This window comes from Microcaecilia unicolor, chromosome 3, assembly GCF_901765095.1.
Source record: "Microcaecilia unicolor chromosome 3, aMicUni1.1, whole genome shotgun sequence".
NCBI lineage: Eukaryota > Metazoa > Chordata > Amphibia > Gymnophiona > Siphonopidae > Microcaecilia > Microcaecilia unicolor.
The window spans coordinates 237661795-237950152 of record NC_044033.1 but is presented as its reverse complement, the minus strand read 5'-3'; the positions used below and the strand labels follow the sequence as shown (position 1 = coordinate 237950152).

Genomic DNA, 288358 nt, shown 5'->3' with positions numbered 1-288358 from the left:
TGACGAATGAATCACTCTGGGACTTGACTTATTCTCTGCATTCCTCTCTATCAACAATAATTGAAAAGAATGCTCTTGAAATAAAAGTTCTTTCGGAAGCTGTTCTTTCACAGTCTCAGACTACCACTCAACAAATTTCCCAATTAAATCAAATGGGCACAAAGTTACAAACTTTAGAAACCTTAAGTCAAACTTCAATAAGGGATTGGAACTATATGTTCCGTCGTTTAGAATACCTGGAAAATCAAGTAAGAAAGTTAAACTTAAGGTTAACTAATTTTTCACGTTCCCCATTAATATCTTCTGTTGAAATGGTGAAGAAATATCTGGTGGAAATACTGGGAATGGCAAGTGGAATCTCTTCCTCCTATAGTGCGAGCACAATATTTGCAGTTTAATAAAAAGGAGAAATGCCTACTCAAACAGGAGAGGGTATGAACTTGACAGAGTTCCTAGAGTCATCATTGGAAGTAATTACTCAAAAAACTACAGTGGTGGTAACCTTTGCCTTTGAAATGGACAGGAACGCAGTGTTGAAACTTTCCTTTAGACATTTGGACTCCTTATTTTTTGGCTCTAAAATTAGAGTTTACCCTGATCTCTCCAAGGAAACTCAGAAGAGGCGTAGAGCATTCCTGGCCCTTCGGGCGAGGACTCTGGCTCTTGGAGCTAATTTTGTTTTGAAATTTCCCTGTATTTGTTGTATATTATATCAATCTAATCATTTCCAATTTTTGAGCCAAAACAATTGGAGGAGTTTCTATTACATAGAGAGGAAGTAGTGGTAATAGTTGAATCACAGACGCATACTGCATAGATAGGCTTGAGACGAAGCACTGGGGAGCAGTATTAATTTTTTCTTTTTATTTTTTTCCTCTTTGAGATGTTAAATGTAATTTTCTTTCTCTTGGATCATATTATTATTATTACTATAATTCTTATGGTCGAAGTATATAATATAATTTCTCTTTAATTATGACTTTATTAAGGCATTAGTCTGTATAAAGGAAATTGTAATTGCTATATGTATTTCATTATCTCTTTTGAGTTGTATAAAGTAAATTCAATAAAAAATTAAAAAAAAAAAAAAAAAGAAATAGGTGTTCGCGTTCGATTATGCCCCTCAATATGTCCTAACCATGGGATCATTTTTCAATTCTATCAGTACTCGGGGATGAACACCATCCAGTCCAGAAGATTGCTACTCTTAATTTGTCAAATTGCGCTATTACATCCTTCAGGTTTATAGAGATTTCATTCAGTTTCTCTGACTCGTCAGCTTTGAATACCATTTCTGTCACCAGTATCTCTCCCAAATCTGCCTTGGTGAAGACCGAAGCATTGAATTTTACTACATTATGTTTTATGTGTATGTATTCCTATTCCTCACTGAACTGCTATGAATTTACAGCCTGTCTCACTAACACAGACTACTCAGTAATTACTGTGGATTCTTTTGGATTCGTATTAGATAAATGAAACCTTTATTAGAGGAGCTATAATCTACAATGATTAAGATATATACAATGGTTAGCACATATACAATGATTGGCTCTATACACATGATGATTAACTAAACAATCATTACATCACTGGTCTCTACATCTAAGCAATGCCAAGAGTTCTTGGACCAGGAAAAGAAGCAATAATACACTATACATAAAATCATCACTGGTCCTTACATTATCCAGGCTCTTATCATCAGCTGGGGCAGCTGGGGGGCCCATTACAGCAAATACCAGGAGCTTTTTAGACCAGGAACAGATCCTCTGCTCAGTACGTACGTTACTCACAGATGAGCTCCCACTCTGCTGTGACAAGCCCTCCTTTTTATTAGGCTCTGAGCTCATGTTCAGAGCTAGATAAAGTTGCAGAATGCTTCTAAGGAAAATTACAGAATGCTTCTCTGTTTAGGTAAACAAGCCATACTGTGGGAACATGGTCACATGCTCCCCAACTCCAGGTGGCCGGGCTGGAGCCGGAAAGCAAGCGCCATCCTCCCCTTCATATACCAAATTAGTTAGAGCTGTGTCTTATCTTCTGCATTCCAACTTATTTTCACACAATCAAAGTTAAACAATTATTTTTAAACAGAATTACTTTTAATCAACAATACAGCCCCCGAGTGTACTGGTCGGTCAAGACAGAGATGAAAAACAATCTTTAAAATTCACTTCCATTACACCCACTTAGGGCCCCTTTTACTAAATGGCGGTAAGCCCCAACGCGGGCTTATTGCTCGCTAAACAGGAAGTACCACCAATGGGTGGTGATAAGGGCTCCCCCTCTGAAATGGGCCACGCGGCAAGTGCTTTACTTGCCGCATAGCCATTTCATGCAGGAAAGAGAGACTTCCCTTTTACTTGCTGTAGTAAAAAGGGTCTCGGGCTGAAGCCAGCCCCCCCTTTTGCTGCAGCTTGGTAAAAGCAGCCCTTAGAATCTTATGATAATTATTAGTAATTTGCTCACACCTTTTCAGGTACTCTTTGTCCCTGGAGGGCTCGCAATCTAAGTTGGTACCTGAGGCAATGGAGAGTCAAGTGATTTGTCCAAGATCACAAGGAGCAGCAGTGGGATTTGGACCTGGCTACCTCTGGATGTCAGGCCCAGTGCTATAACCACTCCTATCAACACTTTTACCATACCCCATGTAGGTCCAATTCCAATATTAGAAAGTAACCCCACTATTCTTGTGTCTCATATATTCTTGTCCCTTCTGTTATTATTTGGGTGCACATTGTGAAAAGCGCCTAGCAAGATGTGCATGCAAATTCAAATTGGTGCCAGTGCCAAATAGTACCCAATTATTGGCACTAATTGGCTCATTAGTCATTTAGTTGGGCACATGTTTATCGGTGCTGAAATATTATCATTTGAGAGCCACATATAGAAATATAGGGGATAATGCAAGTGTTTTGTTCCTTTATGCAGGCTTAATATTCAGGATCAACATGTTTATTGCTAACATTATGTCGTATTGTTTTAATTTTCTGACACACGTGATTCTGTTTTCTGATATTGTGGCAAAGTTTTATTCTCCAGGTCAATTGGTATATCTAGCTGCTTTTATTGATGTCAACTGATTCAAACCATTACACTGACATCTAGTGGTAACAACTACAAATTGATTATTTCAGTTCTATTTATATCAGTTTATACACATGTTGCTTGATATTCAAAGTATTTAACCATCCCAGGAATGACACCTTGTTGGTTAATACACCCAAGCCGACTATCCCACCAATATTCAGTGGGAAATAACCGGCTATCTCTCACTGAGCATCCCGGTCAATGTCTATGTCGTGTGACAATAGCCAGTTACAGCTAATTTCCGCTAAATTAAGTTAGTGGCAAGATAGAGCTGCTATTTATGCGGGTCTATCTTTAGCTGCTAGACCTAGCCGGGTCAGCCAATGAATATTGGCTAATTGGCTATGTTTACAGTGCCACCCCCCCCCCCCCCCCCCCCCCAGAAATTCAATACTGGTGGCCATGGGACATTTTCTAGCCAATAGCAGTAGTTGTATTTGCATTTTCATTTTAAATATCAAATTTCTTTTCTTTTGAATATTTTACTGTAGATATCAATTGATTTTATTTTATTTTTTTAACTTTAAAAACGAAACATTTGTAACTTTTTATACAACCATTCTTGATGTTACTGAGCTTTGAATAATGTTGTAGTTATTGTGTGGTTTAATATTGACCTTATGCTTTTACATTATCTTTCTAGTAGGTCTTTAATGAGTTTCTTTGTTACCAGTGTTATATGATCTATGTTTTAATTCATTTTTAGAAACAATACCCCTGATCAGGTAACTGCCCAAAGTGGCCGTGACACATTTGTGTGCAGCAAATTAATTCATTTTTAGAAACATACCCCTGATGCGGCACTGCCCAAAGTGGCCGTGACACATTTGTGTTCAGCAAATAAACTTCTATCTGCCATATTGTTGGGTTATTGCCATCATTTGATCCAAAAATGTGTTAACTGTTCTGCCACTATACTCTCTGCTACCTTAGACACAAAAGGTAGGTTGGCAGTAGGTTCTTATTTCCATCTTTAATTCTAGGGCAAATATAGACCATCTTCCACTTATATTAGGTACAATTCCTAGTGTAACCTAGAGGGAAAAAAAAATAAACATTTTTTTCACTTCTCTTACCTGCAGGTGAGAAGAGGCCATCCTAGGCTTCTGAGGTCCGTTTCGGGGCTCTGGGGGGGCGATGTGGTAGGTGAGGAGGGCGCCGCAGGAGGCAACGCCGCTGTTCCAGGTGGCACAGGGCGCGGGGCTGATTTTGGGCCTCGTTTTTGTGGGTGGAGCTGGCTGCCAGGTCCAGGTTGTTTTCAGGCCAGGTTGGGCCAGTGACGGTTGTTGGAGATGCTGCAAGAGGCAGCGCCGAGTTTTTCTGGTCTCAGGGATGGTTGGGCACGTCCCCGGGCATGAATAGCTGCAGCGGGAATCCCCGGTGTCTTTGGGGCCAGTTGGGGCCGTTTTTGGGCTGGGGCGGTGGCGGGAGAGAGAGAGTCAGGACCAGGCGGTTCTGGCGCCGGATTGGGGGGGGGGGGTTTCCAGCGTACATCCGCGCAGAAGGAGAGAAACCTGCATCTCAGCAGGGAAAGGAGCCAGCGTGGGACCTGTAGTTTTTTTGGGAGGAGACAGAGGAGGACGTCGTGGGAGCGCATGCGGCATGGTGTGCGCGCATCAGCGGGTTTTTTGGAAACTCCGGTGAGGCCTAGAAGCCTGGGCCTCGATTTGGAACAGAGTTCCAGAAGAATGGCATTTCGGGCCAGGTTTTTGTGTTGGCTCCGTTTTTTTAACCAGACCAGCAGGACCGGATCCGATGGTAGTGGTCGGGAGAGGAGAAAATCAGGAAACAGTTAAGGGGTTTTTTAACCCAAAATTTAAATTAGTTTATTTTAAAAATGTATAAATTGGGTTTTTTATTTTTAAAAATTCAGGGATTTGGGGATTTAAATTCTGTTTGCAGATTTGGGATCGGGGAATTTTTCTTGATTTTTCTGGTAGGTTAGTTTTCAAATGTAGATATTTTTAGGGGGTATTTTTGAGGGGGGTTGATTTAGAGGGGTTCTGTAAGGGTTAAAATTATTCAATGGGGTAGGTTAAGAACGGGTTGATTGAATTTTTGATTTGGATTTTAATTAAATTTGGAATTTTTAGAGGGGTTTTAGGTGGGATAATTGTGGGTGAACCTTAAAAATGGTTAATTTTAAAATCTAAAAATATAGTTTAATAGAGAATGAGGGGTTTAATGATTTGGGGAAATTTGGGGTAGTTTAGGTTAAATATGTAGGATTTTATTTGAAGTTTTAATTTTTCTCTGTTGGTTTCTATGGAAGACATAGGGAAAAAAATGGAGGTTTAGCACCGCTGGCCAACATTCCGTTGGTCAGCAAGAGAAAATTGGAATTTTGGAAGAGTAGGTGATTGGCTGGGGGGTCCTCGGAACTCCAACCGAAGTTCTGTTTCCTAGGAAACAGAGTCGCAGGCAGTTGCCAGAAGGAGTTGGTGATTTGGAGAGAGAGGTGTGTGGGTGAGGCTGACACTGATTGAGGTGGAGAAAGGGATATATATACAGAGATAGAATTGGGAAAGGGGTGAATACATAGGAGTGAGAGTCTAGAGAGGGATTTTAAAGGGAGAAGGGTGAATGTCTTGCTGTATTTGGGAATAAAATATTTTAGGTAGTCCATGGAATGAATGGGGGTTAGAATGTGCTAATAGTTAATTGGGCATAAATGGGTGAGTAGTCTAACACTGCAAAATTTGTGCATTAAAATTTTAAAACTGTTTTGGGTAAGAAAAGTACTAAATAGAATCTAGGATATAATTGTAGAGATAGAATTTGGTGTGAAAGTGGTTACCGAGAGAGGTTGCTTGGGTTCCTGTTATTCCTCGTGACACTCCTTCTTAGATTAGGGAACATAAAAATAGTATAAGGTCCAAAGGGAAAGGGTACTTTGTTTATTTTTAGTTTGAATTAGTTTTTGGCCACAGTATTGATAATTTAAAACATGTGTCACCAAGGTGAGGGAAATTTGATTAAGAAATGAAGATAGGGTCTTGCTTCCTTTTGAGTTTTTTTAAGAAAGGTGTAGGGAGAAGACCGGTCCTGAGGAGAACACCCGGAGGGAGCATTTGGGCCCCCACGCAAGAAAGACTGCACGAGAAAACAGCATTGAAGTCAAGTTTCAGCTAAGTTGCCAATAGCTACAGGACAAAGGGAAACATACTTACCTGAGAGGAGGTTGGGTTCACTGAAGTTCTGTGAAAAAAGAAACAAAAAGGGTACACAAAGTATCAGTTCATTTCAATTAAGCTAACCTTGAAAGTTGAGAACCGAGTGGAATATTGGGAACTAGCCGTTAAGCCCGTAACAACGGGCTAGTTTTTTGTTTTCCAATGCTCCCCCCCCTGTCTACCAACCCTGCTCTCTCCCCTGCCCTCCCCCCAGCATCTGTTTCCCTCAGTTCTGCTCCCTCCTTCCCTCCTTGCTCCCTCCTCCTCTGATTTCCACGCCCATGTCCAAGCCCTCCTACCTATTGGGCTGTACTGCTGGTGGAGGCGGGGCTTAGACTTCTACACTCTCAACGTTCGGACTCTACTGCACATTTGCAGGTGAGTCGGTCACTTGCCGTTTATATGTTTGATAGATAAGGACCGATACTTATCTGATAGTATTCCTGGAAGCAGTTGCTGGAAAAGCGATTCTGTAGAGAAAAAGTTAAGCAAAAACTGTAATATAAGTGTGGTTCTGGACCCAAGCATAAAGGTGGGGCTCATATTAGAATGTTGTGAAATTAGAGTATTAGGAAACAGGAAGCACTGGTAGTCACAAATGTTATAATTACATAGTAACATAGTAGATGACGGCAGAAAAAGACCTGCACGGTCCATCCAGTCTGCCCAACAAGCTAAACTCATATGTGCTACTTTTTGTGTATACCTTTCCTTGATTTGTACCTGTCATTTTCAGGGCACAGACCATACAAGTCTGCCCAGCACTATCCCTGCCTCCCAACCACCGGCTCTGGCACAGACCGTATAAGTCTGTCCAGCAATATCCTCACCTCCCAACCACCAGCCCCGCCTCCCACCACCGGCTCTGCCACCTAATCTCAGCTAAGCTTCTGAGGATCCATTCCCTCGGAACAGGATTCCTTTATGTTTATCCCACGCATGTTTGAATTCCGTTACCGTTTTCCTCTCCACCACCTCCCTTGGGAGAGCATTCCAAGCATCCACCACTCTCTCCATGAAAAAATACTTCCTGACATTGAATTACTATTGAGTGTTAAAGTTGAAAGAAATATTTATTTATATTGATCACATCCTTGAACAAAATAAACATAGTTTTTTTTAAACATGATTAAGTTTGGTTTTCCAGTTTGGTGTCATTTCAATTCAGGATCTATCCTATCTTAGTTTTTATTTCCTCTTCCACTCTTGGAGTGGAAGACGAGGTTAGTGTATTTTGTTACTCCTCACCCTGTTCCTGGAGGTAACTCAGGGCAACCACCGACTACTAAGTGTGAGTGCTCTGAATCTCCTGCTATACAACACCTAGCCAGAACGGAATAGGGGCGGGGATTCACACTAGTTCCAGTGATGTTACAAATTGTGAAGATAAGGAAGGAAGAGATTCAAATGTATTAATAGAAAAGAGGGAACAGGATCATGTGGTACAGTAGTTCTATACTGGTCATTTTTATTGCCCTTTCTGTATCAGTTATCGTAGGGGACATGGGCTTAGCTTGCCCTTACCTGGGCCTTTACCACTTGCTAAGCCCATTTCTAGTGCCACCTTCAAAAAAGATATTTTTGTATTTGTTTTATTTCTGGCCATGCACAATTTACTGTGGGAGCACTTACCGGCTCCTGTTTAGGAAGCACTAAGGGTTCCTGTGTTATGGATGCACTAACCAGTTAGCATGGCAAGCTGATTAGCATATCCACACCTATTCTCTGCCTCTGACCTGCTCCCTCCCATAAAAATGCAAAAAAAAAAGAAAGAAATACTGTATATTTATCACACACAGATGGCAAAATTAACACAGAACACTTTTGAAGTATTGTTTAACTTTTGTTATTTATTATACATGATGTCTACAAAGAAAGGGACCCCAAACATTTTTCCAAATAACCCCAAAACATCCTGCTGCAGCAGAAACTTCTACCTGAAATTCGAGACATTTCTGAGTACTTTATTTTTCAACAGAATAGAGCACCTGTGCATTGAGCTCACAAAACTTTGAGCTCTTAATTAATGAAACTCCAGAATTCATTGAGGCAGCAGCTCAGTGGCATTGAAGACTTGTGAAAGTGTTGAGGTTGAAGAGAACATTTTGACCAGAAATGATGAATTAACTAAGAGGTCCTTTTACTAAAGTACGTTATTAGATTTAGTGAACGCTAATGATTAGCATGCTAAATGATAAGATGCCCATAGCAAGACAAGGGAGGTCTTTTCATTTAGCGCATGCTAATAAAAGGACCCTTAAGAAAAAAATTGTACTTATTTTCAAAGGTCCTACTGAACGTTTATACAATTGCAAAGTATTTTGAAACTATCTAAGAGGTCCCATTTTTTCTGGACACCGTGTATATATATTGCTCTGGAAAAGGAAATATGACATACAAATAAATCATCCTATTTTAAGCCTGCTGCTGTTCCAGAGAAGCCTCTAAAGAACCAAAACCACTGCATGAAAAGCTAAAAGAAGTGCTTAAGGAACCAGCACCAGAAAGGCCCAAATCACCCTACAGCAACCAGAACCATCTAATGAACCAAAATCAGGCCAAGAAAAATCAAAGGAGCCTTCCAAATAATGAAGTCTTGCAAATCCCTAAAGCACCATCACTTGTTCACTTCAGTCCAAGCCCAGCTGATTAGGGAGGCAGGGAAATACCACAGTGCCTATATGTAACTACCTTGAGCTTCTACTGAAAAGATGTGAACTAAATCCAAATAAATAAACCCTCAAATACAGATTCCAAAACTGTCTCAAGTAGAGAGAGTACAGTATTTTTATTTACCTGGTCAGCATATAGGGGTTTACTTGAGAATCTTGGAAGATGGCAAGTTTCTAAGTAAATATTACTGTCCATGGAGGGAAAGGGAGAAGGGGCTGGGATTCAAGGTTAAAACCTAGCCTGACCTAACTCATACTAAAGTCATGTTCTTGGACTTCAAGAGAGCTGACATCCAGTGGATGAACTGTTGTTTAGGGCTGTCCGTTGGCTTTTATTTTCCCCCTCTTTGACTCTAAAGTTTCATAGGACTGAACAATCACTCAAGCCTCCATCTTCGTGTTTTTTACTTGTTTCTGCCCACCTATCCTTACCACTGCACTCTGGGTGTGTCCCAAGTATTTGCAGGGTTCTGTCACACATTTGACTGCTACTAGCTGGCTGGGATAAGTTGTACAGAGGGTAGACTGTGGTTCAACTCTTAACAGTAGTAATGCCTCTGCATCAAACTTCTGGGAACACTGAGGAACATCTATGATTAAAGCTCAAACATTAGTGTAACCTGAAGGGTTAAAATAATTGCCTGGTTGGTGTTTCTGTGGGAGTTTGAGTGGTCCTTGGAGTCCAAGTCAGGTCCAGTGCAGGGCTGCAGTGCTGCCGTTGGTATGTGAGAGCCAACGACAAGCCATGTTGGGTTACATTCACAGTGGCTAGGTGATCCGGGTGAGAGCAGCAGGTTCAGAGCTGGCATTGTTGGAGAGCTGCAGCAGCTGGGAGTCCGGAAGCGCATGCGTATTCCTTCATGAATGCACTAGAAGAATGAGGAGCATGAGGGGCAGGCAGAGTTGGGCCTGCTTGGGTGTTTTCCTGCATATGAGCAGTTTTTGTCTGTGCATGAGCTGAAAATGCTGGGAACCAGGCATGCACTGAAACTGACCTGATTTGGAGAGCTGGGTCAGTTCTGGCAGTGGAGGGCACCTGTGGGAGATTGGGGCATGACGGAGAGCTTTAGAAAGCCTCTTGGATGATTTCTTTGGTAGATTTTGCTGTGGCCTGGGCAGCTGTGTGCACTAGGAAGAGAAACATCAGAGGTGAGTGCCGGATCACGGCAGAGCTGTTCAGTGGTTGAGTGCTGGCTAAAATAAAAGGAATTAACTTCTAATTTGGGAGGGAAATATTATGTGGATGAAAAAATGAAAAATGTCTTTAAATTAGTACATAAGTACATAAGTACATAAGTAGTGCCATACTGGGAAACCAAAGGTCCATCTAGCCCAGCATCCTGTCACCGACAGTGGCCAATCCAGGTCAAGGGCACCTGGCACGCTCCCCAAACGTAAAAACATTCCAGACAAGTTATACCTAAAAATGCGGAATTTTTCCAAGTCCATTTAATAGCGGTCTATGGACTTGTCCTTTAGGAATCTATCTAACCCCTTTTTAAACTCCGTCAAGCTAACCGCCCGTACCACGTTCTCCGGCAACGAATTCCAGAGTCTAATTACACGTTGGGTGAAGAAAAATTTTCTCCGATTCGTTTTAAATTTACCACACTGTAGCTTCAACTCATGCCCTCTAGTCCTAGTATTTTGGATAGCGTGAACAGTCGCTTCACATCCACCCGATCCATTCCACTCATTATTTATACACTTCTATCATATCTCCCCTCAGCCGTCTCTTCTCCAAGCTAAAAAGCCCTAGCCTTCTCAGCCTCTCTTCATAGGAAAGTCGTCCCATCCCCACTATCATTTTCGTCGCCCTTCGCTGTACCTTTTCCAATTCTACTATATCTTTTTTGAGATACGGAGACCAGTACTGAACACAATACTCCAGGTGCGGTCGCACCATGGAGCGATACAACGGCATTATACATCCGCACACCTGGACTCCATACCCTTCCTAATAACACCCAACATTCTATTCGCTTTCCTAGCCGCAGCAGCACACTGAGCAGAAGGTTTCAGCGTATCATCGACGACGACACCCAGATCCCTTTCTTGATCCGTAACTCCTAACGCGGAACCTTGCAAGACGTAGCTATAATTCGGGTTCCTCTTACCCACATGCATCACTTTGCACTTGTCAACATTGAACTTCATCTGCCACTTGCACGCCCAATCTCCCAGTCTCGCAAGGTCCTCCTGTAATCGTTCACATTCCTCCTGCGACTTGACGACCCTGAATAATTTTGTGTCATCGGCGAATTTAATTACCTCACTAGTTATTCCCATCTCTAGGTCATTTATAAATACATTAAAAAGCAACGGACCCAGCACAGACCCCTGCGGGACCCCACTAACTACCCTCCTCCACTGAGAATACTGGCCACGCAATCCTACTCTCTGCTTCCTATCTTTCAACCAGTTCTTAATCCATAATAATACCCTACCTCCAATTCCATGACTCTGCAATTTCTTCAGGAGTCTTTCGTGCGGCACTTTGTCAAACGCCTTCTGAAATCCAGATATACAATATCAACCGGCTCCCCATTGTCCACATGTTTGCTTACCCCCTCAAAAAAATGCATTAGATTGGTGAGGCAAGACTTCCCTTCACTAAATCCGTGCTGACTTTGTCTCATCAGTCCATGTTTTTGTATATGCTCTGCAATTTTATTCTTAATAATAGCCTCCACCATCTTGCCCGGCACCGACGGGGAAAGTTTCATTGTAGAGACATGTGTTATTGGTGTAAACTACTGACTGGGAGTCTCAGGGCTTGAGGCACAGAATTTTTAAAGATCCAAATGGTGTCCATTGGCAGTTGGGGGGGGGGGGGGGGAATGGGACTTGATATACTGTCTTTCTGTGGTTTTTGCAACTACATTCAAAGCAGTTTACATAGTATATACAGGTACTTATTTGTACCTGGGGCAATGGAGGGTTAAGTGACTTGCCCAGAGTCACAAGGAGCTGCAAAGTAACATAGTAAATGATGGCAGATAAAGACCTGTACGGTCCATCCAGTCTGCCCAACAAGATAAACTCATTTTACATGGTATGCGATACTTTATATGTATACCAGAGTTTGATTTGTCCTTACCATTCTCAGGGCACAGACCATAGAAGTTAGGCCAGCACTTTACTTGTACTAAGTTCTGAAACTAACATCAAAGCCCCTTAAAATTTGCACCCTACGCCCATCCATATCGATTCAGTCGATCAGGGCTTAGACCGTAGAAGTCTGCCTAGTACTGGTTTTGCTTCCCAATTACCGGTGTTGCCACCCAATCTCTGCTAAGATTCCAAGGATCCATTCCTTCTAAACAGGATTCCTTTGTGTTTATCCCACATATGTTTGAATTCCATAGCATTTGATTTCCACCACCTCCCGCGGGAGGGTATTCCACGTATCCACCACCCTCTTTATGAAAAAATACTTCCTGACATTACTCCTGAGTCTGCCCCCCCCCCCCTCAACCTCAGTTCATGTCCTCTAGTTCTACCTCCTTCTCATCTCCAGAAAAGGTTTGTTTGCGGATTAATACCTTTCAAATTTTTGAACGTCTGTATCATAAAACCTCTGTTTTTCCTTTCCTCCAAGGTATGCATGTTCAGACTGGCAAGTCTCTCTTTGTATGGTTTGCAACGCAAATCCCATACCATTTTTTGTAGCTTTTCTTTGCACCACTTCCAGTCTTTTTAGCAAGATATGGCCTCCAAAACTGAACACTGTACTCCAAATGTGGCCTCACCAATGACTTGTAGAGGGGCATCTACACCTCCTTTCTTCAGTGGGACTCAAACTCAGTTCCCCAGGATCAAAATCCAATGCACTAACCACTAGGCTTGGTGATGGTGCACAGATGTGTTTGAGAGTGTGTGCTGCATTTTTGGGGAAACTGGTAATTGAAAAAGTCAGGAGGTTTGGGTGCTTGCTGGGTTAATCAGTGAAAGTGTTTGAGAGCTGAATGAGTTTTGGCTGTGGAGAATTTATAAAGGCTGTAAACATAGTTACCATAAAATGACGTGACTATGTGTTGAGTAAAACTAATGAGAGATTATGTTGATATGTTGTTCTGGGAAGAGAAGATTAGGGATTAATGCCTGTTTGTTTTAAAAGTAAACATGAAAAGTTATATATTGAGGCTGAGCACATTTAGAGAGGAGCACACACTCAGGGATAGAGATTTTGTTATTGAGTTTTTAAAGTAAGGACAGTGGGGTGAAGATGACCTGGTGTTCAGAAATTGAAGCCGGCCAACGCAAGAAAGAGGACTTCAAGGAAATTGTACAGCAGATCAAAGCTATGATTTGTAGTAGTAGTAAGTGATTCCTACATTAAAGAGTGATGTGAGAAGAAACATAGTAATTGGGAAGCAAAACCGGTGCTGGGCAGACTTCTACGGTCTACGCCCTGATCATGACTGAATAGATTTGGATGGGATTGAGTGTAAATTTTAAGGGGCTTTGACATTAGCGTCAGAACTTTTAGTACAAGAACAGTGTTGGGCAGACTTCTACAGTCTGTACCCTGAGAGTTGCAAAGAGAAATCAAACTGGGGTATACATATAAAGTATCGCATACCATGTAAAATGAGTTTATCTTGTTGGGCAGACTGGATGGACCATACAGGTCTTTATCTGCCATCATTTACTATGTTACTATGTAACATGGAGGAGCATTTTTGAGATAACGTCTAAGTCCAACTTTGGATGTTTTGCTAAAAACGTCCAAAATTCAAGTGGGGAATACAGCCATTTTCAAAACAGAAAAACGTTTATTTGCTAGATGTTTTTGTGCTCTATGCATTTATCTTTTTGGTATATTAAAAAAAAAAAAACAGTGAAAACCCTACAAAATGAAACCACTAGTATGTAGGAGGGGCCAGAATTCTTAGTAGACTGGCAACACGGACATCTCAGGAGAGCAATGGGGCACCCTAGGGAGCACTGCAGTAGACTTCAAATAAATGCTTCCAGGTACACATCTCACTGTTGCTCCTTTATCTTATCTGTTGAGCCCCCCAAAACCCACTACCCCCAACTGTACACCACTACAATAGTCCTTATGGGATGGTGAAGGGGGCACCTATAAGGGTACAGTGAGTTTCTGGTGAGTATTGGAGGGCTTACAGTTTCCACCATAAGTGTAACAGTTAGGGGGAAGCATGGGCCTGGGTTCCAGCTGTCTGCAGTGCACTTCATCCACCATTAGACTATTCCAGGGATCTGCATGTGCTCTAACGAACCTGAGTGTAACATCTGAGGCTGGCATAGAGGCTGGTAAGTAATGTTTTTAATCACATTTTTTTGGGGGGGTGGGATGGGGTTAGTGACCACTGGAGGAGTAAGGGGAGGTCATCCCGATTCCCTTCAGTGGTCATCTGGTCATTTAGGGAACTTTTTTGGGGCTTATTCATTAATAAACAGGTCTAGACCAAAATGTGCAACTTATAGCCCTGGATGTTTTGTTTTGTTCCATTATGGCTGAAAAACATCCAAGTATTAGGAATGCCCAGATCCCACCCTTACCATTCCCCCTTGTGATTTGAATGCACTTGTGACGGACTTCATAGAAAAATGTCTAAAAATTGGTTGTGAAAATACCAATTAGGACATTTTACATCCAAATGCAGATTTATACCACTTTTTGGACATTTTTCTCTTTTGAAAATAAGCCCCATAGTAATATAATAGATGATGGCAGATAAAGACCTGTATGGTCCATCCAGTCTGCCCAACAAGATACCATATATAAGAGTTTATAATGTGATACTTCAGATGTATACCTGATCTTGATTTGTCTTTGCCATTTTCAGGACATAGACTGTAGAAGTCTGCCAGGCATTGTCCTTCTTTTAAATTTCTGAAGTTTTGAAGCTCCTGAAAAGCTCCACTTCAGTCCACCCAAATCTATTCAGCCACAATCAGGGCAGAGACCTTAAAAGTCTTGCCCCATTGGCATTGCTTAACAATTAGCGGTGTTGCTCCCTAATCTCCGCTAAGCTTGTTTGAATTCATTCCTTCCAATCAGGATTCCTTTGTGTTTATCCCACGCATTTTTGAATTCCATTACCATTTTCATCTCCACCACTTCCCATGGGAGGGAAAATGTTTGTCTGTGAATTTATACCTTAAAAAAATTTGAACATCTGTGTCACATCACCCTGGTTTCTCCTTTCCTCCAAGGTATACATGTTCAGGTCAGCTAGTCTCTCCTCATACATCTTGCTACATAAACCTATCATTTTTGTTGCTTTTCTCTGAACCGCTTCAAATCTTTTCACATTCTTAGCAAGATACGGTCTCCAAAACTGGATACAATACTCCGAGTGGGGCCTCACTAATGACTTGTACAGGGGCATTAATACCTCCTTTATTCTATGTAGCCTAGCATCCTTCTGGCCACAGCCACCGCCTTGTCACATTGTTTCTTCGCCTTGAAATCCTTGGACACCATCATCATCTCCAGGTCACTCTCCTGAGCTGAGCTTTACCAGTCTCCCTCCTCCTATCTGGTACATCTCTTTTGGATTTCTGCACCCCAAGTGCATCATTCTGCACTTCTTGGCATTAAACTTTAACTGTTCAGCTTATCTGGGGTGTGTAATAACGTTCGGTTTTCCTATTCTTAAATTAGTATTACTTAAAAAAAAACTATACAAAACTAATCATAGTGTTTTAGTGCAAAAAAAAGTTTTTATTCTTATTTTTTATGCTAATGGTGCTCAGTAACTGGGTAGGACCCAAATTGCTTCATACCCGACTTGACATCATAGCACCGCTTACCTCCTACCTATGGTCAATACACGTTTTGTTGTCAACAGTTGTTATGCATTAGCAGGCTTAGTGATCAGCATTGAATTTCCAGTTTCATTTTTGGCCGCTGGAACTTAACTGGTTACAACGATATTTAGCGCTAACTGGTTAATTTCCTAGCAGTTAAAGATAGGACTGCTATTTATGCGATACTATTTAACTGCTAAACTGATAGGCTATATTGTGCAATATAGCCGGTTAGCCGCTATGTGCTAACTGTGAATATTCAGTAGATATAACCAGTTATCTCCCACTGAATATGCATGGTTAGCCGGTTAAATGCCATTGCTGACTGGTTAAATAACGCTGAATATTGGGGGGGGGGGGGGGGGGGGGGGTTGTATAGAGCTATGAGTTGTTTTTTGGATAGTGTTAAATAATGCCTTAGAGTACACTTGATGATGGATTTCAAAGTAAATAGTCTGCTCAACAGTTGTCCTGTATCAACATACCTTCACACTGTTAACATGCTAAGATTCCACCTACTGCAATCTGTAACATACACAACTAATTAGAATGTTTCCTCTTACAGCTTTCCATACCAAAAAATGTATTCAAATTCCGCACCTCAAATATTGTGTTCAATTCTGGTCACCGCATCTCAAAAAAGATACAATGGAATTAGAAAAGGTTCTGAGAAGGGTGATGAAAACGATAAAGGATGACTTCCCTATGAGGAAAGGCTCAAGCATCTAGGGCTTTTCAGTTTGGAGAAAATACGGCTGGGGTGGGGGGAGGTATGTTAGACATCTATAAAATAATGAGTGGAGTGGAACGGGTAGACGTGAATCGTTTGTTTACTCTTTCCAAAAATACTAGGACTAGGGGCACGCAATGAAGCTACAAAGTAGTAAATTTAAAATGAATTGGAGAAAATATTTCTTCACTCACTGTGTAATTAAACTCTGCAATTCTTTGCCAGAGAATGTAGTAAAAGCAGTTATCTTAGTGGGATTTTAAAAAGGTTTGGATAGCTTCCTAAAAGAAAAGTCAACAAGCCATTATTAAAATGGACTTGGGAAAATCCACTGCTTATTTCTGGGATAAGTAGCAGAAAATGTATTGACTTTTTTGGGATCTCCAGGTATTTGTGACCTGGATTGGCCACTGTTGGAAACAGATGCTGGATTTGATGGACCCTTGGTCTGTCCCGTGTGGCAATACTTACGTACTTATGGTAGCACCTCAAAACACAAAATTCCTTCACTGCCAGATACTTTGGAGACCTTTACGAACAATTGTTTGTGTTATTTGCCATAGGACCAGTGCTTTTTTTTGTGCCGGTACGCAACGGTACGGTATACCGGCACCTTTTTTTTGCCCCCGGCGACCCTCCCGGCGAGTCCTGTACTTACTTTTTTTTTAAAGACTCAGAGGTGCGAACGATGCAGGCAGCGATTGAAAGAGGCTGTCTGCGTCAGAGCTTCCCTCTGCGAGTCCTGCCTACGTTGTTACAACTTCCTGTTTCCACATAGGCGGGACTCGCAGAGGGAAGCTCCGACGCAGGACAGCCTCTTTCAATCGCTGCCTGCATTGTTCACGCTGCTGAGTCCCGAGAATGCTGGACATGGGAGAGGGGAGGACAGGGAACGGAGAATTGCTGGACATCGCTGGGAGGGGGTGAGGGGAGGGAACGGAGAATTGCTGGACATCTCTGGGAGGGGAGGGAACAGACAATTGCGTGGGAGGGGAGGGCAGGTGAACGGAGAATTGCTGGACATCGTTGGAGGGGAGGGCAGGGAATGAGATTGCTGGACATCGCTGGGGAGGGGAGGGAACAGAGAATTGCTGGACATAGGAGGGGAGGGCAGGGAAGGGAACAGATGAATTGCTGGACATTGCTGGGAGGGGAGAGCAGGGAACAGAGAATTGCTGGGCATGGGAGGGCAGGGAAGGGAACAGAATTGCTGGACATGGGAGGGGAGGGGAGGGAAGGGAAGAGAGAAGTGCTGGACATGGGAGGGGAGGTAGGGAAGAGAAGAGAGAACGGCTGGACATCGATGGGAAGAGAGCAGGGATAGAGAAGAGGATTGCTGGACATGGATGGGAGGGAGGGCAGGGATGAGAGAATCGCTGGACGTGGATGGGAGGGGAGGGCAGGGATGAGACAATCGTTGGACATGGATGGCAGGGGCAGAGAAGAATCGCTGGACATGGATGACAGGGGAGGATGAGAGAGGAGAATCGCTGGACATGGGAGAGCAGGGGAGAGAGGAGACATGCTGGACATGGATGGAGGGGAGGGAAGAGAGGAAGGAGATGCACATGGATGGGAGGGCAGGGGAAGAGAGGAGAAATGCTGGAAATGGATGGAGAGGGAGAGCAAGATAGAGGAGATATTGCTGGCATGGATGGATGGAGGGATTGGCGGGGAGAGAGAGAATGCTGGACTTGGATGGAGGAGAGGGGAGAGAGAATTATTGCTTATATGGATACAGGGAGGGAAGAGAGAGGAGAAGTGCTGGACATGGATGGAGGGTAGGAAAGAAAAAAGAAGAGAAGATGCACATGGATGGAGATGAGGAAAGGGAAGAGGAGAAAAACTGCACATGGATGGAGAAAATAGGCAAAAACTGGATCCACGTTATACCTCCTCCAGTCAGTTCCACGGAGGAGGACCCAGCTTTACTTATGGATGCAGGGCAAGAAATGAATAAAAGGAGGAAAGTAAAGAAATAAATGGAAAGGAAGCCCTGGAAACGGAGTTAAGAAGAACAGATAGAGAGCAGCAGAATCAGAGACTGGGACCATATGGATAGAAAAACAAAGTCACCAACAACAAAGGTAGAAAAAAATCATTTTATTTCATTTTAGTGTTTGAAATATGTCCAATTTGAGAATTTACATCTACTGTCTTATTTTTGCACTGGGTTAGACTGGAGCTGTAAGAGCTTACAGAAATTATTTATAATGAAAAAATCATGTTATTTTTTTTCTTCTATACTAGTATAATATTTCAATGCTGTCTGTTTATAATGCCCATGGCTGGTATAAGGGGTGTGGCTATCATAGGGGGTGGAGCCATATGTGGTGGCCCTGCCCATAATGAGTACCGGCACCTTTTTTCTACAAAAAAAAAAAGCACTGTTTATAAATGATATGGAAAATGGAACAAGTGAGGGTGATTAAATTTGCAGATGACATAAAACTATTCAAAGTTGTCAAAACGCATTGCAGAGAGTGAAAAAATTGCAGGAAGACCCTAGGATACTGGGAAGACTGGGCATCCAAATTGCAGATGAAATATATGTGGGCAAATGCAAAGTGAGCAACACTGGGAAGAATAATCCAAATTATAGTTACCTGATCCTAGGGTCCACCTTAGGAGTTGGCACTCAAGAAAAAGATCCAGGTGTCAGTGTCAGGGGCAAACCAGACTTTGTGGGAGGGGGGGGTCCAGAGCCCGAGTTGAGGGGGGCACTTTTAAGCCCCCCCCCAGTGGCCCGCCAACCCCGCGCCACTTTTGACCCTCCCCACACCACTGCCTCTCCCCCATCCCTTTCAACCCCCCCTCCACCCGCCGCGCCAACCCTCCCTCGCCACCACCAGTGTACCTTTGCTGTCAAGGGACCCCCAGCCCCCCGCCAGCCAAAGTCTCCGAGTCCGGCGCATTCTGCTGATCGGATTCTGTTTCTGTGAGTCCTCCTGACATCCTGCACGTAGGAAAATCTCCTGCACGTTCCTATGTTGCAGACGTCAGGAGGACTCCACATAAACAGAATCCAGATCAGCAACGTGCCGGACTGGCGCTAAATAGGACTTCGGTCTTGGCGGGGGGTTTGGGACTTCCCGCCAGCAAAGGTACCTGACAGCAGGGGAGGGTGGCGGCGGGGGGGGGGGGGGTTGAAAGCAGGGGAGCCAGGGCTTAATCTGTGGGGGCTCATGCCCCTGTTGCCCCACCTGCCTTCGCCCCTGGTCAGTGTAGAAAAAATGATGAGGAGGGATATGATTGAGGTCTACAAAATCCTGAGTGGTATAGAACGGGTAGAAGTGAACCGATTTTCATTCATTCATAAAGAACAAAGACCAGGGGACACACAATAAAATTACATGGAAATACTTTTAAAACAAATCGTGGAAATATTTTTTACTGAAAGGAGAAGGAAAAGTCCATAGTCTGTTATTGAGATGGAAAGCCACTGCTTGCCCCAGGATTGGTAGCATGGAATGGGGATACTAATCGTATTTCTGCCAGGTACATGTGACCTGGATTGGCCACTGCTGGAAGCAGGATACTAGGCTAGATGGACCATTGGTTTGTATCAGTAGGCTGTTCTTATGCTAAGTGGCCTGCCACTTGATTAAGATTGTATCATAGAGGTTTTCTGGCACAGCGCACAGAGAATTCTTTTCATAGCCTCCTAGGTGGAGGCACTGCAGGCGCTAATCTTCTGGTTACCATTTAGAGGTATTACAGGTTGTGCAATATGGAGGGGCATAATCGAACATAGGGCGGTCCATCTATAAGGACGCCCATCTCTAGAGGGCAAACTAGGGAAGGGGCGGAACCGACCATATTATCGAAAAGATGGGCGCCCATCTTTCATTTCGATAATACTGTCCGGCCCAGCCACATCTCAACATTTAAGTTGACATTAGAGATGGCCGAACTCGGTTTTCGCCAATAATGGAAACCGAGAGCAGCCATCTCAAAAAACGGCCAAATCCAAGGCATTGTGTCGAGGGAGGGGCCAGCATTCGTAGTGCACTGGCCCCGCTGACATACCAGGACACCAACTGGGCACCCTAGGGGGCACTGCAGTGAACTTCATTAATTGCTCCCAGGTACATAGCTGCCTTCCCTTGGGGCTGAGCCCCCCAAAACCCACTCCCCACAATTGTACACCACTACCATAGCCCTTATGGGTGAAGGGTGGGCGCCTACATGTGGGTACAGTGGGTTTCGGGTGCGTTTTTGAGGGCTCACATTTACCACAAGAAGTGTAACAGGTAGGGGGGGATGGGCCTGGGTCCGCCTGCCGGAAGTGCACTGCACCCACTAAAAACTGCTCCAGGGACCTGCATACTGCTGTCATGGAGCGGGTATGACATTTGAGGCTGGCATAGAGGCTGGCAAAAAAACGTTTTTAATTTTTATTTTTTTTTAGGGTGGGAGGGGGTTGTTGACCACTGGCTGAGTACGGGGAGGTTATCCCCGATTCCCTCCGGTGGTCATCTGGTCAGTTTGGGCACCTTTTTGAGGCTTGGTCCTGAAAATAAATGGACCAGGTAAAGTTGGCGAAATGCTCGTCACGGCCAGCCTTCTTTTTTCCATTATCGGCCGAGAGCCCCCATGATGATAACCATGCCCCAGTCCCGTCTTCGCTACACCTCTGACACGTTGCCCTTAAACTTTGGCCGCTCCTGCGACGGACTGCAGTTGAGGGCTGCCAAAAGCGGCTTTCCGATTATGCCGATTTGGGCGCATCTGAGAGAAGGGCACCCTTCTCCCGATTTGTGTCGGAAGACGGGCGCCCTTCTCTTAGAAAATGAGCAGGATAGTTAACTAGCATGCAGTTGATATGTCATGACCTTATGCAGAATCTCAGACGAAATCTGAGAGGTAAATCCTCTCTCTGGTCTTCTGTATAGGAATGGGAGAGAGACTCCAGCTGGTGTTGTGTGAAGCCTCTAGTTTAGGTATGATTTTATCTTACAACAGAGAGTAGCATCTTTTGCAGATCCTGCAGCAGTGGTGTCCTGTCACAGGCTCCTATTGTATATGGGATGGCATCAGAAGCCAGGTTCTATATTTCAGGTGCCCATGGTATCTAGTTCCTGTGATTTTTGTACCACTGATTCCAAGATGTGCTTGTGTGGTAGATGACAGAGAAACATATTTACCCCTCGTGACATGAGGATGTCATGAATCTCCTTGATGACCTTTTTGTACAGCTCCTTCTGCCATTCTCCCAGAGTGTCCCAGTCCACTTCCAAGAAATAAGCAGCAATATACTTGATGACCAATACCTACAACAGCAAACAGGTCAGGCCTATGTCAAAGTTTCATTGTTTTTTCATTTTCATTAATTTTAAATATATCAACATAGTTCTAGATGGTTTACAACAAACATATGTATAGCTCACATAAAAAGAAACAATAACATAGTAACATAGTAGATGACGGCAGAAAAAGACCTGCATGGGTCCATCCAGTCTGCCCAACAAGATAATTCATATTGCTGCTTTTTTGTGTATACCCTACTTTGATTTGTACCTGTGCTCTTCAGGGCACAGACCGTATAAGTCTTGCCCAGCACTATCCCCGCCTCCCAACCACCAGCCCCTCCTCCCAACCACCGTCTCTGGCACAGACTGTATAAGTCTGCCCAGCACTATCCTCACCTCCCAACCACCAGTCCCGCTTCCTACCACCGGCTCTGGCACAGACCGTATAAGTCTGCCCAGCACTATCCCCACCTCCCAACCACCAGCCCCGCCTCCCGATCTTGACTAAGCTCCTGAGGATCCATTCCTTCGGCACAGGATTCCTTTATGCTTATCCCACGCATGTTTGAATTCCGTTACCGTTTCATTTCCACCACCTCCCGTGGGAGGGCATTCAAGCATCCACTACTCTCTCCGTGAAAAAATACTTCCTGACATTTTCTTGAGGTCTGCCCCCCTTCAATCTCATTTCATGTCCTCTCGTTCTACCATCTTCCCATCTCCGGAAAAGGTTCGTTTGCGGATTATACCTTTCAAATATTTGAACGTCTGTATCATATCACCCCTGTTTCTCCTTTCCTCCAGAGTATACATGTTTAGTTCAGTAAGTCTCTCCTCATATGTCTTGTAACGCAAATCCCATACCATTCTCGTAGCTTTTCTTTGCACCGCTTCAATTCTTTTAACATCCTTAACAAGATACGGCCTCCAAAACTGAACACAATACTCCAGGTGGGGTCTCACCAACGACTTATACAGGGGCATCAACACCCCCTTTCTTCTGCTGGTCACACCTCTCTCTATACAGCCAAACAACCTTCTAGCTACGGCCACTGCCTTGTCACACTGTTTCGTCGCCTTCAAATCCTCAGATACTATCACCCCAAGATCCCTCTCTCCGCCCGTACCTATCAGACTCTCCCCGCCTAACACATACGTCTCCCATGGATTTCTATTCCCTAAGTGCATCACTTTGCATTTCTTCACATTGAATTTTAATTGCCAAACCTTAGACCATTCTTCTAGCTTCCTCAGATCCTTTTTCATGTTTTCCACTCCCTCCCGGGTGTCCACTCTGTTACAGATCTTAGTATCATCCGCAAATAGGCAAACTTTACCTTCTAACCCTTCGACAATGTCACTCACAAATATATTGAACAGAATCAGCCCCAGCACCGATCCCTGAGGCACTCCACTACTCACCTTTCCCTCCTCTGAGCAAATTCCATTCACCACCACCCTCTGGCGTCTGTCCGTCAACCAGTTCCTAATCCAGTTCACCACTTCAGGTCCTATCTTCAGCCCCTCCAGTTTATTTAAGAGCCTCCTGTGGGGAACCATGTCAAAAGCTTTGCTGAAATCTAAGTAGATTACGTCCATAGCTTGTCCCTGATTCAATTCTCCTGTCACCCAATCAAAGAACTCAATGAGTTTCGTTTGGCACGATTTCCCTTTCGTAAAACCATGTTGTCTCGGATCTTGCAACTTATTGGCTTCCAGGAAATTCACTATCCTTTCCTTCAGCATCGCTTCCATTACTTTTCCAATAACTGAAGTGAGGCTTACCGGCCTGTAGTTTCCAGCTTCTTCCCTATCACCACTTCTGTGAAGAGGGACCACCTCTGCTGTTCTCCAATCCCTCAGAACCTTTCCCGTCTGCAAGGATATATTAAACAAATCTTTAAGAGGGACCCGCCAAAACCTCTCTGAGCTCCCTCAATATCGTTGGGGTGGATCCCGTCCGGGTCCCATGGCTTTGTCCACCTTTAGCTTTTCAAGTTGTTGATACACACTTTCTTCCGTGAACGGTGCTCTATCCACTTCATTCTCAATTGTACTATTTCCAGTCCATCGCGGTCCTTCTCCAGGATTTTCCTCTGTGAAAACAGAACAAAAGTATCTATTTAGCAAATTTGGTTTTTTTCTTCATCATTTTCCATATAGTGGTTCGCAGTATCTTTTAGTCTCACAATTCCCTTTTTAGTCATTCTCCTTTCACTAATATACCTGAAGAAATTTTTGTCACCCCTCCTTACATTTCTAGCCATTTGTTTTTCCGCTTGCGCTTTTGCCAGTCGTATCTCTCTCTTGGCTTCTTTCATTTTCATCCCGTACTCCTCCATGTGTTCCTTTTCTTGAGTTTTTCTGTATTTCTGGAACGCCAACTCTTTAGCCTTTATTTTCTCAACCACTTGCTTGGAGAACCATATCGGTTTCCTTTTTCTCTTGCTTTTATTTACTTTCCTTACATAAAGGTTCGTGGCCCTATCTATAGCTTCTTTCAGCCTGGACCACTGTCCTTCCACTTCTTGTACTTCCTCCCAGCCCATCATCTCCTTCCTCAGGTATTCCAGAACATCATTCAAAATAAAATAGGTAAGTAGAAGAAAACAGTCCATGCTTTTTATCTTTAAAAAAAAAACCTAATAATGCTACACACACCACAGCTTCAAGGGTAAACTGTTCCAGTTGTGTACATCATAATGAAAACACACACTGTCTCATAGAAGTTTTATTCCACAGCACTGTGTTATGGAATTTGTCATGCAATTATGCCCCTTTGTGCTCTGTGAATGCTTCTTCTGGAGCCTGTTACTACAGACTTCAGCACATTCTGTTCAGTGTAGCCTCCCCCCCCCCCCCAAAAAAAAAAAAAGAAAACTCACAATTGAAAGGAGAAAAGTAAAAATAAGAAAAATAGAACACATTATCTACACAACAAAGTTTAGAAGTCAGAGGCTGTGATTATAACACCTCATTCTCACTATCTCTGGTCCAGAGGAGACATCTTTCTTATAGGAAACTAGTAAATAAGGCCCATTTCTGACACAAATGAAACGGGCACTAAGCAAGGTTTTCCTCAGAGTGTGTATGTTTGAGAGAGTGTGTGTAAGAGTGACTGTGTGAGAGAGAGAGTGAATGTGCGAGTGTGTGTGTGACAGAGAGAGAGTAAGACTGGGTGCGAGTGTGTCTGTGAGAATGAGAGTGTGTGCCAGGGGTCCCCCCTCCCTCCCAGTTCAGGGGTCCCCCCCTCCCTCCCAGTTCAGGGGTCCCCCCTCCCTCCCTCCGTCCAAGTTCGAGGGTCGTCCCCCTCCCTCCCTCCGATTTCCAGGGTCGTTCCCTGCCTCCGAGTTTCAGGGTCCCCCGCTCCCTCCCTGCCTCCGAGTTTCAGGGTTGCCGCCTCCCTCCCTCCGAGTTTCAGGGTCCCCCCTCCCTCCAAGTTTTAGGGTCCCCCCTCCTTCCCTGCCTCCGAGTTTCAGGGTCGCCACCTCCCTCCCTCTGAGTTTAAGGGTCACCCCCTCCCTTCCTCCGAGTTTCAGGGTCCCCCTCCCTCCCACCCAGTGCCAGGGTCCCACCCTCCCAGTTCTAGGGTCCCCCCTTCCTCCCTCCCAGTTCCATGGTCCCCCCCCCTCCCACCTCATTCTCACTATCCCTGGTCCAGAGGAGACATCCTTCTTATAGGAAAAGTTTGTATCACCTCATTATTAGCTTTAATCCAAGCTTCATCACATGCTTCAGGCAGTTCCTCACATGTGCCTGTTGTGGTCAGATTTTCTCTTTCCTTAGATCCCTGAGGCTCAGTCTTGAATCCATCTTGCTCAAACTGGATTAAAATGTCAGGCTTGACATTGTGAGAGCCTATTATACAAAAAAGACAGCACAATATTAAAAAAAAAAAGTTATGTCAAACACAGCAGTGACAAAAAAATTGAAGTTATTTTCGATCGAGTAAGCGGCAGCACTTGGTCGAGAGACCTCGTTTGTTGTACAAGGTGTATTTTTACCCTTTATTTCTTTTTGAAAAGTTAGCATGTTCAGAAACATCCGACAGAAGACTCCTGAAGAAGGTCACTGAGGCCAAAACATGGCTCTTGTCGAGTCACTGGATGTTTTAATTCATTTCTAGTTTATCTTGAATATATCTGTGTGATTTTGAGGGTTCCTGTACTTCTGTTAAAAAAAGTTACTACACAGTCTATATGTGCTCAGAATTATGCTGTTTTTCACAAGCACCTCAACTGGTACAGAAGCAAAAAAGAGGGGTACTGCTGTACTGATCATCATTAGAAATGTATTTTAGAAATACTCTGATAGTTCATAATGTGATAAGCAACTCCTTTCTCAACAGCTACAAACAACTCTGTTGTAGATATCTGTCATCAGGAGGGTTTGTTTGTTTGTTTTTTGATACAGGATGCTTTCCATCTAGTTTCTGTATATATCAGATTCTGCTGGACACCAACAGCTGGAAAACTGCTAAATCATTATAGGGTAGAGGCAGTCAGCAGTTTTTAGCTGCTTATAACCACAGGCTGAATTAACCCCAGATAGTCAATGCCGGAACATGTCCAGACATCAGCATTGAATATACAAGTGTGTTATACAGATGTTAATAGAGCACTGGCCAATATTCAGAGCAGTGCCTGGTAATCTCAGAAGATAAAGTTAGGACAGCCTATTTGTTATCCATGTTCATAACTGGTTAGTGAAATGAATATCAGTGGAACCAGTGACGTGCTGGATCTGCCTAAGCTCCACCCTCACACCATCCAGTTAATACCAGGGCTGTGGAGTCGGAGTCGTGGAGTCGGAGTCGGTAGCAATTTTGGGTACATTGAGTCGGAGTTGGAGTTGGCAAAAATGTACCGACTCCGACTCCTCATACATTTGAATAAAGTACTTCTCTGCTGTGAATAAAGCTTAGTACCTAGTTGTTTCACTAGTGTGAAGTCCAGCTGAACTATTTTGCTGGAGAGCTTCCCTCTGCTCAGTCTCCCTTTGCATTTACTGACCTGCTGTAGAGCACCTCCTCTCTGACCCCACAGTGAATTTAAGCTCTAAGAGAAGATCATTCAGCACACACAGATAAGGCAGCAGAGAGACTCCACCCAACTTCCTCTCTCTCTGCAAGAAGAGCTTTATATTTTAGTGGAAGTGGCACACCATTCACAATGGCAAAAAGAATGTCAGGAAATATGACAAAGTCTGCTGTTTATGAACACTTTACAATATCAACAGATGGGAAACATTATGTATGTCAATGTATTATAGAAGATGATGATGGTGAAAAAGCATGTGATGCAAAAATTAGCAGTTTCAGTGGTTAAGAAAAAAATGCACCTACAAGAGCATCAAATTTAAAAAGACACTTGCAGTGTTTCCATCCTAAAGTGTTAGAAGCTCTGAATGAGAAAGATAGCAATGAAAACATTCCATCTACTTCAGGGTCAATAAAAGATCAGAAATCTACTGGAGGCCAGACACAACTATCAAGATTTTTTACAGCTGACAAAGTTACTATAACAATGACACCAGAAAAATTCAAAAACCACATCATTGAAATGGCAGTAAAGAATAGTATACCACTATCTTTTTTTTCACAACCAGTCTTTTTAGGCTTAAATGGAGAAATGGCTAAAAAGCTTGGAGTTTCTCTGGAACGAGAAAGTATAAGGAAACTTGAAGAGGCCAAATGTAAGAAGGAAGAACTAAGAAAAAGTCTGAAGGGACGTTTTGTCTTTATTAAAATGGATGCATGCACACGTCACAGAGTCAATTATTTTGCAATTAATGTTAGATTTGCTGATGAAAACAAAAAAACAATAACCCGGACATTAGGAGTAAAGGACATTCAGGCACATCATACCAGTGAGTATCTGCAGAAGTTAGTGGAAGGTGTTTTAGAAGATTTTGAAATTAAAAAGGAACACATTCTATGTATTGTAACTGATAATGCTTCAAATATGTTAAGCACAATTGAAAAAATGAAGGAAGTTGATGAAGAAAGCAGCATACAAATATCAGAAGATGACAGTTCTGCAATTCAAGAAAGCTGTGAAAGTTTGGATGATATTGCTGAAGAAGCATCTAAGCTTATTACCATTCATGCGTTGTGCTGTTCATACTCTGCAACTAGCAATAAGAGGTGGATTGAGGATCGTCATGCGGCTACACTAATTAGCAAGTTGAGGAAAGTAGCTGTTGCAGCCAGGATCCCTAAAACAGATGCTATTCTGAAGAGACATGCTGGAAAAGGGAGCCATTTTGGATCAAGCAACGCGCTGGGGAAGCACTTACTTGATGACAAAGCGTTTGCTTGAACTAAAAGACTTTCTTGAAGAACTGGACAATGTAAATGTTTCATTAAAAGAAAACCAGTGGGCTCAAGTTACAGAATTAGAAAGGCTACTTTCTTACCCTTTTGCTGTTACCAAGAAGCTGCAATATGAAGATTTAAGACCAGGTAAATTCTTCTTGAAATGGAAGGGCTTGATATATAACCTTAACAAAAGTGGGGAGTTAATTGCTGATGGCATTGTATCTTCAATGAGGAAAAGAGAGGAGCTCTTGCTGGATAATCAAATTCTCTTAGCTGCTATTTATGTTGGTCCAATGAGCTGAATTTTGTTGAGCAGTGACCAAATTGCTACAGGAAAACAGACACTCTATGACATAGCAGTTCGCATGAAAGGGTTGCTACCTGAAACTCATAAACCACTGGATGAAGCTAAAGCTATAAATACTGGTGGTAATGGTAACTCAGGTTCATCCTCTTCAAATGAAGAAGAGAATTTTCAAGCCTATTTGGACAAAATGGAAGCTTCAAAAGCAAAGCGATGTCGGTTAAGCATGGAAAAGCAACCTGTAAATGTCCATATAAAGAAATTCATGCAAGAGTTTTTTAAAGGATTAAAAGAAGTGGAAAAGTTTGACCGCTCATCAAAACTGACTATAGAAGAAGCCATCATTGTTTATCCAGAGATTGTCAGTGATGCAGCTAGAACCATAACAGAAATGCCACCCACCCAAGTCAGTGTTGAAAGACTGTTTTCAGCACTGAAAATAATCAAATCAGATTCAAGGGCTTCTATGAAGGAGGATCTGGCAGAAGCAATTCTGTTTCTAAGAATATATTAGTTAATTTTGGATTATGTTTAACAGCTATTCTACAGCTATATATGCCAAGTTTAAATAATATATAAGTTGTTTTAGGTTTTCCAAATGTTTTTGGTTTATGTAGGTTAACTTTGATTTTGTTCTAATTTCCAAAGGATGTGGTTGTTCCAGATTTTTATACTTGCTAATGCTATGATGACTTTATACTTGATAAAAAAAAAAAAACAATAAACATAACCTTGTTTTTAATGTGTGTTTTTTTGTTAAACTTTAGGATTAATGAATATTTATAGTTTCTTATTAAATAAAATAAAAAGTCACAATGACATAGATTTTAAACCCAAACATTAACATGCAGCCTTGCATGCTGCACTCTTTCAGTAAACATGCAAAAAAAAAATACATATTAAAAACTGAGGAGTCGGAGTCAGAGTCGGAGGTACCATAAACTGAGGAATCGGAGTCGAAGGATTTTAGTACCGACTCCACAGCCCTGGAAATATCTACCAAGTGATCCAGCATAAAGGAAAATTTTAGGCCAGTCCTGAATTTTTAACACTCCCATCACCATACATCATGGTACCTGCAGTGCTGTGTCTAATAGTGACAGCAGGAACGACAAACACCACAACGCATTAGAGTGTTAAAAATCAAAAACTAAGATTTACCAAAAGATTTTCCCTTGGAACTGGATCACTTGGCAGATCTGAGGTGGAGAAGACGACGACGATAGAGAGGAAGCATGAAAAGTGGGAGAGAATACCCAGAGAGAAAGGTAAAATGAAAGCAAATAAATAAACGTATTGGATTAATTGAGTGAATGATTGCCTTCTTCTAGAGCCTCTGTCCTGGAATCCTGAAGAAAGAAAATTCAAGAGTCAGTAACATGCTTCAGTGTGGAGGTGTCTCACCCTCCTCTTCCTCATGAACCTCCTCCCCATGGTCGGAGACTGGTCAGGCAGGTGATAGGGAGGCAGAGGACAGAAGTTATAGGCCCAGATGCACAAAATCTAATGAGCCATTAACATGGTTGTTACACTGGTTCTAGCCGGTTTAGCGAGACATGTATAGAAGGGTTCTGTGAGCTCTTTTCCTGTCACGGTAGCAACTAATGAAATTTGTATGCAAAGTTATTATAATGAGCTAATTACTATACAATTGTGCACGCAGAGGGATATGCAGCCATTTTCTGAGCGATGCACAGAAGCAGCCCCTACCTTTACTGAGGAAAATTTAACAGCAGGTCTGGAGCTGTCAGTCCTCACAGTTCTTCACTGTAGCAGGTACTCCACAGCCACTCCAGAGGTTCTCTGCCACTCCAACATGTGAGGAGAAACAAAGATGCGCCAGATCAGCCCTGCTGGCACACACCCTTCACCACATATTGTAAGAAAAAAAACCCCACCCTTTCAAACAACAAACCCACAAATCTATAGATTCAAATCCATCTCGACCGAAGCAGTTTTGAAAAAAAAAAAAAAGCTACGCTGGCTTTCATACACACAGCTTCTTTGCATGTAGGAAAGCCGTATGCAAGCATCGCTCTGAGCATGCGCAGAGCAGCCATGCTTAGCGATTGGCTGCTTTGCGCATGGTCAGCTGACCAACTGGCTTCCCCCCTATCGAGCTGCTGATTGCTTTTGCGAGCAGCTCAATTGCATGCGAGTTGCTTTGGGAATCATTCTGTATTTCCAAAGCGGTAATTTTTACAGAGGTGGAAATACAGAGAGATTCTTTACAGGGGTCTTTGTGCATCTGGGTCACTGTACACAGCCTTCTCGCACTTCATAAACATTGTAAAGCAGTAACATTTGTAATTAGTGTTTCTAATTAGGAAGACTTTGAAAATGTAATTGTTTATGAATCATTTGAGGGGGAGGGAGCTGACTTTTTCATATTATCCTAGGGTTTCTTGTTTTGATTATGATAGTTAATGGAATGTTTTTTAAATTATTTTTTATTATTTGTACTGTTTTGTAAGGACATTTTTCTGTATATTGTTTTATTTTATATTTATGCTATTTTAGTACTGATATTGTTTATATGTAAACTACTTTAATGTGTTAGTGGTAAGTAGGATATTAAGTTAATATGTCAAATCAAATCAACATGTCACTTCTATTTATGTGAAATAAATTAGAGGATTGTGAAGCACTAAATTAAAATTTAATTATATGATTTGTTGCTTTTACCTCAGATTGTTCCCCCTTTCCATTTCTTTCTTCTACCTCTGGTTCCTCTTCTTTTCTTTCTACTACTCATTTTCTTCTTTTCTTTTGTTCACATTGGTTTCCTCTTCTTGCTCTGTATCTGTTTCCTCAATTGATGTTTCCTTCCTGTTCTCTTTGGTGAATTCTTCCTCTTCTTTTCTTCCACTTACCTGCTCATTCTCCTCTGTCTTCGTGGTCTCCTCTTCAGTTTCTGTCTTCAGTAGAGCCTCTTGTACTGCCTGAAATACCTCTTCCTCTTTTTCATATATTACTGGCAGTCTTGCTGGTCTTTGAAGTTTTCTTTTTAATATCCTTCTTCTCTTCGTAAGGTGTCGTGGTTGTCATCGTTGTGGAAAGTCCACTAACCTCTCTCTTGCTATCTGAAGCTTTTTTATGGCCTCCTCTCTCTTCGTTCTTTCTTCTTCAGAGGTTGTCTCCTATTCTGTTCCCACACTTTGAACTCTTCTGTTTAAGAGAAAATCAGAGACTGGTTTGGCATTGTGGTAATATATATTAGTTGAAATGTTCCTTGGTTCTTCATAACTTTCAGCCATAACTTTCTGCTTAAGAAGTACAGCCCCTTTCTGGATAAAAACTACCCATTTATGGCTCTTAATAATAATCTGCCCAATATTCAGCTAGCGGTGGTATCCGCAGGCTGAACTGACTCCGGATTTTCAATGCTGGGGCATATGTCTCTGCAGATGCCCAGAAGTTAATCAGACACTGGCCGACACTGGTCTGAATAAAGTTAGGAAAGCCTCTGGTGCTCTTCCTCGATTTTCTAAAACAGCAGCAGCACCTCCCTCCCCCCTTCCCCATTAGTACTCAGTTATTCTTGTCTTCTGATACCTATGGTTGTTCCATGCAGTCACCTTTCTTTTCTGTGTGCTACACATTGATATTTTTTAAATTGTTCAACTGTTTTTTTTGTTTTTTACTAGTGTTGTACACTGCTATAGTATTGGTTTTCTAATAGTGGTCTATTACACAAACAAATGAATGCTAAATAGTAGTAGTAGTAATAAAAAAACAGAGTACGTTTAGAGACAAAACAAAACATCACTGGTAATTACTCAAAACAACACAAAAATCCACTTGGCATCCAAATCTTATAAGAACATTGGAGTAGCTATACTGGGTCAGCCAAATGAATGCTAAATAGTAGTAGTAGTAATAAAAAAACAGAGTACGTTTAGAGACAAAACAAAACATCACTGGTAATTACTCAAAACAACACAAAAATCCACTTGGCATCCAAATCTTATAAGAACATTGGAGTAGCTATACTGGGTCAGCCCAGTATCCTGTTTTCCAAACAGTAGTCAAGCCAGGTCACAAGTACCTTACAGAAACCCAAATTGTGGCAACATTTCATGTAGAACCCCAAAGAATGCAAGATTGTGGAATACTAAAGAGTGACAAGATTCCATGCAGAACAAATAATTCATAAATGATTGCAGTAAATGCTGGAGTGAAAAGTGTAACCTAACCCTGAAATATGCAACACTCTAGCCAAAAATATTAATGTAACTTGTGCTTGTGATGTGCTATGGAGAAAAAGCCCTCAGAAACCAAAGGCCACTTGCCTAAGGTTTTGAACATGGTTATAAGCTGGGAACTTGAATATATAACACACGCTCGGATTCTATCATTCGGCAAAAAACTCCACATAGCACTAGCATTAGATTTGAGCTATGGATGACTGTAATAAATCACTCCTGAAATTTACTTCTGAGAGCGACCCTTTCAACAGCAGCAAGGAAAATGAACTTGCACTTAGTTTTAGTGAAGCACTCGTCGTTATCTGTTCGACGGGGACCACCGTTTCATCCCAAAACACAAGGCTTCTTCAGGAACAGAGTGCTTGACTGCAAAGCTGAGGGTCTGAAATAGACAGAAGTAACCAAAAGATGTAACAAATAGGAGAGTAAAACCGCACAAAAAGTATCAACCCACGGACAGACATACTTAGAGAGGAAGCGCTGAAAATTCAAAATGGCGCCTAAGCGTCAACGTTCAAACAACTGATTTAAATACATCATGCAATCAGAACGAAAATTGGCAATTAGTGATAGTTAATAAAAAATGTGCCAATCAATGGATCTGTTAAGCCCGTTTGGTTCTAGTGTGTTGAGATCAAAAATCCACTTGGCTTCCCTTCTTAATAATCTCAATTTACGATTCCCACCTCTGTGAGAAGTTTCAATCTTATCAATGGCAAAGCATCGCAAGTCTGGAATCCTAAAGAATGACAAGATTCCATGCAGAATCTCAAAGAGTAGCAATATTCCATACTACCAGTTCCAGAGCAAGCAGTTGCTTCCCATGTCTGTCTCAATAGCAGACTATAGACTTTTCCTTCAGGAATTTGTCCAAACCTTTTTAAACCCAGATATGCTAACCGCTGTTATCACATCCTCCAGCAAAGAGTTCCAGAACATAACTATTCATTGAGTAAAAAAATATTTCCTCCTATTTGTTTTAAGTATTTCCATGTAACTTCTTCGAGTGTCCCTTTATCATTGTAATTTTGGAAAGAGTAAAAAATCAAATTACTTCTACTCATTCTACACCACTCAGGATTTTGTAAACCTCAATCATATCTCCCCTCATCCGTCTCTTTTCCAAGCTGAAGAGCCCTAACCTCTTTAGCCTTTCCTCATATGAGAGGAGTTCCATCCCCTTTATAATTTTGTTTGCGCTTCTTTGAACTGTTTCTAATTCCACTATATCTTTTTTGAGATACAGTGACCAGAACTTAGCACAGTACTCATGGTGTGATTGCACCATGAAGCGATGCAAAGCCATTATAGTATTTTTGGTCTTATTCACCATCCCTTTCTTATTAATTCCTATTAATGTAATAGTGATCATCACATGGTTTGATATAAGGACAAAGGCGGAGAGCGGACGCACAAAACTGAAAGTACTGGATTTCAGATGTACTGATTTTGATAAAATGGGGAAATACCTAAAGAAGGAGCTGTTGGCCTGGTAAGGCATAGGAGAAGTGGAAAATCAGTGCTCCAAGAAAAGGATGCTATAAATATGGCACTGATCTTTACACAAAGAAAGTAAATAAAAACAAGAGAAACAGGAAGCCTATATGGTTCTCCAAAAACGTAGCTGAAAAAAATAAGAGCAAAAGAGGCTTTGTTCAAGAAATACAGAAGAACGCAATGAGAGGATCAAAGAAAACATTATCGGATTAAACTCAAAGAAGCAAAGAGGGAAATACGGCTAGCGAAAGCACAAGTGGAAGAAAAAATGGCTAATGATGTCGAGAGGTGATAAGACCTTTTTCAGATATATTGGAGAAAGGAATGGAATTTCAAGACTAAAAGATAATGAAAATGGCTACATGGAGAGTGATGAGGATAATGCAAATGTGCTAAACAATTACTTCTCTTCAGTGTTCACAGAGGAAAGTCCTGGAGAAGGACCACAGTTGGCTGCTGTATATTATGGGTACTACTATTACTACTACTTATCATTTCTATAGTGGTAGTTATGAACTATGAAATATGAACCACGGTTAAGACCTGTAAAAGCAGGCCTTGAGTGTCTCTTTTAGTTGACCTCTTTACTGAATCAGAGCTCATGGTCTGCTAGCACCTAAGTAAACACTATAAAGGCCATAAATCGTGAGGCGCAGGGACTTATGATCTGATAAGACATTCCTATGTGCAAACAGGCCTGGGAAAGGTGCAATTATGGATGAACAGAAGAATATGAGATTTAGTGATGTGGGATAGATGGTGTGAATAGAAGACAAAATGATTTCTCAGGAAGATAAGTGCTGAAGCCTTGCTTAACACAAAAGGTATAAAAACAGCTGTATCAGAGCATTACGTTGGGGAGAGAGGCGGAGGTAGACCACATGTTTGGGTACCCTGCACCCCCCCGTGAGAAACTAGCATTTGTAATTGTAAATTACTCTTGGTAAATAATAAAAAAGGATTGCCTTTCTCATTATCTTGTAGTTTTGGTTTCTTTTACTCTTTCCAGTAGAGAATGACTGGTTTATGCTAATTTGGGAGGAGATGCAAGCAGCCTAAAAACACTGCTGAGGGAATATCAGGGAATGGAGTGGATATTGCACCATTTATGAAGAAAGCATTTTTAAACAGCTTGAGAATCTGAAGGTGGACAAAGCTATGGGTCCGGATGGGATACATCCCAGGATAGTGCGGGAGCTCAGAGAAGTTCTGGTGGGACCTCTTAAAGATTTATTTAATAGATCTTTAGAGACTGGAGAGGTTCTGCAGGACTGGAGATGAGCGGATATGGTCCATCTTCACAAAAGTGGAGACAGGGAAGAAGTGGGAAACTACAGACCGTTAAGCCTCAAGTCACTGGTAGGAAAAATAATGGAGTTGCTACTGAAAGAAAGGATAATTAACTTTCTAGAAGCCAACGGGTTACAGGATCCAAGGCAATATGGTTTTACCAAAGAAAAATCCTTTCAAATGAATCGACTTTTTTGACTGGGTGACCAAAGAACTGGATGAAGGACATGCGCTAGATAGTAACATAGTAAGTGATGGCAGATAAAGACCTGAACTGTCCATCCAATCTGCCCAACAAGATAAACTCATTTTACATGGTATGTAAAATGTCCTTGCCATTCTCAGGGCACAGACCATAGAAGTCTGCCCAGCACTCTTCCTGTACTAAAAGTTCTGAAGCTAACTTCAAAGTAGATGTAATCTACTTGGATTTTAGCAAAGCCTTTGATACGGTCCCCCACAGAAGACTCATGAATAAGCTGAGAGGGCTGAACTTAGACCAAAAGTGGTGAACTGGATAGGAAACGGAAACTGGCTGACCGACAGGTGGCAGAGGGTGGTGGTAAACGGAATCAGCTCGGAGGAAAGAAAGGTGAGCAGTGGAGTTCCTTAGGGGTCGGTGCTGGGGCCGATTTTGTTTAATATGTTTGTGAGAAATATTGCTGAAGGGTTGGAAGGAAAGGTTTGCCTTTTTGCGGATGTCACGAAGATAGCCAATAGAGTGGATATCCTGGAGGGAGTAGAAACAATGAGAAGGGATCTTCAAACATTCGAAAAATGGTCAAGGATCTGGCAGTTAAAATTTACTCTCCCAAATTTAACACAGGAAACTTAAGTATAGAATATATAAAGCATATACAATTCAAATACAATGTAACGGAAAAACAAAAAAAGAAGAAAAACGGTTTGAAAAAACAATAGGATGTCATGTAGTTGTTTATTATAAAATACAAAATCACCTACAATCCCCCACATTCATTTATATCATATCAGAAGCAGGAGTAATATCCCTAATATGTCCAATACAGAAGTTCAAACAGCATTCAATGATGCTGACAACCTACACACAGAGAGCATTCAATCTGTTATTCCTGCTCATTGAAAGAGGTTATTGTTATCCTTGATGATGAAATTTCCTGAGAATCTTAAAAATGTAGAAAAAAGTCTCAAGGTGCTCAATCAAATCCTGCTTCCATGAAGACCCAATTGTTAAGGTATCCAAATCTTCAAACAAGTTCCAGAAGAAACTTTCTTATTTCAGCATTCAAATTAGAATTCAATGCATCACCTTGACTCTGACCAAGTTTCGCTTCAAGCATAGGCGCCGACTCTTTGGGTGCCCACCCACCGGAAGTAGTTTGTTCCCTCCCTCCGAGTTCCAGGGTTGTCGTCCCTCCGTTCCTCCCTCCCTCCCTTCGAGTTCCAGGCCCCCTCCCTTCCTCTGTCCGAAATTTTAAAGTGATCTCTTGACTTGTCTTACCTCGTTGGGGACAGGTTACGGCAGCAGGCAGCAGCAATGATGAAATGCGTGCAGGCTTGGCCCTTCTCCCTTTCTGTCTCTCAGCTCTGGTCCCGCCCTCATTTCCTGTTTCAGCACCCCCAATCATTTTGAAAAGTTGGCTCCTATGGCTTCAAGCTTTATCAAAAGGGGATGCTGTAAAAACACATGCACAACATCACATTGTTTCTCAATACACCCGTTTAACATATATAGCACATAAGCATAAGCACCGCCATACTGGGAAAAGACCAAGGGTCCATCAAGCCCAGCATCCTGTCTCCGACAGCGGCCAATCCAAGCTTCAAGAACCCTGCAAAACCCATAAAAAATGTAATAATATTCAATGAACTTTTCCCTCGGGAATCTGTCCAAACCCCCTTTAAACTCCGTAAGGCCAGCAGCTGTCACTACATTTTCTGGCAACGAGTTCCAGAGTCCAACTACACGCTGAGTAAAGAAAACCATATTCTAGCTTCATCTTGTGTCCCCTGGTTCTACTGTTGTTTGAAAGTGTAAACAAACGCTTCACATCTGTCCGCTCTACCCCGATCATTATCGTGTAGATTTCTATCATATCACCCCTCAGCCACCTTTTCTCCAAGCTGAAGAGCCCTAACCTTCTCAGCCTTTCCTCATAAGGAAGTCGTTCCATCCCTTTTATCATTTTCGTCACCCTTCTCTGCACCATTTCCAATTCCATTATGTCTTTTTTGAGATGCGGCAACCAGAATTGGACACAATATTCATAGTAACGTGGAGGGGCATAATCGAACATCGCCGGCGATCTATTTTGGTGGCGGCGCAACAGCTGGCTGGAATCATATTATCGAAAAAGATGGCTGGCCATTTTTTTTCGATAATACGGTTTAGCCCGGCTAAATGCCACAGTTCGCCGGGTTTGAGATGACCGGTTTTGTTTTTTGTTTTTTTTAATTTCACATATTTATTAATTTTTTACATTTACATATTTAAAACATAAATGTGGAAATACAGAAAAAAAAAAAAAGATATATGAATAACATATTTTACATCCAGTAAATATATTATTGAAATATACTATTACTTTAGTCCCCAATATCAATATCTGAATCAAGATACTAGGATATATCAAGAAAGTTAAATCAAATTAATAAGCAGTTAGGAACAACAGAGACCGAAAGCCGACTTTACTGCATTTCCTATGAGATCGTTTCCAGGGGTCTTCTCCCTTTTTCTTTAAGTTCAATAAATTCCAACAATTTTCTTGGGGTATAGAATACATAGTTAACTGATTCTAAATATATACATCTGCAAGGAAACTTTAACACAAAAAGACCACCTAAATTCACAACCCTGGATTTATATAAAAGAAATTCTTTTCTCCTTTTTTGTGTATTTCTTGCAATGTCCGGAAAGATCTGGATCTTACCCCCAAGGAAAGAGTCATTCAGATGACGAAAATAAAGTCGAAATATATTGTTTTTGTCTGGTTCCAGAGCAAATGTTACAACCATAAATACATACCACCAATATATATGGAAATACCTTAATGTTTCACATGTATATCTTGAATCGTCACATTGAACCAATCAATCTGGCAACTACTAGTCCCGGTCAGGAGACCAGCCCATAATGCATCGCACTTCACAACAGCGTGCTTAAGCTACTCAGCTGGGGACAATTTGATGCCTTAATTAGGTACACCTGATGTCAAGCAGCCATTCCCATTCAATTTCTTTGTTCAGTCTCCCCCACCCCACTGCATAGTGTTCCACAAATAAATGAATCGCTGCTCCTTATAGATTAACCTATTGGGATCCACTGATGGTGAACCCATAATAGCACCAAAAACTTCAGCTCAGCAATTGAATGACTGCATTCCTTCCAATGGAAAGTTAGAGGCGCATCCTTCTTATTGGTCTTGATGTTGCTCATATGCTCCCCAATACGTGTTCTTACCTTTCTAGTCATCTGGCCAATATAGTAAAGGCCACAGGGGCAGATAATACAATAACAAACCCCGGTAAGTATCATTCCAGTTTTTTTAAGGTTGCAAGCCCAGTTTGTTGGGATGCTTAAGGGCAATTCTGTATAAGACGCATCTGCAGCTATGTGCATCTGGCAATTGCAACTGCAGATCAGGTGCCACTTACACACACTTCTGCCCAAACCACTATTCTCTAAGGGCCCCTTTTACCAAGCTGTGGCAAAAGGGGGTCTGCGCTGGCGTCAGTGCGTGTTTTTGATGCAAGTTGAGGCCCCCTTTTACTGCAGCGGGTAAAAGGTAGGTCTTTCTTTTTTTGAGGAAATGGCCATGTGGCAAGTGAAACACTTGCCGTGGGGTAATTTCAGGGGGGAGCCTTTATTTCCACCCATTGAGGTGCGGTAAAGGCTCCCGTGCTAATCCAGTGTATCTAGGCAGCATGCGGCACTGCCCAATTACCGCAGGATACACACTGGCATTACAAAAATAAACCTATTTTGTAGTGCCAGATATGATGGCGCACTGGGGGTGGGAACTACTGCTGGGATCTGCGGTAGCCCGGCGGTAGTTCTTTTTTAGCGAGTGGTAAGCTCATGTTGGGCTTACCTCTGCCTTGTAAAAGTGGCCCTAAGTTTGCATGTAAGTGACATAGCACACAATTGAGACGGGCACATATGGGAGGAGCATGGAAAGGACATGGGCTTGTCAATCATCAATGTGTGCATGTTGATTGGCACATCTAGGCACACCCATTTACGACTGCCATTGACTTTGCATAAGCAGACGCTCGTTTGTTTTGCTGCACCAATGGGGGAATAACATGTATAGAATGTTTGTACGTTTGGGAAGCTTGCCAGGTGCCCTTGGCCTGGATTGGCCGCTGTCGTGGACAGGATGTTGGGCTCAATGGACCCTTGGTCTTTTCCCAGTGTGGCATTACTTATGTACTTATGTACTTAGTATTCTATAATGGAATCAGGGTGCCCTGATGCAGCTATAGAATTGGTGCTCCCCATGCTACATCTTGCTGCCAAAAAGGAGGTGCTAATTTATAGAACTGCCCCATTGCTTTTTTCTATCCAGTCTACTATGCTGATACTAAGTTTCCGGAAACATCTGAAGGCACATTAGTTTCACAAAGCCTTTCCACATCTTTCTACCTAGTTATAGGCATGCAATTGAGGTAGGATAGCATGGCAATGACAAGCATGAGGTAGCATAGTACACTGATAGACTTGCACACAAGTGTTCTTGATAATAGCAGGTTAAGTGCTATGGAATTTAATTGTAAGTTTTGTTGTTGGTATTTGTCTATTTTTGTCTATTTTACTAATTATGGGCCCCTTTTACTAATCCGTGTAGGCGCCTATGCACACCCAACATGTGCCAAAATGGAGTTACCACCCGACTACTGCGTGGCTCTTGCGGTAATTTTAGTTTTGGAGTGTGTCCGCTATGCGCGTTTGAAAATATTTTTTATTTTCTGGCACGTGTAGTGGATACGTGCCAAGTGGCATCTGATGCACATAGGTCATTACCGCCCAAATTCTTTACCGCTAGGTCTATGGCTGGTGGTAAGGTCTCAGACCCAAAATGGACGCACGGCAATTTAGATTTTGCTGCATGTCCATTTTCGGGGGAAAAAAGGCCTTTTTTACAGGTGCGCTGAAAAATGATTCTGCATGCCCCCAAAACCCGCGCCTACACTACCACAGGCCATTTTTCAGCAGGCCTTTGTAACAGGACCCCTTAGTCGGTTATTTGTAAATTATCAAGAACTTTAGATTATGTGGACTATAAATCTTTTAAATTAGTAAACTTTAAGTGAAAACAACTGACCAAGGTCAATCCTGACAGGCTGATGATGATGTGGTTTTGCCCTTACTGACAGAAGGGTGACTTCCACATTCCAAATTATTTAGGAAGAACTCAATCCTACCATAGGTCCTTTTATCGATAGCATTTCTGACTTCAAGCCTGAAATATTCCTGGCTGCAGCAACTCAAAGAGTTGAAATGTAATGCTTTTTTCCCCCTCATTGTCTCTGTTTCTAAAATTACTGCTCCTGCTAGATGTAGCTGAAAATGGACATACACACCTGTATATCCTTCTAGATATTTTACAAAAGGCACCACATTCGGCAGAGTATTTTATAAAAATATAGGAGAAATTGAGCACATCCTGATCTTGACATTTCAATTTCCTTCTCCACAATCTAAAACAGGTCTTTGTATCTCATGCTTGAAAGCTTTTCATTAATTTATACTGCAATTCACTGCTAAAGGGTGTTCAAGAGACCATATGGGAGTTCAGAACGCAAGTGAGCTCGTGGTATTTTGTTGCAATGTAGTTCCTGGGATATACAGTAGAACTGGCAGGAAGTGAACTCACGTTGGAGAAGGGCAGTCTGGGAGAAGTAGTAAAGAAGCAGTTAGGGTTCAGGAAACAGGTGAAGAGAACCAAGCACCCAGTAACAATTAAGAAAGCTGCAGGTAGAATTAAACAAAATCCACACTTTGTAGAGGGAACAGCAGGAGAGAAAGATGAAGCTGCTTTAGATGTCAGGAACACCAGAGCCCTTCAATGAGATACAAGGCTAATGAAAATAAGGGAAATTAAGGAGCAGCCAGTATTTTGGAAGCTGGCATTTGAACAGATTAAAGTATACAGGACCAGGTCTGTACTGTGAAGAATTAGACAATATGAGAGCTGTAACTTTACTGTCTGTTTAAAAGATACTCTGGACTAAGCCTTGCAGGGAACCTGTAAGTATTTATTTATTTATTTATGGGTCGCTTATATCCCACATTTTCCCACTCATGCAGGCGCAATGTGGCTTACAGAACGTTATGTAAAAATTACAAAGGTAAAAGCACAGAAAAGCATACAAGATGCAAAAAGGGGGAGGAGAATCTAACAGTATGAGCTAGGCAGGGAAGGGACAAGGGGGTGCATCAATCAACAGCGGAAATTAGGGAGTAAGTCTTGGCAAAGAAGTAGGTCTTTAACAGCTTCTTGAAGAGGGTATGGTCCTCTTGAGTTTTAAGGTGGCGAGGTAGAGCGTTCCAGTGTTTGGGACTCCAGTAGCGGAAGGACGAGGTGAAGATCTTCTTGTACTTGTCACCCTTACAGCTCGGGAAGTGGAGGTGGAGATAGGACCGAGCAGCAGAGTTGGCATTTCTAGGCGGAAGGTCGATCAAGGGGAGCATGTAATCCGGGGCAGCCCCATAGATGATTTTGTGTGTCAGGGAGCAAAGTTTAAAGGCAATGCGCTCCTGTACTGGCAGCCAATGGAGTTTAAAGCGCAATGGTTCGGCGTGAGCAAAGCGTCGTTCTCTAAGGATGAGTCTCGCCGCAGTATTTTGAGCTGTTTGTAACTTTTTCAACAAAGAGGCCTGGCAGCCCGCATAAATTCCACTGCAATAATCCAGATGGGAAAGGACGAGCCAGTGAACAAGGGTACAGAACAAATCTCTGGTAAGGAGGTGTCTTATGCGCCGAAGCCTCCACATTGCCTGAAACATTTTTTTGCAGAACAAGTGCACGTGATCAGCCAGCTGGAGATGTGAGTCCAGGTGCACTCCTAAAAGTCACAGGCTGTTAGCAATCGGAAGGGCAGAGCCCAATACTGGAAGCATTGTGTCAGATATGTAGGCGTGAGCGGACGAGAGGATAAGACACTGGGTTTTTTCCCTGTTTAGTTTGAAGCAGAACACCCGGGCCCAATGCTCCAAGGCGGAGAAACAGGCATCAATGTGGTTAGCAACTTCTGATACGGTGGAGTGAAATGGGATGTAGACTGTAATATCATCCGCATAGATGAAAGGGTTGAGGTCCAGCTTTGCGAGTGCTGAGGCTAGAGGCATCATCATAATATTAAATAAGGAAGGTGAAAGGGGAGATCTGAGGGACCCCACAGGAGGCATTCCACGGTTCAGAAGTGGTAGAGTTCAACATGACCTGGTAGGACCTGGATGTCAAAAACCCCCTGAACCAATGCAAGACAGGCCCTCCAATACCGAAAGAATCTAGAAGATGAAGCAGGAGTTCATGGTCCACCATGTCGAAAGCACTGGACATGTCAAATTGCAGCAGAAGAACCTTCCGTCCGACAGATAACTCTCGTCTAAAGTTAGCTAAGAGGGTGACCAGGACAGTCTCAGTGCTATATTGAGTTGGAAACCTGACTGCGAATGGTGGAGGATATCAAAATCAGACAGGAATCCGTTAAGCTGAACATTGACCAAACTCTCCATCAACTTGATAACAAGAGGAATCGAAGCCACTGGGCGGTAGTTAGAGATGACATCTGGCTTGATCTTTATATTCTTTGGAATAGGAGTGAGGAGGATGTTGCCATGACCTGGCGGGAAAGATCCAGCGCTTAACATAAAGTTGAGGTAGCAAGTCAGTTCTTCAATGTAACAATTTGGTGCGACTTTTAGGAGATGAGTCGGGCAAACGTCCAATCTACAGCTTTTGTTGGAGAATTTACGTAAAGCAGCAGCAACATTGTCTTGTGACAGGCAGTTGAATTTTATCCAAATGCGATCGGCAGGGCAAGCACCCAAAGGCATGGCCAAGGAAACCAGGAAGTCGTCTATATCAGAGAGACAGTTTACAGTGGAAGACCATAAAGTAGGCCATGACGGCTCCTAACCATAATCCTTTGGGGAACATCCACCTAGATCTATAAAAGAATATGCAAATACTAGCCCAATATCCTGTCTCATGTATGGAAAAAGGAAAACACTGCCGAGTTACTGTCCCAGAGAGCTGACCTTGGAGGACCAATATATGACACTCCAGAAGGGAAGAGTATAAGATAGTATAGTAAAATGGTCTAAATTTAATTTTCATTAAGATGCTATATAGTAGGTGAGGTCATGCTCAGAAATTGGGACATGATATACAAACGAGAAAGGAATGTGTAGTGTAAGAGAAATGCATCAAAGTGAAAGAAAACTGCTATTGCATCAGACCAAATGCACAATATCACTGATTAGTATTATTTACTCCTCACCAAGCATTCCTAATTAATAACTTTCTATAAATAAAAGCAGAATTTCTATAAGATTATATTTAATGTTAAACATAGGTTGGGGAGATATCTCTTGAGGTTGAATCTTTCCAGAGCAGGACTCTATAAAGATCACACAGTGCCCCCGCCGGCTGCTGGATCACAACTCTCCTCAGTATCAGGATAAGACTTTTGCTGTCTTTCCAGAGTCTCTGTTGTGCAGTTGGAAAATTTTGATTATAAGATAGAATATAAACAAGACCTCTGTAACTTCCTCTGTCACAAAGAATTGCCATAGTCATGAAGTAGAAGAGCAAGTGTTTCATAGGAGAAGTTGATTCCCAGTTTGAAAATGGAAGCGCCTCTATTTCTGATTTTGTTGATACTTTGCGGCATCCAGTGGAAGACCAATGGGCACCCGTGTACATCAGCATACCACAGGCTTCCAGCAACAGGATACCACAGAGATGGGGACATCATGATTGGGGGAATTGTTACATTGAAATTCTTGCAACATGTAGGACGACTGTCCTTTAGAACTTTCCCCATATGGAATAATAGGATACGGTAAGTAAAAAATTTTTTGTCTTAGTATTTTTATTGATTTTTGTTACAAGAAAAACATTAGTATGAACAAGTGTAATACAATATATGATTTGATTTAACATTGAGAGTATAGAAAGAAAGAGAGAGAGAGAGAGAAAAGAAAAAAAAAGACATCAGAGGATATAGATCAGAGTGTGATTCATGCATGTAGTATAAGAGAATATGCATACAAGAACACTTCTCATTTTACATCTTTAAAATAAGATAACAAAGGAGACCACTTTTCCTTATACAAAGCAAAGCGAAATGATTTTTTGGCAAAGTATGTTTCATATGTATAAGTTTGAAATAACCAATTCCACCATTTTTGACAAGTAGCTTGATGCAGAAGTTTCTAATGTGAGAAGACTACTCTCAAAGCTAAAGTCAACATGGTATTGACAAGTGTACATTCATTAGTCTTTAAAGTGGTTAAAACATTTTAACAGTATATTGCTTAGTGGAATGCTGTTGGTCATCTTATACAATTCAATAATTTCTGTGAAGATCATTATGGATATGTGATACCTTTATAGATTTGGATATTGGGGATTTTTGTTATACATTTAACCCCCTGTTTACTAAGCCACACGGCAATGCTGACACAGCCCATTCACCGCACTGCCAACTGAAAGTGGCTTTGTAAACATAGGGGTTAGTCATTAACTCTGTGCCATTGCTCCTTTCTGAGACATGCTTGTTAAGACTTATTTTGGGTGGTTAGAGTTCATGAGGGTAATGCTAAAACAGGTTGGCTATGTATGGAAAAGCTACAAAAATGATATGGGATTTGCCGACCTGAACGTGTATACCTTGGAGGAAAGGTGAAACAGGGGCGACGTGATACAGACGTTCAAATATTTGAAAGGTATTAATCCGCAAGCAAACCTTTTCTGAAGATGGGAAGGCGGCAGAACTAGAGGACATGAATTGAGGTTGAAGGGGGGCAGACTCAGGAGTAATGTCAGGAAGTATTTTTTCACAGAAATGGTGGTGGATACATGAAATGCCCTGAAAATGGTAATGGAATTCAAACATGCACAGGATTAACACAAAGGAATCCCGTTTAGAAAGAATGGATCCACAGAATCTTAGCAGAGATTGGATGGTAACACCGGTAATTGGGAAGCAAAGCCAGTACTGGGCAGACTTCTACGGTCTACGCCCTGATCGTCACTGAATACATATGGATGGGTTGGAGTGTAAATTTTAAGGGGCTTCAACATTAGCTTCAGAACTTTTAGTACAAGAAGAGTACTGGGCAGACTTCTATGGTCTGTGCCCTGAGAAAGGCAAGGACAAATCAGACTCGAGTGTACATATAAAGTATCCCATACCATGTAAAATGAGTTTATCTTGTTGGGCAGACTGGATGGACCGTACAGGTTTTTATCTGCCGTCATTTACTATATAACAATGTTATTATGTTACTATGTATGAGAGCCAACTAGGAGCCTATTTCAAGCCTATTTAATAAACATATATAGGTGCCTATACTTCTTTATAAAATAATAGGTGCAAAATGACAGAAGTTGCATCTTAATTAAGGCCATAGATATTTACATATGCTTGGAAGCAAGTGTATTTGTTCACGTGTAAATATGAGCATGATGCATGCATATTTTAAAAATGCATTCAAATGAGAACACCGGCTGTGCTCTACCCAAGCTGTACCCCTGAACATGCCTACCCTTGAGTTGCCTAAGAGTATGCACCCTCTTGGCACTAAGTATACTTTTACATGTAAAACCTGTTTGGGCCTGTTGGTGTTGAGTCTCAGAACCAAAAACCCAACACCTCACCCATACAAATTCCCCAACTGGTTTCTTAGTACCAAAAACAACTATAAACAAAAGAAGCTTCTCACATTACCAAAGTTTATTCTTACTCAAGAACATGAAAAATAAGAAATAGAAAATTAGGAGCAGCACATAAGAAGCAGGGTAGTGAGGGAACATAAACAAAAGGGAAACACCATGGAAATGGTTGCATATTCCTTAGTCTATTGAGATAGACTTAAGGAAGATTTTCATTGACTCCCCCTGCCTTTCAGAGCAGGCATTTATATAGGGTTTCTCAGCCCAAAGTACAAAGAACTCAGGAAAAATGTCAGGAAGTACTTTTTCACAGAGAGAGTGGTGGATACTTGGAATTCCCTCCCGCGGGAGGTGGTGGAGATGAAAACGGTAACAGAATTCAAACATGCGTGAGATAAACATAAAGGAATCCTGTTCAGAAGGAATGTATCCTTGGGAGCTTAGCCGAATTTAGGTGGCAGAGCCGGTGGTGGGAGACGGGACTAGTGGTTGGGAGGTGGGGATAGTGCTAGGCAGACTTATACGGTCTGTACCAGAGCCGGTGGTGGGAGGCGGGGCTGGTGGTTGGGAGGCGGAGATAGTGCTGGGCAGACTTATACGGTCTGTGCCAGAGCTGGTGGTGGGAGGCGGGGCTGGTGGTTGGGAGGCGGAGATAGTGCTGGGCAGACTTATACGGTCTGTGCCAGAGCTGGTGGTGGGAGGCGGGGCTGGTGGTTGGGAGGCGGGGATAGTGCTGGCTAGACTTATACGGTCTGTGCCCTGAAGAGGACAGGTACAAATAAAAAATAGCAGATATGAATTTATCTTGTTGGGCAGACTGGATGGACCGTGCAGGTCTTTTTCTGCTGTCATCTACTATGTTACTATGTAACTGTTTTTTTTCAGGAATACAACATACAGGAATACGTCATGCAGGATATGTCATTTGTTTGTTACAATTGCCAAAAGGTACTTAAAAATATTGCATTTCCTTAAAAGATACATTTTAATCCTTTTGTTAAATAAACACATCCCTAATAAAACAATCTTTATCTTACTTCAAAGGAGTCAGGGTTCTGTTATCACAGACCCTACCCCTGCAATATGCCATTCTCCTTTCCTGTCCTGACTACAAAATCTTGTCTCTCTCCTCTGCTCTGCCAGTTACCCCACCCCCTTTACATGGAAATTAGTTCTGCAACCTAAAAGTCTCCAATTAGACTCCTTGAACACACTCATAGTAAACAGTGAATTGCATGACTCAATTACCTGGCCAAAGGAAGGGAGGGAGGGAGGGGTGAAATATTTGCTTGACACCAAATGGCCTTATTTCTTTTGTAATCCACAGAAAAAAAAGGGGTCTTCACACCTTACCGTCTGTAGATTAAGATTAGTTCTTTATATTAAATATTAGCAGCACTGGAACTGCATGGTCTAGGCCTTCATAAGTGCACCTCCACCAACATCTGAGTATGCACCCTCTTGGCACTATATATACTTTTAATTGTAAAACCCTTGAGATAATTTTATAACAGGTTGCCTAGGTTGGAATTCCTAATAAGTGTCTATGTTGGTTTTATTATAAAGACAACATGGATGCTAATTTTGTTTTATCACATTGCATCACAAAGCCAGCAAAAATATTTACTCAAATCACCCATGTACCTAAGTACATAATAAGTATATGAGCATCTCTGTACTGGGACAGAACAAAGCTCTATTAAGCCCAGCAGCATGTTTCCAACAGTGGTCAATCCAGGTCACAAGTACCTGGCAAGATCTGAAAAGAGCAAAACATGTTTTATGCTGCTTATCCCAGGAAGAAGCAGTGGATTTTCCCAAATCCATCTTAATAATGGTTTATGGACTTTACTTTAGGAAATAGTCCAGCCCCCTTTTTAATCTCTGCTATGCTAACCACTGTAATCACATTCTTTGGCAACTAATTCCAGAGCTTAATTAGAAGTTGAGTCAAGTGAAGAAATATTTTCACCAATTTGTTCTAACTTTATTGCATGACCCCTAGTCCTTGTATTTTTGGAATGATTAAACAAGTGATTCTCATCTATCCATTCAACTCCACATTTAATGTAAATTGGAATTTGTATTGCTTAGTCTAGTTAAGTGGACTAGAGTCCATGTGATTCTATGCATGAAGAAATATAAAGATTTCAAAATGGGTGCTGAAGCTAGTGGCCTATTAATGACTATAAGGGTAATATTTAATATCACTTGTGTACGTACAAGGGATCAGATATAAATATGCATGGCTGAAATATTCACATAAATGCATATTTTACAAAATATCACAGCAATCCTCTTCTACCAGCTATATAACACTCTCAAAAATAGCAAAACCTTAATGAGAGGCCTTAACAGAACCTCAGTAGTGACCCTCAAGACTCACAATGACTGTCAGTGAGCAATATGTCATTTACCTCATTATCGGTTCTTAATTCATTGCCTGTTTTTAATGTTTTATCAAATTTTATAGAAATAAGTTATTCAATTTCAGTAATTATGCTCATCTTAAAAATGAATTCTTTCAATAATGTCGGCCCAGGGGATACTCTTCTGACATGCAGCGTGAGTACAGTTTTTCAGCTTTGTATTCTATGGAAAATACTTCCTACTTTTGTCTTATTACAAGGGCGTAGCCAGAAGTCCATTTTTGGGGGTTCCCCATAGTGGATTGATGGGGCCTGACATTTCCCCCCTTCCCCCCCATAGCCATAGCCAATAAAATATTACCTTTGCTGACAGGGGTGCCAAGCCCCATCAGCTGAAGACATCTCCTGCCTGAGTTGCACTTGTGCTTGTCAGCAGGCATGTTTCGGTTGCTAATACAGGCCCTCCCACACATGCTCAATTCAGGCCTCTGCCTGCTACATATTTGATCATTTGAGTCCTTTCTCTTATTCTTGTTTTTCTTCTAGAAAATATATTTCTAGCTCCTTCTGTCTTTCTAAGCATGTCTTATTGTTATGGCCATATACCATTTTGGTCAGGTCTCTTTCAATCACATCTACTTTATCAATTTCCTTGTAGCCTTCACAGTACTCAACACAGTCTGTGCAGGTTTATTATGAAACCCTATCATGAGTCTAATCCCTTTGGAACATATACCCTATTCCAGGACTGGCTCAAAGGGTTTTGGCACACTGAGCTTTTACTTTTGCACTAGGGATGGGCAGTCAGAAAATTTTCATTTTGTCACTCCCATGTGGTTTTAAGGAATGTTCCTTTTTGTTTGGGTGCCACCTCCTGTTGTCAGAGAAGACAAGAAATGAAAATTTTCAGGCTCCTTTCTTCATGGTCCCACCCAAAACAGACAATTCCCCTCATGCAAATCCCCACTCCTGTGTAGGCCCCCTGGGCCTACCTTAATATCCCTGGTGGTCTAATAGGGTCTGATGGGGCAGGAGCATTGCCCATTCACTCTTGTCTATGGCTGCACTGAGTCTGATATAGCAACTGGGACCTCGCAGTCTAAAGGTACCACAGTTAACCCTAGTGGTACTGCAAGACTATGTCGAGGACTTGAACGCCATATTGGATTCAATGTGGCCATGGGCAGGAGTGAATGAGCATCACTCCTACTTCAATAGACAGCAGTAAACCACTAGGGATATTCAGGTATGCCAAGGGGGCCTACAGAGGGGTGAGGTGGCTGGAAGGGGGAGGGCTAGATAGGGCTGGAAGGGAGGCCTTGGATGGTGAGGGACCTGGATAATGAGTGGTGCTTAACTTGGATCTCAGTGGCAGCTGATGTGGCCAAGTATGCATAAACTCTGACGGCCATCCCCACCAAATTTAGCCCCTGATATTCAGTGCTGGTGCCCAGACATGACCTCGCACTGAATATCAGGGGCTAATCTAGCCAGTAATGGTCAGTGTTTAAAAAACGCTGACCACCACTAGTTGAATATCATCCAGATTGTTTTTTGTTTTTTTTTTTATTCAAGATAAGTACAAATTAAACTTGAAACAGAGCAAACAAGTAACAATGAAACTGAAACCATATAAGAAGAGGTGGTATTGGGAAAGGTCAAGGTAAGGAAGAAAAAGGTAAGGGATAAATAAGAGAAAAATAAGAGTAAAAAGAAAAGTCTTGGTGTTTAGACCATAGACTAGACAAAAAAACTAGACGAGAAGAAAAAGTAAAAATAGGAATAGTAATAGCACATGGATGTCTGTAACTTGGTAATTATTCCAGTGACATATATTTTGTAAACGCACATGAATAATGCGAAATGACATTATGAATATTAATGAGATCAAATTAAATTACGGGGCCTTAGAGTAATCAAGTAAAGGGGCCTGCACTTTGTCACAGGATCTTAAGGATCACTTTTTCAGCAGCAACTCATTCAAATTTAGAAAATAAACAAAGAGTGTTCCACCATTGCAATCCAATTTGGAGAAGTCCTTCCAATGTTGAAGTATTAGTTTGATAGCTATATGATGTAAAATAACCTAAGATGGCCGCAACCTAAGGGTCACGAGAGCAGCAAGCTCCGAAGAGCCCCAGCTGAAAATCAGTGGAAAATCAGCCGAAAATTGGCCATGCGATCCTCAAGTGGACCCGAGGCCACTAGTCCGACAGCGGCTGAAGCCTGGCCCGACCCACGGTCTCTCTGAGCGGATCAAGCGATCTAGTGGTCGAGCAACCTCATGGCCGGTCCTTCCAACCAGGTCGCCGGGAGCCACTGAGGGCTGACCACGGCTTAGCGAGAGACCCCCAAGCAGACCCGAGGCCAACAAACTTACAGTGGCTGCTGCCTGGTCTGATTGACGGTCTCACCAGGAGGGTTAAACGATCGTGTGATCGTCCGTCCAACCAGGCCGCTGAGTGTCACCGAGGACCGGCCACGGCTACCCCCCTGTTACGGCAGCACAGCGCCACCTTGCCGGACCTCAGGACCCACCAGCACCTCCAGCACCATCGACAGGAAGGCGAGCTCTTGAGTGCAGCAAGCCAGAGAGATGGGCGGAGACGCGGATGAACCGTTCCATCCCACCGACATCCTCCTCGGCGGGCTGCCGGGAACTGCAGTGAACCGACCGCATCTCTTCCCTATCTCGAGAAACAGCACTACCCGCCCAAGGAGGAAGGGAGAACAGAAAGAGGGAAGCGCCACACAACACACGCGGGAGAGAACAGCTGAGAGGAGCACTCACCGGCTGGAAGGCTTTCTGAGCAGGTCAGGCGCCCGAGCTCGCCACATGTGGGCACGGAGAGTTCATTGGGAGACGAACTCCAGAGTCCCACTTCCCCAGCACCCGATACAACGACGCCGGCATCAGTCACTGCCTACCCGAAGCCCAAGTTGGAAAAGTCTCACTTGGAACTTTACCTCCCCTTCAGCCGGGGTCCATGCACGGCCCATGCAGCTCCACACACCTGTACCGATAACCCAAGCACCCGAAGCTGCTGACCGCAGCAACAACCTACTGATGCAGCCTAGAATCATGGAATCTCTCCACCCTGGAGCAACGCTTCTGAACATCTAACTGTGAGTCAAATAAATAAATAAATAAATAAATAAATAAAAAAGGAGTGTGCTGGTGTGCCAGTGCTCACCCAATGATACTGACTCCCTACAGTGGAATAATTTACTGTTGGAGACAATTTAGTGAATGAAACTCACCCAGAACTATTCCCCCCCCCATTCGAACACAGACTAGCAACAGCCAAACTGAACTGATCCAAAATGAAAATCGTCAAAATACTCCCAGCTATCTACTCCTTATCACTGATCCATCTAACACTTACTATCCCACTCGCAGAAAATAACATCATACCCATACTACAGAATCACCAAAGACTGACCAGACACTCCAAACGACAACAAACTGGCAACATCCATATCAAAGGAAAAATACCAGCATGCGGTCAACACCAACAGAATGAAAAGAAAGGTCATACCAAACACAAACCAATAAAGAAACGACAACTAACAAAAATCCACACAACACCAAACAGAGAAGCCCCATACCAAAAAATTCAAGTGGGTTATATCAACGCCAGATCTGTCGTAAACAAAACAACAACAGTAACAGACTGGATCAGTTCAGAAAACCTTCATATAATCTTCATCAATGAAACCTGGATCCATGATCATAAGGACCCCATAATCCTTGACCTTTGCCCTCCAGGATACAAAATCACTCATTGGACCAGAAAGGAAAAGAGAGGCGGAGGCATAGCACTAATCTATCGATCCCACTTTACAACCAAAATCACTGCCGAGTCCAAAACAACCCAACTTGAAATTGCCTCAATCAGAATCTACAGCAAACCCCTGCTTGATCACTTTCTGAACTGTATCTTGTTTTACAGACCACCAGGTAATTGGAATGAAAGCCAGCCAACCTTCATGGACTTCATTTCAAATACCTGTGCAACCAGCTCAAACATACTGATACTAGGAGATATCAACCTTCACTTAGAAGACCCAAAATCTGCCAATGCACGAGAACGCAAGGAATTCCTCCACCTATGGGATCTTAAATGGCCACACATGCAAGCAACACACATCAAAGGGCACACACTTGACCTCATCTCACATAAATTAGCCACTGACCAAAACCTAATGATAACTGATATTAAATGGACAGAAACACCATGAACCGACCACTTCAAACTAAACCTATCCTTAAACTGGCGGAAGAAAGGCTCACACCATATACAAGAACACACAACCTACAACACAAGAGGACAAATAGACCCGAAAACATTCTGGCAACAACAATAACAAATGGACAACACAAACGGACTCCATACACTACCTCTCCAACTGGGACATAAGATGTAGAAGCACAATAGACGAAATAGCACCCTTACAAACAAGAACGTCATGTAGACATATCTCGCTACCATGGTTCAATGATGAACTGAAAAAACTAAAAACACAATTCAGGAAACTCGAAAGAGCATGGAAAAAACTAAAAGACAAACACACGCTCAACACTTGGAAACAATTACAAAGAAAATACAAATACGCAACAAGACAGTCTAAAAGGACTTATTAAAGAACCTAAATAGGACCAGACTACAAAGACACGAAGAAACTATACCAACTCGTAAACAAACTACTCGACACCACCTTGGTCACCACTACCAACACAGACATCCCATCTGCAGACAAACTCATTAATATTTCAACAAAAAAATTGTAAATCTACGCAATACACTCCCTCGCGACAATACTGATATCGAAAACTTCATTGACAGTCTGGACCCAAGCCCTGGAGAATACCCAGCGGATCGATTCTGGTCAAACTTCGCTCTCCTCACCACCGAAACAGTTACCGAAGTGATCCATAAGTTCTCCAACACTCACTGTAAATTGGACATGTGCCCTAGCTACCTACTAAAATTCGCCCCCGACCGCTTCATAGTAGACCTCACATCCCACCTAAACTACTTATTCCAACAAGATCTCGTCCCTAAGGAAAATGGCAACATCTTACTCACTCCAATTCCCAAAGACACAAAGAAAAAGGCAAGTGAACTCACTAATTACCACCCAGTAGCATCTATCCCAGTAGTAGTCAAATTGATGGAAAGCATGGTTACCAAACAACTCAGTGATTACATAAACAAATTCTTAATCTTACATGAATCACAATCAAGTTTTTACCCCCTCCATAGCACTGAAACAGTACTCATTACGCTCCTGGCCAAATTCAAGCTGGAAATAGAAAAGGTAAAATCAAACTTCTTCTTCAATTCAACATGTCCAGTGCATTCGACATGGTGAACCATAATACACTACTAAGGCTCCTAGCTTACTTCGGTATTGGTGGAAACATACTTAGTTGGATCAAAGGCTTCCTAACCACTAGGACATACCAAGTGAAATCAAATTCAAATATATCATCACCGTGGAAAGCCGACTGCGGAGTACCTCAAGGGTCACCATTATCACCAATCCTCTTGAACCTAATGATGACACCACTAGCCATCCAACCAAGGCCTCAACCCATTCATCTACGCAGACGACGTTACAATATACATACCCTTCAAACATGACCTGACAGAAATCACCAAGGAAATCAAGCTCAGCTTAAACATCATGAACTCATGGGCAAATGCATTCCAACTAAAACTCAACACAGACAAAACACACTGTCTCATCCTCTCATCCCAATACACTACGAACAAACCCACTAATATAAACACCCCAAACCACACCCTCCCTATCTCAGACAGCCTGAAAATCTTCGGCGTTACTATTGACTGCAACCTGACACTTGAGAGCCAAGTTAACTTTACAACTAAGAAAATGTTCCAATGTGGAAACTCAAACGAGTGAAACCATTCTTCCCGAGGGAAACATTCCATAGCTTGATATAATCAATGGTACTAAGCCATGTAGACTAATGCAATGGAATCTACACGGGATGCAAAGAACAACTCAAAAAGAAATTTTAGACCACTCAAAACACAGCATTTAGGCTTATATTTGGAAAAACACGATTCGAAAGCGCCAAACCCCTCCAAGAAAAACTTCACTGGTTACCACTCAAAGAACGTATTGCTTTCAAAATCTGCACCCTGGTCCATAAAATCATTTACGACGAAGCCCCGGAATACATGACAGACCTCATAGACCTACCAACAAGAAACACTATCGGTTCTTCACAAACATACCTAAACCTCCACTACTCGAGATGCAAAGGACTCAAATACAAATCAACTTATGCATCCAGTTTCTCCTACATAAGCACACAACTGTGGAATGCACTTCCAAAAGACATGAAAACTATGTACGACCACCTAAACTTCCGGAAATCATTAAAAACCAACCTGTTCAAAAAGGCATACCCCTTCGACTCAACTTAAGTGCCTAAACCCTGCAACACAACAAAACCAAAGCTTGTAATAGACTATCCTGCTTATTTTCGAAAGAGAAGGCCAGCCATCTTCTGACACAAATCGGGAGATGGATGGCCAAATCGATATAATCGAAAGCTGAGTTTGGCCGACTTCAACTGCTTTCCATCGCAGGGCTAGCCAAAGTTCAAGGGGGGCGTGTTGGCAGTGTAACAAAGGCGGGACGGGGGTGTGGTTACGAGATGGCCGGCTTCAGCCGATAATGGAAAAAAGAAGGCCGGCTCTGATGAGCATTTGGCCGACTTTACTTAGCCCATTTATTTTTAGCCTCAAAAAGTTGCCCCAACTCACCAGATGACCACAGGAGGGAATTGGGGATGACCTCCCTGTACTCCCCCAGTGGTCACCAACCCCCTCCCACCCTAAAAAAACAAAACAAAACATTTTTTGCCAGCCTCTATGCCAGCCTGAAATGTCATACCCAACTCCCTGACAGCAGTATGCAGGTCCCTGGAACAGATTTAGGGGGTACTGCAGTGCATTTCAGGCAGGCAGACCCAGGTCCATCCCCACCCTACCTGTTACACTTGTGGTGGTAAATGTTGAGCCCTCCAAACCCCCCCAAATCTCACTGTACCCACATGTAGGTGCCCCCTTCACCCATAAGGGCTATGGTAGTGGTGTACAATTGTGGGGAGTGGGTTTTGGGGGGATTTGGGGGCTCAGCACCCAAGGGAAAGGAGCTATGTACCTGGGAACAATTAATAAAGTCCACTGCAGTGTCCCCTAGGGTGCCCGGTTGGTTTCCTGGCATGTGAGGGGGACCAGTGCACTACAAATGCTGGCTCCTCCCACTACCAAATGCCTTGGCTTTGGTTTCCATTATTGGCGAAAACCGAAGCCAGCCATCTCAACATTTAGGTTGACCTAAATGTTGAGATTTAGCCGGCCCCAACCGTATTATCGAAACGAAAGATGGCCGCCCATCTTGTTCGATAATACGTTTGACTCCGCTCCTTCCCGGGCCCGTCCCCGGAGATGGCCACCCTTATAGATGGGCGGCCCCATTTGATTATGCCCCTCCACATAACTCTTCCTCTATATGATTCCAGTGTGTCTCTAACACATGAACCTTATCCGAACACATCAACTCCTTGTTTCTCTACCGGAGATGGTGGACACCTTTACGGTACAATGTAAGCCACATTGAGCCTTCAAATATGTGGGATACAAATGTAACAAATAAATAAAATACAAAGCAGTTTTCCTTCATATTTATCTAGAAGAATAGAGAGAGCATCTGGACTCAGCAATAAAACTTTATAGCTTATAGAATCAGATATAGCTAAAAGCTGACAGTTTTCCATATTTCTTCCCAGTAAGTTTTCAAATACATGTGGAGGGGCATAATCGAACGCGAATGCCTATCTCCATGGGCGTCTTTGTCCGAAAATGGGTACGTGAAGAAGCGGGACAGACCGTATTTTTGAAAAAATGGACATTTGTTTTTTTTAGCGATAATGGAAACTAAAAACGCCCAGCTCAAAAACGTCCTAATCCGAGCCATTTGGTCATGGGAGGGGCCAGGATTTGTAATACACTGGCCCCCCTGATATGCCAGGACACCAACTGGGCAACCTAGAGGTCAGTGCGGTGGACTTCAGAAACAGCTCCCACATGCATAGCTCCCTTACCACGGGTGCTGAGCACCCAAACCCCCTCCCCCAAAACCCACTACCCACAAATGTACAACACTACCATAGCTCTTAGGGGTGAAGGGGGCACCTACATGTGGGTACAGTGGGTTTTGGAGACCTCCCATTTACCAGCACAAGTGTTACAGGTAGGGGGGGATGGGCCTGGGTCCACCTGGCTGATGTGCACTGCGGTACCCACTAAAAGTGCTCCAGGGACCTGCATACATGCAGGCCTCTAGGACTTGTTGCTGCTATATAACATTGGCACACCAGTTGACACCTGAAAACTAACCTCTCCGAAAACGTCCTTTATTGGAATAAGCACGCTTACTCACAGTTAACTGCAGATCAGAGGTTGTGCCCCACTGGCAACGAGTCTCGCTGGTACTGAGATTAGCAGTAGGTCAGAGCTGGCAGAATGCTGTACAATGCCCTCTTTCAGCCACATTCAAGGGAAGAACTAAATTCTTTAACATGGCTAACACGTGAAAGGGATCTAAAACTGGCTTACAAAAATGGCCACTACCTAATGGACTACTGAAAACAAAACAGGGCACACTCTGACCCAGTAAGCAGGGGGAAAAGCACCATGGGAGTAGAGCCTACCAACTACCAACATCGTGAGCATTTGCCACAAGCTAGTGGAATCACGGAGCCCAATACCCTACACCCACCACAATGCATTGCTGATGTGACTCTGCAGTGCGCATAACAGAAAAGGTGTCACACTCACCCAGAGCCACATCAGAACCAGGGAAAGGCTAGAACACATTCTGCTGTCATAGAGGTGGGTACGGCATTTGAGGCTGGCATAGAGGCTGGAAAAAAAGTTTTTAAAGTGTTTTTTTTTTTTTGGTGGGAGGGGGTTAGTGACCACTGGGGGAGTCCGGGGAGGTCATCCCCGATTCCCTCCAGTGGTCATCTGGTCAGTTGGGGCACTTTTTTGGGACTTGTTCGTGGAAAAAAAAGGGTCCAAAAAAAGTGACCCAAAATCGCGGTAAAACGCCTTTTTTTCGATTATCAGCTAAAGACGCCCATCTCTCCTCGGCCGATAACCACGCCCCAGTTCCGCCTTCACCATGCCTCCGACGCCCCCATTAACATTACCCATTTCCGCGACGGATTGCAGTTAGAAACGCCCCAAATCGGCTTTTGATTATACCGATTTGGGTGCCCACGGGAGAAAGACGCCCATCTCCCGATTTGGGTCGCAATATAGGCGTTTTTCTCTTTCGATTATAAGCAGGATAGTCATATAGTAAATGCTTTAGATCCCCTGGCACAGAGTTGCAAGACCAGCACTATCTATCTATCTATCTATCTATCTTGGCTAATTTTGAGGGTGTCCATAAGACTCTGTGAAAAAGGATGTAAATGGATTGTGTGGTAGCTGATGATTTTGTAGATCATAAGGAGGCAGGCCACAAAACTTTCCATTGGTCTTGGGAAATAGGCAAATCCAATTCTTTGGATCAAGCAGATTCACAATTCATAGATATTGTATATTTCCATTTTTGAATGAGTTTATACCAATTTGAGGCCTTCTTAGGGCCAGCAGAAATAATATTGCAAAGTTCCTAGCAAAGAGGGGTATTTGATGTGAGTTTGGAAGTATCCATTTGAGAAGATATACAGTGCTTGAGTTGTCTCCATCGAAAATACTGGTGCATAGGAAGGTTGTAAACTTGGTATAGAGATGAAAAAGGCAGCCAATCCTTGTCATTCATAAGTTGATTTAAAGTCATTATTCCCAGTTTGTACTAGGAGGCCCAGTAAAGTGTTTTTTTGTTGATTTGGAACATCTTATTATTCCATAAATGAATGTGATTAGTGGATAGCTGGGGAGTTTGCAGAAAAGTGTCCTTTCTTTGAAAATAGTTTGGGTAGCCTGTAAGATCTCATTAGTTTGATCCTTATTCACACAAGAAACAGGTATAAAGAGTAAGGGTGTCCCACTCCAACATTAGGCTTCAAATTGCCACCATAATGGAGCAGTGTTTCTGTCTAACATAGCAATCCAATAAGCCGACTGTTGGAGTATAAAGGCTGAATGGTAGTCGTAAAAACTAGGAAAGTTAACACCTCCATGAGATAAAGGACCTTTTAATATTTTTCAGGGCAATGCATGGTGTTTTATTTGCCCAAAAGGAACACAGAATTTTTTCAAGGGATATATAAGTACTAGCTTTTAGGAGCATGCTAAGTGTATAATTCATCTTTGGGGTTATCATCATTTTGATCATATCTAAGTGTCTCCACCATGACAATCATAATGGAGACCATTTAGAGGCTAATTCAGTTGTTACTTTGATCAAGAATTCAGAATTTAGACTTCTGGTATCTGAAATAGTAGGACCAAATAATATGCCCCGATATTTTATATATGTAGGAGAACAGTGGAAACCAAATTTACATTTCACCTTCAACGTCACGCTTAGCAATGGCAGTGTGAGTGAACAGCTCCGCATGCCCCACGAGAAGACTCATAGAGTATAGTCGATTGTTGGCGTGTTTAATCTTGTGGAACCCATAATTACTTCGTGGAGGATATACTGCGAGCAGAGATGGCTGGGAAAGACTCAACAGTGACCCGTAAATCTGTAAAATCCTTCACATACCAACCGCACCCCAATGCTGACAAGATGGTGTCTGCCGAGGGGCTTAGTCAGGTCACCAGTGAGGGGTAGGAAACTTATGTGCAAGAGATGGCGGAGGAGGGTGAGTTCTCAGTGAGAGATTTTCAAACATTATTGGAGGAGATTCGGTCTGATATTAAAGGAGTTTGGGAGGATTTTTTGATGTTGGCGTCGGATCTCCATGGAGAACTGGTGGAGATGGGCCGCCGCGTGGAGGATGTTGATGAACGGGTGGAGGAACAGCAGGAGACCCTGAATGCCATGGAAATCTTGCTGAGAGAGCAACAAGATTTGTGTAAATCTCTCATGGACAAAGTTGAGGATCTGGAAAATTGGGGAAGGTGATCGAATATCCGCATTCGGGGCATCCCGGAACAGGCAGAATATGTTGATTGCGAAAGGGTCACACAACAAATTGGAAGTATGTTGTTGTTGGAGGATGGTCAGGAGGTGGCTCCGGAAACCATTAAAGTGGATTGGGCTCACAGAGTGATGGCTCGCTTAAGGGCTAATGTGCCGAGAGACATTATTGCTTGTTTCTCAGACTATAAAATTAAGGAAGCCCTTCTGAGAAAGGCTTGTAAAAAGGAGACTTTGAAATAGGATTCTATCCCCAGTGAATTGTATCAGGACTTGGCCCCCGCTACACTGAATCAACGGGCAGAGTTGCGGAATTTTACCAGATGTCTCTGTGATAAGGGAATCCTTTACTGCTGGCAACATCCGTTTGCTTTGGCTTACATTAAGGAAGGAAAATGGTGCCGGATTCAAACTCTGGAGGAAGCACGTGCGACATGGCCGGAGGTGGAGGCCCCTCTGGAGAGATCTGAGGATAACATGGAGTCGGGGCCTTGTACAGTTCGACAGCGCTGGACCCGTGGCGAGGGTCGCCTTACCCGGCAGCAGTCGGAGCAGATGCTGAAACCTTCAAATAAAGCAGTGACTTGAGCAATCTATCTGGGGCGCTATGCAGATCCTATGGACTTGGTACTTTGCAAATGTGGGGGGTATGCTTATAGTTCTTATGTTGGTTTAGCGGGCTATAGTTGAAAAGGGGGATATTGCTGTTCTTGTGAGGGCATGCTATAGGTTGCCATTCTCTCTTCTAAGTGGTGGGGTAATTTTGACCCACTGGTTGAATAAGGGGGGGGGGGGGGGGTTGTGGGGGGATGGGGAGATAATGTAACTCATGAGGATGTTAGATTTATGTTCATGCGCTGGGTGTCCTATAATTGAGAGTTGAGGGATGTGGGTTATACCCGTTTTGGATTTACATGTCAAATATAGTATGTATGTCATTGAATGCGCGTGGCCTTAATTCCCCCATAAAATGTAAGAGGCTGTTTAAGGAGGCCAATCGGGTTGGAGCACATATAATTTTTGTTCAGGAGACTCATATGTTGCCTAGACATGAACATTTATTACGTAACTCCAGGTATTCCCACCAATATTTGGCCTCCAATAGGAAGCATGCTAAAACAGCGGGAGTTGGGATACTTTTAAAGCATGGGGGATTAAGGCTGTTAAGTTGGGCCCAGGGGGATGGTTTGTAATTGTGGTGGTAGATTTTGGGGGACAAGTATATACACTAGTTAATGATTATGCTCCTAACCAATCACAGGGTGAATTTTTTTGACTCTATTAGCATTCAACTCTTGAAATATATACAAAGGGAGGTTCCCCTGGGTGGAGACTTCAATCTGACCTTAGATCCGGCCGTGGATAACACAGCTGGGATAGCTGTGTATGCTCAGGCTGAGAGGGAAAAGCTAATTCAATTTTTTAACCATTGGGGGCTGTTGGATATCTGGAGGGTGGTGCATGGTGAGGAAAGGGACTATACCTGTTATTCAGCCCCACATGATACATATTGTAGAATAGATATGTGGATGGGTAGCACAGGAACTGTTATGCAAGCATCCTCTACAGAGATTCACACCCGCACCTGGTCAGATCACGCCCCAATTACATTGTTATTACAGGGGTTTCGAGTTGCCAGGGGCTCGAGAGGGTGGCAGTTTCCTGATGGATTATTAGATGACCCCATGTATGTTAAACGAATTGAGGGGGAATTGAGGGAGTTTCTCCAATTTAATGATACCCCGGATATTATGCCAGGGATTCTGTGGGAAAGCTTGAAGGTGGTGATAAGGGGGAAAATGATTTCCCTGCAAGCCCATTTACATAAAGATACTAGAAAGAAAGAGCAAGATCTTAGGCAAAATATACAATATTTAGATAATCTTGCCAAACACCAGCAGGCTACACCCATTCAGCAAGGGGAACTACACAGGGCTAGGGTACAGCTTTTGGCCTTAGAACTTACAGTTATTCAGGAGCAATTGCAACAGGTACAGCAGGATCATTATGAATCTAATAATAGGGCTAGTAAACTCTTAGCATATAAGTTACGACAACTGTCGGGCCGTAATGTTATCAGCAGTGTGCGAGATGAGGGAGGGCAGATATGTAATCAGCTAGATGATATTCATAGAGTTTTTGTACAATATTATCAGCATTTCTATCAACCGGAGGACCCTCCATTGCACGAGGCTATTCAGTCTCTCTTGGATATTAATGGGGAGGAGCTAATTGTAGTTAGAGGTTCTAGGACTAAATTAAATAGTAGTGGGGATAAAGGGCATCCTTGTCTAGTTCCTCTATAAGAATTAAATGGAGAAGTTGATTTGTATTTTTGTGGTAGGGTTAGAGTAGAGAACCTTAATCATATTGATAAAATCATGGGGAAAGCCATACCAATGAAGATCTTGAAATATAAAGGACCATTCTACATGATCAAATGCTTTCTCGGTATGTAATCCTATAGCCAAGTATGGAGTGTGAGACAATTTAGCCTGTATTAGTACATTAGTAAACAGCCTTGTGTTGTCAGAGGAAAGTCACCCATGCATAAATCCTGTCTGAACAAGGCTAATAAGTTTTAGTATGACTAATTGTAAGCATTTTGCAATGAGTTTAGCATATATTTTGGCATCCACATTAATTAATGATAGGTTGATAATTTGAAACTAAGAGTGGATCTTTACCTGGTTTGGGAAGCACTATTATAGTGGCTTCAATAAATGTGCCTCTTATATCACCCTCTACACTTGACAGAAACGGCACTCACTAAAGTCTGTAATGACCTGTTCCTTGCCAAATCCAAAGGTCATTACTCCATCCTCATCCTCCTTGACCTATCCGCCGCTTTTGACACTGTCAATCATAATCTACTTCTTGCCGCACTGTCCTCATTTGGGTTCCAGGGCTCTGTCCTCTCCTGGTTCTCCTCTTATCTCTCCCACCGTACCTTCAGAGTACATTCTCATGGATCTTCCTCCACCCCCATCCCGCTCTCTGTCGGAGTTCCTCAGGGACCTGTCCTTAGACCCCTTCTTTTTTCAATCTACACCTCTTCCCTGGGATCCCTGATCTTATCTCATGGTTTCCAATATCATCTCTATGCTGACTACACCCAGCTTTATCTCTCCACACCAGACATCACTGTGGAAACCCAGGCCAAAGTATCGGCCTGCTTATCCGACATTGCTGCCTGGATGTCCAACCGCCACCTGAAACTGAACATGGCCAAGACAGAGCTTATTGTCTTTCCACCCAAACCCACTTCTCCTCTCCCTCCACTTTCTATCTCAGTCGATGGCACCCTCATCCTCCCCGTCTCATCTGCCCGCAACCTCGGTGTCATCTTAAACTCCTCCCTCTCCTTCTCTGTGCATATCCAGCAGATAGCCAAGACCTGTCGCTTCTTTCTGTATAACATCAGCAAAATTCGCCCTTTCCTCTCTGAGCACACCACCCAAACTCTTGTCCACTCTATCATTACCTCTCGCCTTGACTACTGCAACCTACACCTCACTGGCCTCCCACTTAAATTGCTTACCACCATCTAACCCCCGATATTCAGTGGCACTAAAGCGGGCAGTGATGCTGAATATCGCCTCTGACCAGCCCCATAAAAAGTGGATTGGTCAGGGGCGGTACAGAGGGTAGTGTTAGGGAGGAGCCGGGAGTTATGCGGGTACTACAAGACTCATTTTCCGCCAAAGTCGCTATGCTCACATTAGCCCTCTCCTTAAGTCACTTCACTGGCTCCCTATCCATTTCCGCATTCAATTCAAATTTCTCTTATTGACCTATAAGTGCATTCACTCTGCCGCTCCCCAGTACCTCTCCGTTCTGTAGATAAATCTCTCTTATCTGTCCGCTTCTCCTCTACTGCCAATTCCAGACTCCGTTCCTTTTATCTTGCTGCACCTCACGCCTGGAATAGACTACCCGAGCCTGTACGTCTAGCCCTGTGTTTGGCCGTTTTCAAGTCCAAACTTAAAGCCACCTCTTTACCAATGCTTTTGACTCCTACCCACTACTTACTTGCCCTGTCCTTGTATCCTCACCTCTTTATTCCCTTACCCTTATTGTCCTGTCTACCTGTCTTATCTAGATTGTAAGCTCTTTGAGCAGGGACTGTCTTTTTGTGTATGGTGTACAGCGCTGCGTATGCCTTGTAGCGCTATAGAAATGATAAGTAGTAGTAGTAGTAGTAGTATTGAAAAAAGGAGGCCAAAATAGGTGTTAGGATCAATTTAAAAGCATTGCAGAACTCAGTAGTGAGCCCATCAGGGCCTGGTGATTTGTATTTTTGCCATGCCTATTAGTGCAAGAATTTCTTCTTGAGTAATGGGTTTAGATAAAGAAGCATTGTCTGCAGGCTCCAATGATGGATGTTCAAGTTTATCTAGAAATGGATCAGTATTGTTAGTGCAGGAAGTTTCTGAGGCGTATAGAGTAGTATAGAAAAAGTGAAAACATTCAGTGATGTCATTATTATTGGATAACAAACAATTATTATTATCTAAAATAGCATGAATATTATTTCTTATCTGGATTTTAAATAAGTAGCAAGTAAGTGTCCACTTTTGTTATTATCTGAATAATACTGAGCGGATTTCATGAATATAGATTTGTAGCTTTCCTACTTAATAGGGAGTTATAAGTAAATCTAGCTTTATTTAGTTTAAGTAACGTATTCATGTCAGCAGGGTTTGTTTGATGGATAGATTCCAATAACTGTATAATATTTTCATGATGGGAAATGTCATTGTTATGTTTTTTTTGCTAATGAAGCAGAGTATGAGATAATTGCTCCTCTGATGAACTTCTTGAAGGCATCCCAAATAGTAATCCAATTATGCTCATTTACCATATTCAGTTTAAAGTATTCAGCAATGGCTTCATTATGATATTGTGAAAATCAGGATTACCTAGTACTGAAGCATTGAATCTCCATATAGATATAGTATCGTCTCAGTCTCAGGAACGCCCAAGTCCCACCCTGGACACGCCCCTGATATGCCCCCTTGAGATTTGGATGCACTTCTGACGTACTTCAAAGAAAAATGTCTAAAAATAGGTTTTGAAAATACTGATTTGGACGTTTTTGTGAGAAAAATGCCCAATTGCTGCTTTATGCCTCGTTTTAGATGTTTTTCTGTTTTGAAAATGAGCCCGATAGGAAAATGCATTATAACTGACATTGGCTTTACATATATACCACAAACATATGAAAAGGATCAGAGGGGAAACCCTATACAACAAGAGCATGATCTTGTCAAAAATGTGCAACTAATATCTAATAACAGACATTAGCCAATAAAATAAGTGTGGATAGTGAGATGAAGAGTCATACCGCATCTGTGTTGCTGGGTGCCATTTCCTCCAAGAAAGTTGCTAAGGCATCGGGATCAGTGAAATCTTTTGTGCGATTATTCAATGTTACCTGCATGCGTGCTAGGTAGAAAAGGCCAAACCTATAGCATTGATTTCTTTAAGATGCGGTCGATGCAATTGCTTCCTGGTTCTGGCCATATTTTTATGGAGATCCGGCAAGAATTGAATTGAATTGCTTTCCAGTTTTACTGGGGCCTTGAGCCTGCCTCTCTGCACATTATGTCGACCACGTGGCCATATCTTAGAACACGTAGCACAATTGGCCGGGGATATTTATCTCGTGGATTACACTGTGAGAGGACTCGATGAACCCTTTCAATTTCAAAAGTACAATCAAAATGTAAGTCAGGCAATCCAGGTATTTTTTTGATGTAGCATCTTTTTTTTGGGGGGGGGGGGGGGGGGTGGGGGTGGGGGGAAGAAGGCTTGGTCCTATACCATTTACTCACTAAGCCATAATCTTGATATTGTTATGAGTGATAAATTCTTCTAATAATATTAAAAAATACTGCTAAAAGACTTCTTTAATCAGGAGTCAGTGGGAGCTCAGCAGCACCCCTTTACAGTCTGTCCAAATTATTTTTGTCTCCTTTTCTCTCATCTGTCTTGTTATCTACCTAAAGCTAGATTCCATTTTTCATTCTCTCGTCTCCAGTTTTCAGTCTCTCTCTTTTTACCTTTTACCTACCTACAACTTTCCATTTCCTAGTCTTACTTCCCTCGTCCTCCCATTTCTCACTTCTGCTACACTCTTTTCTCAGCATCCCTCTTATTCTATCTTTCACCCACTTTCTAGGTCCCCATTTCCACCATTTATAGGGTTGGGGTACAAACTACTTTAATGGGAATGTCAGCTATTCACCCACACTCCTGAGGCCAGAGCACTCCAAGTTCAAAAATTAGAACTGATTTAATATCTCTATCTTTCATTTGTACATCTGTCTGTACATAGAGTGCTATTTTCACACCCATTTCCACTGGTAAAACATTTCTTTAATGATGGGAATGGGTTTTTTGAAAAATTCCCAACCTGCTTACAGATAAAATTATATGCAGAGTTCTAGTATATGCACTTTATTCTGTATTTGGGGGAGGTGTTTCTAGGGTGGGGTTGAGATGGGATTTGAAACAACACATGTAACTTAAATATCAAAACTGCATGTATCGCTTTAATTAGAAAAAGTACCTACACATAAAATAGGTTCAAGTGTAGGTTTCAACACTTTTTTTGACCCATTTTTCCCTTAATGGATAAGGTTGGACAGAAAGATGGAGGTCTCACATTCCTGAATGTAATGATCATGGGAAGGTTGTCCATATGGCCATTGAGCCTAGTAGCTGCCTGATGAAGGAATAAGAAACTTGGAGTGAAAGGAAATAAGTGACCGTCTATGGGAAACAGTGACTAAAGTAATGGATCCAAAATGTTGAGAATGGCTGTTTTTTTCATTTCATGGGTCCATAAGCAGTCTGCAAATGTTACATGTTTGAACTTTTGTATTTTTTCACATAAGAGGATGAGGTTTGGACTAGTCTATTACAAACTATTTTTTCTAACATAATTAATTAAAACCTCAATTTTGGTTCTAGTGATTTTAGTTACCTTTTTCCAGAGATGGTCACATAACCCCCCCCCCCCCCCCCCCCCCCCCCCCCCCCCCCCCCCAATATTTAGTCAGCAGTGATCAGCGCTTTTTTAAAATGCTGTCCATCGCTGGCTAGATTATCCCTCAATATTCAGTGCCTGGGCTGTGTCTGGGCACTGATTATTGGGGGCTAAATTACAAGGCAGTGGCCGCCAGAGACTATCAGGCTCATTTTTGAAAGAGATGGATGTCCAAAAAGTGACATAAATCGGCACTTAGATGTTCATCTCTCACAGACGTCCTAATCGGTATAATTGAAACCCGATTTTGGATGTCTCTATCAGAAGTCCGTCGCAAGGACGTCCAAATCTCAGAAGGGTGTACCGGAGGTGTAGTCAATGCGGTACTTGGGCGTTCCTAAGACTTTGACCTCTTTGAGCCATAATGAAAAAAGCAAAGATGTCCAGCACTAAAACTTGGACGTTTTCACCCAGACCTGTTTTATTATGAATAAGGCACATAAAGTTGCCCGAAATGACCAGATGACCACTGGAGGGAATTGGGGATGACCTCCCAATACTCCCCCAGTGGTCACTAACCCACTCCCACCCTCATAAGACATAATTAAAAATATTACTTACCAGCCTCTGTGCCAGCCTCAGATGACATACTCAGGTCTATAACAGCACATGCAGGTCCCTGGAGCAGTTTTAGTGGGTGCAGTGCACTTCAGACAGGTGGACCCAGGTCCATACCCCCTACTTGTTACATTTGTGGAGGAAACAGTGAGCCCTCCAAAACCCACCAGAAACCCTCTGTACCCACCTATAGGTGCCCCTTCTTCACCCATAAGGGCTATGGTAGTGATGTACAGTTGGGGGTAGTGGGCTTTGGGGGGCTCAGCACACAAGGTAGGGGAGCTGTGTACCTGGGAGCATTTTATGAAGTCCACTGCAGTGCCCCCTAGGGTGCCCGATTGCTATCCTGGCATGTGAGGGGGACCTGTGTACTACAAGTGCTGGCTCCTCCCACGTCCAAATGGCTTGAATTTGGATGTTTTAGACTTGGATGTCTTTGCGTTTGAAAATGGCCAAAATCAAAGACGTCCAAATCCAAGGATGTCCATGGTATTTTCGAAAACAAAGATGGACATCCATCTTTTTTTGAAAATGACCTTTTCCCTGCCTCTGAATTTGAACGTTTTACAAAGACGTCCAAATTCCAACTTAGACGTTTCTTTTGAAAATGCCTCTTTATGTGGGTCCCGACTGATATTCAATTGGGACCCATATAACTATTTTTTGTCCTTAAAAGCCCTCCTGATCCCCCCTCCTGGCTTCTGAAATTGCCCCCTCCCTCCTTACCCCTCTCCCCAGCCTACAAGCATCAGAGCACCTTCCCTCCCCAGTGGTCCTAGCAGCTTGCAGTACTACACAACATGGTATGTGATTTGGTGGTGGTATGCAATTTAAGAGGACAGGAAAGGCTCCTGTTCTCTTAAATCGCTTTGAATATTGGCCAAATAATATACATCTGCCTGGATAGTGACATTTCCCAACCTATAACTTGTTATCAAAGATAGAGGGATCTATCCATTTGTTTCAAGATTACAATTAATGACTATGTTTCAATTCATGTTCCAGTGACTGGTGATTTCACAATGTCTTACATTGATTGTCCTTACAGTTTTATGGCACACAACTACTACAATTACCTGGCTTTTGTTTCAGCAGTGGAAGAGATAAACAATAGCTTGGAGCTCTTACCCAACCTCACACTGGGGTTCCATCTTTATGAATCTTACCACAATCCACTATTAACGTTTATGGCTGGCATGAATATATTTTCAGGAAAGGACACCTGGATCCCCAATTACACATGCAAAACATCTGGTACATTGGCTGCTATCATTGAAGGCCTTCCACCAGATGAATCAAGTCTGTTGTCTAACCTGTTTGGGATATACCACTACCCACAGGTAAAAGGCTGCTTCATTGTCATTTACTCTATAATGCATGGTATGGAGGGGAGGAAGATGAGGCAGTGGCAGTATTTTAAAAACAACAATAAAGATTGAAAAAGAGAGGGAGAGTGTGGCTGGCTAGATATAATGCAAAATGTGTGCATGAGTGCAAATATCATGGTTACTTTTTACCTGTGGGGTTTGTGCTAATACTTAAAGACCAATAACGACATGTATATTTGCTTAGTTTATAGCTGTGAATACTCGTGATACGTATATCATATCTAGCGCTCTCCCAGCATTATGGCTAGAATTTGACAAATTCCCTCATAAGAGACTCCTGAGAAAATTAAAAACACATGTGGATTAGGAATTGGTTGATGATAGAAAACAGAGGGTAGGGTTAAATGGTCAATTCTCTCAGTGGAGGAGGGTAAATAGTGGAGTGCCCCAGGAATCAATACTAGGACTGGTGCTATTTAGCATATCAAACATATAAATTGCGAGTGACCGTACTCACCCGCAAATGCGCAGTAGAGACCGAACCTTCAAGGAGCAACACTCCAAACCCCGCCTCCACCAGCAGCTCCTGTACTGAACGTAATGCAGCCAATAGGGAGGGAAGGAGGGGGCGTGGAAATCGAAGGAGGACGTAATGCAGCCAATAGGGAGGGAAGGAGGGGGCGTGGAAATCGTAGGAGGACGTAATGCAGCCAATAGGGAGGGGAGGGGGCGTGGAAAATGAAGGAGGACGTAATGCAGCCAATAGGGAGGGAAGGAGGGGGCGTGGAAATCGGAGGAGGACGTAATGCAGCCAATAGGGAGGGAAGGAGGGGGCGTGGAAATTGGAGGAAGATGTAATGCAGCCAATAGGGAGGGGGCGTGGAAATCGGAGGAGGACGTAATGCAGCCAATAGGGAGGGGAGGGGCGTGGAAATTGAAGGAGGACGTAATGCAGCCAATAGGGAGGGAAGGAGGGGGCGTGGACATCGGTGGGGGAGGGAGGGAGGATGGAGAAGAGAACCACCATGTACAAGGGCACAGCAGGAACGACGAAGTGACCGAGGCAACAAAAAAAACCCGCAGCAGAAACCAAGCAGGGATCAAAACGTTCTGGGGCCAACAGAAAAAGGTAAACAGGTACATTCACTCCCAGCACACACACACACACACAAGTCCTGCTTTGCAGCATGAAGCACAGACATAGCTGTCCCGCCCCTTTGGCTCACTGAACAGCAGGAGTCAGCAGAAGGGGCAGAACAACAACAACAACATGTATGGGGGGAGGGAGACCGGCACAAGACTGAAAAAACGAGCCTGCCTTTCAAACTGCTTTAACAACTGCCTAAAAGGAGACACTGAACCTCCACTGACACACAGCTCCAACAACTGACTACAAGGAGACACAACCTCCACTGACACACAGCTCCAACAACTGACTACAAGGAGACACTGAACCTCTACTGCCACACAGCTCCAACAACTAACTACAAGGAGACACTGAACCTCCACCGCCACACAGCTCCAACAACTGACTACAAGGAGACATTGAACCTCCACCGCCACACAGCTCCAACAACTGACTACAAGGAGACACTGAACCTCCACCGCCACACACCTCCAACAACTGACTACAAGGAGACACTGAACCTCCACTGCCACACAACTCCAACAACTGACTACAAGGAGACACTGAACCTCCACTGCCACACAACTCCAACAACTGACTACAAGGAGACACTGAACCTCCACTGCCACACAGCTCCAACAACTGACTACAAGGAGACACTGAACCTCCACCGCCACACACCTCCAACAACTGACTACAAGGAGACACTGAACCTCCACTGCCACACAACTACAACAACTGACTACAAGGAGACACTGAACCTCCACTGCCACACAACTCCAACAACTGACTACAAGGAGACACTGAACCTCCACTGCCACACAGCTCCAACAACTGACTACAAGGAGACACTGAACCTCCACTGCCACACAGCTCCAACAACTGACTACAAGGAGACACTGAACCTCCACCGCCACACAGCTCTAACAACTGATTACAAGAGACACTGAACCTCCACTGACACACAGCTCCAACAACTGACTACAAGGAGACACTGAACCTCCACCGCCACACAGCTCCAACAACTGACTACAAGGAGACACTGAACCTCCACTGACACACAGCTCCAACAACTGACTACAAGGAGACACTGAACCTCCACTGACACACAGCTCCAACAACTAACTACAAGGAGACACTGAACCTCCACTGCCACACAGCTCCAACAACTGACTACAAGGAGACACTGAACCTCCACTGCCACAAAGCTCCAACAACTGACTACAAGGAGACACTGAACCTCCACTGCCACACTGCTCCAACAACTGACTACAAGGAGACACTGAACCTCCACTGCCACAAAGCTCCAACAACTGACTACAAGGAGACACTGAACCTCCACTGCCACAAAGCTCCAACAACTGACTACAAGGAGACACTGAACCTCCACTGACACACAGTTCCAACAACTGACTACAAGGAGACACTGAACCTCCACTGAGACAGGGAGTACTAACAGCTCACAAGCACTCTCTCTCACTCACACACTCTCATTCATTTACTCACTCACTCACACACACAGAGACACCCAAGCACACACACACTAGCTGCTCACTTTCACACTCACTGTCTCTTTGGGAGGGCAGGGAACAGAGGACGGTGACTTGACATGGGGTGAGGGAAGAGGACAGAGGAGGGTTGCTGGACATGGGGGGAGGATAGGGGACAGAGCAGACTTGCTACACATGGAGGTGAAATTTAAAAAACTCGCCCGTTTTAACGGGCTTAATGGCTAGTTTATTAATAATCTGGAAATGGGAATGACGAGTGAGGTGATTAAATTTGTAGACAACACAAAGCTATTCAAATTTGTTAAAACGCATATGGATTGTGACCTTAGGAAGTTGGAAGACTGGGCTTCCAAATGGCAGATGACGTTTAATGTGACCACGTGTAAAGTGAAGCATATTAGGAAGAATAATCCAAATTATAGCTACCTGATGCTATATTCCACCCTAGGAGTCAGCATCCAAGAAAAAGATTTAGGTGCAGAACTGTGCCAAAGGCTTTGCTAAAATCCAAGTACATCATATCTAGTGCTGTCCCTATGTCCAGTATTTGACAACGTCCCTCATAACAGACTCCTGATAAAATTTAAAAAGTCATGGTATAGGAGGCAGTGTTCTGTTGTGGATTAGGAATTGGTTATTAGACAGAAAACATAGGGTAGGGTTAAATAGCCATTTTTCTCAATGGAGGAGGGTGAATTGTGGAATGCCGCATGGATCTGTACCGGGACTGGTGCTATTTAACATATTTATAAATGACCTGGAAATTGGAACAACAAGTGAGATGATTAAATTTGTAGGTGACACAAAACTATTCAAAGTTGTTAAAACACATGTGAACTGTGAAAAATTGCAGGAAAATCTTAGGAAACTGGAAGACTGTGCATCCAAATGGCAGATGAAATTTAACGTGGACAAGTGATGCACATTGGGAAGAATAATCCAAATCATGGAGTCAGCACTCAAGAAAAAGATCTAGATGTCATTGTAGACGATATGCTGAAATCTTCTGCCCAGTGTGTGGCGATGGGCAAAAAGCAAACAGGATGTGTGGAATTATTAGGAAAGGGATGGTAAATAAGACCAAGAATATTATAATGCCTCTGTATTGCTCCGTGGTACAACCTCCCCTTGAGTATTGTGTTCAATTTTGGTCGCCATCCAGCTTATTTTCGAAGGAGATCGCTGGTCATCTTCCGACACAAATCGGGAGATGGCCGGCAATCTCCTGAACCTGACCAAATCAGTATAATCGAAAGCTGATTTTGGCCGGCGCCAACTGCTTTCCATCGCGGAGCCGGCCAAACTTCAAGGGGGCGTGTCGGTAGGGTAGCAAAGGCGGGACGGGGCATGGTATGAGATGGCCAGCTTCGCCCGATAATGGAAAAAAGAAAGCCAGCCTTGATGAGCATTTCGCCGGCTTCACTTGGTCCCTTTTTTTTCAGGACCAAGCTTCAAAAAGGTGCCACAACTGACCAAATGACCACCGGAAGGAATCAGGGATGATCTCCCCTTACTCCCCCAGTGGTCACCAACCCCCTATCACCCAAAAAAAAAAGAAAAATATTTTTTGCCAGCCGATTTCCCAGCCTCAAATGTCAAATACCAGCTCCCTGACAGCAGTATGCAGGTCCACGGAGCAGTTTTTTGTGGGTGCAGTGCACTTCAGGCAGGTGGACCAAGGCCCATCCCCCCCTACCTGTTACACTTGTGGTGGAAAATGTTAAGTCCTCCAAAACCCACTGTACCCACATATAGATGCCCCCCTTCATCCCTAAGGGCTATGGTAGTGGTGTACAGTTGTGGGGAGTGGGTTTTGGGGGGGGGGATTTGGGGGGCTCAGCACCCAAGGTAAAGGAGCTATGCACCTGGGAGCTATTTTTGAAGTCCACTGCAGTGCTCCTTAGAGTGCCTGGTTGGTGTCCTGGCATGTCAGGGGGATCAGTGCACTACAAATGCTGGCCCCTCCCACGACCAAATGCCTTGGATTTGACCGGGTTTGAGATCGCCGGCATTAGTTTCCATTATCGGCAAAAACCGATGTTGGTCATCTCAAACCCAGCCATCTCTGACATTTGACCGACCCCAACCGCATTATCAAAACGAAAGATGGCCGGACATCTTTTCTGATAATACGGTTCGGGACTGCTCTTTGCGGCACCAGCCAAATAGATGGCCGGCCGGCGCCGTTTGATTCTGCCCCTCCATATCTCAAAAAAGATATAGCAGAATTAGAAAAGGTTCAGTGAAGGATGACCAAAATGATAAAGAGGATGAAACACCTCTCATATGAGGAAAGGCTAAAGAGGTTAGGGCTCTTCAGCTTAGAAAAGAGACGGCTGAAGGGGGATATGATAGAGGTCTTCAAAATCCTGATTGGAGTAGAATGAGTAAAAGTGAATTGATTTTTTACTATTTCAAAAAGTACAGACTAGGCGGGACTGGGGCGTGCTTAGGAGATGGGTGTCCTCGGCCGATAATGGAAAAAAGAAGGGCGTCCCTGATGAGCACTTGGGCGACTTTACTTGGTCCATTTTTTTTCACGACCAAGCATCAAAAAGGTGCCCGAACTGACCAGATAACCACCGGAGGGAAACGGGGATCAGCTCCCCTTACTCCCCCAGTGGTCACTTACCCCCTCCCACCATAAAAAAAGTTTAAAAATACTTTTTTGCCAGCCTCAAATGCCATACTCAGGTTCATCGCAGCAGTATGCAGGTACCTGGAGCAGTTGTAGTGGGTGCAGTGTACTTCAGGCAGGCAGACCCAGGCCCATCCCACCCCTACCAGTTACACTTGTGGTGGTAAATGTGAGCCCTCCAAAACCCACCCGAAACCCACTGTACCCACATGTAGGTGCCCCCCTTCACCCCTTAGGGCTATGGTAGTGGTGTACAGTTGTGGGGAGTGGGTTTTGGGGGGGTTGGGGGCTCAGCACACAAGGTAAGGGAGCTATGCACCTGGGAGCTATTTTTGAAGTCCCTTAGGGTGCCCGCTTGGTGTCCTGGCATGTGATGGGGACCAATGCACTATGAATGCTGGCTCCTCCCACAACCAAATGGCTTGGATTTGGTCATTTTTGAGATGGTTGTCCTCGGTTTCCATTATCGCCGAAAACCAGGAACGACCATCTCAAAAATGACCTAAGTACGACCATATCTAAGGTCAACCTAAATTTGCTGATTTGGGCGTCCCTGACCTTTTATCGAAACGAAAGATGGACGCCCATCTTGTTTCAATAATGCGTGTTGCCCCGCCCCTTTATGGGGCCATCCTGCAAGGGCGCCCTCATGAAAACTTGGGCGCCCCATTCAATTATGCCCCTCCAAGCGACACTCAATAAAGTTACATGGAAATACTTTTAAAACAAATAAGAGGAAATATTTTTCACTCAGTGAGTAGTTAAACTCTGGAACGCTTTGCCATAGGATGTGGTAAGAGCAGTTAGCATATCTGGGTTTAAAAATAATATAGTCTGCTATTGAGATGGACATGGAGGAAGCCATTGCTTGCCCTGGGATTGGTAAACATGGAATGTGGCTACTCTTTGGAATTCTGAATGGAATCTTGTTACTCTTTGGGCTCTACATGGAATGTTGCTATTATTTGGGTTTCTGCCAAGTACTTGTGACCTGTATTAGCCACTGTTGGAAGCAGGATACTAGGCTGGATGGACCATTGGTCTGACCCAGTATGGCTATTCTTATGTTCTTATATCTAGCCCTACAAAGCCAATATCAGGGGATCTATCAGATTTGCTACAATTTCTTTTCATTTTAGGAAAAGGCATCCTGAAATAAGAATGTCTTCAAATTGGTTTTAAAATTTTCTAATGAGCATTCTAAGCATAAATGAGAAGGAAGAGCGTTCCACAATAAAGGGCTTGTTACACTAAAAATGTGTGACCAAATGGTGGCTAGGCAGATGACATGAAAGGATGCAACAGCCAACAAGTTTAACTGAGATGATCTTGGTGTTCAATATACTTCCTGGCCTGCATTTAAAAGAAGCTAATTGCAGTACCTAAATATCAGCCAAAAGCATTAATAATGAAAACCATATAAAGACATTCACAGCAGAAGGAAATAGTAGAAATGCAGTCAGAGGCATTCGTGTATACACAGGCTAATATGTACAAGACAAGATATATATTCACAGATAAATAAAATCTTATTGGTCAAGTGCCTTTGGGGATATTACATACTCAGCAAGTGGAGACCAGAATGAATGCTTAAAAAAAAAAGAAAAGAAAATTGATCCTATGAAATCAGCAGATGCTAACTCATATGTATGATATAGCAAAACTGGAATCCTTTCAGTTAAGTAATATCATTTGTTGTGTTACTGAGATCAATATATCAAAGAGGATCTTATAACAGTCAGGAAGGTCAAGAAAGGGAGAGCAAGATTTAAAAATAACTAGTGATAAGGATAAAGGGATGTTAAACTTGAAATATTTACACATAACATACTATATAGCTGTCTAGAAAGGATTAATATGTGAGCATTCATAAACCATACGAATCAGTGTACCAATTTGTGTATGATAGTGCCAGCATACAGTAGGTTGGAAGAATTCAAACCAGCACTATGATTATTAAAGAAAAGAGCATCAATCGCAAGAAATTAACTGCAAACATGGGTTTGAGTAGTGAAGACCATAGCTTGGTTTGTTGAGCCTTAGGGATTGAGTTATTGATGTTCTTTCCATAGTGATTGTAAAGTGTTGCTGTTTTTAAATTGATGACATAACAGGATTTTGTAGATGGATGAAGCAACATGATCATTGTTCAAACGAGTCCTGGACTGGCCACTGCTAGAAGCAGGATACTGGGCTAGATAGACCACTGGTCTGACCCAGTATGGCTATTCTTATGTTCTTATAACTATGGGGCTCATTTTCAAAAGAGAAAAATTTCTCATAAAAACGTCCAATTGGCATTTTCAAACCCAATTTTTAGACATGTTTCTATGAAGTCTATCAGAAGTGTATTCAAATCACAAGGGGGCATGTCAGGGGCATGTTAAAGGCAGGATGTGGACATTCCTAACACTTGGACAAAACAAAAACATCCAGGGCTATAAGTTGGATGTTTTCGTCTAGACCTATTTTATTAATGAATAAGTCACAAAAAGCACCCTAAATGACCAGATGCAGGAAAAAAAGGAATGACACCCCCTTACTCCTTTAGGGGGTCAATGACCCCCTCCCACCCCACAAATAAGTCAATAAAACAGTACATACCAGCCTCTATGACAGCTTCAGATATTATGGCCAGTCCTATTAGAGAAGCAAGCAGGTTCCTGGAATAGCCTAGTGGTCGGAGCAGTGCACTATAGAGAAGGTGATCTAGGCCCATAATCCACTCTAACTGTTATAAGTGTGGTGGAAAGTATCAGTCTCCCAAGCCTCCCCCCCTCCAAAACCTATTGTTCCCACATTTATGTGACACCTGCAGCCATAAGGGCTATTGTAGAGGTGTATAGTTGGGTACAGTAGGTTTTTTGGCAAGTCCACTTCAGTGCCTCCTAGGATGCCCCACTGCTCTGCTGGGATGTCAGTGTGGCAAGTCTACTAGGAAATGGCTTGATTTTGTGTGATTTTCACTTAGATGTTTTTTTTAATGGTCCAAAAATATGGCTGTACTATGCACAACAATGTCTAGGAAATGGTCATTTTCAAAGAAAGAAGATTTTCACTACTTGATTTTTTGGACGTCCAAAACGTCCAAGTTGGATTTAGACGTCATATTGAAAATGCCCCTCTTTGTGAGCTGGGAAATTGTATGATCCAAGAGACTGGAACATTTCAAAACATTTGACTTCTTCGGACAATGAGTCAATTGAATCCAGCAAAAGAGTTTAGAAGATGCAAAATGAAACTGAGATTGTACAACCTGAAAGAGTTGCAGGTCTTTGGAATCACAATTATAAATGCCCTTCAAAGTCCAAATATCACAATCTGCCCAAGTCTTCCAATAGCAAGTACCTTTGATGAGCAGAATTTTAGGGTTAAACCACAGACTACTACTACTACTATTTAGCATTTCTATAGCGCTACAGGGCGTACGCAGCGCTGCACAAACATAGAAGAAAGACAGTCCCTGCTCAAAGAGCTTACAATCTAATAGACAAAAAAATAAATAAAGAGAGGTATGTATTAAGTTATTTATGGGATGATCAAGCAAAAGATCAAGTTCTTGTAAGCAAATTTTAGTGTTTGCAATGAGCAAATTGTCTTTCATTGTGTGTGACAATGCAGTGGTAATAAAGAGGTGCAAGCCAGAGAGGTGTATAACTGTTATTAGGAAAGAACCAGTGACAACCTTGTTGTATTATAAAGGCTTTGTGATAGAGCAAAGAAATCAGGGAACAATACTCCAAATGCAGGGCCGATCCTAGGGTCTCTGGCACCCCCCTGCAGACTATGAGTTGGCACCCACGCACCCCCGCCCCCCCCCCCCAGCATCTCCTTTCTCTCTTCTCCCACCCTGCCCCTGTCCAGCGATTCTCCTTCGCCCCCATCCCCCGCCGCCCTTGGTGCTTTAAATCTTTAATTTACCTCCGTTCCAGCAGCCTCGTCATTTGAAAGCCTTGCCCCATCTCTAGCCTTCCCTCCCTTCGTGAGTTCGTTCTGCAGTCCCACCCTCGAGTAAATGACGTCAGAAGGCGGGACTGCGGAACGAACTCACGAAGGGAGGGAAGGCTAGAGATGGGGCAGGGCTTTCAAATGACGCGGCTGCTGGAACGGAGGTAAATTAAAGATTTAAAGCACCAAGGGTAGCGCGGTATGGCGGTGCAGCGCCGCAGCAGTGCCCTTGAAGGCAGGCGCCCCCCTGCGGCGCTTACCCCGCTTACCAGGTTTGACTGGCCCTGCCCAAATGTTTCTTTCAGGCTTTCAGTTTTAACATAGAAATAGTGATAAAAGTTTTTCAACTTGCTTGTAAAATGAAGTATAGAAAAGAATTGGAATCATGCTAAATGTGAAATTAATTTTGGGAAAGACCCTCATTTTAATGGTTTCAAGCCTGCCCCACCAAGATAGTTGTAGTGGGTGCTATGACACTAGTATATTTTTAAGAAATTCCACAATATTTTCACTATTGTGGGTTATAGTTTCTGAAAGAGTGTGATAAAGCTCAATTCTTAGATATTTTTTTCAGAAACCATACTAAACCGAATCATACCTAGCATTCACATTTAAAAGGAGAACTTCAGTTTTGGATTGATTAATTTTATTGAGAGAACATAGAAAATGCATTAATTAGTGAGAAGAGTGTTGGAAGTTATGAGGATAGCTGGTTAGTCTCCCAAAGAAGCATTGGTGAAATGGAGGCTCTCTGTTGAGATAACCACCAAGCAGCCAGTGAGCAAAGATAAGTGTTCTCTTATTGCTAGTCAAATCACAACAGACAATCTTTCAATTCAGGCTTTTATGTTTTTATAAAACAAAACCATAATCAAGAAACATGAAAGAAAAATTTCTATTTAAAAAAATAAAATAAAAAGTGAAAAATAAAGAAAAAATTATTAGAGGGAGTTTCTTTAGACTGGTGAAGAAGCTCGCCCAGCTATTCCATGGTTAAAACTTGTGATAAAATGCCGAGCATCTGAGGTCTTTTCCTCCCAAACCTACTTGACTTGAACAAGCAGTTCAGATATAGCTTGCAACATTATCTAACTAGTTGGAACTATTTTTGAAGTGAAGATATTGTTATGGATAGAAATGAGTTGTAACTCACACAGACTTTGCCCACGTGTTCACCTACCTGCAAATGCAGCAACAAACCACCAGGAGGTGGAAAGAACACTGAGTATCTCACGAAGAAACAGCGAAGAGTGGGAACTGAGTCAGGCTCTTCAAACACAGGCCAGAGACGGTAGGTGTGAACCAAATGACTTTATTAAAACATGACTCAACAGGGTACCATATTTTGGAGCACATGGTTCCTTCGTCAGGAGTCAGGTAATCTGTTTCAGCATGTCCCGGAAGCGACTTTTAGAAGCGACTTCACAGAGTTTCACTAAAGGTCTTTTTAAAGATCATCTATCTCCAGAAGAACTATATCTTCAGATCCATATATTCACAAACAGATTACCAGACTCCTGATGAAGGAACCGTGTGTTCTGAAATGTGGTACCCAAAACTTATATTTAGTTTTTACATAGACATAGTAACGAGGAGGGGCATAATCGAAAGGGATGCCCAAGTTTTCCTGGGGACGTCCCCGTGAAGGGGCGGGGAAACCCGTATTATCGAAACAAGATGGACGTCCATCTTTCGTTTCGATAATACAGTCGGGGACGCCCAAATCTGGAAATTTAGGTCGACCTTAGAGATGGTCGTCATTAGACTTGGTCGTTACTGATTTTTGGCGATAATGGAAACTGAGAACACCCATTTGGTCATGGGAGGAGCCAGCATTCATAGTGCACTGGTCCCCCTCACATGCCAGGACACCATCCGGGCACCCTAGGGGGGGACTGCAGTGGACTTCAGAAATTGCTCCCAGGTGCATAGCTCCTTTACCTTGTGTGCTGAGCCCCCCAACCCCCCCCCCAAACCCACTCCCCACAACTGTACACCACTACCATAGCCCTTATGGGTGAAGGGGGCACGTAGATATGGCTACAGTGGGTTTGTGGTGGGTTTTGGAGGGCTCACATTTACCACCACAAGTGTAACAGGTAGGGGGGGATGGGCCTGAGTCCGCCTGTCTGAAGTGCACTACACCCACTAAAACTGCTCCAGGGACTTGCATACTGCTGTGATGGACCTGAGTATGACATTTGAGGCTGGCATTGAGGCTGGCAAAAATATTTTTAAACAATTTTTTGAGGGTGGGAGGGGGTCAGTTCAGGCTCTTTTTGTGGCTTGGTCATAACAAAAAACAGACCAAGTAAAGTCGTCCAAGTGCTTGTCAGGGATGCCCTTTTTTTCGATTATGGGTCGAGGATGCCCATGTGTTAGGCACGCCCCAGTCCCACCTTTGCTACGCCTCCGACATGCCCCCGTGAAATTTGGTCATCCCCGCGATGGAAAGCAGTTGGGGATGCATGAAATCGACTTTCGATTATGCCGATTTGGGCGACCCTGAGAGAAGGACGCCCTTCTCCCAATTTGTGTCGAAAGTTGGGCGTTCTTCTCTTTCAAAAATAAGCCTGGTAGTAACATAGTAAATGATGGCAGATAAAGACCTGTATGGTCCATCAAGTCTGCCCAATAAGATAAACTCATTGTACATGGTGTGTGATACTTTATACAGTGGGGGAAATAAGTATTTGATCCCTTGCTGATTTTGTAAGTTTGCCCACTGACAAAGACATGAGCAGCCCATAATTGAAGGGTAGGTTATTGGTAACAGTGAGAGATAGCACATCACAAATTAAATCCGGAAAATCACATTGTGGAAAGTATATGAATTTATTTGCATTCTGCAGAGGGAAATAAGTATTTAATCCCTCTGGCAAACAAGACCTAATACTTGGTGGCAAAACCCTTGTTGGCAAGCACAGCGGTCAGACGTCTTCTGTAGTTGATGATGAGGTTTGCACACATGTCAGGAGGAATTTTGGTCCACTCCTCTTTGCAGATCATCTCTAAATCATTAAGAGTTCTGGGCTGTCGCTTGGCAACTCGCAGCTTCAGCTCCCTCCATAAGTTTTCAATGGGATTAAGGTCTGGTGACTGGCTAGGCCACTCCATGACCCTAATGTGCTTCTTCCTGAGCCACTCCTTTGTTGCCTTGGCTGTATGTTTTGGGTCATTGTCGTGCTGGAAGACCCAGCCACGACCCATTTTTAAGGCCCTGGCGGAGGGAAGGAGGTTGTCACTCACAATTGTACGGTACATGGCCCCATCCATTCTCCCATTGATGCGGTGAAGTAGTCCTGTGCCCTTAGCAGAGAAACACCCCCAAAACATAACATTTCCACCTCCATGCTTGACAGTGGGGACGGTGTTCTTTGGGTCATAGGCAGCATTTCTCGTCCTCCAAACACGGCGAGTTGAGTTCATGCCAAAGAGCTCAATTTTTGTCTCATCTGACCACAGCACCTTCTCCCAATCACTCTCGGCATCATCCAGGTGTTCACTGGCAAACTTCAGACGGGCCGTCACATGTGCCTTCCGGAGCAGGGGGACCTTGCGGGCACTGCAGGATTGCAATCCGTTATGTCGTAATGTGTTACCAATGGTTTTCGTGGTGACAGTGGTCCCAGCTGCCTTGAGATCATTGACAAGTTCCCCCCTTGTAGTTGTAGGCTGATTTCTAACCTTCCTCATGATCAAGGATACCCCACGAGGTGAGATTTTGCGTGGAGCCCCAGATCTTTGTCGATTGACAGTCATTTTGTACTTCTTCCATTTTCTTACTATGGCACCAACAGTTGTCTCCTTCTCGCCCAGCGTCTTACTGATGGTTTTGTAGCCCATTCCAGCCTTGTGCAGGTGTATGATCTTGTCCCTGACATCCTTAGACAGCTCCTTGCTCTTGGCCATTTTGTAGAGGTTAGAGTCTGACTGATTCACTGAGTCTGTGGACAGGTGTCTTTCATACAGGTGACCATTGCCGACAGCTGTCTGTCATGCAGGTAACGAGTTGATTTGGAGCATCTACCTGGTCTGTAGGGGCCAGATCTCTTACTGGTTGGTGGGGGATCAAATACTTATTTCCCTCTGCAGAATGCAAATAAATTCATATACTTTCCACAATGTGATTTTCCGGATTTAATTTGTGATGTGCTATCTCTCACTGTTACCAATAACCTACCCTTCAATTATGGGCTGCTCATGTCTTTGTCAGTGGGCAAACTTACAAAATCAGCAAGGGATCAAATACTTATTTCCCCCACTGTATGTATACCCGAATTTGATTTGTCCTTGCCTTTCTCAGGGCACAGACCAAAGAAGTCTGCCCAGTACTGTTCTTGTACTAAGTTCTGAAGCTAACGTCGAAGCCCCTTAAAATTTACACTCCAGCCCATCCCTATCTATTCAGTCATGATCAGGGCGTAGACCGTAGAAGTCTGCCCAGCTCCTGATTTGTTTCCCAATTATTGGCGTTGCCACCCAATCTCCGCTAAGATTCCACGGAACCATTTCTTCTAAACAGGATTCCTTTGTGTTTATCCCACGCATGTTTGAATTCCATTACTGTTTTTATCTCCACCACCTCCCGCGGGAGGGCATTCCACATATCCACCACCCTCTCCATGAAAAAATACTTCCTGACATTAGTCCTGAGTCTGCCCCCCTTCAACCTCAATTCATGTCCTCTAGTTCTATCGCCTTCCCATCTCTGGAAAAGGTTCATTAGTGGATTAATACCTTTCAAATATTTGAATGTCTGTATCTTGTCACCCCTGTTTCTCCTTTCCTCCAAGGTATACACGTTCAGGTCAGCAAGTCTCTCCTCGTACGGTTTGCAGTGCAAATCCCATACCATTTTTGTAGCTTTTCTTTGCACCTCTTCCAGTCTTTTTACATCTTTAGCAAGATATGGCCTCCAAAACTCCAAGTGGGGCCTCACCAACGACTTGTAGAGGGGCATCAACACCTCCTTTCTTCTGCTGGTTATGCCCCTCTCTATGCAGCCTATCATCCTGGCCAGGGCCGTCGCATTGCTTCTTCACCTTTAGATCCTCAGACACCAACACCCCAAGGTCTGTCTCCTGAGTTGAACTTACTAATCTCTCCCCTCCTATCCGGTATCTCTTTTGGGTTTCTGCACCCCAAGTGTATCATTCTACACTTCTTGGCATTAAATCCCCTATTAGGACTAAGATTAAATTTTAACTGCCAGACCCTCGACTATTCTTCTAACGTTCGGAGATTCCCTCTCATCATTTCTACTCCCTCCAGGGTATCCACTCTATTGGCTATTTTTGTGCAATCCGCAAAAAGGCACACCTTTCCTTCTAACCCTTCAGCAATATCTCCCACAAATATATTAAACAGAATAGGCCCAGCACCAACCTCTGAGGAACTCCACTGCTCACTTTCCTTTCCTCCGAGCGGATTCCATTTACCACCACCCTCTGCCACCTGTCGGTCAGCCAGTTTCTTATCCAGTTCACCACTTTCGGTCCTAAGTTCAACCCTTTCAGCTTATTCACGAGTCTTCTGTGGGGAACTATATCAAAGGCTTTGCTGAAGTCCAAGTAGATTACATCTACCGCACGTCCCTCATCCAGTTCTTTGGTCACTAAGTCTAAGAAGTCAATAAGATTCGTTTGGCAGGATTTTCCTTTGGTAAAGCCATGCTGACTTGGGTCCTGTAACCCGTTGGCTTCTAGAAAGTTAACTATCCTTTCTTTCAGTTGCGACTCCATTATTTTTCCTACCACCGACGTGAGACTTACCGGTCTGTAGTTTCCCACTTCTTCCGTCTCTACTTTTGTGAAGATGGATCACATCCGCTTGTCTCCAATCTCGCAGAACCTCTCCCGTTTCTAAAGATCTATTAAATAAACCATATGGGCTTCCTGCTTCTCTTGTTTTTGTTTACTTTCCTCACAAAAAGATTAATCGCCATATTTATAGCAGCCTTTAGCTTGGACCACTGTTTTTCCACTTCTCCTATGCCTTCCCACGCCAACAGCTCCTTCTTCAGGTATTCCCCCATTTTATCAAAATCAATTCATCTAAAATCCAGTACTTTGAGTTTTGTGTGTCCATACTCCGCCTTCTTCTTTATATCAAACTATACGGTGTAATGATCATTATTACATAGGTGGGCACCCACCCGGATATTGGAAACACTACCTCCATTAGTGAGCATTAGATTTACATAGGTGGGCACCTGGATATCGGAAACACTGCTTTGTGTGAGTTTTGTGTGAGTTTTAGAGTTTTGTGTGAGTTTTAGAGTTTTGTGTGTCATTATTAATATCTTATATATATATATATATATATGTTTACATTTTCTTTATATGTTTTATTATTATTATCATTATATGATGTTTTAAATATTGTTTAATTTTATTTTTTAAAAATTTGTACATCAATTTTATGTTTTTAGACCCCTGAAGAAGGCTTTTGGTCGAAACATGGACCATGTGGGGTCTTAATAAACTTTGTTTTGAAGCTCCTACTCAACCGTTTGGGTTGGCCATTTGGGCTTGGTCTTCTTCCACCCATGGTTTGACTTGTTTGAACTTTTGTGGAAGGCGTGGACCTCTTTTTTCCTGTTTTTGAAGAGCCTGACTGTTCCCACTCTTTGCTGTTTCACCTACCTGCAAACTACACATTATTGGAGCTATGCACATAGTTCTAGGTGGAATTCCAGCATATTCTTATGTATATGCATTAATCTGTGCATATATTTATACCAGTATTCTAATCATTTATACAGTCATCTGCTGTATACATGTGGGTGACTTCTTTATAGAATTCCCCCCCCCCCCCCCCCCACTATACACAGGGAAGGTGTAAATACATAAATTGTTTCCATTCTATTCACTACATTTTTGTGGTTTGCAGAGAATTACCTGAAACAGTATTTGGTAGTATATGGTTTCACTATATAGGATATCAATAGAAATCAAACAAAATAAAACATGGAAAAGAAAATAAGATGATACCTTTTTTATTGGAAATAACTTAATACATTTCTTGATTAGCTTTCAAAGGTTGCCCTTCTTCGTCAGATCAGAAATAAGCAAACGTGGTAGATGACAGTATATATAAGTGAAACATCCAAGCATTTCATTGACAGTCTAACAGGGTGGGGGTGGGTAGGAGGTATGCATGGGAACATCCAAGCATTTAAGAGATAGTCTAACAGGATGGGGGTGGATAGGTGAGAGGAGGGTGATAAACAGAGCAATACAACTTTATGGTTTATAATGGGCTAAAAAACCTAGATCTTTGTTAAGTCCTGTCTGTTGGGTGTCAAAATATTCAATCATTCTGACTTCAAAGGTCTTACGTTCCTGTATTGTTTTAAAGTTACCTTTCAGGATTCTTACTATGAAGTCACTGGTACAGTGATCTAGTTTTGTAAAGTGCTGCCCCACAGGGGTGGGAACCTGCCTGACACCAGCATTCTTCATGTGATGTCTATGTAAATTAAATCTTGTCTTTAGCATCTGGCCTGTTTTCCAATATAGCATCCTTCGTTACATTTTTTACACTGAATGATATATACCACATTGGAAGATGAGCATGTGAAAGATTCCTTTATGTTGAATATTTTTCCTTTGTGAATTACTGTGGGGTCCTGTGAAATGTTTTGGCATAGCTTGCAGCTGGATATATTGCAAGGATGTGTGCCCTTCTCTTCTTTTTAAGTCTGTGTTGGGAGTTTACTTCTGATTAGCTTGTGTTTTAAGTTGGGTGGCTGTTGGAAGGCCAGCATTGGTGGGGCTGGGAATATCTCTTTCAGTAATTCATCCTCTTGGAGTAGAGGCTGAAATATCTGGACTCATAGAGGGAATTCTATTGATTACCTTTAAAAGTGGACTAACACGGCTACCACACCTCTCTACTATATAGGATAAATGTTGTCTAATATGCAGGTACATTGTTCCATGATGGTTGATCATTTCACCTATCCTGCTGAGATTAACATAGCTGTACTGCCACTTCATGCTAGATGGTTTTCTCATCTGCTACTGTTGGCCTTCTATCATGTGTACTATAAATATGTTCTAGATATGTTATATGTGATTTAAGGCACAATTCCATAATGACAAAGATGGTGATAATTTATTTTCTCTAAACAGATCAGTTTCACCTCGCAGAGTCTTTTTATGAGTGACACTGTTAAGTTTCCTTATTTCTACCGGACTGTCCCTAGTGAACTGCACCTCTGTGCTGGGATTGTCAGATTATTGAAGCATTTCAGCTGGACCTGGGTCGGTATCCTTATACCTGATGACAGCAGCCTGACAGCTGTCCAAATCATGAGAGAAGAGATTGAGAGGAATGGTGGCTGCATCACATTTATAGAAACCTTCAGTGCACTGGACAAGATACCCAAAATTAATAAGACTATTCATATGTCATTACCTAATGTGATCATTATCTATTCTAATGCAGAAAATATTTGGAATCTACTTACTCAAATAAACTTTCTGGAAATCCCCAGCAAGATTTGGATCACCAAAACTGATCTCAATTTTCCCTCAACCCATACAATGGAACCTAATGTAAAGAACAGCACACTGTCATTCACAATTGTAAAGAAGAAAATTCCAAGCTTTCCAAAATTTGTCCAGGAGGTGAACTTTACCCTCCTTCCAAGTGATTATTTTACTCAGGTGTGGTGGAATGGCCTATGTGACAGCCAGTGCCCAAAAAGCATCAAAAGAGCTTGCAACACTAGCCACACATTGCCCTTATACAAACACTGTGATAACAAATATTTTGGGGATAGCTATAGTGTATACAATGCTGTATATGCCCTGGCACATGCACTTCATGACATGCTTAGGACTGGCTCTGGAAGTGAAGAATTTTGGAGATTATCAGATTATTTACCATGGAAGGTAACATCATTTGATAGGGGAATGTTATGTTTAGAAGAAAATGAAAAGCATGTAACCCCTGTCTGAGTATGTCTGTATAGGTGGTTGCCTAAGCTAAGCCCAGCAGAGTAGGGACTGGGTACTCAAACAAATTTGTTGGTTGAGGAACAAGGGTAGGACTACTACTACTACTTATCATTCCTATAGCGCTACTAGACGTATGCAGTGCTGTACACTTGAACATGAAGAGAGTCCTTGCTCGACAGAGCTTACAATCTAATTAGGGCGACAAATAGGACATATAAGAGATAAGGGAATTACTAAGGTGGGAATGATAAAATATGGATACCAAACAAGTGAGTAAGGGTTAGGGGTTAAAAGCAGCATCAAGGTGGGCTTTCAGCCTAGATATGAAGACGGCCAGAGATGGAGCTTGACGTACAGGCTCAGGAAGTCTATTCCAGGCATATGGTGCAGCAATATAAAAGGAACGGAGTCTGGAGTTAGCGGTCGAGAAGGGTGCAGATAAGAGAGATTTACCCAGTGAATGGAGTTACCGGGGAGGAGTGTAGGGAGAGATAAGAGTGGAGAGGTATTGAGGAGCTGCAGAGTAATGCACTTGTAAGTCAATAAGTAGAAGTTTGAACTGTATGTGGAAATGGATAGGGAGCCAGTGAAGTGACCTGAGGAAAGGGCTAATATGAGTATAGCGACACTGGTGGAATATTAGTCGTGCAGCAGAATTTTGAACAGATTGAAGAGGAGAGAGATGGCTAAGTGGGAGACCTGTGAGAAGCAAGTTGCAATAGTCTAAGCGAGAGGTGATAAGAGTATGGATAAGGGTTCTGGTAGTGTGCTCAGAAAGGATAGGATGAATTTTGGTAATATTATAGAGAAAGAAATGACAGGTTTTAGCAGTCTGTTGAATATGTGCAGAGAAGGAGAGGGAGGAGTCGAAGATGACCCCAAGGTTATGAGCTGATGAGACAGGGAGGATGAGAGTGTTATCCACAGAAATAGAGAATGAGGGGAGGTTGGTTTAGGGGAAAAGATAAGAAGCTCAGTCTTGGTCATGTTTAGTTTCAGATGGTGGTGAGACATCCAGGTAGCAATGTCAGACAGGCAGGCTGATACTTTGGCCTGGATTCCTGCTGAGATTTCTGGTTTGGAGAGGTAGATTTGGGAGTCATCAGCGTAAAGGTGATGCTGAAAACCATGGAATGAGATCAGAGTGCCAAGAGAAGACATATAGATGGAGAAAAGAAGGGATGACAGTAGGAGAGATAGTGCTAAGTAGATGGGTGGGAATAGGATCAGATGAACAGGTAGTTAGTTTCGAGGAGGAAAGAAGATGTGCAATTTCCTCTTCAGTGATTTTAGAAAAGGAAGAATAGGAGGCAGGGGTTGGAGGGTTGAAAGAATGGACTAAGGGAAGGAGATGTGGAGGTGACTTGGTTGAAAATTCAAGTTTAATCTTGTGAACCTTATCATGAAAGTACTCAGTCAGAATCTGGGGAGAAAGTGAAGGGGGAGTTGGAGGTGAAGGACCAGCAGTTCAGACTTTTACAGTTCTCCACACAAATAATTCAGCCATATCCAATGTATTTTTATCTGAACCAGAACTTTTAAGGAACTTCTTCAATTGATAAATCAACAATAGAGAAACATATAACATGTGGCATAATATATACAAAGAATATCCTTTACTTCTCTCTGGTATTGTAACATTTCTTTTAATATTTCTTACTCCTATCTCCTACCACCGGGTGGCAGGGGGCAGTACAGTTCACAATGTTCTCTCTTGCTGACAAGATTATCAGTGCTGCTTAGAAGTAATTCACACTTCCAGATTAGCAGGCAGTTGAGTAGAGCTACAGTGACTCTGTTACCAATTGTTACCTCAAAGGTCCTATTAGATGTACCTGAATTCTTGATGGAATCCTTCTGGTATATACAGATGTCATCCTTTCACAGTAACATAGTAAGTGACGACAGATAAAGCCCTGAATCGTGATCCACGATCTTGTGTTAGAATTGCTCAAAGTCCTGTGATCTTCGTATCTCCCTCTTAATGGTGAAGCAGCTTTGGAGATAAGACAGAAGGTTCCCCAAACCCTCTTTTATCCAGGCAGGGCAGTGGTCCTGACACCTGCACATTTCAAACTGTCTCCTGGCACATTGTGCTCTGCCAAAACAAGAATCTGACCCAGTTTATGGGCAATTAGCCCAGGTACGTTTGCTGACAAAGTTGCAGAAAGTCTCTCCATGTCTTTACGAGGAGTTTCAAACCAAAGACAGTTGTAGTACTTCTCCTGTGTGATATGTCCCATTGGGCCGCCCCCTTCTGGCCCTAGGGATTAGGCTCTTACCCTCTACTCTGGGATGCCTCCCCCCTCCCTCCACCTTTTTGGGATACCCACAATGAGACATAAACTAAAGACCATTCAGTAAGATACAGTTTCTTTAATATATCCAAACTAAACAGCTTATAACAGAAACTAGGTTATCAAAATACATTCCACATATTCCTGCAATCTCTTACTAAAATCTCCTGCCTGACCTTGCTCACCTCACACAATCCAGGACAGGTTTTCTTACTAGTCTTATACAGCATAGCTCTAGGCATGACTCAATTTATAAACAAACAATGAAGGGACCTTTCCCCTATATCATTTACAATAAGGATTAAATCATATTCATTTTCAACCATTCAAAATCATATCAAATTTAATAAAACAATATTCAACTCCCCACTCATTCATTCAGCTTTCATTCCTAACCACTTCTCTCATTGTGGTGCGAAAACAGAATTACATCAAATAGTTTTGTAATTGTGAATTGATCAATCATTGAGTCTTTTGCTCTAAAACCTCCATTTTGAAGGCAAATAAGGACCCATACAAAAGAGATTCATATGATTACACCAAAGGATATGTTTACGGGTGGATGGCTAAGTCAGCGGGTCAGAGATATTCTAAAAGAAGAAATAAATGTGTCAAATTCATTAATTCATTGAGTGACTCGTCAGGAGAAGATTTGAAAATTAACACTAATATATTTAGAAATAAAGGGAACACTCAACCGCACAATTTACCATCTGAGTTTTTAAGAATTCCCGCAACTATTTCAGATCAGGATCCACCCGACAATGTAGGGGTCAAAATCAACAAGGGGCACAAACAGGGCAGGAATCGCTAATGGAGATTTACAATCTATCTTCAAAACAACTAACAGAATCCCAATTAGAAGTGTTGAAATTAGGGTTGTCTTTTGTGCCTTCCAATAATTATGACTCTTTTATTACTCAAGTAGATTTAATGAGATTTTTCAGAGAGTTAAGATTTAAATTGTTTTTTCAGGATCATGATATAGAGCAGAAGGACCATTTGACATTTTCTGATATATACAGAAGTCATTCTAATTGGTGTCTCCCTGGACCATGTGATCCAATTGTATTAACATTCCAACAGTTAGTAATAAGATAGTTGGAAGGATTAGAACAAAATCAAAATAAAAAATGTTCACATAACCTATCCAGACAACAGCGTACTGCATTGGATCAATTAAAAAAATGATCCAACATTAGTAATAAGTAGAGCAGATAAGGGGGGAGGGGTAGTGGTTATGGACAAAGTGATGTACCATATGGAAGCTGAAAGGCAGTTACAAGACAGCAGATATTATCGAAGGTTACCACATGATCCTTCAGTGATTTATAAAGAACAAGTGGCATCACTAATAACTCAGGCACTAGCAATCAATATACTGTCACCCAAAGAAGTAAAGTATTTATATAAAGATTGAGCAAGGATTCCTATTATATACTTTATCCCGAAAATTGACAAGTCCTCCACTAGCCCCCTAGGGCGCCCCATAGTATCGGGGATTGGATCTTTATTTGAACCATTGTCGCAGTATGTGAATTTTTATTTACTACTACTACTTATCATTTACAAGATTTTGTTCCTCAAATCCCTTCATACATCCATGATTCGACACATCTAATACTCATTTTAAATCAAATCCAAGTTCCCAAAGAAACACCTGTGATTTTAGCGTCTCTTGACGTGAATGCCCTATATACCAACATACCCCAGCAGAGTGCTAAAAGAGTGGTAGCAGAATACATTAATCACATTTCACTAACAATACCCCATAAACAATTGATAATGGATATGACTACCTTGATTATAGATAACAATTTTTTCAAGTATAATGAATCATTTTATTTACAAGTGAAAGGAGTTGCAATGGGGGCTACGGTAGCCCTGACCATAGCTTGCTTGTATATTGCTCTGTACAAGAATGAGTTTATATTTCCTTCCCAATATGCTCAATATATTTTGAGCTGGAAACGATTTATTGATGATGTCCTACTCATATGGACGGGCACTGAACAACAGTTGAGGGAATTTCTAAATTACATCAATGATTGTGATGAAAACATTCTGACTCATTTTCGAAAGAGAAGGGCGCCCAAAAAGCGACACAAAAGGCACATGGGCGTCCCCATGAAAGAAGGTTACCCAAATCCAGTAATCAAAACCGGGCTGTAAGGGCATACTCAATGCAAGGACGCCCATCTATGATCGTCCCCACAGGGGGGCGTGTTATGGGCGGCGTTACGTGATGTGCGCCCCCAACGTATAACGGCTTGCGAAATCGTTTTGCATGGGTCGGAACATGGGCGTTTTTAATTAGAACTGAAATAAAAGCGACCAGAGTAATGGGGAAGTCGTCTTTAGACCCATTAGCGATTTTGTGCAGTTGGGGAGTGACAAGAGCGTTGTTGGGAGAGGAAGCTGAGAGTTTGTTGAGTACCTGTTACCTTTGTCTGTGTGCCATAGTTGGAACGTTTTCCCCCTCACCTGCCTCATTTGTGTTTTAACTTTTCAGCTTTCCCTTCTAGCCCCCAAACCCAGACACCAGTACTCCTTCCTCTATCTCCCGCATCCCCTCCCCCTATCCCTCTCCATTCACTGTCCCCAAGTTCATATTTCATTCCCTTACCTGTTTGTAGTCTCTGTCTCTTTTGTCCTGTGTACTGCTGCAGCGTGTTTGTGAAGACTGTCGTTTGCTGCTTGGAGAGTGAGTGGCTAGAGGGTGTGGCAGGAGTGCTTGCAGTGTGGCTCTGCTGTGTGTAACTGCATTGTTTGTCGGTGGTGGGAGAGTGAGTGTCATCTTCTGTTTGTTGCTGCTGTGTTTCACCAAGTTGGTAGGGAGAGGTGAACACTGGTGGCACTGCATTGCACCTCTAGTGTAGGGAAATGGAGGCACAAAATGCACAGGTGCATTTGGAGGAAGAGGGGAGGCATCGCAGGAGGTACGCACGCCCCAGAGTTTTCAGGCCCCGTAGCACTTTCCTAGACCTCACTGACCTGCAATGTCTCACTAGGTACCGCTTTGATAGGGCTGCCATTCAGCACCTTTGTGATCAGCTCCAACCCCCCCTGCAGCCCAGGACCCGTAGGAACAACCCCATCCTTGTGCACCTAAAGATCACTGCTTCTCTCTCTTTTCTGGCCACTGGGAGTTTCCAGTCTGCCCTAGCTGTGAACACGGGTCTCACCCACCCTTCCATTTCTATCTGCCTCACCCAATTCCTTGATGCCTTTCTTACCCACACCTCTGAGTACATCACCTTCCCCACCACCCCCAGGCCCTGCAGAACAACATGGCTGACTTCTACGCCGTAGCTCGCTTCCCCTCATTCATAGGCACCATTGACTGCACACATGTCGCACTCAGAGGTCACTTATAGAAACAGGAAAGCATTCCACTTCATGAATATGCAAGTTGTGTGTGACGCCCAGGGGGAGATTCTAGACGTGTGTGCCCGATACCCAGGTTCCACCCATGACGTCTATATATTGCAGCACTCAGGAATCATCCGCAGGTTTGCCCGAGGGGAGATCACCGGCGGATGGCTCCTAGGTAAGTGCAGCATGGAGCTGCACAAACTATACCTCCTCCAACAGGCAGCCCTCAGCACTGTCTCCCTCCAGCTCACTCCACAACCCACTATTCCCTCCCCCCCACCTCCACAAGGTACCCGCTCCAAACAATACACACTCATCTTTCTCATCCTGCTTCTCTCCAAAGGTGAAAGAGGCTACCCACAGCGGAGTTGGCTCATGACCCCCATAATGCTCCCACAAACAGGGTCAGAGGAGAACTACAACAGTAGACATCGGACCACCCGTGGCATAATCGAGCGCACCTTCGGACAACTTAAGAACAGGTTCCGATGTCTGGACCGTTCTGGAGGGGAGCTCCTGTACAGCCCCCAAAAGGTGGCAAAGATATTCCTGGCTTGCTGCATGCTACATAATTTGGCAATGCGCAGAGGACAGGCCCTCCCAGAAGAGCCACAGCCACCACAGCAGCAGGCCCCAGATGAACAGGATGAGGAGCCCCCTCCACCTCCCACCCACAGAGCAGAGCAGAGTGCACACCAGCTGGAGGTCAGAGCCAGGCAAAGACTCGAGACAAGTTTTCTGTGAGAGTAAGTTGACATTTATTTATATCACACAGAGTATTTACACACCAACACCACCCCCCCTCCCACCACCATCACCCGCTCTGCATATTCCCCTCCCTCCAACCCTCACCCCCCAGCATGTCCCATCACTTTTCCCGCCCCCTCCCCTGGCCCCATCCCCGTCCCCTCCTACCCCTCCCACCGTGTTCCTTTGCAGCTGGTGCTGCAGGGGAACTCTGTTAAGAGTCATCTGCTGAGCTCCCACTGTCCTCCTCTGTGTCCACAAGGCAGCCTGCTGCCTCGGCTGTCCTGTGGAAGTCCGGCCACCTTGTGCTCTGTGGCTTGCCCTGCAACCTGGGCACAGGACCCAGAAGGGGAGCTGGTGTGGTGGCTGCTGGACCAGTGACTGGGGAGGCTGAGGATCTCAAGCTCCACTTCTTAGCAGATGGTTGCTGTGCAGTGGTGGAAGTCGACACCAGTTGTTGTTGCTGCTGCACCAGGGCTGTATTAGGTGCTCTCAGGTCACGGTGTAGGGCCTCGATGCTGTGCTCCAGCCATTGGAGCTGCTGTATCACATCACGTTGGGCCTGTACCGCTTTCCGTTGTACCTGGAGTGCTTCCTTTTGGGCCTGGACTGCTTCCTGTTGGGCCTGGAGCGCTTCCCGGTGCAGCTCCAATTTCTGGTGCTGGTAGTCTTCCATGTGCACATTCTGGGCCAGCAATTGTGTGGCGAGGCGCAGTAGCTGCTTCCTCTGGCTGGCTGGCCTCTGCTGAGGAGGTACCCCCCCCCCCCTTCTGCATCTTCAGCTTCTTCTTCAGTGCCACCATCAGCAAATGCTGCGGGTGGTGGAGGGAGAGCCTCTGCTGTGGGTGGTGGAGGAAGAGCCTCTGCTGTGGGTGGTGGAGGAAGAGCCTCTGCTGCAGGTGGTGGAGGGAGAGCCAGCGCTGCTGCTTCTGGGTCCTGTGGTTCCACCCCCATGGTCCTGTGTACTTTCTTGTGCAGGCACACTGGTTTGCTGCTCTGTGTGCTGGAGCTGGTGGCCACTAGGTCCAGCTTCTTCCTCCGACTGGCTGTCATCACCTGCATAGCAAAAGGGGAGGAAGTGTGTTGGTCAAAATAACCCACTTTTGTTTTTCAGCATTCATATACATAGCCCCACAGGCAAAGACCCAGCAAAGAGATGGTGAGGAATGAGATTGGCAGGCAAGCCACAGATGTCATTGTACATGGTACAGAGCTGGAGACAAGGAGCGCAGTGTACTACAGAGACTGATGTGCAAGAGAGCCACACAAGCAGGTGGGTAGACATAGAACTGTGGAAGAAGTGCAGAGGACACAGTTTCTATAGCACAGAGGTGTGAGAAGGAGATATGCAGAGTTTGGTGATGGGGAAGGCCCCCAAAGCTGTGAAACAGTGCTAATTTACACACAGTTTAATTATTTTATTTATATTTTATATTTTAAATATATTATTTACATATATTATATACATTTTTGGAAACCCTCCCCCCTCTACTCTCCCCCTCCCTCCCACCCCCCTGCTACTCCCTGTGTCATGGTCTGTAATGAATAGTGATTTGCATTGCATGTGGTGTTCTTCCCCCTTTCCCTACTGAGGACCACCACATTGTCCCCCACTTGTGTAAAACAGAGTGTAGTGCAGCACAACAGATACCCCAGCTTCCTAATGGTCGACCTACCTGAGCCCTCAGGCTGTGCTGATGTGTCAAGGGACAGAATGCCATGGATCCCTTCCTGGGGCAAGAGCCCATGAATGATGCGCTTGATGGGGGGTCAAGTTAGTGGTGTCATCTGCTGGGGGGTTGGCACCAGCCTTCCTGACATCACGCCTCAGCTGGCTCCACTTTCGTTTGCAGTCTTCCACATCCCTGCCACAGTGGAAGATCACGTTGAGCCGGTCCCTTACTGCTTCCCATTCTCTCTGCTTCGTTGTAGCAGTCAGCCTCTGGCCTGTGGGAGCAAAGAGATGCATGTGCATCCTCTGTATTCCTTGAACCAGCAGTTCAACTTCTGCGTCGGTGAAATTACCCTTGCGGGTGGGTGGTTGCTTTGGTGCCATTGTACCAATGCGGTGCAAAGAATCGAAAATACAGAGAAGGGCGCTTAAATATGCTCTCAGGCAGTGGCGTACCAAGGGGGGGGGGGCGGTGGGGCCGGTCCGCCCTGGGTGCACGCCGCTGGGGGGGTGCCTGGCGCGCACCTGTTGCCCTGACTCCGAGTTCACAATTCACATGTGTTCACTGCTCCCTCTGAGTCTGCCCCGGAACAGGTTACTTCCTGTTCCGGGGCAGACAGAGGGAGCAGTGAACACATGCGAATTGCGAACTCGGAGACAAGGCAACAGGCGTGCGCCGCGGCACCCCCCCAGCGGCGTGCACCCGGGAGGGGTCATTTCGCTGGGGGGGAAGAGATGTCATTTCATCGGGGGCGGGGGGGTAGTGCTGCACCCGGGGGGGGGGGGGGGGGGCGCATCGGTAATCTGCCCCGGGTGTCAGCTAGGTTCGGAATGCCACTGCTCTCAGGGATGCCCATGTGAGAATGAGATGGGTGTCCCTGAGATGGGCACCCTAATTTTGATTATCAACAAAATCCCTAAACGTCCCCAGTTGCTTTTCCGATTTGGGCGTCCTAATTTCTATTATAGGTAGGGAACAATTGGAGTTCCCAGCTGCACTGTGTTTTGGGTGTCCTCATTTCGATTAAGGGGGATAATGATAAACGTCCGCAGCTGCTCTTCCCATTTGGAAGTTTGCATTCCCTTTATTGGCGCCTCTTTAAAACGGCTTTCTCTGTGCTTGCACTTTAGAGGTTTTTCTTTAGATTATGGGGTGGTATTTCAAAGTGTTTTAGCTCCAGTTATAGTAAACCTTGTTTTTGCCACTGTATGCTTTTGTACACCTGTTTGTTTGTGGGTTTTTTTTTTTTTGGGGGGGGGGGGACTTTTTTGCCAATTCTTGAAAGATAACTGGTGTGTGGACTTTGTTTCAGACTGGGTGTTAGCTGGTAGCTTAGCATATACTCTGCATTTTCTACATGTGACCAACTCTCCATTCTCTACCCTCCAGGAGCTCCTTCCTGTGTATGTGATGTGCTCCCTCACTGCCCCCCATTCTCTGTCTCCTTTGTTGAAGCAGGCAGCCTCTGGTCCCTTGGAGCCAACAGATTCTTGCACCACAACTTCAAGGTAAGTTCATACCTTTCAGCCACCTCTTCCCTTTCTGCTGTGTAGGTGCTAAACAAACACTTATAAATATAAAGTAGCACATATGAGTTTTTATCTTGTTGGGCAGACTGGATGGACTGTACAGGTCTTTTTCTGCCGTCACCTACTATGTTACTATCCAGCTGATAATCGAAAGTAATCGCTGGCTATTTCCCGACACAAATCGGGATATGGCCGGCGATTTTGCAAAAGCGGTGAAAAGCGTATAAAGCGAATGCTACATACCTGTAGAAGGTATTCTCCGAGGACAGCAGGCTGATTGTTCTCACTGATGGGTGACGTCCTCGGCAGCCCCTCCAATCGGAATCTTCCTAGCAAAGTCCTTTGCTAGCTCCCGCGCGCACCGTGCATGCGCGGCCGTCTTCCCGCCCGAAACCGGCTCGAGCCGGCCAGTCCAGTATGTAGCAAGACAATACACTTCAAGGGAAGACACAACTCCAAAGGGGAGGCGGGCGGGTTTGTGAGAACAATCAGCCTGCTGTCCTCGGAGAATACCTTCTACAGGTATGTAGCATTCGCTTTCTCCGAGGACAAGCAGGCTGCTTGTTCTCACTGATGGGGTATCCCTAGCCCCCAGGCTCACTCAAAACAACAACCATGGTCAATTGGGCCTCGCAACGGCGAGGACATAACTGAGATTGACCTAAAAAATTTACCAACTAACTGAGAGTGCAGCCTGGAACAGAACAAACAGGGCCCTCGGGGGGTGGAGTTGGATCCTAAAGCCCAAACAGGTTCTGAAGAACTGACTGCCCGAACCGACTGTTGCATCGGGTATCCTGCTGCAGGCAGTAATGAGATGTGAATGTGTGGACAGATGACCACGTCGCAGCTTTGCAAATTTCCTCCATGGTGGCTGACTTCAAGTGGGCTACCGACGCAGCCATGGCTCTAACATTATGAGCCGTGACATGACCCTCAAGAGCCAGCCCAGCCTGGGCGTAAGTGAAGGAAATGCAATCTGCTAGCCAATTGGATATGGTGCGTTTCCCTACAGCCACTCCCCTCTTGTTGGGATCAAAAGAAACAAACAATTGGGCGGACTGTCTGTTGGGCTGTGTCCGCTCCAGATAGAAGGCCAATGCTCTCTTGCAGTCCAATGTGTGCAGCTGACGTTCAGCAGGGCAGGAATGAGGACGGGGAAAGAATGTTGGCAAGACAATTGACTGGTTCAGATGGAACTCCGACACAACCTTTGGCAGAAACTTAGGGTGAGTGCGGAGGACTACTCTGTTATGATGAAATTTGGTATAAGGGGCCTGGGCTACCAGGGCCTGAAGCTCACTGACTCTACGAGCTGAAGTAACTGCCACCAAGAAAATGACCTTCCAGGTCAAGTACTTCAGATGGCAGGAATTCAGTGGCTCAAAAGGAGGTTTCATCAGCTGGGTGAGAACGACATTGAGATCCCATGACACTGTAGGAGGTTTGACAGGGGGCTTTGACAAAAGCAAACCTCTCATGAAGCGAACAACTAAAGGCTGTCCTGAGATCGGCTTACCTTCCACACGGTAATGGTATGCACTAATCGCACTAAGGTGAACCCTTACAGAGTTGGTCTTGAGACCAGACTCAGACAAGTGCAGAAGGTATTCAAGCAGGGTCTGTGTAGGACAAGAGCGAGGATCTAGGGCCTTGCTGTCACACCAGACGGCAAACCTCCTCCATTGGAAGAAGTAACTCCTCTTAGTGGAATCTTTCCTGGAAGCAAGCAAGATACGGGAGACACCCTCTGACAGACCCAAAGAGGCAAAGTCTACGCTCTCAACATCCAGGCTGTGAGAGCCAGGGACCGGAGGCTGGGATGCAGAAGAGCCCCTTCGTCCTGTGTGATGAGGGTCGGAAAACACTCCAATCTCCACGGTTCTTCGGAGGACAACTCCAGAAGAAGAGGGAACCAGATCTGACGCGGCCAAAAAGGAGCAATCAGGATCATGGTGCCTCGGTCTTGCTTGAGTTTCAACAAAGTCTTCCCCACCAGAGGAATGGGAGGATAAGCATACAGCAGACCCTCCCCCCAATCCAGGAGGAAGGCATCCGATGCCAGTCTGCCGGGGGCCTGAAGCCTGGAACAGAACTGAGGGACTTTGTGGTTCACTCGAGATGCGAAGAGATCCACCAAGGGGGTGCCCCACGCTTGGAAGATCTGGCGCACCACTCTGGAGTTGAGCGACCACTCGTGAGGTTGCATAATCCTGCTCAGTCTGTCGGCCAGACTGTTGTTTACGCCTGCCAGATATGTGGCTTGGAGCACCATGCCGAGACGGCGAGCCCAGAGCCACATGCTGACGGCTTCCTGACACAGGGGGCGAGATCCGGTGCCCCCCTGCTTGTTGACATAGTACATGGCAACCTGGTTGTCTGTCTGAATTTGGATAATTTGATGGGACAGCCGATCTCTGAAAGCCTTCAGAGCGTTCCAGATCGCTCGCAACTCCAGGAGATTGATCTGTAGATCGCGTTCCTGGAGGGACCAGCTTCCTTGGGTGTGAAGCCCATCGACATGAGCTCCCCATCCCAGGAGAGACGCATCCGTTGTCAGCACTTTTTGTGGCTGAGGAATTTGGAAGGGACGTCCCAGAGTCAAATTGGACCAAATCGTCCACCAATGCAGGGATTTGAGAAAACTCGTGGACAGGTGGATCACGTCTTCTAGACCCCCAGCGGCCTGATACCACTGGGAGGCTAGGGTCCATTGAGCAGATCTCATGTGAAGACGGGCCATGGGAGTCACATGAACTGTGGAGGCCATGTGGCCCAGCAATATCAACATCTGCCGAGCTGTGATCTGCTGGGACGCTCGCACCCGCGAGACGAGGGACAACAAGTTGTTGGCTCTCGTCTCTGGGAGATAGGCACGAGCCGTCCGAGAATCCAGCAGAGCTCCTATGAATTCGAGTTTCTGCACTGGTAGAAGATGGGACTTTGGGTAATTTATCACAAACCCCAGTAGCTCCAGGAGGCGAATAGTCATCTGCATGGACTGCAGGGCTCCTGCCTCGGATGTGTTCTTCACCAGCCAATCGTCGAGATATGGGAACACGTGCACCCCCAGCCTGCGAAGTGCCGCTGCTACCACAGCTAGGCACTTTGTGAACACCCTGGGCGCAGAGGCGAGCCCAAAGGGTAGCACACAGTACTGGAAGTGGCGTGTGCCCAACTGAAATCGCAGATACTGTCTGTGAGCTGGCAGTATCGGGATGTGTGTGTAGGCATCCTTCAAGTCCAGAGAGCATAGCCAATCGTTTTGCTGAATCATGGGGAGAAGGGTGCCCAGGGAAAGCATCCTGAACTTTTCTTTTACGAGATATTTGTTCAGGGCCCTTAGGTCTAGGATGGGACGCATCCCCCCTGTTTTCTTTTCCACAAGGAAGTACCTGGAATAGAATCCCAGCCCTTCTTGCCCGGATGGCACGGGCTCGACCGCATTGGCGCTGAGAAGGGCGGAGAGTTCCTCTGCAAGTACCTGCTTGTGCTGGAAGCTGTAAGACTGAGCTCCCGGTGGACAATTTGGAGGTTTGGAGGCCAAATTGAGGGTGTATCCTTGCCGGACTATTTGGAGAACCCACTGATCGGAGGTTATGAGAGGCCACCTTTGGTGAAAAGCTTTCAACCTCCCTCCGACTGGCAGGTCGCCCGGCACTGACACTTGGATGTCGGCTATGCTCTGCTGGAGCCAGTCAAAAGCTCGCCCCTTGCTTTTGCTGGGGAGCCGCGGGGCCTTGCTGAGGCGCACGCTGCTGACGAGAGCGAGCGCGCTGGGGCTTAGCCTGGGCCGCAGGCTGTCGGGAAGGAGGATTGTACCTACGCTTACCAGAAGTATAGGGAACAGTCTTCCTTCCCCCGAAAAAATCGTCTACCTGTAGAGGTAGAAGCTGAAGGCTGCCGGCGGGAGAACTTGTCGAATGCGGTGTCCCGCTGGTGGAGAGACTCTACCACCTGTTCGACTTTCTCTCCAAAAATATTGTCCGCACGGCAAGGCGAGTCCGCAATCCGCTGCTGGAGTCTATTCTCCAGGTCGGCGGCACGCAGCCATGAGAGCCTGCGCATCACCACACCTTGAGCAGCGGCCCTGGACGCAACATCAAAAGTGTCATACACTCCTCTGGCCAGGAATTTTCTGCACGCCTTCAGCTGCCTGACCACCTCCTGAAAAGGCTTGGCTTGCTCAGGGGGAAGAGCATCAACCAAGCCCGCCAACTGCCGCACATTATTCCGCATGTGTATGCTCGTGTAGAGCTGGTAAGACTGAATCTTGGCCACGAGCATAGAGGAATGGTAGGCCTTCCTCCCAAAGGAGTCTAAGGTTCTAGAGTCTTTGCCCGGGGGCGCCGAAGCATGCTCCCTAGAACTCTTAGCCTTCTTTAGGGCCAGATCCACAACTCCAGAGTCGTGAGGCAACTGGGTGCGCATCAGCTCTGGGTCCCCATGGATCCGGTACTGGGACTCGATCTTCTTGGGGATGTGGGGATTACTTAGTGGCTTGGTCCAGTTCGCAAGCAATGTCTTTTTCAGGACATGGTGCAAGGGAACAGTGGACGCTTCCTTAGGTGGAGAAGGATAGTCCAGGAGCTCAAACATTTCAGCCCTGGGCTCGTCCTCCACAACCACCGGGAAGGGGATGGCCGTAGACATCTCCCGGACAAAGGAAGCAAAAGACAGACTCTCGGGAGGAGAAAGCTGTCTTTCAGGAGAGGGAGTGGGATCAGAAGGAAGACCCTCAGACTCCTCGTCAGAGAAATATCTGGGATCTTCTTCTTCTTCCCACGAGGCCTCACCCTCGGTGTCAGACACAAGTTCACGGACCTGCATCTGCAACCGCGCCCGGCTCGACTCCGTGGAGCCACGTCCACGATGGGGGCGTCGAGAGGTAGACTCCCTCGCCCGCATCGGCGAAGCTCCCTCCGCCGACGTAGTCGGGGAGCCCTCCTGGGAGGTGGCTGCAGTCGGCACCGCACGCGGTACCGACGTCGGGGACCTCACCCCGGGCGATGGGCCAGCCGGCGCCACGCTCGACGGTACCGGAGGCGCAAGCACCGCCGGTACCGGAGGGGTAGGGCGCAACAGCTCTCCCAGAATCTCTGGGAGAACGGCCCGGAGGCTCTCGTTCAGAGCGGCTGCAGAGAAAGGCATGGAGGTCGATGCAGGCGTCGACGTCAGAACCTGTTCCGGGCGTGGAGGCTGTTCCGGGCTGTCCAGAGTGGAGCGCATCGACACCTCCTGAACAGAGGGTGAGCGGTCCTCTCGGTGCCGATGCCTGCTGGGTGCCGACTCCCTCGGCGACCCAGAGCTCTCGGTGCCGACGCGGGGAGGGGACCGGTGTCGATGCTTCTTCGACTTCTTCCGAAGCATGTCACCGGAGCTCCCCGGCACCGACGAGGAGGACGTAGAATCCATCCGTCGCTTCCTCGGGGCCGAGACCGAAGAGGGTCGATCTCGGGGGGGCTGTACCGCAGGAGCCCTCAGGGTAGGAGGAGACCCACCCGAGGGCTCACCGCCACCAGCAGGGGAATGGACAGCCCTCACCTGCACTCCACTCGATGCACCACCGTCCGACGACATCAGGAGACGAGGTCCCGGTACCACCGACGTCGATGCAGCTATCCGATGTCTCGGCGCCGATGCAGAGGGCCGATGCCTCGATGCACTCGATGCACTGGCAGCCAAGGATGAAGGTCTGGACGCTGATGACGTCGATGCACACGATGACCCCGGTGCCGATGCCGACGCCGACGAAGAGCCCGAGAACAAAACGTTCCACTGGGCTAATCTCGCTACTTGAGTCCGCCTTTGTAACAGGGAACACAGACTACAGTTCTGGGGACGGTGCTCGGCCCCCAGACACTGAAGACACGAAGAGTGCCTATCAGTGAGCGAGATTACCCGGGCGCACTGGGTGCACTTCTTGAAGCCGCTGGAAGGCTTCGATGTCATGGGCAGAAAAATCACGCCGGCGAAGTCAAAATCCGAAATGACGAATTTGGAGCACCAAAACTTTAGGGGAGAAAAAATCTCGACCGAGGCCGAAAAAAGGCCTACCCCGACGACGAAAGAAAACTTACCGGGGCAAAAACTGGAAATACGGGAAGGGGAAACGAAACCCAAGGGGGTTTTCGGAGCACTTCCCGACAAATTTACAGAACTTTTTCGAAGAAAAACACGTCAATATAAAACGGACGCGCGAGGTCGACTCTCCGGGGCTCGACACGACAAAAACACAGCTGTACCGAGTGCGGACAAAAGAAGACTGGCCGGCTCGAGCCGGTTTCGGGCGGGAAGACGGCCGCGCATGCGCGGTGCGCGCGGGCGCGCGAGAGCTAGCAAAGGACTTTGCTAGGAAGATTCCGATTGGAGGGGCTGCCGAGGACGTCACCCATCAGTGAGAACAAGCAGCCTGCTTGTCCTCGGAGAATCGAAAGCTACATTTGTGATAGCTTCGCTGCTTTCCCTTCGCCTCGCCGGCGAAAGTTCAAAGGGGTGTGTTGGCGGCGAAGCGAAGGCGGAACATGGGCAGGCTTGGGCGTGGCTACCAGATGGCCGGCTTTCGCGGATAATGGAAAAATAAAACCCGGCGATAAGCAGTATTTCGCCGAGTTTACTTGGTCCTTTTATTTTCACGACCAAGCCTCAAAAAGGTGCCCCAACTGACCAGATGACCACCGGAGGGAATGGGGGATGACCTCCCCTTACTCCAACAGTGGTCGTCAACCCCCTCCCACACTAAAATTATTAAAATACAAAACTTTTTTGCCAGCCTGTATGCCAGCTTCAAATGTCATACCCAGCACCCTGACAGCAGTATGCAGGTCCCTGGAACAGTTGTTGTTGGTTGCAGTGGACTGCAGAAAGGCAGAGCCAGGCCCATCCCCCCCCCCACCTGTTCCACTTCTGGTGGGTAATGTTGAGCCCTCCCAAACCTCCCAAACCCCCCAAAACCCACTGTACCCACATGTAGGTGCCCCCCTTCAGCCCTTAGGGCTAGGGTAATGGTGCACACTTGTGGGCAGTGGGTTTTGGGGGGATTTGGGGGACTCAGCACACAAGGGAAGGGTGCTATGCACCTGGAAGCTAATTTGGTTGTTTATAAAAGATGTTTGAAGTGCCCCCTAGGGTGCCCGGTTGGTGTCCTGGCATGTGAGGGGGACCATTGCACTAAAATGCTGGCTCCTCCCACGGCCAAATGCCTTGGATTTCGCCGGGTTTGAGATCGCCGGCAGTTTTTTCCATTATCGCGGAAAAACAAAACTGGCGATCTCAAACCCGGCGAAATCCAAGGCATTTCGCCGACCCACACCTTATTATCGAAAAAAAAGATGGCCAGCCATCTTTTTTGAAAATACGGTTCCGGCCAGCTGTTGCGCCTCCGCCAAAATAGATCGCCGGCGACCTATTTCGCCGGCGACGTTCGATTATTCCCCTCTATGTTACTTCTTGCATCTTGCGGGACAACTGGTCAAGAGGATTGCAAGAGACAGTAGTGGACTGTAATACACTGGCCTCTGACAGCCATGATTGTTTCTACCCAATTCATTGTACAGATGTCTTGTTCTCTATTGGACACACTCAGTTGTGGCTGCCTGTGGGGTGGGGGAGGGAAAGAGGCCCGGAGAATGGATGTGTGCATCCCTCATGGTCAAGGGTTCCCCATTCTCTGTATGTTCTCTGCATTCAAATCTTACCTCTATTTTCACCAGGTTCACAGGTATCCACAGCTGGTAGTTTTTCTCCCGCTTTGCACCTCATGTGTCTCCCCACTAGGTTCCATCCTTCTTTATGTGGTGAACCCCAGTCCCCTGTTATGAAGTGCCCACCCATTCTCAAAGTTGTTGGGGGTGGGGAGGGGGGCAAGCATATATGCACTGAATGTCTTTTCTACATTATTCAACACAGTCCTACAATCCTCCTTAGTTATGGAACAACATTTCTAAATTCTATCCTGCAAACTATTTTCAAGGAGGCCACAGATGCATGACTACCACAGCCTTGAGCCCTTAAGTCATGGTGAGGGAGAGGGGTTCTGGTTACATTTCCTATTCTAAAATACCTGCAGGTGGCTACAGCCTAGTGCCTATATAATTCCCCTAGCCTGTGCCCTTCTGTACCTGATGTATTATATTGCAATTGTGATGAAGTAAACATCCATCTAAAGCTTTTACCCTTGTTTTGCCTTTTCTCCTCGGCACTATATACTATTGCTGATACATTCAATGTGAAAAGGTGACCCAGCTGTTTGTAGCTCCTTCCTGGCCCTCACCAATGAGGTTTGGTTGTAGGTAAGGGTGTCTGGCGATCAGAGAGCAAACATCGTCTATGCGCTACCTATGGTTATCTTCAAGTTTCTACTTGGCAGATCACTAGTGCTAGACAACATACCTATTATTTACACAACTCTGTGCTGTGGGGCTCTATGGTAAGGGGGGAGAGGCTGGATGGGCATTTGTGTTCCTCAACAGAAATGCCCACCCAGCCTCCACCCCCCCCCCTTACCATACAGCCATGCAGTTTGGAAGGAACAGGTGGCCTTCTGTATGGCCACACTTATCACACAGATGTACCAAAGTTTCTCTGTCACAGTTCACCTGTCATGCAACCCAGATTGCTGCCTCCTCTAAAATCAACCCCAGCATTTGATAATTATGTAGTGCACAAAGTAGAGACACACACCCTGTTATTTTATCAAATGTGTATTTAACAACAAAAAAAAACATAGAACTATTTACAATTTTGAATGTGGTGATTTCAAGGACAATCCTTTTACATACACAGGGCACCAGCAGGAGGAGGAGGTAGGACTGCCTGCTCCAGTGGTGGTGGAGGAGGAGCAGCAGGAGGAGGAGACAGGACTGCCTGAATCGGTGGTGGAGGAGGAGGAGGAGCACATTCAATATGGCTTGCATAGTGCAGGAGCTGGCTGGCTGACATAATGCAGGAATGGAGAAAGGTGGGGTCAGTGGTGAGCTCTGGCCTAGACACATGGGGTGTGAGATGCATGAGATGACATGACAGGGACCCCTGGAAGCTGGTCTGAAAAAGGAATACACTATAAGATGTATTGGCAGGGAACACTCATTCCTCAGCACACGTTAACATTTTGAGTTGTGACTATGGTAGGATGACCATTTTTCTTGGAGAGGGGGAGGAGGAGGGGGAGTGGAAGCACTATTTCTTTACATTACTTTCAAATCATGCTATGACATCCACTAAGAGCAGGACAGCAGGCAACAATACCATGAAACCATATCTACCCCAGAAAGGGGGATACAGAAGTGAGGCATGTCATCTCATTCATCTCAGAGGAGGTTAGTTGGAAGTTACAGCCACACTCATAGGAGGGCAGCTGCAACCTCAGGCCTTGATGTGGGACAGAGGTGTTATAACTTACTAGTTATCTATTAGCCACATGGAAACTGATATTGTACAGGACATTTGCATTATTAAATAAATACATTTACAAATAAGTACAGGTGCCCTGTTTATAATACTTATGTCGAGCCCTGAGGCGCCATCTCAGTGCCCTGATCATGTCAGGGCTCTCCCTCTTCATTCTGCGGAACCTCCACCAGAGGGACTCGAGGTCCCTCCGAATGCCAAATCTTTTGCAAGATATAAGTTTGTACACCAGGAGTCAGGGATGGCCCTTCTTGCCTTCAGCACACAAATTCAAATAGGAGAGACTCACAACACTGATTGGGGGGGGGGGGGGGGGGCATTACATTGGTAAGATGATGTCGTTGAGGTGGACATGAAGACAGAGAGTACCATTTGTGTGCAGTATTGTAGGTATGTGGGAATGTTTTTCCTTTCTAGTACATAGATTCTATTAATGAATGGGCATGTGCACATATCACTGATTACCCTTAAATGCAGACTACAGTTTGTGCTTACACTGCTGAGGGAGCTCTTATATGTGTAGCTACAGGAGGGGGCTCTGATAGCTCAGGAGGGGGGGGGGGAACAAACACTTACCTCTCCAACCTGTCCCTTATCTCACCCCAGGCTTCGATGGAGAGAGTCCTGGGGGCCAGGTGGTGGTGGTGCCTGAACAGGATTCGCCTGTGCTTGATGCACAGCTGTACCAAGTGTACAGTTTCAGCTTCGCTGAAATTTGGCTCTCTTCTCAGAGACATGTTTCTCAGTGAATAACCGTTGGAAAGCGTGCATCGCCTTATATGGACACCCATGTGTGATGGACATCCTTACATACACAGGTCCATATATGAACGACCATCCCATATATGGACGGGTCAGTACTTGCACGTTCTGGCATACGTAATGGCTCCACACATGGATGGCCATCACGCATGGATGTCAGTGGACCGTCGTCACACGTGCGGGGCAAAGGGAGCATGAAAACGAAGAGCCGACAGGCACGCAGCACCCCCCCGCGACGTGCACCCGGGGCGGACCGCCCCCACTGCCCCCCCCTTGGTACGCCACTGACTGAGATATACTAAAAATTCACCCGGTATTTGAACAATGTCCTAAATTTGCATATCAAAGGAATAGAAATTTGGGAGCATTGGGGTCAGTAAACAATCAAGCAAAACAATCAACTAAACAATCAAGCAAAACCAACAAAGGAGATGGGGTTTATTTCCTGCTCATCATGTTGTTATTGTAGTCAGGTAATTGAGGGGGATGCAATATACAATCAGCAATTGCAAAAAAACATTTTTCCTGAAAAGTTCAGGTAATTGTAATTCAGAAGGAGTAGTTTATGTAATTGTTTGCCCCTGCAAGCTGTGTTATGTGGGCGAAACAGGCAGAAAGTTAAAAATCAGAATTGGGGAACATTTAAGTAATATCAGACGGAGGAATGTGGAAGCACCCCTAGTGCGTCATTGGATGGAGAAAAATCACACATTACAAGATCTTAAATTTTCAATCTTAGTCAAAATTGACATGGGAGGCAGGGGAGGTAATGTGACTCAGAAATTGTTAAACATTGAACAACGAATCATATTTTCCTGGAGGACCTTTCATCCTTATGGCTTGAACAAGGAGGTAGAATGGGCAAAAATAATATGAAGCTAATGAGTAAAAGGGTTAACAATTAAATACAAGTGCAATCAATAGTGACGGTGCACAGCAAGATAGGAGGATCTTTAAATATAGAGGGCTCCTACTGCACATGTGACGGGGTCCCTGATAGTTCGAGTGTGGGGAAGGACAGTTCAACCCAAACAGTTTCCCGTCTGAGGGCTCGCGCTCAAAAGTGAAATGATGAAAGCGTCTTAGAATGTGAGATAAAATCAACATATAAATGGCAAGAGGCGTACTCACTCGCAAATACGCAGTAGAGACCCTCTCTGTCCCGCCCCCGCGTCAATACGTGATGACGGGGGCGTGACAGAGAGGGAACCTGCACACCTGCGAGTGAGGGAACCGCCATCGCCACCGCTCCCCCCCAGGGTTGCCGCTACCGCTCCCCCCACCCACCCGGGGTCACTGCCGCCGCCATCCACCCTCCACCCGGCCCAGGTACCTGCCTTCACTATTCAAACCGCCGGAACGCAGCACACAGCTCATCTGAGCTGCCGTTGGCCTTTCTTACCTGCCTGGGTCCCGCCCTTGCCGATGTTACGTCACACGAGGGCGGAACACACGCAGAGAAGAAGGAAGGCCGACGGCAGCTCAGAGGAGCTGTGTGCTGCGTTCCGGCGGTTTGAATAGTGAAGCCAGGTACCCGGCCCGGGTGGAGGGGTGGTGAAGGGGATTCCGGTGGGGGGGGGGGGGGGGGGCGGCGGCAACCTATCTGGGGGGGGGCTTTCAACCCCCCCCCCCCCTTCCTTTACTAGCCCGTTTTTACGGGCTCAACGGCTAGTTAGATATAATTAGCATAGTAGCTTTTGCTTACTATGTATAGATTGTAAACTGTGTTGTGATTGTGTTATAATTAACAGCCACGCTACTGCGGAATGAGAGGCAGTTGAACCTTTTTTTGAATACTGAGAAATCGCTGAATTGCAGTGATAAATAAACAGCTCCTGAAGACACCAATGGTGAAACACAGCCCTGTGTAGAACTGCAAGAATCCTTGAACAAAGATCAATATAAAGGAAAATACGAACATCATTTGAACTATAAACTATTAAGTTTTGATCATGAAAGAGAGTTGTGGACAAATATAACACAGAACAATGGGGATTTTTCTACTCATTTCTCCACAAGGACTACAAATGTTAAGAATAATGCTTTTGGACAGTAGAAGAAGATGTGAATAACAACATAGCAGGAGGACATTTTAGGTTACATTTTCAATAGCATATTTTCAATACCATTGTGGAGAATGATATACATGTCTGAATGTTAGAATATTAGTAAGATGAAAGAATTATAGCAATAAACAGATTTTGATATGATAATTCATGTACACTACTATATTCTTATTAATTAAGGTATATACAGTTTGAAGAATAGTAACAAGCAAGCTGTCCCTTAATATTGTTTCAATTTCATATATTAAGAGCCATTTAGGCCCCTTGTCTGTTTCCAGGCAAATTTGAGGCTACACTTTCTGAGACTCCTGACGTAGGTGGCAATACCGAAACATGGCACCGTGTCAAGTCTCAGATGCTCTTATCACAATAAACATTCTACTTTTTTGGATTTTATGCCTCTTTCTTAATGGCTAATTTGTTATGCAAAATTTAATTCACGTTATGTTGGTATCTAAGTCAGAAACTTTTAGTAAGGTGGAAAAGTGCAATTGTTAACTATGGCAGTTTACCCAAGTAAATGATTGTTTATCCTGATAAACTGCTTTGCAATTTTCTCCGTTAAGATTAACTTGTTTCCCTTTCTTACTCATTTGATTTCTTTCCATCTCTCCATTTTTTTCAAACTCTGAAATCTAAGTATGAATTTGAACTTAGTTTTTTTTTTAACTGGTTTTTTTTTAACTGTTTCATCTTTGTACAATCCTTTCTTTCAGTTTTCTACATTTTCAATAATAGTAACAATACTATGGCTGGACCAAATTTGAGTACATAGCATACCAATCCCATCTTTTAGCACCTAAATTCTGCAATTAGATTTAATGCAAATACTTTTAAAACTTATTTTTAGCACTTTTAAAATCTCAGGTGTCAGTGCGAGTCTCTTTGGTATGAACTGCTCATGTGCAGGAATTCATCCTAGTTAAATATCTCCCTGGCAACCCCCCTGCTCTCCCAGCAGCAAGGTAAACAAATTAAACCAATTTCTACAACTGGTTACAATACAAACTTAAATTGATTTTATATGTCGAACTTATACATCTAACCTGTCAGTTCAGTTGATTAATGAATCTTTGCTCCCGATTCTTTAGCTTCATCGTTATCTGAAGAATGTCCACTTTAAGAACATTCTGGATGAAGAGATCTTTTTTGATGAGAATGGAGACCTGAACATTGGCTACAATATTATTAGTGTGGTTCGTCTAGCCAATAAGAGGATAAAATCTGAAATTGTGGGAAGTTATAACCCTTATGCTCCCCCAGGGCAGGATTTCATCATCAACGAGAAGGCAATCGTGTGGGAGAGCACATTCACACAGGTCAGACTTAGGAATCCTTAGTAAATGATGGAAGGCATTGAATCCTGTAGGTATCGTTCTTAGGGCTTACCGTTCGCTCTTCCGGGACTACCGCTGGCCCAATGCAGCCACCAGTGGTAGTACCGCCCTGAGCGTGCACCATTTCCAGAGGAAAAAGAAAACCCCCGGAAATGGCTTGTGTGGTCGTAACCTGGTAGTGACTGGGTATCACTGTGTGCTGCCCGGTTACCGCCGGGTTAGCGTGGGAGCCCTTATTGTCTCCTCAATGGGTGGCGGTAAGGGCTCTCTGTCGCATGGCCATGTGTTAAGAGTTTTCTTATCGCATGGCCATGTGTGTCTGGGGGCTTCCTACCTGATGCGGTAAAAATGGCCCTGACGGGCAGGTGAAACAGCCCCTGCCACTAACACAGGGCCCTTTGTCCCACCGCTTGGTAAGAGGACATCTTAATATTAATTGCTGTTGTATGATTGGTTTCTTACAATTCTACCTCATACTAAAGTATCAGAGCAGTAGACCTTGTGAATAGGTTTCATTTTAGACAGGATGTAGAAGTCAGAATTGAGATATTCTGGTCAGGATTTTTCAAGTTTCACTAGTATTTTTGAACAGAATCTGGCAGCTTGAATACAGTCAAATATTAATGCCTCATATTAATAGTATACTGGGTTAGTATGAGGATTAGTCCACTTCTGAAATGGGAAATAAACTTGCCAAACCATTGTCCCACCCAAAACATGTCCAGACCATGTCCCCTTGCCATTTGCATAAACTTGGATTTGAGACATGCATACAGTATGCTGGCTATGTATGTATGGCTATGTATGACTTGGATGTTTATGCAAGATAAATGTGTAAGTGCTAGTTTATACACATCAGAAACCCGAATAGCCCTTCTAAAATGATTGCCATACTGTCTCAAGTTTCTGATTCAGAAAATTAATTTAAAAGTAACCTGTAGAATAATGAAAATCCATACACAAGACATCTCCAGTTCAAGTTGAATTTCAGATTCCAGAAGCTTACTGATATTAGTTGGTTCATAGGTGGACAGAAATCTGTTATTTATTAGTCACAGTTGAGTATACACATTTCTATTCCAATATGTAGATACCTCCACAGGCGAAATGCAGCCAAAGTTGCCTTCCAGGTTTCAGGAAACTAATGAGGGAAGGAGAGCCTGTCTGCTGTTATGACTGTATCCCCTGTCCAGAGGGAGAGGTCTCCAATCAAACTGGTCAGTAATATCGAAGAACATGGAATATGATAACCTTTTGGCTGACAGGAACCTGAAGAACAGTATATCAAGCCTTAATAGAACCTGAAAAGCTTGAAACTTTTCTATCCACACTGAGGGGTTGATATGGATAATAAGCCTGTATTAGAGCTGTGTTGATACTTTGGGGTCCTTTTACTAAGGTATGCCACAAAAAAGGCCTATGCTGGTGTAGACATGTGTATTGGACACGTGCAGGTCCTTTTTTTTTAGCCGAAATGGACGTGCGGCAAAATAAAAATTGGCGTGCGTCCATTTTGGGCCTGAGACCTTACCGCCACCCATTGACTTATTGGTAAAGTCTCACATGTTAACCAGGCAGTAATCGTCAGTGTGCGTACAATGCTGATTAACACCTGGTTAGCGCTGCACGCCAGAAATTTTCCGGGTTGCATAGTGGGTGCGCGTAAAAAATGAAATTACCGCCAAGGTCATGTGGTAGTCAGGCGGTAATTCAAAACTGACATGCATAGGATGTGCATACACGCCTAAGCGGCTTAGTAAAAGGGCCCCTTAGTGCATGGCTTCCTAATGAAAGCCTAATGCAAAATTGTAACTCCCCAATGCAATAAGGGATAGATTCTATATAAGTTGCCTGAAAAATCTGCGTAGTAAAAAAGTATGCCTAGACATATTCTCTAAACTTTATAGAATTGGCATAAATTTCTGTGCGATATATAGAATTACACCAATCGGCTCTCCACGTGACCAAATTTGGTTACGTCCATTTAGGCCATGTTTAACTTGGTGTAAATCCTTTTGCCTAAATTATGCACATGTATTTTAGAAATGCCCATGTCCCGCCCATGGCCACACTCCCTTTTCAAATATTCAATTTAGAATTTAGACGCACCATGTTAGAGAATATGCTTATTGAGTTGTGCACGTAAATCATAATTAATGCCAATTAGTGCTGATAATTTCTTGTTAACATCCAAGTAACGGTGCTGATTAGCTAGTTAGCCAATTAAGTTACACACATTGTTATAGAATATACTTCGATTTCCGCACGGAAATTAAGGCGCGATATATCGAATTTGGGAGTAAGCAAATAGCATGTTAAATTACTGCTATGTTAACAAGTGTGCAGAGATTAGCTGATGCACTGACAAGAAGAGAGACATCTCGAGTCCCCTCTGCCCCCCCAACACCTACCCTAAAAGAAATCATTGGTTATCCAGTGAACTTCCTCCCCTCCAGATGACCTCCCACCCCCAGATTCCCCTACCCTCAAACACAGAGAAAAACCTCTAATCTCCTACCCCCAACAATGAAATATAAAATAAATAGTGGTCTAGTGGAACTCGACACACAAACTAAAAAATCTCTGGTAGTCTACTGGACCCTGACCCGCCACCCATCCAACACACACGTGGAAGGTAGAATGAAGGAACAGTTGTTTGATTACTAGATATTCAAAAGTGCTGAGTGTGTGCAGCATCTTACGATACATGTTAGCTGTTTCCTTTCCTGTTAAAACTGGACACTACTCAATAAGATTAGTGTTATTTGATTTTTGTTCATTCTTACTCATGTTTTTTTTTATTTCTTTTGGTTTGCCATTTAACAATGTGTTAGGAATCATAGGATACCTTTTGTCTTAGAGAACAAAGTGACAATGGTTAATCTTGAATGCAGTTTCTGTTTTCTGCATATTTTATTAATTTTGGTGCTATGGTTGGGTCTTCTGGTTGTTACTTTACTTGCTATTTGTGTGTATTAGTCATGGTTGTTTCTGATAGTGTATGAAGATTGCTCTTTAAGAAATGATAATTGCAGTTTTTAGGGTTTTTTTGGGGGGGGACTTCATTCATGATGCTCTTCCTAAATTGTTTTTTTAGATTCTTCTTCTTTTCTTTTTTTACAGTATTACTTTTATATACTGTATGTTTTAGTTTTTCTTGATTTTTTATACAAAGTTGACAGAGTTAAATATGTGATCCTTCTTTTGAGAATTATTTACAAAGTAGATATTTTGTTTGTTTTTATTAGTCAAAATAATTCAAGTATAAGTATACTTTTATTTTATCGATATGTTTTTCACATGTGACTTTTAGCTAGATATGTCGATTCCTATGATTTCACTCATGTTTTTATATCCTTTTAATGTACTTGTAATTTAGTTTTTATATTTGTTCTAATTTTTAACTCTGGATTATGACGTGTTTATCGCTTTATAGACTGTTGGAACTCTGACACAGGCAGTATTGCTGAAACACGGCTGTGTCAGGTCACTGTTTGTTTAATAAACATTTCTACATGGTGTTCTACTGATCTCTCTGGCCATTTCTGCTCCTTTTCTTGCTTACATGCTTGAAGAGCTTTGTTTCTTCCTTTGTTTTAATTTTCACTGTACCTTGTATGGGCAAAGCCTGATGGCTGCCAACTCATGAGAGCTCAACTAAAAGAGACGTTAATTCAAGCAGAAATCCATCTCCTCCACTTTCTGATTCTTAGAGTGTCTTGTTCTACAGTTCCTTTTGTCCTGTACTTAGACTTGAGGCAGCATATCATCCCAGAGTCTCTACCACTGAATTGGTCTCTATCCTAGCTCCTTAAGGAAATCTTTGGAGGTACTGAACCAGCCTTTGATGGAACAGCAGCAGCAGACTATTATGCTTATTTATGTTAATGGGACCTGCTGAACTATAGCTCCAGGAACTGGTCTCCCTGGCCTCTTGACCCACAGCTGTATTGGCATAGCTGTACCAAGAACTGAAAGCTGAGACTTCCCTTTGCTTCATGACAGACCCAAAATTCTGTTCCATCATATTCATTATTCAAGACTTTCACTTCTCTGACAACAAACGTAAGATAAAGCAGAGTCTTCTGAGTTTTGAAGCTGAGGAAGTTATCCATGAAAATGACATGTGGAGGGGCATTTTCGAACGGAACCGGCTATCTCTAAGGGCACCCATCTCCAAGGACGGCGCCACAAAGGGGCGGGGCCAACCATCTTTTTGAAACGAGATGGGCGTCCATCTTTCGTTTCGAAAATACGGTTGGGGATGCCCAAATCTCAACATTTGGAGTGGAGGCGTGGCCTAGTGGTTAGGGTGGTGGACTTTGGTCCTGGGAACTGAGGAACTGAGTTCGATTCCCACTTCAGGCACAGGCAGCTCCTTGTGACTCTGGGCAAGTCACTTAACCCTCCATTGCCCCATGTAAGCCGCATTGAGCCTGCCATGAGTGGGAAAGCACGGGGTACAAATGTAACAAAAAAAATGCTGAGATCGCCAGCTGTAGAGATGGGCGCCCTCGGTTTTCAGCCATGATGGAAACCGAGGGCGCCCATCTCAAAAACGAACAACTCCAAGGCATTTGGTCATGGTGGGGGAGGCAGGATTCGTAGTGCACTGGTCCCCCTCACATGTCAGGACACCAACCGTGCACCCTAGGGGGCACTGCTAGAAATTCAAAAAAAATTGCTCCCAGGTGCATAGCTCCCTTACCTTGAGTGCTGAGCCCCCCAAACCCCCCCAAAAACCCACTCCCCACAACTATACACCACTACCATAGCCCTAAGGGATGAAGGGGGGCACCCACATATGGGTACAGTGGGTTTCTGGTGGGTTTTGAACGGCTCCAATTTTCAACCACAAGTGTAACAGGTAGGGGGGGATGGGCCTGGGTCTGCCTGCCTGAGGTATACTGCACCCACTAAAACTGCTCCAGAGACCTGCATACTGCTGTGATGGACCGGAGTATGACATTTGAGACTGGCATAGAGGCTGGCAAAAAAAGGTCTTAAAGTTGTTTTTTTAGAGGGTGGGAGGGGGTTAGTGACCACTGGGGGAGTCAGGGGAGGTCATCTCCGATTCCCTCCAGTGGTCATCTGGGCAGTTCGGGCACTTTTTTGTGACTTGGACCTAAAAAAAAAGGGACCAAAAAAGCGGACCAAATTCTCGCCAGGGACACCCATTTTTTTCCATTATCGGCCGAAGCCGGCCACCTCTTAACCACACCCCGGCACGCCCCTGCCCCGCCTTCGTTACCTTTCCGACACGCCCCTGGGAACTTCGGCCGTCCCAGTGACGGAAAGCAGTTGGGGACCCCCAAAATCGGCATTTGATTATGCCGATTCTGGCACCCCTGAGAGAAGGGCGCCCATCTCCCGATTTGTGTCAAAAGATGGGCGCCCTTCTCTTTCTAAAATGAGCTGGATAGGGTTACTGTAAACAGCTTAGATTTTTGGTGGATTTTGTAATAAATCAAATTACCTAAACTAATGGATCTGTCCTACCCTTCCCCCAAAACGTCAGATTCAAGTCCCTTCATGTACTCACACTCTCATATCTAGTGGCAAAGTTCTGGAATGAGCTACTGATCCAGATAAGAACTAAACTTCACTATAGAGCATTCTGAAAACTTTTGAAAACCTACTTATTTGCGAGATATGTGTTACAGAAAGAATAACTATCAAAGCCACAAAAGCTCGATTTTCAAGGAACACCTAAGATTTTGTCAAGTTCTAATATATTTTTAAGCTTGTCTGTTGAATGTGTTCCCTGTCTTGATGTAAGTCGCAAATGAACTTGTTATGGGAATATTGGCAACTTATAAGAAATAAAGTAAATATGAACTATAAAAACTACATTATAGAGCCATGTCAATGCTGTTGACTTACAGGTTCAAGTCCTTGTTATATCTGATGTATAAAGACAAAGTGACAAAATTTGGCTGTCAGGACAGCTGTAAAGGCATCTGGTGGCTTATAATATGTGTTTGTGAGTGATGTTTGTATAGATGGTTCCCAAGATGGTTAATAGAATGGAGTTATCTTAGGAAATCACTCTGTCTAGAAGGTAGATAGGAGTGCAGGTGGCATAGATCAAATGTTGTAAAGCTTGAGAAGGTGAGGGTGCTCAGAGTCCCAACTATCCATTCAAGGTTTCTTTCAGTTAAAGGACAATGTTTCTGTGCTTGAAGTGGTAATTATGCGGAGTGGAGGAGTGGCCTAGTGCTTATAGCACTGGTTTTGATAGCCAGAGGTGGCCAGTTCAAATCCTGCTGCTGCTCCTTTTGATCCTGTGCAAGTCACTTAACCCTCCATTGCCTCAGTTATAAACTTAGATTGAGAGCCCTTCAGGGACAGGGAAATACCCAGTGTAACACCACTACTGAAAAAGATGTGTGCAAAATCCAAAGGAACATAACTGTGGTAAATTGACGTGAGCATTGTTATCCAAGCTAACTACCTATGAGGTCATAACTAAAAGCATTATACTTGGATATTCAGCTCTTATGCAAGAGCCGTCATTTACAGAGGCTGTCCCCAACCCCACTTTCCCTGTAAAAGACAGATAAGGCAGCTCCCGCATTGAGGATGTTGGGCTATCTGATCACTGGAAGTGGCAGAAAGCAGTTATAGGGGAGGGGAGTTGTGTGATGAGGACATGCAGTGGGAGTGGAGCTGTGAGGAGAGGAATAGAAAGGTCTAGGAAGGGGTGAACTTTAAACATACTATGAGATGTGGTTTGTGGACCAAACCCTGATACAGCTTTATGCGAAACGACGTATGTTGGAGAGTGGTCTTATGAGCAAATAACACTTAAGTACACCTTATTATATGTCAAATTGAGGTTGTAATTGGTGGAAGTGCTGAAAGAGAGGGATTCCAAGATGGCTGCCAGCACCTAGACGTGTTTGGACCTTGCTATTCCTTGAAACGTAATGCTGAAAAGTCGAGAGAGAGCGCTAGCTCGAGCTTCCCTGACTCCTTCCCTCTTAAACTTCGGGCCTGATGGACCTTTTTGCGAGGCCCCGAGGACAAGCCATGGTGGTTGGGAGCAGTCCCGTTGGAGCCGCCGGCGTTGTTGAGGAGGTCTCAGTGGCTCCTGGGCTCAATATCACGCTGAGCCCTGACTCACGAGCGCCCCATCCGCTGCCGCAGATTACCAGCTCCCCCTCTCTCAGATCGACGGGGCCCCCACCACGTAGCGAAGAGGGCATGCCATCGAGAGAAGCCTAGGAACAACTAGTGAGGGGGATTCAACTGGATTCCCTTTACGGGAGCCAGACTGAGACAGAAGAGGTACATATTCCTGCCTTAGGAATTGCAGAGCAAAGAGGGACAGAGCAGTGTAAGGAACCAGAACGCGGAGACATACCTCTCATGCAGAAACCGGCAGAGGTAACTTTAGAATCCCTTTGGGATTTGATTTCTAATTCAATACAAACTTCTACATGCCAACATGAGGCATTAACTAAAAAGATAACAGAAATGGAAAAAAGATTTGAAAAAACAGAAGAAGATGTGAAATCTTTGGCAATTCGTGTAGATACTGTTGAAAAGAATGTAGCTAATTTGACAAATTTACAAACTGATATGTTCAAAGATTTAGTGATATTGAGGAAGAAATCTGAAATGTATGAAAATCATATGAGAAACTATAATATAAGATTCTTGAATTTCCCAAAAGTAAAAATGGTATCCCCAATTGATACGTTAAAAAGATATCTTATTGAAATTATTGGAGTTCCTGAATCTGCTATGCCACCATTTACTCAGGCATATTATATTCCTCCAAAAGAAGAACAAAATGATTTAAATCTGACTGCTTTACTGAAAACCTCTGAAACAGAGCAAGCCAAACCGGCAATGTTGGTAGCCACTGTGGCTTTACTGCCTGACAAGCAGTGGCTCTTTAAGATGTTTTTCAAAAACAAGGATGTTATTCTTGGGACTGAAAATTAATTTGTTTCCTAATGTTTCACGAGAGACCCAGAAAAGGCGGAAACAATTTCTGTTACTGAAACCGGCTGTTCTCCAGATGGGAGGTGTATTTTACCTAAGATTTCCCTGTAAATGTATCATAAGATACAATTCACTTAAATATGTTTTCATGGAGCCTTCACAGTTGACATCATTTGTTGCCTCAAAAAGGATTGAGATAGCTCAAATATAAGAAAAATTGTTTGTCCTTAGTTCTAGGTGTATATCCTTTGAATTTGATTTTCCTTTTCGCCTCAATTTGATTATCTTGGAATCCAATATTATGTGGACTTGAGTATCATTAATGGGTTATAAATTGTTCTTGTATAATTTTCTTTTGATACTGTTCTTGATCATGTGTTAATTCTTGAGAATGTAATGTGAAAAGATAAAATAAAAATGAGGTTGTAATTTAAGTTTTCTATTAAAAAAACATAAAATAATTACATAAAAAGTGTTTCAAATTAAAGAGTTAATGGACCAATGAAGAAACAGGTGATTCAAGAGCAAGTTTACTCTTGTGAAATGAGTCGCTGCTGAGGTCCTAGAAGCTAAAGAAAAGTAATGTGATTGTGCCTGCTGCACTATTGAAGTGATTAGAAGGATGTTTAGTGCTGGGTATGTTATAGATACCTAAAATTCATGGCAGTTACAAAGTTTTTCAGATTACAAAGAAATGGGCTATTCTCATCCAGCAGGGCACTAACCCTGCATAAAGTTTTTCCTTTGAGGAGGAGAAAGAGGCAATAAAGTCTATCTAGGTCTCTTCTGTAAGAAACTCCTGGGGATGTGCCAGGAACCACTGGAAACAATTCATTAATGAACTCTTTAATGCAAAAATGCCACGTTACACAGTTCCTGGAGGGAGATCGTTTTGTCCAATCCTGGTTTTGAATTTACACCACAAATCAATGTGGGATTTATAGTCCCTGATTCTACACATTGAAACCTCACCCTGTAAAGCAACACTCATGGCCCCCCAGAGCTCTACCCTCCTCCCTTCCCATAATATATCGTTAGGCTTGTTAGAAAGCGAACTCGGGACCAGATGCACTAAACTTTAACGACCTTTTTACAACCCATTAACGAACAAGTTTTAAACCGTGACACGCATTAAAGACCTTTTTCCGATGATGGTAGCAACTAACGAAAATGGAATGCAGATGAGCGATTCGTGTAGAAACCCTATTGTAACGAGCTGCACTATCCTTTTCCGATTGCCTTAACGCAGCAAAACGCCGAGAAATCTAACGAGAGGTCTGTACCTCTCGTTGGGGCTGCCCAGCTTCCAAACTGCAAGGGAAAAAAAACCTTCCTATATCTAATACCAGAAAGTGAAGGGAAGAAAAGCCATCGAGAACCTCCAGCTCAGGAGCATCTCAGATTCAAAGGAAATGAAAAGAATCCGCTTAAATATTCTGCACTAGAACCAGCAAAAATCTTAAATATCAAACCTGCCAATTTAAATATGATGTGAGCCTGAAGAGGTAACCAATTCAGTTTTATCAAGGTAGGAGTAACTATCAAATTTCTTCTCTCCCTCCCTTTCTCCTCCTTTAAAACGACGGCTTCCGCCATCCTCCGCCAGATGAGGGCGGGCCCAGGTCAGGAAAGGAGAGACGTCCTGAAGACTCGGCGGCGATCAGATGTTCTTCTTGCCCGTGCAGCGCCTTCACACAGAGGTGAGAGGCGCTGCGCGGGCCCGGTAAGGCAGAGGGGGGGCCTGGTGGAAGGGGGGAGAGGCGGCGACCTCAGGGGGGGTGGGGGCGGGGCATGGGGGCGGAGGATGGCGGGAGGCGGAGCTGTGGGAAAAAGAAAGGGAAGGAGGGGGGCCGGGGCTGCTAAAGTTTGGATTTCTATGCTGCAGGGGGAAGCGGGGAACAGCGGTGACCTCGGGCGGGGGAGGGGGGGGCAAGGCCGTCCATACAGGACGCTCCTGACGAGCGCCTTTGCCCCCTCCCGAAACACACGTGTTTGTGTTTTGGGTTTTTTTTTGTTGTTGTTTTGACATTTGTGGCATGCGCAGAGCAGCCATCATAATGCTTGGCTGCTCTGTGCATGCTTTAGGGGCCGATTACTGATGGGGATTACACCAGTTTAATGCATTGTACTTTACAGTACCGCACCGAACATGTGCGACTTGTTTTTTTTTGGTGCATTCTTCGTTTTTTCAAATTCGTTAAGGACTTTTACATTTTAGATTTTTTTACGTTTGGTTGATGCATCTGGCCCTTGGTAACTTAATAGCTCTGCTGCTGCAGGCACTCAAAATTTAGTTGAGTTTTCTATTAACTTTTTTATGTAGATGACTGGGTCAGTCTTTCAGTACCTTTATTTTAGATGGCTCATTTGTCAAAGAGTCCCTAGCAGGGACTCCTGAGGCTTGAATACTAGACTAGAACAAGACAAGAATTAGAGCTGCTCAAGGTAAGTCCTCCAAGAAGTGCATCCAACAAATAAGGGCAAACAAAGAATACTAAAAGCAAAAAGCTTGACAAGACAAAGATTACCAAAAATACAAGGTACAGGTAGAAGTGGGCTTGCTAAAGCTAGACTCTTAATAGGCAGAATAGCTCCTTCTGGAAGGTAGCTGCCTTCTAACCCCAGGCTCACAGTTTCAAAGCTGGCTTGGGCCTGATAGCTATTAACATTGAAAAAAAAAATCTGACATTTGGGGGGGGAGAGAGATTCAGAGATTCAGGTTAAAAAACAATACAAAACTAGGGAAATGCCCTTTACATTTCTTATATCATTTCAAATGAATGCACATGCCTAGTTTAGAACATGGGTTCTCAACCCAATTCTCGGATAAAGACAGCTACTCAGGGTTTAGGATACTCACAATGAATATGTATGAGATAAATTTCCATGTACTGCCTGTCCTTTATGCAAATCTCTCTCATGCCTATTCACTGTGGATATCTTGAAAACCAGAATGGCTTGGTGTGTCTTGAGGACTAGGTTGAGAACCTCGGATTTTGAGTACTGAGACACACATTCCAAAATAAATAAATAAATCACTCAATTTTCCTAGCACAGATATACTACCATGTGGAGTCTGAGAGACCACCAATATTTTTAAGTTTTCCTAAACTTTTGCTTTTTCTACCCTAGCTTCCTTACACAACTAAATTGGAAATGCAAATAAAACCTCCTTGAGTAAAATTTCCACCCTTCCCCCTCTTCCATTAGATCTGGTGACATGTATCATTCAATAACCCATAGGACAGTATATTCACCTCGTCCCTTTCCTCCAAGTATATATCAGCAGAAGTCTGCATCCTCCTCATTTGGTCTTAAACACTAATAAGCTCCTTATCCCAAGTTGTTCTTTATTGATTAGAATCACACACAGCACTTGTTACCTGAACATCTGGGCTGGTATATGTGGAGGGGCATAATCGAACGGAAACGCCTATCTCCATGGGCGTTTATCTCCGAGAACGGGTCCGTGAAGGGGCGGGCCGAACCGTATTTTCGAGAAAATGGACATTTTTGAGCTGGGCATTTGTTTTTTTTTGCGATAATGTAAACTAAAAACGCCCAGCTCAAAAACGTCCTAATCCGAGCCATTTGGTCATGGGAGGGGCCAGGATTGGTAGTACACTCGCCCCCCTGATATGCCAGGACACCAACTGGGCACCCTAGGTCAGTGCGGTGGACTTCAGAAAAAGCTCCCACATGCATAGCTCCCTTACCACGGTTGCTGAGCTCCCAACCCCCCTCCCCCAAAACCCACTACCCACAAATGTACAACTCTACCATAGCTCTTAGGGGTGAAGGGGGCACCTACATGTGGGTACAGTGGGTTTTGGAGGCCTCCCATTTACCAGCACAAGTATTACAGGTAGGGGGGGATGGGCCTGCACTAAAAGTGCTCCAGGGACCTGCATACAAGCAGGCCTCTAGGACTTGTTACTGCTGTATAACATTGGCACACCAGTTTACACCTGAAGACTAATCTATCCGAAAACGTCCTTTATTGGAATAAGCACGCTTACTCACAGTTAACTGCAGATCAGAGGTTGTGCCCCACCACTGGCAACGAGTCTCCCTGGTAGTGAGATTAGCAGTAGGTCAGAGCTGGCAGAATGCTGTACAATGCCCTCTTTCAGCCACATTCAAGGTAAGAACTAAGTTCTCTAACGTGGCTAACACATGGAAGGGATCTAAAACTGGCTTACAAAATGGCCACTACCTCATGGACTACCGAAAACACAACAGGGCACACTCTGACCCAGTAGGCAGCGGGAAAAGCACCATGGGAGAAGAGCCTACCAACTACCAACATCGTGAGACTGTAACACAAGCTAATGAAATCACGGAGCCCAATACCCTACACCCACCACAATGCAATGCTGATGTGATCCTGTAGTGCTCCCTAGGGCCACATCTGATCCAGGGAAAGGCTGTGACAGGATCGAACATATTCTGCTGTGATGGAGGTGGGTACGGCATTTGAGGCTGGCATAGAGGCTGGAAAAAAGTTTTTAAAGTGGGTTTTTTTTGGTGGGTTAGTGACCACTGGGGGAGTCCAGGGAGGTCATCCTCGATTCCCTCCAGTGGTCATCTGGGCAGTTGGGTCACTTTTTTGGGACTTGTTCGTGAAAAAAAGGGTCCAAAAAAAGTGACCCAAAATCGCGGTAAAATGCTTTTTTTTCCGATTATCAGCTAAAGACACCCATCTTTCCTCGGCTGATAACCACGCCCCAGTCCTGCCTCTGACACGCCCCCGTCAACTTTATTCATTTCTGCGACGAAGTGCAGTTGGAAACGCCCAAAATTGGCTTTTGATTATACCGATTTGGGCGCCTTTGCGAGAAAAACGCCCATCTCCCGATTTGGGTCGAAATATAGGCGTTTTTCTCTTTTGATTATAAGCTAGATAGGTAACTTTTTTAGATTTGTAATCGGAAAATAGACATGTAAAAGTTCCATATATAAATACATACTTAACTACATGCGCTGTCACCTGAATTAAGTGAATAAGCATCCATAAATGTAAAATAAATGTGTTAATTCTTTGAACTTGATGCTATTTATGAGATACTGAAACAATATTCTTCTTTCTCAGATATGGATATCTGTACAAAGTGCCCAGAAGACAAATGGCCAAATCAAAGGAGCGATGCCTGTGTCCAAAAACTGAAAAACTTCTTATCTTTTGAAGAATCTTTGGGAATAGCTTTGACTCTCATTGGCATTTTCTTCTTTCTCGTCACTGTTGTCGTTCTGGGAATCTTCATTATTTACCGAAACACTCCAATAGTGAGAGCCAACAACAGAGAACTCAGCTACATTCTTCTCATCTCTCTCATGTTTTGCTTCCCCTGCTCTTTGATATTCATTGGCCGTCCTGAGGAAGTGACCTGCATTTTACGACAAACTGCATTTGGGATCACTTTCTCCATTTCTCTTTCTACTGTTCTGGCTAAAACCATCACTGTGGTCATAGCTTTCCAGGCCACTAAACCTGGAAGTAAACTCCGGAATTGGATGGGTTCCAGGGTTTCATACTCTATAGTCCTTTCGTGTTCTTTTCTCCAAATCCTTTTCTGTCTTGTCTGGTTGTGTACTGCACCCCCATTCCCATATCTTAATATACAGTCAGAAACTGGAACAATATTAATCGAATGTAATGAAGGGTCAATTGTTGCATTTTACTGTGTTCTGGGATACCTGGGATTTCTGGCTGGTCTCAGCTTCATTGTAGCTTTCCTAGCAAGAAATCTGCCTGATAGTTTCAATGAGGCCAAGTACATCACCTTCAGCATGCTGGTGTTCTGCAGTGTCTGGATCTCTTTCATTCCAACGTATCTGAGCACCAGGGGCAAGTACATGGTGGCAGTGGTGATATTTGCTATTCTGGCTTCCAATGCTGGACTGCTGGGCTGTATCTTTATCCCAAAATGCTACATTATTCTGCTGAGGCCTGACAGAAACAACAGGAAGTACTTAACAAAAAACTGAAATGGCTCATATTTGTAAACATGATAAATTAAATTTTGTCCAGAAAATGCATAATTATGCCGGAGCATAGTCATTGTCATACAGGCTTATTGAAGTTAAAATCACGTTTTATTCCAAAGTTTTAGAATTATAATTAAAAACATACCACTTGTCCGAACCTTTCCCTTGTCATAGAAAAAAGGCAACCATGAGAAATCATTAAACAAATATATGAAACAAAACGATATGCAAGTTTGGTAATCTTGCAAATGTATCAAGAGAGCCAAGCCAGAAATCAAAAGAACATTTTATAAGGTGAATAAAAGAAGGTGTTATAAAATAAAGTATTGATAATCTAACCTCCCACATTTCATAATGAGGAGAGGGACTTAAAGCTGGTGCTTGAACATCTGTAACCTTACTACTGACAAAAGTGTAAAGTGAAGGTTAAAAAAAATTTGTGCCCTGAAACCTCTGGTGTCTGGAAAAAGGGCAGAATTAAGGTATAAGTATACTACAAATACTTAATACTTAAACAATCTAAAGGCTCTTATTAGAGTCAAACTGTGTCAAAACAATATCAACTAATAGTGGACCAATGGTTCACCGTACAAATAAATAAATAAACATGTGGAAGAAAAATGGGAGGAAAAGTCTCATAAGTCACCGGGTCAACAATCCTCTTGTTAAATTTTAAGAAGCCTTACTCAAAACCCTTCAGTGAGCAGTGTAATCATTGACAAAACCCTCCATCCAAATAACATGTGATATAATTTAAATAATTAATTAAGCATCACTTTTTGAATATCACATGTTATTTGGATGGGGGGGGGGGGGGTGTCAATGATTATACCAATCACCCTGGACTTGAAGATAAACCCAGATAAGACAGATATAATATGGATAGGGAATGAATCACTCAATCTACCCAACCTGCAACCCACACTAGCAGGATCCACAATAACCCTAAAAACAGAGATAAAATTGTTGGGTGTTTGGATAGACTCTCACCTAACCATGGCAACACAAATAAATAATGTGGTACGTGAATGTTTCATCATTAGTGGAACTGTCTTAAAGTGGTTCCACAGTTTCCTAATATCAAGATCTTACCAAGTAAAACAATCAGGTCATATCTCCTCACCCTCGGACTCTAGGCTATCCTTTATCACCCATATTATTTAATATCATGATGGCACCACTGGGTTACTTACTGGAGGCAAACAGATTTAATTAATTCATCTATGCTGACGATGCCACCATTTATATCCCTTTCAAAAAGGAATTACTAGAAATTATATATATTATACAGATCTACAATTATACAGTTTAGATCTGACGGAATCTTGGACATTAAGTTTCAAATTCAAATTTAAACTGATTTAAATAAATTGATTTAAATTTGTTTAAATACTTATCAACTCCTATTAACCCATTTCATTAAAAACCTTCATTATTGACCAAACATCATATGCTTTAGATCAATTGATGAAAATCCTGGGCATCATCATTGACTAGCATTTATCATTCAAAGCTCAGGTCTCAAAGGTGGTCTCTCGAATGTCTTCCATACATAATGGATGTTAAAAAGGTTGCATACTTTCTTCTCAAGCTCCACACTTCGTACTATCACCCAATCTCTGGTACTCCACATTTGATTATTGTAATGCCATATGTGGGTATTAAAATCTCAGTCCTTACAAAATTACAAGAGCACAAAATGCAACTGACCCTCTTGTATGCAGTGCTCCTCGCTTTGTGAAGGCTTCCCCTCTCTTGTTAAAATTTCACTGGCTTCCCATAAACACCAGGATCACCTTTAAAATATGCATGACTGTTTACCAAATCATATGTGGTTTATCATCCTACTACATGCAACAACTAATTGATTTTTCTTCACATAATACAGTAAAAACATCTAGAGAATACCTCACACTCCATTATCCAAACTGCAAAAGTCTTTCTTACAAATCACTACTACTACTACTCCTCATAATTTCTATAGTGCTACTAGACGTACGCAGCGCTGTACACTTGAACATGAAGAGACAGTCCCTGCTTGACAGAGCTTACAATCTAATTAGGACAGACAAACAGGACAAACAAGAGATAAGGGGATATTAAAGTGAGGATGATAAAACAAGGGTTCTGAACAAGTGAATAAGGGCTAGGAGTTAAAAGCAGCATAAAAAAGGTGGGCTTTTAGCTTAGATTTGAAGACGGCCAGAGATGGAGCTTGACGTACCGGCTCAGGAAGTCTATTCCAGGCATATGGAGTTAGCGGTGGAGGAAGAGAAGGGTGCAGATAAGAGAGAGTTCCCAGGGAGGAACGTAGGGAGAGATGAGAGTGGAGAGATACTGAGGAGCTGCAGAGTGAATGCACTTATAAGTCAATAAAAGGAGTTTGAACTGTGTGCGGAAATGGATAGGAAGCCAGTGAAGTGACTTGAGGAGAGGGCTAATATGAGCATGGCGGAATATTAGTCGTGCAGCAGAATTTTGAACAGATTGAAGAGGAGAGAGATGGCTAAGTGGGAGACCTGTGAAACAATCTCGCTTAGACAAGTTGCAATAGTCTAAGCGAGAGGTGATAAGAGTGTGGATGAGGGTTCTGGTAGTGTGCTCAGAACAGTGCCGTAGCGAGGGCGGCTGACACCCAGGGCGGGTCGCAGCTGTGCACCCCCCCGAGTGCAGTGCGGTGTCCCCCCTCGGCGCGCACCCTCCCCCCTCTGGTGCGCACACTCCCCCCCGGAGCGCATTCTTACTTAAATTAGGAAGCGAGGGGTGGGCGAGAGGGACGATCCGCCCCAGAGTGCACGTCGCTGGGAGCTGCGTCAGCTCCTCTGGTTCCTTGCTCTCTCTGCCCCGGAACAGGTAGTAACATGTTCTGGGGCAGAGGGAGCAGGGAACCAGCGGATCCGACACCCCCAGCGCATGCACCCGGGGCGGACCGCCCCACCGCCCCCCCTTCCTACGCCACTGGATCAGAAAGGAAAGGGTGAATTTTGGTGATATTATAGAGAAAGAAACGACAGGTTTTAGCAGTCTGCTGAATATGTGCAGAAAAGGAGAGGGAGGAGTCGAAGATGACCCCAAGGTTACAAGCTGATGAGACAGCAAGGATGAGCGTGTTATCCACAGAAATAGAGAATGGGGGAGGTGGAGAGGTTGGTTTAGAGGGAAAGATAAGAAGCTCAGTCTTGGTCATGTTTAGTTTCAGATGGCGCTGAGACATCCAGGCAGCAATGTCAGACAGGCAGGCTGATACTTTGTTCTGGATTTTGGCTGAGATTTCTGGTGTGGAGAGGTAGATCTGGGAGTCATCAGCGTAAAGATGATACTGAAAACCATGGGATGAGATCAGAGTACCAAGGAAAGAAGTATAGATGGAGAAAAGAAGAGGTCCCAGGACAGATCCCTGAGGTACACCAACTGACAGTGGGATAGAAGTAGAGGAGAATCCACTAGAGTATACAATAAAGGTACGCTGGGAGAGATAAGAAGAAAACCAGGAAAGAACAGAGCCCTGAAATCCAAGTGAGGACAGCGTATCAAGGAGTAGACTATGATCAAAAGTGTCAAAAGCAGCAGATAAATCGAGAAGGATGAGGATAGAATAGACACCTTTGGATCTGGCCAAGAACAGATCATTGGAGACTTTAGCAAGCGCTGTTTCAGTTGCATGAAGGGGGCGAAAGCCAGATTGAAGTGGATCAAGAATAGCTTGAGATGAAAGTAAGTCAAGGCAATGGCAGTGAACAGCACGCTCAAATATCTTGGATAGGAAAGGGAGGAGGGAGATGGGGCGATAGTTGGAAGGACAGGTAGGGTCCAATGAAGGTTTTTTTAAGGAGTGGTGTGACTACGGCATGTTTGAAGGCATCAGGAACAGTCGCAGTGGAAAGTGAAAGATTGAGGATATAACAGATAAAAGGTATGACAGTAGGAGAGATACTGTTAAGTAGATGGGTGGGAATAGGATCAGAGGAACAGGTAGTTAGTTTCGAGGAGGAAAGAAGATGTGTAGTTTCCTCTTCAGTGATTTCAGAAAAGGAAGAAAAGGAGGCAGGGGTTTGAGGGCTGAGAGAATGGACTAAAGGAAGGAGAGGTGGAGGTGTCCTGGCTGAGAATTCAAGTTTAATCTTGTGAACCTTATCATGAAAGTACTCAGCCAGTCTGGGGGGAAAGTGAAGGGGGAGTTGGAGGTGAAGGTACTTCGAGGAGAGAGTTCAGTGTGGCAAAGAGACGTTGAGGGTTTAAGCCAAGAGAATTTGTCAACTGGAATTAATAGTCCTGTTTGGCAAGTAAAAGAGCAGACTGGAAGGAGGTCAGCAAGAATTTGAAATGTATGAAGTCAGCATGGGCACGGGATTTCAGCCAAAGGCATTTGGCAGAGCGGGCACAGGAACATAGGTAGCGGATTCTAGAGGTCAGCCAAGGCTGGGGTCCCTGCAACTAGACACAGAATCTATGACAAGGCAGAATTGATGTGTAGAGCTTGAGCTCTTTCATTAAAACTTGGGGACCATGGGTCAATTTTAGCAGACAATGGAAAAGGTGCTGGTACTCAGTACCCCCAAGTACCCCCTCAAAAAAAGCCCTGATCTTAACTATATTTCCCATCAAAATAGTGCTCCTAGACTACTCTTGTTTTCTACTGAGTAACTTGGTTATGAGACAAAAACATCTTAAAAGGATGGAACCAACTCACATTTAAAAAGAAAAGTCAAACTTCATCTGAAAAATCATAATCCAGTATTTATCTCTACTTTCTCAGATTATTTTTTCAATCCTCAGGCTCCTCTGCATTCTGGATGCAGCCCAAGTTGCAATCCTGGATTATGGAAATTAACCAGGAAAGGAACGTCAATTTGCTGTTATGACTGTATTCCCTGTTCAGAAGGCGAGGTCTCCAACCAAACTGGTGAGTGATAGCATTAGAATGAGGCATTCAGTTGGGCATTGTTATTCATTATTGAGCAGATATCCAGCCTTTGCAATCAGCATTGTTTTAAAATACTGACGAAGGAACATCACAGAGAGGGTTCAAAGCAGGGGCGTATCTGCGTGGGGCCACAGGGGCCTGGGCCCCCGCAGATTTCGCCCTGGCCCCCCTCCCCGCCGTCAACCCTCCCCCGCTGCTTACTTTTGCTGGCGGGGTCCGACCCGCAATCTTCATATTTCGGCTTCCTCCGTGGCCATGTGCTTCCAGGAAGTAACGCTGCAGCGCTGATTCGTTGAATCTAGTTCGGCGTCTGACGTCCCAGCACGTCAGACGCCGAACTAGATTCAACGAATCAGCGCTGCAGCGTTACTTCCTGGAAGCACATGGCCACGGAGGAAGCCGAAATATGAAGATTGCGGGTCGGACCCCGCCAGCAAAAGTAAGCAGCGGGGGAGGGTTGACGGCGGGGAGGGGGTGGAGAGAGGCGGCGGCGGCGGGGGGGGGGGGGGGAGGCAAAAATGTGCCCCCCCTCTCTGGCTCTGGCCCCCCCTACCGCCGGATTCCAGATACGCCCCTGGTTCAAAGTATAGAATAAAGTCCAAATAGAAAGAAAAGGCACCAGGATCCTTCAAAATCGGGACCTCAATTTTATTACTCATGTAACTTGAACATCAGTTCTTTCCTTAGTGACCTGACATGGGCCGTGTTTCGGTGCACAGCGCCTGAGTCAGGAGTCAAATAGGTTGTGACATCTAAGAAGCAACGGAACTTACTTTTTTGAGGATGACAAGTTGGATGAATTGTCCTGTTAAATGCCAATAAAATATACTTGATAACTCAGTTGAAATAGAGCAAAGGCGATCCCTCTTATTTTATTGGCATTTAAAGGGACAATTCATCCAATTTGTCATCCTCAAAGCAGCAAGTTCCATTGTTTCTTAGATGTCACAACCTATTTGACCCCTGACACAGGACACGGCCCGTGTCAGGTCACTAAGGGATGAATTCATGTTCAAGTTAAATGAATAAAGAAATTGTGTCCCAATTTTGAAGGCTCCTGGTGCTTCTTCTTGCTATTTAAAAAATACTGGCAGCCATGGCTATAAAAAAAATCAAGGTATTGATCACCAATATCCAGATTAATTTAGCACTCAAATAGATATGTATTATATAAACTATAGGTTCAATATTCAGCAATATTCAGTACTAATTAACTCGCAGAAAGGGTTCCTATAAGATTAAGTAGTGCTGACTGAATTATATCAGTATTTTCAGCAGCCCGTAACTGAATATTTCCACTCAAAATCCAGGAAGAACACTGTGGCCCTATCCTGTTACTGCCAGGGTGGTCCAGTGGTGTAGTCCGGGTAAAGCCTGGAGTTTCCTTCGCACTGCAATATTCAGAAGTGGTGTGCAGATAACGTTCCCATTAACTTCCCACTGTTAAGTGGTATTTTTACTCTTGACTCCTATTGATATTAGTCAGAATTTTAGAACACCAAATGCTCTGTTATTTGAGTAATCAAGGATTTTTGTCCAAATCTGCAAACATAAGAACATGTGTTGTCATACTGAGTTAGACAAAAGGTCCATCAAACCTGTGTACAGCAGAATCTCAAAATGTAGATAAACTCCATGCCCATTATTTCCAGGAATAGGCAATGGCTTTCCCCAGGTCTATCTTAATAATGGTTTATGGACTTTTCCTCCAGCAATTTGTCTAAACCTTTTTATAACCCATCTAAACACTTTTGTGACATCCTCCAGCAAAACGTTTCAGAACATACATTAAGTGAAAAATATATATATACTAGTAAGAAATGCCCATTTCGGAAAAAAATGAAACGGGTGCTAGCAAGGTAATTCCCCCACCATCTTCCCTCCCGAGTTCCGTTCCCCCCTCCGTCCCTCCCTTCCGACTTCCAGACCCCCCCCCCCCTTTCCCTCCGTCCCTCCCTCCCTCACTCACTTGGTTGTGAGTTTGTGATGAAAGTTCGCATTGCTCTCCCCGCTGCTGTCACTCTGTGGAACTCGTGCGTTGTGCCTTCGCCGCCCCGCCCTCGACATCATTGCGTTTTGATGTGAGGGCGGAGCTACAGTGACTGCAGGCCAAACTGGATATCTCGGGCGCCTAATCATCCAGCTTGAGGCTTCATTGGAACGTTGGAGGTGCCTTTTATATATATAGATTTTTCTATTCAATTTAAAGGTACTACTTAGTAATTTTATGGCATGTCCCCTAGTCTTTATGGTTTTTGAGAGCGTAAACAACCATTTCATGGTTACCTGTTCCTCTCCACTCATGGTTTTACTGACCTCTGTCATATCTCCCCTCTGCAGTTACTTCTCCAAGCTGAAGAGCCCTAACCTCTTTAGTCTTTCCTCTTATGAGATTCCATCTATCCTCTTAAGCATTTAGTCACCCTTCTCAGTATCTTTTCTAATAATGCCATGCAACCACAAGAATACTATACAATAATGAGGTGTGGTTGAAAAAGGTTTGGTCCTTAGGGGGTAATTTTATAAAAGGGCACCCATAATTAGATGCCTAGAAGATGACAAGTAGAAGCCTGTTCTATAAAAAAACATAGAGATTCATGTATATCCTGCAACAGATGCTATTTGTGAGATAAGACAATATTTTTCATTCTCAGATATGGATACCTGTATAACATGCCCAGAGGACCAATGGCCTAATCAGAAGAGAGATGCCTGTATCCCAAAAGTAATAACCTTCCTTTCCTATGAAGAGCCTTTGGGAATAACTTTGGCTTTCATCATACTTTTCTTCTTTCTCATCACTGCTGTTATTCTGGGTATCTTCATTTACTACCAAGACACTCCCATAGTGAAAGCCAACAACCGAAATCTCAGTTACATTCTCCTCATCTCACTCATGCTCTGCTTCCTCTGTTCTTTGATATTTATTGGCCGTCCTGAAAAGGTGACTTGTATTCTTCGACAGATTGTCTTTGGGATCACTTTTTCCATTTCACTCTCCTCTGTATTGGCAAAAACTATCACTGTGGTCTTGGCCTTCCATGCCATCAAACCTGGGAACAAGTTCCATAAATGGATGGGTTCCAGGTTCTCAAACTGTATAGTCCTTTCCTGTTCCCTTCTTCAGGCTCTTCTCTGTCTCATCTGGCTGTGTACTGCTCCCCCTTCCCATATCTTAATATGAAATCAGAAACTGGAACAATTCTAATTGAATGTAATGAAGGGTCAATAGTTGGATTTTACTGTGTTCTGGGATATCTAGGATTTTTGTCTGGTATCAGCTTCATCATAGCATTCCTAGCAAGAAATCTACCTGACAGTTTCAATGAAGCCAAATTCATCATCTTCAGTATGCTGGTGTTCTGCAGCGTCTGGGTCTCCTTCATCCCAACATATCTGAGCACCAAGGGCAAATACATGGTGACAGTGGAGATATTTGCTATCCTGGCTTCCAGTGCTGGACTTCTGTTCTGTATCTTTCTCCCTAAGAGCTACATTATTCTGCTGAGGCCTGAAAGGAACAGTAGAAAATTCCTATCTAAATCCTGGAATGATTAAAATTTGTGCAAATGATGGATTAATTTATTTATTTATTATTGTTATCATTTGGTGGGCAAGTCCAAAGTGAATGTTTGTTTGTTGGCAGAAACTGCATCATTGGTCGAGCCATCCTAAATTTCTCATATTTTTTATAGCTAAAATAAGATGTTATATACAATTTGAACATAAAACTTAAGTAAATATAGTGGTCAATAACAATTTTGTCAGTGATACCTTATACATGTGAATAGCTTTTCAGGGTCTTCCTCCATTCATCAAATCAATGGGGAACAGTACTAACACTTGAGGGCTAATTATGAAGCTATGTTAACCTGTGATAACAGTTAATGAGGTACTTCAGCAGCTATTGCACTTTAATTTTGACAATATCCTGTAGTAAGTGGATATCCTTATGGCATTTTGCAAAATGGCCCCTTTCATGTAAATAGTAGAGTCAGCTCTGGATTTTGCTTACATATGACATTTAAATTCAGTAATGAACAGGAGTCAGGTGATGAGATAGAATTTTCAAAGGCTTTTCCACAAATAAAACATGGTTTAACATGCAGAAATTTGGTTTTCCACACTTGTCCAAGACGTACACATGGCTAAAGCAGCTGCTTGTTACTATACATAAAGAACAGAAGATTGTGGGTTGAAGCCCTACTTTTCCCCTACCTTAGGGGGGAAAAATGTGGTTGAGTGGAGGAGTAGCCTAATGGTTAGTGCAGCAAACTTTGATCCTAACTACCTGGGATTGGTTCCCATTACAGCTCCTTGTGATCTTGGGCAAGTCACTTAACCCTCCATTGCCCCAGGTACAAAAGCTTAAAAAGTACCTGCTTAAAACATGTACAGTGCTGCCACCATAATTATCAGTAGTAGTACACCTAAGTGTAAGTACACATTGGGTGTGTGGGGGGAGGGGGTGATTCCTTAAGGTAGAGTTGGGTTAAAGGTACATGACCCTTATTGTCTGGGGGCCCAAATCCCTGCTTCAGAGGATCTATACTGCCAAAGTTAAGTAGAGGTCATTGGGTATTGTGTCAGGTCTCTTAATAATGATGCTGAAGCACCAAAAATACAACACACACAATATAAAAGCAATAATACAGACTTTATTAGGCATAGGGATACATTACCAAACTCTTTAACATCTCAGTCCTTTCTAATCAGTTAGAGAGGGCCCTGAACACTCAGGACAAAAGCAGTTGGGAACACTTCATTCTCATCAGTGAAGCTGACTATCTCACAGTCCAAGGTTGGCCAGTCGCTCTTATATACACTAAGGAGTCCTTTCATGAAGCTGTGGCAAAAGGGGGCCCACGCTGACATTGGTGGGCGTTTTTGACACGCGCCGAGGCCCCCTTTTACCGCAGTGGGTAAAAGGCAGATTTCCCTTTTCTTAAGGAAATGGCTGTGCGACAATTGAACCGCTTGCCACATGGCCATTTCGGGGGGACTACTTACCACCACCCATTGAAGTGATGGTAAGGGCTCCCACGCTAACTCAGCAGTAACTGGGCAGTTAGCACCCACTGTTCCATCTAAGCTGAGCAGGAGTCCATCATCTACAGTCCTGCCAGTGGGGGATGATGTTTCACTAACAGATGTTCGATAATCAAATCAAAATTGATAAGCTGTCTCATTGATAAGGCATATAGGGCCAGGCTTATGAGCCTCAACATGTATACACTGGAATAAAATCAGGAGAGGGAGATATGATAGAGATATTAATACCTCAGTGGCGTTAATGTACAGGCGGTGAGCCTTTTTCAAATGAAGGAAAACTCTTGAATGAGAGGACATAGGATGAAGTTAAAAGGAAATAGGTTTATTTTTTTTTTTTTTATTTGTATGTTTATTCATTTACATATATCATTAAACAAGAATAATTACTTGTCAAGAAATAACTATGCTGTTCATTCTCAAACAAAAGGAAATTAATTATTTTAACACAAGTACCTACAGCAAGTTAATTAAAGTCCACATTACAGAGATTCAAAATTTACGATAGGAATAAAGGAAACACAATTTAAGGAAAATCACATTAGATCGGTTACTCATAAAAGATACCCTTTTTTTTTTATTTCTAAACCTAGTACTAAGATCTAATTATTCCCCTGCCCTTTTGCGACCAGAAAAGATGATAGCTGAGAAGGGTCATAGAATACATACTTATTAGATTCATATTTTATTAGGCATTTGCAGGGGTACTTTAAAAAGAATGTTGCCCCTATCTGAAGTACAGCAGGTCTCATAAGTAAAAATCTCTGACGGCGTTTTTGAGTTTCCTTAGTGACATCTGGGAAGAGTTGGACCTTCAAACCAAGAAATGTTTTATCTTTGTTTTGGAAGAAAAGCCTCATCAACCAGTTTTTATCCGGTGATAAGGCTACAGTGGCAATTAAAGTAGCAGGGCTTACCAATTCAGTATCTGAGGATTCTAGAATCCTCGAGATATCTAGGACATTTGTTTGAGATACTTGGTTTTTTGGGGGCAAATAATATGTTTGTGTAAATGGAGGAACCATTTCTTTAGAAACACCTAGAATCTCTATAATATATTTCCTAAGCATTTCTCTTGGTAAGACCCCCATACTTTTAGGAAAATTTAAAAAACGGATATTATTATTCCTAGTTACATTCTCCAGAAATTCAGTTCGCCTCCTTAGAGTACATAAATCTTTTATCATGGTCTCTTGGTGTACCTGTACAATTTTCAAATCTTTCTCCATTTCTGTTTGTCGGGTAACCATAGTCTCTGCCCTAGTTTCAACTACTTGAACCCTTTGGTCAAGATTAACAATGTCCTGTGAAACTTGTTTCATTTGTGGGCTTAAGGATTTCCCAAGGTCCACAATTAATGTCCAAAGAGATTCCATTGTAATTTCAGTGGGTCTTTGAATAAAAGGAAATTGTACCTCTGCAACTTCTGTGGATTGTTGCTTTCTATTTTCACTTCCAGCTTCCATCAAATCCTGGTAACTAGATGTTATTTCTAGCCCTCCGGAGGCGCCTTGTTCTTCTAGGCTTGCATTCTCCGCTTGATGATTTCCCTCCTCGGTCCGTTGGACTGCTTCACTCGTCGGTGGCGTCCCTGCAAAAACCGGCGTTGACGTGCTCACTCCCGAGGGTTGCGTGGGAGGTGGTCTAGCGTCGGGGCTGAGCGAAAGCTCCAACCCAGAAGTCTCCGGAGTGTTTCCCTCTCCACCCGATAGACTCAGCGGGTCCGCTCTCGACGTCCTCGGCATCTGGGCTCTTAGGAGGTGAGCGGTCATGGTAGATTGTATTAATTGAGGATTTTGCCGTGGCGGGGCAGCTGAGGAGGACACGCGGCCCCTTCTCTTCGGCATCTTCTCCAAGAGCTACTGAGCGTCCGATCTAATCGGCAGCCATTTTGAATCTCCTCATCTGGGGAAATAGGTTTAGGAGGAATCTAAGGAAATACTCTAGCATACAAAAAGGAAGTGGATGCATGGAATGGCCTCCCTGTGGAGGTCATGGAGACAAGGACTGTGTCAGAATTTAAGAAAGCATGAGACAGGCACGTGGGATCCCTTAAGAAAAGGAGGAATTAGTGGTTACTGAGGAAGGGCCGACCGGGTGGGCCATTTGGCCCTTAACTGCCGTCATGTTTCTATGTTTCTCTAAAATAAAAGATAAACAGACTAAAGAGGGTTTAGATAGTCTAAATGTGGGAACCGCAAGTAATTGCTGTTGGCTCAACCTACTAGGACTATATGGAATCGATAAACATGACAAAAAAATGGATGGCCAGACTGTAGAATCTTATAAACAAGTGACAGTATTTTATACGTAATGCAGTGGGACAGGGATGGCTGGTGTTGTTTGAGTAAAGGCATAATGATAAGTAGTAGTAGTAGTAACATGGTCATACTTTTTGACTCCATGATAAGTTTAATTGCCACATTTTGAATTAGCCCAAGATGTCAGTTTTTGGAAATTTTGAAACCTTGATAAAATGAATTACAGTAATCTACGGGCCCCTTTTACCAAATGTAGGTCTTTCTTTTTTTCAAGAAATGGCCTTACAGCAAGTGAAGAACTAGCCGTGAGGCCATTTCTGGGGGAGCCCTTACCCAGCAGTAACCAGGCAGCACACGGCACTGCCCGATTACGCCAGGTACACACCGGCGCTACAAAAATAAATACATTTTTGTAACACCAGATATGACGGTGCGCCTGGGTGGGAAGTACTGCCAGGCTGCTGAGGTAGCTGGCGGTACTTCCTTTTTAGCGAGCGGTAAGCCCGCGTTGGGCTTACCGCCACTTTGTAAAAGGGGCCCTAAATTATTAATGACTAAAGCTTGGACTAATATCTGAAGCACAAACTGATAAAATAAATGTCAAATGGAATGCATCAATTTCAATTTATAGAAACAACGCTTAACTACAGATGAGATCTGCGCCTGAAAATTAAGGGTATCATCCAACGTAACAGCTAAGGGCTCTGTTTACTAAGGTACGCTAGCGTTTTTAGCACATACTAACTGTGTAGACGCCCATAGGAATATTATAGGCATCTATACAGTTAGCGAGCTAAAAAAACTAACACGCATCTGGCGTGGCTTAGTAAACGGGGCCCCTGGTGTTTTAAAACTGCAGTGGCGTAGCAAGGGCGGGGCGGTGGGGGCGGTCCGCCCCGGGTGTCATCGGATGGGGGTGCTCCACTCCCGCTGCTCCGCCTTTAACATTTTTTTTTTCGAAGCGCCGGAGAGTGGCAGGCAGCGCGCCTCGTGTCTGCCCTGCGCTAGTAAAGAAGATCTCACTGACGTTGTCGCCCTTCCCACACTGTGTCCCACCCGCCCTCGCGGTAATAGGAAGTTGCCTCAGAGGGGGGCGGGACTCAATGTGGGAAGGGCGACGATGTCAGCGAGATCTTCTTTACTAGCAGGGCAGATCCGAGGCGCGCTGCCTGCCACTCTCCGGCGCTTCGAGAAAAAAAAATGTTAAAGGCAGGACAGGGTAGGAGCAGCAGGAGAACGGATCTAGGGGGGAGACTCAGAGGGGAGAAGGGGATTGGGGAGGGGTGGGGTGGGGTGGGGGCGCTCAGAGGGGTGATTAAAGTGGATTAGGGAGGGTGGGAGAGCATCAAGGAGGGGAGAAGGGGATTGGGGAGGGGTGGGGGCGCTCAGAGGGGTGCTTAAAGGGGATTAGGGAGGGTGGGAGAGCATCAAGGATGGGAGAAGGGGATTGGGGAGGGGTGAGGGACCTCAGAGGGGTGCTTAAAGGGGATTAGGGAGAGTGGGGGAGCTCAGAGAGGGGAGAAGGGGATTGGGGAAGGGTGGGGGAGCTCGGAGGGGTGCTTAAAGGGGTTTAGGGAGGGTGGGGGAACTCAGAGAGGGGAGAAAGGGATTGGGGAAGGGTTGGGGAGCTCAGAGGGGTGCTTAAAGGGGATTAGGGAGGGTGGGGGAGCTCAGAGGGGTGCTTAAAGGGGATTAGGGAGGGTGGGGAGCTCAGAGAGGGGAGAAGGGGATTGGGGAGGGGTGGGGGAGCTCAGAGGGGTGCTTAAAGAGGATTAGGGAGGGTGGGGGAGCTCAGATGGCTGCTCAGAGAGGGGAGAAGGGGATTGGGGAGGGTGGGGGTGCTCAGAGGGGGGAGGGGAGTGCTCAGATGGGAGAAGGGGTCTGAAGCTGGAACTGGGGTCTGACATGGGGGCAGGAGGGAAAATGGGTCCATGCCTGGGGCAGGTGGGAGAATGGGTCTGGGGCTGAAAGGGGGGGATGCAAGGCATGTGGTGGATGAAGGGGACTGGAACTGGGGGCTGAAAAGAGGGGGCAGCGAGAGAGGGGACAGATCCTGGATGGAAGGGGGGCATGTGAGGGAGGGCAGACCCTGGACGGATGGGAGAGGGAGGGCAGATGGATTGAAGGGGCAGAGAGAAAGGGCAGATGGTGGGTGGAAGGGGAGAGAGAAAGAGGGCAGACTGGGGCAGATGGTGCATGGAAGGGGCAGAAGTGGATGGAAGGGAGAGAGGGCAGACAGTGGATGGAAGGGGCAGAGAGAGAGGGCAGACACTGGATGGCAGAGAGAGAGAGCGAAGATAGATGCTGGATAGAAGGAAGACAGTGAAAAGATGATGAAAGCAGAAACCACAGACAACGAACTGTAAATATATATTTTTATTTTTTTGCTTTAGGATAAAGTAGTATTGTAGCTGTGTTAATAAATGTTTATAATAGAACATGTAAATAAGGTAATCTTTTTATTGGACTAATTTTAATACATTTTACTTTCGGAGAACAAAACCCCCTTCCTCAGGTCAGGATAGGACACTATAACAGTACTATACTGAATTGACCTGAGGAAGGAGGTTTTGGCCTCTGAAAGCTAAATGTATTAGTCCAATAAAATGATATTATTAGTTTTATTTCTATTTGTTAATTTGTAAAGTGGTGATTGGTATTTGTTAGTTTTTCAAATTTACATCTGCTGTCTTTATATTTTGCACAGTACTAGAGGACATTTTCTGTTTCTGTGGTGTTGTATTGTATGCAGAGTCTGGCATCTTGGGGGTTCAGTTTAATTTTTGTCTAAATAGAAAGTTTATGATTACTTATTCTATAGTGGATTAGGGTGTATCTATTTGTGAAAAAGACATGGCTTTCGGTTGGCATTGACTGTGCAGGATCGACGATCTGTACTAATCTGTCTGTTTTCGTTTTACAATAGGTGAATTGATGTTCTAGTGCTCACTGTAGTGTTTAAGATGCTTTCCTTTTCCTTGTGTGACTCATACAAATTACTGCTTATGGTATGGTAGAATTGCTCTATAGGTCCTGAGTGTTTTGTATTCTCGGTATGCCTAGTACTGGATTTCAGGGGAGGGTGTTAAAAAAATGACCGGTCCCGGGTGTCAACTACCCTAGCTACGCCACTGTAAAACTGTATTATTTATATGCTTTATTTTCCGATTATTTCTACATATAATTTTGTGTGTACTGATGGAAGGTGCAATACTTCCAGTCCAGAACCTGTCAGATACCGAGCCTATCTTGTACAAGATCATACTGATTAAGCTATGTTCAATTCTCAGTTGATTATTTGGATGATGAAGTTTTTCTTTTTTTTTTTTTTCCTATCTGAGCATTTCAACTTATTATTATCCATGCTAAGAGTGTGACCTGTTATTATTTCGTTGGTTTTTTCAGTCTTATTCATCATCCCTTTCCTAGTAATTCTTTTGGCCGCCACCACACTAGAAAATTTCAGCCTGTTATCTACAACGACACCCAGATCTTTTTCTTGAGTGCTGACTACTAAGGTGGACCCTAGCATCAGGTAACTATGATTTGGATTATTCTTTCCAATGTGCATCACCTTGCATTTGTCCACATTAAATTTCATCTGCCATTAGGATGCCCAGGTCTTCCTGCAATTTTTCACAGTCGCATATGTTTTAAGAACCTTGAATATTCCCTTATCTCTTGTTTGTCCTGTCTGTCCTAATTAGATTGTAAGCTCTGTTGAGCAAGGACTGTCTCTTCATGTTCAGGTGTACAGCGCTGCGTTCGTCTAGTAGTGCTTTAGAAATGATGAGTAGTAGTATTAGTAGTAGTAATTTTGTGTCATTTGTAAATGTAATCACCTCACTCATCATTCTGATTTCAATATCATTTATAAATATGTTAAATAGCACCGGTCTCTGCGGTACTCCACTGTTCACCCTCCTCCATTGAGAGAAATGACCATTTAATCCTACCCTCTGTTTTCTGTCCAATAACCAATTCCTAATCCACACCAGAACCTTGCCTCCTATCCAATGACGCTTTAATTTTCTCAGAAGTCTCTCATGAGGAACTTTATTAAAAGCTTTCTGAAAATCTAGATACACTACATCAACCGGCTCACCTTTATCCACCTTCAAAGAAATGAAGCAAATTGGTGAGGCAAGACTTCCCTTGGCTTGAACCCATGCTGACTTTGTCCCATTATACCATGTTTGTTTACATGTTCTGTATTTTTATTCTTTATAATAGTTTCAACTATTTTGCCTGGCACTAATGTCAGGCTTACTGGTTTGTAATTTCCTGGATCATTCATAGTTTAATGTACAAGTCATATTTGCAGGCACTAGGTTTTTTATTTTAAGTTGCATTAATGACTGCAGATCTTACTCAATACCACCTATAAAATGCAGGGCTAACAGGGAGATTCTGAACTTGGATATTTGTTCTCAGTATGTAAAAAAAGGAAGGCTTCCTTTCCAGTTTGGGTATAACTGGCTGTGTTACATGGAAGTCAGCTTTCGTCATTACTGCCCCAAGTCCCAATTCTCATAACATATCCACTGCTCTATCAAAGGATGTGTATTGAACTGAATACAAGGCAGGGTCTATAAAGGAATTTACACTGTTCCCAAATGGATAAGATAGGTTATGAATTAATCAAAAACATCCCAGGTCCTTCTTAGGCATAATATCCAAGAGTGATAAAACAAAATCCTCAAAGGGTGGGTCAGAAAAACGAACTACAATATGTCCCAATTGAAATTCTTTCGCCAATTTTTCATTTCAATAGACCGATAACGATATATAAAAGTAGCATTCCTACATCTGTGCTGTAAAGATGGACCTGAAAATGGAATAGCAAAACACTCAGCGAACTCATACCATAATAATTCTGCTGCTTTCTTATCCAGATAACACTTACTCAGTTCTTTCAGATTGATCGGGGATGGGGCTTTACACTTAAAAGCTTGAAGGTCTGGACAATCCTCCATACCTTCCTTGCCCCATACACCCAGATCCTGCCCACCCATACTTAAATATAGGGCAAGTTCCTTGACGTTGACTACATCTGTGAGGGAATCGTACAACACACCAGGGTGCTGATGCAGGGCCACAGAAAATGCTGGTGGTAGAATGGAGGACTTACAATTAGTGATCTCAATAGCTGGGTTGTGCAGGCCATGCTGCATCAGGCACACACACACAGAAGAGGGTCAGGAGCAGACAACATTCTCAGAGGAAACATAGGCCTAGGACTGAGGTTCTGGATTTCACAAATATCTCAGGAGGATCTGCTTTGATATGGCTGCCAACCACAATCTCTGTCAGCAGCTCGACCCTCTCCTGGGCTCCAGCCCATATTAGGAGTGTGCAGGTAATACAATTTCATTTTGTTTGGTCTCTCGTATTGTTTGTAAATTTTATTTTTTATTTTGTTTTTATAAATGTTTATTTCAGGGCAATTTTGTTAATTAGGAGGTGGCTGCATTGGGCAATGTATCATCCCCTGTCCATTTCCCCAGCATCATTCTACTTCCCCCACCAAGAAGGCAGATGATCCGCCCAGCACTTATCAGGTGTGTAGATGGTATAGTGTCTGGGCAGGAACAATCCCCATTCAATCTCAATCATATTGCTACCACTAGGGGTCAAGCTGACAAATAATGAGTGTACTCGGAATATCTATGTGTCACGTATAGTGAGCCCTTTGGCTGGTCCAGGGATAGGAGCAGCAGTCAACAAGCCCCGTGCTTCACCTGCGGTGACCACCGTTCCCCAGCAGTTGAGCCTCTAGGTGCAGGCAGCCAACAGGACTTAAATGGGGGACAACGGCAGAGATGAGATACAGGCTCAAGGTAAGGCAGGAGGCAAGAGGAGGGTTCAGGCAGGTGGCAGACAGAAGAACCATGTCAGATTCCAGGCGTGGGTCCAAGCAGGCAGCAGACAGTAGGACAGTGTCATTTAAGGTGTGGGTTCAGGCAGGCAGCAAACAGAAGGCAGTGTCAGATTCAAGGCGTGGGTTCAGGCAGGCAGTAGGCAGAAGAACAGTGTCCAGTTCCAGGTGTGGGTCCAGGCAAGCAGCAGACAGAAGAATGGTGTCCAATTCCAGGCATGGGTTCAGGCAGGCGGCAATCAGAAGAACAGTGTCTCATTCCAGGCGTAGGTTCAGACAGGCAGCAGTCAGACAAAGAAAGAGCTCAAAAGAACACACCAACCACTACGCAGTCATAGCTGAGGCACCAGATCCCAGCACGGCTCCTCCTTAAGAGGTGAGAGCATCTGACATCAGCGGGATGCCCCCCACCTCAGAAGAGCGAGACTAAGGAGGAGCCAGCACTGTAGAAAGGCTGCATGGAACCATGGGGAGCAGCTGCTGAGGAGAACACAGGGGCAGAGCCGAGCACCACGGCAATGCGACCATCCACGATGCCAACCAACAGGAGGTGTAGGAGCCAGACACTGCAACAGCCGCCCCGACCACCTCACCGGAGACGGAGCCCGCTGCGACATCGGTAAGTCATGACATTAGGTGCCCTTTTACAAAGGCATGCCGAAAAATTGCCTGCGCTGGTGTAGGCACGTATATTGAAAGTGTACAGGACCATTTTTCAGCACACCTGCAAAAAAGGCCTTTTTTTTGTCCGAAAATGGATGTGCAGCAAAATAAAAATCAGCGTGCATCCATTTTGGACCTTACCTTCACCCATTAACTTAGCGGTAAGGTCTCACACGTTAACTGGGTGGTAATCATCAATGTACACTGCCGATTACCGCCTGCTTAGCACCACATGGTAGAAAATAGAAATTATTTTTTTGTTGCGTGTTCTGGATGCACATCAAAATTAGAATTGCCACCCGGGGCGCATGGTAGCCAGGTGGTAGTTCTAATTTAATGCGCGTTGTACGCATGTAGGTGCCTATGCGCCTTAGTAAAATGGCCCCCTAGTGACAGAGTCTTTGGAGTCACCCTTGAGATCACAGAAGCTGAATTCAAGAATGCAAGATCCATTAAGGTCAGGTTTGGAACCATGGAACTTGGAGTCACTGGAGCTGGACTCTCTGGTGCAGAAGCAGAAACAGCCAGGGTTGGAGTATCTAGAACTGGAATCTGCAATATAAGAGCCCCTGACACCAAACCTGGAATACTAGAAGCTGAAGCCTTGGGAGCAGGAGGCTTTGAAACAAGCTTAAAACCACATACTTAGGAATCTTTGGAGCACGTGAGGGCATGCCAAACTTGAAAGTCATGGAAGTTACATCTTGGTAGCTCTACTAATGCTTCTTGGGTGCCAGCAAACATTTCAGGGAAAGACTCAGAAGGTTCCTGAAAAGTTACTAGAAGCTTTCAGACAGAGGGGCTAATTTCAACCTTTACTGTCTGAGATATGTTTCATGGGATTTCTGAAATTGTCAGTAATTGAACAACCAGGACCTGCAGCAGGCTTGGCAAGTGTCTCTTATAGTATAGTAGTAATTGGGAATCCTATATAATAATTTGCACCTCGGTCTGGATGCCTGGGTTCGTAACACACTTTCTATTGGTCCGTCCTGGCGATGACATCAGAGGGCGGACCAATGGGAAGAGAAGCCAGCACCAGCCAGCGGAGGTAACTACAGAATCGCCCTCCTCCTTCCACCCTCGTCCTCCCTCCGAGTTCCATACCTCCCTCTTTTCCTCCCCCCTCTCCTCTGAGTTCCAGCCCCCTCCCCTCTGAGTTCCATGCCCCCCTACCTCCCTCCCTCCCTCTCCTCTGAGTTACAGGCCCCCCTCCCCTTCGAGTTGCAGGACGCCCCCTCCCCTTCGAGTTGCAGGACGCCCCCTCCCTCCCTCCGAGTTCCACACCCCCTCTCCTCCGACTTCTACGCCCCCACGCCTCCCTCCCTTTCTCTCTCTGCCCTCCGAGTGCAAGCATGACCCATCCTCCGGCAGCCCCTCGCCTTCCTAAGTGCCGGCTGTAATTTTAAAAATCTTACCTCGGGGTACGGCGTCCACAGTGAAGGCGAGCGGCGCTTCAGACTGCCTTTGCATGTGTCTCAGCTCTGCCTCTGGTCCTGTCCTTCCGGAAACAGGAAATGAGGGCGAGACCAGAGGCATAGGGTTACCATTTTTTGTCCTCATAAAAAGAGGACACTTACCCCGCCCCTTTCACGTCCCCTGCCCCGCCCCCATTCACGCCCCCTGTCCCGCCCCTTTCACACACTCGCCCCGCCCCTGACGCATATTCCCCTCCCCCGGTCACCCCCCTCCTCCCCCCATCACCTTCCCTCCCACGTCATCTCCAAGAAGTATCACTTCTTTACTGGGTAAATTGGCAGCTTTGCAGTAATGGTGTTATTTTAGTGTAACCCATATAGGATTAAATTATTTTACCTGGGATGCCTCTGAGAGTGAGCTTCGGGGTGGGGAACCCAGCGTGGAACAGAGTAAGAAGGGGGAAGTGCTCCGGTGCACTTCTCCGGTGTTTTTTATTTTCTAAATGTGTTGGCGGGCGTGCTGTTGGGTGGCACGCGCTGAGGGGAAGCCACGAGGAGGGAGAGAAGCAGCTGATGGCACGAGCCAGATGCTGGCTTGTGCCAGGGAGTGCAGCAGGCGCGTGCAGAAGAAAACTTAAAAATAAACACAGTTAAATGCTAAATGAGGTAAGGAAAATGTATTCAAATATGTGTAAAGTGCTGTATATTGCTGAAAATGTCATAATTTAATGTAAAGTGTATGTTTATAGGGGATTGCAAAGTGTTAGGTTAGTGCAGGGGCTCATGCTGGGCTTGTGCCATATATGACATACTTAAGTTCTAAACGGCTTGTGTGGCAGTTGGGAGGTAAGCTAAAGGCTGTGCAGACCTGTAAAAGTGGTCTCTGTGCAATTCAGCCAAGAAATACATTTAAATTGAGTTTTGAAAGGTTTGGGTAATCAATTAAAAATATTGGTGTGTGTCTGCAGTGGGAAAAGTTAATTTTAAAAGCCACTCGCGTGTTGTCAGGAGGCTTTAGGCAAGTGATTTTGGTTTGGATGGGAAAGCTGTTGCCTGAATCTTAATTTAACTTCATATGTTAGAAGTGTCTTTGATAAATAAAATATTTGGGCGCAGTACCAGTCTGGCTCACTAATAGAAGTGAACTTGTAAGGAACTGGTGTGAGTTTCAAAATACTTCTGTGAGGGGTTATCTGCCTTGTGACAAGGTTTAACTAAATAATCACCCCAGTAATTGTGAGCTTCATCAATTTAAGGAAGAGGGGAAAAAAAGTCTCATGATTATAATACCCCTGTCTCTGAAAGAGCGGTGACCTGCTGCAGAGAAAGAAAAAAAAAAAAAATCAACACATAGGATTTAATAATCCTAGTGCTTATATTAAATTGTGATACATTTTTGGGGATTTATTGGTTTGGGAGGGTTTAGATAGGGATGTTCAATCATATTTTATTTTACCTGGGAACAGCTAGATAGGGAAAGGAATAATTATAATGAGCCACTGCATATTAATATGAGTGGACTGGATAGAAAAGGTTTAAGGTTTTTCTTATTAAGTTGGTTACAGCTTAGAGTAGTAGGTCCTTCGGAGGAGTTCCAGTTCCTGCCTGCAGTATACCCGCTATCATCTTGAAAAGAAAAACAGCACGGTACCGGTACCCAACAATAAAAGAGAGAGAGATTCATACTAAAGTGCTGGAGAGGAGTATCCTTTAATATATCAGCCAGAATCAACCGGGCCCTGTTTAAAAACATTGACTTATAATACTTACCTTATTTTTCCTTGAAGAAGTTCCTGCAAAAGAAAACACAAAACAAAGAATCAGCTCTTACAGTTGTTGAGAATTTAAGAAATACTGTACTGTTGTGTTATATATATTAGAGAAGAAAATTTTGTTAGAATCAATTCTTATAGAAGAGGGGAATGTTTAGACAAAACTTTAAGATTAAATGCATATTTAGTTAATGAATTTTGCTAAGATCAAATTATACTTATCTGATAAAACGTAGGAGAAGTTGATCTGTTGGATTGTTGATGTACTAAAAAAAAAAAATATTGAATTTGTTAAACGGATTTGAACCTTACATATACCCATAACCTAAATAAAAAGAATAATTTATTGAATTATCAATGTAAATGACATTTGTGTTCCTGAGTTACATTAAAATATATAACCAATTTAGTTTCATTCCTCTCCCCGTTTTAGAAACAGGGAGACGTGGCTAGTGTTAATGTCTGTACCTTAACCCTGTCCGATACACGATATTTTGCCCGAGGTATTCTAAGGGTATTGTAGGGTGACGTATCGTGCCCAGGGTGAGGTCACAGTTGCATTAGCAACAAAAAGGTGTCTTTTAATTTTCGTTTCTATGTTTTATTGCTGTTGATTACTGACGTTACCGATACCCCACAGACAGTTCACCCTAACCCCGGAGCTCTCACACACTGCCTGCCTCTCTGAAGCGTTTTAGAATGCACTGCTGCAGCCTAAAAGCGTCCAAAGTCCGGGAGTCGGACCCGCTAGCGTCGCGACGACTACACAAACTTTACAGCGGCCGGCCAATCACACGACAGCTCCTGCCTTCCTCTCCTCTGATTGGACGCAATGTTCAAGGCCACCAATAGGAGCAGCTTCTCCAAGGTCCTGGGGGAATCATTGTAGGCTGTAGCTAAGTGTCACTATGGCGACGTGGGCTGTTGGAGCGCGAGGCCTGCGCAGGCTCCTACTTGACATTAGCGGCGTTCTCTACTACGACAGCGGTGGGGAGGACGGACTAGGGAGCGCTATTGCCGGTCTGTGCAGGCTGTGCACACCCTCCCGCACGCACGTTTGTCCAGAAATCCGGACAAACGTGCGTGCGGCCAAAACCCGCCGGACGCCCCGGACATGCCCTCAAAAAGAGGACATGTCCGGGGAAATCCGGACGAATGGTAACCCTACAGAGGCACAACTGAGACAAATGCGAAGGCAGTCTGAAGCGCCGCTCGCCTTCACTGTGGACGTCGTACCCCGAGGTAAGAATTTTTAAATTACAGCCGGCACGCAGGAAGGCGAGGGGCTGCTGGAGGACAGGTCGTGCTTGCACTTGGAGGGCAGAGAGAGAGAGGGAGGGAAGCGCAGGGGCGTGGAACTCAGAGGGGAGGGGAGGGAGGGGGTCCTGGAACTCGGAGGGGAGGGGGTCCTGCAACTCAAAGGGGAGGGGGGTCCTGGAACTCGAAGGGGAGGGGCCCTGGAACTGGAAGGGGAGGGGGTGAGGGGGTCCTGGAACTCAAAGGGGAGGGGTGCCTGGAACTCTGAAGAGAGGGAGGGAGGGAGGCAGATGGGGGGGCATGGAACTCGGAGGGAGGGAGGGAGGCAGGTAGGGGGGCATGGAACTCAGAGGGGAGGGGTGCCTGGAACTCTGAAGAGAGGGAGGGAGGGAGGCAGATAGGGGGGCATGGAACTCGCAGGAGAGAGAGGGAGGGGGCCCTGGAACCTTGCTAGCGCCCGTTTCATTCCTGTTGGAAATGGGCCTCTTTTACTAGTTTCATATAAGGATTCAGGATTGCAAGGCTAAGTAAAGAACTTTACAACACTTCTGGAATACTTTCCCGGGCCCCAGAACTAACAGGGCTAGAAACACAGCACAAGAAAAAGCTTTGGAGTAAATCTCTGGAGCAGTGATCAACAGATTCATAAGGCACAAAAAAACCAGGAAGAGTCTCCCATGGATCTCAAGACCAGACAGGGAAACTTTGATATACACAGTACAAACAGACTTCCAAGTTACCCAGTTTCAGGGGGTAGATATAGGGCCAACCTCATTCTGATACATCATGGGATCTGCAACACTGATTTCAATGGATAGAATCAGGGACTACAAATACTACACTGCTTTGGAATGGCCACGTCTCCCTTCTGGAACTGGGTTTCTTGGCAGCTTTGATTTTGATTATGAGAATCGTATTGTGATAGACCAAATGTGGTATTATATTCTTGCTGTTTCTGTAGGAGTGGACCATTGTGATGCAGCAACTACTGGACTGCTAAGACCACCTCAGACCTTGTGCATAACGCTTCTGAACTTTTGTCTTACTTGTGGCATGCTCCACATGTGAATAACTATTGGACTTTGGACTTGTGCACTTGTCACTTTTGCACTAACAGGATTTTCTATTTGGACTTTGCATTCACATTTGCACCTTTGCCTTGTGCCAATACCTCAATTTTATAATGAGTCTACTAAACATGTGTAGTTTGGATTGTTTTACCTTTTTACTAGCAGTACTCATTCGTTAACCAGTAGCCAGATAACAAGTTGTAGTGGTCAGCAATTCAGGGAAGCAGCAGGCTCTGCCAATGCAGTCTCGTGATCTATGCATAGAGGCTGTATTGTGTGAAGGTGCTGGAACACTACAATAAGTTACATTTTCTTGCAAAGTAACAATTTCTATGAAAGCTATGAAACTGACGAAACTTTTCTCTGTGAGAACTACAGAACTACTAATATATTGCGCATGTGCATGTACTGCACATGTGGATGTGTGATGTATGATGTGTTTTATGCGCATGATCACTGATTTGTATAAGACCGAATGTCAGATGATGCTCAGGAGGCAGTATCCTGAGACTAAAACTCAGTACTGTTCATTGCTAGCAATAAAGGTGTCCTGCTTTCGGAATCATTTGCCTCTTGTCTCCTGATTTATTAGCCGAGGGCCTGTTTCATTTCTAAGTGACATTACTAACTTTTTGATATCGTGTCACAAGCTAATACATGAGGGGCCCTTTTACTAAGCCGTGTAAGCGTCTACGTGCACCCAATGCACGCCAAAATGGAGTTATCACCTGGCTACTGCGTGGCTCTTGTGGTGGTTTCATTTTTGGTACGCGTCCGATATGCGCATCCGAAAAATAATTTTCAGACATGCGTATTGGACACGCGCCAAGTGGCATTTGACGTGCGTAGGTCATTACTGCCCAGTTACCGCGTGAGTCTTTACTGCTAGGTCAATGGCTGGCGGTGAGGTCTCAGGCCCAAAATGGACATGCAGCAATTTTGATTTTGCTACACGTCCATTTTTGGCAAAAATTTTAAAAAGGCTTTTTTTTACAGCTTAATAATGCGTTTCTTACTCAGAACCTCACTGGATCTATGAAAGCTGATTTTTCACTAAAGTTTTAACAGAGATATACTCTACCAAAATTTCTTCCGTTAAGCAGAAGTGGAGGGAGGGTTCTGAGGCTCCTTCCCCCAGTAGTTTTTTGTACTACAGTGAAGTAATTGACATATTAAATCTTGCTAAGCCTTTATTTTGAGAAAGAGGTAGTGGTAAGGGCTCCGGCAGTTATTAGCTGTGTGCCAATTTTTTGAGTAGCGTACGGCTATTGTTACCACCCCTCTCGGCTGGACTGTAGTGATGTGCTCCCAGATACCTGATGTTTGTAGTCGTGGCGAATATCCAGGGAACACACACTCATAGCCGAGGGAGTGGAACAAATAAACTAACCTCGTCCTTTACTCTCAAAGAATAAAGGAGGAAAAGAAACTAAATTTAGGATTTGTTCCTGAATGGGAAGAACCGCACCTTCAGATTTACAAATTATCCTTTTCTTTATTGAATACAAGTGCAAACAAATTTTCATTCAAATAAACTCAAATTCACAATTAGTGTGTGGCTTAATAGAACTGCAATAACATATTCAACATTCAAATGTAGTTTAACACGTATACCCTTAACTTTTTCTGTTTCTTTCAACAAAATCACCTAAAAAGGCAGAAAAGGACCTTTTCAGATAAATATTTAAATTGTCTTTTTATCAAAATCAGATATTTGTTTTAATATTCTTTCCTTGCTATTGATGTCAGAATTTGAGTCTTTATGGGTATGATGGATGTTTGTGCAAGGATCTCACTTGAACCCAGAACACTTAGGCAAGTCAGGAAAACATGGATTTTTTTATATTTGATGTTGTTCTGTTCTTTAGTTTTCCCTTAAAATGTTGTAAACCAAAAAGAATGATATGTCCTTCAACACCCTTTGCAAATGTCACTTAGCTGTGGTTGAATTTATTTAGGTGAGGTCTTTCTTGCGTTGGAGCGCATCTGGAACCCTTCAGAGGATGACTCCCCCAGATTTCTTCTTCCTAAACCTCACTTATAAAGAAAATAAGCAGGGAAGCAAATCTTTAACTCCTTGCCTGTCAAGGAACTGACTCCACTCTGGTGACAATTAATCAGTTCTCAATACTGTGGCCACACTCTCTAATTGAAATAAAATAAGTTAAAGGTTTTCTCACTACAAAACCTATTTCTCACTGTTGTTTCCCTAGTCTAAAATGATCCAGCAGGCTTCAGCACTGCATTCAGAACCATCACACAGTAACACATTCCATATTCAAATGGTGATTCAACATTCCATCTCACAGACTTCACATAAAAACATAACATTTCCCCTTATAGTAATCAGATCTGTTTTGAAAATACAGCACACTCATACAGAAGCAGTGCAGGATTTTCTGTAATCTGCAGTCAGATTCCAAACCCTGTATTCCAAATATCAAATTCACCTTCAACCTCTCCTCTGTTACACCTTAAATCCTTATACACTATTTCCTGACTCCCTTATAGGCTTTCTCATTTAGTACAATTTCCAGCACAAAGCACAACCTCTCTCTCTCTCTTACCAGGATAGGCAGTCATGTGTCCTCTTAGTACCTTTGCATACATTCCACCTTCCATGACCTTAAATTCCCTTAGAACCTAACCATTCCATTCACCGCATGCAAGGACATATCTCTGTTTCACTCCAAACCAAACTAAATTTGGTTTAAAATTTCTCACAGCTTTCTATTAGTATAGCTTTCTCTCACCCAGAACACATCAGTTTTCCCCACATGTATTCAGCAATACAACCATGAGATAGGCAGTCTGTTTATTTAAGTACTCACTTCTAAGCTCAAATCATCTCATTCTCAGTACCAAGGCTCAGACTTCACTCACTTTCAATATCAAAGTACATTTTTCAATGTCACATTTCACTTTAAACTCATAAAATATACTTTTACTAGTAAAAAATCCCCGTTTCTGATGCAAATGAAACGGGGGCTAGCAATGTTTTCTTTTCTTGTGTGTGCATGTGGGAGTGTGTGTGTCCGTGCCCTCTGGCCTCTCTCCCCTCCCCCCTCTGAGTCCTTCACTGTTACAGAGCCAGCGATTTGATTTCGTGCTCTGCTGTTTTCCTTCACTGACTGTGTTACAGAGAGGGCGAGGCAGACACTCATAGGGAAACCGGATATCTCGCCCCCTTCACACTTCCGGCTGGAGGCTTCATAGAACGTTGGTGTTGCCTTTTATATAGAGAGATAGTAAAAAAGCCCCGTTTCTGATGCAAATGAAACGGGGGCTAGCAATGTTTTCTTTTCTTCTGTGTGCATGTGGGAGTGTGTGTGTCCGTGCCCTCTGGCCTCTCTCCCCTCCCCCCTCTGAGTCCTTCACTGTTACAGAGCCAGTGATTTGATTTCGTGCTCTGCTGTTTTCCTTCACTGACTGTGTTACAGAGAGGGCAGGGCAGACACTCATAGGGAAACCGGATATCTCGCCCCCTTCACACTTCCGGCTGGAGGCTTCATAGAACGTTGGTGTTGCCTTTTATATAGAGAGATTTTTTACATTTCACACACTCAGCATACGTTTCTCTCCCAGTCATTCCCTGCTCTGGTCTTCAGTTCACTCAGCAGTCTCCCTGGCAACTCACCCCCCCCTAGAGGAACATCTGACATCACTCAACCAATCAGCTTGCCAGCTAAAGACTGTTTTTTTTCTTATCTGTTTAGAATCTTGGCTGTCCCAACTCCCATAAAAGTCACTGCAAAACTTCCTACACAGAGAATTTCAAAGTCAATTTTAACCTGACCTGTACCCAAAACAGTAAGGAACATTTTATAGTACAATCCCCACCAAAACATGGTTTATTTCTTTTGTAAAATAAAACCATATTTAAGAAACATCTCACACTTTCTCCTAACTCCATTAATAATTTCCAAACTAACTTTAAACCTTTTTCCAGCCAGCAACATCCATCAAAACCCTGGAACAGCCCCCCCAGAGCCCCAGGAAAAAACATTTGATATACGTTACCATATATTACACTATTTCCTGCCTTCTGGCAGAAAAATCCGTTTTACCCGCTGCAGTAAAAGGTGGCCTTAGTGTGCAGCAATCCCATGTGCCGATGCCACCGTGGGCCACCTTTTACCACACTTGGTAAATGGGCCCCATGTCCTATCCTGGAGACCTCTATTATAGACTGATTTTTATTGTCTGTTTTATAGTATGTGGATACATCACCATTTTGACTGTGTAAATGACCCAAGTCTTGTACAGGTGTCAAACATATGGTGTCCATATTTTTGTGAATGTTTTTGTATCATTTGTCTTTGTATGTGTCATGAAATTTTAATTTTAATTTTTATCATTGACTGTAATTAGGTCAGCTCTTCACTAAAATTTGCTTCCTTCAGAATTTGACCTCCTCTGTTGTTTCTTCTGTGGCCCTCTACATTTTTGGGTAGAATGAAGGACAACAAATATTACACTCCTATTCGATGTAAGTTTAAAACTAAGAATGCCAAAAAGTCTTCTTCCTGGAAATGAGTAACTTGGTTCCCAGCATGACTGTCTGCTTTTGATTCCTTTCCCACAGTGGTGATAGACACTACCCTCAAAGGAAGTGGCTCAAGACATACATAGTGGCACGCCAAAAAAAGGCAGAGAACCAGTACAATAGGGCCACTGCCAAACCAGGGCTATATTAGAGATGACCTTTGGCCTCTTTGAAACACGCTTCCAATGTCTGGACAGATCATAAGGAGGGGCAGTGGACCATTATATAAGCTCCCCAAAGATAAGTGACGTCTTCAAGGAATGCTGCATGCTCCGTAATCTTGCCATAGCTGGAGACTGCTACTTCGAGATGAGGTGGAACAGTCAGATACTGAGAATGATGCAGAACCTGCAGCAGAGGAGAAGCCAGCCCATCTCTACCAGCCTGGTGTGGCAACACAAAATGGCCTCATCCACAGGCATTTCCAGTAAACCAGTTCACATTTATTTATAGTCAGTGCAAACATTATTACATCTTTCTTCCCATTTCCTCTCTCCTTTCTTTTGGCACACCAACTGCTAAGACAAACATGGGTGTGGAATGAGGTGTCACTGGTCTGTGGAAGTCTTGCGAGGCTGCCGCCTGAACTCTCAATAGCTATTTTGAATCGGCGCCAGGAAAAAGATAGTCTGCAGACGCACTGGGCAGGAAAGAGGGGGCTTTTTCCTGCCCTGAAGAGGTCACTAGACCACCAGGGCACCACACTAAGGTAAAGGAGGGGAGGGGAGGATAAGATGTCCACCTACCTGTCCGCCCACCAGCCTGCCTGTTTGTCCACAAATCTGGTCAAATGGGCAGGCTGGCAAAGCCCGCCTGGTTACCTGGCCGTGTTATTAAAAATAGGACATGTCTGGGTAAAACCAGATGTATGGTAACTCTATCTCAGATATGCAATGTCTGGGTCTAGTGTTTTAACAAAATCTGACCACTGGAGGCTTCCACTTCTGAACACTTCTTTCCCACATACATGTTGCTCCCTAGTGATCTGCTTCCCTATAACCATCCTCCAAGCAGCCAATAACTCTCCTTCCCCAGGATGAGTGTAAGAGTATTAGGAAGTCTAGGCACTTCAACAACCTTCTGTTCCCCTCCCTAATTATCTTTTAGATCCTAAAGCCAGTCTGAAATTTTTTACAATTAAAATCCTCAATCATGGTCAACATCACCCTCCTCTTCCCCCCCTCCCCGAATGACCCTCTAAAAGCAACAATTGGACATAATACTTTTAAATAAACATTGCAATAGCCCCTTTATCCAGAGTAAATGGTATTTGGAAACTAATCTTATAGTTAGGGAGAGAGAACACCCCCTCACCACCACCACCACCACCACAACCACACACACACGATAAGAGCAATTTTCAAAAGTCATTTATCCAGGCAAATGGATAAAGAAGTTATCACCCTACCCCCTAACATTTGGACTGATTTCTTCATTTGAGCCACGTAAAGTGGTTGACAACATAGAGTCCGAGTAATGCTTTGTTCTGCTCTAGTTTGGGCACATTCTAAATTCATGAAAAGGACAGAATAAGAGAAGAATAGAAACACATATATGAGTCCCTTTGAAGGCAATGAAAAGATTGAAAATAATAAAGCTGTTAACAAAAGGGATGGTGGTAAAAGAAAGTGAAGCTACATCACTGCCGTCCGGCATGAATGCCACTAAAACAAAGGAGGTCAATCTAGACAGTCTCTATCACTTCAGACTCTTATATAAGAAATGTGAATGTGGCATGCCAGCAAGATAGTGAAACCCATCACAAAAAATAAAATAAAAAAGGGGTTGATTTTTGCACCAAAAATGCTAAGAAAACAATGAGAATGAGGTAAATGAGTGTATTATAAAAGAAAAATCTATGGTTTTATTTCTATTTAATTTGGATTTTTTTTAAAGTTTCATATTAATCCATGGATTCTATATAGTGCGACCTAAATTGCATGCACAAATCTGGTCATTGGCATTAATTAGAATCTACGCACACAGGGGCCCTTTTACTAAAGGGTTGACATGTGGCAACCTGGAATTACCACCTGCCCAACGCAGCTGCCGGCGGTAGTTCTGCCTCTAACATGAACCATTTTTGGTGCTGTTGGATTTTTAAAAATATATACCTCGAGGGGTTACTGCTCGGATAGCACGGGAGCCCTTACTTTCACCTTAAATGATGGCAGTAAGTGCCCCCCTCCCACATGGCCACACAGTAAGTGAAAGCTTACCGTATGGCCATGTGCTTTTCGGGCTTTTTACCCACTGCAGTAAAAAGGGCCTTGGCACGTGGCAAAAATGGCTGATGCCGCTACCACAGGGCCTTTTTTACCACAGCTTGGTAAAAAGTTCCCACAACTTACAAAGCATATTCTGGAAAATGGTGTGTGTAAATTCTGTGCGATGCCAAAAACGGGGCATAATAAATATTCCTTAAAGATCTTACAGTTTCAATCTGGTTGTAACAAATGTTTTTTAAGCATTTTTTAGAACCTCACTGTGGCTTTCCGGAAGTATCCGGTACATTTTACCATAGATTCCAAAACGGTTCTTTAGAACATCTTCACTGATCTTGGAATCATTTGGTACAATCAGATTGAAACTGTAAGATCTATAAGGAATATTTATCTCGATCCCATGTTGGGTCATTTTCATTAAACATTGTACCATTATTCCAATTCTGGAAGCCCTTTTGTGCTTCTTTTTGTTGCTGTATTTTGTGTATTATTGGACCCTCTCTTCTTTGCTGCCTGAGAAAGGGGGCATGGCCATAGATATGGAGTGGGCAGGCCTTGGGCATCTGAAAATCTATACACAAGGTTATAGAATACCTCTGCTCCGGGCCTACCTTAGGCGTCATTATTTACACCAAGTTTTACTTAACATAAATGGCCATGCCTGGAGTTAGGTGCCGGTATAGCCGCTAGGCATATTCTATAAACCTGCTAGGCGTATTCCATAAACCACACCTAAATTATTGTGTGGTTTACTGAATACGCCTAGGTGGAAATATTGCTGGTGCTGATTTTTTAGGTACCATATATAGAATCTAGTCCTAAGGACTTAATGTAAGAGGGAAAACAACGAAACAGATCAGTGGAAAATGTAAATAAACTTTATTAATAAAATAGCATATAGAGTATACTGCTCGACACAGGCCGTATTTTGCCCAGCAGGGCTGCATCAGGGGCTACTCAAAGCTTCTGAGTGCACCCGCAGTGTGGGCTACTGCTACAGTGTCCCACAGGAACTGTTGTTTCCCAAAGCTTGCGGAGATGGTAACAAGCGAGGGAAACGCCTTGAGATAGAAAACTCCATTTCCCAGTGTGCAAGGCGAGCAACACAGCTATTTTTCTGAAGTAATTGTTACTGAATTTCCGTGGTCAAACATCCCACTCTCACTTACACTCGTAATTGTTACTGGTACACACATTTATCAGAAAGTGTTTATAGTAAGGATCACTGAGTAGCCCCTGATGCAGCCCTGCTGGGCGAAATACGGCCTGTGTCGGGCAGTATACTCTATATGCTATTTTATTAATAAAGTTTGTTTAAATTTTTCACTGATCTGCTTCGTTGTTTTCCATCTTGGAGTTTGCAGATCGTTTGCCTTGCTGTTTTCTTGGACCCTTAATGTAAGAGGTACAGTTACACTGAGCTCTCTGAGAAAATGGGGGCTCAACTATAGTCAGATTTTCTCTTTTGTGTTGTTTTTGGATTGTTTATTTGTATTAATAAATGAATAGATTTAGACACTTTTATATTTTTTTGTATTTTTCATTTATGCCAGTTTATCTTAATAAAATACACTTGTACGGAAAAGCATATACAAAAAAAGAAAACAACAAACCAAGAATAACATCTTTAGGCAAATACTACTCCAGTCCACAAAACCGGTGACAAGTAAGAGAATGGGATATAAGAAGAACAACTTCAAGAAACTAAGCTGACATGTCTCAGTTCAGTAACATTACTTTATACAATGTACACAGACAAGAGAACAGAAAACTTCCCTCATACAGTGGGAGCACCTAGTATTGGGGCTGAAGTCCACCCAGAAGAAACAAGCGTAGAAAGGTAGGAAGGTTCAAAAAAGACATATTTGACTACTGTAGCTTGATTACACATTTACAAGGGAACCTGCACATTTAATCTGTTTCTGTTAGGCTGTTATGTTATTACATTGTGTCCTTCACAAGCATTTCAATCAAATTAATATTTGTCTTCATGTTAATGAAGACACAGGATCCAAAAGATAATATTTAAAAGAAACAACCTATATTTCATGGTAAATGCAGATTATCAGGAGCAGATATCCCTTAAGGCTGATGTCAGGAGCAGAAGAACCCAACAGAGACCACACAGTGTCCTCACAGGTTTCAAGCTCAGCTAGAAATACAGCGATCACCTCACTGTAAGCATCATAATTTCACTTTCTTTCCTCATTCCCTTAGTGTATAAATGCACAGGTCAAATTAATACTTAATATTTTCTGCCTATCATTCAAACATCTGATTTGATAGCACTATCAAGAACTGTACATCATCCCCACAATACGCAAGTGAAATAATTGGAGTGGAAAGGGCGAACATCCTCACAGAAGAAGCTGTTTCAACAATGTTAAAGATGAAAGCTCATCTGGTTCTCATTGTATTGATGCTCTCTGACATCCTATGGAAGGCGGCTGAGTGTCAGTGTACACTTAGAAACTACGTATCAATAAATCTAAAACCAGGATATCATAGAGATGGGGACATCATGATTGGGGGACTTATAGCAGTGGAAATTACGTATCTAACTTATCATCCAGCTTTCACAACTGTTCCCTCATTTGAAGTACAAGGGATGTAAGTAGCATCATGGTTTAGCTCCTATCTGAGACATGCCTGTAGTTTTATTTTGGTTGTCACTGCATGAACTGCAGATTTAACCTGTGGACTTTTTACCAGTTCTATCAGATAAAGTATGAGTGTTTTCCTTTTGAAAGTTACCCTGGAGAAAAATAACCTGCTAAGACTTTAATCTTTTTCTGTCTATACTTTTCTTCTCAAAATAATCATAGAAAAACTGTGTTCAATTTAACCTTCACAAAGGTTCCACATTCTGCTTGTCACTGAATTTCTTTTATATTACATTTTGCTCCACTTTCAGGCTTATTTTCGAAAGAGAAGGGCGCCCATCTTCCGACACAAATCAGGAGATGGGCGTCCTTTTCTCAGGGTGGCCCAAATCGGCATAATCGAAAGCTGATTTTGGGAGTCCTCAACTGCTTTCCGTCGTGGGGACGACCAAAGTTCACGGGGGCATGTCGACACTGTAGCGAAGGCGGAAGTGGGGTATGATTAAGAGATGGGCGTGTGTGGCCGATAATGGAAAAAAGAAGGGCGTCTCTGACGAGCACTTGGCCGACTTTACTTGGTACATTTTTTCTTGCGGACAAGCCGTGAAAAGGTGCCCGAACTGACCAGATGACCAACGGAAGGAATCGGGGATCACCTCTCCTTACTCCCCCAGTGGTCACCAACCCCCTGCCACCCTAAAAAAAACTTTAAAAATATTTTTGTCAGCCTCTTTGCCAGCCTCAAATGTCATACCCAGCTCCATGACAGCAGTATGCAGGTCCTTGGAGCAGTTTTAATGGGTGCAGTGCAATTCAGCCCGCCCCCCCTACCTGTTACACTTGTGGTGGTAAATGTGAGCCCTCCAAAACCCACCACAAACCCACTGTACCCACATGTAGGTGCCCCCCTTTACCCCTTAGGGCTATGGTAGTGGTGTACAGTTATGGGTATTGGGTTTTTTTGGGGGGGCTCAGCACCCAAGGTAAGGGAGCTATGCACCTGGGAGCAATTTCTGAAGTCCACTGCAGTGCCCCCTAGGGTGCCCGGTTGGTGTCCTGGCATGTGAGGGAGGACCAGTGCACTACGAAATCTGACTCCTCCCACGACCAAAGGGCTTGGATTTGGTCATTTTTGAGATGGGCGTCCTCAGTTTCCATTATGGCTGAAAACTGGGGACGACCATCTCTAAGGTCGACCATCTCAACATTTAGGTCGACCATCTCTAAGGTCAATCTAAATGTTGAGATTTGGGCATCCCCAACCGTATTATTGAAACGAAAGATGGACACCCATCTTGTTTCGATAATACGGGTTTCCCCGCACCTTCGCGGTGCCGTCCTGCGAGGACGCCCTCATGAAAACTTGGGCGCCTCGTTCGATTATGCCCCTCTTTGTCTTCCATCAGTACTCTATTCTCCAACCCCATATGTACTGGATAATTTAAAAAAAAGAACTTTTGAGCATAGTAATTCCCTAAAATCTTAATCAATGAGCTTTTACTGATTCTAACTTCAAGGATACATCTGAATACCTCCTTACTGCAGTAGTTGAAATTCCCTTTTCCCTTTTCATGTCTTTTAATGACATTACACATATTGTCTCTGTTTCAGCAGATTACTTATTGCCAGATAGTCAGCTGATTACACCTTGTATTTCAATTAAGAACATAAGACTAGTTATACTGGGTCAGACCAATAGTCCATCTAGCTCAATAACCTGCTTCCAGCAGTGGACAATTCAGGTCAGAAGTACCTGACAGAATCCCAAATCATTCTAAAATTCATGCTGTTGATCCCAGGGACAAGCAGTGGCTTAGCCATGTCATTCTCAATAGCAGACTATATGGACTTTATCTCTTGGAACTTGTCTTACCATTTTTTAAACCTAGAGACACTAACTGCTGACACACAATCTTCAACCAATGAGTTCCAGAGCTTAACTATTTGTTGAGTAAAAAAAAGATTAGTACTATGTAACTTCTTTGACTGTCCCCTAGCCTTTGAACGTTTTGAAAGAGCAAAAAAATGTATTTATGTTTACCCCTTCTACACCACTCAGTAGACCTCTATGATATCCACCCCCCCCCCCCCCAGCTGTCTCTTTTCCAAGCTGAGTCTTTACCTCATAAGAGAGAAGTTCCATCCCCTTAATCATTTTGGTTGCCTTCTTTGAATCTTTTCTAATTCTGCTATATCTGTTTAAAGATACGGTGACCAGAATTGTACATAATAATCAAAGTGTGATTGCACCATGGAGCGATACATAGATATTATAATATTCTTTGTCTTATTTTCTATCCTAGCATTCTGCTTGCTTTATTTGGCTGCTGCCTTACACTGGGCAGATAATTTCAGTGTATTGTCCATGATGACACCTAGATCTTTTTCTTGGATGCTGACTCCTAGGATGGAACCTAGTATCAAATAACTATGATTTGAATTATTCTTCCCAACATGTATCACTTTGCACTTATCCACATTAAATCTTATCTGCCATTTGGATGCCCAGTATTCCAATTTCCTAAGGTCTTCCTGCAATTTATTTTCACAATCTGTATGCATTTTAACAACTTTGAATAGTTTTGTATTATCTGCAAAGGTAATCAGCTCAATCAGTGTTCCCATTTCCAGATCATTAATAAATCAAATTAAATACCACTGTCCTAGGACAGATCCCTGGGGGACTCCACTATTCACAATCAAATGTTTTCTGAAAATCTAATGGAAAGGATACATGTGATGTAACACTTCATACCATATGTAATGAGTTTATATTGCTGGGCAGACTGAATAGACCATACAGGTCTTGATCTGCCACCACCTACTACATCAACTGGCTCACCTTTATCCACATGTTTATTTACACATTCAAAGAAATAAAGCAAATTGGTGAGGCAACACTTCCCTCGGCTGAATCCATGTTGACTCTTTCCCATCAACCCATATTTATCTTTGTGTTCTAAAGTTCTAAATTTTGGCACTTTTTTTTTTTACTTCTCCTTTGGTCCAGAATCTTTACTTCAAATGAGGCAGGAACCCCATCCCTGGAGGCTATCTGATCCATAACAATATGAGCCAAGACACCCATGTCCTTGTACCCACCAGGACCAATATGTAACTGGTTTGGGGAGGCATTCTGCTACCATCTGGAAAAATGGTGACAACTGAAAATAAGGGAGACAAACACGCCCGAAGTAGCAATCTGTAGTGTATGCTGCTTTTCTATCATTCTACATTTTTTAAAATACTGCAATACTTTGTATGTCATTAACTGCATTAGGAGTAAAGTTCTTTCCTGTGCTTGCATTAGAATGCTTTGCTGAAGCTCAGTGCACCAGTCTAACTCACAGATTATTATATCCGGCACTTGACAGCACATAACCTGTGAATTATGTGCCTGAATATCCAGTTAAACCTAAAAACAAGATTGTGTGAAGCAGGGCCACCGAGAGACTAGGCCGGGCCCGGAGCAAGGCCACCCCGCCTCGCTCCCCCCCCGGCCGCTGCCACCCCCCATTGCTCCCCCCACCGCTGCAGTCCGCGGTCTCACCTGCCTGCCTCCACGGCTTCGGGCCCCCTTCATTCAAAGCGGCAGTCGCAGATCGCATCTCTTCTGGCCTTTCCTTCCTGTGTCCCGCCCTCGATGTAACTTCCAGTTTCCACGAGGGCGGGACACAGGGAGAGAAGGCCAGAAGAGAGGCAATCTGTGACTGCCGCTTTGAATGAAGGGGGCCCGGAGCTGTGGAGGCAGGCAGGTGAGACCGGGGACTGTAGCGCTGACGGCCTGAGCCCAGGGAATTTTGCCCCCTCCCCCCCTCGGCAGCCCTGGTGTGAAGAGTTTTCAGGCACAACGCAAGACCTAACTACCTTCCGAAAGCTACTGAAAACTGACCTGTTCAAGAAGGCATACCATAAACATCCATCCTAAATACTAAATAATAAGACTGAACATGAACTAGACAAAACCAAACTCTTATTATTGTCTGACCAACCATATTGCTATTAATGAATAAGCACTACCATTTTAATCCTCATGTCGAAAATGATTTCCCTATAGTTGATGACCTAACGTATGTTACAATCCAATCTATCACTCAGGAACCTATATGCAATACCATAATGTATTCTTCTTTACAATGTTTGTATGCATCCTAATGTAATACCATTTGTAATTCTGTTAACCGGAAATGGCAATCGCCATTATGGCAAATGTAAGCCACATTGAGCCTGCAAATTGGTGGGGAAATGTGGGATACAAATGCTATAAATAAATAAATAAATAACCTATGGGTTTTCCTGTGAGTTTTCTGACATTTTGTATAAACTCAGTTATTGCAACCTAGAAAAATGAATTAGATAAACTTTTGCTTGAAACTTTAGAATTGTCAGATTCACCACATTGAGGCTTAGTGGTCTTTTTGTGAAAACGTGACCACTAACTCATTTTCATATGCTGCTTTGTGTGTTTTTGCATCACAGAAAATGCAGCACAGGAAATCTGAAGCACCCACCAAAAAGTACAAGCAGCCTTCGGGTGGGGGTGTTTTGTGGCTTTTTGCATCACAGAAAGTCATTAATTGTGAATTTACTTCACCATTCACTAGTCACGAAACCTCCTTACAAAGATTGGTCACATTTTGAAACTTAATTTGCCAAAGTTTGCAAAGTTCACACAAACACTTGTGTTCTATATTTTGTGCATTTTTTGAATGTTACTTGTGTGAGTCATGTGAGTCTGGGGTATTGTGAGTACAACAAGTGTTGGCATTTAGAAAGACTATTGTGGAGAGATTTGGACTTGTTACTCTGTCCCTTCCTGCTTTCCTTCTTTGTTCACTTCTCCCATCTCTCTCTCCCTCCCTACACTCACTCCCACCTAACCTCCTCTTCCTATCCTTTTTAAAGCCTTCTCCTTCTTACCACTGTTCCCTCTAAGCTGAGCGGGAGTCCTCCATCTACAGTCCTGCCAGTGGGAGGTGCTGTTTCACTATCATGTTTTCAATAACGAGGGACAGGAACATTTTGTGGTCTATGGAACCTGCATGTTCATGGAGATTGAAAACACAACATTGAAGCACCATCCCCTACTGGTAGCAATGCAGTTGGCAGACACCTTTTCAGCTTAGATGGAACAGTGCTTCTTATCCCCTTCTTTTCTCTCATTTCATTTCTGCATTCTTCTCTTTCTCCTCCCCTCCCCCTTACAACATTTCCTAACTCTTCACAGTATGGGACACATCTTCAAATGCATTGCATACGAACTTCCGCTAACACTTCAGTTGTTCCATCATAGGTATGGTCTCATTTTTATTGGTGAGGTAGAGAACATCCACAGGTACCTCCAGCCATGCCGTCTCCCCCTGATGCCACTTCCTGAATCAGAGTCCTCTGGCCCCTGCTTAATCTTGAGTGGTGAGTTTATTTAATGGGTCAGATGGACATGGTTGGGCAGAGAAGCAGAGATGCTAGACTTCAGTGATTAAGGCTGTGGGCATGTGGGTAGGATGCAGATGTGCCTGCTGAAGAATAGGAAAAACATGGGAGAAGATAGAGAGAGAGGAAAAACATATGCTTATTTTGTGCTAAACCTGAAGTGTGCACTTCTCCATCATGTTTGCAGACAAATAAGTAACAAACTCCAGGGCCCTTTTACTAAGGCACACTGAAAAATGGCCTGTGGTAGTGTAGATGCATGTTTTGGGCATGCGTAGAATCATTTTTCAGCGCACCTATAAAAAATGCCTTTTTAAAATTTTTGCCAAAAATGGACGTGCGGCAAAATGAAAATTGCCTTACTTCCATTTTGGATCTGAGACCTTACCGCCAGCCATTGACCTAGCGATAAGGTTTTATGTGGTAACTGGGCGGTAATGGTCTGTGCACGTAAAATGCTGATTACTACCCGGATACCACCCGCGTGCCAAAAAATTAAAATATTTTCCGGTGTCCGTAGTGGGCACGCGTAAAAAATTAAATTATAGCATGGACCACAATGTAGCCAGGTGGTAACACAAAATTGATGTGCCTTGGGCGCGCGTAGGCACTTGCATGGCTTAGTAAAAGAACCGCTCCTGTTTTTAACCCTTATCTTAACCCATCAATGTCTCTGTTTCTATATTTTTCAGTTTGATGCTAATTTAATATTATCTGTCATTTATTATCCTTAAAGTCATGTACCATTGAACTATTACAACTTCCTGGCCTTTGTGTCTGCGGTGGAGGAGATTAACAACAGCTCAGAGCTCTTACCCAACCTCACACTGGGATTCCACATTTATACACCTTACAACAATTTACTCTTAACGTATACAATTGCCATGAATATATTGTCAGGAATGGACTCCGGGATCCCAAACTACAGCTGCAAAACATCTGGACCACTGGGTGCTGTCATTGAAGGCATTGCAGCTGAGCATTCGAGACAGATTTCCAGCCTATCCAGGATATACCATTACCCACAGGTCAGGGGATATCTTAATTTATTTCACTCCTTCACCATCCAGCAACACCTCTCTGTCTCTCTTCTGTGCCATCCAGTATTGTGTCATCTCTCTTCCCATACCACCTTTATTTGATATTGCTTGTTTTTCTGCCTCTTTCACTTTCATCCAGCATTGTCCCATCTCTACCTCCCCTCACTACTACAACCACCATCCTGCCTACCCCCCATTTGTATCCCTTTCCTCTCTCTCTGTCCCACTCACTCACTTGGTCCCCGTTACTTTGCCAGGCTCATTGCCCAGGTCTCAATGTTAGCAGCAGCACCAGCAACTTGAAGGAAGGCACATGGACACTCCTCTGTGCATTCCACAGCTGGCTCTGTCAATCCCAGAAACAGTAAGTTACTGTCATGGTGGTGCCCAGGTTCCTTACTCTCAGTCACCTCTCCCCCCGGTGGTTAGACCTGGTGGCTGCTTTGAACTGATGGCTTACCGTTTCCCATGTTCCAGAAGATATGCTGGTCCGGTCCAGTCCGGATCTTCCAGCCTTCCAGATTGTTTTGGGAGTTTTTTGGAACTAAGCAGTACCCGTACCTGGTGAGCTCCCTTGTATGCTGCCTTTATTAACCACCTGAGAAGGTCTCTAGTTTGCCTTGCAACAGAGGTCCTCAGAGGAGATTCCTTTGGTGAGAGTTTGTTGCAGTGCTGCTGGGCTATTTCCTGATTGTGGCTTTGACCCTGCTTGTCTCCTGGTTTATTCTTCTGTCTGCTGCCCGCCCAGACCCGGCTTGTTTTCTGTTTTTTTCTGCTGCTTGCTGCCTGCCTGGAACCCCAGTGTGTTTTCTGGAAGTACCCGCTGTTCGCCAGCCGGCTGCTGTTCCTGCAGTTCTGCCTTCTTGCCCTGTCCAGTAAGTCCTGTCGGCCGCCCGCACTCAGGGGCTCAACTCCTGAGGAACGGTGGTTAAGTGCAGGTGAAGTTTGGGCTGACTTCCTGTCCTGCTTGCTCCAGCTTGCGTTGCCTCGGCTGCAGTCCCCGCCTGGTAGTTCCAGTCCTGAAGTTGCTGGTACGTCTGTTCTGCCTTGTCTGTGTTTGGGTGATTCCTCCTGCCCCTGCCGCCCTTCGGCAGTGGCCCAAGGGCTCACTAACCCCCGAGGTTCCATGAGAAGCGTGACAGTTACACCTTGGCAGCTGATGTTCCCTGGAACAAAATCCTGTGTCAGGCATACTTTTTTCTGCGTAGCGGCACGTCAGAGGCACTTGCACACTACATATACTCTCCTTGGCAGAGATATGGGATGATACTCCTATCTGATACTACATCATCATACAGCTGACAATTGAATATATACTACCCACTGTATTTTACACGACTCCTGATGAAGGCACACTTTTGCGCCAAAACACAGCTGTGTCGAATCAGAGTCAAGTATGTCAGTGTTTTTAATTGAATAAAGAATTGACTTTCTGCATACACCGTCTCCGGTTGTTTTTGGAAGAGCTTACCCTTCCTACTCCCTGCTTTCAGCATCTTGTCTGCCAGAAAGGTTGTATAGCTGTTTATTTTATTCTCTTTTTGGCTTGGGTTCAGTTAGAGGAATTCACCTTTTTCTTTCCAGTAAGTTTAAGTTGAGCTATTTGATACTTTGGTTTGTTTCATTCAGGAAAATTAATGAGTTGCTTTAAGAATTTGTAGGCAAACTACTGATGTGTGCACCACAGCTACAAGAAGTAATATCAGCTCTGAAGTAACTTCCTGTTTCTGGGACCATCAATAGCACACAGAGGGCAATATCCCTTTACTTGCCTTAAGAAACATAGAAACATGACGGCAGATAAAGGCCATATAGCCCATCTAGTCTACCCATCCTCAGTAACCATTAACTCCTTCTCCTTAGGGTTACCATATTTTGTCCTCTTAAAAAGAGGACATACAGTGGGGGAAATAAGTATTTGATCCCTTGCTGATTTTGTAAGTTTGCCCACTGACAAAGACATGAGCAGCCCATAATTGAAGGGTAGGTTATTGGTAACAGTGAGAGATAGCACATCACAAATTAAATCCGGAAAATCACATTGTGGAAAGTATATGAATTTATTTGCATTCTGCAGAGGGAAATAAGTATTTGATCCCCCACCAACCAGTAAGAGATCTGGCCCCTACAGACCAGGTAGATGCTCCAAATCAACTCGTTACCTGCATGACAGACAGCTGTCGGCAATGGTCACCTGTATGAAAGACACCTGTCCACAGACTCAGTGAATCAGTCAGACTCTAACCTCTACAAAATGGCCAAGAGCAAGGAGCTGTCTAAGGATGTCAGGGACAAGATCATACACCTGCACAAGACTGGAATGGGCTACAAAACCATCAGTAAGACGCTGGGCGAGAAGGAGACAACTGTTGGTGCCATAGTAAGAAAATGGAAGAAGTACAAAATGACTGTCAATCGACAAAGATCTGGGGCTCCACGCAAAATCTCACCTCGTGGGGTATCCTTGATCATGAGGAAGGTTAGAAATCAGCCTACAACTACAAGGGGGGAACTTGTCAATGATCTCAAGGCAGCTGGGACCACTGTCACCACGAAAACCATTGGTAACACATTACGACATAACGGATTGCAATCCTGCAGTGCCCGCAAGGTCCCCCTGCTCCGGAAGGCACATGTGACGGCCCGTCTGAAGTTTGCCAGTGAACACCTGGATGATGCCGAGAGTGATTGGGAGAAGGTGCTGTGGTCAGATGAGACAAAAATTGAGCTCTTTGGCATGAACTCAACTCGCCGTGTTTGGAGGAAGAGAAATGCTGCCTATGACCCAAAGAACACCGTCCCCACTGTCAAGCATGGAGGTGGAAATGTTATGTTTTGGGGGTGTTTCTCTGCTAAGGGCACAGGACTACTTCACCGCATCAATGGGAGAATGGATGGGGCCATGTACCGTACAATTCTGAGTGACAACCTCCTTCCCTCCGCCAGGGCCTTAAAAATGGGTCGTGGCTGGGTCTTCCAGCACAACAATGACCCAAAACATACAGCCAAGGCAACAAAGGAGTGGCTCAGGAAGAAGCACATTAGGGTCATGGAGTGGCCTAGCCAGTCACCAGACCTTAATCCCATTGAAAACTTATGGAGGGAGCTGAAGCTGCGAGTTGCCAAGCGACAGCCCAGAACTCTTAATGATTTAGAGATGATCTGCAAAGAGGAGTGGACCAAAATTCCTCCTGACATGTGTGCAAACCTCATCATCAACTACAGAAGACGTCTGACCGCTGTGCTTGCCAACAAGGGTTTTGCCACCAAGTATTAGGTCTTGTTTGCCAGAGGGATTAAATACTTATTTCCCTCTGCAGAATGCAAATAAATTCATATACTTTCCACAATGTGATTTTCCGGATTTAATTTGTGATGTGCTATCTCTCACTGTTACCAATAACCTACCCTTCAATTATGGGCTGCTCATGTCTTTGTCAGTGGGCAAACTTACAAAATCAGCAAGGGATCAAATACTTATTTCCCCCACTGTATGTCCCGCCCCTGTCCCGCCCATGCCCCGCCCCTTTGCATCCTTGCCCCACCCCTGTCACATATTCCCCTCCCCAGGTCACATATTCCCCTCCCCTGCCCCCCATCACCTCCCCTCCCCCTTGTCACATATTCCCCTCCCCTCCCCTTACTTACTATCTACTGCCCTGGTGGTCTAGTGACCTCTTCGGGGCAGGAAAGAGCCCCCTCTTTCCTGCACGGACTGCTGCCTTGCCCTGCATCCTTCTCGGTCTCGGCTCGGGATTCAAAATGGCCTCCAAGAGTTGACGTCTTACGAGGCCGCTTCAACTCTCGGTGGCCATTTGAATCCCGAGCCGAGACTGAGAAGGATGCAGGGCAAGGGCAGGCAGCACTCTGGGCAGGAAAGAGGGGGCTCCGAAGAGGTCACTAGACCACCAGGGCAGTAGATAGTAAGTAAGGGGAGGGGAGGGGAATATGTGACAAGGGGGAGGGGAGGTGAAGGGGACACTAGACCACCAGGGCAGATAGTACGTAAGAGAAGGGGAGGCCCACGGCGCCGCTCATCTGCCCGCCCGCTCGCTTGTTTGTGCAGAAATCCAGACAAACGGGTAGATGGGCAAAACCCGCCCGGACGCCCCATTATGTCCTCAAAAGGAGGACATGTCCGGGGAAATCCGGACATATGGTAACCCTACTTCTCCTAAGAGATCCCACGTGTCTGTCCCACACCTTCTTAAACTTTGACACAGTCTTCGTCTCCACAACCTCCACCGGGAGGCCATTTCATGCATCCAACACCTTTTCCGTGAAAGAGTATTTCTTCAGATTTGTCCTAAGCCTATTTCCTCTTAACTTCATTTTATGCCCTCTCGTTCCAGAGGTTTCCTTCATTTGAAAAAGTCTCACCTCCCGTATATTAACACCACTGAGGTATTTAAAAGTCTCTATCATATCTCATCTCTCACACCTCTCTTCCATTATATACATGTTGAGGTTCATGACTCTGTCCCTACATAAGAGTACTTAAGTACATAAGAGTAGCCATAATGGGTCAGACCTATGATCCATCTAACCCAGTATCCTGTTTTCCAAACAGTGGCCAAGCCAGGTCACAAGTACCTGGCAGAAACCCAAATCATGGCAACACTCCATACTACAAATCCCAGAGCAAGCTGTTGCTTCTCATGCCTGTCTCAATAGCAGACTATGGACTTTTCCTCCAGGAATTTGTCCAAACCTTTTTTAAACCCAGATGCACTAACTGCTATTTCAACATCCTCAAGGAAAAGAGTTTCAGATCTTAACTATTCATTGAGTGAAAAAATATTTCCTCCTATTTATTTTAAAAGTATTTTCATGTAACTTCCTCGAGTGTCCCCTAGTCTTTGTACTTTTGGAACAAGTAAACCTCTTTAGCCTTTCCTCATAAAAGATGAGTTCCATCCCCTTTATCATTTTGGTTGCTCTTCTTTGAACCTTTTCTAATTCCACTATATCTTTTTTGAGATACAGTGACCAGAACTGAACGTAATACTCAAGGTGTGGATGCACCATGGAGTGATACAAAGCCATTATAGTACTTTTGGTCTTATTCACCATCCCTTTCCTAATAATTCCTAGCATCCTGTTTGCTTTTGTGGTCACTGCAGCACACTGAACAAAAGATTTCAGCGTATTATTTACAATGACATCCAAATCCTTTTCTTGATTGCTGACCCCCAAGGTGGACCCTAGCATCAGGTAACTATGATTCTGATTATTCTTTCCAACGTGCATCACCTTGCATTTCTCCACATTAAATTTCATCTGCCATTTGGATACCCACTGTTCCGAATTTCCCAAGGTCTTCCTGCAATATTTCACAATCCTCACATGTTTTAACAACCTTAATAGTTTCGTATCATCTGCAAATTTAATCACCTCACTCGTTGTTCCGATTTCCATATAATTTATAAATATGTTAAATAGCACCAGTCCCAGTACAGATCCCTGTGGCATATCACTGTTCACCCTCCTCCACTTTGCTCTTTCGTGATCTAACGGTCCCATGGATTCCCCTCACAGGCTTTCTGCTTCTAATGTACCTGAAATAATTGTTACTGTGAGTTTTAGCCTCTTCGGCAAGTTTCTCTTCATATTCTGTGGTAGCCTTCTTTCTTTCATTTATTTTATTTTATTTGTTGCATTTGTATCCCACATTTTCCCACCTATTTGCAGGCTCAATGTGGCTTACATAGTACTGTAAAGGCGTTTGCCAATTCCGGTATAAACAGTTACACAGTGATGTTGTGGTAGAATGAGGTTCATGTGGAACAGACATATTAGGGAATCGTATAGAGGAAGAGTTACGTTATGCCCAATACGTGTTTTGGTTTCGTAGTGTTGCAGGATTCAGGCATTTAAGTTGGGTCAGTAGGGTATACCTATTAATAATCTGCATCTGAGTTGCCAGTGCTTATGTTGCTTCTTATTTTCTTCATTTGGGTCCTTTTTCCATTCTTTGAAGGAAAATCTTTTGGTTGTAATGGCATCTTTTTTACTTCATCTTTTAACCATGCTGTCTGATGTTTTCTCTCCTTTCCACCTTTGCAAATATGTGGAATGCATCCGAACTGGGCTTCTAAAATGGTGTTTTTGAATAATGTCCACACCTGATTTAGTGTCCTAACCTTTACAGCTGATCCTTTTAATTTCTTGTTAACCATTTTCCTCATTTTATCATAATCACCATTTCAAAAATTAAACGCAGCTACAGTATATTTCCTTTGTGGGTTCATCCCAGATAGTAGCTCATACTTGATCATGTTATGATCAATTTTTCCCATTGGACCCAACACCATCACCTCTCACACCATGTCCTGTACACCACCAAGGACCAGATCCAAAATGTTTTATTATCAAGACCGCAGACTAGTTTTGTAGCCACCCTCTGGACTGACTACATCCTGTTTATATCTTTCTATAAATGCAGTTTCCAGAATTGCAGCACACAGTATTCTAAAGGGGGCCTCAACAGAGACTTGTAAAAGTGCACTATTGCCTCTTTTTTCCTGCAGGTCATTCCTCTCCTTATGCATCTGAGTATCCTTCTGGCTTTGAGCATCACATTTTCTACCTGTTTGGCCACCTTAAGGTCATCAGACACAATCACCCTGCTCTTCTTTCATACACAGAATATCTTCACCCCCTATACTGTACCATTCCCTCAGGTTTTTGTGACGAAGTACATGACCCTGCATTTCTTAGCATTAAATCTTAGTTGCCAATTTTCAGACCATTCTTCAAGTTTCGCTGGATCCTTTCTCATGCTATCCACACCCTCCAGGGTGTCCACCCTATTACAGGTTTGGTATCATCTGCAAAGAGACAAACCTTCTGTTGATGCCGTGCTGACCTCAGGAGGAAGCAGGACAGTTGACCAATAAATGAGTAAATAGGAGGGGAAGGTCAAGCTGGGGCAATTAATTGCATTAAAATTTATAACATAGGTTAAAATTGTAACATGTTAAGGGGACGGTAATCCTTAAAGAGACTTTGGTGGTTACTGCTGCTGATCTTCCACCATTCACATTCCCAGTTGCAAAGATGGTGCTTATGTAAGGATAGATTTTCTTTTCCATGAAATTGTATTGAAGTTTAAAAGTTATAACATTGCAATAATAAGCACACAAAACAGTGTGTAAATACAATTCAAGTACATTCAGAGGCATGTAATACAAAAAGGAAAGGTAGAGAGAGAAATGCTTGTTGTTAACATTATAAAAGCCATCTACTTCTTGTTTCTAAGAGTAATAGCAACCATGTTATTTAATTGGAACAAAAGACTTCATATATTCAGTGAGAGGTTCTCAGATTAAGTATTTTTTATAAAGAGAATCGTTTAAGGTGGCAGCTGCTCATTCATATTTGTGGTATAATAAAACTCACTGCCACCAGAAATGCTCATTTAAAAGTTTGTAATTTTTCCAATTACTTAGTATTAATTGTTGGGCAATAGTTATTAAGTATATTGAAGAGTGGTTTTTGGTTGTCAGTGAGAAGAAGAGGAGAACAAGATTTGAAAACCACTATAGAGCTAGTTAATGATTGGTTAAATTGAAAATTTTTACTCATAATGTCCCAAATATTAGACCAGAAGAGGTGAATTAATGGGCATTCATAAATCATATGAATAAGAGTACCAATTTGAGAATGGCAGTGCCAACATAATTTAGAGCAGGTTAGACTAGCAGTATATAACTTTCTAGGAGTCCATCCTGCTTATTTTCGAAGGAGAAGGCCGGCCATCTTCCAACACAAATCGGGAGATTACTACTACTACTACTACTATTTAGCATTTCTATAGCGCTACAAGGCATACGCAGCGCTGTACAAACATAGAAGAAAGACAGTCCCTGCTCAAAGAGCTTACAATCTAATAGACAAAAAATAAATAAAGTAAGCAAATCAAATCAATTAATGTGAACGGGAAGGAAGAGAGGAGGGTAGGTGGAGGCGAGTGGTTACAAGTGGTTACGAGTCAAAAGCAATGTTAAAGAGGTGGGCTTTCAGTCTAGATTTAAAGGTGGCCAAGGATGGGGCAAGACGTAGGGGCTCAGGAAGTTTATTCCAGGCGTAGGGTGCAGCGAGACAGAAGGCGCGAAGTCTGGAGTTGGCAGTAGTGGAGAAGGGAACAGATAAGAAGGATTTATCCATGGAGCGGAGTGCACGGGAAGGGGTGTAGGGAAGGACGAGTGTGGAGAGATACGGGGGGAGCAGCAGAGTGAATACATTTATAGGTTAGTAGAAGAAGTTTGAACAGGATGCGAAAACGGATAGGGAGCCAGTGAAGGGTCTTGAGGAGAGGGGTAGTATGAGTAAAGCGACCCTGGCGGAAGATGAGACGGGCAGCAGAGTTTTGAACCGACTGGAGAGGGGAGAGGTGACTAAGTGGGAGGCCAGCAAGAAGCAGATTGCAGTAATCTAAACGAGAGGTGACAAGGGTGTGGATGAGGGTTTTGGTAGAGTGCTCGGAAAGAAAGGGGCGGATTTTACGGATGTTGTAAAGAAAGAAACGACAGGTCTTGGCGGTCTGCTGGATATGAGCAGAGAAGGAGAGAGAAGAGTCAAAGATGACCCCAAGGTTTCGAGCTGAGGAGACAGGGAGAATGAGAGAGCCATCAACAGAAATAGAAAACGGGGGGAGCGGGGAGGTGGGTTTGGGGGGGAAAATGAGAAGCTCGGTTTTGGTCATATTTAATTTCAGGTGGCGTTGAGACATCCAGGCAGCAATGTCAGACAAGCACGCTGAAACTTTGGTTTGGATGCAAGGTGAGATATCAGGGGTAGAAAGGTAGATTTGGGAGTCATCAGCATAGAGATGGTAGGAAAAGCCATGGGATGAGATTAATGAACCAAGGGAAGAAGTGTAGATAGAAAAGAGGAGGGGACCAAGAACAGAACCCTGAGGTACGCCGACAGGCAGAGGGATAGAAGTAGAAGAGGATCCACCAGAGTGAACACTAAAGGTGCGGAGGGAGAGGTAGGAAGAGAACCAGGAAAGGACAGAGCCCTGGAATCCAAGTGAGGACAGGGTATCGAGAAGTATGTTGTGATCGACAGTGTCAAAAGCAGCGGAAAGATCAAGAAGAATGAGGATGGAATATTGACCTCTGGATTTAGCCAGTAATAGGTCATTGGAGACTTTAGTAAGCACAGTTTCGGTTGAGTGGAGAGGGCGAAAACCAGATTGTAATGGGTCAAGAATAGCATGTGAGGAGAGAAAATCGAGGCAGCGGCGGTGAACAGCATGCTCAAGTAATTTGGAGAGAAAAGGAAGGAGGGAGATGGGTCGGTAATTAGAGGGACAAGTAGGGTCAAGTGAAGGCTTCTTAAGGAGAGGAGTGACCACAGCATGTTTAAAGGCAGCAGGGACAGTCGCAGTGGAAAGTGAGAGGTTGAGAATGTGACAGATAAAAGGAATAAGAGTAGGAGAGATGGCATTAAGAAGGTGGGTGGGAATGGGATCAGAGGAACAGGTGGTACATTTTGAGGAAGAAAGGAGAAGTGTAGTTTCCTCAATAGTAACTTCAGGAAAGGAGGAAAGGGAATGAGGGGAAGGAGAGAGAGGAGAATGGACTAGTGGAGGGAGAGGTGGTGAGGTAGAGAAAGCAAGGTTTATCTTTTGAACCTTGTTGTGAAAGAATTCAGCAAGGGTCTGAGGAGATAATGAAGGGGAGTTGGGGGAGGGGGCACCTTGAGGAGAGAGTTCAATGTGGTGAAGAGAAGTCGAGGATTAGAGCCAAGAGAGTTGGTCAGATGGCCGGCCTTCTCCTAAACCCGGCCAAATAGGTATAATCGAAAGCCGATTTTGGCCGGCTTCAACTGCTTTCCATCGCAGGGCCAGCCAAAGTTCAAGGGGGCGTGTTGGCAGTGTACTGAAGGCGGGACAGGGGCGTGGTTAAGAGATGGCTGGCCTCGGCCGATAATGGAAAAAAGAAAGCCAGCCCTGACAAGCATTTGGCCGACTTTACTTGGTCCCTTTTTGTTCACGGCCAAGCCTTGAAAAGGTGCTCGAACTGACCAGATGGCCACTGGAGAGAATCGGGGATCACCTTCCCTTACTCCCCCAGTGGTCACCAACCCCCTCCCACCCAAAAATAAAAATAAAAAACATTTTTTGCCAGCCTCAAATGTTATACCCAGCTCCATCACAGCACTCTGCAGGTCCCTGGGGCAGTTTTTAGTGGGTACTGCAGTGCACTTCAGGCAGGCGGACCAGGCACATCCCCCCCCCCCCCCCCCGTTACACTTGTGGTGGTAAATTGGAGCCCTCCAAAACCCATTCGAAACCCACTGTACCCACATCTAGGTGCCCCCCGTTACCCTTTAAGGGCTATGGTAGTGGTGTACTGTTGTGGGGAGTGGGTTTTGAGGGGGTTTGGGGGGGCTCAGCACACAAGGTAAGGGAGCTATGCACCTGGGAGCAATTTGTGAAGTCCACTGCAGTGCCCCCTAGGGTGCCCGGTTGGTGTCCTGGCATGTGAGGGGGGGCCAGTGCACTAGAAATGCTGGCTCATCCCATGACCAAATGGCTTGGATTTGGCCGGGTTTGAGATGGCCGCCATTAGTTTCCATTATCTGCGAAAACCAATGTCGGCCATCTGTAAGGCCGGCCCAAATGTTGAGATTTGGCCGGCCCCGACTGTATTATCGAAACGAAAGATGGCCAGCCATCTTGTTTCGATAATACGGTTGGGGACGCCGCTTTACGGGGCCGGCCTTAAAGATGGCCGCCCTTATAGATGGCCGCCCCCGCCATATTGTTCTGTGATAGCGAAACAGCATGGATTGAGAGAAGTTGACTGCCCTAAGGGTTTGTGAATAGAATAACGATGGTAAGTACTATTGGAATCAGGAATGGTTGTATTATTGTCAGATTCCCATAATGATACTATAGAGGCCTTAGAGATATACTTATATGAGATGATTTTTTGTGCCCTTTGTCAAGAAGGAAGGTGGTTATTGAAGGTTTTTCTAAGCTTAAATTTTGTAATATTTTAGGCAGTGCTTTTTTTGTGCCAGTACACACTGATATGGCGTACCGGCACCTTTTTTGTGAGGTCCAGCTCACCTGCCCACTCCCTTCCCTTTGTGCACCCGTGCTCCCTGCTTTGAAATCTTTAATTTACCCGAAGTCGCAGTGAACCGGCAGTAAAAGCAGCAGGCAGGCAGGCTGACAGGCTCGCCTCCTCGTCGCTTCCCTTCCCTCTCAGCGCGTCCCACCTTCTTCTGATGTTATTTCCTTTCCATGAAGGTGGGACGCACTGAGAGGGAAGGGAAGAAATGAGGAGGCAAGCCTGCCTGCCTGCTGCTTTTACTGCTGGTTTGCCGCGACTTTGGGTAAACTAATAATTTCAAGGCAGGGAGCACGGGCGCACAAACTGAAAGTTGGAGAGCTGAGGGCGGGCGGCGGGGGGGGGGGGGCTGGGGTTTGAACGAATTGCTGGACATGGAGGGGAGGGGCAAGGAGAGTTTCTGAACATGGAGGGGAGGGCAGGGGAGAGAGGAGAATCGCTGGACATGGATTTGAGGGGAGGGCAGAGGAAAGAGGAGACATGCTGGACATGAATGGGAGGGGAGGGCAGGGAAGAGAGAATTGCTGGACATGGATGGGAGGGGAAGGCAGGGGAGGAGGACAGGGGGAAGAGGAGAATCGCTGGACATGGATGAGAGGAGAGGGCAGGGGAGAGAGGAGACATGCTGGACATGGATGGGAGGGGAGGGCAGGGAAGAGAGAATTGCTGGACATGGATGGTGTAAATCTCTCTTATCTGCACCCTTCTCCTCCACTGCTAACTCCAGACTCCGTTCCTTTTATCTTGCTGCACCATATGCCTGGAATAGACTTCCTGAGCCGGTATTTCAAGCTCCATCTCTGGCCGTCTTCAAATCTAAGCTAAAAAGCACACCTTTTTGATGCTGCTTTTAACTCCTAACCCTTATTCACTTGTTCAGAACCCTTATTTTTTCATCCTCACTTTAATATTCCCTTATCTCTTGTTTGTCCTGTTTGTCTGTCCTAATTAGATTGTAAGCTCTGTCGAGCAGGGACTGTCTCTTCATGTTCAAGTGTACAGCGCTGTGTATGTCTAGTAGTGCTATAGAAATGATAACTAATAGTAGTAGGATGGCAGGGGAGGACAAGGGGAAGAGGAGAATCGCTGGACATGGATGAGAGGGGAGGGCAGGGAAGAGAGAATTGCTGGACATGGATAGGAGGAGAGGGCAGGGGAGAGGAGAATCGCTGGACATGGATGGCAGGGGAGGACAGGGGGCAGAGAAAAATCGCTGGACATGGATGAGAGGGGAGGGCAGGGGAGAGGAGAATCACTGGACATGGGAGGGGAGGGCAGGGCAGGGGAGAGAAGAGACATGCTGGACATGGATGGGAGGGGAGGACAGGGGAGAGAGGAGAAATGCTGGAAATGGATGGAGAGGAGAGCAGGAGATAGAAGAGAATTGCTGGACATGGATGGATGGAGGAGTTGGCGGGGAGAAAGGAGAAATGTTGGACTTGGATGGAGGAGAGGGGAGAGAGAATTATTGCTTTATATGGATGTGGCTACAATAGGGGTGGAGCCATATGTGGTGACCCCGCCCATAATGAGTACCGGCACCTTTTTTTCTACAAAAAAAAACACTGATTTTAGGCTTCTTTAAACAGTGCATTAACTGCAGCCATCGATAATATTGTGTTGCGTCTAGTGAAAATTTTGAGTGTAATTGAGAAAATAAGAGGGTCAATTACAAAGGGACTAAGATATCTTTTAATGTCCATATGTTGTTGGATGACCAAGATGGCCAATAGCAAGTATCGTTATTAATTTGTATATTGGGAAGTTTTATTTATAGGAATGTCTAAAATGAAATCAAGTTCGTGAAGGCATGATTTAGTATTAACTATAATTGGATTGATTTTTAAGTGATGGGGTACTGTAGTGGTTAAGAGAAGGTGTGTAGGTATAGGAAATAGGAGAGATGATTCCAAATTCAGCAAGAGAGGAGAGTAGTCAGAGTTCTCAACTGTGGATGAGAGCCAATGACAACTTTGTTGAGTTATAAATGCTTTGTGATATAGATAAAAGTCAGGAAACATGACACCAAATTTGTCTTTTGGAGCCTTGAGCTTAATCATGGATCTTTGAGGAGGCTTAGATTTCCATAGGAAAAGGGAAAGAAGTTTGTCAATTCATATATAAAACATGGTGTGAAAAAGACATGGGATCATGTGGAGGAGTAGCCTAGTGGTTAGTGCAGTGGACTTTGATCCTGGGGAACTGAGTTCAATTCCCACTGTAGCTCCTTGTGACTCTGGGCAAGTTACTTAACCCTCCATTGCTCCTGGTACAAAATAAACACCTGAATATATGTAAACCACTTTGAATGTAGTTGCAAAAACCTTAGAAAGGCAGTATACCAAGTTCCTTTCCCTTAATATAATATTTATTTTAGGGGAGATCATCATTTTGATTGTATCTAGTCTTCCCCACTACGGTAAGTGTAATGGATGCCAGCTTGATGTTGGGGCTTTAATTAATTTTAGACTATTTTCACTGTTCATATTTAAAGTATCAGTAAAATTGTTGCTAAGATTGATACCTAGGTATTTGATTTTAGAGGGGGCTAGATTAAGCCAAATTGTTGAATCGAATCTGAAGTAGCATGTATGTTAAGAGGAAGTGCTTCTGTTTTGGACTGATTTAATTTATATCCGGAAAATTTGAGTAAGATTCAGTTAGTGAAAAAAGAGTAGGGAGAGAAGACTTAGGTTTAGTGATATATAATAGAATGCCATCAGCATAAGCTGAGATTTTATATACTGAGTTGTAGGCCTATTTTCTCATGAGAATTAATTGAAATTAATAGGGGTTCAAGGGCAATATTTAAAAGGTAGGGAGAAAGAGGACATCCCTGTCGAATCCCTATATTTAGATGAATATACTGGGAAAGTTGGTTGTTAGCTCTAATTCATGCAATTGGGTTAGCATACAGAACTTTTGTTTTTTCTATAAATTCTGTGTTGGCGTCAAACATTTCATTACATGAAAAAGATATGACCACTCTACTCTGTCAAATGCCTTTTCGGCATCTAATGCAAGAGCCATAGCAGGGTGAGTAAGAGATCTAGCAATGTTTGAGAGATGGAAGAGCAGCATAGAATTGTCAGTGATTAGTCTGCCAGGCATAAAAGCCAGTGACAAATAAAGCCCTAACTGATTTGATAGATTGTCCTCTGAATGGGTTGTTTCTTGTGCCTTTTTCTTTGGCTGTCTCCATTCCCTCTTATCCCATTGAGATGTGCTATAACAGCATGAGAAATGATACAAACTACCTAGAGTTTGCAATGTCTGTGCTGTTGTGCAACTTTGGAATAGCAGACTCACCCTATAAAAATCTTGAAAAATTGGATGTGAGAACAAGAAAAACTCCTTCATACCTACAAATTAATTTATAAGAAACAGGGTACACTGTGATAATATATCCCAGGAGTAGAAGGTGATATGGGTCTCATAATAAATAGATTACACGGAGACAAAATGCAAACAGAAGTTATACATTTTTGACCAGATTCTATATTTGGTGTCAAACAAATTGGTGCTGAAAAACATGTTTAATGCTAGTCTATAAACTTCACCTAACGTTATGCTCAGTTTATAGAATACGTGAAGCAGGCCGCCGCATGACTAAAATTTAGGAGCAGCCATTTATATCAACCAAAACCTGATATTATTTAGGTGCAGATTGGGTATATTCTGTAACACTGGCATAATGTTTAGGAATGCCTTTGCCCCTCCCATTGCCATGTCCCCTTTTGAGATCTGCACAGTCCAATTTGTGCACATCACTTTATATAGTATACTTAGAGGTCCTTTTACCAAGCTGCGGGAAAAAGGGCCCTGTGCTAGCGTCGATGGCCGTTTTTCTCACGCACCAGGGTCATTTTTTCCACAGCCGGTAAAAGCACCCAAAAATGGCCATGCGGTGAGATAACTCTTACCGCTTGGCCATGTGGTGGGGATCTGCTACCGCCACTTCCTGAGGTGGCGCTAAGGGCTCCTGCTCTAACCCGGTGGTAATCGGGCATGATTACCGCCAGGTTACCGCTGCGTAAGCCATTTCTGGGATTTTCTTTTTCCACCAGAAATGATGTACGCTCAGGGTGGGACTACCGCTGGCAGCTGCTTTGGGCCGGTGGTAGTCCCAGAAGAGTGAGCAGAAAGCCCACAGGTGCATAAAAGGCCCCTTATTTGCGTAAATCATAATCATTGCCAATTAGTACTAATAATTGCTTATTAATATCTAATTATCAGCGCTGATTGGCTTGTTAACCAATTAAGTTCCACATGCAAATCAGCTACACGTGCTGATTTGCGTGCAGAACTTTAGTCACTGTTTATAGAATCTGGAGGTTTGTGTTGTGATGAACGCATAACAGCTTTTTCTTCCATATCCAAGAGTCTTAGAAGATCAATTACGTAAACTAGATGCTAAACCATTGCATGCATAAATGTCTATAATATTTTTTGAACCAAATGGTAACTGAACACAAAAAGTCCCATGAAAAATAAAACAAACCAAAAAGTGGGAAATGGATGAGGACTAGGCAAACCACAGGTTCAACATGTCACATTTATTCCATAAAACAAAAAACATAAAATATCGAGACTCGACACGGCACTGTGTTTTGGCATACAGGATGCCTGCCTCAGGAGTCTGATGGTGCGATAATGAGAATAAGATTATGTAAATGCAGTGCTTTTTTGTGCCGGTACGCAACGGTACGGCGTACCGGCACCTTTTTCTCCTCCTCCCCTCCCCTCCCATTACTTCCAGCGATTCTCCGCCTCTCTCCTGCCCTCCCATCGACGTGCAGCGATTTTTCTGTCCCTCCCCTGCCCTCACCTCTCTCATATCCAGCGATTCTTCGTCCCTCAACGTCCTCCTTCACTGCCTGTCAGCCAGTCGGACTCAGAAGCGAACGGTGCAGGCAGCGATTGGCTGGCAGCGTCGTAGCTTCCCTCTGCAAGTCCCGCCTATGCGTAAACAGGAAGTTGTAGGCGGGACATGCAGAGGGAAGCTACGACGCTGCCAGCCAATCGCTGCCTGCACCGTTCGCTTCTGAGTCCGACGCTGGCTGGCAGGCAGTGAAGGAGGACGTTGAGGGACGAAGAATCGCTGGATATGAGAGAGGTGAGGGCAGGGGAGGGACAGAAAAATCGCTGCACGTCGATGGGAGGGCAGGGGAGAGGCGGAGAATCGCTGGAAATAATGGGAGGGAAGGGCAGGGGAGAGAGAACTGCTGGAAATCAATGGGATGGGAGGGAAGGGCAGGGGAGAGAGAATTGCTGGACATGGGATGGGAGGGAAGGGTAAGGGAGAGAGAATTGCTGGACATGGGAAGGGCAGGGTAGAGAGAATTGCTGGACATGGGATGGGAGGGAAGGGCAGGGGAGAGAGAATTGCTGGACATGGGATGGGAGGGAAGGGCAGGGGAGAGAGAATTGCTGGAAATCAATGGGATGGGAGGGAAGGGCAGGGGAGAGAGAACTGCTGGAAATCAATGGGATGGGAGGGAAGAGCAGGGGAGAGAGAATTGCTGGACATAGGATGGGATGGGAGGGAAGGGTAAGGGAGAGAGAATTGCTGGACATGGGAAGGGCAGGGTAGAGAGAATTGCTGGACATGGGATGGGAGGGAAGGGCAGGGGAGAGAGAATTGCTGGACATGGGATGGGAGGGAAGGGCAGGGGAGAGAGAATTGCTGGAAATCAATGGGATGGGAGGGAAGGGCAGGGGAGAGAGAATTGCTGGACATGGGATGGGAGGGAAGGGCAGGGGAGAGAGAATTGCTGGACATGGGAAGGGCAGGGGAGAGAGAATTGCTGGACATGGGATGGGAGGGAAGGGCAGGGGAGAGAGAATTGCTGGAAATCAATAGGATGGGAGGGAAGGGCAGGGGAGAGAGAATTGCTGGAAATCAATAGGATGGGAGGGAAGGGCAGGGGAGAGAGAATTGCTGGAAATCAATGGGATGGGAGGGAAGGGCAAGGGAGAGAGAATTGCTGGACATGGGAAGGGCAGGGGAGAGAGAATTGCTGGACATGGGAAGGGCAGGGGAGAGAGAATTGCTGGACATTGGATGGGCTGGGAGGGAAGGGCAAGGGAGAGAGAATTGCTGGACATGTGAAGGGCAGGGGAGAGAGAATTGCTGGACATGGGAGGGAAGGGCAGGGGAGAGAGAATTGCTGGACATGGGATGGGAGGGAAGGGCAGGGGAGAGAGAATTGCTGGACATGGGATGGGAGGGAAGGGTAAGGGAGAGAGAATTGCTGGACATGGGAAGGGCAGGGTAGAGAGAATTGCTGGACATGGGATGGGAGGGAAGGGCAGGGGAGAGAGAATTGCTGGACATGGGATGGGAGGGAAGGGCAGGGGAGAGAGAATTGCTGGACATGGGAAGGGCAGGGGAGAGAGAATTGCTGGACATGGGATGGGAGGGAAGGGTAAGGGAGAGAGAATTGCTGGACATGGGAAGGGCAGGGGAGAGAGAATTGCTGGACATGGGATGGGAGGGAAGGGCAGGGGAGAGAGAATTGCTGGACATGGGATGGGAGGGAAGGGCAGGGGAGAGAGAATTGCTGGAAATCAATGGGATGGGAGGGAAGGGCAGGGGAGAGAGAATTGCTGGACATGGGATGGGAGGGAAGGGCAGGGGAGAGAGAATTGCTGGACATGGGATGGGAGGGAAGGGCAGGGGAGAGAGAATTGCTGGAAATCAATAGGATGGGAGGGAAGGGCAGGGGAGAGAGAATTGCTGGAAATCAATGGGATGGGAGGGAAGGGCAAGGGAGAGAGAATTGCTGGACATGGGAAGGGCAGGGGAGAGAGAATTGCTGGACATGGGAAGGGCAGGGGAGAGAGAATTGCTGGACATTGGATGGGCTGGGAGGGAAGGGCAAGGGAGAGAGAATTGCTGGACATGTGAAGGGCAGGGGAGAGAGAATTGCTGGACATGGGAGGGAAGGGCAGGGGAGAGAGAATTGCTGGACATGGGATGGGAGGGAAGGGCAGGGGAGAGAGAATTGCTGGACATTGATGGGAGGGCAGGGATGAGATAATTGCTGATCATGGAGGGGAGGGCAGGCAAGATAGAATTGCTGGACATGGAGGGGAGAGAGGAGAATTGCTGGACGGGGAGGGGAGGACAGGGAAGAGAGAATTGCTGGACATGGAGGGGAGAGAGGAGAATCGCTGGACAGGGAAGAGAATTGCTGGACATGGATGAGAGGAGAGAGAGGAGAAATGCTAGAAATGGATGGAGAGGAGAGCAGGAGATAGAGGAGAATTGCTGGACATGGATGGAGGAGTTGGCTAGGAGAGAGGAGAAATGCTGACTTGGATGGAGGAGAGGGGAGAGAGAATTATTGCTTTATATGGATATAGAGGAGGGAAGAGAGATGAGAAATGCTGGACATGGATGGAGGGGAAGAGAGAGGAGAAGTGCTGGACATGAATGGAGGGGAGGAAAGAAAAAAGAAGATGCACATGGATGGAGATGAGGGAAAGGGAAGAGGAGAAAAACTGCACATGGATGGAGAAAATGGGCAAAAGCTGGATCCATGTTATACCTCCTCCAGTCAATTCCATGGAGGAGGACCCAGCTTTTACTTATGGATGCAGGGCAACAAAAGAAGAAGAAAGGAGGAAAGTAAAGAAATAAATGGAAAGAAAGCCCTGGAAACGGAGTTAAGAGAACAGATAGAGAGCAGCAGAATCAGAGACTGGGACCAATATGGATAGAAAAACAAAGTCACCAGACAACAAAGGTAGAAAAAATCATTTTATTTTCATTTTAGTGTTTGGAATTTGTCTTATTTTGCACTGGGTATACCGGAGCTGTAAGAGCTTACAGAAATTATTTATAATGAAAAAAAATCACATTATTTTTTCTCCTATACTAGTATAATATTTTCAATGATGTCTGTTTATATGCGCCATGGCTGGTAAAAGGGGTGTGGCTAATGTGGGTGTGGCTATAATAGTGGCGGTGCCATGTGTGGTGACCCCGCCCACAATGAGTACCGGCACCTTTTTTTCTACAAAAAAAGCACTGTGTAAATGTGACTTGTTGAACCTGTGGTTTGCGTAGCCCTCTTCTGTTTCCCACTTTTTTTGTTTGTTGTAGAATATATTTGTACACATAAACCATGTACGTGCCAGCAGGGTGCCTAAGCACTATTCTGCAAAAATCTGCTTAAATTACATAGTGCATATTTGTAAGGGAGATGTACACAGGTAAGGAGCTTGAGTGGGATATAAGTGGGGCTTCCATTTCTGCACAGAACTGACAATATTATAACACATGTAGGCACACACAGTTACACAAGCTCTAGGGCTGGTGTAAATTTGGGCACCTAAATATTAGGCAGGGCCAGCCTTAATCAGAGGTGACAGTGCAGCTTTACAGGGTCCCACCCTCCTAGAGAGGGGGAGAAGACTGCTGCTATTCTCCACACAGAGGCATCTCTCCTGCACACACTCCCCCCAAACTCGCCTGTACAATTCAGCATCTCTCCCTCTCTTCTAATCCTTCATCTACCTTACAATTTGTCTCCCACCATCTTCAGAATGTTGCTAGCATCGGGGAGCGGCAGTGATTGTTATGCGCTGCCTACATTCTGCTCCAGAGCCTTCCCTCTGACTTGTTCTGCCCCCTTTGATGCAACTTCCAGTTTCCATAGGGTTGGAATAGGTCAGAGGGAAGGTCCTGGAGCAGCTGCAGGCAGCATAGTCCATGGTAGAATGGAGTGGATGAGTGGCCTAATGGTTATTGCAGCAGGCTGCGGACCTTACGGTCAGCAGTGGGTTGAAATCCTAGAGGTTCCATTTCCTCTGTAGCACTTAGCCCTACATTCTCCCAAGTACAATATATAATTTAGATAGTGAGCTCATTAAGACAATGCAAAATACCTGTAATAGAAATTGTAAATCACATGGAGGGGCAAAATCGAAAGGGGTGGCCAAGTTTTCCTGAGGATCTCCTCGCAGGACGTCCCGGCGAAGGGGCCGGGAAACCCGTATTATCGAAACAAGATGGGCGTTCAATAATACGGACGGGGACGCCCAAATCGCAAAATTTAGGATGACCTTAGAGATGGTCGTCCCCGATTTTCGGCGATAATGGAAACCAAGGACGCCCATCTCAGAAACGACCAAATCCAAGCCCTTTGGTCATGGGAGGAGCCAGCATTCGTAGTGCACTGGTCCCCCTGACATGACAAGACACCAACCAGGCACCCTAGGGGGCACTGCAGTGGACTTCATAAATTGCTCCCAGGTGCATAGCTCCCTTACCTTGTGTGCTGAACCACCCAAAACCCACTCCCCACAACTGTACACCACTACCATAGCCCTTATGGGTGAAGGGGGGCACCTGCATGTGGGTACAGTGGGTTTGTGGTGAGTTTTGAAGGGCTCACATTTACCACCACAAGTGTAACAGGTAGGGGATGGGCCTGGGTCTGCCTGCCTGAAGTACACTGCACCCACTAAAACTGTTCCAGGGACCTGCATACTGCTGTGATGGAGCTGGGTATGATATTTGAGGCTGGCATAGAGGCTGGAAAAATATTTTTAAAATTTTTTTAAAGGGTGGGAGGGGATTAGTGACCACTGGTGGAGTAAGGGGAGGTTATCCCCGATTCCCTCATCTGGTCATTTAGGGCACATTTTTGTGACGTTGGGTGTAAGAAAAAAAGGACCAGGTAAAGTCGTCCAAGTGTTCGTCAGGGACGCCCTTCTTTTTTCCCTTATCAGTCGAGGATGCCCATGTGTTAGGCATGCCCCAATCCCGCCTTCGCTATGCCTCCGACATGCCCCTGTGAATTTTGGTCTTCCCTGCGATGGAAAGCAGTTGAGCATGGCCAAAATTGGCTTTCGATTATGCCAATTTGGGCGACCCTGTGAGGACGCCCATCTTGCGATTTGTGTCGAAAGATGGATGCCCTTTTCTTTCGAAATTAAGCCTGATGGTCACCTCAGGAATCACTTGCAGTATATCAAGTGCTGAAATTACATAAATAAATACATTTAGGCACATCCACTTATGCCAGGTCACTGCAGCACCTTAGCAACAAACAAGGACACATCAGTATCCATGAAGAATGGAAAGAGGTGTATAGCACAAGTATATTCAGCATACCATATTCTGAGTTAAGTAACAACAAATCCTGAAAACAATAGGGACATAAACAATAAAATTAACAAAAACAAATAAACAGCCTTTTAAAAAAGCAAAGACTTCAAGTAATAACAAATCTTTTTTTAATTAAATTATAAATCATTGTATTATAACTGAATATAAAGAATATACCATAGGAGAATATTACATAAAACAAAACAGAAATTAGGTATAAGTATTGCCATACTGGGACAGACCAAATGTTCATCAAGCCCGGAATCCTGTTTCCAACAGTGGCCAATCCAAGTCACAAGTACCTGGCAAAATCCCTAAACAATACAATACATTTTATGCTGCTTATCCTAGAAATAGTAATTCAAAAAAGGAAAAGCTGGCTATGCTCTACCTTAATGCTATTGTAGAATACACAAATCTAGATAGGGAGAGCACGTTGCCACAACAGAAATGTATTATGAATAAAGGGGACGTCTCATACAGTCACACAGGCACTTAGAAGTGTCTGGCTTATGTTCAGCCAATATGTTTGTGACACAATATAATCATTGACTGCCCCCAACCTCCAATGGTGCACAATATTTGCTTTTTGTGGGTTTGCTCGTGCTCAAATTTTAAATGTGCATGTCTTAGTATCACACTGTGTCCATATCACTTTTTATAGTTGTTTTTTCTGTGCACCCAGGGTCTTAACACTTATTTGCATTGGAATTGTTTCTTGTAATGGCAATCATGTTCAGCTGATGCTAACGTCATGATTGGCAGGCGGAGCTTATGAGCTTGAAAAGACGAACGCCAGCGCCATTTTTTATCAGATCCTGCCCCGTCAAAGTGAGACTAGACGCCACAGATATACATGGTATGCAAAAATTAAGCAAAAATAAGCAGATTTGTGAATTAAGTACATGTTCTCCGTGTTTTAACAGATATATGCCTATTGCCCTTGACAAAGCAAATAACTGCGAAACAGGCTCCTGTCGGGTAGGCATTGATTCCGGAGATTTGATCAAGATTCGATAAGCGAAGTCTATGAAGCACGAGAGACACATCAATCGTTGGATTTAAAGAAATATAAAGTGACTCGTAGCTTCTAAGAAGATTAAGATAAGATATATATATGCTTTTGCTTTTTTTGATTTAGTTGACTACAACAGTGATATAGTTTTTGAAGACCTAGAACTCTATGGGTGCACAGAAAAAACAACTATAAAAAGTGATATGGACACAGTGTGATACTAAGACATGCACATTTAAAATTTGAGCACCAGCAAACCCACAAAAAGCAAATATTGTGTCACAAACATATGGCTCAACATAAGCCAGACACTTCTAAGTGCCTGTGTGACTGTATGAGACGTCCCCTTTATTCATAATACAATTCTGTTGTGGCAACGTGCTCTCCCTATCTAGATTTGTGTATCCTAGAAATAAGCAGTGGATTTTCCCCAAGTAATTTAATGCCTTATGGACTTTTCTTTTAGGAAGCTATCCAAACCTTTTATAAATCCCGCTAAGCTAACTGCTTTTACCACATTCTCTGGCAATGAATTCCACTAGCCCCCTAGTCCTAGTATTTTTGGAAAGAGTAAACAATCGATTCACATTTGCATTCCATTCTACAATCGACGAAATATTCAACTTTCGCAAATCCCTGAAGACGTACCTCTTCAATAAGGCCTACAAAGAGACCCCATAGCTTAACTATACCACATCACCAATCCACTCTAATCCGAATATCATCTTTCTATACCTATTTTATTAATACTTCTTTCCATCCTTAATCTCTTTGCATCAATAATTGTATCTGTCATCCTGGTATGGCATTACCATAACAGACCTCTGTAAGCCACAATGAGCCTGCAAATAGGTGGGAAAATGTGGGATACAAATGCAATAAATAAATAAATTCCACTCATTATTTTAAAGACCTCTATGAGTATCAAGTCTACATTATAGAAAACAACCTGAACTTGTAAATAAAAAGAAAACTATTTAATAAGATATTATTAGTCTAATCGTCTCTAACCAACAGGCATAATTCTAAATTACTGGAACCCTAATAAACAATCTCTTCCTGATAACAATAAAGAAAATACATTAGTTTATCACTTCCCTATCCTGCAGGAAAATTTCCAACTGCATAGCATCAAAAATACATACTTATTACCTTGATAACAAATTAAACATTTACAAGGATTTCCTCTTAACTGAGTTGATCTAGCAACATCTTGAAGCATACAAATTATCTGCCCTCAAAAAAGAACTTGTTTGTTTGGGGGATGGGGAAAGCTTTCAATATCTCCAATTTAAATTATTCAGACTAGAAAGTGACTGTGTCCTAAAATCTTTCTGATAAAACTGTTGACTCTATTATATCTTATCTAACAAAAATAAACCAAAAAACAAACAAACCTGTCCTTTCACTTGTTGAGGGTCTGTCTTCTCTAAACCTTTCTATCCTACTGCCTATAACTTCCAATTGTTGTTGCATTGTGATTTCATAATTTTATACTGGTAGTTTCTTATTTGAACTGTGTTGCACTTCTGTGCCAGTGATTTCATATTTTTATGCTGCAATTGTCTTAAAGGTGCTCTCTAGAACTGTGTTTTGTACCTGTGTCAAGTGACTTAATCCAATTAACTTGGTTACATAAGATTTGGTGACTCTGGTTCTGGGTTTTGAATCTTCAGTGCCAGAGACCTAATTAAATCAATTTGGTTACATAGCACCTAGTGACTCATACCTTGGGAGGAGGGGCAATTTGTATACAACTGTATAGTTAGAGAAAAAACCCCCAGAACTTCACTTTACCTTGGGAGCTCTGAGCTACGCTGGGCTTTTTCAGAATTGGTTTGATTGGTAACTGAGGTTACCTGTGTCCTAGAAACTCTCTACGCACATGGAAAGCAATGAGCACAAATGCTCGCAGTCTAGGTAAAAAGGTTCAAGACTTGCAAGCCCTGATGTTTGAAGAAAACTTGGATATTGTTGCTATTACAGAGATGTGATCCCCATGAATGGGATGTGACTATACCGGGCTATAATCTTTTTAGAAAGGATAGAGAGGGCCGAAGGAGTGGAGGAGTGGTGCTGTATGTGAGTCAATATCAGAGCGGCTGAAATGCGGGGCACCTGGGGAAAGGAAGAAGCTTTATGGATTGTCCTGTGTGAGAGTGCAGGTGAAAGGGGATCCGGGAAGGCACGAAGAAAGGGGGTACAGGGAGCCGGGGAATTCCAACAGGGCAGATTTCATGTGCACAACACCCACATCCAGAAAGCTGGGCTACTGGAGGCAGAAAGGTTGGCTGGGTTAAGGAAGAAGGGGAGGAACTACCAGTCCCAGAATCCTTCTCTTTCCCACTTGGCTGTGCAAGAGTTAGGGGAGGAGATAGAAGATTGGGAAATGGTCTCTGAGGAAGGTGATGAGGGCCAGCTGGAGAGATTGGGGGCGGGGGAAGTTGGAGGGGAGGATAAAATGGAGATTACTGAAGGGCTAGGGGAGGAACAGATGGAGATTGGAGCCCTGGCTCAAACCCAAAAAGCTGCTGTAAGAGGGTGGCTAGCTGTACCTTGGAGAGATTGGTGGAAGCAGGGGCGTAGCTACGGGTGGGCCTGGGTGGGCCCAAGCCCGCCCAATCTCGGCCCAGGCCCACCCAATCATTTGCAACTTTCCACGACAACGATGATAACTTCGTCTTCTTGCCTGCAGCGGCGAGCGGGCGGGCGTAAAAGCAGCAAGTAGCCAGGCTCGACTCTCTCCTTCGTTTCCTGCCCTCTCAGCGTCCCGCCCACCTGAAAGGAAATGACATCAGAGGAAGGCGGGATGGTGCGGAGAGAGGGCAGGAAGCGAAGGAGAGAGTCGAGCCTGGCTACTTGCTGCTTTTACGCCCGCCCGCTCGCCGCTGCAGGCAAGAAGATGAAGTCATCGTCGCCGTCGTGGAAAGTTGCAAATGACTGGGTGGGCCTGCCTACCACAATATCTTCAGAGCTAGTCGTTATGTTAGAAATGTTCTAGAAATTCCATAAAAGATGGTTCTACTTAGCTCATTCAGGAGTTCACTGATGGATCCGACGTCCTGTGGGGATCCCCAGCTTAACCATAGTGCATACTACTCCCTAAAAACAGGATTAAAGTCCATCATTCCAAGCATGTGTTGTTCCATGTTCCCTACATGCTGGCATGTTTCGCCATATCAGCGTCCTCAGGGGAACACTACTTCATCTGTGGTAGAACTTGACAGATTCTACCATCCGTCACGAATTTCTAGAACATTGCAAACATAATGACTAGCTCTGAAGATATTGTGGTAGGCAGGCAGGAGTGCTATGATTATTATTATTATTATTATTATTATTACATTTGTACCCCGCGCTTTCCCACACAATGCAGGCTCAATGCGGCTTACATAGTAATTTGAAATACAAAGTTAATAGAATTTTAATAAAACAGTAGTAAAACAATGTAAAGTTGGGCTTAGTAGTGTATGATAAGTTGAGCTAGATAATATATGACTAGGATAAAAGAGAGTAGACAGGATAGGATAGTGTAATTTGGGAGAGAGGATAAGGAGGGATAAAATTAAGGAGAGATGGAAAGAGAAGGATGGCTTAAGGGGTGTCAGCAGTAACATACTGCAAGATGATCCTGTGACCCCTCCTACTGAGCACTATCAGCATAACAAAAGTAAAAAATAATTTGTATTGCACGACACACACTAGTTTGTTTATGGTTTAAAAAAAAAGAATTGAGTGGTTTCTATGTATGATATTTAGAAATAACTACTAGAAACCAAACGAACCTATTTACCCCAAGGGTTTCTTTCAGTTAAAATTTAATGCCAAAAAGTGCAGAGTGATGCATTTGGGGTGTAGAAACCCAAAAGAGAGATACCGAATAGGAGGGGAGAGATTAGCAAGCTCGACTTAGGAGAGAGACCTGGGGGTATTGGTGTCAGACGATATGAAGGTGAAGAAACAATGTGACAAGGCAACGGCCATGGCTAGAAGGATGCTAGGCTGCATAGAGAGGGGTATAACCAGCAGAAGAAAGGAGGTTTTGATGCCCCTCTACAAGTCATTGGTGAGGCCCCACTTGGAGTATTGTGTTCAGTTTTGGAGGCCGTATCTGGCTAAAGATGTAAAAAGACTGCAAGCGGTGCAAAGAAAAGCTACAAAAATGATATGGGATTTGCGTTGCAAACCGTACAAGGAGAGACTTGACGACCTGAACATGTATACCTTGGAGGAAAGGAGAAACAGGGGTGACATGATACAGACGTTCAAATATTTGAAAGGTATTAATCCGCATACAAACCTTTTCCGGAGACGGGAAGGTGGTAGAACAAGAGGACATGAATTGAGGTTGCAGGGGGGAAGACTCAGGAGTAATGTCAGGAAGTATTTTTTCACGGAGAGGGTGGTGGATACATGGAATGCCCTCCCGTGGGAGGAGGTGGAGATGAAAACGGTAATGGAATTCAAAAATGCGTGGGATAAACACAAAGGAATCCTGTTTAGGAGGCATGGATCTATGGAATCTTAGCGGATATTGGGTGACGACGCCAATATTTCCAGAATAAAACTGGTGCAGGACGGACTTCTACGGTCTATGCCCTGAGAAAGGCAGGGACAAATCAAACTCGGATATACATATAAAGTATTACATACCATGTAAAATGTTTATCTTGTTGGGCAGACTGGATGGACTGTTCAGGTCTTTATCTGCCGTCATTTACTATGTTACTATCACGTTACTTACATCTAATAGAGAATATGTCAGACCCTAAGAAGGGCACCGAGGTGTAGCACTACTCTCAGACACCAGGGAAGCATCCTCTCCCAATATATACCATGTGGGTTGATGTCAACTTTGACACCCATCAAGACACTGGCATCAAAGATCGCTCCACAGGTAGAATGTTTAAAACTAACATCCACCCTTCAGCAGCAATTTTGAAAAGCAGAAGCTGCAGGACAGGAACGAAGGTTGAGTGTTCCTGCCTTTTTAGAAGAAGTGAATAAATGGAGGGCCTGTGAGGTTTGAAGGGCCTGAAGAAGGTGCCAGGGCGGGGCTCATATTTTAAAATTTCAGCAGCAGCACCAACAGCGACAGAGGTCAATTGAGGGAAGGTGACTTTAAGGGAAAAAAAGCAACCAGCATATAAAATGAAAATTAATGAAAAAGACAAAAACCACAGACATTGCTCTGCTGTGTCTCACTGACAGCACAGTACTGCTTTTCTGATACTTCATACTAAATGGCTTTGTCATACAATACTTTTTCTCCTCTACTCTGTACAGTATAATTATTAAGTATAAATATTTGATATGTGAATGAAATGTAAACTTACAACTAAGATGCTGATGAATTCAATCTTTTATTTTCAACAGATCAATTACATCTCAGGGAATCTTGTCATGAGTGGCACAGTTAAGTTTCCTTATTTCTACCGGACTGTCCCCAGTGACCTTCACCTCTGTGCTGGGATAATCAAATTATTGAAACATTTTGGCTGGACTTGGGTCGGTGTCATTGCATGCACTGATGAAAACAGCGTGAGGGCTGTGCAGATCCTGAAAGAAGGGATTGAGCAGAGTGGAGGTTGCATTGAATTCATAGAAACCATCAGTCAGTCCAGTTTACTCATGGTTCAAGATATAGCTAATATTCGCAACACGATTATTTCATCTTCAATTAAAGTGATTATTTTATATTGTAATAGAGACCGCACAGAGTTTGTAAGATATACATCCATTTGGGAAGCTCCTGGAAAGGTCTGGATCATCACAGCTGAAAGCTTATTTACCTCACCCTCATACTATGTTGACGGGAAAAGCCTCTTAGGTTTCACTGCGCGAAAGAAGAATATTCCAAGCTTTCAAAAATTTCTTCGTGAGGTGAATCCTGCTTTATTTCCAACTGATTCGTTGACAGAGGAATGGTGGAAGGACCTTTGTAATAACCGATGCCCCAAGAGCATCAAGAGATCCTGCAGCAGTGATGAAACATCTAACTACGTCTCACACTGTGACATCGCAATACTTGGGAGCAGCTATAATATATACAATGCTGTGTATGGCCTGGCACATGCACTGCATGACATGATCACTTCTAGTTCGGAAAATACCACCCTGTGGAGTGGAAAAAGTGAGAGTGTTTTGGATTTTTTACCATGGAAGGTAATATTCTTTGATGGAGGAATGTTATTTTCAGAAAGAAGTGATGGTCTGTAATTGCAGGATGCAGTGAAGTCTCTATACTCACAAAGATGATTCCTGCCCACCATCAGAGATGTGCACCAATGGAAAGAGTGGTGGAAGCATGGAATAGCCTCTTGGTGGAGGTCGTGGAGTCGAAGACTGTGTCAGAATTTAAGAAAGCGTGTGACAAGCATGTGGGATCCCTTAGGAAAAGGAAGAGTTGGTGGTTACAGAGAATGGGCAGACTGGGTGGGCCATTTGGCCTTTATCTGCCATCATGTTTCTATGATTCTTTGGGTACCCATAAAATATCTCTCTATATATAATATTCTTCTTCAGTTTTGGGTGTCCACATCCCTCATGCTTTCCAGGACTCTAGAGCCCCACACTAAACAACAGTTTTATACTCCAAACACAAGATAAACCACTGTTCTCAATGTAAAACAACTAGGTTGATCCAAGGAAACCAGAATGTGGCCAGACCACAGAGTTCCTCATTCTCCACTTGTTGCTGCATCTTCCTTTACCATCGTCAGTCTGTGTCCCGCTGATTGCATGCGCTTTAACATTTCCTCTGCTTCTTACACCGACATGCGTTGGTCCCTCTACAGTGAACTCGCAAATCCAAAGTGTATATCAACACAAATTTTATGTTCACTTTTACCAGTTGTACATATATAGGATGTAATTCCTTTTGTTGGTGGTAACCTGGGCTGAGTAGTCCTAGCACATTAGCACTCATTTATTCTCATAATGTCAATCATTCTTCCTGTTTTTCTATATAAACAGCAGGAGCCTATTATGGGTATAATTGAATATTTTTGATATGACTACTCTGGGTCTAATCACATTGGGTCCAATATTCAGACAGTGGGAGGGAGCCCAGCTAACTCCTCTGATAAGCAGTCAGCCTGGTTTTCAATGCCGGGCCGTTTCCGGTGACCAGCATTGAATATCCAGTGCATTTTTAGCCGGTTTAAAGTTAACCAGCTACATAATATTCAAAGATAGCCAGTAATCTTTAAATCTACTAAAGATGTACCGGCTATTTAAGTGGCTCAATGTGGCTGTTTGCGATAGCTGGATATGAATTGAATATTCAGGGATGGCTGGCTATATCGTGAGAAATAGCTGGATATCTCCTAGGTGCTAACCAGGAATATTCAGCAGGGGATGGCTAGTCTTAGGGGCCCTTTTACTAAGCAGCGTAGGCGTGTACATACATCCTACATGTGTCAATTTTGAATTACCGCCTGGCTACAGCATGGTCTGGGCGGTAATTTCTTTTTCAACACTTGTCCATTGTACACGCATAGACCATTACTGCCCGGTTAACGCGTGAGACCTTACCGCTAGGTCAATGGGTGGCGGTAAGGTCTCGGGCCCAAAATGGACATGCACCAATTTTTATTTAGCCGTGCGTCCATTTTTGGCCAGGTGAGCTGAAAAATGGACCTGCGTGCATCCAATACACGCGTATATACCAACGTAGGCCACTTTTTGGCACACCTTAGTAAAAGGACTCAGTATATTTGGAAAGAGTAAACAAGCTCCTGCCCAGTGGCTGCTGAATATCAGGAACTAAAAACACCGAAGCCAAAACCTGCAAATCATTCCTACCTTTGGCCAGTTTAAATTAGTCAGTTACCCCCGGATTCTATATAGCACACCTAAAGATCGGCGCCGAAGTCGGCATGGATTTTATAACAATGCACGTAATTTAACAAGCTTAGGGGCCCTTTTACTAAGGTATGTAGACACTTAAGTGCATACAATATGTGTCAAATTAAAACTACCACCTGGATACCTCGTGCCCTGACTGGTAATTCTAATTTTGATCCGCGCCCAAATCGTGCAGCAGAAAATAATTTCTATTGCCTACTGCGTGGTGCTAACTGGGCAGTAGTTGGCAATGTATGCGTGCTGATGATTACTGCCCAGTTAAAACATGAGACCTTACCGCTAAGTCTATTGATCACCTTTAAAAGTGGACTAACATGGCTACCACATCTCTCTACTCATTATTCTAGTAAACAAAGGAAACAGAATGCAGAAATGGGGTGGAAGGAAACAAGTTCCATGACTTACAGGAATATAGTCCAAACAACTTTATTCATGAAAAGCAACCAAAAAAGCCACAGTGGTGAAAAGGTATCCCAAAAGACCCTACACGGGCTGTGTTTTGGCACTTAGAGGCAGATGCAGCAACCAAACGTAAAAAAATCTAAATCATTAAAGTCCCTAACGATTTTAAAATAACGAAAAATGCACCAAAAAAAAAAGTCACACATGCTGAGATCGGTATTGAAACGTACAATGTATCAAAGAATCACAATACACATCGTTAATCGGCCCCCAAATCATGCGCAGAGCAGCCAAGCGTTATGTTAGCTGCTCTGCGCATGCCACAAACAGTCAAAACACAGTCAAATCACAAGCACATGGCTCCCAAATCAAAACAAAAATAAAAAAAAAGGGTCGGGAGGGGGCAAGGGCGCTCATCAGGAGCGTCCTTTACGGACGGCCTTGCCCCCCCCCCCCCCCCCCCGCTGCTCCCCACTTTCCGCCGCTCCCCCCACCCCGAAAAAGCAAAATTCAAGCAGCCCTGCTCCCCACTTTCCGCCGCTCCCCCACCCCGAAAAAGCAAAATTCGAGCAGCCCCTGCCCCCTCCCTTCCTCACTACTCTCTCACCTCAGTTCCGCCTCCCGACATCCTCCGTCCTGTGCCCCGCCCCCTTTTGGGGTCGTCGCTGCCATTCCCCTCCTCCATCGGGCCCCCCCTCCCTCTTACCGGGCCCGTGCAGCGCCTCTCTCCTCTGTCCGAAGGCGCTGCACGGGCAAGAAGACAGCTGATGCCTGCCTTCGCCCAGCTTCGATGGCGCGTCTTTCTCCTGCTTTCTCCTGCTGGGCCCGCCCCTGTCTGACGTCAGTAACCTACGTAGGTTACTGACGTCAGACAGGGGCGGGCCCAGCAGGAGAAAGACGTGCCATCGAAGCTGGGCGAAGGCAGGCATCAGCTGTCTTCTTGCCCGTGCAGCGCCTTCGGACAGAGGAGAGAGGCGCTGCACGGGCCCGGTAAGAGGGAGGGGGGCCCGATGGAGGAGGGGAACGGCGGCGACGACCCCAAAAGGGGGCGGGGCACAGGACGGAGGATGTCGGGAGGCGGAGCTGAGGTGAGAGAGTAGTGAGGAAGGGAGGGGGGCAGGGGCTGCTTGAATTTTGCTTTTTCGGGGTGGGGGGAGCGGCGGAAAGTGGGGAGCAGCGGGGGGGGGGGGCAAGGCCGTCCATACAGGACGCCTCGGACGAGCGCCCTTGCCCCCTCCCGACCCTTTTTTTATTTTTTATTTGATGAGTTTTCTGAGGTCCTTTGGACCAATCACAGCGCTTTTAGCTCTGCTAATGCGCTGGGATTGGCTCAAAGTTTGTTTGTTTTTTAACTTTACACTTTTTCCTGGCACAGAGCTGTCCTAACGAGAGGTCCAGACCTCTCGTTAGATTTCCTGCCTTTTTCCTGCGTAAAGGCAATCGGAAAAGGTTAGTGCATGTCGTTTCAATGGGGTTTTCACACTAATTGCTCATCTCCATTCTGTTTTCGTTAGCTGCTGGCTTCCTCGGTAAAAGCCCTTTGATGCATGCAACGGATCAAATTTTCCTCGTTGGAGAGTCATTAAAGGCTCATTTAGCTTTAGTGCATCTGCCTCTTAGCCTTCTTCAGGGGTCACCTGGGTTAAAAAAAAAACTTCACAACTTCTGGAGTGAAGAAATGAAAATATCTGAAAAACTTCAAATCTGAACAGCATCTGCACAGCATCACGGAATGTCTGCCCAGCATGCCGGGATGCTGGGATACAGATAGGCCCAGGGGGGCATACCCAGACCAGGGGGGGGAGGTGTTGAGGAGATGTTTTGGGGTGGTTGGGAGCTTCAAATGGCAGCAGGTTGGGAGAGGGACAGTGAAGACGGTGGGCAGCTTTACGGTCTTTAGAGGGGACATTTTTTTTAAAAAGGTTATGTGGGCCTCAGCTGATTATAGTCTGGAAACTATATAAGCTCGGGGGCCAGCCCCACAGAAATTAGCCCTCAATAGTCTAATAATAATAATGGGCAGTGCTAGTACCTGGAAATGGCTCAACATTGACTATCAGGGGCTAATCTAGCTGGTGACCTTTAGCATTTAAAAAAAATGATGACCACAACCAGCTGAATATCATGGGGATTATTTTTTTCCAGTGTTAAAATGCTTTACAATGAATAATTTTGGCCAGTTGCATGTAGTGAACTGGATCCTCTGTTTTTCACCTAACACTCGATCTTAATAAAGTACATACATAAATTTGCTTTGTATATAGATATAGTTTTATCTATAAATATAGGTAGAGATAAATAGAAGGATGACCATGTACATGTGTCTGGAATAATTGTACAGATAATATTCCTTATATGATGCTGCTTTGAAATGAAAGCCCATCCCTACAGTAAGGAGCAGATTGCAAGTGGCATTAGGAGTGTATCCCTGCAGTGAGCTCACTAATAAAAATGTTTTGCTTTCCATTAGCTTCATCATTATCTGAAGAACCTTCATTTTAAGAACGTTCTGGGTGAGGAAATCTTTTTTGATGAGAATGGTGATCTTACCATTGGATATGATATTATAAGCACAGTCTATCTACCTGATGGGACACGAAGTCATGAAATTGTTGGAAGTTATAACCCTTATGCTTCATCAGGGAAAGGCTTCACCATCAATGAGAAGGCGATTGTGTTGGAGGACTTGTTCAGCCAGGTCAGATGTAAGATGGAAACTACATTGATGATGTGTTCCATTGCCTAGGAGATGCCACAGGGGCATTGTGGATCATCTCTGAAGCCCTACTGTCATTCTTTAAATGCTTACTGACCACACAGCATGACTGAAATTGGTATAACCATGACCACAAATGACTGTTAAAGTTGTCAACACAGAGTTTTGTGTGTTTGTGGTCAGCTAGCTCTTGCACCATAGAATGCCTACAGTCAGTTATGGGGCTGGAAGGTAAACCCAGATTGGATTTCTCAATAGCAGGTATCTTACAAGGGGGCTGAGAATGTCATGGTGAAGTGGGAGCTCTGGGATTTTTTGGATCTGAGCGAACAAACTATCTAGTGCTCCAACTACGAATGCACCAGAGTGCACATTTTCAAGATCTTCACCAATGCACCCCAGTTTATTGCTGCCAATTTTGAGATAATAATAATAAAAATAAAATGTATTTATAACTCACATTATAATAAAATTCAAAGCAAGAAACATAATTACATACATAGTAAAATAACACATTACAATGATGCACCTTGAGACAGATCAGGTTGTTACATGATTTTTGTTTTGAGGGAGTAGTTTAAAGTGACCTCAAGGTATTATTAGTCCCCTTTACCGATGACACAGGAAAAATAACATTTCAGATTTTTTGTTGATGTTTTGGTTTCAGTGAAATGTACTGGCCAGAGCAAGAAACCAATATCAGCTGCATACAATATCTTAATATTAATCCCCTAGGTATCAGGATTAGGAACCTGGGGCAGCCAGTAAATAGTATCTATTGGTTTTTTTTTTTATGTATCTCATTTACCTGTTATCTATGATAATTTTTTTTTCATGCAGTTTTGTATGTTTTTTTTAAAATTGGAATTTTTAATCGTATTACATTAGGAACACAAAAGAGAAAAAAAATGCAATTTACAAGAAAACTGACAAACAAACCATAAAGGGAAAAGAAACCTTAGGCCATGTCAAGGTAAATCCTGAAAACATTATCAAAAATATAACGGGAAAAATTCAATTTATTTCAAATATGCAGCTAAAATTCCCATCACATTATAGACCCATATCCTACTCCTAAACACAAAGAAATAATCTTATAATGGAACATTGTCACTCAAAACATTCTCCAAATGGTAATGGTCAAAACAGATATATTGCTTGCCTTGCCAGAAAATTAAACTTTTACAATGGAACCTTAAAAAAAAGGTTCCACCCACTTGAGAAACTTTTGATTTCAACTGAGGAAATAATTTTCTCCTGAGCTGCGTGGCCCTAGCCAAGTCAGAAACATTAAAAGTTTTTGACCTTTTTCTTTCTATATGAGACACGTGGAGGGGGATTTTCAAAAGAAACGTCTAAGTTGGGATTTGGACGTCTTTGTAAAACGTCCAAATCCAGAGGCTGGGAAAAGCATATTTTCGAAAAAAGATGGATGTCCATCTTTCGTTTCGAAAATACCAAGGACATCCTTAGATTTGGACGTCCTTGAGTTTCGGCAATTTTCGAAACCAAAGACGTCCATGTCAAAAAAGTCCAAATGCAAGCCATTTGGACGTGGGAGGAGCCAGCATTTCTAGTGCACTTGTCCCCTTGACATGCCAGGACAGCAATTGGGCACACTAGGGGGCACTGCAATGGACTTCATAAAATGCTCCAAGGTACATACCTCCCTTACCGTGTGTGCTGAGCCCCCCTAAAACTCCCCCAGAATCCACTACTTCCAACTATACACCACTACCATAGCCCTTACGGGTGAAGGGGGCACCTATATGTGGGTACAGAGGGTTTCTGGTGGTTTTTAGAGTGCTCCCTGTTTCCTCCACAAATGTAACAGGTGGGGGGGGGGGGGGGTATGGGCCTGGGTCCGCCTCTCTGAAGTGCACTACACCCACTAGAACTGCTCCAGGGACCTGCATGCGTTATCATGGACCTGAGTATGACATCTGAGGTTGGCATAGAGGCTGGCACGTAATATTTTTAATGATGTTTTTAGAGGGTGGGAGGGGGTTAGTGACCACTGGGGGAGTAAGGGGAGGTCATCCCCGATTCACTCCAGTGGTCATCTGGTCATTTCAGGCACCTTTTTGTGCTTTAGTCGTAATAAAAACAAGTCCGGGTGAAAACGTCCAAGTGTTAGACATGGACATCTCTGCTTTTTTCGATTATGGGTCAAAGACGTCCAAGTCTTAGGAACACCCAAATCCTGCCTTCACCATACCTCTGATATGCCCCACTGAAATTTGGACATCCTTGCGACAGACTTCAGTTGGAGACATCCAAAATTGTGTTTCGATTATACCGATTTGCACGTTTCTGAGAGATGGACGTCCAAGTTCCAATTTATGTCAAAAGATGGATGTCCATCTCGTTCGAAAATGTGCCTAATTGCAAGTTATGACATCAGAATCTCTTCCCTGATAAAGTATCGAAACCTGGCCATGGCGGTGGAGGTTCTCAGGCATTTGAAAACAGTGGCGAGTTAAGTGGCATTATCATAATTCTGATTATTTGCTGAAATCTTTTGGAGTAATTTTAAGCAAAACTTATAAAATGTTTAAAAAGTACATATGTTAAAGTTTATCATAGAGTTGAAGATAAGTAAATAAAAACTACAATAAGGATCGATGAAGATTGGCACACCGTTGCTCTGGAACATCCAGTTAAAGCACTGCTGTTGCTGTGCACTCTGATGAGCCTTGTTAGTAAAAAGATAAATAAATGGAATAATACACGAAGGGAATTTAATATGTGAAAGCTGTGATGTATTGCATTGTGTACAGGGATATAGATGCTTGGGATAGGTTTTAATATATTCTACACATCCCTGCACATTCAGGGGTCCTTTTACTAAGCCGTGTAAGCGTCTATGTGCACCCAATACACGCCAAAATGGAGTTACCGCCTGGTTACCAAGTGGCTCTTGCAGTAATTTCATTTTTGATACGCGTCCGAAAAATAATTTTTATTTTTGGATGCACATTTTGGACATGCGCCAACCGGTATTTGACGCATGTAAGTCATTACCGCCCCATTACCGCATAGGACTTTTCCGCTAGGTCAATGGCTGGAGGTAAGGTCTGAGACCCAAAATGGACGCTCGGCAATTTTCATTTTGCTGCACACCCATTTTCGTCAAAAATTTTAAAAAGGCATTTTTTACAGATGCACTGGGAAATGATTCTGCACGCACCCAAAACATGCATCTACACAACCGCATGCCATTTTTCAGCACGCTTTTGTAAAAGGGCCCCTAAGTAATTTGGTCCCATCTATTAGATTTCAAGTTTGGCATAGGCATTTACACCAGCTTTTCATGAATGTAAAAGGCTGCGCCTAAATTTTAGTTGCATGGATGGCACTTCATGTATTTTCTACGCCTAACTTTAGGCATGGTTTATAGAATAGACCTATGCGCTTTTTCCTTCTGCACCAGTTTTTTTGGCAATAAATATAGAATCAGGCCAACTGTGAGCAATTCTGGTCACCTGCATCTCAAAAAAGATATAGTAGAAGCGGTTCAGAGCAAGGCAACTAAAATGATTAAGGGGATTGAATGACTCTTAAAAGAAGAGATAAAGAGGATGGGAGTCTCCAAACTAGAAATAAACAGCTGAGGAAAGATATGATAGAAGTTTCTAAAATCCAGAGTGAAGTGGAACAATAAATCCAAATCAATTGCTTACTTTTTCAGTAAGTACAAAGACTAGAGGACATGCCATGAAATTACTAAGCAGTACATTCAAAACAAATAGGAGAAAATATATATATTTTTTTACTTAAAGCTCTGGAACTCATTGCTGGAGGATGTGGTAAAAGAAGTTTGCAGTAGAAGGGTTTACGAAAAGGTTTTGACAAATTCAAATTCTTGGAAGTAAAGTCCGTAAACCATTAGTAATGTAGATCTGTGGAAGCCACTGCTTATCCCTGTGCTTAGGTAGCATGGAATCTTGCTAAGTTTTGGGATCCTAATGGGTACTTTTGGCCTGGATTGTCCACTATTACAAACACATACAGGCTTGGGCAATTCTTATGCTCATGACGATTGCATAACTGATCATTTATTTGAATATCTTCATGCTGTATTCAGTGGTAATATCCATTTAGGTAAGTGTGCTGAATATGTCGACCTAACTTTATACAGATAAGTTATCCATATAAAGACAGACCTGTTCTTTCTGGGTATAATTTGCTATGTATGGATAAGTTATATGGGTAGAGGATGAGAACAACTTTGCTCCCTTCTTCTGATATATAGATAAATTTTGGCTATATGTTGACTTATATAGTCAAAATGTATCCATTTGGTGAGGCAAAAAGTTTAAACGAAGAGCTTATCTGTCCGAGTCTCATGAGCAGAGGCAATTTTCAAAGTTAATTGAGGAAACAGAGGAAATTCATCATATTATTTAATCAAGATATTAATTATAAGGGTGCCCAGCACAAGAACATTCCTCAATACATTCCCCAATGAACCTGAATGACTGACTCCAGGTCAAACTTGTTTCATAATTTATCTTTAACTATTTTTCCAAGCAAAAAATTGTGTTTATACCCCACCCTCGAATTCTACTGGTAATGAGACAAAAAAATCTTAAAAGGATGGAACCAACTCACATTTAAAAAGAAAAGTCAAACCTCATCTAAAAAATCATAATCTTGTATTTATCTCTACATTCTCAGATTATTTTTTCAATCCTCAGGCTCCTCCGCATTCTGGATGCAGCCCAAGTTGCAATCATGGATTCTGGAAATTAACCAGAAAAGGAACATCAATCTGCTGTTATGACTGTATTCCCTGTTCAGAAGGCGAGGTCTCCAACCAAACTGGTGAGTGATAGCATTAGAATGAGGCATTCAGTTGGGCACTGTTATTCATTATTGAGCACATACAGTGGTGGAAATAAGTATTTGATCCCTTGCTGAATTTGTAAGTTTGCCCACTGACAAAGACATGAGCAGCCCATAATTGAAGGGTAGGTTATTGGTAACAGTGAGAGATAGCACATCACAAATTAAATCCGGAAAATCACATTGTGGAAAGTATATGAATTTATTTGCATTCTGCAGCGGGAAATAAGTATTTGATCCCCCACCAACCAGTAAGAGATCTGGCCCCTACAGACCAGGTAGATGCTCCAAATCAACTCGTTACCTGCATGACAGACAGCTGTCGGCAATGGTCACCTGTATGAAAGACACCTGTCTACAGACTCAGTGAATCAGTCAGACTCTAACCTCTACAAAATGGCCAAGAGCAAGGAGCTGTCTAAGGATGTCAGGGACAAGATCATACACCTGCACAAGGCTGGAATGGGCTACAAAACCATCAGTAAGACGCTGGGCGAGAAGGAGACAACTGTTGGTGCCATAGTAAGAAAATGGAAGAAGTACAAAATGACTGTCAATCGACAAAGATCTGGGGCTCCACGCAAAATCTCACCTCGTGGGGTATCCTTGATCATGAGGAAGGTTAGAAATCAGCCTACAACTACAAGGGGGGAACTTGTCAATGATCTCAAGGCAGCTGGGACCACTGTCACCACGAAAACCATTGGTAACACATTACGACATAACGGATTGCAATCCTGCAGTGCCCGCAAGGTCCCCCTGCTCCGGAAGGCACATGTGACGGCCCGTCTGAAGTTTGCCAGTGAACACCTGGATGATGCCGAGAGTGATTGGGAGAAGGTGCTGTGGTCAGATGAGACAAAAATTGAGCTCTTTGGCATGAACTCAACTCGCCGTGTTTGGAGGAAGAGAAATGCTGCCTATGACCCAAAGAACACCATCCCCACTGTCAAGCATGGAGGTGGAAATGTTATGTTTTGGGGGTGTTTCTCTGCTAAGGGCACAGGACTACTTCACCGCATCAATGGGAGAATGGATGGGGCCATGTACCGTACAATTCTGAGTGACAACCTCCTTCCCTCCGCCAGGGCCTTAAAAATGGGTCGTGGCTGGGTCTTCCAGCACGACAATGACCCATAACATACAGCCAAGGCAACAAAGGAGTGGCTCAGGAAGAAGCACATTAGGGTCATGGAGTGGCCTAGCCAGTCACCAGACCTTAATCCCATTGAAAACTTATGGAGGGAGCTGAAGCTGCGAGTTGCCAAGCGACAGCCCAGAACTCTTAATGATTTAGAGATGATCTGCAAAGAGGAGTGGACCAAAATTCCTCCTGACATGTGTGCAAACCTCATCATCAACTACAGAAGACGTCTGACCGCTGTGCTTGCCAACAAGGGTTTTGCCACCAAGTATTAGGTCTTGTTTGCCAGAGGGATTAAATACTTATTTCCCTCTGCAGAATGCAAATAAATTCATATACTTTCCACAATGTGATTTTCCGGATTTAATTTGTGATGTGCTATCTCTCACTGTTACCAATAACCTACCCTTCAATTATGGGCTGCTCATGTCTTTGTCAGTGGGCAAACTTACAAAATCAGCAAGGGATCAAATACTTATTTCCACCACTGTATTCAGCCTTTGCAATCAGTGTTGTTTAAAAATACTGGCGAAGAAACATCACAGAGAGAGGGTTCAAAGTACAGAATAAAGTCCAAATAGCAAGAAAAAGCACCAGGAGCCTTCAAAATCGGGACATAATTTCTTTAATCATGTAACTTGAACATCAGTTCTTCCCTTAGTGACCCAACATGGGCCTTGTTTCTGCGCACAGCGCCTGCGTCAGGATTCAAATAGGTTCTGACATCTAAGAAGCAATGGAACTTACTTCTTTGAGGATGACAAGTTGGATGAATTGTCCCATTAAATGCTTATTTTTTGTGGTTTTTGCCTTTTTTTCTTTTTTATTCATTAGATATTTATAGCTTAAAAAAAACCAACAACTTCCCGTAGTTTCCTTTATTTTTCTTTTTGCCCTCTTAAAGTTTCCTTTCTTTTTCGAGGCGGCTGGCATGTTCCCTTCTTTTTCTACCCATTTTCTTTTAACAGGCAAGATCGCGTTGTTTGATTTTGCCAAAGCCGTTTTTTCTTCCATGTCATTGAAGACACCCAGCGGCTTCAAACGTTGTACTCAGTTCAGCCGGACTATCTCGGGTACCGATACCCACGCTTGATGTATCCAGTGCCTTCGGCCCGACCATAGCCTAGCCGCTTGCAGTTTGTGTCTTCATTTGAAGAAACAGACCTAAGTGTCACGAGAGGCCCAACAAGAGAAGTTTTTGGGGGCTCAGTCTGGTCCTTCGACATCGACATCGGTACCGAGGTCGGCAGCGTTTACATCGACATCGAGGGACACATCAACGTCGGGAGCAAAGGTAATAAGTAATGCCACAGTGGGAAAAGACCAAGGGTCCATCGAGCCCAGCATCTTGTCCACGACAGCGGCCAATCCAGGCCAAGGGCACCTGGCGAGCTTCCCAAACGTAAAAACATTCTATAAATGTTATTCCTGGAATTGTGGATTTTTCCCAAGTCCATTTAGTAGTGGTTTATGGACTTGTCCTTTAGGAAACCGTCTAACCCCTTTTAAAACTCTGCTAAGCTAACCGCCTTCACCACGTTCTCCGGCAACAAATTCCAGAGTTTAAATATGTGTTGGGTGAAGAAACATTTTCTCTGATTTGTTTTTAATTTGCTACACTGTAGTTTCATCACATGCCCCCTAGTCCTAGTATTTTTGGAAAGCGTGAACAGATGCTTCACATCCACCTGTTCCACTCCACTCATTATTTTATATACCTCTATCATGTCTCCCCTCAGCCAGAACGACCAACTCGTGCTGGGAGCAGTGAGGCATCAAGTGGGTCTCCACCTGTCTCGAGGCCTCCTGTTATGCAGGCCCCCCGGGACCAACCTTCGTCGGACCCGGCCCCAAGGAGACGTGAGGATTCCACGTCTTCCTCATCGTTACCAAGGAGTCTCGATGATGGGCGTCGAGCGAAGGTGAAGAAGCACCATCATCGTTCTCCTTCGACACATGGTGCCGGGAGCTCCGGGGTGTCGAGGGAATCAGCACCTGAGAAGCATCGGCGCCAAGAGGATCGCTCCCCTTCTATTCAGGAGGTGCCGATGCCTCAGTCTAGCAGCCCGGTATCTGCTCCCGAGCCTTGACAGATTCTGCCACCGGCTCCTGTACCGACCCCGCAGCCTTGTCTGACAGCTGCTCTCGACGAGTGCATCAGGGCCCTGCATCCAGAGCTTCTGGAGGGATTGCTGCGCCAGTCTGCTTCGGTGTCAGGGATGCTCGCTCCTTCCTTACCATCTGCTGCAGCAGCAGCATCTGGCCCTTCGCCTGTGATGAGGTCCCCAACCTCGGTGCTGCCTGCCACCCAGGTCAAATCTCCTTCGACATCGGTAGAGGAAGCTTCACCGGAGTCCAGGCGGGCGTTGACTTCTCAGCACCGCCATTGAGGACGTCGTTCCTCGGCATCGAGGCAGACTCAGTTTCGGACTGCTCTGAGGGATGTCTTGTCCGGTACTGAAGATGAGCATTCGTGGGAGGAAGAGGAGGATCCCAGGTACTTTTCTTCTGATGAGTCCTAAGGGATTCCTTATGAACCTTCCCCTCCACTAGAAAGGAGACTTTCTCCACCGGAGTGTCTATCTTTCACCTCCTTTGTCCGTGAAATGGCTGAGACTATTGTTAGTCCCACCCCACGCCTGGGTGTGATGTAAGATGAAACTGGATTCCGGCAAGCCTGTTGGTGGTAGTCGTGGTGACTTTCTAGAAACCAGCACCCAGGAATGAGGAGTGGACAACAATCACTAACCTCGTCTCCCACTCAGGAGCGGGAGAGGAAAATAAACTAATGTTAGATTTTTCCTGTTTTAGTAAGCACGAATTCAAATCTTTGGTTTAGCAAATGCAGCATTTATTTGCATGTATTAAAATAACCATTTAAGTACTATCACTCTGCATAAAATTTCTTTTCTTTGCAAAATATTTCAACTATACATAACCATGTGAACACTTGTATGATTTTACTTCATTACAGAACTGTGTCCCACCCACAACCAGCTAGACGCCTATCAGATAAGTACATATATCATTAAAATACTTAAAATATTCAAATCTCCCTTTCCTTCCCTTTTTCAAACTCTAACATGTAAAATCACCCTGCAAGAAAATGATTCTTTGTGGGGGGGGGGGGGGGGGGGGGTTCTCTTCCTTTTTCAGTCACTTAGCTGCACGGCAAGCTTCACATGGAGCAATTGCTTTCTTGCGTGGGGGCCCAGACAATCGCTGTAATATTCTCCTTCCCTTCCGTATTCTTCTTCCTAAACCTCACACTCTTTAAAAAAAAATAACTGGAAGCAAAACCTTATCTTCCTAACAGTTCTCAGCAACCTCAGTGGGAATTTTAATCAGGACTTAAATACTATGGTCAGCTTTTCTAATTAAAATAAATTTAATTAAATATTCCCTTCTAAACACCTATATTGTACTGAAGCTCCCTAATCTGAGGCGCTGCACTGCTTTGGTTGTCACTCACTCTACACCAGGTTCTATTTTCATTCAGGCAGTGAACATTCTATTCCGCTCTCTCTTGGTACATTGGATACAAAAAACCCTCATAAACCATTTTACTCCTTTTTAAAATTTTAAATAAATGGTTTTCTCCCTTTTCACATCCAACCTCATTCAATCCCCCCTTCTGCTCACTCAAACCCAATCACCATTTGGCTTTCATTCTCTGTCAACCATCAATTCCCTTTACTTTACCTCAAACAGATTGTCCTGCACTTTCCCTTATTATCACACTTTTACCATACTCATTCACACACCTCAGTTCTGAAAATCCTATTTTTACCCTCAATTTATCCTCAGTTTTTCACCAGCACTCAGAGCTCAATCAGACATCACCTTTCCCCATCAAAGCAGCAAACTCCTCTAAACTGCCACTAACACCCGTTTCCTAGGAAACCCAGCCTTGGCTTGCCATTCCGAGCACTCCCCAGACAATCCCAAGCCTTTTTCAGAATTCCAAACCTTCCTGCTGACCAACGTAATGCTGGTCAGCCCTACTAAATCCCTATTATTAATACCTGCCCCAGCCTGTCCTGCTTCCCTAACCCGCAGGACTCCTTCTGAATGGCCAGAATCAGCCACAACTACCCAGCACTGCCAGTTCATCGTCTTCTGGGGCCCAGACACACCCCAGAAAACCCAGGTAAGTATTTATTTATTTATTTCCATTAACCCTTAGGTTACACTATTCCCTTCCCTATGGAGGTTGAGAATGAACCCAGGGCTGAGATGCTCAAGGTCCGGTTGAGGATGAACCCAGGGCTGAGATGCTCGAGGTCCTGGATTATCCTTCTCCACCTAGAGAGGCTGCAACGGCTCCTTTGCATATTGTACTGAAGGAAGTCCTTATGTGAAACTGGTCGGTCCCTCTATCTAATCCTGTGATCCCGAAAAAGGCTGAATCCCAATATCGGATCCATGGGGAGCCTGAATTGATGAAGTCTCAGCTACCTCACAATTCCATGGTGGTGGACTCTGCTCTCAAAAGGCCCAAGAGTACTAGGGACTATGCCTCGGCGCCACCAGGCAGAGAATCTAGACCCTTGGACTCTTTTGGGAGGAAGGCGTATCAGGCCACTATGCTCGCTTCCAAGATCCAAACATACCAGCTCTTCATGAGCATCCACTTGTGCAACTCGGTGAGGCAACTGTCTAGCTTGGTTGATGCACTCCCTCCGGAACAGGCGAGCCTTTTTGCCAAGTGGTCAGGCAGCAGAAGGTGTGTCGAAAATTCCTGGCCAGGGGTACGTTTGACACTTTTGATGTAACATCCAGAATTGCTGCCCAAGGTATAGTGATGCGCAGACTCATGGCTGCGTGTCTCTGACCTGGATCATTCGGTCCAACAGTGGATGGTGGATGGTCCTTGCCGGGGGATAACCTTTTTGGTGAGAAAGTAGAGGATCTGGTTGACCAGCTCAAAAAGCACAATGATGCTATGGATTCTCTCTCCCACCGGGCGTCTTCTGCTACTACCGCCTCATCTAGGAGGTTTTTTGGAGGGAAGAGGAGTGCTCCCTATTCCTATGCTAGGCGTAGGTACACTTGCTTCTCGGCAGCCTGTGAAGGCTCAGTCCCAGCGTGCTCGTTCTCATCAACAGCGTGCACCTAAGGCCTCTGTGGCTCCCCAGCAAAAGCAAGGGACGGGCTTTTGACTGGCTCCAGTTCAGCATAGCCTCGATAAAAGTGTCCGTGCCTGACGTCTTACCGGTTGGGGGGAGGTTAATGCTTTTTCACCTAAGGTGGACTCTTATAACCTCCGATCGATGGGTTCTTCAAATTGTCCGGTTAGGATGCACCCTCAATCTGGAATCCAAGCCTCCAAATTGCCCACCAGGAGCTGAGTCCTACAGCTCCCAGCACAGGCAGGTACTTGCAGAGGAACTCTCCACCCTTCTACAGGCCCAAGTGGTCGAACCCGTTCCACCAGGGGAAGAAGGGCTGGGATTCTATTCCAGGTACTTCCTTGTGCAAAAGAAAACAGGGGGGATGCGTCCCATCCTAGACCTGAGGGTCCTGAACAAATTTCTAGTCCGAGAAAAGTTCAGGATGGTTTCCCTGGGCACCCTTCTTACTATGATTCAAGAAAATGATTGGCTATGTTGTCTGGACTTAAAGGAGGCTTACACCCACATCTCGATACTTCCAGCTCACAGGAAGTATCTTCAATTTTGGCTAGGAATGCAACACTTTCAGTACCATGTACTGTCTTTTGGCCTGGCGTCTGCGCCCAAAGTGTTTACCAAATGCCTAGCTGTAGTCGCAGCATCACTACGCAGACTGGGAGTACATATGTTTCCTTATCTCGACGATTGGCTGGTAAAGAGCACCTCGAAGGAGGGTGCTCTGGAGTCCATGCAAATGACTATTCGGGTGCTAGGGCTACTGGGGTTCATCATAAATTATCCCAAGTACCATCTCACCCCAGTCCAAAAATTGGAATTCACTGGAGCCTTGTTGAACACTCAGATAGCTTGAGCTTATCTTCCCAAGTCAAGGGCGGACAACCTTCTACATAAGTACATAAGCATAAGTACATAAGCACCGCCATACTGGGAAAAGACCAAGGGTCCATCAAGCCAAGCATCCTGTCCCCAACAGCGGCCAATCCAGGCTTCAAGAACCCAGCAACCCCCCCCCCCCCCCCCCTGGTGTCCATGGTTCGAGCGTCTCAGCAGGTCACAGCTCGGCAGATGTTGAGACTTCTGGGGCACATGGCCTCCACAGTTCATGTAACGCCCACGGCATGTCTTCATATGTGATCAGCTCAATGGACCCTAGCTTCCCAGTGGTTTCAAGCTGCGGGGGATCTAGAGGATGCAGTCCAACTGTCCACCAGCTTTCGGAATTCTCTTCAGTGGTGGATGATTCAATCCAATTTGACCATGGGGCGACCATTCCAAGTTCCTCAGCCAGAGAAAGTGCTGATGATGGATGCATCTCTCCTGGGGTGGGGAGCTCATGTAGATTCTTTTCGGGGTTTGGAATGCAACTCCACCCCCCTAGGCCCATTTTTGTTCTGTTCCAGGCTGCACATCAGTTAGTTGATTTTGGTTTCAGGTCAATCTATGTTATGTCCTCGCCGTTGCGAGGCCCAATTGACCAATGTTCATTGTTTTGAGTGAGCCTGGTTGCCAGGGATACCCCACATGTGAGAACAAGCAGCCTGCTTGTCCTCGGAGAAAGCGAAGATACATACCTGTAGCGGGTATTCTCTGAGGACAGCAGGCTGATTGTTCTCACAAACCCGCCCACCTCCCCTTTGGAGTTGTTGTTTGTTTATTATTTGCTTTTTGATTAAACTAAGTGGGAATGCTCACGCGATGGGAAACTGATCTGCGCATGTGCGGTGCATGCTGCAAGCGCGCCAGAAGACTGTGGCAAGATTTTTTCATTTTTTGCTTGCAAAATGCTAGTTCCCGGGCCAACGCGGACGTCAACCCACATGTGAGAACAATCAGCCTGCTGTCCTCGGAGAATACCTACTACAGGTATGTATCTTTGTTTTTTCTGTTTACCTGTACCTCTCCACTCATGGTTTTACTGACCTATGTCATATCTCCCCTCTGCAGTTACTTCTCCAAGCTGAAGAGCCCTATCTTTTCTCTTATGAGATTTGAGCTATCCTCTTAAGCATTTAGTCACCCTTCTCTGTATCATTTCTAATAATGCCATGCAGTCGCAAGTATACTATACAATAATGAGGTGTGGTTGAAAAGGGTTTAGCCCTTAGGGGGTAATTTTATAAAAGGACACCCATAATTAGGTGCCTAGAAGATGACAAGTAGAAGCCTGTTCTATAAAAGAACACAGAGATTCATGTATGTCCTGCAACAGATGCTATTTGTGAGATAAGACTATATTTTTCATTCTCAGATATGGATATCTGTATAACATGCCCAGAGGACCAATGGCCCAATCAGAATAGAGATGCCTGCATCCCAAAAGTAACAACCTTCCTTTCTTATGAAGAGCCTTTGGGGATAACTTTGACTTTCATCATAATTTTCTTCTTTCTCATCACTACTGTTATTCTGAGAATCTTCATTTACTACCAAGACACTCCCATAGTGAAAGCCAACAACCGAGACCTCAGTTACATTCTCCTCATCTCACTCATGCTCTGCTTCCTCTGTTCTTTGATATTCATTGGCCGTCCTGAAAAGGTTACTTGTATTCTCCGACAGATTGTCTTTGGGATCACTTTTTCCATTTCACTCTCCTCTGTATTGGCAAAAACTATCACTGTGGTCTTGGCCTTCCATGTCATCAAACCTGGGAACAAGTTCCGTAAATGGATGGGTTCCAGGTTCTCAAACTGTATAGTCCTTTCCTGTTCCCTTCTTCAGGCTCTTCTCTGTCTCATCTGGTTGTGTACTGCTCCCCCTTTTCCATATCTTAATATGAAATCAGAAACTGGAACAATTGTAATTGAATGTAATGAAGGGTCAATAGTTGCATTTTACTGTGTTCTAGGATATCTAGGATTTTTGGCTGGTATCAGCTTCATCATAGCTTTCCTAGCAAGAAATCTACCTGACAGTTTCAATGAGGCCAAGTACATCTCCTTCAGCATGCTGGTGTTCTGCAGTGTCTGGATCTCCTTCATCCCAACGTACCTGAGCACCAAGGGCAAATACATGGTGGCAGTGGAGATATTTGCTATCCTGGCCTCCAGTGCTGGACTTCTGTTCTGTATCTTTCTCCCTAAGTGCTACATTATTCTGCTGAGTCCTGAAAGGAACAGCAGAAAATTCCTATCTAAAACCTATAATGATTAAAATTTGTGCAAATGACGGATTAATTTATTATTGTTATCATTTGTTGGGCAAGTTCAAAGTGAATGATCTGTTTTTTGTTTTTTTTTGGCAGAAACTGCATCATTGATCGAGGCCATCCTAAATTTCACATATTTTTTATAGCTAAAATAAGGTGTTATACACAATTTGAACATAAAACTTAAGTAAATATAGTGGTCAATAACAATTTTGTCAGTGATACTTTATTATTGGATTAACCATATACATGTGAGTAGCTTTTCAGGGTCTTCCTCCATTCATCAAATCAATGGGAAACAGTAGTAACACTTGGGGGTAGTTATGAAGTCGTGTTAGCTATTAACATAAAAAGTAACCTGTGACAACAGTTAATGAGGTACTTCAGCAGCTATTGCACTTTAATTTTGATAATACCCTCTAGTAAGTGGATATCCTCATGGCAGTTTACAAAATGGCCCCTTTTATGTAAATAGTACAGAGTCAGCTCTGGAGTTTGCTTACATATGACATTTAAATTCACTAAAGGACAGGAGTCAGGTGATGAGATAGAATTTTCTACAAATAAAACATGGTTTTACATGCAGAAATTGGGTCTTTCACAATTGTCCAAGACGTACACATGACTAAAACAGCTGCTTGTGACTATACATAAAGAGCAGAAGATTCTGGGTTGAAGCCCCACCTTTCCCCTACCTTAGGGGAAAAATTGTGCTTGAGTGGAAGAGTAGCCTAATGGTTAGCGCAGCAAGCTTTGATCCTGACTACCTGGGATTGATTCCCATTACAGCTCCTTGTGACCTTGGGTAAGTCACTTAACCCTCTGTTGCCCCAGGTACAAAAGCTTAGATTGTGAATCCTCTAGGCTTAAAATATGTACAGCGCTGCCACCATCTAGTACTGCTATAGAAATTATCAGTAGTAGTACACCTAAGTGTATGTACATATTGGACGGGTGGGGGGTGGTTCCTTAAGGTAGAGTTGGGTTTAAAGTCCATGAATCTTATTGTCTGGGGGCTCAAATCCCTGCTTCAGAGGATCAATATTTCCAAAGTTATGTACAGGGCTACCATTCATTCGGTATTGTGTCAGGTCTCTTAATAACGATGCTGAAGCACCAAAAACACAACACGCACAGTATAAAAGCAATAATACAAACTTTATTAAGCATAGGAATACATTACCAAACTCTTTGGCATCTCAGCCCTTTCTCATCAGCTAGAGAGGACCCTGGACACTCAGGAGAAGAGTAGTTTGGAACACTTCATGCTCATCAGTGAAGGTGACTATCTCAGAGTCCAAGATTGTCTAGTCACTCTTATACACACTAAGGGGTCCTTTTATGAAGCTCTGGCAAAAGAGGGCCTGTACTGACATTGGTGGGTGTTTTTGACACGTGCCGAGGCCCCCTTTTACCCCAGTGGGTAAAAGGCAGGTTTCCCTTTTCTTAAGGTTATCAATAGAAATCAAACAAAATAAAACATGGACAAGAAAATAAGATGATACCTTTTTTATTGGACATAACTTAATACATTTCTTGATTAGCTTTCGAAGGTTGCCCTTCTTCCTCAAATCGGAAATAAGCAAATGTGCTAGCTGACAGTGTCTCCTTTTCTTAAGGAAATGGCCGTTCGACAATTGAACCGCTTGCCACATGGCCATATCGGGAGGACTACTTACTGCCACCCATTGAGGTGATGGTAAGGGCTCCCACGCTAACTCAGCAGTAACCGGGCAGTTAGCACCCACTGTTCCATCTAAGCTGAGCAGGAGTCCATCATCTACAGTCCTGCCAGTGGGGGATAATGTTTCACTAACAGATTTTCAATAATCAAATCAAAATTGGTAAGCTGTCTCAGTCATAATGCATATAGGGACAGGCTTATGAACCTCAACATGTATACACTGGAATAAAAGCAGGAGAGAGGGGATATGATAGAGATATTAACACATCAGTGGCGTTAATGTACAGGAGGTGAACCTTTTTCAAATGAAGGAAAATTCTGGAATGAGAGGACATAGGATGAAGTTAAGAGGAAATAGGTTTAGGAGGAATCTAAGAAAATACTCTTTCATGGAAAAAGGAGGTTAATGCACAGAATGGCCTCCCTGTGGAGTTGTGGAGAGAAATGACTGTGTCAGAATTTAAGAAAGCTTGAAACAGGCACGTGGGATCTCTTAGAAAAAGGAGGAGTTAGTGGTTACTGTGGAAGGGCAGACCAGGTGGGCCATTTGGCCCTTAACTGCCGTCATGTTTCTATGTTTCTCTAAAATAAAGGATAAACGGACTAAAGAGGGTTTAGATAGTCTAAATGAGGGGACTGCAAGTAATTTCTGTTGGCTCAACCTAAGTGTCCAACTAGGACTATATGAAATCAATAAACATGACAAAAAAATGGATGGCCAGACTGTAGAATCTTATAAACAAGTGACAGCATTTCATACATAATGCAGTGGGACAGGGATAGCCGGTGTGCTTGTTTGAGTAAAGGCATAACATGGTCATACTTTTTGACTTCATGATACAAAAGGGGGTGTTTTAATGCACGCCGAGGCCCCCTTTTGCCACGATGGGTAAAATGTTGGTCTTTCTTTTTTTCAAGAAATGGCTGTGCAGCAAGTGAAGAACTTGCCATGAGGCCATTTCGGTTGGAGCCCTTACCCAGCGGTAACCGGGCAGCAGACGGCACTGCCCGGTTACCAACAAGTACACACCGGCACTACAAAAATAAATATATTATTGTAGCACCAGATATTACGGCACACTGGGGGTGGGAAGTATTGCCAAGCTGCTGTGGTAGCTGGCAGTACTTCCTTTTTAGCGAGCAGTAAGCCTGCATTGGGCTTACCGCCACTTTGTAAAAGGGGCCCTAAATTATTAATGACTAAAGCTTGGACTAATATCTGAAGCGCAAACTGATGAAATAAATATCAAATGGAATGCATCAATTTCAATTTATAGACACAACTCTTAACTACAGATGAGATCTTAGCCTGAAAATTAAGGGTATCATCCAAAGTAACAGCTAAGGGCTCTGATTGCTAAGGTGCACTAACATTTTTAGCGCATGCTAAAATCAACACAAGCTAACTGTGTAGATGCCCATAGGAATATTATGGGCTTCTACACAGTTAGCAAGCTAAAAAAGCTAACATGCCTCTAGCGTGGCTTAGTAAACAGGGCCCCTAGTGTTTTAAAACTGTATTATTTATATGCTTTATTTTCCAATTATTTCTACATATAATTTTGTGTGTAATGATGGAAGGTGCCATATGTCCAGACCAGACCAGTCCAGAACCTGTGAGATACTGAGCCTATCTTGTACCAGATCATACTGATTAAGCTATACAGGGCCGGTCTTAGCAAGTATGGGGCCCTGTGCAGACCAATTTGGTGGGGCCCCATCCTAGCCCCGCCCCTGCCCTAGCTCCGCCCCTGCCCTAGCTCCACCCCATTGATAAGAATATTCAATTTTTAGAAAATATCTAACACCAGCTCTGGCAGGATGTACATTTCAAATCTGACATATTCTAGTCACAAAATAGAAAAATAAAATTCTTTTTTCTACCTTTTGTTGTCTGCTCATTTTATTTTTCAAGTCATGTTGGTCCCAGTCTCTGGTTTCTACATCCTTCTGTCTTCTCTTAACTCACTCACTAAGGTCTCATGTCCATTTGATATTTCTACTCTCTCTCCATGTCCACTATCCATCTTCTTCCATCTCTGTACCTCTATCTTCCTCCATGTTTAGTATCTCCTTTTCTCTGTGTCCCTATATTTCTCTGTCCAGCTTCTCCCCTCTCTTTGTCCCCGGTGCCAATATATCTCTACCCTCTCTGACCCTACCCCATCCAGCTTCTCTCCCTCCCTCTCACTCACTCCCCTTTCTAGCATCTGGTTTGGTTGCTTGATTCCCTGCCTGACCACCCCACCCTCCCTCCCTCCCTCACGCTGTAGGTTTAAAATTTGTTCCCTTTTCCTTCATCTCCTTGGTCTGGTATCTATGTTTCCCTTCCCACCCTCCTTGTGTTGTACCAGCAGTTCTCTCCCTTCCCTCCAGTTCTCCTCCCCCTCTTCCTCCCACGTCCAGCAGCTCTCTCCCTTCCACCCAGATCCCTTTCTCCTCTTCCTCCAGCAGCTATCTTCCTTCCATCGTTCCCTCCTCCTCTTCCTCCCATGTCCAGCAGTTCTCTCCCTTCCCTCCAGTCCCTTCCTCCTCTTCCTCCCTTGTCCAGCAGCTCTCCAGCCCCTTCCTCCTCTCCCTCCCATGTCCAGCAGCTCTCTCCCTTCCATCCATTCCCTGCTCCTCTTCCTCTCATGTCCAGCAACTCTCTCCCTTCCCTCCAGCCCCTTCCTCCTCTCCCTCCCATGTCCAGCAGCTCTCTCTCTTCCATCCAGTCCACTCCTCCTCTTCCTCACACATCCAACAGCTCTCTCCCTTCCACCCAGATCCCCTCCTCCTCTTCCTCCAGCAGCTCTCTCCCTTCCATTGTCCCCTCCTCCTCTTCCTCCCATGTCCAGCAGCTCTCTCCCTTCCCTCCAGTCCCTTCCTCTTCTTCCTCCCATGTCCAGCAGCTCTCTCCCTTCTATCCAGATCCCCTCCTCCTTTTCCTCCCACCTCCAGCAGCTCTCTCCCTTCCCAGTTCCCTCTAATCCCCTTCCTCCCACAAGTCCGACTCTGGCAAAACTATCCCCTCCCTTCCCCCAGCCCCCCCCCCCCCCAAAGTCCAGCACTTACTTTTTAGTTCTGTCTTCCAGGCCCGCCCATCCAACATTCTTCATCGCTGTCGCTGCCTTTTCTCCCGCGGCTCCGGGTACAGCCGTCTGGGGGGCAGCGATCAGCATTGCCTGCCAGTGCCTGCCCTGAAATTGTGCTTCTCCCCAGGCTCTGCCCTGCTCTTCTTTTTGCTCATTGCGCAGCGCTGCCATTCACACAGGCAGCTCCGCTTCCCTCTGCCGCGTCCATCCGGCCCTCTCTGATGCACTTCCTGTTTAGTAGGGTCGGATGGACAAGGCAGAGGGGAGCGGAGCTGCCTGTGTGAATGGCAGCGCTGTGCAACATGAGAGAAAAAGAGCGGGCGGAGTCTGGGGAGAAGCACAATTTCAGGGCAGGCACTGGCAGGCAACGCTGATCGCTGCCTCCCGGACGGCCGTACCCGTAGCCATGGAAGAAAAGGCAGTGAGCGACAGAGATGAAGGATGTTGGATGGGCGGGCCTGGAGGGAAAGTGGAGTCAGAGTTGAGGCGTGCCGCTTGGGGCCCCCTTAAGCGCGAGGCCCTATGCGGCCGCCTCGGTCGCCTCAGCCTAAGACCGGCCCTGAAGCTATATTCCATTCTCAGTTGATTATTTGGATGATTAGTGTAACCTGCGGTTAAATATTACTTTGTTTACCTGCAGGGGGAAGCCCGCTTCAGGCAGGGGGGTCTCAGGGCTGCCCAGAAACAGTCCACAATTTTTATTTGTTACATTTGTACCCCACATTTTCCCACCTATTTGCAGGTTCAATGTGACTTACATAGTACCGGAGAGGTGTTGTCAGACTCCGGAGTAAAACAAATACAAATAATGGTTAAGTTAGGGTAGGAAGGTTCATGTGGTAGGAACCACATAAAGCATCATGTGGTGGGACCACATAGAGGAAAACAAGAACAGATTAGATTGTTTGGTGATCAATACGAACTGTGGTGTTGTAGTGTTGCGGAGTTCAGGCATTTATGTTGGGACAGGGAGGTAAGCTTTTTGAAACACGTGGGTTTTTAGTTTTTTCCTGAATTGGAGGTGGTCGTTCGTGGTTTTCATGGGTTTTGGTAGTGCGTTCCATAGTTGTGCAGTGATGTAGGAAAAGCTGGATGCGTAAGTTGATTTGTATTTTAGTCCTTTGCAGCTTGGGTAGTTGAGGTTTAGGTATTGTCGTGCTGATGCGGATGTGTTTCTGGTTGGTAGGTCGATCAAGTTTGCCATGTATCCCGATGCTTCGCCGTAAATGATCTTGTGAACCATAGTGCAGATTTTGAAGGCAATGCAGTCTTTGATTGGGAGCCAACGTAGTTTTCCGCGAAGGGGTGTTGTGCTTTCAAATTGTGTTTTTCTGAAGATGAGTCTTGCCGCCATGTTTTGAGCAGTCTGAAGTTTCCTTAAGATTTGTTCTTTGCATCCCACGTAGATTCCATTGCAATAGTCAGCATGGTTTAGCACCATTGATTGTATCAGGTTGCGAAATATTTCCCTCGGGAAGAATTGTTTCACTCGTTTGAATTTCCACATTGTGAAGAACATTCTCTTTGTTGTGGATTTTATTTGACTCTCTAGTGTTAGGTAGCGGTCCAATGTTACACCGAGGATTTTCAGGCTGTCTGAGACTGGGAGGGTGTGATCCGGGATGCTGATGGTTGTGGGGTTATCCCTGCTGTACTGGGATGAGAGGATGAGATAGTGTGCTTTTTCATTGTTGAGTTTTAGTTGGAATGCCTTTGCCCATGCGTCCATGATGTGTAAGCCGGCCTTGATTTCATTAGTGATTTCTGTCAGGGTGGATCTGTAAGGAATGTATATAGTAACATCGTCTACATAGATGAAAGGGTTAAGGCCATGGTTGGATAAGGCCTTAGCTAATGGGGTCATCATTAGGTTGAAGAGGATCGGCGATAGTGGTGAACCTTGTGGTACTCCACAGTCTGCTTTCCATGGTGATGATATGCTTGATTTTGAATTTACTTGATATGTTCTTGTGGTTAGGAAACCTTCAAGCCATTTGAGTATGTTTCCTCCAATCCCGATCTTGTTGAGTAGTCTCATTAATATGCTATGGTTTACCATGTCAAATGCACTAGACATGTTGAATTGGAGGAGGAGGATGTTATTACCTATTGCTATTTGCTGTTTGAATTTGGCTAGGAGAGTGAGGAGTACTGTTTCTGTGCTATGTAGAGGGTGAAAGCCTGACTGTGATTCATGTAGTATTGAGAATTTGTTTATATAGTCTGTAAGTTGTTTGGTCACCATGCTTTCCATCATTTTGATTGACAGCGGGTTTGTTGCTATTGGTCTGTAGTTGGTGATTTCATTTGCTTTTTTCGAGGTGTCTTTTGGTATCGGGGTGAGTAGAATATTTCCATGTTCCTTCGGGAAGAGACCTTGCTGGAGCATGTAGTTTAGGTGGGATATGAGATCTTCTATGAAGTGGTCAGGGGCGGATTTTAGTAAATAGTTGTGGTAGGTATCTAGTTTGCAGTGGGAATTGCCGAACCTGCTGAGCGCCTCTGCTATTATGTCAGTAGTAAGGGGGGCGAAGTTCAGCCAGATGCGTTCAGTTGGGTATTCTCCCATGAGTGGGTCAAGGAAGTTTTCAATGTCGGTGTTGTCTTTGGGTAGCATGTTACGTAGGTTTACTATTTTTCGTAGAAGTACTTTGCAAGTTTGTCTGCAGATGGGATGTCTGTGTTCGATGCAGTGACCGGGTTAGTATCTAGTAGTTTGTTCACTAATTGGTATAGTTTCTTCGTGTCTTTGTAGTCTATCCCTATTTTAGTTTTATAGTAAGATCTTTTGGTCCGTCACTAAGACCAGTATATAAGATAAATTGTTAAAATCATGTTTTGATGGTTGTGCATGATTATAAGTTATAGAACTCAGGTGCCAAGAGGTCCGACTTTAAACTTTTTGTGTCCTTTTGTTGAGAAGAAGTTCTGCTCTGAAGTGTAAAGTAAAAAACTGTTCTGATAATTAGAATTGCCTAACAGTGATTTTTCATCTAACTGAAAAGCTGTGAGAATTCTGTTCAGAGTGTGTTTAAGTTAATCTAGATTTCATACAGAAAAAAATCTGAACTGTGAAAGGGTTGAGATATTTCTCAGCTTCAGGTGTAATTCAGAGTGTGTTTGAATGAATGCTGAGGTGGAGGAGGGCATTTTGCTTCAGTGGCTTCATTGTCACTGGGGTCTTAAAGTGTAGTGGACACTGCAATAGCTATATTGTGGTTGGAAGCCATTAATCTCTTCTTGGTGATTGCTACTGTGTGTGTGAAGTGAATAGTATTTTTGAAGAGAGTGCTCCAAGAAGATAACAGATAGAGAGGAAACAAAGTTGGAGATAGTCAGAAAGTATTTAGCATATGCCAATAATTATTTTTATTTAAGAAAAAGTTAGTCCAAGCCAGTATTTGGAGATTTATTTTGTTAGAAACATATCCTGAGTGACAGGTTGCACACACATTTTGGTTAAGGAGGTAGATTTCTCTCCATTTTGTTTGGGTTTTAGTAGTAGGCAGTAGGTTCCACTGCAGCTGATCATTCATCACCCTAAGCAGAAGGAGGACAAAGGAGAATTATGGCCCCACCGTTTCCACGCAATGAAAGCTTGAACCGTCAGATAAGTTCAGCAGTTGTAACTATTGAGCTTATTTTCGAAAGAGATCGCCGGTCATCTTCCGACAAAAATCGGGAAATGACCGGCGATCTCCTGATCCCGGCCAAATCAGTATAATCAAAAGCCGAATTTGGCCGGTGCCAACTGCTTTTTCGTCGCAGAGCCGGCCAACCTTCAAGGGAGGGTACAGAAGGTGAGACTGGGGCGGAGTGGGGGAGGGACAGGGGCGTGGTTACAAGATGGCCAGCTTCGCCCTATAATGGAAAAAAGATAGCCGGTTCAGACGAGCATTTCGCCGGCTGGACTTGGTCCATTTATTTTTAGGACCAAGTCTGAAAAAAGTGCTCCAACTGACCAGATGACCACCAGAGGGAATCGGGGATGACCTCCCCTTATTCCCCCAGTGTTCACCAATCCCCTGCCACCCAAAAAAAAAAAAAAATAAAACATTTTTTGCCAGCCTGAAATGTCATACCCAGCTCCCTGACAGCAGTATGCAGGTCCCTGGAGCAGTATTTAGTGGGTGCAGTACACTTCAGGCAGGTGGATCCATGCCCATCCCCCCCCCCACCTGTTACACTTGCGGTGGTTAACGTTGAGCCCTCCAAAAAACCCCAAAACCCAGGTAGGTGCCCTCCTTCACCCCTTAGGGCTATGATAATAGTGTAGAGTTGTGGGGAGTGGGTTTTGGGGGGGATTTTGGGGGGCTCAGCACTCAAGATAAGGGAGCTATGCACCTGGCAGCTATTTTTTGTTTTTGTTTTTAATTTTTAGAAGTGCTCCCTAGGGTGCCCGGTTGGTGTCCTGGCATGTCAGGGGGGCCAGTGCACTACAAATGCTGACTCCTCCCATGACCAAATGCCTTGCATTTCGCCGGGTTTGAGATGGCCGGGCCCGGTTTCCATTATGGCTGAAAATCGAAGCCAGCCATCTGCTCTAAACCCGGTGAACGATTTAGCCGGCCTCAACCGTATTTCGAAAATACGTTTGGCTCCGCCCCTTTGCGGAGCCAGCCCCAAAGATGGCTGGCCATCTATTTGGCTGGCGCTGTTCGATTATGCTCCTCCACGACATCCAGGAACTAGACTAAATATTCGTTTTCATTGAGCTAAACAGACACTGACACACAGAAGGCATTAGCAGGGGATAAAGTCATAATTCCCGTATTGATTCATGACCTTGAGAGAATGTGTACTGGTACTATAGTGGGATACCACATTTTCTGCAGACCCTCTGGTCCGATATTGTAAGAAAAAGGAGTTTTCTGATATTTATATACACCAAAGCGTTCTGAGCTGTAAGAGGAGTTTCTATGTAGCTTATTTAAATTTTCCTTTGGAATGTAACACCTTTTCTCTAGATTTTCACTTATTTTTCCTCTCAATTTTTTTGGAACTTGAGATGAGGTTAGTTTGTTAATGAAGCTTTTCCCTTTGTCATCACATGAGTACTCTGTCTGAGGTAATTCGTTGCAGGCCACCTGTGATGCACTTAAATCCTTTTCAGGTACATGTAAGAGAGTCAGCTCATGGGACTAGGGGGCTTACATTAGGTTTCTCTCTTTTTTTCTTTTTAAATTTAATTTTCTCCTGAACATTTTAACATATTATTATCCATGCTAAGAGTCTAACCTTTTATTGTTATTCTGTTGGTATTTTTGGTCTTATTCACCATCCCTTTTCTAATAATTCCTAGCATCCTGTTTGCTTTTTTGGCTGCCACCACACTGAGCAGAAGATTTGAGCCTATTATCTAGAATGACACCTAGATCTTTTTCTTGAGTGCTGACCCCCAAGGTGGACCCTAGCATCAGGTAACTATGATTTGGATTATTCTTTCCAATGCATTTGTCTTTCACCTTGCATTTGTCCACATTAAATTTCATCTTCCATTTGGATGCCCAATCTTCCACTTTCCTAAGGACTTCCTGCAATTTTTCATAGTTGCACATGTTTTAAGAACTTTGAATAGTTTTGTGTCATTTGCAAATATAATCACTCCACTCGTCATTCCAATTTCAATAAATATGTTAAGTAGCACCAGTCTCTGCGATATTCCACTGTTCACCCTCCTCCATTGAGAGAAATGACCATTTAACCCTACCCTCTGTTTTCTGTCCAATAACCAATTCCTAATCCATACTAGAATTATACCTCCTATCCCATGACTCTTTAATTTTCTCAGGAGTCTCTTATAAGGAACTTTATCAAAAGCTTTCTGAAAATCTAGATGCACTACATCAACCGGCTCACGTGTTTATTTTCACGCCGTCAATGAAATGAAACAAATTGATGAGGCAAGACTTCCCTGGCTGAACCCATACTGACTTTGTCCCATTATACCATGTTTGTCTACATGTTCTGTAATTTTATTCTTTATAATAGTTTCCATATTTTGCCTGGCACGTAAGTCAGGCTTACTGGTCTGTAATTTCCTGGATCACCCCTGTAACCTTTTTTAAAAATCAACGTCACATTGACCACCCTCCAATCTTTAGGTGCTATGGACAAATTTACTGTTAGGTTACATATTACTAACAGTAGATCAGCCTTCTTTATTAATACTTTGCATCTGACTTGCCAGTGCTTATGTTGCTTCTTATTTTCTTCATTTGGGTCCTTTTTCCATTCTTTGAAGGACAATCTTTTGGTTGTAATAGTCTCTTTTACTTCACGTTTTAATGATGCTGGCTGTCATTGTCTCTTCTTTCCACCTTCGCAAATACGTGGAATGAATCTGGTCTGGACTTCCAAAATGGTATTTTTGAATGGCATCCATGCCTGATTTAGTGTCCTAACCTTAGCAGCCAGTCCTTTTAGCTTCTTTTTAATTATTTTCCTCATTTTATTATAGTCACCCTTTCAAAACTTAAGTGCAGTTGCAGTAGATTTCCTTTGCGGGTTCATCCCAGATATAGCTCAGACTTGATCATGTTATGATCACTGTTACCCAGGGGACCCAAAACCACCACCTCTTACACCATGCCCTGCATGCCACCAAGGACCAGACCGAAAATGGCTCCCCCTCTCATTGATTCCTTGACCAGTTGCTCCAAGAAACAGTCATTTATTACATCTAGAAATTTTATCTCCCTAGCATTCCCTGTAACATTTATCCAGTCAATAATGGGGTGATTGAAATCATCCATTATTGTAGTGTTACCCAATTTTCCAGCTTTCCTAATCTCTTCATCTATCTGTTCGTTCTGTCCCGGTTGATGGTAGTACAGCCCTACAAGAATACTTCTCCCCATCACACATGGAATTTCTATCCATAATGATTCCACACTGCTATCTGTTTCATGTAGAATGTTTATTTTAGTTGACTCAATTCCTTCCTTAACATATATTGCAACCACCTCCTGCTGTATATAAGAACAGCTAATAGGCATCAGCTTAGTCTTTGTTTGGTTAAGCTTGTAGCCAGATGAGCGAGAATAATCAGTGATAGTGGTAATCAAGTGTGGAATTGAGTTTGGTGTGATAAACAATAAAATATCATCTGCGTCGGCTGAGAGTTTTGTAGAGAAATTCCCAGAATAAATATCTTGAATGCTGGAATTGCTTTCTATAGCAATCAGCAGTAGTTCTAATGCTATGTTGAAGAACAGTGGCTACAAGGCGCAGCACTGTTGTATATATAGTAACATAGTAGATGACGGCAGAAAAAGACCTGCATGGTCCATCCAGTCTGCCCAACAAGATAAACTCATATGTGCTACTTTTTGTGTATACCCTACCTTGTTTTGTACCTGTCCTCTTCAGGGCACAGACCGTATAAGTCTGCCCAGCACTATCCCCGCCTCCCATCCACCAGCCCCGCCTCCCACCACCAGCTCTGGCACAGACTGTATAAGTCTGCCCAGTACTATTCCGCCTCTCAACCACCAGCCCCGCCTCCCACCACTGGCTCTGCCATCCAATCTCGGCTAAGCTCCTGAGGATCCATTCCTTCTGAACAGGATTCCTTTATGTTTATCCCACCTATGTTTGAATTCTGTTACCGTTTTCACTTCCACCACCTCCCGCGGGAGGGCATTCCAAGCATCCACCTCTCTCTTCGTGAAGAAATACTTCCTGACATTTTTCTTGAGTCTGCCCCCATTCAATCTCATTTCATGCCCTCTAGTTCTACCGCCTTCCCCTCTCCGGAAAAGGTTCGTTTGCGGATTAATACCTTTCAAATATTTGAACGTTTGTATCATATCACCCCTGTTTCTCCTTTCCTCCAGGGTATACATGTTTAGGTCAACAAGTCTCTCCTCATACGTCTTGTAACACAAATCCCATACCATTCTCGTAGCTTTTCTTTGCACCGCTTCCATTTTTTTAACATCTTGGAAGATTGGTTATTAATTTTAATGTTGGTGTAAGGCATAAGGTATATTATTTTGATGAGATTTATAGCTGGCTACGAAAAACCAAACCACTGGAGAGCATGAAAAAGAAAAGGCCATTTGACACGGTTGAAGGCCTTTTCTGTGTCTAATCCAATTGCAGCTTTGGGAGTTGATGAGGTGGACATGGAAATTAATGCATTTACAAAGAATCTGGTGTGTCAGAGGAGGAGCGACCATGCATGAAACCATTCTGATTGTTGCCAATTATTTGTAGTAAAATAGATTATAAATGTGAAGCAAGGAGCTTGGCAAATATTTTTGCATCAATGTTGATCATAGAAAGAGGTCAATACCTATGGACCATCTGAGGATCTTTGCTTGGTTCTGGTAAGACAATTATGGTTGCTTCAGTGAAGGAACCACAAGCAAAGTTGGTGAGCATCATATGCTCAAAGAACTGAGATAACTTAGACACAAGAAGAGAGTGGAAAGCTAAATAAAACTCTACTGGAAGACCATCAGGTCCTGGTGTCTTCCCTTTAATCATACTTTTTAAAGTGTCCAGAATTTTATTCTTGAAGATAGGTTGTGTAAACATTAGATTATCTTTCTCATCTATGACTGGGTGAGACAAATCTCTTTAAAAACTTATCCATTAGATCTATAAAGCAAGTTTGGGATGTGTATAAGTCATTGTAATAGTCATAAAAACATTCTAAAACAGCAAAGTCTTCAGTGACTAGAGTTTGAGAAGAATTTCTGATGGCAGTTATAGAAGATCTTTCTATTTTAGACTTCAATAAATTGGCTAAAAGACGCCAAGAATGATCTTGCTCAGCATAAGTGACTGCATGTTGAAAAACTTTTTTAGCTGCCTTAGATAATGCAATTGTTCAAGAATCTTCACATCACTAGGAGATTGTAAATATAAATTTTTGAGATGACTAATATCGCATTCTAAGTCTTTTAACTCCTTATTAATTGTTTTCTTTTTTTTTTTCAAATTAGCAGAGAAAGTGTGGAGGAGTGGCCTAGTGGTTAGGGTGGTGGACTTTGGTCCTGAGGAACTGAGTTCAATTCTCACTTCAGGCATAGACAGCTCCTTGTGACTCTGGGCTAGTCACTTAACCCTCCATTGCCCCATGTAAGCCACATTGAGCCTGCCATGAGTGGGAAAGTGCAGTGTACAAATGTAAAAAAAAAATTATGCCTCTTATGAAGGCTTTAAAAGCATCCCAGGTAGTGAACCAGTCAGTATCCTCAACTTTGCTCAACTCAAAGTAATCTGTGATGGCTATGGCGATTTGTTCACAGAATCCAGGTATATCCAACAGTGAGGAATTAAAGCACCAGTTAGTTGTTTTAGATAGCTCTGTAATACCTGTTAATTGCATCGTATCTAGGGTATAATCTGACACTGTTATAGCCTCAATGCCCATATGATCAATGTAATGAAGATGTGTAGTTACAAGAAAGAAATCAATTTGTGAGTATGAAGCATGTGAAGGAGAGTAAAAAGTATAAGAACGCTCCATGAGATGCTGTAAGCACCATGGATCCACAAGATTAAATTGAATAACATATGTCTAGAAGTTTATGCTGAGCCTTATTTTTCTTAAGGGAAGCAGAGGACTTCCTGTCTGTGTTAGATTAAAGTCACCAGCAATAATACATGGAATATCACCCTTTATCGCAAGCAAATCAGCAATAGTATTAAATAAGTTTGGATTGTCAGCTTTTAGTGCATAGATATTGATTAATGACAATTTTATTTTGTTGACACATAAGGAAACTTTAATCCACCGACCACTGGAGTCAGTAGCATGAGATAGTAGCATGCTTCCTTATAAGAATCAGGTACCATTTTTCTTCCTTCTGCTGGTAAAAAAAAGAGGAGGATGAGCCCAATGGCAGGAGAATTTGAGGGACTCTGCAGCAGATAAGTGAGTTTCCTGAAGCAGAGCAATGTCAGGAGAAAATTTGACAATAGTTCTGAATTTTAGTTCTTTTTATAGGATTGTGGATACCTTTGACACTGAGGGATATACAGTTAAGTGGTATCAAGTGCAAGACAAACAATTAGTTTTAAAGGACCAATAATATAATCAAAATATAAATAATGTCCACATCTTATCAAAATCTCATGCAAGAACGTGGTGCACATGAAGAAAAAAGCTGTGGGTCAGTGAGATCAGCAGGAAGAACATATGTGAACAACTCAAAACTGCAATAACATCATGATAACAAAAAAGTCACTACAAATATTACTCTGCTACAACAGATAAGGTGGTAACAATAAAGTTGGTGTTCTTCATAATAAAGCAATATATAAACATTGAAATTAGAGTTATTACGCAGAGAAGGAAGGAAACAAACATTAATAGGCACACATGACTTCAATCTTGTCAGGTCTGATGTCCATTCCATGCACACAAACTGTGCCTCTATAATTATAGACACTCTTAATCTCAAGAGCATATTTCAATGAAACAGAGAGTGACATCTAGCTCTAAAGTAGACAGTTAGCAAACAGTATGCAGTAACTATCCAATAAGAACAAAAAACATAGAAGGAAAAAACCTTTGACAACATGTTTAGACTGAGATGCTGGACATATTCCATGGACAGGAGATCAACTTAGTTCAAGCACTGCACTACTTGTTGGACTACAAGGACATACACGGTGAATTATTGTCTTTTGACTCCTGATGTAGGCATTTCCTTGTGCTGAAACACAGCCGTGTCAGGCTCTTTGAATATTTTGGATATTGACAATTAAAGAATCATTTGGTTCCTACATTTGTTTGACTGACTCCACTTTTTTGTTTCATCTTTCTTTGTTTTATCATTCATCATAACTATCCAATCAGCTAGCATTATAGTACTTTAGGTTGAAAAAAGGTAATAGAGGAAATGCTTGGAACACAATTTTCCAGTAGGGAGAATACACTAAAGTTGAAGTGCTATGTGCAATGGAAGAGAAAGTGAGTGTATCAGGTACCATTAAAATATTATACTCAGAAAATCATACATGTGTTCACACAAACACACACAAGTGCAAGTATATACACAGGGATATTAGTGAACAGAGCATGGATTAATGTGATAATAATAAAAATAAAATAAAGCAAGCAAGCAGAATATAGTAGGTAATCAATATTATAACCTCATGAACCAAAATTACTCGGTATTCAAATGGATGTAAGTAAGCAACAAGTAATTAAACAAGAGCATGGACATGCAGAATATGTAGTTATTAGCAGAAATAAGAAAGTTCTAAAATTTGTTCTCATGTCTTGTCAATTGGCGCAGGGAGCACAGCTTCCAGAAATTTGGCAAGGTCATCAGGCTCTGTGAAATTTTTGGTAGAATTGTTATAAGTGAACCGCAAGCATGTGGGGTATAACAGGCCAAAACAAGCATTTAATCTCCTTCAAGTGGGGTCTATAAGCCAGTAGTCATAAGTACATAAGCATTGCCACACTGGGACAGACCAAAGGTCCATCAAGCCCAGCATCCCGTTTCCAACAGTGGCCAATCCAGGTCACAAATACCTGGCAAGATCCCGAAAAAGTTCAATACATTTTATGTTGCTGATCCCAGAAATAAGCAGTGGATTTTCCCCAAGTCAATTTAATAATGGTCTATGGACTTTTCCTTTTGGAAGCCATCCAGACCTTTTTTAAACTCTGCTAAGCTAACCGCTTTTACCACATTCTCTGGCAACGAATTCCAGAGTTTAATTACATATTGAGTGAAGAAACATTTTCTCCAATTCGTATTAAATTTACTACTTTGTAGCCTGTGGCATTGAGCTGTTGATTTACTTAAATCTGGTACTATAAGTATAGATAGTTCTTCATATTTGAGATGTGCTTTCAGTTTAGCACGTTTCATTATAACTACGGTTTGAGCATATGTCAGAAGTTTAACAAGCACAGGCCTGGGATACTTGTTCAACAGTGATCTTTGTGATGGTATTCTATAAGCCGCTTCTATCTCCAGATCATGTTCAAATTGCAAGTCAAGGAGGAACAGCAAAAAGGTGAGAAGAAATATGTTTAAATCGTATTCTTCTCTGCCCTCGCTTAAACCAAGAATGCAGAAGTTACGTTTGCGGGATCTGTTGTTAGCTTCACCAAGCTCACATTTGAGTAAAGCCACATTCTTAACATGATGCTGCTGCATTTGAATATTTTCTTTTGTGACTAATTGCTTATTTTTTAGCCTCTCAATGCCTGCATGGTACTGAGTAAGACTCTCCCTTGAAGAGAAATTATCCTCTTTAAGTTCTATAATATTTTCTTTGGCATCCGTCATGAGGTCATGAAGTGATCTAATCTCTTCAAGTATGGTGTGTGAAGAAGTGTTCTCAATCTCTCCTCCGCTTTGCTTTTACGGAGAGTTCAGATCAGTTTTAGGTTGCTTATTTCCTTTGCTTGTCGCCTTTATGAAGTAGTTGCGACACTAACAGTGAGGTGATCAAAGGAATGCAGCAGGATAATATTGATTCTTGTAGTGTTATCACTGGAGCTGCACTCGTATGCTGCCATCTTATTGATGCTTTCTAGTGCCCCCGGCCCCCTCCCCCCTTGCCAAGATTCTTCATCATTACACTGATTGGACGGTCACCTTCACCTCTCTTCTGGTACTGGGTATCTTAGCAGCTTACCTGCCTGGGGCCAAGGTGGTGGATCCCACGCGGCACCTAGAGAAAATTTTAGATAGTGCTGGGTAGGAGCCGGTTGTCTTGGTACACGTAGGTACCAACAAAATAGGAAAATGTGGGAGAGAGGTTCTGGAAGCCAAATTTAGGCTTTTAGGAAGGAAGCTCAAATCCAGATCCTCAAGGGTAGCATTTTCTGAAATACTACCTGTTCCACGCGCAGGGCCCAAGCGACAGGCAGAGATCCGGAGTCTCAATATGTGGATGAGACAATGGTGCAAGAATGAGGGTTTTGGATTTGTCAGGAACTGGGCAGCATTCTGGGGAAAGGAGAGCCTATTCCTATCTGATGGGCTTCACCTTAACCAGGGTGGGACCAGGCTGCTGGCGTCAACATTTAAAAAGGAACTAGAGCAGCTTTTAAACTAGAAACGGGGGGGGGGGGGGGGGGGGGGAGGCCGACAGTCGCTCAAAAGTGCATGGTTCAGGATAAGGTATCTTTTGAGGATATCACCCAAACAGGGAAGAAAAAGTTCTTTGTAAGTAAGGATGTCAAAGAGACCGTAGTGGATCAGATGGCCTTAAGTAAAATTAATAATAACCAGACAGAAAATAACATATTAATAATGCCATGTATTAAATGAGATATAAAACTGAGCAACAAGCATGCATTGAAATGTCTATATGCAAGCAACCTGAGACATAAGATGGGAGAGCTGGAACACATTGCACACAATGAAAAATCGGATATTGTAGGCATCTCTGCGACCTGGTGGAAGGAAGATAACCAGTGGGACACAGTCATACCGGGCTACAAATTATATCATAGTGATAGGGTAGATAGGATTGGAGGAGGGGTAGCACTGTATATTATTGAGAACCTTGACTCAGATAGGCTGCAAATATTGCAGGATACAAAACCCCTATTGGAATCTTTGTGGATCGAAATTCCACGTGAAAAGGGGAAAAAATGGTGATAGGAGTGTACTACCGTCCGCCTGGCCAGGACGAGCAGATGGACGCAGCAATGTCAAAGGAAATTAGGGAAGCGAATAAAATGGGCAATGTAATAATGGGTGATTTAAATTATCCAGATATAGACTGGGTTAATGTAAAATCGGTACACGCCAGGGAGATAAAATTTCTTGATGAAATCAAGGACAGCTTCATGGAACAGCTGGTTCAGGAGCCGACAAGAGAAGGAAAAATACTAGACTTAGTCCTTAATGGAGCTTATGATCTAGTGCGGGGGGTAACGGTGCGAGGGCCACTTGATAACAGTGAACACAATATGATCAGTTTTGATACTGGCATTGAAGAAAGTGAACTTAGGAAATCACATTCACTAGCGTTTAACTTTAGAAAAGGTGATTACAATCAAATAAGAAAAACGGTGAAAAAAAGACTGAAAGGAGCATCTCACAGGGTAAAAAACTTGCATCAGGCGTGGATGCTATTCCAAAACACCATCCTAGAGGTACAGGACAAATATATTCCACGTATTAGAAAAAGAGGAAAAAAGACCAAACATCAGCCGGCGTGACTACACAGTAAGTTAAAGGAAGCCATTAGAGCCACAAAAGAATCCTTCAGAAAATGGAGTAGAGAACAAACTGAAAATAATAAGATAAAACATAAGGAATGCCAAGCCAAATGCAAAGCGGAGATAAGGAGGGCAAAAAAGGACTTTGAAAAAAAGTTAGCGTTAGAAGCGAAAATACATAGTAAAAATTTTTTTAGATACATTAAAAGCAGGAAGCTGGCTAAAGAATCGGTTGGGCCTCTGGATGAAAGTGGTGTTAAAGGGGCGATCAGGGAAGACAAACCAATAGCGGAGAAATTAAATGAATTCTTTGCTTTGGTCTTCACCGAGGAGGATTTGGGAGGGACAACGGTGCCGGAAAGGGTATTTGAAGCAGGCGAGTCAGAGAAACTAATCAAATTCTCTGTAAACTTGGAGGATGTAATGGGTCAGTTCTGCAAACTGAAGAGTAGTAAATCACCAGGACCAGATGGTATTCATCCCAGAGTATTAATAGAACTGAAAAATGAACTTGTAGAGCTACTGTTAGTAATATGCAATCTAGCCCTAAAAACAGGTGTGGTACCGGAAGACTGGAGGGTAGCCAATGTTACGCCGATTTAAAAAAAAAAAAGGTTCCAGAGGAGATCTGGGAAATTATAGACCAGTGAGTCTGATGTTGGTATCAGGCAAAATGGTAGAGGCTATTATTAAGAATAAAATTACAGAGCACATACAAAAACATGGGCTGATGAGACAAAGTCAGCACGGATTTAGTGAAGGGAAGTCTTGCCTCACCAATCTACTGCATTTTTTTGAGGGGGTGAACAAACATGTGGACAATGGGGAGCCGGTAGATATTGTATATCTGGATTTTCAGTATTTTCAATGGAGAAGGGTAGTTAGTGGGGTCCCTCAGGGGTCTGTGCTGAGACCGCTGCTTTTTAACATATTTATAAATGACCTAGAGATGTGAGTAACTAGTGAGGCAATTAAATTCGCAGATGACACAAAGTTATTCAGGTTCGTCAAGTCGCAGGAGGAGTGTGAAAGATTACAGGAGGACCTCGCGAGACTGGGGGATTGGGCGTCCAAGTGGCAGATGAAGTTCAATGTTGACAAGTGCAAAGTGATGCATGTGGGTAAGAGGAACACGAATTACAGCTATGTCATGCAAGGTTCCGCGTTAGGAGTCACAGACCTAGAAAGGGATCTGGGAGTCATCATTGATAAGAAGTTGAAAAACTTCTGCTCAGTGTGCTGCGGCGGCTAAGAAAGCGCACAGAATGTTGAGTATTATTACGAAAGGGATGGAAAACAAACACGAGGATATTATAATGCCGTTGTATCGCTCCATGGTTTGACCGCACCTCAAATATTGTGTCCAATTTCTGGTTGCCGCATCTCAAAAGAGATATAAAGGAATTGGAGAAGGTGCAGAGAAGAGAGACGAAAATGATAAAGGGGATGGACCGACTTCCCTATGAGGAAAGGCTAAGAAGGTTAGGGCTCTTCAGCTTGGAGAAAAGGCAGCTGAGGGTGATATGGTAGAAGTCTACAAGATAATGAGCTGAGTAGAGCAGACAAATGTGAAGTTTTTGTTTACACTTTCAAACAATAATAGAACCAGGGGACACAAGATAAAGCTAGAATATGGTAGATTTAAAACAAATAGGAGAAAGGTTTTCTTTACTCAGCATGTAGTTGGACTCTGGAACTCATTGCCATAGAATGTAGTGACAGCAGCTGGCCTTACAGAGTTTAAGTGGGGTTTGGACAAATTCCTGAAGGAAAAGTCCATTGAACATTATATAAAAAAAAATATTATATATATATATATATATATTTTTTTTTTTTTTTTTTTTTGGGGGGGGGTTGCCAGGTTCTTGTAATAGATTAACACACAAAAACTTGGAACTTATATCAAACAGTCAACAGCTTTCTCTTGTACCGACAGCGGCCAAAGTTTCGCCAAACAGGGCTGTGTCAAGGTGTGAACGATATTTCAGCTTAATAATGCATTTCTTACTCAGAACCTCACTGGATCCATGAAAGCTGATTTTTCACTAAAGTTTTAACAGAGATATACTCTGGGGTTTTTTTTATGCATATGAAGTAAACATACCCTGAAAAGTCCTACCAAAATTTCTTCCATTAAGCAGAAGTGGAGGGAAGGTTCTGAGGCTCTTTCCCCCAGTAGCTTTTTGTACTACAGTGAAGTAATTGACATATTAAATCTTGCTAAGCCTTTATTTTGAGAAAGGTGGTGATAAGGGCTTTGGCATTAATTAGCCATGTGCCAATTTTTTGAGTAGCGTGCGGCTATTTGCTGCCTCCTGGCAGTAAATTCCCTTTTACCCACTGCGGTAAATGGTGGCCTTAGTGTGCAACAATCCCATGTGCTGATGCCATCATGGGCCACCTTTTATCGCCACTTGGTAAATGGGGCTCTAAATGTCCTATCCTGGAGACCGCAATTATTTTTGTTGTCTGTTTTATAGTATGTGGATACATCATCATTTTGACTGTGTGACTGACCTGAGTCTTGTACAGGTGTCAAGCTTATGGTATACATATTTTTTGTGAATGTTTTTATATCATTTGTCTTTGTATGTCATGCAATTTTAATTTTAATTATCATTGTTTGTAATCAATTTTTATATTTTGACATTGATGGGGTTTATTATATGTGCAGACCCCTGACACAGGCATTAGCCAAAACCCGGACCATGACAGGTCTTCACTAAAATTTGCTTCCTTCAGAATTTGGCCTCCTCTATTGTTTCATCAGTGGCCCTCTACATTTTTGGGTAGAATGAAGGGCAACAAATAGCACACGCCTATGGGATGTAAGTTTAAAATTAAGAATGCTAAAAAGTCTTCCTCCTGGAACTGGGTAACTTGGCTCCCAGAACGACTGTCTGCTTTTGATTCCTTTCCCACATTGGTGATAGACACTACCCTTAAAGGAAGTGGCTCAAGACATACATAGTGGCACGCCAAAAAAAGGCAGAGAACCAGTACAATAGGGCCACTGCCAAACCAGGGCTATATTAGAGATGCCCTTTGGCCTCTTTGAAACATGCTTCCAGTATCTGGACAGATCATAAGGAGGGGCAGTGGACCATTATATAAGCTCCCCAAAAGATATGTGACATCTTCAAGGAATGCTGCATGCTCTGTAATCTTGCCATAGCTGGAGACTGCTACTTCGAGATGAGGTGGAACAGTCAGATACTGAGAATGATGCAGAACCTGCAGCAGAGGAGAAGCCAGCCCATCTCTACCAGCCTGGTGTGGCAACACAAAATGGCCTCATTCACAGGCATTTCCAGTAAACCAGTTCACATTTATTTATAGTCAGTGCGAACATTATTACATCTTTCTTCCCATTTCTTCTCTCCTTTCTTTTGGCACACCAACTGCTAAGACAAACATGGGTGTGGGATGAGGTGTCACTGCTGTGTGGAAGTCTTGCGAGGCTGCCGCTTGAACTCACAATAGCCATTTTAAATTGGCGCCGGGAGAAAGATAGTCTGCAGACGTGCTGGGCAGGAAAGAGGGGGCTTTTTCCTGCCCCGAAGAGGTCACTAGACCACTAGGGCACCACACTAAGGTAAAGAAGGAGAGGGGGAGATAAGATGCCCGTCCGCTCGCCAGCCTGCCCGTTCACCCGCAAATCTGGACAAAAGGGCAGGGTGGCAAAACCTATCTGGTTGCCCAGCCGTGTTCTCAAAAAGAGGACATGTCAGGGTAAAATCGGACATATGGAGGGGCATAATCAAACGCGAACGCCTATGTGTAAGAACGTCCATCTCTGAGAACAGGTCTGTGAAGGGGCGGGCCAAACTGTATTTTCGAAAAAAATGGACGTCCATCTTTTTTTTCGAAAATACATTGGATTAGGGCGTTTTTTGAGCTGAGCGTTTTTGTTTTTTAGCGATAATCGAAACCGAAGCGTCCCAGCTCAAAAACGACCAAATCCAAAGCATTTGGTCGTGGGAGGGGCCAGCATTCGTAGTGCACTGGTCCCCCTGAGATGCCTCTATGCCAGCCTCAAATAACACACCTAGCTCCATGACAGCAGTATGCAGGTCCCCAGAGCAATTTTAGTTTAGTTGGTGGTGCGCGGGACCCATGCAGAGAGGAAAAATCGGAAGAAAAAAAAAACAAGCAAGCAAGTGCAGTCAGGGACGTCCAAATTACCACGATTGTAAAAGGGGGAATTGAACCAGCAACCTTCTGATTACAAGCTCAGTGCTCTAGCCAGTGAACCACTGCTTAGATGTCCTTCTTTTTCATTAAGTCCCTCCAAGTTTATGTCAGCCAATCACAGCTCATTTAGCTGACATCAGTGTCAACTAAACAGCTGTGATTGGCTGACAGAAACTTGGAGGGACTTAATGGAAAGGGAAGGATGTTTAAGTAGCTGAATAACGTGGTGTACTGGCTAGACCACTGTGCTTGTAATTAGAAGGTTGCTGGTTCAATTCCCCCTTTTACTATCCTGGTAATTTAGACGTCCGTCCCTGACTGCACTTGTTTTGTTTTTTTTTTTCTTCCTATTTTTCCTCTCTGCATGGGTCCTGCACAGCACCAACTAAACTAAAATTACTTCAGGGACCTGCATACTGCTGTCATGGAGCTGGGGATGACATTTGAGGCTGGCTTACAAGTTGGAAAAAAAGTGTTTAATGTTCGTTTTGTTTTTGGTGGGAGGGGGTTGGTGACCACTGGGGGAGTCAGGGGAGGTCATCCCCGGTTCCCTCCGGTGGTCATCTGGTCATTTAGGGCACCTTTTTGGGACCTGTTCATGAAAAAAACGGGTCCAACAAAAGTGACCTAAATTCTCTCTAAAAACGCCTTTCTTTTTTCCATTATCGGCCGAGCACGCACATCTCTGCTCAGCCGATAACCACGCCTCAGTCCCGCCTTCACCACGCCTCCGACACACCCCCATCAACTTCATTCGTTCCCGCAACGGAGTGCAGTTGGAAACGCCCAAAATTGTCTTTCAATTATACCGATTTGGGCACCCGCGTGAGAAAGACGTCCATGTCCCGATTTAGGTCTGAATATAGGCGTTTTTCTCTTTCGATTATAAGCAGGATGGTGACTCTACCCAGATATTCAATGCTGGACCCAGACATGGCCCAGCATTGAATATCTGTGGCTAAATCTACCTGCAGCAGTAGTGTTTTAACAAAATCTGACCATGGAGGCTGAATGTCAGCTGGTTAGCACCTAAGTAAAATAGTTCATAACTGCAAAGGGTGTTAACATGGGAGAGGAGTGGGTGGGTCAGGGGTATATCAGTCAGTTACACACAAACTCACAGTATTTAGGTGTGATCATTTACACCAGCCTTTGACATGGCATAAATGTTCGTGCCTACGCAAATATCAACTTATGTTACTATTCTATAATGGCTTCACCATCCAACTTTGCTGTTCTAGAATACTTCCTTAGCACCAAACTTTTGGCGTCTTTTCTTGAATCTATCTCTTAACGTGCATTAAGTGCTATGACATGTCAGTGGCCAGTGCTTGTCACAGTAACAGGAGAAGGCATTGGGGCTGAGGAAAACCTGGGATGCTGCCTCCTTATTGGAAGGGATTTTCAGTTTCCCTATGATGAGGGAATGGGATAGGTGTTGAGGCAGTTCCAAAGAGCCTCTCTAGAGGCAGCAACCCAGAAAGACAGCCTAACCTTGGAACTGAGGGGAGAGAAAGAAGTATCGGAACACCCTAAGGAACGGAGGTTAGGATTACTCCCTCTAGAATAGAGTCAAAGTTACCCCATTTGGCAGCCAGGGGGAGTCCAAGGGATGAAGCCCAGTTTCCCTGGCTAAGAAAGCCCTTTGGACCCGATTCTGTCCACTTTTAAACAAGTAGTCTTGAGGGATTTATTAGCAATGGAAGAACGTCCTTTTACCTCTCATATTAATTTGCCCATTGAGGAAAGAGAAGCCCTTAAATCATTAGCCCAGAACTCCAGTATAGTTATAAGAAGGGCTGATAAAGGAGGTGCTGTAGTAGTTCAAGATCGTACCTCCTATGATAGAGAAATCTGCAGACAATTAAACAATAGGATAGACTATAAGGAATTACATACTGATCCCACGGACAGCTTAAAAGGAGAGATTTTGCAAATAACAGGTGAAGCCTTTGCTGCAAGCTTGATAACACAGAAAGAATTTCATTTTTTAAATTCCAAAACGAATAAGATTCCTTTCTTATACACCTTGCCTAAAATACATAAAACATTAGAAAATCCCCCAGGACGACCAATAGTCTCTGGACGGGGGTCTGTTTTAGAGCCACTGTCCACATACGTAGATACATTTCTGAGACCGATGGTTCAAGAAGGACAATCCTACATAAGAGATTCAACACATTTTATGAATATTCTTGCAGATTGGTCTGGATCCTTGGCTGATGTGAGGTTGGTAACTTTGGATGTGGTGTCTCTTTATACAGTTATTCCACAGAAAGAAGCGTTGGCAGTAATAAAGAGATTTTTGGTCAGATCTTCACTATTTACAGAACAGCAAATTTCCTTTGTGATAGTATTAGCGTCAATGGCAATGGAGAAAAATTATTTTGCCTATGAAGATAAGATTTTTCAACAAACATCGGGAGTAGCCATGGGTGCGACCATGGCTCCCTCGATAGCTAATTTATTTATGAGAGAATTTGAAGATCTGCATGTATATGACTGTACGTTTAAAGAGAGTATTAAGATCTGGGTACGTTTTATAGATGACGTGTTTTTAATATGGCAAGGTGATCAAAAATTGTTGGATCAATTTGTAATATATTTAAACAATTGTCATTCCAACATTAAATTCACCCTGAATGTACAGTCTGATCAGATTACATTTTTAGATGTAATAGTGCGTAAAGAATCTGACCATTTCAATACTTCAATATTTAAGAAAAATACAGATCGAAATACGCTGTTATATTATACAAGTTGCCACCCAAAGCCTCTGAAAAATAATCTACCATTTGCACAATTTTTGAGATATCGAAGGATTTGTTCAAATAAAAAAGATTTTTGCCATCAAGCACGAAAATTACAGGATTGCCTCTTGGAAAGAGGGTACCCTAAAAATGTAGTGAGGTCTGCTTATAAGAGGGCTAAATACATAGATAGACAATTGTTGCTACAGCCTTCTCAGAAAGAAGATAATCAAGAAGAGAAGGTGTTTACGTATGTATTAAAGCACACCTTGCAAGCCAGCAGTGTCTCCAACATCATCAGGAGACATTGGAACATTGTTCAGACTTTACCTGCTTTCATTGATTCAACTGTAAGAATGGCGTATAGTAGAGGCAATAACTTAAAAGAGATGCTGTATTCAACTAAATCTAATTTTCAACCTGATAGAATATATAATGGACACAAACGTTGTGGTGAATGTCAGATGTGTTCCATTATGATAGAGACAAATGAATTTGTGAATCCAAGTACAGGACAGAAATTTATTTTGTATACGAATACCACATGCAAATCCAAGGGAGTAATTTATTGCATTAAATGTCCCTGTGAAAGAATTTATGTCGGACAAACGATCCGACATTTATATGTCAGACTCATAGAACATAGAAGTGTCATCTCAACTAAGAAGATTACGTCTCCATTAGCTATACATTGTACGGAATTTTTGCATGATTTCAATTCCCTCAGCTGTTTTGTTCTACAACAGGTTGACAGCAGTCTCAAAAAAGAAGAGGCTCGTTTATGGCTGTTAAGAAAAGAACAAAAATGGATTTTTCGATTAAAGTCAATGTCTCCTCTAGGATTAAATGGGAAGATTGAGTGGATACATTTCTTTTGAACAAATTTCTTTTTGAACATATTTTGTCAAAAAATATATATATATGTCAGAAGAATTGTGATTTGTCAGTGTTCTCCAGGATTAAAGGGAGATGATTGGATAACACTGGCAGCGTGTGACGTCACGTCCGTTATTTAAAGGCCGCCATGTTTATTCTGAACTGCCAAGCGACCGTCGGCGTATTGAACGGACTGTAAGGAAGGTTACAATTTAAATAGATGATTAAGTTAAGATAAAATCTTTTTTGTTTATTGTTTTTTCTCCTTTGTTTAGAATACGAGACTTTTTGAGAAGTAAATGAATAGCTGTGGTCCTGAAGCAGCATAATGTGAAACGGGACCTGTTGACCACAGTTCTATTTCGGTCTCAGAAGGAGAGACCATAGTTCTATTTCGGTCTCAGAAGGAGAAAACTTAAGATCTGCCTAAGCTAAGTAAAAGAATTTATTCAATTTTTGATGGCAGAGTGGACAATCTTTGCTTTATCTCTGGCAAAGTGGACAGTAAGAATATAATTAACCTAAAAAGATACAATTTAAATAATTAAGTAAAGGAGGTTTTTTTGTGTCGCCCATGATGATGAAATGATAGCTTTTATCCCACTTATAATCGTGGGAAAAGCTTTTTCTTGAGGCGTTTTTTCCTCCTTTTTTTGAAAAGAGTAACCTCATATTTAGTAACTGGGTTCTGTATTTATATGGTTTCATGATTGATTAGATTGAACCAGTTTCCTACTGATATTTTTAGTTTATAAGAAAGCAATATGTCATGCATCCTTGTGGAGGAAGCTTGGGGGGGGGGGGGGGGGGGTAAAGGTTCATTCTCAGTCCAGTTGAAAGCAGACAGACAGACCTGAGAAACTGAGTAGAGAGACCCATGGAGAAGACCAAGGGGGGAGGGGAAGCCTCCCAGATCCTGAGGCCATGGACTAGGGTTACCATATTTTGTCCTCTGTCACACCCCTGCCCTGCCCACACCACGTCCCTTTCGGATCCTCGCCCTGCCTTTTCTCGCTCTCACCCCGCCCCCTGTCACATATTCCCCTCCCCCTTGTCACATATTCCCCTCCCCTTACTTACTATCTACTGCCCTGGTAGTCTAGTGACCTCTTCGGGGCAGGAAAGAGCCCCCTTTTTCCTGCCCGGAGTGCTGCCTTGCCCTGCATCCTTGTCGGTCTCGGCTCGGGATTCAAAATGGCCACTCTCGGCGGCCATTTTGAATCCCGAGCCGAGACTGAGAAGGATGCAGGGCAAGGGCAGGCAGCGCTCTGGGCAGGAAAGAGGGGGCTCTATCCCCCCTTCAATCTGTTCAGAACTCTGCTGCACGTCTCATATTCCGCCAGAACCGATATACTCATATCACCCCTCTCCTCAGGTCACTTCACTGGCTTCCGATCAGATACCACATTCAATTCAAGCTTCTCCTTCTTACCTACAAATGCACTCAGTCTGCTGCCCCTCACTATCTTTCTACCCTCATCTCCCCTTATGTTCCCGCCCGTAACCTCCGTTCACAGGATAAATCCCTCCTCTCAGTACCCTTCTCCACCACCGCCAACTCCAGGCTCCGCTCATTCTGCCTCGCCTCACCCTATGCTTGGAACAACCTTTCTGAACCCTTACGCCAAGCCCCCTCCCTGCCCATCTTCAAGTCTTTGCTTAAAGCCCACCTCTTCAATGCTGCGTTCGGCACCTAACCCTTACCATTCAGTGAATCCAGACTGCCCCAATTTGACTGCCCCTATCGGACCGACCGTTCACTTGTCTATTAGATTGTAAGCTCTTTGAGCAGGGACTGTCTCTCTTTGTTAAATTGTACAGCGCTGCGTAACCCTAGTAGCGCTCTAGAAATGTTAAGTAGTAGTAGTAGTAATGTGAATGTTTGACAGAGTGTGTTTGACAGTGACTGTGTGAGAGAGAGAGTGAATGTGCGAGTGTGTGTGTGTGACAGAGAGAGAGAGAGAGTGAGACTGTCTCCTCATTCCCCTGTCCCACCCTGTAGCCACCCAGTAATTCTCCTCTCTCCCCTGCTCCCCTCCAGCCACCCAGTGATTCTCCTCTCTCCCCTGCCCCCCTCTCCAGCCACCCAGCGATTCTCCTCTCTTCCCTGCCCCCCCTCTCTAGCCACGCACCGATTCACCTCTCTCCCCTCCCCCCCTCTCCAGCCACCCGGCGAGTCTCCTGTCTCCCCTGCCCCCCCTCCAGTCACTTTGCGATTGTCCTCTCTCCCCTGCCCCCCCTCTCCAGCCACCCCGTGATTGTCCTCTCTCCCCTGCCCCCCTCCAGGCACCCAGCGATTCTTCTCTGTCCCCTACCCCCCCCTGTAGCCACCCTGCGATTCTCTTCTCTCCCCTGACCTCCCCCCTCCAGCTACCCAGAGATTCTCCTCTCTTCCCTGCCCCCTGTCAGGATTGCAGGAGGTCAAAATTATTGCTGGACATACTTATATTAATATGAAATCAGTTTGACAATATTAAACCACCTTCTGACCTCTGATAAACTCTCCCCCCTCTCCTGCAGGAACCATTGAGGATGAAATGGGCCAAATGGTGCTCAGAGAGGCCTGATAGTCCTTTGGTTTCTCAATTACTCTTGATTAACATACCTTTTGTTCCATCTGGGAGCAGGGCTTCAGAGCAACCAAAGCCAGACAGTCAGGCTCCATCACTAGGGACTTCAAACAGGACAACCTGTGAAAGTTGTCACCTTTCCTGACTTCAGAAAGTATCTGGAGTTCTGTAAAGGAAATAACTGGGAAAGAGAAGTTTTTGATCTCTCTCTGCTCCTGTTCCCTCTCAGTTCTTATTAGGTATAAAGCAGAGCTCACTAGGGCTCTCCCTCTCTCTCTGTCTTTCTCTGTGCAGCAGAGCACAGAGCTCAACTTGGGGTCTACTGCCCCCCCCCCCCTCTCTGACCCCGGGCACTTCTCTGTGTCCAGGGCACTAGGTCTCCCTCTTTCTTTCTCCCTGCAGCAGAGGGCACGGGACTCTGCTGGGCTGTCTTTGTTTCTTCTTTCTCTGCACACCTCCATCTTTAGCCACCAGAGCACCTGGCTCTGCTCCCCCCCCTTCTCAGACAGCTCTAGTCCAAGGTTTCTTTCTTCCTATGAACAAACACCCTATCCTTTCTTTCTCCCTCCCTCTAAATACACACCCCAAGACAGCTTATACCCTTTTTCCTGTACTAAGTGCTGTGAGCCAATACATATATGTAAATAGAATATACTTTATATATCCAAATCCATGTGGATTGCGTATTCTTTGGGAACCCACTGCCTCTGTGAAGTGGACCCCGGGACCAACCCTAGACAACGATAGCTGACACCCCCCTCTCCAGCCACCCACCAATTCTCCTCTCTCCCCTGCCCCCCTCTCCAGCCACCCAGCGAGTCTCCTCTCTCCCCTGCCCCCCATCCAGCCACTTTGCAATTGTCCTCTCTCCCCTGCCCCCCCTCCAGGCACCCAGCAAGTCTCCTCTCGTCTCTCCCCTGCCCCTCATCCAGCCACTTTGCAATTGTCCTTTCTCCCCTGCCCCCCCTCCAGGCACCCACTGATTCTCCGTCGCTCCTTTGAAAGCCCTGTCCGTCTGTAGCCTTCCCTTCGAGTTCGTTCCCTGTGAGTCCCCCCTTCTGATGTCATTTCCTCTGTCCACGAGGGCAGGACTCTGAGGGAATGAACTGGAAGGGAAGGCTACAGATGGGCAGGGCTTTCAAAGGAGCAACGGAGAATCGATGGGTGCCTGGAGGGGCGGGTAGGGGAGAATTGCTGGGTGGCTACAGGGGGGACAGGGGACAGAGGAGAACTGTGTGGCAATGACGGTCCGGGCAGGCGGGTTGGGTGTTTGTTTCAGACTGTTGATTAGCTCCTCAGTCTTGTGACGTTGCGGGACACTGAGAGCCAATGAAACGGTGAACTTCAGACTTACGAACCCTACACTGCCACAGTGCCACGGAGTCAGCTTCAGAACATTGGAGGTGCTTTTTATTATATAGGATAAGAACATAAGAGTAGCCATACTGGGTCAGACCAATGGTCCATCTAGCCCAGTATCCTGTTTTCCAAACAGTGACCAAGCCAGGTCACAAGTACCTGGCAGAAACCCAAATCATGGCAACATTCCATGTAGAACCCCAAAGAATAGCAAAATTCTGGAATCTTTAAAAGTAACAAGTTTCCATTCAGAATCTCAAAGAGTAGCAACATTCCATACTACAAATCTTAGGGCAAGCAGTTGCTTCCTAGGTCTGTCTCAATAGCAGACTATGGACTTTTCCTCCAGGAATTTGTCCAAACCTTTTTAAAACCCAGATACACTAACCTCTGTAACCACATTCTCCGGCAAAGAGTTCCAGAGCTTAACTATTCGTTGAATGAAAATATATTTCCTCCTATTTGTTTTAAAAGTATTTCCATGTAACTTTTTCGAGTGTCCCCTAGTCTTTGTACTTTTAGAATGAGTAAAAAAATTGATTTACTTCTACCCATTCTACACCACTCAGGGTTTTGTAGACCACAATCATATCTCCCTTCATCTGTCTCTTTTCCAGGCTGAAGAGCCCTAACTTCTTTAGCTTTTCCTCATACAAGAGGAGTTCTATTCCCTTTATCATTTTGATTGCTCTTCTTTGAACCTTCTCTAATTCCGCTATATCTTCTTTGAGATACAGCGACCAGAACTGAATGCAATACTCAAGGTGTGGTCGCACCGAGGAGCGATACAAAGGCATTATAGTATTTTTGTTCTTATTAACCATCCCTTTCCTAATAATTCCTAGCATCCTGTTTGCTTTTTTGGCCGCTGACGCACAGTGAGCAGATTTCAGCGTATTATCTAAAATGACACCTAGATCTTTTTCTTCAGTGCTGGTCCCCAAGGTGGACCCTAGCATCAGGTAACTATGATTTGGATTATTCTTTCTAATGTGCATCACCTTGCATTTGTCTACATTAAATGTCATTTGGATGCCCAGTCTTCCAATTTCCTAACGTCTTCCTGCAATATTTCACATTCCACACGTATTTTAACAACCTTGAATAGTTTTCTATCATCTACAAATGTAATCACCTCACTCATCATTCCGATTTCCATATCATTTATAAATATGTTAAATAGCACCGATCCTAATACAGATCCCTCAGACACTCCACTGTTCACCCTCCTCCATGGAGAGAAATTACCATTTAACCCTACCCTCTGTTTTCTTTCCAATAACCAATTCCTAATCCACACCAGAACCTTTCCTCCTAGTCCATGACTCTTTAATTTTCTCAGGAGTCTCTCATGAAGAACTTTATCAAAAGCTTTCTGAACATCTAGATACACTACATCAACTGGTTCACCTTTATCCACCTTCAAAGAAATGAAGCAAATTGGTGAGGCAAGACTTTCCTCGGCTGAACCCATGCTGAGTCTGTCCCATTAAACCATATTTGTCTACTTGTTCTGTAATTTTATTCTTTATAATAGTTTCCATTATTTTGCCCGACACCAATGTCAGGCTTACCAGTCTGTAATTTCCCGGATCACCCCTAGAACCCTTTTTAAAAATTGGCATCACATTGGCCACCCTCCAATCTTCAGGTACTCATTCCATAGTGCATTCCCCCTAGTCATAGCATTTTTGGAAAGACTAAGCAAACGATTCACGTCTACCCGTTCCACTGTACTCATTATTTTATAGACCTCTATCATATCTCCCCTCAGCCGTCTTTTCTCCAAGCTGAAGAGCCCTAGCTGCTTCAGCCTTTCCTTCTGGCCAGCATTTAACCAGCTCAGCACTAATAGTCAGTGTGAGACAGCCAGTTATCTCCACTTTCACATAGCGGTTAAGGTTAACCAGCTAAATCACGCAATATAACCAGCTAGCCGTGATTATTCAGTGCTTCACCAGCTAAGTTTAGTGGCCAAAGCGGATCGCCTAAATAGGAGTCCTAACTTTGGCTGCTATAAACTTAACCGGCCAGTGCTGAATATTAATTTGGTCAATTAAACTTTAAACCAGCCCCCCCCCCCCCCAGCCCCAAAAGAAAGATATTCAATGCCGGTCATCGGAAACCGGCATTGAAAATCCGGGCTCAGCACCAATCGTAGGACTTAACTGGCTTGCCTCCCGTGGGCTGAATATCGATCTGGTGTTTTTTAAAATGCTGCAACTGGTGTTTCAAATAATGTGATCACTGCTGGCTCTAAATATTCACCCGACACAGGGGGTCTTTTACTAAGGCACGCTGGCATTTTTAGTGCTCGCTAAAAATAGGAGTGCGCTAAACGCTAAAGATGCCCATGCATTCCTATGTGCATCTTTAGTGTTTAGCGCACGCCTAGTTTTAACGAGCACTAAAAATGCCAGCGTGCCTTAGTAAAAGACCCCCACAATGTTTATGTTGCTTGTACTAAGGGAAGCAAGTGTGTATCTGTAGCCACAGTAAAAGAGAGCTGGCAGATACTAGATGGGCAAAGAAGTATTGTTTTACCTAATATTCCAAAGGCAATTTTTGAACGGTTCTATAGTTTTATTTAGCCACTATGGTATTAACAGCTATCATCAGGCAAACATTTTCTGGCTAGATTAAGGTGAATTTACTGTCAAAACCTGCCTTGAAGTAATCAGGTGGAATTAGTGAGGCAATTAACATGAAGGAACTGCGGTGAGGTGGGGGGGAGAACGGAAGGCAAGGGACAAGAAGCAATAACCAGATGTATAGGATAGTTCAGGGAAAATATGCAGGAGAAAAGCAAGATCTGTTTGTTTAATTCAGAAAAAAAAAAAATCTGAAACGGGAAAGCACAGTAGAATTGAGAGTGACCCTGAAAAGCCAAAAATAAAGTTGAATAGTCAGCATGAAACTCCAGCCTGAATATTGTCAAAAAGGATTGTTTTTACTGTAAATCAATATAATTGACAAAGGGTATAATTAGTATGCTATTTGATTAAAGCAGAGCAAGGTCCAGAGAGTGAGAGCTAATTAATAACTTCTTTTTCTGCCTGAGCACACCTGATGTTTCTTTTGTTTTCCTTTTTTATTTCCCTGCTGCAACTTGTTCTCTGCAGCTTGAAGCCAAATTAGGAAAGGCATTTGGCTCTGAGTCAATTGTTCTTTGCAGCTTGTCTACTAGTTTCCATCTGCTGCATTACACAGGCCCTCCCATACAGAGTCTGTGTGATGTTTGTTATCTAAGGAATGTTCAAGTTGCAGTTAGGTAAAGACAAAAGACAATTTTCAACAATATTAACCAAGATAAAATAGGCCTGGTTGAAAAATAACTTTATTGAATGAAGCTAAGTGTGTAAGGGAAACAAACTTTTAAACAAATTGAGGGGAGGTGCTCTCAGAGGAGGAAAGGGATCTTAGAGATGCCACACAATTCGAGTCACCCCTGGCAAGCTGAGTGGCCGACGCTCAAAGCTGCACCCCGAAGCTGTGCCCAGATGGGGCCACAATAAAACAGTAATTCAAAAAACTCACTAATGCTCAAAGTGATGATTTTTAAATTTTATGCATGGTTAAATCATGCTATTAAACAGGTAACATGGAGGGGCATTTTTGAAAGGGACGTCCAAGTTTCGATTTGGACGTTCTTGCAAAACGGCGAAATCTAGGAGCGGGGGAAACCCGTATTTTCGAAATAAGATGGATGTCCATCTTTCGTTTCGAAAATACCATCAGGGACGTCCAAATCCTTAAATTTCGCCATCCCTAGATTTGGGCGTCCCTAGACATGGACGTTTCTGATTTTCAGCGATTTTCGAAACCAAAGACGTCCATGTCAGAAACGACCAAATGCAAGCCATTTGGTCGTGGGAGGAGCCAGCATTTGTAGTGCACTGGTCCACATGACATGCCAGGACACCAACCGGGCACCCTAGGGTGCACTGCAGTGGACTTCATAAATTGCTCACAGGAACATAGCTCCCTTACCGTGTGTGCTGAGCCTCCCAACCCCCCCCAAAAACCCACTACCCCCAACTGTACAGCACTACCATAGCCCTAACGGGTGAAGGGGGCACCTATATGTGGGAACAGTGGGTTTGTGGTGGGTTTTGGAGGGCTCGCTGTTTCCTCCACAAATGTAACAGGTGGTGGGGGGAGGGGGTCCGCCTGTCTGAAGTGTACTGCACCCACTAAAACTCCTCCAGGGACCTGCATACTGCTGTGATGGACCTGAGTATGACATCTGAGGCCAGCATAGAGGCTGGCACAAAATATTCTTAAAGATGTTTTTTGAGTGTGGGAGGAGGTTAGTGACCACTGGGGGAGTAAGGAGAATCCCTGATTCTCTCTGGTGGTCATCTGGTCAGTTTGGGCACCTTTTTGTGCCTTAGTCGTAAGAAAAACATGTCCGGGTAAAAATGTCCAATTGTTTGTCAGGGACGTCCTTCTTTTTTCGATTATGGGTCAAGGATGTCCAAGTGTTAGGCACGCCCAAGTCCCGCTTTCGCTACACCTCCGACATGCCCCCTTGAACTCTGGCCGTCCCTGCGACAGAGTGGAGTTGGGGACGTCCAAAATCGGGTTTTGATTATACCGATTTGGATGTTTCTGAGAGAAGGACGTCCATCTTCCGATTTATGACGAAAGATGGGTGTCCTTCTCTTTTGAAAATGAGCCCAATAGTAACCTAGTAGATGATGATAGAGAATGACCTGTGCAGTCCATCCAGTCTGCCCAACAAGATAAACTCATATGTGCTACTTTATATGTACACCTGACCTTGATTTGTATCTGCCATTTTCAGGGCACAGACCGTAGAAGTCTGCCCAGCACTAGCCCCGCCTCCCAACCACTAACCCCACCTATCAACCACCAATGCTGCCACCCAATCTCTGCTAAGCTTCTGAGGATCCATTCCTTCTGAAAAGGATTCCTTTATGTTTATCCCAATCATTTTTGAATTCCGTTACTGTTTTCATCTCCACCATCTCATGCTGGAGGGCATTCCAAGTATCCACCACTCTCTCCATGAAAAATACTTCCTGATCTTACTCCTGAGTCTGCCCCCCTTCAACGTCATTTCATGTCCTCTAGTTCTACCTCCCTGTCTCCAGAAAAGGTTTGTTTGCGGATTAATACCTTTCAAATATTTGAACGTCTGTATCATATCACCCTTGTTTCTCCTTTCCTCCAGGGTATACATGTTCACATCAGCAAGTCTCTCCTCATATGTCTTGTAATGCAAATCCCATACCAGTAGAGCGAGGAATGTGCATGACACATGCACACAAAAGTTTTGCGGTAAGCATGGCTCTTGTGCGCATGTCCGGACAAAAAGGGAAGTGGCAGAACATATGGGCACTTTTTCTTCAGTGCCTAAGTATGAGCCTCACAAATATTACTAGCGCATGGAAGTTTTGCAAAGCACATAACAGGCGCGGAAGTGAGTTTTACTTTTGCTCTGACGTGCGCACATGTTTATTCCTTCCTGTCTGGCTTTAAAACTTGCAGGAGCCTCCTCCTGCTTGTAAAAGAAGACAGAACCCGCAGTTCAATATGAAAAATTGGCAAGAAATCCTTTCCTCAGAACCATCTACGCTGTCTCTGACCCAGCAATACATTTTCGGCGTTATGGGCCAACATTTCCTTCTGTGCGTTGCAGTGCTTTCATTTGTGCATTACAAAGGAATACTTACTGGCCTCATTACCATCCATTTTAATACATTTCAATACAATTTGTGGCCATCTTTACTGTGCACGTTAACACCAACATTCAAGCTCTCAGAAAGTTTGGTGCACAATGACGTGTACGCAAACCAGGCATTAACTGCATGTTAATGCTGGTGGTAGTTTTGAGCATCGGCCCGGCCCGCTAGTCAGCCCTGGTTTTATCTCATTGCATAGATGAACTAGCATTCCTAGTTTTCTTAGAGAAACTGGAACTGTAGGCCTGTGGCTCTAAGAGAAGCAAAACTTTCTTCACCTTCTGTCAAAATAAAGTTAAATCAGATAGCACATCTGAGCAAATATGGTTAAGTGACTCTTTTGGACAACCTGTATAGTCAGATTTTCAGGAAAACTGCAAAAGAATAGGCATGAGATTTGGAGGGTAGGGGGTGGGGTAATCAGGATAGAGTAGGGTTACCATATATATATGAAGACAAAAAAGCGTGGATAGTCCTCAACAACTTTGGCTGGCTTCTGAGATACGTGTGAAAGCCTTTGCATCACATATGCTTAAAGTTGTGCTGCACGGACAAAATTCTTTTGACAGATTCAACCAGCAAGGAAACAGCATAGATATCAGCAATGTCTTTCTCTCTCTTTAGCACCCCCACATTTCCAGATTGATTAATAGGCCAGATATGGGTTCTCTCATTATGTGGGTAGGTGTGTTGGTCATAGGCACATAAAAGGAAAAGAAGATATTTTTCTAAAAATTAAAAATCTTGGTGGACATATCCTCTTAAGAGTGGATGTATGGTAAATCTAGGTCAGAGCACTAGGCTAAGAAATAGTAAATCCACATTCAAATCCACTGCTGCTCCCTTTGATGTTAGGCAAGTCACTTAGGGGTCCTTTTACTAAGGTGCGCTGAAAAATGGCTTGCGGTTGTGTAGGCACAGGTTTGAGGCATGCACCAATCCATTTTTCAGCGCGCCTGTAAAAAAGGCCTTTTTTTCCAGAAAATGGACGTGCGGCAAAATCAAAATTGTCGCATGTCCATTTTGGGTCTGAGACCTTAATGCCAGCCATTGACCTAGCGGTAAAGAATCCGGGCATTAATGACCTGCACACATCCATTACGCGCACCCGAAAATAAAAAAATATTTTTCAGACGTGCATATCAAACGTGTGCCAAAAATGAAATTACCGCAAGAGCCATGTGGTAGTCGGGCAGTAACTCCATTTTGGCACACGTGGGTGTGCGTAGACGCAAAAGGGCCCCTTAACTCCCCATTACCTCAGTTACAAAAGTAGATTCAAAGCCATCTGGGGACAATGCACCTGAATGTAATTCACCTTGACTTACTACTAAAAAAAATGTCAGCTAAATCCATTTAATAACTGCTCCATGCTCTGCACTTTGAAGGTATCCCTTACTGAGATCCTTTCCCACAGAAGGCAGGATAGTAGTGCTTCTTCCTTCAATTGCCTTCTTCTCTGACTCATAAAGGATTGGTGGATCTTGCAAGACTCCAGGGGGCATAAAAGGTTCAGATTGCAGATGGTAGGTGGCGGTTATGCAGAATGATTCAGGGAAGGATTGTTGCTTTCTTCCTGGCAGTCACGAAGGAGGTGAGGCCTGGGAGACGAATGTGCACTGATGGTCCAGCCAACCTTTAAAATCCAAGGCTGCTTCTGTTTTCGCTGTGATTGAGCCTTAGATAGGTCTTTACTTTAGTAAGAAGAAGTCCATGGGGTAGGGGAGATTAGAGGTGGGGCAAAGATGACTTAAGCATTAAGCATAAGAACATAAGAATAGCCATACTGGGTCAGAACAATGATCCATCTAGCTCAGTATCCTGTTTCCAACAGTGGCCAACCCAGATCACAAGTAACTTGCTGAAACCCAAATAGTGGCAACGTTCCATGCTACCAATCTCAGGGCAAGCAGTAGCTTTCCCATGTCTGTCTCAATAGCAGACTATGGACTTTTCCTCCAGGAACTTGTCCAAACCTTTCTTAAACCCAGAAATGCCCTAACTGCTGTTACCACATCCTCTAGCAAAGAGTTCTAGTGCTAAATTATTCATTCAGTGAAAAAATATTTCCTCCTATTTTTTTTAACAGTATTTCCATGTAACTTCCTTGATTGTCCCCCTAGTCTTCGTATTCTTGGAACAACTAAAAAAATCGATTCACTTCTACTCATTCTACACCATTCAGGATTTTGTAGACCTCTAATTATATCTCCTCTCATCTGTCTCTTTTCCAAGTTGAAGAGTCCTAACCTCTTTAGCCTTTCCTTATATGAGAAGCATTCCACCCCTTTATCATTTTATTTGCTCTTCTTTGAACCTTTTCTATTTCCTCGATATCTTTTTTGAGATTCGGCAACCAGAACCGAATGCAATTCTCAAGATGAGGTCGCATCATGGAGCGATACAGAGGCATCATAATATTTTTGGTCTTATTCACCATCCCTTTCCTAATAATTCCTAGCATCCTGTTTGCTTTTTGGTCACTGTTCAGTGGTGTGCTGGAGCAGGCTCTCACAAGCTCGCAAGAGTCGGTTGTTAAGTTTTTAAGAATTTTGGGAGCCGGTTGTTAAAGTAGGGCCCTTCATGGCTACTTTAACAACTGGCTCCCAAAATGTGGGCTTGGGACCCCTGCTGAATTCTCTTTTACTTTGCTGGTGGGGATGCTGAGCCCTGCCAGCCAAGTAAATAGACTACTGCTGCTCCCCGCTCCTTGTTTCCAGCTCTGGGCAGCAGGCTGGGACTTCTCAAGCATGTGAGAAAAGTTCCAGCATGCTGCTCAGAGCAAGACGTTGGGAGTGGTAGCAGTCCATTTATTGGCTGCCAGCAAAGGTATGCCTAGCATGCCCGCACAAAGGGAGGGAGGAGAGAGAGGCAAGTATTGCTCCCCAACCCCCACCCCACCCCCCCGGCCACCCCTGGCCCTTCCAACTGCAGAGCTGGCTACATCTGGAGAAAGAGCCTGTTGTTAAAACTTTACCAGCACACCCCTGCCACTGTTGCACACTGAGCAGAAGATTTCAACGTATTGTCTACAACAGGGGCGTATCTGCGTGGGGCCACAGGGGCCTGGGCCCCCGCAGATTTCGCCCTGGCCCCCCTCCCCGCCGTCAACCCTCCCCCGCTGCTTACTTTTGCTGGCGGGGTCCGACCCGCAATCTCCATATTTCGGCTTCCTCCGTCGCCATGTGCTTCCAGGAAGTAACGCTGCAGCGCTGATTCGTTGAATCTAGTTCGGCGTCTGACGTGGGACGTCAGACGCCGAACTAGATTCAACGAATCAGCGCTGCAGCGTTTCTTCCTGGAAGCACATGGCGACGGAGGAAGCCGAAATATGGAGATTGCGGGTCGGACCCCGCCAGCAAAAGTAAGCAGCGGGGGAGGGTTGACGGCGGGGAGGGGGTGGAGAGAGGCGGCGGCGGGCGGGGGGTGGGGGGGGAGGCAAAAATGTGCCCCCCCTCTCTGGCTCTGGCCCCCCCTACCGCCGGATTCCAGATACGCCCCTGGTCTACAATGATACCTAGGTCTCTTTCTTGAGTGCTGACTTCTAAAGTGAACCTTAGCATTAGATAACTATGATTCAGATTACTCTTCCCAATGTGCATCACTTTCTATTTGTCTACATTAAATTTCATCTGCCAATTTGGATGCCCAGTCTTCCAGTTTCCTAAAGTCTTCCTGCAATTTTTCACATTCCGTATGCGTTGAATAGTTTTGTGTCATCTGAAAATGTAATCACCTCACTCTTCGTTCCAATATCCAGATCATTTATAAACATGTGAAATAACACCGGTCCCAGTACAGATCCCTGCGGCACTCCACTATTCACCCTCCACTATTGAGAGACATGGAAATTTAACCCTACCCTCTATTTTCTGTCCTATAACCAATTCCTTATGAACAACAGAACATTGTCACCTATCCCATGACTTTATTTTTCTCAGGAGTTTCTCATGAGGAACATTGTCAAAGCTCTTTGAAAATCTAGATACACTACATCAACCGGCTTACCTTTATCCACATGTTTATTCATACCTTCAAAGAAAAGAAGCAAATTGGTGAGACAAGACCTCCCTTGGCTAAACCCATGCTGACTTTGTTCCATTAAACCATGTTTATTTATGTGTTCTGTAATTTTATTCCTTATAATAGTTTCCACTATTTCCCTGGCACTGACATCAGGCTTATCAGTCTGTAATTTTCTGGATCACTTTGGAAACTTTTTAAAAAATCGGCATTACATTGGCCTCCCTCTAATCTTTAGGAACTATGGACGATTTTAATGACAGGTTACATATTACTAACAGCAGAATAGCAATTTCATGCTTGAGTTCTTTCAGTACCCTTGGATGCAGATTTGGTGGTTGCATAAGGTAGCAGTTTTTGTGAGGTGGCAATGAGCAGATGAAGTCCATCCAAAACTGTAGGGCCTGAGAACCATACCAACTTTTTGAAAGTAAATGACCCATCTCCAATCACAGATCTATTTGTAACAGGTCCCTAACTATAATGGTCTGAGATGAAGGTTACCAGAATACCCGGGAATAAAAGTAGGGGTGCAGCCATGGAAGGGCCTGAGGCTCAGGTCCCTACATGTTCTGTCAGAGAATCTCTGTGCTGGCAGGGATCCCAAGGTCTACCAGCTGAAGATACTGGCAGCTGTGGCCCCCCCCCCCCCCTCCCTGGTCTCAGTGCAGTAGCTTGAGGCACAACCCCTGTGGCTCCATATTGCCTATAACCACACCACCCTGAATCCTTATAAGCAGCAACACTGCAGATGATCTTACAAGAACATCAACTGGACTTGCTGCCTCCAAGATTTCAGCACAGTGGCTACAGGTAATGCTAATATGTGTGGGTTGTTCACTAGGCTGCTCCCACTTGCGATTGCTGCTGAGGCTGCGGGGCTCCATGGCTGCTGGTACCTTTGGCTGGTGGGCTTGGGGATCCCTTCTAGCACAGGTTTACTCTGCTGGAGCATTGGAGAGGCCTGAGTTAAAAGTGGAGGGACCTGTGCCTTTCAGGCAGTCTGCAGTTGCTGCAAGTGACATGTAGGATAGGAGTCTGGTTTTTTCAACTGGAGTGGGATGACACAAACTGCTGCTGATGCTGATGGGGAGAAAGGGATGCCTAGTACTTTAGGTAAATGCAGGGTTAGGGTAAGGAAGGTGACAGTGGTGAGCAGACCAAGGAAGAGAGCCCTGGTACTGGTGGATGGAAGTTAGGAAAGGGGGATACTTGTACTGGACATGGTGGCTGCCATGAGTGCTCAGCACGAGGAGAGGGCAGGCACTGAGAATGCTATGGAGAGCTTGGTGGCTATGCCTTCTGCTGTGAACTTTCCAGCTGATTTGGATTTAGACTCTAGTTCTCCAAGACCTGTTCAAGATAATGATATCACTATTAAAGATGTTTGGACAGTCGTCATTAGATTGGAGACTGTCTTAATGGAGACTTTGAATAAATTATGTGGCTTTCCTGAAGAGACTTTAAGAAAATTTGTTGTGTAAGATAGGATAATTCATGATGTGCCGTCTCAGATCTCTAAGATAGACACGTAGAATGCCTCACTTCAGTCTGCTGTTACTTCATCTCTTAAGGACTCTATAGTGACACAAAATAGATTATAATAGATTAAGAACTCAATCCATTGAAGAATATTGCTTTTCTTAAATTTTACTAAAACTCACTATCTGACTCCCTTGGAATTACTAAAGAAGTATCTGAAAGAGGTTTTGGGATTTCCTTTGAATGATAATTTTATGGTGGACAATCTTTACTATATTCCGAAGGGCACTAGACAAGTGAATCCAGAGGATGGACCTATGGATGCTATTGTTTCCCCTACCTTGGACATTTCACAATTTTTAAAATCACATGCAACTTTGTTGTTTGCTTTTCAGACAGAGATTCAGAAAAGGCATATTCTTAAGCTTTACTTTTCTAAGAAAAATATATCTTATTGTGGACAGGAGATAAATGTTTTCCCTGAGTTGACCAGGCCTACCCAGTTGCAGAGAAAAGCTTTCCTGACTTTATAACCTAGGGACCTGTTTACTAAGCTGCACTAGAGGCGCGTAAACATTTTTAGCGCACATTAAGCATTAACGCATGCTAACAGTGTAGGCACCCATAATATTCCCATGAGCACCTACACAGTTAGCATGCGCTAATTTTTAGAACATGCTAAAAACGGTAGCACACCTTAGTAAACAGGGCCCCTGGAGTTTTAACCTTGGGAGCTACTTTTTTTCCTGAAATTTCCCTGTAGGTGTATGTTCACATTAGGGAATAATAGATATACATTTGCTGATCCTCTTCAGCTGGAGAGTTTTTTGAATGGGAGAACAGCGCCTTCAAGCTGAATTGCATTGTTGTTTTCTTTTGGGATTTTTCTAGAAGTTTGAATGAATGAGAGGAGTTATATATTTTGTGTTTTTCCTGCTATTTGACCCTTAATCATAGACAGGGCCTATGCATTCCATAATGTGGGCTGGTGAATTCTAAATGTGTAATAATTTGTTTTCCTTTTGGACATGTTTCCTATATTCTTTTCTTATTGTTGACTTTTATATTAGTAATTTATACATTCAAATAAAATAATAATAATAATAATAATAATAATAATATTAATAATTACATATTTGCATAGTCTAGCATACAACAAGCAGTGTTAAAGGACTTTAGTTTAAATATTCCCATTCAATTAGCAATTTAATTGAATTAGCAATTTAATTAGCAATGTGATCTCAAAAAGCTGAACACAGAAAAGGGGCCATATATTAAACATAGCCAGCTCCAGCATAATTCAATTTAATTTTAGAAATTACCAATAAGATGCAGGCAGCAGTCGAGCAGCGAGATGTAGGTTATCCAGTCTGTTGCACTGAGTGTTACTTATTTGATTGTCTCCCAGTTGATGAGAAGTTGTATGGGTTTACCCGGTGCAAAGTGCTCCTAGCACTCAGGGAACAGGTCCTATTTCTGGAGGCTAGGAGGAGCTGAGATAGACAGAGGTTTATAGAGGAGGCCTATAGGGACATAGTAGAGAAGTCTGACCACTAGTCTGGCAACCTCTGTGCTACCACGGAGGATAAAGTTCTCATGAAGGACTAGCATCTCTGTGGTAAGCAGGGCCGCCAAGAGACTAGGCCGGGCCTGGGGCAAGGCTGCCCCGCCTCCGCCCCCTACTGCTGCTGCCCCTCGTCGCTCCCCCCGCCGCTGCAGTCCGTGGTCTCACCTGCCTGCCTCCATGGCTCCGGGCCACATTCATTCAAAGCAGCAGTCGCAGTTCACGTCTCTTCTGACCTTCCCTCCCTGTCTCCCGCCCTCGTCTGATGTAACTTCCAGTTTCCGCGAGGGCGAGACACAGGGAGGGAAGGCCAAAAGAGACGCGATCTGCGACTGCCACTTTGAATGAAGGGGGCCCGGAGCCGAGGAGGCAGGTGAGACAAGGGACTGCAGCGCCGGCGGCCTGACCCCGGCGCCGGGCCCCCCTTGGAGGCCCGGGGAATTTTGCCTCCCCTGCCCCCCCCCCCCCCCTCGGCGGCCCTGGTGGTAAGCCATAAAGTGATCCTGTAGCCAGGACCTGCCCTCCAGAGGAAGCAATATTCTTTCATACCAAGGATGTGTCACCAGGGGCTTCTGCCCAGGAGGGAAGGGTTAGGATGGCCATTGTAGTTGGAGATTCGATCATTCAGAAATTGGGGACCTGAATGCCTGAAGGGAGAGACCTGCTGGAGGAGACACACTGGAAGCTGGGAGAGAAGGATCCCTCTAAAAAAAGCAAAAAGGCTTGCTCTGTTATGTTGTGTCATACTGAATGAAGGAACTGTTGAGAATGCAGCACTGGCATTCCTGAGGAAGATGTTTTCAAACAGGGGTTCCTGTTGGATGTTTAAGGAGCGGACGGTGTTGGAATGAGGAAATAGAAGCTTAAACTCCTGACGCAGGCCTGAACGGCCGAAACACAGCTGTGTCGAGTCCTTTTCTCCCTACTTTTCTATGGTTAATAAAGTATATATTTTTAAATTTTCATATCGAAAAAGTGTCGTCTTTTTTATATATTTATATTTTTCAATATATATATATTTTATTATTTTTATGTTTTTATATTTTTTATTTTTTGTTTTTGTTAGTCATCTTCGCTGTTTTGCCACTTGCTTTGTTGCGAAGACTGGTTTCTTCTGTTTTTTGCACCTTCCTTTCCAGTAACAGAAACCAGCCCGCAGCTAGGTCCGCACAATGATGGGGCCCTGGTCCATATCCAGCCGGTTATTGGGGGCAGACTGTCCCTATTCCTGGTGGAGTGGACCAGGGTATCATTCGACGAATGGGTCTTGGAGGTTATCAGAGATGGCTACAAGTTAGAATTGGCTCATCCGATAGTAGACTCTTTTCTGGTATCTCTTTGCAGATGTCCCACCAAGCTGCAGGGCCGTTCGACACACCCTCCTCAACTTACAACAGCTGGGTAACATCCAGCTAGTACCTCCAGCAGAAAGAGGATGCGGTCGATACTGGTGCCAAAAAAGGCCGGTTCTTGGCGACCCGTCTTAGATCTCAAGTGCGTCAACAGGTCCTTACGGGTTTGGCTTTTCCGCATGGAAACCCTCCAATCAGTGATCACAGCGGTATAGCCAGGGGAGTTTTTGACCTCTCTCAATCTCAAGAGGCCTATTTACACATTCCAATCTGGCCTCCCCACAGGCGCTTTCTTTGCTTTGCAGTGCTCTGTCGTCATTTTCAATTCAAAGCAATGCCCTTCAGCCTATCTTAGGAAGGAAGGGATTCAGGTCCATCCCTATCTAGACGACTGGCTTGTGCGGGGGTCTTCTTTCGAGGAGAGTCGGTGGGCAACCGACAAAGTGATCGGGTTGCTTCAGTCACTTGGTTGGGTGATCAACTTCCCCCGGGTGCAGCGCGACCACCACCCCCCCCCCCCCCCGGTGAAAGGACACCCCCCCAGCGAAAGAACCCCCCCGGGTGCACGCTGCTGGGGGGGTGCCGCACGCCTGTCCGCTTTGTTCGTTTCCACTCTCCCTCTGCCCCGGAACAGGAAGTAACCTGTTCCAGGGCAGAGGGAGCACAGAACGAACATAGTGGACAGGCGCGCGGCACCCCCCCAGCGGCGTGCACCCGGGGCGGACCGCACCCACCGCCCCCCCCTTGGTACGCCACTGGGGATGCCAGAAATGGACAATGGCCACCGCATTCAATGCGAAGGTTCCCCGTTTCTTCAGCAGGGGACAAGAGCTGGGCTCAGAAGGCATTGATGCCCTTCTTCAACCTTGACCCAGGGGCCTACTCTATGCCTTTCCCCCCGTGGCCAATGGTGGGCAGGTTACTGACTCGCATTGCCAGTCATCCCGGTCGAGTGATCCTAGTGGCCCCGGATTGGCCCAGACGACCGTGGTACGCAGATGTGATCAGGCTTCTTTTCGATAATCCTTTTCTGCTACCGGCGCAGGACGGTCTCCTGCTGCAGGGGCCAGTCAGGATGGAGGATCCTTCCCCCTTTGGTCTTACAGCCTGGCCCTTGAAAGGGCGAGATTGAGAAGAAAAGGGTATCCAGATGCGGTTATCGCTACGATGCTGTAGGCTCGGAAAAGATCCACCTCGACAGCTTTTCCTAGGGTGTGGCGTACCTTCAATTCGTGGTGTGCGAGTTCGGGATTGTCAGCGGCTTCAGCTTCAGTATCAGTTATCCTCGTGTTTCTTCAGGAGGCTGTACAAAAATCACTCTCGTTGAGTTCTCTTAAGGTGCAGGTGGCAGCTCTGGCATGTTTTAGAGGCCAGCTTCAGGGGGTGTTCATCGCCTCCCACCCAGATGTGGTTCGTTTCGTGAGGGGCATAAATCGTTTGTGCCCTCCTCACATGCCGGTTCTGCCATCCTGAAACCTTAATCTAGTTCTCAAAACGCTTCAGCGTCCTTCTTTTGAACCCTTAATGGGGATTACAATTACGGATCTCACCTTGAAGTCGATTTTCCTAGTAGCCATTACTTCCGCTCGGAGAATTTCAGAGTTGCAGGCCCTTTCTTGCAGAGACCCCTTCCTGCGTTTTACAGAGGTGGGGGTATCAATTAGGACAGTTCCTTCGTTTTTGCCCAAGGTGGTTTCTCGTTTCCACTTGGGGCAGTCTCTGCATTTGCTGGCCTTCTGCCGGGAAGATTACCCTGCTGAGCAATTCCTGGCTTTTCGCTGCCTCAACATTAGACGGGCTCTTCTCAGGTATTTGGAGGTAACAAATGAATTTTGTCTTTCTGATCATCTCTTTGTCCTATTTGGAGGCAGTAAGAAGGATCATATGGCGTCCAAGGACACCATAGCCCGTTGGTTGCGGGGGGCCTTCTCTTCGGCATACATGGCATTGGGCAAGCAAGCCCTTTGGATGCCATGGAAGGAAAAATTAATTCTTACCTGATAATTTTCTTTCCATTAGTTCCAAAAGATCAATCCGGGGGGGGGGGGGGGGGGGGGTTACTGTCTGTGGTTTTGTTGCCGTTGGTTAGTTTTTTGGGGGTTCCGTTGTTCTGAATATTCCTTTGTTTGATTAAAAAATAAAATAGATATAGAAGTGGTGGAAGTATGTTGGGCAATTGGTTTGACAATGTCAGGAGAGTTTTCTATTGTTTCTATTCCACTGCTTTGGTATCGTTCATACTGAGGTTCAGCTGGCTGCACAGGTCCACATATAGCAAACCTCGGAGGTTCTCTCTATCTCCACCTGCTGGTAGAGGGACACAACCCACAAGTCTCTGGATTGATCTGTTGGAACTAATGGAAAGAAAATTATCAGGTAAGAATTAATTTTTCCTTTGCCGCGCAGCCATAATGCCTGGATGATTTGTCACCGTGCGTGTAGCGCGTGAGCCCTTACTGCTCGATCAATGGGTGGGGTTATGGGCTCAGACCAGTTTTAGGCACACGCTGGTTTCAGATTTACCGCATGCCCCTTTCCTGTCCCATTAATATAAAACCCTTTTTTGTAGACGTGGTAAAAACTGATCTGGTGCACGCCCAAAACACGCAGGCAACATTTTACCATGGCTTAGTAAAAGAATCCCTAAGCATTCCTTTCAAATTAACATTTGTCTTGTGTTTAATGACAACAAAACTTCTGTAAGCCCATCTTTAAAATCACAACCTATATTTAACATTAAATGCACAGATCGGTGGAAGATATCCCTTGAGGCTGAACCTTTCAGGAGCAGAGTCCTATAAAGATCACATGGTGACCACACCTCTGCTGGATATTCACTGGGATCAGAGTTCACATCAACATTAGGAGGAGGCATCTGATCTGTGTCCATTGAAGGGTCTTCCTGTGTCCAGTTTGGAATTACATCATCTTTTCTGACCATAATACAAAGATTCAAATGAGTGGGGGGTCACCAAGGCCGGTGCAGTATCCTCTACCTGGTCAATAAACTAACCAGAGTGACAGCAGGAAGAGCAGCTGTTTCTCACCTTGAAAAATGGGAGCTCATCTCTTTCTGATTTTATTAATACTTTTCATTGATCTCTGGAAAACCACTGAGTGCCGATGTCCACGGATGAATAGGAGTGTTTCAGAAATCAGCTACTACAAGGAGGGGAACATTGTAATTGGGGCATTTGTTCAAGAGTACAGTGGTTATTTTAATAAATCCTTTGAGAGAGGTGTATTTTCTCCTGAAGTAACAGAGTAAGTAATATTGTGTATTACCTCCTATATGAGAAGTGTTTGTGAGTTTCTTTGTAACTGGCTGTTGCATGAACTGTAGGTGTAATTGTACCCATCTGAGGGATGTTTTCTTGTTCAAAGCCATTTTCCTGCTTTTATTCTATAATATATTGCAGAGTTTAAAATTACATTTGAGGGTTCGGTATTTACCAGTGAACACAAACAAATGATAAACTGTAGCTGGTGAATTCTTACCAGCCATGTAATAAGCTTCTATAAGTTGCTAATGTTATATACTGTATATATATATATATATATATATATATATATATATATATATATATATATATATATATATATATATATATATATTTTTTTTTTTTTTTAATTTATTGAAGTCTTTATTATATAAAGAACATTACAACCACAAAAAGAGAAACCCCTACAAATCAGGGGGCCAAATGCAATTGTTCTTATTACACCAAACATCCCCATTGATGAAGGGGTTATACCATTTTATATTTTTGAAGTTTACCAGTTTTTAAAACACATGCCTTGATTGTCCTGTTTGAAGATTGCCTCTATCCAGTTAAAAATACAAGTGTTCTTCCACCTTTAGGCAGCCAGCGAGAAGGTATTCCCAGAAGTGTGATTTGATAGAGGGAGAAAATGAGAAAAAAAATACAAGGATTTTTTTTTTCTTTTCTCACTCACCCAGAAAGAGCAGGTGCAGACACATTTAATGCACAAACTTTACAAGCGGTGCAAAGTGAAGACCACTTTTTACCTTGATGGGGTAACGATGAATTCTGGAGTGTTTCTCCTACTGTAAGGAAGGGATTATTTTTTCAAGAAAAATGTGTGATTGCTATAAGAGGGCAGAGGAATTGTTTCCATTGGAGGGGAAGAGATGATGCATTGTCCTCACTCCTCTTGGGGACACTGAATCTCCCCACTGCAAAACAAGAAGGCCGGTGAGGAGCATGCCGAGCAGCCGCACTTAACATGGCAGCTGCCACGCATCAGCTCCCCGGCCCGAGCGACCCTTCCCTTCTGGCTTCCCCCCAACGGTCTGGGTGATGTGGCAGGAACCCCTGCCCGCCGTTGGGTGGGCTAGTTGGACCACTGGTCTGACTCAGTTTGGCTACTCTTATGTTCTTAGTGTCCAGTTAAGTGTCGTGGAAAATCTGGGAAGGACTACCTCAGCATGATTTATCTAGGCAGGAACCTCACCTTTTTGGTTAAATCATTGTGAATATCTATCCTTAAGAAATTATGGGAAATGCTGCTGAGCCCCTGATGAATCCTAGTAAAGCGGGTACTAATGTTCCCCTAAGTTGGGGGGTGAAAACACTCTACTACACTTACTATGGAATTCAGGTAACATCAGTGGTGAAGAAGATTTTCTGTAATCTAAGATTAGTCCATCAGTTAAAGACGTACCTTGGAAAAGTCAAATATAGATTGTCAGGCAATCAGTTGACCTTGTATGGATAGTTACAGAAAGCCTTAAAAACATGCTTTTTTCAAACATATTTGCTCACTAATTGAACTGCCTAATGCTTAAATTCCTTGTTGAATTTATTCACTGTGTAACACGGTAATATTCTTTCAAGATATGTAACTCTTATCCATGGAATCTGCCTTGAATATAAAATTAAATTAAAATTAAATTGAATTATGCTGGAGCTGGCTATGTTTAATATATGGCCCCTTTTCTGTGTTCAGCTTTTTGAGATCACATCTTTAGGTGCTGTAATGAGAGGTTACAAACAAGAAAAACCAAGAACTTTCACTGGTGATTGTGTGGTTCAAGGCTGGAGAGTGCAGGGAAGAGGCTCATAGGAGCGCATTGATTTTTTAAAATATTTTATTCTCTTCTTTACAATATAACCCCCTTGTTCACTAAACCGCACTAGCGGATGTTGTGCACTAATGCTGACACAGCCCATTCTTTTTGAATGGGTTGTGTCGGCATTGCCTCCTGGCAGTCGCTAACGCAGCTTAGTAAACAGGGGGGTAAATGTGCTAGAGGGAGGGGGAGAGGCAGAGAGACAGAGAAAATGAGATTATGGGGCCCTTTTACTAAGCTGCGTAGCTGCTTATGTGCACCTGACGCATGTCAATTTTCAGTTACCACCTAGCTACAGCGTGGCCCTTGCAGTAATTTCACTTTTGACGCGCATCCAATTTGTGCGTCCGAAAAATAAAATTTCTGACGCACGTAGCGGACGCTCATCAAGTGGAATTCTACCAACATAGGTCATTGCCACCCAGTTAACTCATGAGACCCTACCAGTAAGTCAATGGCTGGCGGTAAGGTCTCAGACCCAAAATGGACACGTGTCAATTTTTGTTTCGCCGCACATCCATTTTCGGCAAAAATTTTAAAAAGGCATTTTTTTGCGGGTGTGCTGAAAAATGGATCTGCACATACCCAAAACATACGCCTACACTAATGCAGGCCATTTTTCAGGGCACCTTAGTAAAAAGATCCCTATATATGAGTGTAACCCAAAAAGAGGGCGTGAAGAGTAAAGATCAAAAAGTAGAGACAGAAAGTGTGTAGAGGCTGTGAATGAAGAGAGGGAGAGAGAAAGAAAGAGAGAAATTGCTAGTGCTGGGAGATCAAACGCTGTTGAAAGAAAGTATGAATGTGTGGGGACAGTGCGAATGAGTACACAACACTGAGCAATGCCAAGAGATCATCCCGTACATTCCTCAATCTGATCTTCCCTAACTGCAAAGGTCTAAAATACAAATTAATGCACGCGTCAAACTTTACCTACTTGAGCACACAGTTATGGAACGCATTGCCGCGCAACCTAAAAACGATCTACGAACTAACGAACTTTCGCAAACTGCTGAAGACCCATCTCTTCAACAAGGCATACCACAAAAATCAACCAATGTGAACATACACAACTCATACACATATATTCAGAACTGTCTTAGAAAATCTACTTGTTATACTACTATGATGTTTCTTCTTTATCATGTTGCCCAAGATCCTACTGTAACACTAAATGTATATTTTATGATACATTTCCACTATTCATGATTATTGTAAGCCACATTGAGCCTGCAAAGAGGTGGGAAAATGTGGGATACAAATACAATAAATAATAATAATAATAATAATAATAATTGTGTATCTATGAGAGAATGAGGGGGGAATTTACCAACATGGGCTACCATTAAGACATATTATTATACTGTTAACCCTTGCAAGGAAAGGGTTAATACCTCCAACTCAGCCACTGGGTTGATGCCCTGGGACAAAGTTCTTTTGCCATATCAAAGTTCTAATGCATTTTCCTAGGAATTCTGATTCTAGTAGGCCACAGATTGCCAGATTTGGTCCATAATTGTACCCGTCATTGGCTGCACTTTTTAGTGATTCTAGTTCAGCTAAAACTATTCACATATCTCTCAGTCAAAGAAATCCCTCTTCTCATAGCCACAAAGCAGAAACCCAAACAAAACATGAGGCAGGAGAAAATAAGGCACCTATCGGTTTTTATTAGACACCCAGAATGAGCCCCAGTAGAGCACTCATCCTCTCAAACCAACTCACAGATGCTCTCTCTGAAGGTGTAAATGCGTGTGTGTGTACAACTGTTCTCTCTAAACTGAGTTAGTGCAGCCTTAGCTTTTAGACATTTTGTGCTCAGTGTATTTTTCTTTTGTGACCATTTTTGAAAAAACAAAACAAAAACAAGGGAAAAGCTATCGGGACACATGGGGGGGGGGGGGGGGCAGCAGTTTTAGTAGACTGGCCTCACAGACATCCCAGCAGAGCAGTGGGGCACCCTAGGTGGCACTACAATGGACTTCACATAAAGAGTCCCAGGTACACATCTCACTGTTACCTCCTTATATTGTATCATCAGCCCCTCAAAACCCACCAAAAACCTACTGCACCCAACTGTACACCACTACAACAGCTTTTATGTCTGCAAGTGTCACATATATGGGTACAGTAGGTTTTGGATGGCTCACACTTTCCACCACAAGTGTTAACAGTTACAGTGGGATATAGACCTGGGTCCCCCTCTGTACAGTGAGCTGCACCGACCACTAGGCTACTCCAGGGACCTGCTTTCTGCTCTAATAGGACTGGTCATGACATCTGATACTGTCATAGAGGCCGGTAGGTACTGTTTCTTTCACATCTTTGGGGTGATGGGAGGGCATCAGTGACCACTGGAGGAGTAAGGATTCATGTCTTAATCCCTCCAGCGGTCATCTGGTCATTTAAGGCATCTTTTTATGACTTAGTCATGATTAAGTCAAACAAAAGGAGGAGAAAAAAACCCTCACATAGACGTGAGCAGTAGACAAAAAAGTGAGAAAGATCCAAGGAGGATAAATAGCAGAAAAACGCATTTATGATCTTACCCAGATATCACAGAAACTCAACAACCTGGATTTTGACCTCACTCTTTTGTTAAGTGTTTTTGCTATAACATAAGAGGTATATTATGCTTTATTTATAATATATGAATATGTCTTATATGTTTTCTCTATATGTTTTTAATTTTATCATTTTTTCATGCATATATATTTAGCTGATTTGCAATTTTAACGTTTGTGTTTTAACTCGTGTTTTTATAGTGCCTGTTTTATGGATTTCTGTACATGTTATTTGTGTCACTTTGGATTACTTATTGTTTAGCTTTTATTTATGGTTGTTTTTAATTATTCTTATTTTTTATGTAGTTTTACCTGATCCCTGAGGCAGGCCTTTGTGCTGAAAAATGGCCGTGTTGGGTCATTTTTCTGCTATTTACAATAAAGACTTCTTGATATCCTCCTCGAATCTACCTCACTTTTTTATTTACTGTATTAGTCGTGATTAAAACAGATCCATACCAAAAATGTCTAACTTTTAGCTCTGGATGTTTTTGCTTTGTTCCATTATGGCAGAAAAACATCTGGAAATGCCCAAATGCTGCTGCTAACATGACCCCTTGTGATTTGGATACAGTGCAGACAAACTGCATTAAAAAATGTCTTAAAAGAGAGACACACAGAGGAGATGCTTGACAGTGGTGGGGGGGGGGGGGGGGGGGATGGAGAGACAGAAAGGAGATGCTGGATGGCAGGAGTAGAAATAGAGAAGGTGCTGGATAGTGGGGAAAAGGGGAGAGATGGAAACAGAGAAGATATGTTAGATGGCAGTGGCGAGAGAGGAGAGAGTTAGTAAAACACTGGGAAATAATAATAAGAAGACTGGGAAGGCCAGGGTGAGGGAAAGGGATGGAAAGCTGTAGGTACACACAGTAAAAAAGATGGAGACTGAAGACTGGATAAGAATGAATGAAATCTGAATGGATAGAGAGGCAGAAAAAATGAAAGAAAGCTGAAAGAAACAGATCAGTGTAGGAGCTGGATGTAATGGAGGAGGTGAAGACAGGAGACAAAAAAGACAAATGGAAGGAGACCCTTGGTAAAAGAGTTATAAGACAGGAATGCAGCAACCAGAGGCTTGGGCCAACACAATTAGAAAAATTAAATGGCCAAACAAACCCTCACCCCCCCCCCCCCTTGTTTATAAAGCCACACTAGCAGGTGGTGATGCACTAATGCCAACATAGCCCATTCGCTTTGAATGGTCTGTGTCACAGTTGCCGAAACAGCTTAGTAAACAGGGGGGAAAGTTAACAAAATAATTTTGCTTTTAATTTAAGATGAAATAATGTGGTAGCCATGTTAGTCCACTTTAAAGGTCAATACATTTTTTTAACTAGTTTGACTGCAACTACTACTACTAAAAATCATTTCTATAGCGCTACCAGTCGTACGCAGTGCTTCACAATTTAACATGAAGAAAAGACAGTCCCTGCTCAAAAGAGCTTACAATCTAAATCAGGACAGACAGACAGGACAAATAAGGGATAAGGGTGGGACAGACAGATAGGACACGTTACGAGCAGGTGACAAGTTAGGAATTAAAAGCAGCATCAAACACCTTTACCCCAGATTTGAAGGTGGCCAGGGATGGAGCTTGACGTAATGGCTCAGGAAGTCTATTCCAGGCATAAGGTGCAGCGAGATAAAAGGAACAGAGTCTGGAGTTAGTGATGGAGGAGAAGGGTACAATTAGGAGAGATTTGCCTAGTGAACAGAGTTCCTGGGAAGCCTGTGATGGTATACTGCCCTGATCTAAAGGAGATATTTTTGACCTTTGAAAACTAATCAAAAAAGTTATTAAGTCAGTTCAATAAAAAGATATCACCTCATTTTCTGTTTTTGTTTTATTTGTTAATTTGTAATGTAGTGATTGGAATATGTCAGTTTTTGAAATGTATATCTGCTTTCTTTATATTTTGCACAGTACAACAGAACATGGATCAATGGGGTTGCATTTTATGCAGCCCCTTGCTTCTTGGGGGTTTCAATTTATATACATGTAACCCTGGTCTCACCACACATGTTCTGGGTACCATCTAGCTCTTCTGGTCGGGTACCTGAACCAAGGCCACAAACAAAAGTTTCTTATTTCACTGAGCTGGGCGCAGGCCGGGCTTGATCCCTGTAGGCCATAGAGTTTTGAGTCACACTCTGTATTATTTCTTTAATAGTCCTTGAATTCACTCACACTCTAATGAAACTCTCCACTCCAGGTTTTATAACAAATGTAATAACTTTACTGAAATGCTACAACAGGCAGATATCTAAACTTCATATTTTCTGGTAACAAACAGTTCACATTTGCAGAAAGAGGTTTTTGTGCCAGTCTAAGACTTTTGGTGAAAAGGTTTCTTGCAATTGAATTGATAGTCTCTTAATAAAAACTTGGGAAGTTACATATTTACAGCTTCCTCCAGTCTTCCAGTACCCTTTGTGGCAAAACAATACAAGGCTGTGGCTTCCCACTCCTTCCACAGCAGGCTGTCCTGCTGAGCTTTTACCCAGCTGCTAGAACCACTCAAGATTGGTCCTCTCTGTCTACCTACTCCTCCAGAGGTGCACTTCTTTGAGCTGCTGCCTCTGGCATAGAACAGGTTTCTTCCTGTTCTGCTCCCAGGGAGAGCAACCCTTTCTACCCCCTAGAGCTCTCCTCACAGTTACTGCTTTGATTAACAGCAGCTTTTTGGTTAGCTTTAAGTTATTGGGCCTAATCAGGATACCCCCTCTCCTCATAGGTCCTGGTGGGGGTGAAGGCAACCAAAGACCATGTGCTCTATAATCCTGTAACTAATAATATTCAAACTCTACCCTAATTATGATATCCTATGTCACTTATTCTCTCAATACCTCCCTCTGGGCTAGGCTCTTCACCCTCCCACTCATGCTGTTCTTCCTCCCCCCCCCCCCCCCCCCAGTGAATCTAGAGAGTTCTACAAACCAGTCCTATTAATCCCCTGGGGAAACCTCAAATCCAGTCTACCAGGGGATTACATATATCCATTTTTGCGATTCCTTATTCTATACTTGGTAAGAGTATCTGTGTTCTCTGTGTGTGAAAGAGATCAAATAAATATTCTGTCAGCACCGAATGGCTATGTAGGATTAATCTGTACTAATCCAATTTGTTTAGTTTTCCAATAGGAATAATGTTTTTCGACTGCCCATTGCAGTGTTTACAGTGCTGCTTTTTCCTAGTAGGCCCTTGCTGTGTGACTCCTGGATGTTAGTACTGTTATGGTATACTACTACTACTTCTACTTATTTCTATAGAGTTACTAGCAGGCTTATTTTCGAAAGAGATCGCCGGCGATCTTCTGACACAAATTGGGAGATCGCCGGCGATCTTCTGACACAAATTGGGAGATCGCCGGCGATCTCCTGAAACCGGCCAAATCGGTATAATCAAAAGCCGATTTTGGCCGGCTTCAACTGCTTTCTGTCACAGACTGGCAAAATGTCAAGCGGGCGTGTCAGTAGGGTAGTGAAGGCGGGGTGGGGACGTGCTCACGAGATGGCTGGCTTCGCCCGATAATGAAAAAAAAAAGCCAGGCTTGACGAGCATTTTGCCGGCTTTACTTGGTCCCTTTTTTTTCACGACCAAGCTTCAAAAAGGAGCCCCAACTGACCACCGGAGGGAATCGGAGATGACCTCCCTTTACTCCCCCAGTGGTCACCAATCCCCTCCCATCCAAAAAAAATGTTTTTTTAAAAATTGAAGTGCTCGTCAGAGACGTCCTAAATCAAAGCTATTTTTGCTTGGCTTGTTCACTAGTACCAGTGGGCTTTGAACTGACCACCTCTGGATTATGGTGCTCTAACCACTTGGCCACAGCTCCACTTACTTGAATGTCCCTCCCTTTTGATTATGCCCCTTCAGGTCTCTCTTAGCCAATCACAGACAGGGGTCTCTCTCAGCCAATCACAGCGCATTTAGCTGTCTGTGAGTGGCTGAGAGAGACCCCTGTCTGTGAGTGGCTGAGAGAGACCGGAAGGGGCATAATCAAAAGGGAGGGACATTCAAGTAAGTGGAGCTGTGGCCAAGTGGTTAGAGCACTGGTCTTGTAATTCAGTGAAGAACCCAGAGAGGTGGCTGGTTCAAATCCCACTGGTGCTACTGAAAAAGCCATCCCTGATGAGCACTTTGATTTTTTTCCCACCTAAATGTTGAGATTTAGCCGGCCCCAACCGTATTATCGAAAAAAAAGATGGCCGGCCATCTTTTTCGATAATACGGTTGGCACCGCCCCTTTTCGGAGCTGGCCCCGAAGATGGCCAGCCATATAGATGGCCGGCGCCATTCGATTATGCCCCTCTAGATGTATGTAGCACTGTACACTAAACATGTAAGAGATAGCTCCTGCTCAACAGAGCTTACAATCTAATCAAGACAGACAGACAAACAGGACAAATAAGGGATTAGGGAATTTTATGGTGGGTATGATAAAACATACATGGGTACTGAACAAGTGAATAGGAGTTAGGAGTTAGAGCAGCCTCAATAAGGTTGGAATTTTAGCCTAGATTTGAATACGGCTAGAGATGAAGCTTGATGTACTGACTCAGGAAGTCTATTCCAGACATACAGTGCAGCAAGATAAAAGGAACGGAGTCCTGAGTTGGTAGTGGAAGAGAAGGGTACAGATGAGAGATTTACCCGATGAACAAAGTTCATGGAGAGAAGTGTAGGGAGAGATATGAGTGGAGAGATACTGAGAACCTGCAGAGTGAATGCACTTGTAAGTCAATAAGAGGAGTTTGAACTGTATATGGAAATAGGTAGAGAGTCAATGAAGTAACTTGAAGAGAGAGCTAATATGAGCATAGCAACACTGGCAGAATAGAAATGTAGCAGAATTTTGATCAGATTGAAGGGGAGAGAGATGGCTTAGTGTGAGACCTGTGAGAAGCAAGTTGCAGTAGTCTAAGTGAGAGGTGATAAGAGTGTGGATAAGGGTTTTGGTATTGTGCTTAGAAAGGAAGGGACAAATTTTGGTGATATTTTAGGGAAAGAAATGACAGGTTTTAACAGTCTGTTGGATATGTGCAGAGAAAGAGAGACTGGTGTCTTGTCCACAATGTCAGTGAGCCCTTAGGTCCCGTAAGGCCCCGAAGGACCTCAAAGGACAGCCGAGCAACCCCGAATCTTCACCCGCGGCGAACGCCGTTCACCAGGGGTTGAGCCCCCAGCTGCAGGCGGTCAGCGGGACTGCTGGAACCGTGGGGTTGACGGACTGACCTGGCTGGAGTCGGGAGGTGTGGGCCCTAGCCAGCAGCAGTCAAGTTCAACGCAAGTCTCTGGGCCGGCGGCTAGCAATCAGTAGTCAGGTTCAAAGCAAGTCTCTGGACAGGCGGCTAGCAAACAGTAGTCAGGTTCAAGGCAAATCTCTGGGCAGGCGGCTAGCAATCAGTAGTCAGGTTCAAAGCCAGTCTCTGGACAGGCGGCTAGCAAACAGTAGTCAGGTTCAAGGCAAATCTCTGGGCAGGCGGCTAGCAATCAGTAATCAGGTTCAAAGCAAGTCTCTGGACAGGACCAGGAAGTAACAACACGGAACAACGGAGCGGGCTTCGGGAACAGAACCTGAAGCAAAGTATCAGCTTAGATTCCATCTTTAAATATCGAGCCCCATTAGCCGCCCCGCCCTCGAGGGAGAAAACCACCAATCCGGCCCCGGTAATCGGCAGAGCCCTTCGGATTGGCTCTGCCCGATCTCCCAGGCGGAGCCACTGCCTCGGCCCTCCAATCCGGCGCTTTGTAGACGGAGCTCCAGGCCCCCGGCTCTGGAGCGAGGGAGACACCGACCCTAGCATACTAGCGCCGCCATCTTGGGCGGCGCGAACCTCGCCTCCACACCCGGCGACAGAGAGACCAGTGGTCGCCATCGCCGTCCGCCGGTCTCGGCCCGACCCGCCATCTCCGCGGCAGTGCCCGCCCCCACGCTGGAGCCTCCGGGCCACCATCCCACGCCGTGGAGGACACTGGCTCCTGCCTCCCACAGCGGAAGAGCAGGTAGGAGCGCGGGACGTGACAACTGGAATCAAAGATAACCCCAAGGTTATGAGTTGAGACAGGGAGGATGAGAGTGTTATCAAAGAGATTGAGAATGGGGGGGGGGGGGGGGGGGAGGGGGAAGAGTGGAGAAGTGGCCTAGTGGTTAGAGTGGTGGACTTTGGTCCTGGGGAGCTGGGTTCGATTCCCACTGCAGGCATAGGCAGCTCCTTGTGACTCTGGGCAAGTCACTTAACCCTCCATTGCCCCAGGTACAAATAAGTACCCAAGCCACATTGAGCCTGCCAGCATGGGGTAAAAATAAAAAAAAAAGATGGGTTTAGGTGAGAAAATAAGAAGCACAATCTTGGCCATGTTTAATTTCAGATGGCAGTGAGACATCCAGGCAGCAATGTCAGGCAGGCTGAGACTTGGGCCTGGATTCCTGCTGAAATTTCTGGTGTGTAGAGGTATATTTGGGAGACGTCAGCATAAAGATGATACTGAAAACCATGAGAGGAGATCAGAGCACCAAAGGAATAAGTATAGACTAAGAAAAGAAGAGGTCCCAAGACAGAGCCCTGAGGTACACCAACTGATAGTGGAATAAAAATGGAGGAGAATCCAATAAAACATATATTCAAGAAGTGCCTCAAGACCTTATTTTTTGGAAAAGCTTACGCTCCAAACCTGCCTGGCATCTCTTACTTCTGAATTAAAACTGTCGTAGCAACATACTGATCACCGCTACTCTTTCTCCTTTTCCCTCCTTAACTATTACCCTTTCTCTCTTTCACTTTTATGACATTGATTGTTTGTTTGCTGAATTGTTGTATGTTTTTGTAGACTGTTGTACGCCACATTGAGCCTGCCCATGGGTGGGAATATTGTGGGATATAAATGCTATAAATAAATAAATAAATAAATTAAAAGTGCGAAGGGAGAGATAAGAAGAAAACCAAGAAAGAACAGAGCCCCAAAATCCAAGTGAAGACAGCATATCAAGGAATAGGTGGTGATCAACAAGGTAAAAAAGAAACAGATAGATCGAGAAGGATGAAGATAGAATAGAGACCTTTGGATCTAGCCAGGAACAGGCCATTAAAGACTTTAGCAAGTGCTGTTTTAGTTGAATGTAGAGGGCAAAAGCCAGACTGAAGTGGATCAAGAATAGCTTGAGACGAAAAAAATTGAAGACAATGGCAGTGAGCAGCACATTCACTTGGATAAGAAAAGGAGGAGGGAGATGGGACATTAGTTGGAAGGGCAAGTAGGGTCCAATGAAGGTTTTTGAGGAATGTAACTATCCAGCTCATTTTCGAAAGTGATCGCCTGCCATCTTCCGACATAAATCAGGAGATGGCCAGCAATCTCCTGAAACCAGCCAAATCGGTATAATCGAAAGCCAATTTTTGACACCCTCGCCGGTTTCCTGTCATGGAGCCAGCGAAAGTTCAAGGGGGTGTGCCGGCAGTGTACTGAAGGCGGGACATGGGCGTGTTTAAGAGATGGCCGGCTTCACCCGATAATGGAAAAAATAAAACCGCCTATGACAAGCATTTTGCTGGTTTCACTTGGTCCCTTTTTATTCACGACCAAGCCTCAAAAAGGTATCCCAACTGACCAGCTGACCACTGCACGGAATCGGGGATGACCTCCCCTTATTCCCCCAGTGGTTACCAACCCCCTCCTAACCTAAAAAACAAAGTTTACAACATTTTTTTGCCAGCCTCAAATGTCATACCCAGCTCCATGACAGCAGTATGCAAGTCCCTGGAGCAGTTTTTAGTGGGTGCAGTGCACTTCAGGCAGGTGGACCCAGGCCCATCCCCCCACCTGTTACATTTGTGGTGGTAAATGTGAGCCCTTCAAAAAAAACCACTGTACCCACATGTAGGTGCCCCCCTGCACCCCTTAGGGCTATGGTAGTGGTGTAGAGTTGTGGGGAGTGGATTTGGGGGGGGGGGATTTGGGGAGCTCAGCACCCAAGGGAAGGAAGCTATGCACCTGGGAGCTATTTTTATTTATTTATTTTTTAGAAGTACCTCCTAGGGTGCCCGGTTGGTGTCCTGGCACGTGAGGGGGGCCAGTGCACTACAAATGTTGGCTCCTCCCATGACCAAATGCCTTGGATTTGGCCGGGTTTGAGATGGTCGGTTTTGGTTTCCATTATCGCTGAAAATCGATCCCGGCCATCTCAAACCCAGCCAGTTCTGGCATTTGGCCAGGGCCAACCATATTATCAAAGGGAAAGATGACCGGCCATCTTTTTCGAAAATACAGTTGGCTCCGCCCGCTTGCGGCACCAGCCCCGGAGATGGCCGGCCATAGAGATGGCCGACGCCTTTCGATTATGCCCCCTCTATGGTATGTTTGAAGGCATCAGGAACAGTTGCATTGGAAAGTGAAAGATTGAGGATATAACAGATGGGATGACAGTCGGTGAGATAGTGCTGAGTAGATGGGTGGGAATAGGATCAGAGGAACAGGTAGTTTGGAGGAGGAAAGAAAATGTGCAGTTTCCTCTTCAGTGATTTCAGAAAAAAAAAAGTGGCAGGGGTTGAATGAGTGTTGACGGAATGGATTGGGGGAAGGAGAGGTGGAGTTGACTTAGTTGAGAACTTAAAGTTAATCTTGTGAACCTTGTCATGGAAGTACTTAGCCATAGTTCGGGGAGAAAGCGAGGGGGGGGGGGGGTTGAAGGTCAAGGCATGTTGAGTAGAGAGTTCAGTGTGGTATGGCAATGGTAAGGTCTCATGCGTTAACCAGGCGGTAATGGTCAACGTACGTTCAAATGCCGATTACTGCCCACGTGCCAGAAAATAAAAATATTTTCTGGCGCACGTAAAAAATGAAATTACCACCTGGGCCATGCGGTAGCTCGGAATTGATGCACGTTGGGTGATGTGTAGGCACTTATGCCTACTATTAACTTTATGATTCTACCCCTCTACCCCTAGAGATAAGTAGCACCTGCAATCATAGCATATGCATTGAAAGTGATATGATATATGCATACTTTAGCTCTTCTCAGATTCTCCAACAAACACTGCAAATTGGACACTTGCCCCAGCTACCTTCTCAAATCTGCTCCCAATTGCTTCTTAGAAGACCTTTCATCGTACTTAAACTACATGCTCCAACAAGGTCATTTTTCCTGAAGAATATGGCAACATTCTACTCACCCCTATACCGAAGGACGCAAAGAAAAAAATAAATGGCATCACCAATTAACGCCCAGTTACATCTATCCCACTTGTAGTTAAACTGATGGAGAGCTTGGTGATCAAACAGCTCACTGACTATTTGGACAAATTATCTTTACTACATGAATCTCAATCTGGTTTCCGCCCTTCCCACAGTACCGAAACTGTGCTGGTCACCCTACTGGCCCAATTCAAGAGTGAAATAGCCTTAGGTAATAACATTCTCCTACTCCAATTCGACATGGCGAGTGCATTCAATATGGTCAACCATAGTATACTTCTTCGACTTCTAGATCACTTTGGAATTGGTGGAAATGTACTTGATTGGTTCAAAGGCTTTCTGACCACCAGGTCATACCAAGTTAAATCTAATACAAATATATCATCAACATGGAAATCAGACTGCAGAGTTCCTCAAGGTTCACCTATATCACCAATACTCTTCAACATTTTAATGATCCTGTTGGCCAAGTCCCTATCAAATCAAGGTCTCCACCCGTTCATCTATGCTGATGATGTTACAATCTACAACCCTTTTAGACATGATTTATCAGAAATCTTCAATGATATCAAGAGTGGATTGAACATCATGTACTCATGGGCAAACTCATTTCAATTGAAACTGAACACCGATGAATGAGATTCTCAAAATTCCCCTTGAAGCTATTCCTCCGGTGAACAAAATTTACTTTATTCCTAAACCAAAAGGGGAATTGCGAGGAACGGAAAACATTACTCCTGACTTACAAAATATCTCTGACATACTGGAACAATCTTCAGAAATAATACTTGATAGAGCTACATTGTTAATTTCCCTTGTATTTGAACAGGATTATAATAACATACTAAGACTATATTTTCGCAATGTTAAGGCTCAATTTTGTGGATCTAAGGTCTGGATGTATCCAGACGTGACTAAACAAACACAACAAAAAAGAAAAGCATTTCTTGCTCTGAAGCAGAAGACAATCGATATTGGTGGCTCTTTCTTCTTGGTATATCCATCTAAATGTGTAGTTAAGTTAGGTCAAAACAAATATACTTTCTTTTCACCGGAACAACTGAAATCATTTCTAGAAATGAAGCAGTTGAAGTAATATAAATAACCTGGAATATAAGACAGCTTTTACTTAATAATATTGTTTATTTTCTTTGAAACTTCTCTGACTCTATCACTTCCCCCTCACTATTGGGGTCTAAGAAAGGTTAAAGCATTTTCTGTGTTAAAGTACAGTTAAATTGGTAACTTTTTTGTCCATTGTAAGATTTTTCTTTTTTGATGTTTTTCTTCTTTGGTATGAAACTGGTAAAGCATTGGATGAGAACGTTAATGATGTATATTATTTGCCTGTGTTTCTAAGCAAGGATTACCTTGTTAATTGTATATTAAATTTATAAATAAATAAAAAAAAGAAACTGAACACCGATAAAACGCATTGCCTTATCCTCTCATCCCAGTACAACAATTACAAACCCACAACCTTATTCACTCCAGATCATTCCCTTCCCATCTCTGATAGTCTCAAAATACTAGGTGTTACTATTGATCGAAATCTTACACTTGAGTCCCAAGTCAACTCCACCGTAAAGAAAATGTTTCATTCAATGTGGAAACTCAAGCGTATAAAACCTTTCTTCCTAAGGGATGTTTTCCGTAATTTAATTCAGTCAATGGTATTAAGCCACGTTGATTATTGCAATGGAATCTATGTGGGATGTAAAGAACAACTCACAAAGAAACTTCAGATGGCACAAAACACAGCAGCCAGATTGATATTTGGTAAGATAGCGCCACACCACTCCGTGAAAACCTGCACTGGCTTCCTATCAGAGAATGTATCTCTTTCAAAATCATCTTAGTCCATAAGATTATCTACGGTGAAGTCCCAGGTTACATGATTGACCTAATCAATCTCCAAATCAGAAAGAGTACCAGTTCATCACGGTCTTACCTGAATCTCCACTACCCAAATTGCACTACCCAAATTGCAAAGGACTAAAATACAAGACAACCTATGCGTCCAACTTCTCTTACATAAGCACACACCTGTGGAACACACTGCCACAAGTGGTGAAAACAACTTACGATCACCTAAAATTCAGAAAATTATTAAAGACTCACCTATTCGGAAAGGCATATCCGACTGACCCAACTTAAATGACTCAACCCTTCAACACTTCAGTATCAAAGATCGTATTGGACATTAACAAACCCTTTCACCTCAAACCCAACTTGATTGAATCTTATCTTCCCTCTCCCACTACAACATTTTGTACTTATCCCGTACCGGACTTGGCGAATGCCTTCACGGTATTATGTAAGCCACATTGAGCCTGCAAATATGTGGGAAAATGTGGGATACAAATGTAACAAATAAATAAATACTTAATTTCTTTCTTTCCATGACATTTTTGGGCACAGACTGCTCCATACCCACCCTAGCCCATACCTTGACCCTAGCCTGCCCTATAACCTGACCCATCTATGGAGCTGGGGTAGAGTTGCAGGTACATGAATAGAGTACACACTCACATCTATGCCGTCTCTGAAATGGATGTATAGCCGTGGCAGAATTTGGGTACTATAAGGATAGTTATAAAAGCCTATTTTATATAGGTCTATCAGCATCTATGTCACATTTATAAAATAGGTGTATTGTTGGAAATGTTTCTCGGTGCCCTGTTATAAAATTATGCTCTTTATTTCATTTCAGGTATTTTCCACACAATACCTATAACTTCTTGGCCTTGGTTTTTGTGGTGGAGGAAATTAACAACAGCTCAGATCTCTTACCCAACATCACACTGGGGCTTCACATTGAAGAGTCTTTCAGGGAAACAAGAAATATAATTTCTGAGGCCTTTACGATTTTGGCAGGAAAGATCTCAACCATAAATTTCAACTGTGATTCATCTCACACAGTGGCTGCTATCATTGAAAGTTTTCCAGTTGAGGAATCACTTCGATTCTATAACATGTTCCAGATATACCACTACCCACAGGTCAGAGAGATTAAAGATTATGGTGCCAAAGTTTGACTGAAACCCCCCCCTGAAGCAACTATCCATGTAAAGCGAAACATAGCACTATGTCAGACCTATGATATGAGAGCAGCTGATATACTTTTTAAACATTTTTCCCATTCCCAGGTTTTTCTGGAGGAGGCAAATGGATTAGGGAATATCAGAATTTTAATGGGGTTTCAGTACTGGGTTGGGACTAGGAGACCAACAGTATCAAAAGTAAATCCAATGATATGAACCATCAAGAACCCCCATGATCCCCTAGTCCAAACAAAAATACATACATATACTTTCTTGTAAGGATTACCTTTTTTCAGCAATATCTCTGTCATTTGCATAAAACTATGACAGAAGAATAGCAACAAATACACAAAGTATTCCTATAAGTGGCTGAGGATACAGGCCTCTTTAGCAGCTGTGGTAGCGGGTGAGAAGGAATGTGGGTGGGAGAAAGACAGAAAGAGAGAGAGAGAGAGAGAGGTGAGAGTAAGTAGGGCTCTAGCCTTTGTCCTATTTCCCTAAGACAGTGGCTGCTGCCCTTGAAGGTTTGATAACTACTCTTTATATATAAAAAATTTTAACCATTCAACACCTAATGTGGTTGTCACAGCTGTTTCCCACATGGAAGTACATATATGGAAATTCAGCATACTAATGCAGGAAACATATGAGCACAAACCCAGAAAATTTGGTTATGCCACCTGTATGTTGCTCTTGCCTGTGCCCAACCCCTGCCATCCACCCAAACACTCTCACTAGAGGTGTAGCCAGACTCAATATTTTGGATGGGCCCAGAGGTAAATTGGATAGGCCCTTCCATACGCTTGTGCCCCACCCCCAACCACACACCACAAATATCTTCCCAGAGATATTTTTTAAGAACATAAGAGGATTTTTTTCACCTATCCCACATTTTCATCCTCTCCTCTGTGGCATCCCAGCATCTGCACTCCTGTCCCTGAAATCCATCCCTCCCCGATGTCAGTACAGGTGTCCTTGGTGTCTGCAGCAATTCATTCTCGCTGCTTGCGCCGGTCCCGCAGGCTTCCATCTGCCATGTCCCACCCTCGTTTACGTCTATTTCCTGTCTGACAAATTGCAGCAGATGGAAGCCTGCGGGGCTGGTGCAAACAGCAAGAATGAATTGCTGCATGCACCAAGAAAACCTGTACCAATACCAGAGAAGGAAGACCAGAGCACAGATGCCGGGATGCCATGGAGGGAAGAGAGCAGTGTGGCACTGCAGCTGGGTGTGCCTGAGCCAAGAATGGGTGGGCCTGTGCCCACCCAGGCCCACCCATAGCTACACCACTGACTCTCACACTCTTGTTCCATGTTCCAAAGGTCAGGGTAGAAAAACAAGCTTAAGCAGTAGCTAGCAACCCATCAGAGCACCCATTGTTGAAGACAAATCTAAGCCACCAGCTTCCCCCTCCACAGGTTACCGTTGACGGGGCCAACTGTGCTTCATACCCGCACCCAGATGCCTGGCTCTTCATGTATAGTCATTCAGCTTGCACCCATACAATACTGTGAACTATAGTTTATTTCACAAATTTCTATCCCAATCCATCTAAAGTTCTGGGCATGTCACAGAAAAACATTCATAATAAATAGAAATAACAAAACATAAAAACAATACTCTATACAATTCAAACAGATATATTTGATACATGGTTGTTTGCTGAATAATCTGAAACCTTGGGAGAAGGTGGTGCTGCCTCATTTTTGAGCGATAAAGCATTCAGGGTGCATAATCATATAGAAGAGTCATATGTGATGCCACTTCCTAATGCAGTTCCCCAGGGGTCATCATTGTCTCCATTATAATTTAATGCATATTTTCAGCTTTTAGCATTTATTAGATCATTTGGTTATACCCCTTATTTGTAGGCAGATGTGCATTTTTTTTGTTCCTAATAAGGGAAATACAGGTGTGATCTAAAAAAAAAAAAGGATGAATGAATGTATTCAGACTATTTGCTCATGGCAAAAAAAATTTGTTATACAATGTGGATAAAACTGATATCAGGAGTTGGTGATTAGTCAGGAAGTGAAAATGTTGGTATTTATCTTTTCTCTGAGGACAAGCAGGCTGCTTGTTCTCATGACTGGGTGACGCCCACGGCTGCCCCGAGGAACGGAAATCTTCCTAGCAACAAAAATGTACTAGAGCCTTCGAGCGCGCGGGCGTGGCCATCTTCCCGCCCGTCACGTGAGAATCCCGATTAGTTTTGTTTCTTTCCGCGGTGAGGGAGAGACTGCTTGCGGTCTCTCTCTGTTTTTCGCCCCGTAAAGAGCCTTCATTTTTGCGTTTTTTTCACTTTTCTTTCTTTTTTCGCTCTTGTTTGAGCTGTTTTCCTTTAAAAAAAAAGAACCCTTAATTTCTTAGTCTCTTAAGTTTCTTTTCACCTTTGTTGTGGCCCTCTTAGGTCGCGCGTACGTGTTTCTCATTTTTGTGCCCTTCTATTTGGCACCATCGAGAACTTTGACTTCACCGCCGCTATTTTTCCGTCCATGACATTGAGGATTCCCAGTGGATTCAAGAAGTGCAGTCAGTGCAACCGGGCAATCTCAGGTATCGACCCCCATGTGTGGTGTATTCAGTGCCTTGGGCCCGACCATCGCCCAGACGCGTGTAAGTTGTGTCTTAGCCTTAAAAAGCGGACACAGGCATCGAGACAAGCTCAATGGGACCGTCTGTTTGGAGCTTTGCCCGGGACTTCAGCGTCAACATCGGTACCGAGGTCAGCGGCGACGATTTCGGCACCGGAGATGGCATCGACATCGGGAGCGCAGGTAATGGCTGTCCAGAGACCACCGCACGCTGGGAGCAATGAGCCATCGAGTGGGTCTCCACCTGCCTCGATGACTCCTGCTGTGCAGGCCCACCGGGACCGACCGCTTTCGGACCCGACCCCAAGGAGGCGTGTGGATTCCACGTCCTCCTCGTCAGCACCGAGGAGTGTCGAAGACGTGCATTGAGCGAAGGCTAAGAAGCATCGTCATCGGTCTCCTTCCAGACACGGTACCGGGAGCTCCGGGGCATCGAAGGATTTGGCACCCATGAAGCGTCAACGCCGGGAGGACCCCTCACCCTCCATTCAAGAGGTGTCAGTGCGTAGGTCCTCGGACAGCCCAGTACTGCCTCCTCACCCTTCGCAGATTCTACCTTCGACTCCTGCACCGGCCCCACAGCTTTTTCCGGCAGAGACTCTGGACGAGTGCATCTGAGCCATTCTCTCAGGTCTTCTGGAAGGGCTGCTGCGTCAGTCTGTTCCAGTACTGGGGGTGCTTGTGCCCTCGGTACCATTGATGGAAGCGGCAGCTGGCTCTCCGCCTGTGGTGAGGTTCCCAGCATCGGTGCCCTGCAGCATCGGCCTCAGCTGCCACCCAGGTCGACTCCCTGTCAACATCATTGGAGAGAGTTTCATCGCTGCCGGCACGGGAGTCGACTTCTCAACGTCGTTATCGACGACGTGGTTCCTCGGAGTCGAGACGAGCCCGGTTTCGGACTGCAGTCAGAGAACTCTTGTCCGAAACCGAGGAGGATGCCTCGTGGGAGGAAGAGGAGGATCCAAGATATTTCTCTTCTGAGGAGTCATGTGGTCTTCCCTCTGATCCTACTCCTTCACCAGAAAGAAAGCTTTCTCCCCCAGAGAGTCTTTCTTTCTCTTCATTTGTCTGGAAAATATCTGTGGGCATTTCCTTCCCTGTGGTATCTATGGATGAGCCCAGGACTGAGATGCTCGAGGTTCTTGACTATCCTTCGCCACCTAGTGAATCATCCACTGTCCCTTTGCATAATATCCTTAAGGAGACATTGCTTAGGAACTGGATGAAACCACTAACTAATCCCACCATCCCCAAAAAAGCTGAGTCCCAATATCAGATTCACGGGGCCGCTTGATAACAGTGATCATAATGTGATCAGTTTTGATATCAACATTGAAGGAACTATACACATGATCCTGGACCTCGCGGGGGGGGGGGGGGGGAGGGGGCAGCAGAGGGAAGATGGATGGGACTGGGAGGGGTGGGGAGCAGAGGGAAGGAGCAAGAGATGGATGAGACTGGGAGGGTTGGGAGCAGAGGGATGGACCAGGAGATGGATGGGATTGGGAGAGGTCAGGCACAGCAGAGGGAAGGAGCAGAAGATGGATGGGACGGAGGGATGGTGAGCAGAGGGAAGGAACAGAAGATGGATGGGACTGGGAGGGGTGGGGAGCAGAGGGAAGGAGCAGGAGATGGATGGGACTGGGAGAGAAGGGGAGCAGAGGGAAGGAGCAGGAGATGGATGGGACTGGGAGGGGTGGGGAGCAGAGGGAAGGAGCAAGAGATGGATGGGACTGGGAGGGTGGGGAGCAGAGGGAAGCCTACTGGAAAGAAGACACTGCATAAAACAGAAGACACTGGGACCAAAGTGAATAGAAAAACTAAATGATCAGACAACAAAGGTAGATAAAAGTATTTTATTCAGAATTTATTAAATGAAATGTGTCAGCTTTTTGAAATGTGCATCTGTGATATTTTGCCTGTAAATTTCAATTCCTTCCTCCATATTAGCATATTCATTTGCATATGTATATATGCAAATGAATATGCTAATATGCTCCGCCCATTCTTTGCCCCTCCCCCCCAAATGAAACAGTCAAACTATGCCTATGAGCTCTACAGTCCATGCAGGTGACTATTCAACTGCTGGAGCTGCTTAGGTTTGTTATAAATTACCCCAAGTCCCATCTTCTCCCTGCTCAGATATTTATAGGAGCTCTGCTGGACTCGCAGACGGCTCGTGCCTATCTTCCTCTCATCACTCAGAATGAGGGGGCGCTTCTGCATCTCCAACCTCCAGTCTCTGGCTCTCACGGCCTGGATGTTGAGGGCGTAGAATTTGCTTCCTTGGGTCTTTCTGAGGGTGTTTCCCGGGTCTTGCTTGCTTCCAGAAAAGATTCCACGAAGTTTGCCATCTGGTGTGACAGCAAGGCCCTAGATCCTCGCTCTTGTCCTACACAGACCCTGCTTGAATACCTTCTACACTTGTCAGAGTCTGGTCTTAAGACCAACTCTGTAAGAGTTCATCTTAGCGCAATTAGTGCTTTTCATTATCGTGTAGAGGGTAAGCCTATCTCTGGACAGCCTTTAGTTGTTCGCTTCATGAGAGGTTTGCTTTTGTCAAAGCCCCCTGTCAAACCTCCTCCAGTGTCATGGGATCTCAACGTCATTCTCACCCAGCTGATGAAGCCTCCTTTTGAGCCACTGAATTCCTGTCATCTAAAGTACTTGACCTGGAAGGTCATTTTCTTGGTGTCTGTTACTTCAGCTCGTAGGGTCAGTGAGCTTCAAGCCTTGGTAGCCCATGCTCCCTATACTAAGTTTCATCATAACAGAGTAGTCCTCCGCACGCACCCTAAGTTCTTACTGAAGGTGGTGTCAGAGTTCCATCTGAAGCAGTCAATTGTCTTGCCAACATTTTTTCCCTGACCTCATACCCGCCCTGTGGAACGTCAGTTGCACACATTGGACTGCAAGAGAGCATTGGCCTTCTATGTGGAGCGGACAAGCCCCTTCAGACAGTCCGCCCAAATGTTTGTTTCTTTCGATCCCAACAGAAGGGGAGTTGCTGTCGGTAAACGCACAATTTCCAATTGGCTAGCAGATTATATTTCCTTCACTTATGCCCAGGCTGGGCTGACTCTTGAGGGTCATGTCAAGGCTCATAGTGTTAGAGCCATGGCAGCGTCAGTGGCCCACTAGAAGTCAGTCACTATAGAGGAGATTTGCAAGGCTGCAACGTGGTCATCTATCCATACATTCACATCTCATTACTGCCTTCAGCAGGATACCCGACGCAACAGTCAGTTTGGGCAGTCAGTGCTGCAGAATCTGTTTGGGGTTTAGAATCCAACTCCACCCCCCTAGGCCCATTTTTATTCTGTTCCAGGCTGCACTCTCAGTTAGATGTTCTTCATAGGTCAATCCTTGTTATGTCCTTGCTGTTGCGAGGCCCAATTGACCTTTCTTTGTTGTTTTGAGTGAGCCTGGGGGCTAGGGATACCCCAGTCATGAGAACAAGCAGCCTGCTTGTCCTCGGAGAAAATGAAGATACATACCTGTAGCAAGTATTCTCCAAGGACAGCAGGCTGATTGTTCTCATATACCTGCCCGCCTTCTCTTTGGAGGTGTCCTTATCCTCTTTGCTTTGTTATCGAACTAATTGGGATTCTCGCGCAACAGGCAGGAAGATAGCTGCACCCGTGCGCGCTCGAAGGCTCTAGCAAACTTTTGTTGCTAGGAAGATTTCCGTTCCTCGGGGCTGCCGTGGACGTCACCCAGTCGTGAGAACAATCAGCCTGCTGTCCTCGGAGAATACCTGCTACAGGTATGTATCTTCATTATATCGTCCCTAACAATGGAAATGCAGATTGCTCAGGTAGTAAGGAAAGCATGGAATAAACGCAGAATAGTGTGTCAGTGTGTCAATTGAGGACATACTTCCAAAGAAAGGAATTTTGGGCACTAGTAGACGAATCGTAGACTACTGCAATGCTATTTATTTGGGCTTTCTGAAAAGTACTTTAAGAAAGTTACAAAGAAGTCAAAGTCCACAGACTAATTATAAAATGCAGTATTACAAATGACTCAAAAGTCACCATAGGCATCAGACTTTAGACTATACCTTACTGTACACTCTATAAGCTGGTTTACAATGTCTTAACATGTCAACTGTTAAGTTTGTCATAATTGAATATTTTTGTTATCACCTTGTTAAAAATCAATAAAAATAATTGAACACAAAAAAAGAATTCAAAGTACCAGTGCATGTTTTATCATCCATAAGAAAACATAGGGTGAGGTTGATTCAGTTGCAATGGCTGCCCATTGAATTTTGCAAAAGGTTCTAAATCTTATGCCTGGTGTATGAAGTTTTTCATGAGATAGGGATGGGATTTTTGAAACATAATTTAAGTATTTATGCCCTCAATCATGTACTGCAATCACAGTCGACGCTTACTTTAAATTTGTCATCTTGTAGGAAGTTTAGGTCAAAAGAAAACAGAGTCAGTGTTTTTAATGGATAGCTTAATTTATGTGGAATGTATTCCCTACTGAACTGAAAATTAACATGAAACATAAGCAGCTTAGGACGTCTTTAAAAACTTGGATATTTAAACATTATAATATACCAAACCAATTAATGGGGATTTTGGTTGGAATCACCAGCTTTGAAGGTGGGGGAAGGGTTATGCATCATTTGTTTTTTCCAATTGTTTTTATATGTATTCCACTCTGTATGGTTTATTAAGCTTAAAGTTGCAGTTTATAATACCATGTATTAAATTATATTTTAAAATAGAATGAATATAAACGTTCACTGAAGTATCCACCCAGTGAATATTCACCATTTGATCTCATGAGCAGATTAATCCCATTTTCAATAATAATGTTAGGTGGAAACACAAGAATCTGCCAGAATGGACTTTGCAATTACAGAGCGAAAGCAACACACCTTTGTGCTATGAAATGAAATGTGGAGGAGCATTTTCGATATGATGTCTAAATCTGATTTTTGCTGAAAATGTCCAAAACTCAAGTGGTGAACATAGCGATTTTCAAACCAGAAAAACGTCTCTTTTTGTTTCAAAAATGGCCATTTGCTAGATGTTTTTATGCTCAGTGCATCTATCTTTTAGGACCATTTTGGAAAAAAAAAAAAAAACATCCAAGGGAAAAACACACTAAAACAAGCCATCAGGATGTATGGGGGGGGGGGGGGGGGGGGGGAGGGGGGCAGCATTCTTAGTAGAATGGCCTCACAGATATCCCTGCAAAGCAGTGGGGCACCGCAGTGAACTTCACCTAAAAGGTCCCAGGTACACATTTCACCCTTAACCCCTTATATTGTATGGTGAGCCCTCCAAAACCTACTGTACCCACTAGTTATGTGACCCCCAGCTTTGTTTAAGGCTTTTCATTGTTTAGGGTCAATATAAAAACAGGAAGAGGCAATTCAAGCATCTCAGCATAGCTCTATCCACACATCAGTGCAAGTTATAGTACAGTATTTAAATCTTCTGGCTACAATGCACTTTATTGTAAGAGGCAGTCAAAGGCTAATCAAAAGAATGGGGATTGGCATTTCATCATGAGCCAAACTGTTCAGGACCTCTCGAGATTAGGTCTATAACCTCCCCACAATCACCTTTCTGCATAATTTAAATAGTGAGTGAACTTATTACTGGATGCACACAGTGGACTTGAACTGAATAATTTCTGGGGATGGGGTTTCATGATAGCATTGTGCTTATTATTTCAATCAGTTTTTTTGTACAAGTTTAACTTCATTTGTCTTTATTTGAAATTTCATAAATAAAAAAATTTCTAAAAATTGAATAAACTTATCAATGGGGTGGAGCTAGGGTGGGGCGGGGCTAGGATGGGGCCCCACCAAATTGGTCTGCACAGGGCCCCGCACTTGCTAAGACCTGCCCTGCGTAGCGGGACTCTGCAGTGCAGGCTGCCTGGAGGAGTTGGGGTCTGTGAGTCTGCCATCGGCCTCCGATGGGGTTTCCCATGCTCCGCAGCTCGTGACAGGCGCCATTTTGGATTCGCCGAGGGACGCTGCTAGTGTGGTTCCTGAGGTGGAGGAGCGCAGCTTGCTAGTGAAGAGGCTAGCAGATGTCACGGGAGTCTCGGGGGTTGGTAACCACGGAGGCTTTGGCCTCTCAGGGACAGGGAGACCAGTTTTCCCCCGAGTTTATTTGCTGATGCACCAGGCATTTTTGTTGAAGAGGGCCTCCCCGGGTTCCCTGTCACTCCCCCTGAAGTCTTTGCTCCTTTCAGGTCAGCATGGCTCTGAATTGGTGGCAGGAACATCTCCCTCATTTCCTGCAGACCCGCCGTATTTGAAGCGCAGGCAGGTGACTTCCATGTCTGAAACGGGCTTCGTTGCTTCCCGTTTTCCCCATCCATCCCTGTTTGAGGGGGCAGGAGGGTATTCCAGAGGCATGCAGAACTCGGGGCTGGGGGATCTTGAAGAGGGGGAACTTGGTCAGGAGGAGCAAGACGACACGAAGGCAGTTCGGATTTTTCATAGACACAAGCTACCTTCTCTTATTTCAGACTCCTTGCAAGAGCTAAATATTGAGGATCCTGAGGCAGTAGCTACTGCGGCGCTGAACGTCAAAATGGCTAACACCAGAAAGCCGGTCCGAGCCTTTCCAGTACATGAGGCTATTCAGGAGCTCATCTCGGACCAGTGGCCAGAGCCTGAGGGGAGCCTGAAGGTAGCTCTCACCATGGCCCGACTCTATGCGGGGGGAAGTCACATCTGTCTTTTCGCATTTCCTAAGGTAGACAGCGGTCACCAAGAAAACCACCCTTCCAGTTGAGGGAGGTGTTGCCCTCAAGGATATGCAGGATCGCCATTTGGAGGCATCCTTGAAGCGCTCCTTCGAGGTTTCGGCCTTGACTCTGCAGGCTTCTATTCGTATTTCGTATGCAGCTAGAGCCTGCCTTTCTTGACTCCAACACGTAGTGCAGCAGGAGTTGGAAGTTTCAGCCCCCTTGTCAGAGGTTGCCTCCCGAATGGAGTCAGGGCTTGCGTACTTGGCTGAAGCCCTCTACGATTTGGTTAGGGCCTCGGCTAAGCAGATGTCCCTAGCTGTTTCAGCTCGACGTCTGTTATGGCTGTTCCATTGGGCGGCTGATATGGCTTTGAAGCAGCGTCTCACGAAATTGCCCTTTCGTGGCAAATTGCTGTTCAGTGAGGACTTGGACAAGATTGTTAAAGATTTGGTTGATTCCAAATCACAGCGCCTGCCAGAGGACAGGCTCAAGTCCGGGCCCAGAGTACCTTCGGCGAGGCCGAGGTTTTGTGATGCTCGGCGTTATCATCCTGGCCGAACTTCTGTTCCGTTACAGTGTTCCACATTTCAACAGCGCTCCTTTCGTTCGGACAAAATGCCCACTAATCCTGCACAGAGACAGGGAGGCCCCAACCGGGTTTCCCAATGATGGGGTGCTGGTCCACTCTTCTGTTCCTTGCATAGGGGACCATTTGGCCCTGTTTCTAGAGGAGTGGGCCAAAATCATGACAGACCTATGGGTCCTCGAACTGATCAAGCATGGCTACAAGTTGGAGTTGGCGGCACCCATTGGAGACGGCTTTTTGGAGCCCCGCTGCACTACTACCATTAAGCAGGTGACGGTGATCGACACGTTGCGCTCTCTTTTGCAGCTAGGTGCGGTGGTTCCATTCCCCAGTCTGAGCTTCGAGGAGGTTGCTATTCCATCTACTTCGTGGTACCCCGGAAAGGGGGGTCTTTCCGGCCGGTCCTCAACTTACAGAAGGTGAACGAGTCCCTGAGGGTGCGGCAGTTCCGCATGGAGACACTGCAATCGGTTATAGTGGCGGTGCAGCCTGGGGAGTTTCTAACCTCATTGGATCTCAAAGAGGCATATCTCCATATTCCAATTTGCCCACTTCATCAGAGATTTTTACGGTTTGCGACTTTAGGCCAGCATTTTCAGTTCCGCGCCTTACTGTTTGGGCTGGCCAGGGCATCGCACACCTTTTCCAAGGTGATGGTGGTGGTGGCAGCCTTCTTGTGGAAAGAAGGGGTCAGAGTCCATCCTTATCTGGACATTTGGCTCATTCGAGCAGACTCAGAGTTGGAGAGTCGGCAAGCCACATCACGGGTTATAGAGGTCCTCCAATCCCTTGGTTGGATCGTCAATTTCCCGAAGAGCCATCTAGTTCCCTCACAGTCTCTAGAATATTTGGTGGTTTCCTTCAACACGGAACTGGGTTGCATATTTCTTCCCAACGGCAGGCGCCTCAAGTTACAGTCACAGATTCGACGATTAATGGGACTTCCTCGCCCTCGAGCTTGGGATTATGTCCAGGTGCTGGGGCTCATTGCAGCCACTTTGGACGTGGTGCCATGGGCAAGGGCTCACATGAGGCCCCTGCAGCATGCCTTACTCAGTTGATGGTCTCTGACTTCTCTGGAGTATTAGTGTTGGTGTCCTTGGACTCCAGCATCCAGGAACAGCATGGCTTGGTGGCTATCCGAAATCCATCTCAGGCGGGGAATGCCGCTTGCTTCCCCTCAATGTATTCTAGTGACTACAGATGCCAGTCTTTCTGGATGGGGGGCTCACTGTCTACACCATTGTGCGCAAGACCTATGGTCGAGTGTGGTTTCCAGTTGGTCCATCAATCATCTGGAACTGAAGGCCGTTCATCTAGCCTTTCTAGCGTTTCACAAGATCTTAGAAGGGTGAGCAGTACAGGTTCTGTCGGACAATAAAACAGTGGTGGCCTACATCAGTTGTCAAGGCAGCACACAGAACAGAGCGTTGGCTTACAAGGCAGCTGTCATTCTGACTTGAGCGGAGCATCATCTTCTTCTGTTATCAGCAGCCCACATCACCGGTCTGGACAATGTGCATGCCAGCTTTCTCAGTCACCATGCCCTCGATCATGTGGAGTGGGAATTGGCGACAGAAGCGTTCCAGCAGATTTGCAACAAGAGGGGAACGCCAGGGATCGATCTAATGGCGTCCAGCTCCAATGCCAAAGTCGTTCGATTCTTCAGCAGATGCCCTGTCACAGCCGTGGCCTCCATCCACACCTGTATGTGTTTCCTCTGTGGCCCTTGATCGGTCGAGTTCTTCAACGGATCCGCCTTCACTTGGGTCTGGTGATCCTGGTGGCTCCAGACTGGTCACATCATCCGTGGTATGCGGACTTGCTGCGACTTCTGGTGGGGGATCCGTTCCGTCTTCCTCTCCCTCCCAGACCTTCTGCATCAGGGGCCTGTGGTTATGGAAGATCCTTGCCGCTTTGGTCTTATGGCTTGGCTCTTGAAAGGGCAAAGTTAAGAAAGGTTATTCTGACGAAGTGATAGCTATGTTGCTGAGGGCTCGCAAGTGATCCACGACTACAGCCTATGCTCGGGTCTGGCATACTTTTGAAGCATGGTGTTCGGTGCATGTGTGGTCGCCAATGCGGGCTTCGGTTTCCCAGATGTTGGCTTTTTCACAGGAGGGTCTGCATAAAGGTCCTGCCTA

General features: G+C 44.1%; 2 protein-coding genes across 2 annotated transcripts; both read left to right on the top strand.

Moving 5' to 3' along the window:
- The first annotated feature begins 86049 nt into the window (after positions 1–86049).
- Positions 86050–123988, top strand: LOC115464988 (vomeronasal type-2 receptor 26-like). The gene is made up of 4 exons (XM_030195383.1): positions 86050–86787; positions 109802–110029; positions 111138–111264; positions 123093–123988. The coding sequence occupies exons 1-4, from the start codon at positions 86050–86052 to the stop codon at positions 123986–123988; spliced, it is 1989 nt and encodes a 662-aa protein (XP_030051243.1).
- An 18645-nt stretch (positions 123989–142633) lies between these two features.
- On the top strand, positions 142634–211619 carry LOC115464469 (vomeronasal type-2 receptor 26-like). The gene is made up of 7 exons (XM_030194846.1): positions 142634–142719; positions 153116–153253; positions 163824–164115; positions 191729–192517; positions 197094–197328; positions 202020–202166; positions 210715–211619. The coding sequence occupies exons 1-7, from the start codon at positions 142634–142636 to the stop codon at positions 211617–211619; spliced, it is 2592 nt and encodes an 863-aa protein (XP_030050706.1).
- The last annotated feature ends 76739 nt before the right edge of the window (positions 211620–288358 follow it).

Bases quoted from the DNA above. Each gene is read 5' to 3' on its own strand.
- LOC115464988 (XM_030195383.1), top strand. From the start codon at position 86,050: ATGAGTGACACTGTTAAGTTTCCTTATTTCTACCGGACTGTCCCTAGT. The intron at 86,788-109,801 runs GTAACATCATTT...CCGATTCTTTAG, and splicing joins CAGATTATTTACCATGGAAG to CTTCATCGTTATCTGAAGAA. The intron at 111,265-123,092 runs GTCAGTAATATC...CTTCTTTCTCAG, and splicing joins AGAGGTCTCCAATCAAACTG to ATATGGATATCTGTACAAAG.
- LOC115464469 (XM_030194846.1), top strand. From the start codon at position 142,634: ATGCCAACCAACAGGAGGTGTAGGAGCCAGACACTGCAACAGCCGCCC. The intron at 164,116-191,728 runs GTCAGGGGATAT...TATTTTCAACAG, and splicing joins GGATATACCATTACCCACAG to ATCAATTACATCTCAGGGAA. The intron at 197,329-202,019 runs GTAAGATGGAAA...CTACATTCTCAG, and splicing joins CTTGTTCAGCCAGGTCAGAT to ATTATTTTTTCAATCCTCAG.